Source organism: Hemitrygon akajei, chromosome 21 (genome assembly GCF_048418815.1).
Source record: "Hemitrygon akajei chromosome 21, sHemAka1.3, whole genome shotgun sequence".
NCBI lineage: Eukaryota > Metazoa > Chordata > Chondrichthyes > Myliobatiformes > Dasyatidae > Hemitrygon > Hemitrygon akajei.
In genome coordinates, this window is record NC_133144.1 from 2104772 (window position 1) to 2337416 (window position 232645).

Here is a 232645-nt window from a genome sequence, read left to right on the forward strand (position 1 = left end):
GTGTAATACGTTCACGCCACGATGGTCCTTCGGCCCACAACGTTGTGCCAAACTCATTGAAGTGCGAGTTAAACACGGAATTAAATTACCCCTTCCTGCCTACACATCGTCCATATCCTTCTGCTCCTCATATTTTTTTATCCAGTTCTGTTTAAGGGTTTTGGTCCGAAATGTCAACTGTGCTTTTTTCCATATATGTTGCTTGGCCTGCTGAGTTCCTCCAGCAGTTTGTGTGTGGATAAAGTCATTAACATAACTCTTGTGAAGTGAGCTGATCCACGTTGCGTTACAGCTCATAAAACTGAGATCTAGTTTGCACGTTTGACGTATTTGTTGTCAATCCCAGACTGAGCGAATCAAATCACATAAATAAACTGATCGAACAGCGTCTGCGGACGCAGAAGAACAGTGCACACTCCGCATCGGGACTGACATGAAGGGGGAGGAGCGAGGCAGAGGCTGGGAGGTGATAGGTGGAGCCAGATGATGGGCAGATGGAACTGATGTCGGATGCGAGTTGGATGTTGAAGCGAGGCTGTCAATCAGAAGGGGCGCGGCATGGTCGTGTCAGTCAGCCGTGGTTGCCAGGTGACGGATTTGTTCAGGGGCGTTCTGCCATTGGTTGCTGTTCGAAGGCCTAGGGCCCTGTTGTTTTGTGCCGGTGAAGTGGGTTTGGAACTGACGGGAGGAGGTCGCAGTGAGTGGGATAACGTGCGCCGGCTGTTCGACGCGTGTCGGGATGTTCTCCTTTGGTCTCTGAGGTGTTGCGGGACCGGGCCAGCGTCTGCACTTCAACTTTAGCAGAGCAAGAAAACAAGATGTCCGCCCGAGCGGCCGGAGCAGCGGGCAAGGTCCGGGGCCGGGTCGGGGTGTAGGAGCCAAAGTAGCGGGCAAGGTCCTGAGCCGCGCCGGGGAATGAGGGCTGGGGTCGGAGAAAAGTCACGGCTCCATCCTTCCTTTGGGTCTGGCGGACCGGGGGTGTAGGGTGTGAGTTGTCCGGGATGCTGGACTCGGGGTTGGGGGAGCTTGAATTATCTCCAATTCTACCAGCTACGCGGTCGCTGTAGTGAGACTCCACTGCAATTGCAAACTTTAACTCCTAAGCCTGCGTCACTTTGTTGGATTTCCCTGGTATTTGCTAGCTTTGCTTGGTGATTAAACGACTGGGCAGAGTAGAGAGGTGAGTTATAGTTTTAGTGCGATGATGCAACTTTATGGTATGCCTTCGAAACCGAAGGAAGGGCGCGATGAGTGATTCTGCTGCGTATGTGTCTCCTCACCATGAAAATAGTAATCAGATTTGATAGTTGACTTCTCAACCGGCGGCAGAAAACTAAGGTGAAGGCTCTGGGGTTGAGTATAATCGCCAGCTTGAATGTATTGAGTTGTTTGAATTTGTCGAATTAAGGTACAATATGTTATTAAACCTTCAGATTTTGCATCGAACAGGTATTTTAGAGACGGCAGTATTTCCAACCAAAAGTGTGACAACAATTTAGTTCAAGTCCGAGGTGTAGATTGAGGGCTTGGTTTTAAATTGGTGTCTCCCGGGGTGAGAGACGTGACTGGGTCAGTTGCATCCCTGCCGTGGCTTTCTGTTTCAAAGACCACGAGGGAGAACAACTTGAGCAAGGAAGTCTAATATGTTATATTTTGAACCCGAGACCTGAATGGCAACTCAGCTGGTAATTTATTAAATCTTAATATAACGAAATGACGCGAAAATTTCTGACTTAGAAACCATGAAAAAAGGTATCAATTATTTAAAATCAGGTTGCAAGTGTTCTTATGAGAAAGTTAGCTTACTTTACCTAGTTCTGAGCTGATATGCGAGTGTAAAGTGTTAAGGTAATTTGAGGCAGAACCAGTAACGAAGAAGACTGGCTTCAGTTTGTACTTCGATCAACCTTGGGGCACATTGTGTAATTAATTGTCTTAACGTGAGGTAGGGATTTCCAGGAACAAATTGAGTCAGGTCACTGGTGATTTCTTTGTGCTCCTGAATATGTTGCATGAATACTATTCTGTTGATCTGCGAGTTCCTGTCGGTGGGGATTCGGATGTAATTTTCCACAGAGCCTATACCAACCTCGGGAACGACGATGGGAAGAACAAGGATGTGTTTTGATGTTTCAGCAATTTGTAAGGCAAAAATGTCCCATCTTGCTTCATTGTGCTGTTTCTCTCCCCCCCCACTTATTTTTAGATTAGTTACTTTGTTTAAAGAAGCGAGGTCTTAAACAGCCCGAGTTTACTTAATCAAAGCATTAATGACTCATTCTCTTCAATGATAAACTGTATGACTAACTATTTCAGAATTAATGTTGACACTGCAATGCAATAATACAGCCCAGTAATTTTCTCTGTTTTGTTCCTGCTGATGGTGATCTGAGCCAGAGTCAACATAATCGTTTGCTTGTTTGACTGGTGAGGGAACATTTTGATTTTTAGGTTCTTCATTGTGGAGATGCAAACAGCAACTTCTGGCTTTCATTATAGATTGTCAGCATTTTGTTGGACCTGATGCATTTCAGTGCGGCCTGACTGAGCTGGACATAGAACTTTCAATAAGTGTAGCTGTGCCCACAATCGAAAACTGTAGGCTGAACATTCCTGTGTAAGCAGTGGGTACTGTAGTACTGTGTTGCAAGAAGCTAGTTAGAATTGTTGTAACACTTTGGGTGATTTCCTGGAATTGTTTAGAATGCAGTGCACTTAAGTAGCAAATTATGTACGGCCATTTAGGAAAATAATCCAAGGGTGGGTGTGTAAATGAGATAACAGTGCTGATTAGGGAATAGATGAGAGATGGTGTTCCACAGCACAGCGCTTGCAGGGTGGGGTTCACCATAACTCAGCCAGAGAAGTGGATTATTTGGGAGGAGATTGGAGGCAGAGAAAGAAACACAGTGATGTAAATGTAGGAACAGCTTTATTTGGTGTTAATCATGAACACTGAGAAAGATTGGTGCCTCGCCCCGTTACTGCAATGACTTGTAAATGTTAACAAGTTAAGCCGGCCATTGCTGCTGAGCATAGTTCTGTTCTGATACGCACTTTTGAGTGAAGTGCCATTTACCTTTTAAAAACAGTGAACCTTTAACTGGGAAACATGGCTGAACCAATTGTTTGATACGATTGTAATCAGCACTGAAGTTTTTGTGCTTCATTAAATTTATTTATTTGAGCCAATATTCTATATACAATAGTTGCTAAATTTTAGGAGTATCAAATCTATGTACTTGTCACTGGTACTCTGTCAGAAGTGTGCTGTGTATAAAAACATTTATGGAATTTTATTCAAAGAAAATTTATTGTCAAAGTACAAAGTACAAGATGATGAGAGACATTGATCGTGTGGATAGTCAGAGGCTTTTTCCCAGGGCTGAAATGGTTGCCACCAGAGGACACAGGTTTAAGGTGCTGGGGAAGTTGGTACAGAGGAGATGTCAGGGGTAAGTTTTTTTACTCAGAGAGTGGTGAGTGTGTGGAATGGGCTGCAGGCAGTGGTGGAGGCGGATATGATAGAGGCTTTTACATAGGTACACGGGGCTTAGTAAAATAGAGGGCTAGTAATTTCTAAGGTGGGGACATGGTCGGCACAACTTTGTGGGCTGAAGGGCCTGTATTGTGCTGTAGGTTTTCTGTGTTTCTATATACAACCCTGAGATTTGTTTTCTTGCGGGCATACACAAATACAAGAAACACAATAGGAGCAATGAAGGACTGCACCCAACAAGATGGCAAACAGCCAATGTGCAAAAAAACCCCACAAGTACTAAGAGGGGAAAAAAGAAACAGTGCTAAATGAATAAGCAATTAATATCAAACATGAGATGAAGGCTCCTTAAAAGTGAGTCCAGTTCAGTGGGAACAATGTAGTGATGGGCATGTGAAGTTTCAGAGCCTGATGGTTGAAGGGTAATAATAACTGTTCCTGAACTTTGTGGTCTGAGTCCTGGGTCTCCTGTACCTCCTTCCTGATGGCAGTAAGAAGAGAGCGTGGCGTGGGTGGTGGGGGACTTGATGAAAGATGCTGCTTTCCTGCTACAATGCTCTGCATAGATGTGCTCATTGTTGGGAAGGCTTTACTTGTGATGGACTGGGCTGTATCCACTAATATTTGTAGGCTTTTCTGTACAAAGGCATTGTTGTTTCCATAGCAGGCTGTGATGCAACCAGTCAATATGCTGTCCACAACGCACACAAAATGCTGCGTTCCACCAGCATTTTGTGTGTGTTGCTTGAATTTCCAGTATCTGCAGATTTCCTCATGTTTGCTCTCCACAACACATCTACAGTTTTGTCATAGATGTAGATGTTGTGCAGAATCTTTGCAAATTTCAAAGGAAGTGGAGGTGTTGCTGTTTGAGGCAAAACCAATGCTCTGAAATGGTAAGACCTATTCCCCCAAGAAGAACTGACTCATAGACCTCCAAATTCCTCATCCTGAAGTCAGTAATTAGCTCCTTGGTTTTGCTGTCTTTGGGTGAGAGGTTGTTGTGGCACCACTCAACCAGATTTTCAATATCCTTCCTGTATGCTGATTCATCACCACCTTTGATTTGAGCTATGACAGTGGTGTCGTCCACAAATTTGATTATGGCATTGGAGCTCTGTTTAGCGACACTGTCATAAGTAGAAAGTGAGTAGAGCAGGGGACTAAGCACACTAAGCAGGAAATCGGGGAGAAGGTGTTGTCTACCTAAACTAAGTAAGGAAACGGAGGGTCCAAATGCATAGAAGTGTTGAGGCCAAAGTCTTGAAGCTTATTGATTAGTTTTAAAGAGTTGATGATATCGAATGCTGAGCTGTAGTGAATGAAGATTGAGGGGGGAATCTTATTGAAACGTATAAAATTCTAAAGGGATTGGACAGGCTAGATGCAGGAAGATTGTTTCCGATGTTGGGGAAGTCCAGAACGAGGGGTCACAGTTTAAGGATAAAGGGGAAGTCTTTTAGGACTGAAATGAGGAAAAACTTCACACAGAGGGTGGTGAGTCTGTGGAATTCTCTGCCACAGGAAACAGTTGAGGCCGGTTCATTGGCTATATTTAAGAGGAAGTTAGATATGGCCCTTGTGGCTAAAGGGATCGGGGGTATGGAGAGAAAGCAGGTACAGGGTTCTGAGTTGGATGATCAGCCATGATCATACTGAATGGCGGTGCAGGCTCGAAGGGCCGAATGGCCTACTCCTGCACCTATTTTCTATGTTTCTGTGTTTAAGAGCATCCTGATGTTTGCATCCTTGCTGTCCAGATGTTCCATGGTTGAGTGAAGAGCCAACAAAATGGCATATGCTGTTGACCTTTTGTGACAGTAGGCAAATTGGAGCAGATCCAAGTCACTTTGCAGGCAGGAGTTGATGTGTTTCATCAACCTCTCAAAGTACTTCATCACAGTGGGTGCAATTACTACTGGACGACATTCGCTGAGGCAGGTTACCATTGTTTGGAGCAGGTCGGTACCTCAGACTGAAGCGAGAGGTGAACATGCTAGCCAGTTGATCTGCTCAGCTGTCCTCTCTGGGCCAGATGCTTTCTGTGGGTTCACCCTCCTGAAAGATTCTCACATTAGTCTCAGATGGATAGCACAGGTTTGTCGGGGGCTGTGGGAGTTTGTGAAGGTGCCACCATATTTTGATGGTGAGAGTGATCATAAAAGGCATTGAGCTCATCTTGGAGCAAAACCTTGTCACCATGTCACTTGATTTCACTTTGCAGGGGATGATGGCATTCAAGTCCTGCCACAGCTGTTGAGCATTCTTCAAGTTTGGCCCAGAATTAACTTTGCCTTCTGGAGGTCATACCTAGACCTCTTCTATCTTATTGGTTGCCACTGATCTGTCCCTCAAAAGAAAGCAAATCTGATGGTTCATCCAGGGCTTCTGGTTGGGGGGGGGGGGGGGGATGATATTTTTGGGGACACACTCGTCTGTGACTGTTTTTGTAAAGTCCATGACAACCGTGGTGTATTTGTTCAGGTCCTCTGAGTTCCTGAATATGGACCAGTCTTCTGACTTGAAGCAATCCCATAGCTGCCTCCCATGACTACTTTGTTGTCCTTATTTTTGGAGCCTTGCTCTTTAGCCTCTGCCTGTATGCAGGTAGGAGGGCAGCTAAGTGATCAAATTTCCCAAAATGCAGTCTGGGCATGGAGTGGTAGTCATACCTAATCGTAGTGTAACAGTGGTCGAGTGTGTTGGGGCCCCTGGTACTGTAGATGATATGTTGATGATAATTGTGCAGAGTTTTCAACCAAACCTGATTGAAGTCCTGACAATGATTTGAAAAGTTTTGGGTTTGACTGTTTCTTGAATGCTATGATTAGCAAACAATATATCGAGTGTTTAACATCTACTTTTGGCGGTACGTAAATGCAGGATCACGGAGAACTCTCCTGGGGGTTGAATTTTAAGTTAGGAGTTGATTTATGAAATATTGGGTAAATTTCTTTGTAGAGTAACTTTTATGGCAAATTATAAACTAAAAATAGAATTTAAAGTGCTGACATTCAGTTTTGCTTCAGTGTTTGGCTGTGAAAAGTACTAAGATTCAATTTAGATTTACTGTTGCCTTTCTTCATCTCAAGGTCAAGGGACATCTCGCAGTTTGGGGGCTGTGGGAAGTTACTAAATATCAGATATTATCTGTTGTGTATTTGCATTCTAATTTGCTTCAGATAGACTTGTTCCATTTCAGAATTTAATTGCCATCTTGGTTATTTTTGGAACGATAAACTTCAGGCTTAGAATAAATGTTGAAGGGGGTTTACAAGCATTTTGCATTGACATTTGTACTTTTCTAACCATATAAAACATGAAATATTCATTTGGAAGGTAGAACATTTTTATTTGAGGGGAAAAAATCAGGTACAAATTGCTTGGGCTTGTATATTCTGTAGGAACATTTGAATAAATTTAAAGTGCATTGCTTGGTTGAGGGTCTGGCTGAATCTTTAAAATATGAAGGTCAGTCTTGGCAATAACTTTGGCTTTCTTTATTATTTATCCTGAAGTAGGCTTTATTATGTATGAAGAATTAATATTATGTACAACTGAATCATATGAAAAAGACATGCAATATCTAAAACTACTTAAAGCACTTTAACATTCAGCATGCCTGCCATCAACCCTCAAACTGTGCTCTTCATTGTTTGAGAATGGATTTCCTGGAGGGATTGCACTCGCTGCTACTGTGAGTCAATGAATAAGTGAATACGAAGAACTCCAAATCTGCAGTTAACTTGGATATCCCTGGTGAACTTCAAAACTTCTGGAGATTATGATCAATCCTACAGAGTTCCCAGGTATGCCAGTGCCAAACTAGAGATGTATCGGTTTTCATGGAATCTTTGAGGGAATCTGAGAGAGAGGAAGAAAAAAAAATCCAAGGAGCTTTGAGGTGTGCTATCATATTTGTTCCGTTGTATCATTCACCAAATTACAGGTTTCCCCGCTATTCGAAGGTAGAGCGTTCCTTTGAAACGGTTTGTAAACTGGAATATTGTAAAGCAAAGAAGCAATTACCATTTATTTATATGGGAAAATTTTGTGAGCGTTCGCAGACCCAAAAAATAACCTACCAAATCATGCCAAATAACACAAAACCTAAAATAACAGTAACATATAGGAAAAGCAGGAATGATCTGATAAATACACAGTATGTATAATGCATGAATACTTTTCTACAATTATTGCAGCACTGTCCACCATAGCGAAAATCTCACACAAGCGCTCTCGGCAGCACTCGCGGTAAAAACACACAGCGGACGCGCTCCCGGCAGAAGCACTCTTTCCAGTAACCTTTAAGCTATGAAGCTATCGAATAACACATAAAGATACACAGCCTATATAAAGTAGAAATAATGTATGCCCAGTGTAGTTTCACTTACCGGAATTGGGAAGACAGTGAGGACACTGATGATGGTGTGTTAGGCTGAGTTGTCAGAGGTTGGGGTGGTGGGAGGTAGAGGAGACTGGGGTATCATCTTATCATCGTCTGTTTCCATCAGGGCAGGCAGGTCACCACCTTCTATGTCTGCCTGCCTCAATGTCGAAGGTTGAGTTTCGTTGTCTGCTGTGGCTGATGTGGAAAGATTGAAAAAGGACAGTATGCTTGACTGCTTAACCTCGCGCAATTTTCTATCATACAGTTCTTTGTAAGCACTCAAACCGTCCTGCAAATATGCCCTAAATCTACGTACCCTTTCAAAGTTAAAGTCATACCTTTCTGCAATCATTGCAGCGTTGTCAATCGCAGCGAAAATCTCACGCAATTGCTTCCCATTCAGTTCCTGGACGTCTTCACTTTCGGGCCATTCGCTACTGCGTTCGGTTTCAATTGTTATCCTTTCCTCTTCTTCAGCTCTTCATCTCTCAGTTCTTGGTCAAAACCTCTTCAACATCATCTTCGTCAACTTCCACAAACCCTTAGCCAAACTCACTATGTCCTTCGTTCACCACGATTGAAACGCTTAATTATGTCTAGTTTTACGCTGAGTGTAACACCCTTACATGCTCTTTTAGGCTTTTCCGATACCTTAGAACTCATCTTGCTAACGGATACACAATATAAATCGACATAAAGCATAGATGCTCACAGGCACGTGTTTAAGCAAAGCTGACTAGAATGCAGTTCCGGGGGAGGAGCTTGGTTGCTGCATGCTGACTTTTTTTCGTAACAGTGAAAACACCTTCTGTTAGCGAAAACAGGTAACCAATGTAGGTCTTTCGTAACAGTGAGTTGACGTAAAGCGAACGTTCAAAAAGCGGGGGACACCTGTACATAAAACTGAAGAACACAATGTCTCTTGTCCTGTCAAATTGATTTGTAAAGATTATGAAGAGTTTGGGTCTGTGATGATTTAACAGATCTTTGCTTAAAAAGAGTCAGCTATCTCCAAGACAAGAACTAGTATAGGCGACAGCTCTGGCTTAAAACTCCAAATCATCCTCAAGTTTCTCAACTATCATTTGCTAATAGCTAAAGATGAATAGTTATATTTATCTAATAAGTTCCGCTGAAAGTCCATGGATTTGGAATCAATCACAAGATGCTGTAAACTGGAGCCAAAAGAAATTGCTGGAGGAGTCCAAATTCTATTGCATCTGCGGAGGAAAAGATTCACTGTTGTTTTGGTCCTGATGTAGGGTCGCAACTTGCATTGTTAACAGTTCATTTAAGTGAGTACCTGTAGCAACTTATTCTCTTCTAGAGTTTGATTTGTCTGATTCAGAAATTGAATAGAAAGTTGTCCGTTGAAAGTTGTCAAGCTAAAGCCATGCCATTGAATAAACAGTAAAACATTAATATAGAGAGCAAGAAATAGTTGAGAAACTGGAGGATGATTTTGAGGTTTAAGCCAGAGCTGTTTCCTACATTAGTTCTCATCCTGGAAATTCACACATGCATTCTTCTTTTTAAAACCCAGGTTATTAACTCTCACATGCCCTATTGGTAGGGTCTGTTTTGGCATATGGACAAAATAATTGGGTCAGTTGTTCATTTGTAGCATAGCTTGGATGCATTTTTATGTATGCATGGCATAGCATGAGCTCGTATGTCATTCATCTAAATTCCATTCCTAATGTTCCTGAAATTTTCTGTGCTTGGGTTTCATATTTTATTTGCAGGTGAAGGGTGAAATAACTAGCTTTTTTTTATAATGTGAAATCTGTGGGGCTACTGAGGGCTGCAGTTGATAACTACTTGGTCATTCAATGGCTGAATTGCTGACTTGTTGATCCACAGTTGAGGATTTCATTGGAGGCAGGTGAAATGCACCCATTTGCTCTGTCATTTAATTAGATGTACAATTATGTGACAAAAGGACTGAGGCTAAGAATTTGTTGTTGTCAGTCTTTGTAATTATTAAATTGGCTTCCTTTTTTTGTTCTACTGTGGATGTCTGCAAGAAAACAAATCTCAAGTTGACATATACATACTTCATAAATAAACTCTTCTCGAGCTTCCAGCAGGGTACAGTTATCGATTATAACTGACATTTTGATGACAAACTGCTATTTTCTTCTGGGATGATGCCTGGGTATGTCTAGCCGGTAGGTAGTATTTATACCCCTCATAGTCCGCCCCTCCTGATTGGTTGGTCCTTATCCAATCAGATTTCCGTTCTCCCACCTTGTTTACAACTGAATTCTAGTTCTTACTTGGAGCGAGACCTTCGTCTTTCTGAAACTTCTTTTCCTCTAGTTTTATTTCAGTGGCTTCCTTTACCAGGCAGTCCCAAAAGCCATAGGCTTTTTGTTTTGTGCCATAGTAGTTTTGTGCCGTTGAAGTCAACGCTAAGGCCATTGCGAATGCAGTGTTCTGTTAACACCAATTTCACTGGGTAACCCAAACAGACATACCTCCTCTGCTGTTTGATGTGGGTTTTACCATGCATCTTGTCTGACCGATATATGCTGTTCCACGTTCACAGGGAATCTTGTAAATGCCAGCCAACCTGATTCCCGGGTCATCTTTGATCTGCATAAGTTGTGTCTTAGCTTCCTTACGAGTTTGTGGATGGTATCAATCCAGTATTTCTTTAGGATCCTAGTGATCCTAACAGACACCATGGAAATATAGGGAAGACAGGAGGTAGCAATGGGTTCCTCCAAGTTCAGTTTCCTGGTTTTTCCATCTGCACTTTTTTTTTAAAGGGCCTGATTTCCTTCACCCTGTAGCCATTCTGTAGGAATGTCATGCATAATCATCTTATTTCCTTTGGGAGACTCTCTGGGTCTGAAATAGTTTTTGCATGGTTAATCAAAGCAAGGTCTCACTCTGAGGAAGAACTGGGATTTGATTGTAAACAAGGTAGGAGAGCAGATGATTGGATGAGGACTAACCAATCGGGGGGACGGACTCTGGGGGTATGAATGCCACTGGACTAGGTATACCCAGACATCATCCCTGAAGAAGATGGCAGAATTTGTCAATGAAACTTCAGTTATAATTGATACCTGAACCTGGCTAGAAGCCTGATAAGAGTTTATTTGTCATGTATGCTGGGAAAGCACAAGAACTTTTTCATTTACACACATTGATAATAAGTTTACTTTGAACTTGAAGATCTCCACATGCATCACAAATACTTGCATCTTTGAACTTCTTTGTATTCAGAAGAGTTAGAGTTTTGGAGTGGTCATGAATTACAATGAAGCCTTGCCAAATGATGAACTTCCTCACTCACTTTTGCTTCTGATTGAAGGTTTTATTTGAGCAGCAGGATTATATCCCACTTTATGTAGGTGTGTATGTGATTTGAGATTAGTATCTTGCTGGCACAGTTCCTAGTTGGCACTGGCTTGAATAGAATGTTATTTCAGCCCAAAATATAGTTTGAGGATTGTGGTTTGACATAAAATTAGTTCAATCTATTAATTTGAAACATGGGAAATTAATCTTGTTTAGCTCATGGTGCCTGATCTGCCATTGAAAGTTCGAAGTAAATGTGTTATCAAAGAATGTAAATGTTACCATATACTTCCTTGAAATTGATTTTCTTGCAGGCATTTACAGGAAAAACAGGAATGCACAGTTTTTTAAAAAAAACCTTACATAAATCGACTGACAAACGACCAATGTGCAAGAGAAGGCAAAAAGTACAATCTTAAAAAAAAATTACTCAGAGCATGAGTTGTAAAGTATTGTTGAAATTGAGTTTATACATTGTAGAATCAGTTCAGTGGTGATTGAAGTTATCCATGCTGCTTCAGGAGCCTGATGGTTGTAGGGAATAACTGTTCCTGAGCCTGGTGATGTGTGAGCTCAGGCTTCTGTACCTCACGCTCAATGGTAGTACTGAGAAGAGATCATGGTGTGGATGGTGGGAGCTATGATGGTTGCTGCTTTCTTGTGGCAGAAATGTGTTCAATGGTGGGGAGACTTTTGCCTGTGGACTGGGTTGTATCCACCACTTTCTGTAGTCTTTTCTGTTCCTGGGTATTGGTATTTGCATGGCATGCTATGATGCAGCCAATTAGGATGAGCTTCACTGTGTGTCTAAGGACGTTTGCCGAAGTATGTGGTGACATACCAAATCTGTGCAAGCATCTAAGCAAGTAAAGGGTCTGTCGTGCTTCCTTTGTGATGATACTTGCATACTGGTCCCAGGACAGGTCATTGATTAAGTTCATGGTTCATTTCTACTTTGTCATTTTCCTGCACCTTCAATTCTCTTATTATCCAGTAACTTATTGACCACCTATTTGTAAAGTCTGAGCTTTCACAGCCTCTGGGGTGGAGAGTTCGGAAGGATTATTATCCTTGAAAGAAATTTATCTTTGACCTCCACCTCCTCCCCCCCCACCCCACCAGCTATAGACACCTCAGCCAGGGAAGCTTCCTTCCTGTAACCAGCATGTCAAACTTTCAAAGGTATCTAATTCTTCTGAACTTCAGAAAGCATGGGTAGAATCTACTCAGTGTACCCTTGTGCAGCAGATCCACTGTCTTTGGCATCAGTTCAGTGAATCTTGGCTGCACTCCCTCCATGGCAAATGCACACTTTCAGGTAAAGATGTAATTCGTGTGGTTGTCTCTCCAGGCCCTATATGATTGCAGTACGACATCATGAATCCTGCTATAATAAAAGCCAGCTAATTTGCAGATTCCTTGTGCGGACTGACCTCCTTAGCATTTTGAACCTGAGTAGAACAGCAAAAAGTGGGTCACTGCGTGTGTGCCAACCATGATCCCCATCCAAACTTATCCCATCTACCTGCACATGTCTACCTCCGTCTACTTGCTGCCTGCTCATGTACACCACCTAAAATGGTTACTGTTTAAAATGAAGTAGTTATCTGCATTTGAATGTGAAGCTAAGTAGTCGGTCATGAGCAAATTGTACACATCATGTATACATAGCTTTGCAGAATGTCTTAATTGATGGTGATTGGACACTGGCATTCTCGATTGTTAACTCTTTGCCTTGACTAAATTAACACTTGGTTGTTTTTGAATGAATGAACAATTTATGCTTATATAATGTGAGTAGTCATAAAATTGTACAGCTGAGAAACAGGCCCTTTAGCCCATCCTGTCTATGCTAACCATCATACTTGTACTAATCCCACTTTCCTGTATTACCGTAGATGTCGGATTATAAGCCGCTACTTTTTTCCCACATTTTGAACAGCTTTGAACTCTGCGGCCTTTAATACGGAGCGGCTAATGCATGGTTTTTTTTCATGCCGCCAAAAACATTTTGCCTCGTAACAGTAGACCAATAAAATTGATGAGTAGTTCACAGAGGTCCAATGAAATTGTACGATAAATCAAGCGCACTTTCACAATTAAATTATTGTAAATCAGTCATTTGTACTCACCCTCATCAACATGGAAAACACTCGAAGAAAAGCATTGTGCTGCCTTTATGGCAGTTATTTAGTTTATAATATTTTCGCTTAGTAATTCATTTTCTAGTTAAAGTTAGAAGAGTTTTAACTATATTTGTTTTCTGTACTACATCGCGGGATGCTATGACGTCACACCCGGTTTCGCCGCGTCTTGTGGGAAAAATGCCGTTTACGATAAACGGGATGGCGGGGGGCGAGCGGCATTAGACCCGAGCGAGAACGCTGCTTTTAAGTTAAAGGCGATCAATAACTTTTCCTGGTAGGCTGCAGTATATATATTTTTTACCAGTCGTTAGGAGATATTGGAATGTTGTTCAGTAAAAAAGTATACGCAACGTATATTTAAAAGTAGCCGCGTTACAGGCACGGTTCGAAAAAAAGCATTTGCAATATGTATTTGTTTATGTTACCATATGGATTTAATTAAAAGTTAAAAAATCCTCACGTGTAATATCTTTCTGTGTAAATATCTCATATTACAACGTGGGACACCTGTGGCCGAAAATCCGGTGCGGCCTGTACAAGTAAAAAATTGATTTTCTTTCTAAAATTAGAGCCAGCGGCTTTTAATCAGGTGCGCTCTGTAGTCCGGAATCTACGGTAATTTCATAAATAGCTTTGAAAAGTTTCTGGCTATCTACCCATCATGCCTCTCTGAATTTTATATACCTCTATCATTTTATCCCTCAACCTCCTTTGCTGCAGGGAAAACTAGTATTTGCTCCTTAAAGTTGATGGGTGATTTTCAACTGCATTTGATGATGTAATTCTTGGAGAATTACCTTTCAACTTGTGTAGTGTTTGGATATTTACTCTGACATGCAATCAGTATAAGGATCTTGTACAGATGTGTAAAGTCCACATTTTCATTTCAACAGTTTAATTTGTCATAAAACTTTCAGACCTGCTGACAAAGGTCAGCAGTTTGTATTTGCATAGGATCAATAGGAAAATAAAATAATTTTTTAAAAACTTGAATTTACTAGAGCTGCTCATCTTGTTTTATCACCATTAATTTATGAACTTTAACATAAATCATGGGTTGTACTCTTTTTCTGCTGTTTCTTGTGATGCCAGTAGAGTGCTTAAACAAACTGTGTATGAAAGATGTGTCCAGATTTCCTTTAGTAGCTGCATTAATTTTGCCTATGTATTGTTAGAAGGCAACGCGAGCATCAATCAGCCCACCAATATTTGCACAGAACAGACAATGTATTTAAAACACAAAAATGTATGCTTGTAAACCTTTCTAGTTTACGATCATTGCCTGAGGTGAGTACAGTATTATATTGCGACCATTAATACTGTTTAAAACAATAATGAAAAGTTTATTTGACTGCTGGTAAAAGAGTAGTGCTGCAAGACAATTTCTCCCTAATATAGCAGATTTGACAAGGAACTTGGTCATACAACTTTGCCAGTGCTTTGAATGCCAATAGAATACACCTGAGACTGGCAGACTGGCATTGTGCTTGAGAACTGGGGATAGAGCAAATGGGCAGCTTCTTTTGTGTGATAATAACAATGACATATTACCATATAATATAAAACTTTAAAATGTCATGATTTGCAGTAGTTCCTAAAATGCTGTTTGTGTTGAAATGAAAAGCACCTTCAGAGCCAGTAAAAGTGTTACTGGGAGATGTATTCTGTAAAATTGCCCTGTTGGGAATTCGTGGTTAGTTGATGTGGGAAGGGAGAAGGCTGTGGTGCATGAAGTAGTCCTTCAGTGCTCTGCCTCTGAAACTACATCAGTGATTATAGAAGCAAGTCAATCAAGGCAAGTTCTATTCATCAGATACATTCAGATAAATTAAAGGAAAATTCAGAGTTGTTAGCCCTGAGTTGAAACCTCGAACCTAGGGGACTGGTGGATCACTTGGTCGGATCTCTACCCTTTGACTTGTCTGATATGGGCGACCCTACCAAGAGCCGAAGCATAAAGTCCTGACTCCAGCCAACGTAGCTCTCTGGATTATTGTGGTATGCATGTCTCCGAACTGTGACAAGGTTATGGCCCTCTTGGAGGTATTATTTGTGACTTTGCTCATTATAGATGTTGGTAAATTGAATATTTGTATTCTGGACTTATATCCTCCAAGAATGGTGAAATGCACAATAAGTTCCTTCTCCTCTGCAGTGTCTCCAAGATCATCACTGCAAGTAGTTCATACCCTCTGATTGCCAAGTAAATGTAATTTGGTTGTGAATAAATTGTAGTTTAGTGGCATGACTGCTGGTGAGAGCTAGAGTTAGATTGCCCAATCTCACTAACCTCTGCAATAAACGGAGGAAACATTTTATTGTGTTAGTGCTGGGAATGCAAAGTTGGCTTGTTAGCATTCAAATGATGAAAGACTGTTTGTAATGTTTGCATGTTTAATCATTAATAAAAATGGCCAGAAGCTGTCTTATTTAACTAATTGCTGCCTTGTCTTATAACTAATGAAGCAGCGAGAATTTGTGTTATGGTCGTCTACAAATGATTATGGTTCATTGATCAGAATTGGTGCCCTCCAATGGTATATATCCAAGAAAATGCCTTTCTTTTTTGGGTGATGCAGCTGACATCTCAATGTTCCTCGGCTTTCATAATTGCATTGGAATTCAACTTTTGCACCAATATATTGATGGGAAATGAATTAGTTAAGTTCGGTGACATTTACTGATATCAAATGAAAACGGGTATAACTTGCAAAACCCTGATTTGGTCTGAACCAGCATGTGAATAAGATGCTATTAAATTATTGGATTTGAAAACTTGACCTGATTCATGATATGTTCATAATATTCATAACCCTTGTTAACTTTTTAATGGTGCTTTAAAATGGAAGTGTTCATATTTAACAGATGTATATAGTGTTTACTGAATACTTGTTTGTTTTATGGGACTTTGTCTCCTATGACTAATGTTTGAGTCTCAGTTATAGATGCTGGCTGACCCGCCGAGTTCCTCTAGCATTTTGTGTGCATCTTTAGGATATTTACAATGCTCTCCACCATGAAGCCTGATGTAAGGTGTTGATTTTTGCCTTTCTGTTTCCTGTTATTAATTCCCTCATTCTTGACCTCTAGTGGCCATGAACTTGGCTATCTTCATCCTTTTTATATAGCTGTATTTGCCCTTGCTCTTTGTTTTGATGTTACTTGTTAAGTTCCCTTTACATCAAATTTTTAATTTCTGATTACTGTTTTGTGAAGGATTCCCGATCCTGTGATCTACTATTAGGTCTTGCCGTTCTCTTTCATCTGGTTTAAGATTTATTATTTTCCTGGACAACCTTATTAGCCATGGATGGTCCATCTTTCTCATGGAATCCCCCTTTCTAATTAGGGCAAGTTTTAGTAAGTTTTGTGAACTGACTGTTGAATGTTTACCACTTTTAATTCACTGAACGAAACCCGAGTCTATTTACCTGTTCCACTTTGGACAGCACCCCCCCCCCCCCCCCCACATCTAGACTCTGACTATATCCATTGGGAATTGTAACCACAGAATCTTTTATTGCACATGACCAAATCTAGGACTGCCTGCTACCAGTTCGGCGCTCTAACATTCACCACTGGGAAGCAATCCCTGACACACTTCTTTAGTTTTGTTTAGTTCATTGTTTTAGTTCTTTTGTGTGCCTTTAATATTTATCCACTACTGCTTTGTCCTCAATGTGTTTTGACTTCTATTATAGTATTTTATTGGTAATGTTTGTTAGCTGATTTCTCATGATACAGAAACGTTAGGAACTCTTGGAAGTAACATTTCCAAGTTATAGCCTTATGTTTCCTTTTTCCTTTAAGGGCAGATGCTGGTGTTTGTCTGACCTTTTGTTTTTATAGACAATGTAATCCAAAAATAAAATTACCAGCATGAACTATGACATTAGTTTATATTTAAAAAAAGAGTTATTTCAGATTCTGAGACTAGCTGATCATTGTGTTGACTTGTACAAAACAGCTTGTGCATCTGATGACTTTATGGGTGACCGGTGTTATGTTTCTTTATTGGGGTCTGGTGATCTTTTTTTTCTCATTTGCCCTATGCTTAAACTTTGAATCTGGAAAATTGTTCATTTCTGGCTAGAAGAGTACTCTATACTCAGAAATCAATGGATATAGCTGTGAAGCACTGGGATTTCAAACAGTGAATAGCTTTACAAGCTATTCAAAGAATATGACACTCCATTTCCATAATATTTTTATCAAATAGAACCACATTGATCAGAAACCATTTGTTTGTTCCATGTTGGGAAGTGTGGGCAATAGTGTTTGAATATTACCTCATGTTAGGGTAATGTTTTACACTATCCTGAAGACCATGGTTGACAATTTCCCCTACTGTTGCCCCCTCCCCAAAATAGATGTTGCTCAGCTGCTGAGTTCCTTCTGTAGCTTGTTGGTTTGCTTCAGATTTCAGGATTGATGAAGAATCTCAGCCGGAAATAAATGTCAATTGATCATTTCCCTCCATAGATTCTGCCTGACCTGAGTAACTGAAGGGTTTTGTATGTTGCTGCATGACATAGATGGTGTTGCTGCTGGCTGAGAGAAGGTGGTGAAGGCATATTGTTCCAACTGATTTATCAAGAATAAGTGCAGTATGAAAATATGAAAAGACAGTAAAAATAACAGTGAAATTTTACTGGGCTTGACTTTTGAGGAAGTGATGCAAATGAAGAGGGTCTTACTGTCTTTACAACAATGATACCGTCAGCCAAAATGCTTCTTAGTGCCTGTGTATTGTTGTAATACAACAGTTACAACAATTGCATAAATGCCACCTATTCATGGTGTTCAAGGAGTTAACTTCTCACCAAGGTTGAAGAGCGCTAACTTCGGGCTCATGTGACGAGCTACTTTTGACAACAAAATGATTTGACACATTGATCCAGGCAAATATATTGAAACATGGCTCTTAGTGTTTCAGATGTTTTTTTGTTTATCCTGTAAAAGGATCTGTTCTTGTGAGTCAGATTTTCTGTTTTGTTGGATCCACACTGCTATTTTCTATAGTAATTAATTCACAAGAATTGCTCTTGGAACCTTGCTGATGAGCCTTTCTTCATTGCTGAGATTGCACATATCTGTTCAGTCTTCAGTCCTCTAATAAAATTGCTACGTTTTCATGTTCAACATTGTCTTAATTCATGTCAAAAACATCTTCAGTTAATTTTTAATTCATTGGCCATTTTCAGCAGGATCCAACCACCAAACTCATCTTTATCTACCCCTACTCTCCGCTTTCTGTAAGGATCACTCCCTTCATAATCCCTCCCAGCATTTATCCCTGCAAGAACAGAAATGCTACAAATGTTCATTCACCTTCCCCCTTGCCTCCATTCAGAGCCCCAAAATAAATCTCCCAGGTGAGGCAGCACTTAAGTTGCAAATCTTGTGGGGTCGTCTATTGTCTCTGGTGATCCATTGTGACCTCTTCTACGTTGGTGAGACCCGGCGTCAATTGGGGTTCCTCTTTATCTCACACCTTTGCTCCATCTGTAGAATTTCCCAGTGACCAACCATTTAAATTCCAATCCCCATTACTGTTCTGACATGGCCTCCTTTATTTACTGCCGCAGTGAGGCCACCCTCAGGATGGAGGAGCAACCTGATGGCATGAACATTGATTTCTCCTTCTGGTAATATTTTTTATTTCCCTCCCCCTTCCCTCTTGTATTCCCCTCTCTGCCCTCCTGTTTCTCTTCCTCACCTGCCTATCACCTCCCCTTGGTATGCCTCCTTCTTCCCTTTGTCCCATAACCCACTCTCCTCAGATCCCTCCTTTACCAGTCCTTTACCTTTCCCACCCACTTGGCTTCACCATCTCTCCTCCCCCCCCCCCCCCCTTCCCTTCCAGCTACAATGAAGGCTCTCAGCCCAAAACATTCATTCTATTGATGCTGCCTGACCTGCCGAGATCCTCTGGCATCTTGTGTGTGTTGCTCTGGATTTCCAGCATTTGCAAGATCTCTAAGATATAAATTTGTTTATTTTTCTGTGAAGGCTCTTGTGCTACTCATGAAGAAAATTAAATGGTGGAAACATGCTTCATGATTTAAGCAATCTTACATGTGCGAATAGCACTTGTCTATTTCTTATGCATTGCCACCGACATGAATGTCCTTGTTTAATGCTCTTCTTCCAGGGCTAACTTCGCATCTGCTATCTGATCTCATATTGTAGGCAGTGGTGTCACCTGTGTCCTGGTATAGACCTTTACCCTTATTTTGTTCCTTCATGAATCAAACTTTTTTGGAAAATTTTACCTTATGGATTAACACTTTTCTTGATTTGCTAAATTCTTCTGTTTAAAATTAGGAGATGTGCAGTAAGAGAGGGTGTGGAGAGCAGCTTTCCAGGCTATTTCCCTTCATTGTTGTAGCTTTCCACTTTTAACAGCAGCACTGTGTGACTGCTGCAAAGGACCAGAATGTACTTTGTGTAAATTACTGCAGACCCATTCAGAGGCTACTTGACATTTTGTCCTATATCTTTATTGATCATGGAAGCTTATTTTGGATTCAGTCATCAAGAGAAAGTTTGTAGGAGTTGCTGAATCTGAAAAAAAAATTGCTTTGAATTGTGGGTGACCTCACTTTGCATTCAACAAGCAAAGGTTTTGTACAGTGTTCATTTTGGCAAAAAGACTTTTCGTAAATTGCACAGTCAGCGGATCCTGGATTATTTTGTTGGCTTAATCCTCTGTCTAACTGTTTTACATTCCTGTTGCACTTGTTGGTCAGTGACCATCCTACATAATGAAATGCTTGTTTAAGTAATCAACTTCGTCACTCTCTGATTAACGTTCTGATGATTGTTTTCTCTTAAAACATAAAAGAAGCAGTGAAAAGCACATGATCCTGTCTCAGAGCAATAATTCCTGTTTTGTGGAATGTGCACACTGTTCTTGTGATGAATGAATATGATATGAACTTGAACAAGAATAACCTGTTATTGTTTGATACAACAGGTCAAGTGGACAAGGTGGATTTGGATTTGTGCAAGTCTTTTGATAAAGTCTCATGTAGGATGTTGCTGAGAAAGTTTAGTGCACATGGTGTTGGCTACAATATGCAGTGCCAGCATGGTTTGATAATTGGCTCATGTAGAAAATAAAGAGCAGAAATTAATGGAAATGTCTCAGCTTGCTTAATGTATTGTGGGCTTATCAGAGAACTTGGTACTAAGGCTCTAACTCTTACAAATGTGAGTTTTTTGAGGAGGTAACAAAGTTGATTGAGGGCAGGACAGTGGATGTTGGATACCTGGACTTCAGTAAAGCTTTTCACTAAGGCCATTGTGGTAGGCTGATCGAGAGGAGGTTGGATTCAAAATTGGCTTGGCCATGGGATGAGAAGATAGTGGTAAGGGGGTGTTATTCTTGCTGGAGATCTGTGATCAATGCTGGGACCTCTGTTTGTGATTTGGATGGAAATGTAGTTGGGCTGATGAAAAACTTTGCAGATGATACAAAACTTGGGTTGTGGAAAGTAAAGACATCTGTCAAAGGTTTCAATGTTAGAAATGTGGACAGAGAAGTAGCAAAAGGACTCTAATCTGGACAAGTGAGGTGTTGCACTTCTGGAGGTCAAATGTAAGAGGAAAATGCAGGGAATGGGAGTTTTGATCTTAAGGTGCAAGTTTATAGCTTCGTGGAAGTCATAGCACAAGTAAAGAATGTGTACCGCATACCTGCCTTTATCTCTCAGGAGTTGAGTCCCATTTGGCCGCATTTGGAATAACGGATACAGTTCCAGTCACTGTTTTTATTGGGTGGACATGGAGGCTTTGCAGAGGATGCTGCAGAGGTTAACCACAAGGTTGCTGGATTGCAGAGGATTAGCATTTGGAGAAAGTTGGGTTGTTTTATCTGGAGTGCTGGAGGTTGATAGAACTATGTAAAATTAAGAGAGTGTGGCAACCCACTTTCTGCGCAGGCGAACCGGCTCACAAATAGCCAGCGCGCTGGGGGAGACTTTGGTAATGCACCTCTGACGTCATTTCCGCCCGGAGAGGGCGGGCGCTAGGGATTAAATGCCAGCGCCGCGAAGTTTGAATAAACTAATCTCGAAACGACTTACGTGTCGTTATTTCAGCGCTGTGTGTAGCACATCGCTACATTGGTGATCCCGATGGTCCAAATGGTATTTGGACCAAAGATGACCGACTCTTCATCTGTTCACACAGTTTCGCTAAAACTGCCGACTTTCTGGACGCTGCGACCACGCGTGTGGTTTAGCCAAGCAGAAGCCCAGTTCCAGATTCGGCAGATATCCTCTGATTCCACGCGTTACTACCACGTGGTGAGCGCCCTTGACCAGGAGATGGCTGCCCAGGTTGAGGATTTCATACAGTCGCCCCCGGAAGAAGGCAAATATGAAGCATTCAAAGCGCTGCTCATTGGGACCTTTGGCCTCTCACGGCGTGAGTGAGGTGCCCGCCTGCTTCACCTGGACGGTTTGAGAGACAGACTGCCGTCAGCATTGATGAACAAGATGCTGTCCCTGGCTGATGGACACACGCCCAGCCTCATGTTCGAGCAAGCGTTCCTAGAGCGACTGCCCGAGGACATACATCTGCTGCTGGCCGACGCAGATTTCAGCGACCCCCGGAAGGTGGCGGCCCGGGCAGACGTGCTGTGGAAAACCAAGAGGGAGAGCATGGTGTCCGTCGGTCAGATTACCAGGCCACGTGCCCAACAGCAGACCAGACCAGTTCCGGCACACAACGCAGAGGCAGGAGTGAGGAGGCCAGTGAACAGTGGTGTTTCTACCACCAGTGGTGGGGCACAAAAGCCCGCCATTGTCGCCCGCCCTACAAGGGCCATGGCCATGGCCAGGGCCAGCTGCCGCTAATGACTATGGTGGCTGGCCACCAGGACAGCCTCTTGTACGTCTGGGACAACAGTCAGGACGCCACTTCTTGGTCGACACCGGAGCGGAGATTAGCGTCTTGCCCCCGACGGGGTACGACACCCGCAACAGGAAGCCAGGACCCACCCTGAGGGCCGCAAACGGCAGCACGATATGGACCTACGGCACCCGCACAGTGCAGCTGCAGTTCAGCGCCAGCCGGTTCACGTGGGACTTCACACTGGCCGAGGTGGCCCAACCACTCCTGGGAGCGGATTTCTTGCGAGCTCACAGCCTGCTGGTCGACTTGCAAGGGAAAAGACTGGTACATGCCGAGACTTTCCAGACGTTCTCCCTGGCTGAAGCCAATTTGTCGGCCCCACACCTGGACTCCATCACGCTGTTGGACAACGAATTCACCAGAATCCTGGCGGACTTTCCATCGATTCTGGCACCGCAGTTCACGGCAGCCATGCCCAGATATGGGGAACAGCACCACATTCCGACCCAGGGACCACCCCTCCACGCCCGCGCACAAAGGATTCCCCCGGAAAAGCTCCGCCTGGCAAAGGAGGAGTTCAAGAGGATGGAGGAATTGGGGATCGTACAGAGGTCTGACAGCCCATGGGCCTCCCCCCTGCACATGGTGCCCAAAGCAGTCGGGGGTCGGAGACCATGAGGCGACTACCGCAGACTGAATGAGGCTACCACTCCAGACCGCTACCCCGTGCCGCACATACAGGACTTTGCAGCAAACCTGCATGGGCCAAGAATCTTTTCCAAAGTAGACCTCGTCCGGGGATACCATCAAATCCCGGTGCACCCTGAAGACATCCCCAAAACAGCATTCATCACCCCGTTCGGCCTGTTCGAGTTCCTCCGAATGCCGTTCGGCCTGAAGAATGCCGCACAGACGTTCCAGCGGCTAATGGACGTGGTGGGATGCGACCTGGACAACGTCGTGGCGGATGCACTCTCCAGACCAGCTGTCCAGGCCCTATCCCTGGGGGTGGACTATGCAGCACTGGCAGAGGCACAGCAGGCAGACGACGAGATGCCCAGCTACAGGACCGCAGTCTCGGGTTTGCAGCTGCAGGACTTTCTCGTAGGCCCAGGTGATTGGACCCTCCTGTGTGACGTGGCTACTGGCCAACCTTGCCCCATCGTCCTGGCAGCCTGGAGGCGGCGAGTTTTCGACCATACACGGTTTGGTGCACCCATCTATCAGGACAACCGTCCGGCTGGTCTCCAGCAAGTTCGCGTGGCACAGACTTCGCAAGCAGGTCAGTGAATGGGCCAGAACGTGCGTGCAGTGCCAAACAGCCAAAGTGCAGCGGCACACTAAAGCCCTGCCGCAGCAGTTTGAACCCACCCACCAGAGGTTCGACCACATTCATGTGGATATCGTGGGCCCCCTACCAGTGTCCCGAGGAGTGCGGTACCTCCTAACTATGGTAGACCGGTTCTCGAGGTGGCCAGAGGCGGTCTCGCTCACCAACACATCTGCCGATTCCTGCGCCCGAGCACTGATCGCAACCTGGGTAGCACACTTCGGGGTACCAGCCCACATTACCTCCGACAGAGGCGCCCAGTTCACCTCCAGCCTGTGGTTGGCTGTGGCCAGCCTGTTGGGAATGCAGCTACACCACACAACTGCCTACCACCCACAGTCGAACGGACTGGTGGAACGCTTCCACCGTCACTTGAAGTCGGCTCTCATGGCCCGCCTGAGAGGACCTAATTGGGTGGATGAGCTTCCCTGGGTCCTGCTTGGAATTCGTACAGCGCCCAAAGAGGATCTGCACGCCTCATCGGCCGAGTTGGTGTACGGCGCGCCCCTGGCCGTCCCGGGAGAGTTCATACCAGTCCCAAGGGGGCAAGAGGCAGAACCTGCAGCAGTCCTGGACAGGCTACGCGAAAGGCTCGGCAACCTGGCCCCCATACCAACTTCACAGCACGGACGGACCCCAACCCATGTACCCAAAGACCTGCAGAACTGTAAGTTTGTCTTTGTATGAAGGGGCGGACACCGGGCACCGCTACAGCGGCCGTATGAGGGGCTATTCAAGGTGATCAACAACAACGGGTCCACGTACGTTCTGGACATTGGGGGGAGAGAGGAGGTTTTCACGGTGGATCGACTCAAACTAGCCCACGTGGACTTGGCGCAGCCGGTTGAGGTTCAGGCACCATGGCGCAGAGGCAGACAGCCAAACAGAGACTGATCCAGACTGTGGACATTGGGGGGTGTATCACCGGTTCTGGAGGGGGTTATGTGGCGACCCACTTTCTGCGCAGGCGAACCGGCTCACAAATAGCCAGTGCGCGGGGGGAGACTTTGGTAATGCACCTCTGACGTCATTTCCGCCCGGAGAGGGCGGGCGCTAGGGATTAAATGCCAGCGCCGCGAAGTTTGAATAAACTAGTCTCGAAACGACTTACCGACTGCGTGTCGTTATTTCAGCGCTGTGTGTAAGCACATCACTACAAGAGAATCTTTCTACCCAGTCAAGTAGAAAAGGGCATAGCTTTAAGGTGAGGAGAGAAAAGTTAAAGATTTTGAGGCTTTTTTTTTACAGAGCATTAGATGCCTGAAATGTGATGGTGGAAGCAGATATATGGCCTTTTTCTTGTTTATGCTATATTCTCTCTACCCATGAATATTGGAAATTGGTCACAACCAGAATGTGCAGTTATGTTTTCAAAGAATGTATTCTCTGCTATTCAGTATCCAAAGTATTTTACTCCACAACCTGTACATGGTGTAAAATATGAGCATCATTGGTTATCTTCTGTTTGTTCTTCATTCAAAATCAGCTTTAGTATCACTGGCAGATGTCGTGAAATTTGTGTGCAGCAGCAGTACAATGCAATACATAATTAAAACTGAATTACATTAAGATATGTACACACACATTCTCGCTCTCGCTCTCCTACCGTCTCGCCCCTGCTTATGCAAGTTAACCTACTAACCAGCTTGCCTTTATGATTTGGGAAGAAACTGGCATGATCATAGGGAGAATGTGTAAGCTTCATGAGGACAGCAATTGAGGTCAGATTTGAACTGTGCTTATCTGCATATATGGCTGTGTTCAGGTATATTTCCAGAACTCTTTGCACATGATTAATTTCTTGGTTATCTTGGTCACTTGTTATCTTTTTGCTTGAATTGTTATTTATCTTCAAGATGGTGTCAGCGACAAACATAACTAACAGTGATGTTCAGCAGACAGTTCACGAAGCTTTTAAATATACTTATACTAATCTGTGTTCTATTGAAGTCTAATTTATATTTTGATGTGTTTTTGGGTTGAATGAGCGATCTGGCATTTGTGCTGTCTCAAAGGGAATTTAACGTGGTTAAGAATGGAGCGTGCCTAAAAGTGGAGCACGAACCCATGATTGCCTTCAATTCTCAACCAGCTCACTGATTAAAGTGTTGAGCAATGTTGAAATCAATGAGGACAAAGGTGGAAGGCATGTGATTGTTTAGCACCATCTGAATCTTTGAATCTCTGTCTAGCTGTCAATCTTCCTCTCCTATTCTCTCACTGCTGCTAGAGGAAGGTGACAGAGTCTTGGGTCTTGGGCTAGGTTTGATCGGGTGTGGTTTATGGATTTTTTAAGAGGACTGCAGTTCATGTCATGTCTTTCTAGTTTTTGGTTAATCTTTTTTAAAATTGCTATTTTGTGCAATTTTGATTGAGGCAGACTGGCTCTGCAGTCAACGAATGACACAATAAATAGAACTAAACTGATCTAAACTGAACATTCCTAGACTGTTTTGAGTACTCTGCAGTTTGATGAGCAAATAACAAATGGTTTTGCAGTTTGAGTGTTGGGTGGGTGATGTTTTCTTTGACCGGGTTCCACAGGTTAAATGACAGGTTACCTGTTAAGTAACAGGTATAGAATAAAACCAAGAAAGTGCTGAATGTCTAAAATCTGTCTAACTCTTCAGTGTTTCCCTGTAGAAATTTACAGTTGCCATTTTGTCTATTTTGCGTACTTTGGCATTGTTCATAGAATTCACCATTTGAATGCACATTTATTTGAACTTTAGGGTGTCTTGCTCAATAGTCCTTGGCTTACAAGCTGGGTAATACAGAGAAAATTAAAAATTGTATAGTACATTTAGTGATCTTTTCATAATATTGGAAAAGAATATTTTGAACACCAGCATTGCCGACAAAAATCTGAAGCCGTTAAAGTCATGCTAGTGGAAACTGACAAGAAATGAAGAGTCAAATTGAGTGAAACTCTGGAGAGTAGTTTGTCTGGTTGTTCATAAATCATTCTTGATGGAGGAATGCAATTATGGCCAGAGAGAAATTCTGCTATCTGCCTGTTACTGATAGCATGCTGGAGGTACAGTGGAAACATTGTTTGATGATTTCTGTTTAAGTACAACTTTAATGAATGTCTGTACAGATCTGATTTTTCTTTCATTGCTTATGAATAATATATACTGTAATGAAATGTAACTAAGGTCAGAGAGAGAGAATCTGATGCAGATCCACAAATGAAGAACTGCTGAAGGGCAGGATTTTTTGTCATTTAGCTGACCTTTGACCGAACTCTGGTTCCAGCATTTGTTTGGCATCTCTCGGTACCTTTAGCTTACAGAAATCAACCACACTCAGACTTTAAAATTATTAATTGATGAAACATCAGTTAATATTTTCAGCAGCAAGTTCCAAGCTCTGTCAATACTTGTGTGTACATATTTACTGGTGAAAAGCCTGAGACATTTTGACATTGAATCAACCAGGGTTTGATCGCTTATACCATATCCTTGTTCCATCAACTGAGCTTGTTATTGCATCGGAGAAATTCTGTTGGTTTCACTACATTTTGTTAAAACCAAGTCTCTTTCCCCCCCTGAACTCTGATGGAAGTCTATCTAAAATGTTAACTATTCCTCTTTCCATAGATGCTGCCTGACCAGCATTTTCAAATTGCTTTTTCTTTTAACTCAATGTGGCTCAGATGTCCTTATCCTCCTCATTAAGCTTAACCAGCTGGGAAGTCCCAGCACCTTATCAGTAGCAGCTTATTACATAGACTTAGAAGCTTAATTTACAGCTGTTCAAGCATTTCACATAATCCTATCATAGGTAATCACTTTGTTCTACATATCCCCTCGCTCCACCTATCCTGCTGAAAACTCACCTGCATTTCTTCTGAAGAGAAACAATAACTGTTTCACTTTCCATAGATGCAGCATGACTCAGTTTTACTGGCATTTTTTGTTTTGTTTCTGATTTCCAGCATTGCAGTTTTAAATTTTTATAGCAACACACACAAGATGCTGGTGGAATGCAGCAGGCCAGGCAGCATCTATAGGGAGAAGCGCTGTTGACATTTCGGGCCGAGACCCTTCGTCAGGATGTTTAAATTTTTATATGGGGTTTCTACTTGCTATTCCTGCTCATGAGTCAGTAAGTTCCCGACTTGATGCCCACTTGTTCCAGTCAACATCCTGCACCCAAGTAGCTTGGCAGCGAAACAAGAACCTTGTTGGAGGAACTTGATGAGTCAGACATTATGTGCAGAGGCAGTGGGATTGCTGTTGACATTTCGGATTGAGACTCGATCAGGACAGGGCAGGAACCAGGAACCATGTTCACTCATTGGATCCTCCTTCCCCCAACCTTGGAATGTGCTGACAAAGACTTTTGGAACTGTTTTCAATGTTTTGATAGTCAGATAATAAACGCAATATTGTTTTAAATTTAAATGTAAAAAATATTTTCATTAAAATGCTTTAATAAAATAATTTAAAATAAGTTGCTATTTTTCATGCAGTCAGTGACCCCATTATATAGGTTTCTGGTTCTTGTGCCAGGCAGTGTTTGGTGTTTGATGTGTCTGTCCTGCATGTGAACACTGTCAGTGCCTGACCTTTGACTCTGAGTAGACTTGAATGTTTGACAATTTCTGGCTGGAAGCTTGGGGAAATGCAGAGTAACAAATTGCAGAGAGTTGATGGAACTGTTGGTCAGAAATAGGCTCAGTGTATGTCAGTCAATTCAATCCTGAAGTCTTAAGAACTGAACCCTGGTTCTGAAGACCTTTATCCTCTGCTCTGTCAGGAGCAAGTTCTCTGAGGAGAAAGTTCCTATTGTCAAGTGACAAATAATTAGTTTGCTTTAAAGTACCTGCCTGAAATTCACTAAAGTCAGTGTCACTTCAGTCTTTTTCTCTCTGCTGTCCCAGTGGTTTCAGTAGATCCTGCTGGAAAGCACTCACTGCAGGCAGCATCGACAAAACTGACTCTGATAATTGAATGGTTGGGTTGACATAAGTGTCAAATGACCAGCAGCTGCTGATTGCTTGAGAGGTTATCAGCTATGAACGTAGTGTCTGTTCGTCAATGATGCAGTTTTGTATGTAAGCTGATAATGGTTTCAGAAACCAAGAAACCTTCATATTTGTTCACTCAGTCATGGCAGATGTTTTATCCTGGACCACTTTTCTGCATTGACATGGACTGCTAAATTTAAACTCCTCCTTCCCCTCCTGGGGATGAAATGTATTTGTCCTGATTGCTGACCCCTGTTTTCAAACTAACAAGCAAGCTGGGGGAAATATCCCGGTATCTCCTCTGTCTAGATCTCAAAAAAATTAGTACGTTTCAAGTAATCGCGTAATGTTGAATGTTTCTTGGCTGTTGATGTCCTATGTAAAGCAGCTTCCTGTGGAAAAGGAAATGCTTAAGGGAAGTGATAAGCAAATCTGTTATTGTTACAGTAATACTTTATTACACTAAACATCTTCAAAGTTTAAAAACTAAACTTGGAGTGGCTGGTTAGTTCTTTCCATGTTCCTAATGTAAATATTTTAAATTTGCCTAGCTAGGGTGATCCGCAATCTCTCCCCTTTCCAACCACAAACACTGAGTACATTGTTATCAGGACATTCCTTCAGGCCTGCAGATAACTTTGCTAATTGGTTGTTTGGAATGAGTTACTATGTTGGCTTTAGAAAGGAATTTAAATGCCATAGACAAATAGTTTTCCCTGCCAGAAACATGCTGCAGATCGATTTCTTCATTTATCAGTTATCATTTACTGCAAATAATGGAAGTTGTCACTCTGAAGCTAGTGCTAGAAAATAATGATTGAAGCTGATTAATCAAGCTGATTTCTTCATCAAAATATACAATCCTGAGAGATCTTCACAATGGATGTGGAGATGTTTCCTCTTGTTTGGGAGAATCTAGAACTGGGGGAAAGGGTTACTGGTTTAAAAGTGGGGGTGGGTGTTTGAGAGGAGGGTAATTTCTTTCTGATCTTGCAAATTTTAAGTATGTGAATCAGAGGCATAGAGGGTTGCAACTAAATGGAGTTCTATGGCAGACATGGATGAAGTAATCTGAAGAGCCTGCTTCTGTACTATGTGATTGTGAGCTGTTGGAACTCTCACTCAAGGGCAGTGGAAGCAGAGTCTGAATGCTTTATTAAAGGTTTCTGATAAGCCAGGAGGTGAAAGGCTGGAATGCAGAGCTGAGCCTCCAGTCTGATATTTGAGTGGTGAAGCTTGCTGATGGGAGCGAGGTTCTGAATGGCCCTCCAGATGTCTTTGTTCATCTTGATGCTAATGGGAATGCAAGAATTTGCAATCAGCCTGCTTCTTGGGAATCAAATTTGGCTATAACTCTGGAAATATTGATTGAATGTTTAATAGGTAAATCAGTTTTTAGATATCTTTCATAATGTAGGATTGTACGGATCGGAGGCAGAATCTCCAACGCCATGATAATGAGCACGGGGGGGGGGGGGGCCCAGGGCTGTGTGCTCAGTCCACTGCTGTTCACTCTACTGACCCATGACTGCTGCAACACACAGCTTGAACCACATCATCAAGAACGACATTTCAGCTTACAGAGAGGAGGTGCAGCGGCTAACGGACTGGTGCAGAGCCAACAACCTGTCTCTGAATGTGAACAAAACAAAAGAGATGGTTGTTGACTTCAGGAGGGCATGGAGCAATCACTCCCCGCTGAACATCGACGGCTCCTCGGTAGAGATCGTTAAGAGCACCAAATTTCTTGGTGTTCACCTGGCAGAGAATCTCACCTGGTCCCTCAACACCAGCTCCATAGTAAAGAAAGCCCAGCAGCGTCTCTACTTACTGCGAAGGCTGAGGAAAGTCCATCACCCCCCCCCCCCCCCCCATCCTCATCACATTCTACAGGGGTTGTATTGAGAGCATCCTGAGCAGCTGCATCACTGCCTGGTTTGGAAATTGCACCATCTTGGATCGCAAGACCCTGCAGCCGATAGTGAGGTCAGCTGAGAAGATCATCAAGATCTCTCTTCCCGCCATTACAGACATTTACACTTCACACTGCATCCGCAAAGCAAACAGCATTATGAAGGACTCCACGCATCCCTCATACAAAATCTCCCTCCTGCCATCTGGGAAAAGGCACCGAAGCATTCGGGCTCTCACGACCAGACTATGTGACAGTTTCTTCCCTCAAGCTATCAGACTCCTCAATACCCAGAGCCTGGACTGACACCCATTATTTGTTGTAATGCCTTCACTTTATGCAGTCCTGGGTAGGTCTGTAGTCTAGTGTAGTATTTTTTGTGTTTTTTTTTACGTAGTTCAGTCTAGTTTTTGTACTGTGTCATGTAACACCATGGTCCTGAAAAACATCGTCTCATCTTTACCATGTACTGTACCAGCAGTTATGGTCGAAATGACAATAAAAAGTGACTTGACTTGTGCCAAACTGAATTTCACTGGATGAAATAGATAGAATATGTCAGGCACTTTGTCCATAGTGAATTGTTATAAACAGCTGTAGATTGTCAGATGATTAATATTGACTGGAAAAAGTGAGGTAACTCCCTGTTGTTATTAGAGCATCTTTCGGCTCCTGTATGAGCAGGCAGCTGAGGGATGGCACAGAGGCAGCTGAATTGTCTCGAAGGCCTGCACTGGAGTACCAGTCTTGATTTCCATTGTTAGCACTAGCTTCAGAGTGACAACTTTGATTATTTGTAGTAAATGATAATTGATAAATGAAGAAATCAATTTGCAGCAGGTTTCTGGCAGGGAGAACTATTTGTCCATGGCATTTAAATTCCTTTCTAAAGCTATCATAGTAACTCAGTTTAGTTAGTTTGTTGTCATTTAGAAACCATAAATGCAAAGCAGTTTAAAAAATGAGACAATGTTCCTCCAGAATGATATCACAAAATCACACAACAAAACAGACTACACCAGAAAATCCACATAACGTTTGGTAATCCCCAAATCCAGAGTCCAGAGAGGCTGCTGCGTATTAATATTGTGCTACCATCTTAGTGCGTTCCCGGGAAAGGAGCTCCAAACCCACCAGACAAAACAAGACTACCCAGACAAACCAAGTCAGGAGACCAACTCTATCACCCAACAAACCAAAAACTAAAGCTACAAGACCTAACCAAAACCACATAGTCACATATAGTTAACATATAGTTACAACAGTGCAGACAGTACATAATTGATTTTAAAAAAACAGACCATGGGCACAGTAAAAATAGTCCAAAGGCTATAAGTTCGAAAGAAACCACCACACAGTTTCCACAAGTCCTCAGGGTCCTGATAGACTCGTCATCCCACGTAGGCGGCAGGAGGGAATACCCCCGCTATGGATTTCCAAGGCGCCGTCGGACTCAGCCTCGCAGATGCAGCACACAATGAAAGCTCTGTCGGACCCAGCCTCGCAGACGCAGCACAGAGTGAAAGCGCCCCGACTGCAGCAGATTCTGAGTCCGTCGAACCTCCGAGCCTCTGACCATCCCCTCCGGCACAGCCTCTCTGAGCACCATCCTCTGCCAAGCGCACTACGATGCCCCCGCCAACGGCCACCGGCAATGCGACCCTGAGGACTGGGGGCCTATTCTTCTCAGCAGAGACCCGGACCTCACAACAGCAGCAGCAATGAAGAAGGCCTTCCTGGAGATTTCCAGATGTTCCTCTGTGCTCCCACGTCCGTTTTTCATCAGATTAGGATTGTGCATGGCACCACACTTAACAAATAACAGATATCAACTCCGGAGAGGTCACTGCAAACTGCACCGCATCGCCATCTTGCAGGACTCATACCAAACAACCAATTAGCAAGCACTGCATCTGGGATATACAATTCAGGGTTCTGCCTCTGTAGCTATGCTGGCTTTTCCATCTCCTCTAATTACCAAAAGGAAGTTAGCACTGCTTCCTTTTGGGAGTGACAGAATGGTTGTGTCCACATTCTCATTTAGTGCATGGAGCACAGTGATTTCAACTGTCATCACTTTATTCTGCAGCTACTGTTTTTGTATCAGATGTCACATTAAATGCATGCTATTATTTCTGCTCTTTATATTAACACTAAAAGTGTGCTGCAAAATAGTGTTGTTGGAATGTTGAAAATAATGTTGAAAACGGAAGCGGAGCTTAGGGTTAACGGTGCCTAAAGGCTACTCCTTTACTTGCATCTTCAGAAACAGCTCTGTCTCCCTTCTGCTTGTTATGTCTCCCCTCTCACTGTGAATCGGAGAGGCCTCTTTCTCCCTAATTAGGGAGAGAAAGAGCCTGTGGTTTGTCGAATGCCGGATGAACAATGTTGTCTGAGAAGTACTGCTAGTCTGTGCCTTTGCTGTTGCCTTGCTCATGCTTGAGTGCCCGGTGGCGGGAGTCAGTGCTTTTTTTTGCCAGTTCGGGGAGGGGGATTGTTGCTTGCTACTGCTTAAGTGCGGGAGGGGAGTTGGGGGGACTTTGGGGTTCTAACATTTATCTGTTTTTCATTCTTTGGGGCCATTCCTTTGGATGCTTTTCGTGGATGCTTGCGAAGAAAAAAGCATTTCAGGATGTATATTGTATGCATTTCTGATATTAAATGTACCTTTGAAACCTTTGAAGTAGTGAAGAGCTGTTGAGTTTCATGTTTGGTATAGGAAGTCCCCGGGTTACATACAAGTTTCGTTCCTGAGTCCGTCTTTAAGTTGGATTTGTACGTAAGTTGGAATAAGTACAACTGGTATTATTTAGCGTCAGTTAGTCAAACGTTTGGCTTAGTATGTAGTATATATTTTACCTTTCTATGCATATAAAACACTTGAGAAATATATGTATTCCAATAATTAAACCACTGTGTTGCTTAGTAATAATTGTAGCTTTCATCAGGGCAGGGTCTTTCACATGCTCCATTATTCTCACTTTATCCGTTATCCTTTAAAATTGTTCCGATCGTTGACCGACTGTAGCTTAACACTTTTCCAATGACCGATGGCGTTTCACCTCTTTCCAAACGCTTTATTATTTCCACTTTATTTTCAATCGTGATCACTTCCCGTCAGTGGAACAGAAACACTGCGGGCGGCAGTTCCCAAGCTCCGCCGGCTCCTGAGGTCCACTGGGTCCTAAGGACCACTGCACTGAGACAGGCTAAATGGGACAAGTGGGGGCTGTGCTGGGTTTGGGTATTTGATCCTCCACAATATTCTGCGTGGGAATTTAAACTGGAGGTGGCAGTGTTTTTTTTTAACGAGGTCCAGTTGTGAGCTTGACATCAACCCGGCATGGGAGTGGTCTGTCACTGGATCGAACTCAGGGAAACTCCATTCTTGAGCCCGGCGCTGATTTCGCTGTGCCACCAGCCAACTGGAACGGGGGGAGCGGGGTCAGGGTGAATCTTACTAAGAAAAATTTAAGCCAAATACAAAGTTAAACACTCAACACAGTGTCAACAGCAACGACTTAAAATGGCGGACGGCATTCACCTTCCTTTGTTCGTAAGTTCGAGTTGTCCGTAAGTCGGACGTTCGTAACTCGGGGACTACCTGTATTTTAACTCTATTATTCGCCTCTAGAGCTCGTTGCTTTATATATAGTGCAAATGCACCTTATTAATTTATTTGTAGTAATATTACTTTGTGTTATGTATGTGAGTTATATATACTGTATTGTGCACCTTGATCCAGAGGAACATTGTTTCATTTGGTGGTATACATGCGCAGGTTGAGTACCCCTTATCCATTATTCCAAAATCTGAAAAGCTTTGAAATCAGAATTTTTTTTCACAAATGGAAAATTACACAAGGTGCTGGGAAGGTTTCTGAGCATCACAGATAGTCCTGAGAAGTGACCTCATACAGCTAATGAATAAACAGAAAAACATCGCACAAAGCAAAAAAATGAAGATCTGATCATTATCACAGTGTTGGAGTGAATATACGCTTAGTGTACTGGTCATGAAACAAGCAAAGATCTATGACAACAAACTGAACATTGAAGGTAACTGTAAATATCTAGCAGGCAGTTTGCAGAAATTTAAAAGGCAAATCTCTAAATTTTTAAAGAGTCTGCTGATCACAAAAATCACAAGTTTACAATGTTGGTTGTTTTTATACTTTACATAATGGCATTAAATTTTTAAAGCATTTGCTGATGAAAATCTAACACCAGAACTAGTCTATAATATTGATTGTTGTTATACTTTACACATAACCCAAAACTAAGAAAAATGCGATTGCAGTATGCTGTAACCTTTGAATCAAAGCACAGATTTGGGAGGAGACTGAAAGCCTGCCATTTTTGTTGTTCAACAGCTGATTCAGATATTCTCCCGATGCTGCTATGGGCCTTTTGTTGCCCTGCACACACATTTTCTATTTCTGGTATGTAATAATTTTTACTGTTAAGTACATGTGTGTGATGAACAAAGGTAAGACAAAGACTGCTTACCAGTAGCACATAAATTCAGAGTCTGAAATGATGGTGGTCTCATTATTTATTCCAAAATCTGGAAAAATTTGAAACACTTTAGACCCCAATCATTTTGGATAAGGAATACTGAACCTGTATATACTAGTGGTGTGCCTCAGGGATCTGTACTGGGTCCAACGTTATTTGTCATATACATTAATGATCTGGATGATAGGGTGGTAAATTGGATTAGTAAGTATGCAGACGATACTAAGATAGGTGGCATTGTGGATAATGAAGTAGGTTTTCAAAGCTTGCAGAGATTTAGGCCACTTAGAGTGGGCTGAAAGATTGCAGATGGAGTTTAATGCTGATAAGTGTGAGGTGCTACATTTTGGTAGGAATAATCAAAATAGGACATACATGGTAAATGGTAGGGCATTGAGGAATGCAGTAGAACAGAGTGATCTAGGAATAATGGTGCATAGTTCCCTGAAGGTGGAATCTCATGTGGATAGGGTGGTGAAGAAAGCTTTTGGTATGCTGGCCTTTATAAATCAGAGCATTGAGTATAGGAGTTGGGATGTAATGTTAAAGTTGTACAAGGCATTGGTAAGGCCGAATTTGGAGTATTATGTACAGTTCTGGTCACCGAATTATAGGAAAGATGTCAACAAAATAGAGAGAGTACAGAGAAGATTTACTAGAATGTTACCTGGGTTTCAGCACCCAAGTTACAGAGAAAGGTTGAACAAGTTAGGTCTTTATTCTTTGGAGCGTAGAAGGTTGAGGGGGGACTTGATAGAGGTATTTAAAATTATGAGGGGGATAGATAGAGTTGACATGGATAGGCTTTTTCCATTGAGAGTAGGGGAGATTCAAACAAGAGGACATGAGTTAGGGGGCAAAAGTTAGGGTAACACGAGGGGGAATTTCTTTACTCAGAGAGTGTTAGCTGTGTGGAACGAGCTTCCAGTAGAAGTGGTAGAGGCAGGTTTGATACTGTCATTTAAAAAAAATTGGATAGGTATATGGACAGGAAAAGAATGGAGGGTTATGAGCTGAGTGCAGGTCGGTGGGACTAGGTGAGAGTAAGCGTTCGGCACGGACTAAAAGGGCTGAGATGGCCTGTTTCCATGCTGTAATTGTTATATGGCTGAATGACAGTAATCTTGGACTAATTAATCCCACTTGCCTGCATTAATTCCACATCTTTCATTCAGCTACCAGTCCAATTGCCTCTTAAATGTTGTCACTGTTCCTGCTTTCATCACTTGCTCTGGCAGCTCCTAACAGATACTATCTACTCTACAATTAGCTTAAAGATCTGTTTTAAACCTCATCCTGAGCAACTTAATAATATGCCCTAGATTCTTGTACAATGGGAAACAGACTGTGGTTATCTTTCTTGTCTGTATCTCACATTATTTTAAATAACTTGATCATGTCAAGTCTCAACCTCCTTCGCTCTAGGATAAGCAGACCCAGCCTATCCAATCCTTATAATTCAAACCCTCCAATCCAGGCAACATCCTTGTGAATCTCTTTTGCACCCCATCTCACTTTCCTGTATCTTTGTAACCAGAACTGTACACAGTCTAACCAATGTTTTCTATAATAAGCTTTTGCACTGGATGTCTCAGTTGATGAAAGCAAGCAAGGCATACACATTCCTTACCACCCTGTCCACTTTCAGCACTCTATTGGTATTTCAAGGTGTTTCAGTTCTACAACAGTCCCCAGATTACTGCAATTCACTGTGTATGTCCTCACTGAGTTTAATTTCTCAAAATGCATTACTTTGCTTTTGTTTGAGTTAAATGTCATCTGTCATTCCTTTGCCTAGTTTCCCAGTTGATCAAAATAGCTCCAGAAGACCATCTTCACTGCCCACCGTGTCACCTATGATTGGGTCGTTAACAAACTTGCCACCTGCACTCTCATTCAAATCTTCTATATATGACAGAGGACCCTGATCTAAACTGTGTAGCATATCTCCAATCTAAATAACAACCTTCTGCTGTCTACCCCCTAGCCAATGAAGTCTCCCTGCATCCTATGTGTTGTAACCTTCCAGACCATACTACCAAGTGGGACCTTGATAAAGGCCTTGCTTGTAGTCTATGTTGACAATGTTTTCTGCTCTGTAATCTTGATTGCCATTTCAAAAAAACACATCATTTGAGGTGTGATTTCTTGCATGCACAAAGATATATCAAGATGTCAAATTTCTAAATCAACTTTGGCTATGTCGACACTAGGCCGGATAATTTTGAAAATGCCGGTTTCGCGTAAAAACGATAGGCATCCACTCCAAGCATATTTTGAAAATATCTCTGTCCACATTGAAACGGAGATTTCGGCGAATCTCCTACTGCTCATGCACTTCTACTGAAAACAAGTGACATGTTTGGTGTTGAATCTCGCTGTGAAAGAGTTGGTGTGCGTTTGTTCAGTTACAGACTAGAAAAACTTAAATGACGAACAGCAGTTGGCTGTCACGCAGGAGGACTTAAAACTGAAAGAAACAAACTGGAGCGTATGGAGGCAACCGACAAGGAGTTCAAGGACAGTATGATCCGGTTGACAATGAACATTGAAAAACTGACTAACTCTGTTGCATTAATAAAGCCTCTTGTTAAGTGTATAAAACATGTCTGCATCAGTATTATCTTTTATTTCCATACAATGTTACATTAGGCTGTTACACATCTATTGTCAGAGAAGTACTTGCATAAATAGGTAAACCACCTTCATACGAGCAAGGACAGAAAACAAGGCAGAGTGAGTATACTTATTTATTCAGTAAGTTATGCATCAAAGTATTTGGTGAGTACATTTCTAACTCTTCTGGCTTCAGTCTCGTTGCCGTCTGTTCTGAAATTGTTAGGTTGCATTCAAGAAAACAATGAAATAGCACGCTACCACCAGCATCTGTTCCGGCATCTTATTTATTAATAATACTCAGTTGTATAGTCCACAAAAGTAAGTCCTTAGATTGTGGAGTCAGTTCAGTGATGGGATGAATGGTTCAGGAGCCTGATGGTTGAAGGGTAATAATGTTCTTGTGGAACCCAATGCTCCTGTACTTCCCAATGGTAGCAGCAAGAAGACATTGTGGCTTGGAAGGTGGGGGTCCTTGATGTGGATGCTGGTTTCTTGAGGCAACTCTCCTTGTAGATGTATTCACTTTGCCCAGTTTCCTTCACAGCACTGAGTATGCTTGTTCAGATGAGGAAATTTTTAGTGTGAAGAAATCCTGAGTCTTGTCCCACTTGGCTTTGCAGAAGGGGAAGGATCTATAACATATTTATGATTTGATGCTGCATTGTTATTGCATGTTATGTTGGATCTGGAGTTAAATCATGGATTTCTTTGTATTTGTTTTTGAAATTAATTACAGGTTATTTAAAATAATGAGTTTTGATGAAGCACTGGCATCCTTTAATTTATTTTCACAGTTGTATATACCCTCGTGGAACAACAGTGATTTCAGGCCTCCAGTAAAGCACTTTTTACATTGTGTAGAAGGATCATATTGTGAATTAAGTAGTTGAGGCTGCATAGACCAGGAAAATTACTGTTTTTTATTTGCCCGGGGGTGGGGGGGGGGAGGGTGCGGTGAGAGGAGGTGGCTTGTTTACATATCCTGGACAACTACAGTTTTGAGGAAAGAAGGGAGTGGGCTAATTATTGTTCTTTGCTAACCAGCAAAGCAGGCTTATTGACTTCTATTTTGTAAATTTTGCATGACTTGTCCAAAACCTTTTAAACAGATTCTTTAGTTTTCCTTCATTTTTGAGATTATGCTGTGTTCACATTGGTGTAGTGTTTCTCAACATCGCAAAAGTATTCTGAATGTTGGAAGAACTTCATTGACCGTGAAATGTTACTTAAATGCAGGTAATTCATTCTTCATGCTATCCCTTCATGGCCTTCTCCCTTGGTGTTTCTGTATATCATCCACACAGGAAGCAGGAAGAGGAAGTCTGCATTTGCTAAACAAAATAGATACAGGCAATAAAGTCAGCAGGAAAAGTGTGGAAAACAATTAAAGGTACTGTAGTAAAATTTGCAAAGCATTTGCAGGATATCAAGTAGAAGGAGATCAGATGTGATCTGATTGTTATTCCAGAAACATGGTTGGCAGATCTGGGAGCTGAGTTATTAGTGCTATTCCATATTTGGGAATTGTTAGCACGATTAAAAGGTGAAATCAATACAGTGGTGAGCGATTTTTTTTTTTCCTCTCTCTGCCTCTGAATCATTGGGTAGAACTAAGAAACAGCGGAGGACAGAAATTTTTGTTGCAAGATATTTATTGGTCATCAGAAAATTAGAGCAAGCTCTCATTGGGACACTAATATAGTTGTCAGATTAGTAGCAATTCATGTAATCCATATGCAGTGCTTTGCTCAATGAAACAGTTGACCTGAAAATTGGGAGCTAGTTTTCACCTGGGGAGAGAAACCAAGACGGGAAGAGATGTCGAATACGGGAGCTAAGAGGCGAGAAACATAAGAGGACTGAAAGGCTGAATGCCCTTTGGCTTCTGCTTTTGCCAAGTGACTTCATATGTCTTCTAGGCAAAGATCCTTCCTCTCCAATGGATGAAGTCTTTGCAGCTGCTGTTGATGTTTCTCTATCTGAGTTTTTACAGGATGGGGTTGCTAGCCCTGTGGCCAATCCTCATCCTTTTGCAGTTGCGTGGAGCTCAAGAAGGATGAGACAAAATGCTGTAGGAATTCAGCATGTCAGGCAGCAACTAGGGAAAAGAGAAGGATGAGAAGTGATCTTGAAATGTAAAATTCTTACTGGTGGATGCAGGGAGGATGCTTTCTGGATCCTAAATCTTCAGTCTCAAAAAGGGTGTGTAATTTTGGACTCATATATGGAAACACTTCAATCAGTAGATGATGTCTTTTGGGATTTTCTACCCTAGAGCTCTCTCAAGGCTCAATCAGTGAATTTATACTGTAAAAGCAGTGCACTTACTGAGCTTATTTAGCGGATTGCTAAATATTAAGAGAATTGAGGGATATTGGAAAGTACAGGAAAATGATGTAGAAGTAGATACTGAGCTGTGAAAATTAAAAAGAACTGCAGGTGATGATGATACGGGGCTCCAATGAAGGGTTGCAGAAATGAAAAGTTAGCTGTTTCTCTTCCTGCAAATGCTGTCTCACCAGAGTTTTTCAAGCATTTTCATTTTCTTACTCCTGTAAGAATTCTGTTACTAAATTGCTAAATCTACAACCTTTGAAGAATTTGTGTTTATTCTAATTCTGGCTTCGGTACTGGTGTCCGTGCCTTCTGCTGAGACCTGCTTTGATTCTCCACCGTATACCTACCTCCTCAACCAAGCTTTGGATCAGCAGTTTCCACCCTTGAGGTCATGATGATTTGTTGCAAAGATTTTCAAAGAATATAGTTAGTATTATTTTAATTTTATTTTACTTCTATTTGGCACGGTAACTGATGACTGTCAACATGTTATGATTGCAAATGTTCAAAATAAATTTATTATCTAAGTACATATAATGTCACTAGATACTACAGCAAGAATCACTTTCTTTCAGGCACCCACAGTAGAACAATAATAGAATCAATGAAAAACTATACATAAAGATTGACAAACAACCAATGTGCAAAAGACAAACCATGCAAATGCAAAAAGCACAATAATAAATACTGAGAACACGAGTTCTAGAGTCCTTGAAAATGAATTCATATATTGTGGAATCAGTTCAGTGTTGAGGTGAGTGAAGTTGTCCATTGTGGTTCAAGGTAATAACAAAAAGTTGAAAGGTAATAATTGTTTCTGAACCTGGTGCTGTGGGACCCAAGGCTCCTGTACTTTCTTCCCATCGAGGAGAAAACCTGGATGATGGGAGTCATTGATGATGGATGCTAATTTGTTGTGGCAGCGCTCCTTGTAGATGTTCTCATGGTATGGCAGGGCTTTACATGTGATGGTCTGGGCTGTGTCCACTACTTTTCCATATCTAATGGGGTTGTGCTGAGAAAAGAAAGAAATATTGTTTAGGGTCACCTGCCATAGTGTGGCTCAGTGTCACATTCTTTGATTCATGTTTCTGTGAAGTTTTGGTGCGAATGAACTAAATAAATCTTGAATTTCATTGTTTAGATTACAGTCTTCCATATTTCAAGCCTACATATTTATGATAAAGATTGATCAGTATTTGATGACCCAGTATAAGGGTATAATTTGAAGCACTGTGCTGCTAACCAGCCTTAATATTCAGATCAAAACAGCAGAACAATGTCAAAGCATTTGGTGACTTGACTGTAACTGCTACATCGCTTTTTTAAAACTTGTTTTCAGTTACAATACTGCAGCAAGTACACACATTTCCAGTGCACCTTGGCAACCATACATGGGTTTGATTCCATCCATATATTCTGCTGGATGCCTGAATCTAACTCTTCTGTATGAATAAGCTTTTAACTGAATTAGAAGTTTTCCCCTTTGTACCATATAGTTAAAAATTAAAGATGACTTTTAAAGTCAAGTGGTGTACCTCATTGCTGAGCATTAAGAAGATTAGTTAGACCACACAGTATTGTCCAGTTCCAATTGCCATATTACCGGAAGGATGTGGTTGCAATAGAAATTCACTAGTACTTTGTCTGAAATGGTGGGCTAGAGTGATCACGGTAGGTTTCATATACTGTATTTATTCCTACCAGAACGTTGGAGGCCGAAGGGTAACCTTTCAGATGTACAGCAGAAATAATCAATGTTTTTCCCTGGGCAGGGTGAGGCTTATAAAAGAAGGTATAGGTTTGAGCTGAGAGGGGAGAGATTTGGGGGAGATGTGTGGGGTAAGTTAACCACCATCTTCTGAGTAAACTTCTGGAATGAGCCGCCTGAGGAAGTGGCAGACACATTTAAAAAGCTTTTTTAAAAAAAACAAACTGCTGGACAAGCTCAGTGGTTCAAGCAGTATCTGTGGAAGCGGAGGGTAATCAGTGCTTCAGCTCAAGACTGAATGTGCAAAGAGGTGAAGGGAGAGGTTAGGCTGGAGCTGACGTGTTCGGTAGGTTGGAAGGGAAGTGGTAGAGATAAGAGAGAGAGTTTGAAAGCTCAGAATCAGGTTTATTATCACCGCCACATGACGTGAAACTTGTTAACTGAGCAGCAGCAGTTCAATGCAATACATAATCTAGCGCAGAGAAAAAAATAAATAAAATAAAACATTATTATAGATAAGTTAATCAATTACTTGTATAGATTTTTTTTAAATTTTTTAAAAATTAGTTTTTCAAAACATTTTACAAAATTAAAAGCCCCAAATCCCAGTGGGGAGCATTAATACAGTGCAAGATTAAGCATACAATAACAATATGCTACAAAGGAAGAGAATTTAACAAAAAAGCACCTAAATTAAAGACAAGTGAGCTTAGTGTCCTCCCCAATCCCCACAACACAAGAAAAAAACAACAACTCCAGCCCAACCACCACACAATATAGAGAGTATAAGTCAGGACAGTCAAACTCCCAGACTGTGAATACACTTAGTAACAGAGGATAATAATGCCTACTACCAGAAAAAAAAGAAAAAGGGAGCTGAAAGCAAGGGACCGAAAAGAAGAAAAAAAGAAAAAAAAAACCTTAGTCAAGAGGAAGGTTATGAAAGTACTCGATAAAAGGTCCCCAGACCTTATGGAACTTTAGATCCGAATTAAGAACTGAATAATGAATTTTTTCGAGGTCCAAGCAGGCCATAATGTCGTTAAGCCATTGCGCATAGGTGGGCGGGGCAACATCTCTCCATCTGAGGAGGATCAAGCGTCTCACCAGGAGAGAGGCAAAGGATAGTATTCGGCATTTGGTCGGACCCAGACATAAATCTGTCTCGCCCCAAAAACCGAACAGAGCAATTAAGTGGTTAGGTTCTAGGTGCTGATTCAGAATACCCGATAATGTAGTGAAGACATCTTTCCAGAATTTCTCCAAGCTAGGACAGAACCAGTACATGTGGATGAGAGAGGCCACGCCCCTCTTGCATTTATCACAAAGCGGACTAATGCCAGGGTAGAATCGAGATAGTTTAGATTTAGACATATGGGCTCTATGAACAATCTTAAACTGTAAGAGGCAATGGCGAGCACAAAGGGAGGTTGAGTTGACCGATTTGAGAACTGAGTCCCAGCTCTCCTCGGAGAGATATTTAAGTCCTGCTCCCAGGCCATTTTAATTTTTATCCACAGGGGCCCGTCGTAAGGCTGCTAGTTTATCTCGGATAATTGAAATTAAACCTTTACCTAGTGGATTAATGGAAAGAAATAGGTCCATAGCATTTTTCGCAGGCATTTCAGGAAAGTTAGGAATTAAAGGAGCAGTAAAGTGTCGGATTTGGAGGTATCTGAAAAAGTGAGCGTTAGGCAGGTTGAACTTAACGGAGAGCTGTTGAAAAGAAGCGAAGCGATTATTAATGAAGAGATCTTCAAAATGTCTAATGCCCTTCCTGTACCAAACATGGAATGCTGAATCATACGTAGTAGGTTAAAAAAAGGTGATTATGTGCGACAGGGCTAGAAACGGAAAACCCCTGGAAACCATAGCATTTCCTGAACTGAGCCCATATACGCAAAGTGTGTCTGACCAGAGGATTAGCTATTGATCTGGGCAGACTGCTAGGGAGTGCAGAGCCAAGAAGTGCAGATATAGATAATTCTTTAGTGGAGCTCAACTCCATTGCCACCCAGTTAGGGCACTCGGGTTGACCATGGAAGAAAGACCAGAAGGTAGCACAACGTATATTAGCTGCCCAATAATATAAGTGAAAGTTAGGTAAAGCCATGCCACCCTCTTTAGATTTTTGGAGGTGGATTTTATTAATTCTAGAGCGCTTATTCTGCCACAGATATGACAAAATAATAGAGTCTAAGGAATCAAAAAAAGATTTAGGAATAAAAATTGGGATAGATTGAAATAAGTATAAAAATTTGGGGAGAACATACATTTTAACAACATTAATACGACCTACCAAGGACATAGATAGAGGTGACCATTGTACCAGACTCTGTTTTATAGCGTATGAAAGACTGACAAAGTTTTCACGAAAGAGATCTTTAAACTTCCTTGTGACTGTAATTCCAAGATAAGTAAATTGATTATGGACTACTTTAAAAGGGAGATCACGAAATATTAGTTCTTGTTCTTCTTTATTAATTGGGAAAAGTTCACTCTTATGTAAGTTGAGTTTATAGCCAGAGATCTGGCTAAACTGGTCAAGAAATGAAAACATTAGAGGTAAGGATGTAGACGGATTTGAGAGAAAGAGTAATAAGTCATCAGCATAGAGAGAAACTTTATGCTCAACACCCCCTCTCCAAATCCCGGTCAATTCAGGACAGTTTCGAAATGCTATTGCCAGAGGTTCTATAGCCAAATCAAAGAGAAAGGGACTTAAGGGGCATCCCTGACGGGTGCCACGTTTGAGATTAAATACTTGGGATTTCTGAAAATTAGTTAGAACAGAAGCAGTAGGACACAGGTACAGCAATTGGATCCAAGAGATGAAACTTTGGCCGAGGTCAAATTTTTCTAAGACTGCAAAAAGGTAGTTCCACTCTATACGGTCAAATGCTTTCTCCGCATCAAGGGAGATAACACATTCAGGAGTCCCAGTTGGAACTGAGTATAAAATATTAAATAGGGATGTTAAAAAAAGGGAGACGGTTTTTAATAAAGCCTGTTTGATCATCAGAGATAATGGAAGGAATAACGGTTTCTAATCTATGAGCCAACACTTTAGCTAAGATCTTTACATCAACATTGAGCAGAGAGATCGGCCTGTACGAGGAACACTCTGTTGGGTCTTTGCCCTTTTTTAAAAGAAGAATAATAGATGCCTCATTGAAAGAGGGTGGCAATTTGCCGTAATTAAATGAGTCAGATAATACTGAAAGTAACTGAGGAGAAAGAAGTGAGGAGAATGATTTATAAAATTCCACAGGGAACCCATCAGGTCCAGGAGATTTCCCTGAGGACAGTGCAGAAATTGCAAAAGATATTTCTTCTGGTGATATAGGCGCATTGAGTTTGGCTTTGAAATCAGATGAAAGTGAGGGGATATTCAGATTCTGTAAAAATTGATCCACAGAGATATTGTCATTCAGGGATTCAGAGGAATAAAGCCGGGAATAAAAAATTTTAAATGCGTCATTAATTTCTAAATGATCCGATGTAAAGTCTCCGTTCTCCTTCCGGATCTTTGTAATATGTTGTTTGGCTTTGGAACGCCTCAGCTGATTGGCTAGGAATTTACCAGACTTATCCCCATGAATGTAAAAGCGGCTCTTGCTTTCGAGAAGTTGGCGTTCGACAGGTTGAGTGGACAGAAGGTTAAATTTAGTTTGGAGTTCAACGCGCTTCTTGTATAATTCAGGGTTCTTAGTTTGGGCATATATTTGATCCAAATCTTTAATCTGGTTAATGAGGTCTGCTCAATCTGCACGGGATCTTCTATTGAGATTTGCTGTGTAAGAGATTATTTGACCCCTCAGATATGCTTTCATGGCATCCCAGACAATCTGGGATGGAACTTCAGGTGATGTATTAGTGTTAAAATAAAAGGTTATCTGGTCCTTAATAAATTTTACGAAATCATCATCCGATAGTAAAGTTGAATCGAACCGCCAGTGTTTGTTCCTCTGAGGGAGACCAGGAAAGTTCAGAGAGAGGGTAATTGGGGCATGGTCAGAGATCAGTATACTCTGATAGTCACAAGAGTGGGCAAATGGGATAAGTTGGTTATCGAGTAAGAAATAGTCAATTCTAGTGAAGGTATGGTGAACATGTGAGAAAAAAGAATAATCTCTCTCCGTAGGATGGAGGAAACGCCATATATCAGAGATACCAAAATTAGAGAGAAACGATTGAATAGCTAAGGCAGATTTAGTAGGTGATCTGGTAACAGAGGACGATCGGTCCAGTTTAGGATCCAACCAACAGTTGAAGTCACCACCCAATATAAGAGAGTATGAGTTTAAGTCTGGTAGTGAGGAAAAAAACCGTTCAAAAAAGTTAACATCATCAAAGTTGGGGGCATACAGGTTTGCTAGTGCAACTTTAGTGTTATATAGTTTACCAGAAACAATAATAAAACGGCCATTTGTATCAGATATTTTATTATGGAGTTCAAAAGGAATATTTGAGTTAATAAGAATGGAAACTCCCCTGGCTTTAGCGGCAAAGGATGAATGAAAATGCTGACCCGCCCACTTTGACAGAAGCCGGGAGTTATCAAAACAACGAATATGAGTTTCTTGGAGGAAAGCAATGTCAGCTTTGAGTTGTTTAATATGTGTGAATACCTTCCTCCTTTTAACAGGGTGGTTCAGTCCCTTTACATTCCAGCTCACGAATTTAAGTGCACTAGCCATTATCAATTACTAATGCATAAAAGGCAGCAGGCATATAAAAAATCAAGCAGTACAATAGCAGTCTGGGAGCAGAGATGTAAACATAGATTCGTAAGGTCAAAATATAAACATGTCCTAAGCAATAAAGAGATGTTGGAACTGGAAAACCCACCCCACGCGCCCAACCCAAATCTAGACGGCTACCAAAACAAGTAGCTAGCTCTACCAAAAAAATTAACCCAAATACAACTTCCAGATCTGTGTCATTAACAACAGTTCCGTATAAATACTATAGCAAATAATAACTAGTTTATGCACTAGAAAACATAACTACAGATTAGAACACCTTCTGCAGAAATATACAACTTAATACAGAGAAAATCGGAAGAAAACCAAAACTAACCTACCCGCGAAAAATTATAGAAGAATAAAGTAAGAGAAAGGGAAAAAAAAAGGTAAGAAGGAAAAAGAGAAAAGAAGAGGAAGGGGAAAATTATAAATTCAAGACGAGTATTTATCAACCATTTACAGAGAAGGGAGAGAAAAATTCAGAGATTAGAAAAAAGGGGTGAAGAAAAGAAAAAGATAAAATAAATAAATATTTAAAGCAAAGAAAAAATAAATCAGCAGTTGAACTGTGAACCGACAAACAGGGAGGCCTTCACTAAAGACTTCGAACCTCCAAAACAAGTTAGAATTAGTTGTAGAACTCTGTAGGTGAAGTTATACAAGAATAAAGATAGGTTACACACACACCAAATCCCGGGAGAGATTGTCAACAGCCCTTAAAGTTTCAATGAATAATGTCTGAGTGATTCAAGTGAGTTCCGAGTCCAGAGAAAGTAATTTTACTACGAGGAGTACTTATCCACCATTTTAGGAGGTCCGATCAGATTCCGAAGATGACTGGATAGCCGGAAGACTTGCCACAAACGCTTCAGCTTCCTTCGCTGATTTGAACCACTTGAATTTCCCGGTATTAAGCTTTATTCGTAGCTCAGCAGCGTTACGAAGTGAAGGTTTGAAACCACGATCAAAAAGCACTTTCATTGCGCCTTTAAACTCAGCGCGCATCTTTAAGGTCTGGGGTGCAAAATCTTCCACAAAGCGAATGGTTGTATCCTGGAAAGAAAAAGAGCCTCTGCGACGTGCCTCCACAATCAGACTGTGTTTTACCTGGTATTGATGGAAACACAAGACTACTGGTCGCGGACAGGAGCCCAGAATTCCGGGGGGAACGTAAACTCTGTGTGCCCGTTCGAGCTCGGGCGGCTTCGGAAGCAAATCTTTCCCGAATAACTCACAGAGAAACTCGGCGAAAAACTTCACGGTTGGTCCCTTTTCAGTCGCCTCTGGTAATCCCAGAATTCTGATGTTGCAGCGTCTGCTACGGTTTTCGAGATCCACCATTTTGGAAAGAAGTTTATTAGACTTTTCCTCTAAGCTGGAACAGAGAGTCTCCAAGTATCGAACACGACTTTCTAAATCTTCAGAAGTCGAATCGATGCGAGATAAGTGTTCAGCATGTTTGTCCACTTTATCGTTGATCCGATCCAGTTTGTCTTCTAACTGTTTGAAAGCGGTTTTAAATTCCTTTAAGATTTCATCTCGGAGCTTTCCCAGCGCAACCATCGTCTCGTCCGACGGGGTCATAGCTTCTTTTCTCCTGGATTTAGAACTCTTGCTAGACATAGTAAGTTAGATATATTCACAGGCAAGTAAGAGATACCGAAATAATTCCTAACTAAGGTTTAAAAAATGGAGACATTTAGTGCAAAGGTAGCGACAGTAACGGAACAAAAGTTCGGAGCAGCTAAACAATCACCATCTTACTGGAAGTCCTATTGTATAGATTTTAAAAATGTGCAAAAATAGAAATATTGTATATTTTTTAAAAAATGAGGTAGTGCCCAAAGCTTCAATGTCCATTTAGGAATCAGATGGCAGAGGGGAAGAAGCTGTTCCTGAATCACTGAGTTTTGTGCCTTCAGGCTTCTGTATCTCCTACCTGATGGTAACAGTGAGAAAAGGGTGAGAAAATGCCCTGGGTGGTAGAGGTCCTTAATAATGGATGCTGCCTTTCTGACACACCGCTTCTTGAAGATGTCCTGGGTACTTTGTAGTCTAGCACCCAAGATGGAGCTGACTGGATTTGCAACCTTCTGCAGCTTCTTTCAGTCCTGTGCAGCGCCCCCCCCCCCCATACCAGACAGTGATGCAGCCCGTCAGAATGCTCTCCACAGCACATCTATAGAAGTTTCTGAGTGTAGTTGTTGACATGCCAAATCTCTTCAAACTCCTAATAAAATATAGGCCCTGTCTTGCCTTTTTTATGATTACATCAATATGTTCGGACCAGGTTAGATCCTCAGAGATCTTGCCACCCAGGAACTTGAAGCTGCTCAATCTCTCCACTTCTGATCCCTCTATGAGGATTGGTATTTGTTCCTTCCTGAAGTCCACAATCAGCTCTTTCGTCTTACTGACGTTGAGTGCCAGGTTGTTGCTGAGGCACCACTCCACTAGTTGGCATATCTCACTCCTGTACGCCCTCTCGTCACCACCTGAGATTCTACCAACAATGCAACCATTGTCATCAGCAAATTTATAGATAGTATTTGAGCTATGCCTAGCCACACAGTCATGTGTATACAGAGAGTAAGGCAGTGGGCCAGGTACACACCCCTGAGGTGCGCCAGCGTTGATCGTCAGTGAAGAGGATATATTATCACTAACCCGCACAGACTGTGGTCTTCTGGTTAGGAAGTGGAGGATCCAGTTGCAGAGGGAGGTACAGAGGCCCAGATTCTGCAACTTCTCATTGTGGGACTGATGGTATTAAATGCTGAGCTATAGTTGATGAACAGAATCCTGATGTAGGTGTTCATGTTGTCCAGGTGGTCAAAAGCTGTGTGAAGAGCCATTGAGATTGCGTCTGCTGTTGACCTATTGTGGCGATAGGCAAATTGCAATGTGTCGAGGTCTTTGCTGAGGCAGGAGTTCAGTCTAGTCATGAGCAACCTTTCAAAGCAATTTCATCACTGTTGATGTGAGTACTACCAGGTGATAGTCATTAAGGCAGCCCACATTATTCTTCTTAGGCACTGGTATAATTGTTGCCTTTTTGAAGCACGTGGAAACTTCTGCCCGTAGCAGTGAGAGGTTGAAAATGTCCTTGATTACTCTTGCTAGTTGGTTGGCACAGGTTTTCAGAGCCTTACCAGGTACTCCATCGGGACCTTCTGCCTTGCGAGGGTTCACTCTCTTAAAAGGCAGTCTAACATTGGCCTCTGAGACAGATCACAGGGTCATCAGGTGCAGCAGGGATCTTCACAGCTGTAGTTGTGTTCTCCCTTTCAAAGTGTGCATAGAAGGCATTGAGTTCATCTGGTAGTGAAGCATTGCTGCCATTCATACCTCTGAGTTTTGCTATGTAGGAAGCATTGACTTGCAGACCCTGTCAGAGTTGCTGTGCATCTGATAGCGCCTCCAACCTCCTTTGAAATTGTCTCTTTGCTTTTGAAATAGCCCTCTGGTTTTCTGGTACAGGCTTGGGTTGCCAGACTTGAATGCCACAGATCTAGTCTTTAGCAGACGACGTACTTCCTGGTTCATCCACAGGTTTTGGTTTGGGAATGTACAGTAAGACTTTGTAGGCACACACTCATCCACACAGGTTTTAATGAAGTCGGTAACAACTGCAGCATACTCATCCAGATACAAAGATGAATCCCTGAATACAGTCCAGTATACTGATTCAAAGCAGTCCTGTAGGTGCTCCAGTGCTTCCCGTGTAAACCTTCTTGGTCCTCACTGCTGGTGCTGCAATCTTCAGTCTCTGCCTATACTTGGAGTAGAAGTACAGCTAGGTGATCAGACTTCCCAAAGTGATGGCGTAGAATAGCATGGTTGGCATTCTTGTTGGTGGTGTAGCAATGGTCCAGTGTATTTCCTCTGGTGTTGCAAGTGATCTGTTGATGGTAATTGCTTAGTGATTTTTTTTTTCCAGTCTAGCCTTGTTAAAAATCTCCCAAAATCATGGTGAAGGCATTGAGGTGTGCTGTTTCGTGTGTGTTGATCCCATTGCTCAGATCATCTAAAGCCTGCTTGACATTGGCCTGAGGTGGAATGTAAACTGCTACCAGATTGACCCCAGAAAACTCCCATGGTAGGTGAAAAGGACAATACTTTTCTGCTAGATATTCCAGGTCTGATGAGCAGAATTGGGACAGCACTGATATATTTGCGGTATAGTGCCGAGAAAAAGTAATAGTTCTCCAAGCTTGTTGTATCACTATTAGGGAACAATGTCTGGTACGTCACTTGTTGCTGGGTAAGGTTCCCTTTTGGCTGTCCAGCAGCATAAGGTACCTATAATACAATTGATCATCAGCTAATCATTGTCTTTTAATCTATACCCCTATTTACCTATCCCTTTACTCCATCATTCCCCCCCCCCTTTTATTATAATATGATAACCAACTAAATGGGAGTCTAAAAGGGCATCATCATCAGTCTCTCTGTGACAATTCTACAGCCAGTATTTAGGCAGGTCATCATCACACAACAATTATTACAATGAAAACAATCAGCCCGTGCAGAATATAAGCCCCCCCAAGATGATCCTAGCAACCATCCTAACCAACCCTGTCCTGTCCTAAGACCTTGCCTGAAGTCATCCAGCTGTTTCTTAATAGACTGTGTGGCATGGGTTACATTGTAGGACTCATCAGTACATGGGTGATGCATTTGTCTCCGACTATGGCGCAGACCCCTCCCTGCTGGGCCAGCTGATAATCCACAGCATACCTGGTTTGCTGTGCGTAGAGTCGTAACTCCACCAGTTTCCTGTTAACAGCCTCCATGCCTTCCACCGTACTGTTTCCCAATGCCGTTAGCCCACAAATGAGGTAGTTACGGTTCTTTGCAGCTATGACTCCTGCCGAACCCCCTAGAGAGAGAGTGCTCAGGAACCCATAGCCCAGAGAAGAGCCCAGAGTAACAGGATTTCTCCAGTCAGCACAGAATTCCTTACTCACAGCTCGAGCTATCAGTCGTCGCGGAACGTGAGCCTTCTGGGGCCAGGGAACAGAGAGTGGTCCAATTGTTCCTACCGCAAAGAGGGTAGGTAGAGTGGTGGTGGCCGTAGTATAGGTGCCGTTAAACAAGAACACGTATCTGGGCTTGGTCCGATAGCAAGAATTCTTACGAAGTACTATTTTATCATACCATAAGTACTCCTCGGGATACAGGGAGGAGTATTCAAAAGTCCCTGAACCAGCTGACACATGAGTCCCATTACAATATCCACATACATACTGAACTCCCCTTAGAGAGGGGCACGCATTGTTCTTGGATACATTCGCAAGAGAATATTCCCTTGTCTATCTTACATCAGTGGTTCAAACACTGTTTCTCCAGGCAAGGTATTTCCCGGGGTATGTTGGTGAAAATGCATTCCCAACCCTTTCCCCTAAAACAGAAGGGATAATCCCTGGTGTTTTTACAGCGTGCACTAGGTACCCACTCTTTCCCTTTTCCGGTTACATGCCGCTCGAGGGCCCCCACACAGTCAGGTTTTGTGGCGTAGTAGTCACCACCTACGCCTATCTTCTCAAAACAATATCCCCTAGCCCCTCTATCACTTTGCATTCTGCCCCTGATGTATCCTCCACTATTAGGTCACATATCTTCCAGGCTAGCCCTGATGGGTTAGCTACAAACAGTGCTTCTGCAGACTGTACCAAAGAATAACATGCAATATGGTTACCATGCAGTCGTTCATGTACTTGATAAAACAAGTTGTCCTCTTAAGGAATCAACTGCAACACACAATAAAGAAATGAGTCATCAAATGGTTAATTGCCGCCAGGAAGCCATCTTTTACAGTCACTGAGGTGTATCCAGCGTTCCTGGCCTTGTACTTTAACTGCTGTCGGCGTTTGAGGTGGTATCTGGAATGCTCCTTTCCACTGGGGTCCAAGTTTGGGACACTCCCACTCCCTGATCAGTACTGAATCTCCAATTTTCAACTCTGGCCACTCCACTCCTTGCCCTCCAGAATCCTTAAGGGTATTTTTTACCTGGGAGTGGAGAAACTTTAAGAGGACGTTAATTGGCGAAAGTACTTTTGCAATTCATCCTCCATGACATTAAAGTCAATTTGGGCGGGAGGCTGCATGTCAGCATCCCATGGGATCCTTCCAGGATGCCCATAAACAATTTCAGTTGCAGATACCCCTGTAGTGAAATGTGGGGTAATTCTCAAATGGTATAAAGCTAACAGAAGGACCTTCAGCCAGCTCAGTCCGGTTTCGGACATTAATTTAGCTTATTTTTCAGGGTGCCATTAGCCCGTTCCACTATTCCTGCAGCCTTGGAGTGGTAGGCACAAAGGAACTGCTGTTCAATGTGCAGCACCTCACATAGCTCTTTATTTGTTTTACCCGCAAAATGAGGGCCATTGTCCGAACTTAACTGTCTGGGTACCCCAAATCTTGGTATAATTTCTGTAAGCAACAACCTTACCACCGTGGAAGCTTTATTATTGGTGGTCGGAAAGGTTTCAATCCATCTACTGAGCACATCTACAATTACTAAACAGTACTTATAACAGTGTACACGCGGTAATTCAATAAAATCAAGCTGAATGCATTCAAAAGGACCATTTGGCAAGGGGGTTTTTCCTCAGGCACATTTTACTCCTTTTCCCGCATTTGTCTTTTGGCAAATCAAACAGGCTTGTATCTTTGCTGTGGCAGCCTCCTCCAGCCTTGGATGCCAAAATATTACTCATTCCCTCCTTGAAAAGGTGAATGTCCGTATGCAGGCAATCAATAAGCATTGGTAACAAAGCATCAGGAATACAAACTTGGCCAACTGGGGCCTGCCAGAGGCCTGTGGACACCGAATGCGCACATCCGTGTGTCTTCCAGAGTTGTTTTTCTGAATCAGGGGCGTCCCCCTGAAGCTTTTGAATTGTAACCCTGTCTGGAGTGCCCGACACTGGTGGCGATTTAGTTGTGGTGTAAGCCAATCACTTAGTAGTGGAAACTATAATAGTTGCCTCCTTCGTAGCCTGTTTGGCTACCAAGTCAGCCCTGTTGTTGCCTTTAGTCACTGCAGAGTCGTCTTTCAGGTGAGCCGAACATTTAATAATGGCCCATTTTTTTCGGGGAGGAGTATACTCTGGAGGAGATTCTTTCCATATGTGGCATTCTGGATGGGGGTCCTGGAGGAGGTGAGAAACCCCTGCTGTGCCCAGAGTTGTCCAAAATCATGGGCCACCCCAAATGCGTAGCAAGAATCTGTATAAACGTTGGCCCTTTTGTCCTTAGCTAAAATACAGGTGTGAGTGAGAGCAAAAAGCTCTGCTTTTTGGGCAGAGACTAGGGGCTGGAGAGCGCCACTTTCAAGCATGTGATCATCATCAACAATGGCGGAAAGTGTATGGTCATGTACTTTGGTAGAAGAAATAAACGGGCAGACTATTATTTAAATGGGGAGAGAATTCAAAGTTCTGAGATGCAACGGGACTTGTGAGTCCTTGTGCAGGATACCCTTAAGGTTAACCTCCAGGTTGAGTCGGTGGTGAAGAAGGCGAATGCAATGTTGGCATTCATTTCTAGAGGAATAGAGTATAGGAGCAGGGATTTGATGTTGAGGCTCTATAAGGCACTGGTAAGACCTCACTTGGAATACTGTGTGCAGTTTTGGGCTCCTTATTTAAGAAAGGATGTGCTGACATTGGAGAGGGTTCAGAGAAGATTCCCTAGAATGATTCCAGGAATGAGAGGGTTAACATATGAGGAATGTTTGACCGCTTTTGGACTGTACTCCTTGGAGTTTAGAAGAATGAGGGGGGACCTCATAGAAACATTTCGAATGTTGAAAAGCATGGACAGAGTGGATGTGGCAAAGTTGTTTCCCATGGTGGGGGAGTCTAGTACGAGAGGACAGGACTTGAGGATTGCAGGGCACCCATACAGAACAGAGATGTGAAAAAAATTTTTTAGCCAGAGGGTGGTGAATCTATGGAATTTGTTGCCACAGGTGGCAGTGGAGGCCAAATCATTGGGCGTATTTAAGGCAGAGATTGATAGGTATGAGTAGTCAGGGCATTAAAGGTTATGGTGAGAAGGCAGGGGAATGGGACTAAAGGGGAGATTGGATCAGCTCATGATGAAATGGTGGAGCAGATTCGATGGGCCGAATGGCGGACTTCTGCTCCTTTGTCTTATGGTCTAGCTGCAGAGGCGTTCTCCAGTCTCAGAGACTGTGGAACTGCCATCCACATAAAGGGCAAGTTGTGCTCCTGGAACAGGTGCATCGGGGCGTGGTGAAGTGAGAAAATGGTTTTGGAGCAAACAGTCACGAGGAGGCTCAGTCAACTCAGTGGGGGTCGCCTCTAAATATGTAGCGAGGTTGATGGCATTACAGTATGCAAAGGTGAGGAGTGGGTTGTTAGGTAATGCAATTTCATAGCGACTTAGGCTTGAGTAAGATATTGGGTCTGGTGGGAGGTCAGCAAGGCTACAAAGGTACGGGAAGAATACACTGTAACTGGTTGTTGGAGAGTGATGGTGGAAGCAGCCGTAACTAGGGAGTAAATGGCCAGGAGCATCTGCGAGCAGGGGGCTAATCCCTGTGCTACGGGGTCTAACTTGATGGAATAATAGGCAACAGGCCTATGCCTGTCCCCATGAACCTGAGTGAGAACTGCAGTGGTGCAGCCTTCTAAAACATTAACAAAAAGGTGGAATGGACGGTCATAGAGCAGGTGACCAAGAGCAGGTGCCCTTGAGAGCGATTTCTTCAATTCCTCAAAGGCCTCTTTCTGTTGCTCAGTCAGTTCTAGGGGCCATTTAAGCATGCTAAACGCCAGGGGACTCAAATGCTGCGTATATAGGGCGACATTCGGAACCCACTGCCAACAAAAGTTTACCAGACCAAGGAAAGCACGCATGGCTTTCCGTGTAGTGGGCATGGGGGTTGCAAGAATCAGGGGTGAACTGTCTTTCGGTTGCACTCAAAAGGGTTCCCAGAAATTTCGCTTGCCATTGGGCTCTGTACCTTTTGGGGAGGGAGCACGTAACCCCATGAGTGCAGGGCATTCATAAGTGTATTGGTGTCCTGGTCATTTGCTGTTTCTGACGGGCTTGCCAGTAGGAGGTCATCTATGTACTGAATTACCATAGAGCCCCCAGGAAATTGAAAATTTCTAAGCTGCCGATGCAAAATCTGCAAGAAAATGGTGGGAGAGTGCACGAACCCTTGGGGTAACCTAGTCCAAGTGTACTGCTGATCTTGAAAGGTAAATGCAAAAAGGTACTGTGACTCAGGAGCAAGGGGAATTGCAAAAAACACATGCTGCAGATCTACTATGGTAAAAATTTGGGAGTCTGGTGGAATGCTGCTTAAAATCGTAGCGGGATTAGGGACTATCAGATGTATCGACTGCACAATTTCATTAATCTTATGGAGGTCCTGTACTAATTGCCACTCTGGCCTTCCCGGCTTTGGAACCGGCAAGATAGGAGTATTGCAAGGGGACTGACAAGGGACTAGAATGCCCTGCTTACAGAAGGATTCTGTGAGATGGGTGATGCCGCAAACTGCTTCCTACCAGAAAATTCAGCCTGCGTCGTGGTTTCCTGGTCCCTGGCCCCTGGCTGGTTATTACCCTTCGCTGCCTCGACTGTCCCCTCGTGTGGGTGGTCACTGGGTTTGGTGGGGGTGAGTTGGGATTACCCTGGGGCAACCGCTTAGATGGAGTATACGGGGGAGGCAGTGCCGTGGGCTGGGGTCGCCAGGCTTCCTCCTACTCCTCCTCAGTCTCATTATCATCAAACAGCATGGGCAGTCCAGACAGGTCAAGAGGTACCTCAGTTTTACCTTTGCCGGCTTCACCTTTACCTTGTTGTCTATCCTTAACCCGCCTGTCTTTCGTTTCCCTATTCCCTTATTCATATCATAATCCTCACACAGTCCTTTTAATGTCTCCCATGATTTCAAATTTCCTTCATTATCACATACACTAATCCCTCTTTGACGTGCATTATGCTCCCAACTACTTTGCTTAGATCTATTATTTAATTCTTTGGCCGTTTTTCTCCAATTGGACATTAAAACCTTCCATTTTTGTCCGGCACTACGTTTCCAAATTGCTTCCTCTGGCTTCAGACATTTATCTAAGTCCCAGGTCGCACCCAAAGGCTAAATTTCACTACCTAATTTCTTATTTAGGCATGCCAATAACCTTAAGTAATCATTTTCTCTTTCAGGGTAATCTCTGCATATTTTAAATAATAGCGTGTTATTCCCAGACTTATCTAATGTTTGCCCCATGCTTCCTAATCGGGTGGGTCAACTGCCTCCTTTTCTCACATCCAGTTCAGGGTCCTGACCTTCGCGTGGGGGATATCCCCTCTTAACAACCAGTCTAAGGCTGGATGCTGATACTTCAGATTGCAGCTTTACCACTATATAACCTACAACTCCTATTCCCTGTTAATCTTGTGCCGTGTCTCTCTGCATCCACTTCAAGATCCTGACCTTCGCGTGGAGGATTTCCCCTCTTAACAACCGGTCTAAAGCAGGATGCTGAGACAGGCAAATTATCATAAGCGTACCCCCAAAGTGTATTTACAACAACTGGATAGACTGCAGGAGAGAGCCATTTCCCCTGTGTTTGGGCAAACTTCAGTTCTGTCCCGTGCTAGTCAATTTACCACGCTATGCACCCCGGCCCCCCATGTCACTTAAGGTGTTCACCAGCTTCAAATGTAATAGTTTACTGCTACTAACCCACTGCCCAATTTGTGGCGATTCACCCATAGAAAAATGTAATAGATCACTATTAATGATCCGCTGCCTAATTCTTCAGCACGCACAGACTTTAATTCTCACAATACCGCACAACCTTAAATACTCACAATATCTCGTCAGGTCCTCTGTTACCCCGAATCTGCTGACCTGTGGTATTTGGGCGATCCTCAACTCAGGTTTTGGAGTCCGTCAGAGGATTACCCGCCAGACGAAGGGGTTGTCAAGGTGGACAGTTAATGAGAGAGATCAAGGTAAATCTTACCTTGTGGGCCTATCCATCTCAAGTCACGGCCACCGAGGTGACCACTAACGCCGTCTCTCGGGAATACCTCGTCTTGGACTCCTGGCTGGCTCGCCAAATTGTCAAAGACGGATCGACCCGATGCAATAGTGCAAGGTACCATGGACTCAATAAACCATAAAACAAGTGATACTTCGTCAAACTTCACTTTTTATTCATAGCATGCTATGGGGGAAGTTACAGACTGATCTCCCAAAGAGCCAGTCCGGACACTGCTCTGCCCCCAAAGCACTATTCTTAACAATTTATACTATTGATCATTATAGGAAATATAATTACACGAGTTAATACAGTTTTAGAATAGTTTCGGTCACATGCTAAGATACAATTAGATGTAAAATCATAATTATAGTTATAATTATTTCTGCCAAGACTAGCCTGGATACAACCTTAGTTGCTCATGTTGACACCTCCCCCTACTCTCTGAACGTTCTACCTTCCCCCCCCCCCCCCCCCCCCCCCCCCCATGCCTTCCTTCCCCTATTTAGTTATGTTATACCTCAAAATGCTTTGTGTGACCAGTTAATTCCTTTTTGGATCTATGTCTAACACTATTAGGGAACAATGTCTGTTACGTCACTTGTTGCTGGGTAAGGTTCTCTTTTGGCTGTCCAGCAGCATAAGGTACCTATAATACAATTGATCATCAGCTAATCATTGTCTTTTAATCTCTTTTAATCTATACCCCTATTTTACCTATCCCTTTACTCCATCAACTCTAATTCATTGAAATAGCAAGCTAGTAAAGCCATTAATACTTTGTAAATGGTTTAGTTTATGATTAATTAGCCATTGAACTTCCATAACAAAAAAATCAAATATGCTATAAAAATTCAGCAGGTCAGGCAGCATTTTCAGAAAGAAGTTAAATTTTCATTGAATATCAGGATGCTGTTGCATTGTTATAGCTGGTCCCATTAGGATAGCCAGGCGGTAGTATTATCATTGCAGTTTCTGACAGTCTGTATCCAGGTAATGAATGGGTTCCATTTTACAGACGTCCATAAATAATTTTGTCAGTCGCTTGGACTGTGGTCGCTATCCCTCCAGAATATTATAATGAATGTCATTAAAAGTGCAAGATTGATCTCTAAAAGTGGATAAAGAAGCTAGTTTTGCTATTCATAGGAATTAACAAATGTACATGCATTTAACTTTTAAATTTAAGAATGTTATGGAAGCTCATTCATAAGCATGTCCATTAGCCAATGTAGGATTGACTGAGCTGTCCAGCTTGTGGTTTGCAGTTCTTGTACAAAATCTAATTTTATACTGTCATTGTTTGTGATACCCACTGTAGGATATGCATTAATCATTTCAGATCTTTTTGGAGTTTACTCATTCTTCTATGAACATGTCCTGTCATAACCAGTGTTCTTATTTACATTTCAATGATGTGCCATTAAGGTATTTGCTACTGTATAATTCTCCATCAGTGTGGAAAGAATTGGATTTGATGGGTCTGTGTGAATGATTGAGTTACAGAGCTATGGGGGACCTGGAGATGAAAAGGGATGCAGGTTTCCTCCATTATCCAAAGGTAGAGCATTCCTATGAAACCTTTTGTAAGCCGAAATGGCGTAAAGTGAAGAAGCAATTACCATTAATTTATATGGGAAAAACTTTTGTTCGTTCCCAGACCCAAAAAATAACCTACCAAATAGCACATAAAACCTAAACTAACATATAGTAAAAGCAGGAATGATATGATAAATATACAGCCTACGTAAAGTAGAAATACTGTATGTAGTGTAGTTTCACTTATCAGAATTGGGAAGATTTAGCCAAAACCGATTTGTAGAAAAAAAATCGGTACGTACATGCATACACACGTACATGCATGTGCGCACACCTGCCCTTGCAAGGCTTCACAGTCATGGTAGTCTTTCTCGGGGTACATACAAGTTTAAAGCGGGCACCTTTTTCCATAAAAGCGAAAATCCTCTTCGGATTTCTTTCGGTTAGTGAAAACAGGTACTAATGTAGGTCTTTCATAAAAGCCAAGTGGCGTAAAGCAAACTTTCATAAAGCAGGGGACACCTGTAAGTGATTCATCACATATAATTGAAACATTCAGCGAAATGCACCATTTGTGTCAACTCAAATCAGAGGATTTTGCCGGGCAGCCCACAGATGTGGCCATAATAACATTAGCATGCCCACAATTTATGAACCATGATCATGCATATTTGGAATGTGGGAGGGAAATGGAGCATCCAGAGGAAACCTACACGGTCATGAGGAGAACATGCAAACTCCTTACTGACAAAAGCAGGAATTGAACCCTGATCTTACAGCTGGCACTGTCATAGCATTATGCTAACTGCTTCACCACCATGCGGAGCAGCAGAGCCCAACAAAAGTCTTGTTTTGTCTTCATGCTTTCATGTATTCTGTGTCCTTTAGTTGTTTGCCTTTTTCACTCCATCCTGCTTTCTTTGTGCTTTATCATGGTTTATCAAACTTTATCAGCCAGGAGTTGTTGAAGCAGTCGTTACATACCCATGCAGTTTGTAGTGGTGAGACAATTGCATTGACTACTGGAAAATTCTAATGTGATTGATACGTGTTGCAATCGTGTGTACTGTCCACGTTTAACAATACCTGCACTGCATCATGTCCCTTTGTCATCCTCCACTGTCATGCCTGAGTCGATTTAATGTGGGTTGAAGGAGGATCAGTGACTGGGATTCACCTAAAAATTAAAATTTGTGAATCACTTGGCATTTGGAGAGCAAATGTTGGGAGTGGCTATAATGACAAAGTTCCTGAAAGAGTTGGGAAACGGGATTTAGTGCAAAGCTGCACTAAAATGGCAAGAGTTAATTTGTTTTCCATGTGTACCATGAAAGAGTACATGGAGAGGAGCTGTGATCAGATCAGCCTGTGGCAAGGAAAGCAGAGAAACAAATATGAAGTTTAAGTCTGGAACTGCAGACTAACTTCTGTTCTTGGTTATTTGAAAAATTTAACCAAGGCTACCTACAAGTAGTATTTCCAGATAGCACATGTTTTTCTAATTTAAATATAATTGATAAACTTTTAATACTGAGCTGCACCTGTTTTTCATTCTTTCTTAAATTTGGGACATCTTTGGAGATCTTCGGAGATGTTAAAAGTGCACAGCAGAAGTCAAGCATCCAACCATAGCTACAGGTCTCCTCAATTATGGTTGTGGGAGGAAAAAGATGTGAAAAACTGAATTTTGAATAAAAATTCCAAAACACATTGAATTTATTGTGATTGTGGCAGCACACTGTTAATTTAACCCAGAGAATTCCACTACAGTTACAAGTTCTCACCCTACTAAAAGGAAATACCTACAAAATTTGTTGAAGGTTGGGGAATGAAACAACAGTAATGATGTTAGAGTATTTAAGGTTTATGCATTGAAGCATACAGCCTCAAAGTTTGTGCTCATTTGAACTTGCCAACAAATGAAATCTCCTTGGGAGTAAATGGAAATTGAGATGCATATATTAAATTGCGACGCATTTATTAAATTGCAACTGAAATCAACACAGCCCAAAAACTACAATCCTCCAAATTGGAAGGCAGTGTAATGTTACATTCCAGTGGGATTTCTAAAGCACCTGATGTATGTTCTTTTGCATGCCATTCTGACTGCATCAATCTCCACAAGCAAACACATTGAATACCATCGGTCACACCCAGTGCAGGCTTTGCATTCCATTCAATTCTTGTTCCATTTGTTCAATCCAAGTTAAACAAATTTGTGAATTCTGTCTGATTAATCATTATTTAACCAAGAAACATCTTAATTTGAAGTGTATGCTGCCCTTTCCTTTTCTGTCATTTTTGCCCTTTCACCTTAAATCACCTTAATCTGGAATTAAATATTAAAAGGTTTCATCAGTGGTTATTAGGTGGAGCTAATCTAGGAGCAATGGTATTGCAGCGAAACTGGTTGCTCAATTCTTGCTGCACCCATTGAGTTTCCTCTCAGTCATGTGACCCTTGTGGCAGGTATGTGTGAAGTTAGATACACTAATGTGTCTGAGTTGACCAAGATAAGAATTATCTTGATGAGCATGTTGGTGTAACTTGCATTTTGTATGAGGCCAGTAAATGGAACTTTAGGATACACAAGGTAAAGGAAGCTTGTTCCATTTCATTGTTAAATGTATTCAGGTGTTTTCCATAGTGTAGCTTCATTGGAATGTTCCAGCTGTAAGTTATTGAGCGCATGAATTTTGAGTCATGAGTTTTTTTTATAATGAAGAACAATAGAGGGAAATGTTGCTCTTTTTTAGGTAGTTACTAAATGAATTTTGGATAGATGTTTGTCCATGTCCAAGAGAAACCTCAAGTAACATTAAAAGCTTGTGTAATTTTAAAAATTCACAAAGTACAGTACGAGTGACTTGCTGTACTTTGATTTGTATTCAAATCGCACCTCTGTAAATTGTTTTTTGCTGTCAGTAATCAATAAACAATGTAATTTAGAATGAGATTCTTGAAGCCAGGTGGAATATGGATTTGATTTTCCACCAGATCAGATATGATCTTAGTAAATGGTGAAGCAAATATGAGGGACCAAGCAGCGTGCATCTGCTGCTGATTTGTTTTTTTGCCACTCCAATAGAACATTAGAACAATAGTACAACCCTTAGTTTGTTACTTTATTGTGTTCGTGTGGGGTTCCTCAATGTGCTCTGTCTTCCTACATCCTAAAAACGTGCCGTTTACATTGATTGACATTGGTAAATTGTCCCTTGTTCAGCTAATTGGCGAAACACTCAAAGGGGGTTTGATAGACATAAGGGAAGAAGTTGAAGACCTTGTGATAAACAATACGTAATGGTGCTGATGGGTTGTTCTGTTGAGTACTGGTATATACAGATCATGAGCCAAATGTCATCCCTCTTTTCCTCATAAAGAAATTAAACTTTAAGATTCTAGTTTTAAATACAGCTTCACTGTTAAGAATCATCTAGTGAAGCTGGTTCTCCAGTTTGAATGATTTGGGTTAAATTTCGCAGAGCCATGATTATTCTTCATGGCTTTGTGATGCTGTGCTCTAACTGGACTGGAGCTGATGTGAAAGCAGTCCAGCAGAGATCATTTCAAATTCAACTCCTGTTTACAAAGTTTGTGTGATATTTTATAGTTTGACTTGGCAGCTTGAGAAGATAATTTTAGCACAGATAAGTGAATTTAATTACAGGCCTGTTGCTCTGATTGCTTTGTCATTGACATAAAGCATGTGCTTTAAAGAACATGCTTAAGTTACTTAGTGTTACTTAAGTCCTTGCCAAATGTGTCAAGGTATGTTCAGTCATGTCTAACCCTTGTAGCTCGTGATTTGAACTTCAGATCTTCGATGCTGTTTTGGTGGTTAATTTATTGATGGGAAAATTGCAATTCCTTTTTTACCATTACTTTGGCAAGGTCAATCAATGGTTACAGTGGTAGAACTTTATCAGCTGAGTATTCAGATTGACTGATACTTCACAATGGATCACAGTGCCTTAGGGGACATTCTGTTAAAGGTGGTGGAATACATTGAGTGTGTATTTTCTGCCAATAATAAATTCCAATGTTCTTATTTTTAAGGTATGCAGTTACTGTCAATGGAATCTTTTATTGCATACTTTTCGGCTCTCCCAGGGTGAAACAAAATCTTGCAGCCCCACTTTGTGTAGTGAAGGGGAACTTTTATGCTTCTGCCAACTCCATTGACAAAATTTAGTCATTTATTTGCAATGGAGAAGGATTGTGGCAGCTAGAGGGTTTAGGGCAGGGAATAGTGATACCCTGGAGCATATCAATGTTACAAAGAAGGGGACACCTTCAGAAATCATAAATAAAAATAGATGTTTTTAAAAATATAGTTGGATAACTGCTTTGTCTTCCACAGTTGCTGTCTGACTCGAGTGTTTCCAAATCTTTTGTTTTTATTACTAGTTAATATTTTAACTTTTGTCTTGCTGGATAAATGTCTGTTACATCTTTAAATAATACCAGAATTTCTCTGAAATGATGATATAAATAAGGAGAGACACAAACTGGCACTTGTGCTGGAAAGAATGGACTTTAATTCTGCACTTTTAATCAGCTTTCATGCTTAAAGCAATTTAAGACTGTAGGTTAATGTTTTCATTCAGAAGTGGTCTCTCTATGTTCATTTGAGCATTCAGCCAAGATCTTGTTCTTGATAAAAGCACTGAATGACTTCCCTAGACACACATTCTAATCAGCAGCTTGCATTTGTGTGAAGCTTATAATGCAAGGGAGCGCTGGTTCTGTCTCTGCCAATACCAGCCATGCTTACAGTACTTTCCAGTGCACATCTGTCCTTGTGTCACTTCCTTTCATGTTATCCAAAGCCCCAGTTACTCCCATGTGAACCTGTAATTTTGTTGTACTATTTCCCATTGAGTGTTTTGCCTTGACTGTTCACAACATGTTCTTGTGGGTAAATGCTGTGCAGAACACTAAGGTGCCCCTGACCTTCCAACCTGTTAACTACAATTCAGTTTTCCACTCCCACTTTAACACTCTAGTTTTGACCTTCAACATGATACTATTCCCTTCTGGATTCTCCCCCTGCTATCCTTTCTCAGAGCCCAAAATGTTTCAGTAAGATTGTCTCTCATGTTTCTGAACTTCAAAGCTGTTTCTTTAAAAGCATTACATTTGTCTTTTGTAGATCTGAATTTGACTGTGTAATTCAGATTTCATACTGATTTGGGATGCAGCATAATTAAGTTTCTGTTGAATATTTCTATACTCTGTCAAATGTTCATGGCTGGGTGATATTTGACTATCAGTTGACCCAAGTGCTGTTTAATAGGGATACATGCATGGTGCAACAGTGAGTTAAAAAAATTGTAGTTCTAGACAAAAAAGAATAAAAATAGTGCAGCTTTGTATAACTGAGTTTATGAATCAGTACCTTTTGTATTTTAAAAAAGCTCAAATTGGGAGACACAAATCCTGGAGATACTTAACAAGTGAGAAGCCTGTGGAGAAGTAGTTATTGTGCTGGGGTAAAAAGTGACTTTTTTTTAAACAAACAAGTTTAAGTTTCAGAGTGAGGAAGAAATGGTAAGAACAAAGGGAATATCTGCCATAGATTGGGAATCAAGGTTTTCTGGTTGATGCAGATGATGTTGTATGACCATGTTAAAGGAAATTCTGAAACCTGTAAGTAGTATTTAATTTGCAGAAGGTTGGGGGGAGGGGTGAGTTGACAAAGGGAATGCAATAAAATTGATAATCCACTCTCCAGTTATTTAGAAATCCCAATGGCTCAGCAGTGTTCTCTCTCCATTCATTGGCCTCATTCTTGATCTTGTATGCACCAGAAAACGTGGAGGTCCTGTAAGGAGAGATGTAGACTGGGTTTATTCTCACTGAGACAGAGGGCTGAGCGTGGTGTCATAAATCGTCGTAAAATAACGGGCATAGATATGGTGAATAGCTTTTTTCTTCAAGTGTTGAACAAGTGGACACAGGTTTAAGGTGAGAAATACAAAGTTTAATCACAATTGTAAGCAAATCAAATTACATATGAATAGTTGATATCAGAAATTTGCCAATAGTTGGCACAGATTTGTTCAGTATATTTAAACTACGGGAAAAGTTCACCATTAATGTTTCAAAGTTGTGCTTAATCTTTTGAGAAGGCATGCAGAAATGTTCATGTATGGCCACATGTATATTGCAAGTTCTATCTGTATTCTTGACTATCCTGGTGCAGAACCAGTCAATAAAAAGCTTAAACCTGTCTCATTATGCATTGAGCAACTTGATGGAGGAAGAGTTAGATAAATTTAAACAAAATGTGTTTCTGAAGATAAGTGAATGTGACTGGGCTGTGTGGTTTAAAGCTTAAGTTGTTCATTATAAAACGACATTGAACCAAGTAGTTCATGACCAGAAATACCTATTAGTTGCATCACAGAACTTGTGTGGCGTTATCAGGAGATAAAGTTCTCAGCAACCTAGGTGTGTGATAAGCCAATGAATGTGGATGTCAGTGGTATTGCTGTACCTGCAGCATTTGTAGTCTAAATTCTCTAGGGTGTCCATTCATCACTGGAGACCTTCAGGGTCACTATAAACAAGTATAGAACATTGTCAATGGGTTCTGTTGTCAAACTACAGGAAAGCTGTGATAGCATTACAAAGAGTCCCAAAGAGATTGGCTTGGATGCTCTCTAGAGCAGAGGGCTTTACTTGCGAGGAGAGGTAAGGTTTATTTTTGTTGGCATAGAGTGTCTTTTATCTAGGATGGTGGGGGTGGGGAAGTCTTGAGTTAGAGGGCAGAGCTTTAAAATGAAAGCGGAGAAATTAAAAAGATGCTTTTCCACAGAGAATGGTGGAGCAATCTGCCAGATAAAATTACAGTGTAATTAGATGGCAAAGAATTGGGGATATGAGCCTAATATGGACAAATGGAATTAGCATATCATAAAGCAGCATCACAGTTGGCTTGGATGAGTTGGGTCAAGGGTCCATTTCTGTGTTGTGACACTTTAATTCTCTTCAGTCAAATCTCTTTAATGGGTGTTTGAGTAATTGAATGGCTGCAACATAAAATTCAAGAATCAACTTTTCTGCATTTAACTTGGTACATCAGAGTTTGATTTGGTCATGTAACCTTTCCACCCTACTCTGCCAGGTAGCGTGATCATAGCTAATCTGCTCCAGCTCTCATCTTTTCAGGGGTAGTTGTTCATACCACATGATTCCCTGATGTTTCTGTAAGTAGATGTTGATGGATTACTGCAAATAAAACAAGTGTAAATTGAAGGACCTGTGAAAACAATCTTCAGCAGAATTTGAGGTTATACAAACCGTTGTTTGTGGTGAGTAAATATGAAATCTCAAAAGTGAGTGGAGCCTGTTGGGACTTTTAGCAGAGCTTGAGTTCATTAGGTAATCAGGTACTTGACAAGGGCCAATAGAACAAAGTTAGGTTTAAGTGACACAGCCACCTTTGGAGTGGGACTTTGTTGGAGTGGGAAGCTTAAGGCTTTGGTTCAAGAGGCTTCAGCGTGAAGAGGTAGAGGCTAATCACAAACAAGAGAAAATCTGCAGATGTTGGAAATCCAAGCAACACACGGAAAATGCTGGAGGAACTCAGCATTTATGGAAAACTGTACAATCAATGTTTCAGGCTGAGACCCTTCATCAAGACTGCAGGAAAAAAAAACCTCTTTTTTCCCCTCCAAACCTGAAGAAGGGTCTCGGTCAGAAATGTCAACTGCACTCTTTTCCATAAATGTCTGGCTTGTTGGGTTCCTCCAGCATTTTGTGTCAGGTGGAGATGAAGTTTCTTTGTTGCCCAGTTAGAGGAGTGAGAATGGCAATCAAGACAATGGAATATTCCTCTTGTGGGATGTGAGAAGACAGAACTCCAGACATCCCTGATGACGACACCTCCCAAGAAATACATCCACCTGCAGCTTCTTACAGACTGTGCTAGGGAACTGGATGAACTCTGATCATTTTGGTGGCAGCAGAGTTGCTGATACAAAATACAGGGAAGTAGTTGTGCCTAAGGTGCAGGACACGAATGAGATGTCAGAGAACTGGAGGATATCTAATCCAGAAAGGCTCTAAGAATAGGCTGATGAACCTGGTGTCAGGAACGGGTAAATTATTGCAAGCTATTCTTGCGGACAGACTATGTAAGTAATTGGATAGACATGGCCTGCTTACCGATAGTTAACACAGGTTTTGTTAGAATCAGTTCAAGATCACTGACATACTGTATGCCATGAAATGTATTGTTTTGTGGCAGCAGTTTACTGCAATACATATTTAAAAATATGATTTACAATAAGAAATGTATAAACAAACAAGTAGAGCAATGTAGGGAGGTGGTACTCATAGACATTTTGGAAATCTAACGGCGAACGAGAAATATGTGCCTTTGAGCACCTGTCCTACCTTTCTGATGGTAGTAATGGGAAGAGAGCATGTCATAGGTGGCAGATGTCCTTAATGATGGATGCTGCCTTTTAGAGGTGTTGCCTTTTTGAGTCCTGAAGAAGGGTCTCAGCCTGAAACATTTGACTGTTTATTTCCATTGATGCTGCTTGAGCTGCTGATTCCTCCAACATTTTGTGTGTTGTCTTTTGATGATGGTGTGGTAGATCTTTCTAACCAATTTTAGCATTTTTGGAGGAGGTCACAAGGAAAATTTAAGAAGGAAAGGCAGTGGACATCTACATAGACTGTGGCAAGGCCTTTGATAAAGTGGGAGGCTAGTCAAGAAAGTTCAGCCTCTTGGCATATGCATGAGGTAGTAAATTGGATTTGACATTGGCTTTGTGGGAGAAGGCAGAATGGTAGTGGATTAGTTGCCTCTCTGGAGGCCTGTGACCAGTGCTGTGCTGCAGGGATTGGTGCTGGGTCTGTTTGCCATCTATATCAACAATCTGAATCAGCAATCTGAATCTGAATGTGGTAAACTGGATCAGCAAATTTGCAGGTTACACCAACATTGGGGGAGTAGTAGACAGTAACAAAGGCTATCAAAGCTTGCAGCGGTGTCTGGACTAACTGGAAAAATGGGCTGAAAAATGGCAGATGGAATTTTCATGCAGACAAATGTGAGCTGTTGTACTTTGGAAGGACAAACCAGGGTAGGACTTACACAGTGAATGGTGCGGCACTGAGAAGTGTGGAACAACAGAAGAGTCTTGAGAATAAAAATTCCTAATTCTTTGAAACTGGCATCATCGATCAATGGGATGTAAAGAGAGCTTTTGGCACATTGGCCTTGATAAATGAAAATATTATGTACATGAGATGGGATGTTATATTGATATTGCATAAGATGTTGGTGAGGCCATTTGGAATATTGTCTGAGGTTCTGGTCATCAACCTGCAGGAAGGATCAATAGCATTGAAAATTGCAGCAAAGGGTTGAATTGATTAGGACTTTATTCCTTGAGCAGAGGAGAATGAGAGGATATTTTAAAGTTCAAATTAAATTTATTATTAAAGAACTTGTATGTCATGACATACAGCTCTGGCATTCATTTTCTTGCATGCATTCATACCAGAAACACACTAGAATTGTTGAATGACTGTATCCGACAGGATTATCAAACAACCACAGTGGAAAAGTAACAGCAAACTGTGCCAGTAGAAAAATAAAGAGGAAAATAATAAATAAGCAATAAATATTGAGAACACGAGATGAAGAGTTGTCCTTTAAAATGAGTCCATTGGTTGTGGGAAGTTATTCTCACTGGTTTAAGAGGCTGATGGTTGAGGGGTAATAACAGTTCCTGAACCTGATGTTATGAGTCCTGAGGCTCCTGTTGCAATTTCCTAATGGCAACAGTGAGAAGAGAACATGACCTGGGTGGTGGGCTCCCTGATGATGGATGCTGCTTTCCTGCGACAGCGTTTCGTGTAGATGTGCATTACCCGTAATGGACTGAGCTGTATCTGCACAACACACAAAAATGCTGGAGGAACTCAGCAGGTGGCAGCATCAATGGGGAAAAAAGTACTGTCAGCGTTTTGGACTGAGACCCTTCAGCAGGAATGGAGAAAAAAAAGATGAAGTAGATTTAAAAAGTGGGGGAGGGGAGAGAGAAACACAAGGTGAAACGGGGGGGGGGGGGGTGATGAAATAAAGAGCTGGGAAGTTGAGATACATGGCAGGAGAGGGGTGAGTCTGATAAGAGAGGACAGAAGGCCATGGAAGAAAGAAAAAGGAGGGGAGCACCAGAGTGAGGTGATGGGCAGGCAAGGAGAAGTTGAGACAGGGAAAAGGGGATGGGGAATGGTGAAGGAGAGATGGGTGGACCATTACTGGAAGTTGAAGAAATGGATGTTCATGCCATCAATTTGGAGTCTACCCAGTTGGAATATAAGGTGTTCTTCCAACCTGAGGGTGACCTCATCGCGACAGTAGAGAAGGCTATGGATTGACAAATCGGAATGTGAAGTGGAATTAAAATGGGTGGCCACTGGGAGATCCTGCTGCTTCTGGTGGGTGGAGCGTAGATGCTTGGTGAAACGGTCTCCGAATCTACACTGGTTCTCACCGATATAGAGGAGGCCACACCAGGAGCACCACCACAGGTGAAGTGCCGCCTCACCTGCAAGGACTGTTTGGGGCCCTGAATGGTATTGAGGGAGGTGGTGTCAGGGCAGGTGTATCACTTGTTCAGCTTGAAAGGATAAATGCTGGGGGAGATCAGTGGGAAGGGAGGAATGGACAAGGGAGTTGTGTAGGGAGTGATCCCTGCTGAAAGCAGAAAATGTGGGGGGGTGGGGTGCAGGGGAAGATGTGCTTAGTGGTGCAACCCTGTTGGAGATATGGCAGAAGTCCGGAGTTTTATGTGCTGGATGCAGAGGCTGGTAGGTTGGTAGGTGAGGACAAGAGAAACCCTATCCCTGGTAGGTATCCATTACATTTTTGTAGGCTTTTCTTATAAGAGCATTGGTGTTTCAGTACCAGGCTCTGATGCACTCAGAAATTTGAAGTTTCTGACCCTCTGCACTTCTGATTCTGCCCCCCTATTGAGGACTTGTTTATGGACCTCTGTTTTCCTCTTTCTGAAGTCAATAATCAGCTCCTTGGTCTTGCTGACATTGAGTGAGTGGTTGTTGTTGTGGCACCACTCAGACAGGTTTTCAGTCTTTCGTCTACCTGCTGATTTGTCACTACCTCTGATCCAGTCAATGATAGTGGTGTCATCAGCAAACTGAAATATGACATTGGAGCTGTGCTTAGCCACACAGTCATAACTATAAAATGAGTAGAGCAGGGGACTAAGCCCACAGCCTTGTGCACCTGTGCTGATGGAGACTGTGGAAGAGATGTTGCTACTCTGAACTGACTCTGGTCAGCAAGTGAGGAAATCGAGAAACTAGTTGCACAAGGAGGTATTGTCGATTTGAAGCTTATTGATTAGTATTGAGGAGATGATAGTATTGAATGCTGAGCTGTAGTTAATGAAGAGCATCCTGATGTCTGCATCTTTGCTGTTGAGATGTTGCAGGGTTGAGTGAAGAGTCAATGAAATGTATTTGCTATTGACCTGTTGTGATGCTGGGCAAATTGGAGTGGGTCTAGGTCACTTCTCAGGCTGGAGTTAATGTTTCATCACTGGCTCTCAAAACACTTCTCACTGGATGTAAGTGCTGCTGGATGATGGTCATTGAGGCAGGTTACAATATTCTTCTTACAGGTTTGCATAAATATGAGGGCTATAAATAGGGTAAATGTAAGCAGGATTTTTCCATTGAGGTTGGGTGAGACTAGAACTAGAGATCACAAGATGAGGTGAAATGTAAAATATTTACCTTCAAGAGGTCCACAACCTTGTTGTAAGGTTTGGAGGCTTGAGTGCCTCAATGATCCAGAGAGCTATGTTGGTTGGAGTCAGTGCCTTCTGCATTTGCTTTTGATAGGGTCACCCACACCAAACAGGTCAAATGGTCAAGGCCAGATTTAGACTGGTCCACTGATCCTCAAAAAAGGTACAGAAACAGCAATGAAGAATCCTCCTTTATCTGTGTTTGTCTGTATGGACAGACAAAGATGGAGGACCTTCATTGCTGCTTTAAATGCCAGTGGCGTAAAGGGCAGTAAATAAAATATTTGAGCAGAAACTGAGGGGGATTTTCACTCAAAGGGTGGTGTGAATGTGGAATGAGATGCCAGTGTTTGGGCGTTTAATTATAACATTTAAGAGAAGCTTAGTAAGAACATGGAATGGCGGGTTATGATCCAGGTGTGGGTCAATGGGACTCGGCAGAATAAATTTTTGGCATGGACTAGATGGGCTGAGGGTTCTTTTTCTGTGCTGTAGTGCCCTATTGACTCTAATTCTGTAAGCTATTTTGACCAATCTATAAACTGTTATGTTCTGACCAACCAGCAATGAGACTCTTGTCCCATATCAGTATTGGATCATGTTGCCAGGGTGGTTAAGAATGAGTATTGTATTGTTAACCACCTTTGGTTGGGGTATTGAGTTCAAGAGCTGCAAGGTAATGTTGTGGAAGCTTTAGAGAAGGTGCAAAAGAGATTTACCAGGATGCTGCCTGGATTCGAAAACTTCTTGTGGGGATAAGTTGAGGAAGCTAGAGCTGTTTGGAGAGGAGGAAGATGAGAGGTGACTTGATTGAGGCGTTCAAGATGACAAGAGCCAGATGGGCAGTCAGAGACTTTTTCCCCAAGGTGGAAATGGCTGATGGAAAGGGGTATAACTTTAAGCTGTTTGGAGGAAAGTATCCATAACCTATTCCTTATATGGGGCCCAAAACTGTTGACAATACTTGAAGAGCAGCTTGACCAGTGACTATTAAAGCCTCAGCCTTATCTCCTTGCTTTTATATTCTATTCCCCTTGAAATAACTGCCAAACTGCCTTCTTTACAACAGGCTCAACCTGTAAATTAAGCTTTTGGGAGTCTTGCACAAGGACTCCCAAGACCCTTTTGTTACGTATCCCGTAACTGGGTCACTTACCAGCAAAGATAGAGAGGTCCGTTGAAGTCTGATGGTACTATTTTTAACGGTATTTATTGATAAAAATACACAAAAATAATATCAATGCAAGCATACATATAATATACGTCGTCAATACTAAATCTAAAAGCGCAGGTATAATAATATTCAATAAGAAATAGCTCTATTGTTGTCTAGGGGATAATGTATTGTCCGATGGAAATATAAAAGTCACTTTAGTTCATTCAAGCTGCAGCTTTTGGTTGGAGAGAAAGACGGAGGTTTAACTTGCCCATTCCTTTTATGATGTCAATCCTTCGAGAGTCGTTGGGGGCTGATTTCCCCTTTGTTGTTAGCTAAAGCCGTGCTTCCTTGGTAAAGGCCCACCAATTCTGAGGCAAATGGAAAAGGACGCACATGGGCTTTTCCACCGGCTTTCGCTATTACGCTGTTACAGGAGTTCTAGCATTTCTTCTGGTGTGTCTGAGGGGCTGTTCCCCAGTCCCTCTTTTATCCTGACTCACAGGGTCTCAGATGTCAATCAGGGTGGAATGATGCCATCCCCCCAACCAGCCCACGTTGCCTGAGGGCTTTCCATGAAGTACAGTACTCAATACACAATTCCGTCTCCAAAAGACAATGACCTGTTTCGTGGCTTTGTATCGCTGGGGCCAGGACATTTCAAACGTCTCTCTCTCATTTCCTGGGTCTCCTGCCCTGACTTAATAGCGATCTTGCGATTCTCAAAAAGGAGGGGGCCATGGGCGTAACACCCCCTTTCTTCAACGCATTTTTTACCATCGGAGAAAAACGAAGTAATACAGAGTCTTACAGGATTTTAGAATCTAACACAATACAAAAGTTTTTTTTTCTCTACAGAGTAATACAGTTATACATTCAATTCAGTATCTAGATGGTTACCAATTACATTGTCACTTCCTTTAATATCTTAACATTTTGTACCTTACTAAAGTCTGGTAGCATCAGACTCCAATTTAATAACCACTTATTTGTAGGTCTTATTTTTCTTTAGCAAACAAAAACTAAAGAGTTGTGATCTTAGCTTACGGGTATACTACAAAAGTTCATGCAAATACTAATCTTTATGTTGCTTTCAAACTTAATAGGCAGGCTTCCATGGGGGTTGTCTTTTATTATTCACATGCTTTGTCGAAATCCCTTAAAACCGGCTTCTGCTATTTAAAAATGGCGTCCCCATTAACCCTCGCCTCTTTTCCGGTTAATTCCCACGTGGGGAGCTTGTGCACCCTGACGAAATAGGCTTTCGTCTGCTCCTTCCATAGGAGTTATTTTATCAACAATGTGTCCCAAACTTCGACCATCTTCTGAATTTCCACCCAATTCTTTAAGTTTACGCAAGTTGCTAGTTTTCTCTTCAGGACCCTTCAGGCTATTAGTTTTCAGTTCAAACAGCATTTCAAATTCTGCCTTTTCACACCACACTCTGGAATAACAATAGCGTGTGGGGCCCCGTTACCTTCCAACTCAACCTGTAATTGATTCACAGGCTTTGTGGTGCCACGCCATTGTCTCTGTAGCCTGGTTGCTGCCTTTGATATCAGTCCAGCCTTTAAATTTTCTTCATTCAATTTGGGAACTACATATTTCCCTTTTCCTTCAATAATAATATTCATCTCCCCACTAACTTTTAACACACCTTCGAGCACAAACACCTGGGAACTCTCACTTCCCACTATTACCAAGGTTAACCCTTTCTTCACTGAACCAAGTCTATCTGACCCACAAGGACTGCATTCCTTTTCAACTGAATCAAATACCTCAGACTTTTTCTGAACTCCATTACTAGGTTCAGTACCACGTGCATCCACATCTTGGACACACTCAAACGGGACATTTGCCTCTTCCAGGCTTTCAATACCCGTACCCGGTCCAAATTCTAAATTCCCCTGATTCTCCCAGCTACTCTCTGGGCAACTCCCTTCCGGAGTAAACTCAACCCCGCGGGCTGAAACAACCTCATCTGCCAACCCAGCAGACTTCTTCAAGGTAATGGCATCCTTTTCATCTAGGACTGCCCTCATTTCATTATCGGGAACACCTTTAGAATTTTCAACTTCTTCAAACAGTTCTGCCAAACCAGACAGATCATCCATGTCCAACTCTGGACCTTTTAACAGCTCTATCTATTTCTCATCTTTATTTCGTGCCTCTAGAACTTTTCTCCTCACTAAGGGCAGGTCTACCCCCTCTCCCTTACTCTCTTTCACTTTCCTATTCTCCGTTTTCCCACCCTCCTGGTACAGGGTCGGTAAAAACGTCTCGGCCAAATCGATACTGGCCTGATTTAAACTGCTCTCTGTCTTAGCTGCCTTTCTTGACATGCTGCGAGTGATCGCGCATGCGGGATAGATCTTGGAATCTAGGGGCAGAGCCTCAACACTCACAGGCTGTCTCGTCAGCGTCATTGCTGCCCAAACCTTACCACCGGCTAAATCATTACCTAGAAGGACGTCCGCGTCAGTTCTCGGGAATTCTGATTGCACCCCCATTTCAACTGGTCCAGAGACTAGCTCACAATTCATAATGACCCTATGCAAGGGCACCATTTCCGTCCCTTTTCCTATTCCTTTCACAGCTACCATTCCCGTCTTGCGACCAAAATCTAGTACCTTACTGCTGATCAATGATAGTTCAGCCTCCGTGTCTCTCCAGATCCGTACTGGAACTGGTGTGTCTCCCTCCCTCCCTCACAGACACTGCTCTGTTTGACATACAAGTCTCAGACCCTTCTCGTACTCTGTCAACCCGGGGCTCTCTTGTTGATTTACTGATTACCACGGCACATCCGATAGGGACCACTGCTTTCCCTTTTCCTGTCTCCTTCCTCGGAGCAAAGCACCTAGATGCAATATGTGCCCCCTTTCCACAATTAAAACAGGTCACGCCCGGAAATCTCTGGCCGTCTTACCTTTCCCCCTCAATCTTACCACTAGCTCCTGGCGGGACCTCTGCCTCAGCCGGTGGACTTTCTCTATCATTCCCACAGTCTCTCTGGGAACTTTTATTCGAGGCAAACTTTGTCTTGTGGGTTAGGGCATATTCATCTGCGAACCTAGCAAATTCGGAGATGGACTTATTCGGCTTCTCATTCAAATACATCCGGATATCCTCCGAAACACAACCTTTAAATTCCTCAATCAGAATTAACTCCCTGAGACGCCAAAAATCCTCTTCCACTATCTCTGCTGTGCACCAACGGTCCAAGAGCACACCCTTCTCATAGGCAAACTCGGTATACATCTGATTCCACCCCTTTTTAAAGTTTCTGAACTTTTGTCTATACGCTTCAGGTACTAATTCATAACTCCGGAGAATGGCCGCTTTCACTTTGTCATAACTCTCCGCCTATTCCTCCTCCATGGACAATGCCGTATATGCTCGTTGTGCCTTCCCTTTTAACACACTTTGTAACAGCGCCACCCACTGATCTCTGGGCCACTTCTGATTCACTGCCACCTTCTCAAAAAGCAAGAAATAACTATCAACATCCGTCTCCTCAAACGGAGGTACTAACCTCAACTCCCGACTAACATTAAACTGCTCCTCTCGGTCTGACCCTGGATCTCTTCGCTCTTGCCTTAACTTCTCCATCTCCAAGGCATGTTTCCTCTGTTTCTCTGCCTCCTCATACTCTTTCTCCTTCTCAGCTCTTTCCTGTTCTTTCTCAGCTCTCTCTCTCTCTCTCCTTCTCGGCTGCTTCCAGCTGTTTTAACTGAATTTCATGCTCCCTTTGTTTCTCAGCCCTGTCCTGCTCCCTTTTCACCTCTAATGCCTTTAGCTGGAGCTCATGCTCCCGTTTCACCTCTAACTCCTTTAGCTGGAGCACATGCTCCCTTTGTTTGTCGGCCCTTTCTTTCTCTCTCTCTTACTCTCTCTCTCTCGGCTCTTTCTTTCTCTTTCTCGGCTCTTTCTTTCTCTTTCTCGGCTCTTTCTTTCTCTTTCTCGGCTCTTTCCTTCTCTTTCTCGGCTCTTTCCTTCTTCTCAGCTGCTTCCAGCTGCTTTAACTTAATTGCATGTTCCAACCTTAATTTCTCCAACTCTAACTGAGCCGTCCCACTAGCTGGTACCTTTTCAGGGATATTTTCCAATACCTCAGCTGCAAACACATTCTTCCCAATATAATACTGAGTTATTGCCCTTCGCACCTCCCGCTTTTTCATGGACAACCTCACCTCTGCGAGGTTTCACCCTTTCGCCATATTTATCAAGTCTGATTTAGTGGCTGCCTCTAGCGCCTCTAGAGTCGGGTTTTCTATAAATTCATCCACGTCCATCTTTGCTGGTTTCCCGTCTGGCTACCCGCGTAACCAGATCCAAGTTTGGACTTACAAGCCCGATTCACTGGCCTCCCAATTTGGTGTCAAATCCCGAGACGAGAACCCCAACTGTTACATACCCCATAACTGGGTCACTTACCAGCAAAGATAGAGAGGTCCGTTGAAGTCTGATGGTACTATTTTTAACGGTATTTATTGATAAAAATACACAAAAATAATATCAATGCAAACATACATATAATATACATCGTCAATACTAAATCTAAAAGCGCGGGTATAATAATAATAAGAAATAGCTCTATCGTTGTCTAGGGGATAATGTATTGTCTGATGGAAATATAAAAGTCACTTTAGTTCATTCAAGCTGCAGCTTTTGGTTGGAGAGAAAGACGGAGGTTTAACTTGCCCATTCCTTTTATGATGTCAATCCTTCGAGAGTCGTTGGGGGCTGATTTCCCCTTTGTTGTTAGCTAAAGCCGTGCTTCCTTGGTAAAGGCCCACCAATTCTGAGGCAAATGGAAAAGGACGCACATGGGCTTTTCCACCAGCTTTCGCTATTACGCTGTTACAGGAGTTCTAGCATTTCTTCTGGTGTGTCTGAGGGGCTGTTCCCCAGTCCCTCTTTTATCCTGACTCACAGGGTCTCAGATGTCAATCAGGGTGGAATGATGCCATCCCCCCAACCAGCCCATGTTGCCTGAGGGCTTTCCATGAAGTACAGTACTCAGTACACAATTCCGTCTCCAAAAGACAATGACCTGTTTCGTGGCTTTGTATCGCTGGGGCCAGGACATTTCAAACGTCTCTCTCTCATTTCCTGGGTCTCCTGCCCTGACTTAATAGCGATCTTGCGATTCTCAAAAAGGAGGGGGCCACGGGCGTAACACTTTACACTTCTGTTAGAGCAACACACCCAAAATGCTGGTGGAATGCAGCAGGCCAGGCAGCATCGTTTCGGGCCGAGACCCTTCGTCAGGACTAACTGAAAGAAAAGATAGTAAGAGATTTGAAAGTAGGAGGGGGAGATCCGAAATGATAGAAGACAGGAGGGGGAGTGATAAAGCTAAGAGCTGCAAAGTTGATTGGCAAAAGGGATACACAGCTGGAGAAGGGAAAGGATCATGGGATGGGAGGCCTAGGGAGAAAGAAAGTGGGAGGGGAGCACCAGAAAGAGATGGAGAACAGGCGAGGAGTGATTGTGACAGAGGCAGAGAGGGGAAAAAAGGAGAGGAAAAAGGTGGGGTAATAAATATATAAGGGATGGGGTAAGAAGGGGAGGCAGGGCATTAACAGAAGTTAGAGAAGTCAGTGTTCATGCCATCAGGTTGGAGGCCACCCAGATGGAATATCAGGTGGTGTTCCTCCAACCTGAGTGTGGTTTCATCCTGACAGTAGAGGAGACCATGGATAGACATATCAGAATGGGAATGGGACATGGAATTAAAATGTGTGGCCGCGGGGAGATCTTGCTTTCTCTGGCGGAGAGAGCGTAGGTGTTCAGTGAAACGGTTTCCCAGTCTGCGTCAGGTCTCACCAATGTATAGAAGGCCGCACCAGGAGCCCCAGACGCAGTTTATCACACCAGCCGACTCACAGATGAAGTGTCGCCTCACCTGGAAGGACTGTCTGGGGCCCTGTATGGTGGTGAGGGAGAAAGTGTAAGGGCAGGTATAGCACTTGGTCCACTTACAAAAATAAGTGCCAGAAGGGAGATCGGTGGGATGGGGGGGGTGGGGCGAATGGACAAGAGAGTCACATAGGGAGCGATCCCTGTGGAAAGCAGAAAGAGGGGGGAGGGAAAGATGTGCTTGGTAGTGGGATCCTGTTGGAGGTGGCGGAAGTTACGGAGAATTATATGTTGGACCCGGAGGCTGGTGGGGTGGTAGGTGAGGACAAAGGGGGACCCTATCCTGAGAGGGGTGGCGGGAGGATGGGGTGAGAGCAGATGTGCATGAAATGGGAGAGATGCGTTTTACAGCAGAGTTGATGGTGGAGGAAGGGAAGCCATGTTCTTTTTAAAAAAAAAAAAAGAAGACACCTCCTTCGTCCTGGAATGAAAAGCCTCATCCTGAGAGCAGATGCAGCAGAGACTGAAGGGGATGGCATTTTTGTAAGAAACAAGGTGGTAAGAGTAATAGTCCAGGTAGCTGTGAGAGTCTGTAGACTTATAGTAGATATCAGTAGACAAGCCATCTCCAGAGATGGCGACAGAAAGATCAAGAAAGGGGAGGGAGGTGTTGGAAATGGACCAGGTAAATTTGAGGGCAGGGTGAAAGTTGGAGGCAAAGTTAATGAAGTCAGTGAGCTCAGCATGCGTGCAGGAGGCAGCTGCAACGTAGTTGATGTAGCAAAGGAAAAGTGGGGGATGGATACCAGTATAGGCTTGGAACATGGACTGTTCCACAAAGCCAACAAAAAGGCAGGCATAGCTGGGACCCATACGGGTCCCCATGGCTACACCTTTGGTTTGGAGGAAGTGGGAGGAGCCAAAGGAGAAATTATTGAGAGTAAGGACTAATTCCGCTAGACGGAGGAGAGTGGTGAGGTTTGGACTGGTACAGGGATGAGAGGTGTATGGAGGGATATAGTCCAGGTGCAAGTCAGTGGGACTAGGCAGAAAAATTGTTTGGCACAGCCAAGAAAGGCCAAAAGGCCTGTTACTGTGCTGTAATGTTCTATGGTTCTATCCTTCTGATCCTCCACACTGCCAAGGGTCTTACCATTAATACTATATTCTGCCATCATATTTGACATACCAAAATGAACTGCCTCACACCTGATTTAAACTCCATCTGCCACTTCTCAGCTCAGTTTTGCATCCTATCAACGCCCCGCTGTAACCTCTGACAGCCCTCCACACTATCCACGACACCCCCAACCTTTGTGTCATCAACAAATTTACTAACCCATCCCTCCACTTCCTCATCCAGGTCATTTATTAAAATCACAAAGAGTGGGGTCTCAGAGCAGATCCCCGAGGCACACCACTGGTCATCGGCCACCATGCAGAATATGACTCGCCTGCAACCACTCTTTTCCTTCTGTGGACAAGTCAGTTCTGGATCCACAGAGTTATGTCCCCTTGGATCCCATGCCTCATTTTCTCAATAAGCCTTGCATGGGGTACCTTATCAAATGCTTTGCTGAAATCCATATACTGTACACTACATCTACGGCTCTACCTTCAACAATGTGTTTAGTCACATCCTCAAAAAAAATTCAATCAGGCTCGTAAGGCAGGACCTGCCTTTGACAAAGCCATGCTGACTATTCCTAATCATGTGATGCCTCTCAAAATGTTCATAAATCCTGCCTCTCAGGATCTTCTCCATCAACTTACCAACCACTGAAGTAAGACTCACTGGCCTATAATTTTCTGAGTGATCCCTAGTCCCTTTCTTGAATAAGGGAACAACATCCGCAACCCTCCAATCCTCCGAAACCTCTCCTATCCTCATTGATGATGCAAAGATCATTGCCAGAGGCTCAGCAATCTCCCTCATTTCCCAGAGTAGCCTGGGGTACATCCTGTCTGGTCCTGGTGACTTATCCAACTCGATGCTTTCCAAAAGCTCTACACATCCTTTTCCTTAATATCTGCATGCTCAAGCTTTTCAGTCCACTGCAAGTCATCCGTACAATCACCAAGATACGTTTCTGTAGTGAATACTGAAGCAAAGTATTCATCAAGTATCTCCGCTATTTCTTCCGATTCCATACCCACTTTTCCATTATCACACTTGATAGGTCCTATTCTCTCATGTCTTATCCTCTTGCTCTTCACATACTTGTAGAATGCCTTGGGGTTTTCCTTAATCCTGTCTGCCAAGGCCTTCTCATGGCCCCTTCTGGCTCTCTTATTTTCATTCTTAAGCTCCTTCCGGCTAGCCTTACAATCTTCTATATTCATATCAATACCTAGTTCTTTGAACCTTTCGTAAGCTGCTCTTTTCTTCTCGACAAGATATACAACAGCCTTTGTACACTACGGTTTCCATGTCTCATTGGAATGTACCTACTCAGAACCATACGCAAATATCCCCTGAATATTTGCCACATTTATTCTGTACGTTTTCCTGAGAACATCTGTTTGCAGTTTATGCTTCCAAGTTCCTGCCTGATAGCCTCGTATTTCCCCTTACTCCAATTGAACGTTTCCCTAACTTGTCTGTTCCTATCCCTCTCCAATAAAGGGGATTAAATTTCTATTCACTAATCTCCAAAATGCTCTCCCTCTGAAAGTTCTGACACCTTGAAAGTTCATTTCCCAATACCAGATCAAGTATAGCCTCTCTTCTTGTAGGCTTATCTACATATTGTGTCAAGAAACCTTCCTGAACACACCTCACAAACTCTACCCCATCTTAACCCCTCACTCTAGGGAGATGCCAATCAATATTTGGGAAATTAAAATCTCCCACCACAACAACCCTGTTATTATTGCATCTTTACAGAATCTGTCTCCCTATCTGCTGCTCTATGTCCCTGATACTATTGGGTGGTCTATATTAAAAAAAAAACACCCAGTAGAGTTATTGACCCCTCCTATTCCTAACTTCCACCCACAGAGACTCCATAGACAACCCTTCCATAACTTCCTCCTTTCTCTGATCAACAGTGCTACGCCCCCACCTCTTTTGCCTCCCTCCCTGTCCTTTCTGAAACATCTAAAGGCTGGCACTTGAAGTAGCCATTCCTGCTGCTGCACCATCCAAGTCTCTGTAATGGCCACAACATCATAGCTCCAAGTGCTGATCCACACTCCAAGCTCATCCACTTTGGTCATAACACTCCTTGCATTAAAATAGACACATCTGAAACTATCGGTCTGAGTGTGTCCCTTCTCTATCACCTGCCTATCCTCCCTTTCCTCTGTCACTTCAGTTCCCACCCCCCAGCAATTCTAATTTAAATTCTCCCTAATAGCCTTTGTAAACCTTCCCGCCAGGATATTAGTCCCCTTCAGATTCAAGTGCAGCCTGTACAGGTCACGCCTGCCCCAGAAGAGGTCCCAATGATCCAGAAATCTGAATCTTTGCCTCCTGCTCCAATCCCTCAGCCATGCATTTATTCTCCACCTCGTTCTATTTCTGTACTCACTGTCGTAGCACAGGCAGTAATCCTGAGATTGCTACCTTTGTGGTCCTGCTTCTCAACTTCCTTCCTAACTCCCTGCAGTCTACTTTCAGGTCCTCCTCCCGTTTCCTACCATTGGTACCACTATGGACCACGACCTCTGGCTGTTCTCCTTCCCACTTCAAGCTATCGTGAACCCGATCAGAAACATCCAGGACCCCGGCACCTGGGAGGCAAATAACATCCAGCTGACCCTGTAGGACATAATGGTCAGTTTTGAGGTGGTGTTCCTGTTCATGAGAGTTCCCGTTCTGAGAGTTCCCATTAAGGGCACCTTGGTCCTCCTACAATCAAGGTTTGATAAGGGCCTTCTTGAACACATATCCACATACTTCCTCTGTAAGGGGAACTAATATGAACAAACAGATGGAGTGGCAATGGGATTACCCTTGTTGCCTGCTATTGCTAATTCCTACATGGAGGTCTTTGTGGAGATTGTGCTGAGCTCATCACCCTAATGCTTCAGATGCTGCTTCAGATATATTGTGATATCTTTGTAGTGTGGCTTCATCGACTTCAGGCACTATAATAGTTCCATCATCATCTGAACAATATACATCCAAACATTCAATTTACGATGGAGAAGGTGCTTGCTTCCTGCTCCTGGACATTCAAATACGATGGAAACCAGATGTAACCTCTGGGATGGCATCCATTGGAAATCCAATGGCATGGACTTGTATCTCAATAATAAGTCACCATCACATCTCCTTGCTGGATCACTTCTTTCTACTTTGATTAACCATGCAAAAATTATTTCAGACCCAGATAGTCTCCCCAAGGAAATACAGAATGGCTACTAGGCGAGGGAAATCAGTCTGCCCCTTAAAAGGGCAGATAGAAAAACCAGGAAACCCAACTCCCTGGAGTGTAGAAGAATGAGGGGAGATTTAATAGAGGTATATAAAATTATGATGGGTATAGATAGAGTGAATGCAAGCAGGCTTTTTCCACTGAGGCTAGGGGAGAAAAAAAACAGAGGACATGGGTGAAGGGGGAAAAGTTTAAAGGGAACACTAGGGAGGACTTCACACAGAGTGGTGGGAGTGTGGAATGAGCTGCCAGGTGAAGTGGTAAATGCGGGCTTACCTTTAACATTTAAGAAAAACTTGGACAGGTACATGGATGACAGGTGTATGGAGGGATATGGTCTAGGTGCAGGTCAGTGGGACTAGGCAGAAAAATGGTTTGGCACAGCCAAGAAGGGCTAAAAGGCCTGTTTCTATGCTGTAATGTTCTATGGTTCTATGTTTTATGACAAGGAGGAACCCATCGCTATGACCTGTCTTCCCTATATTTCCATGGTTTCTCGAAGGATCACCAGGATCCTGAAGAAATACCGGATTAATATCATCTGGAACCTCATAAGGAAGCTCAAATTCCAGTTTCTACAGGTCATGGATGACCTGGGAGTCCGGGTCGCTGGTGGTTAAAGGATTCCCTGTGAATGCAAAGCAGCATGTATTGGCCAGACAGGGTGCATGGTGGAAGCCTGCATCAAGGAAGCTTAGGAGGCGTATCCGACGGGGTTACCTTGAGAAATCGGTACAAAACTGCTGTGCAGCACCTAAGGCTTTTGGGAATGCCTGGTGAAGGAAGCAATTGTAATAATTTTAACACAGATGAAGGTCTTGCTCTGAGTTACAACTGGAATTTGATTGTAAGCAAGGTGGGATAGCGGAAACCCGACTGGGTGAGGACTAGTCAATCAGGCAGGACAGGTTATGGGCGTATATATACCACCAGACAAAATGTGCCTTGACATCATCCCTGATAGAAGCCCAAGAAGAGTTTATTCGAGATAGACTGTTCATTGCTCAAAATATTAAATCCTGAGTCCGGTTTTTACTGGAAGTGGTTCTCCCATAGCATGGTCTGTCTGGAATCTAATGTGAGTTTTTTGGAGGACATGATTTTTTTGCTGTGTTGGCTTGCTTTCCTTAGTGATATCTTGAGATGTCAGTAATTACTTAAAAATCCTGTTTATGCAGTGTGCTGCTCCATCTGTCGCTTAATGTCCAAGGATGCAGACTGGCAGTGTTGGTCAGTGATGTTTATAGCTTTAAATCTGTGTACTAATCCGACCGACTCCACTAATTTGTGACAAAGTTTGTCTTCGATCAAGTGAGTTAGTCAGAAATGTAACAAGTGGAGCCTCTGTAAGCTTTTCAATGCTGGCTGGGCGGTGGGGGAGGTGTTACAATTAGCACAAACCCTGTAGCGTAGCAAATAAACCTTTGTGTTGAGATGTAAATTAAGTAATTATAGATTTGCCTACCAGAGCAACAAATACATAGCAGGCTTTTCATTCAACCCTGGAATATCTGGTCAGCAAAGATGCAAACATCAGTATGCTCAGCATTCAATACAATCATCTCTTTAAAATGAATCAATAAGCTTCAGTACCTTGACCTCGGTACCTTCTGGAGCAATTGGATTGAGTTCCTGACTTGCAGGTCCCAGTCAGTTCAGATTAGCAACAACTGCCACAATTTCCATTAGCACGGGTGCACCATAAGACTGTGCTTAGTCCCCTGCTCTACTTGTTTTACACTTACGACTGTGCAGTAAAGCACAGTTCCAAAGCAGTATTTAAGTTTGCTGGTGACACCACTGTCGTAGGCCAAATTAAAGATGGTGACAAATCAGCATGTAGGAGGGAGATTGAAAATCAGGCTGAATGGTGCCACAACAACCTCCTATCATTTGATGTCAACAAGGCCGAGGAGCTGATTATCGACTTCAGGAGAAGGAAACCAGAAGTTCATGAGCCAGTCATCATCAGAGGTGGAGAAGGTCAGCAACTTGAAATTCTTTGGTGTTAATATGTCAGAGGACCTGTCCTGGACATGTCAGTGCAATTATGAAGAAATCACAGCCGTACCTTTCCTTCCTTTGGAGTTGGTGAAGATTTGGCATGAAATCTACAACTTTGACAAACTTTGAGAACTGTATAGTGGAGAGTGCACTGGTTGTGTCACAGCTTGGTATAGAAACACCAATGCTCTTGAACAGCAAATCCTACAAAATGTAGTTATGGGTAGCACCCTCCCTACCATTGAGCACATTTACACAAAATACTGTTGCAGGAAAGCAGCATCCATCATCAGGGACCCCTCCTCCCAGATCATGTTCTCTTCTTTCTGCTGCTATCAGGAAGAAGGTACAGAAGCCTCAGAACCACCAGGTTTGGGAACAGTTATTACCCCTCAAGCATTAGGCTGTTCAGCCAAACTGGATAATTTTACTCAACATCACTTGTCCCATCACTGAACTGTTCTCACAACCAATAGACTCACTTTCAAGGACTCTTCATCTCATGTTCTTGATATTTATTGCTTAGTTATTATTCTTTCTTTTTGTATTTGCACAGTTGTCTTTTGCACACTGAATGCCCTAGTTGATGCAGTCCTTCATTGATTCTGTTATGGTTATTATCCTATGGATTTACTGAGTGTACTCACAAGAAAGGAATCTGTACGTCGTATATGGTGACATGTATGTACTTTGATAATAGATTTACTTTGAACTTGTTTACTTGAATTGCACTGTGATTGTCACCCTGCACCCCACATGCACAGCATGTTTCAATGAAAATGGAGGTACAATAAACCACTGCAGGGAGAATCTTTTCAGGACGGAATGCAAAGCACTACTTCCCGGATAACTTATGATTTTCTCCTGGTTGGGCTATTGAGAAGACAGGTATGGAATTGTAGCTTATATTTGCTCTGTCAGTTTTGCTAAAAATATATTAAAAAATAGTGGTCCCATTACATAACAATGGTGTTTCTAATGGATACACAATGCATGATCAACATTGGAAATTGTTTCATAAAGACTTTTAAACATCAATTAATCTGGTGTATTGGTGTGTCTGCTTAGAAAGCTGAAAGTGCTCATTGCATTCCTTGTTGTGCTGCTGACAGTGTTGTATTGCTTGGGCATGACTCCACAAGGGCTGGTTTTTTGGCAAGCTAGTCATTATTTGTGTATGATCTGATGAAACAGTCTATGTCTGAGGCCCATTCTGGTTTTATGACAGTGTTGCTACAGACAAGTTGCTGTATAATCATTACGAAGGATTGTTGGCATTTCACTTCCAAGGTGCTGTCCCAGTTAGTGCAGAGCAGTAATTCAAACTACTTGTATTAGTCAGTGGGTAGACTAGGGGTTAATGGTATATTTGGAAAAAGTACACAGATAAAATTGAGAATATTCTTATTGTTGTCTGAAGATTGACAGAAGTTGTGTATGGTTACAGGAGATGAGAATTAAGAAGCAAATCTGTTAAAAATTTTTGCTGATTGTTGCTCGCTGTTCCTGCAGCTTTCACAGGCTGTCACAAACTTGAGGAAAAACTAAAACAAAATCTGAATCTAAAGACCAAATAGTCTTTAGGTACTTTACAAAGATTGTTCGTTCCCTAGAGTGCACTATTACAGCTTTGGATTTATTTGTAGAGTGTTGCTGAAATTTTCATTGTTAAAACTAAAACAGAAGAAATTGGGAACAGGAAAATGGCAGAGAAGGCGTGAAACTATGTTTCACCTGCCTACTTGGATTCAAAAACAAAACCAGAAACAGTGGATGACTCTGGGTCGAGAGTAAATGAAGAAGCGTAAAAGAAATATTATATGGAACCATAGAACATTACAGCACAGAAACAGGCCTTTTGGCCCTTCTTAGCTGTGCCAAACCATTTTTCTGCCTAGTCCCACTGACCTGCACTTGGACCATATCCCTCCATACACCTCTCATCCATGTACCTGTCCCAAGTTTTAAATGTTAAAAGTGAGCCCGCATTTACCACTTCATCTGACAGCTCATTCTACACTCCCACCACTCCACCACTCTGTATGAAGAAGCCCCCACTAATGTTCCCTTTAGATTTTTCACCCTTAACCCATGTCCTCTTCTTTTTTTTTCTCCCCTAGCCTCAGTGGAAAAAACCTGCTTCCATTCACTCTATCTATATCCATCATAATTTTATATACTTCTATCAAATCTCCCCTCATTCTTCTACGCTCCAGGGAATAAAGTCCTAACCTATTCAATCTTTCTCTGTAACTCAGTTTCTCAAGTCCCGGCAATGTCCTTGTAAACCTTCTCTGCACTCTTTCAACCTTATTAATATCCTTCCTGTAATTTGGTGACCAAAACTGCACTCCAAATTCGACCTCACCAATGCCCGATACAACCTCACCATGACATTCCAACTCTTATACTCAACACTTTGATTTATAAAGGCCAGTGTACCAAAAACTCTCTATACAACCCTATCTACCTGTGATGCCACTTTTAGGGAATTTTATATCTGTATTCCCAGATCCCTCTGTTCTACTGCACTCCTCAGTGCCCTTCCATTTACCTTGTATGTTCTATCTTGGTTTGTCCTTCCAAAGTGCAATACCTCACACTTGTCTGTATTAAACTCCGTCTGCCATTTTTCCAGCTGGTCCAAATCCTTCTGCAAGCTTTGAAAACCTTCCTCACTGTCCACTACACCTCCAGTCTTTGTATCATCAGCAAATTTGCTGATGCAATTTACCACATTATCATCCAAATCATTGATACAGATGACAAATAACAATGGACCCAGCACTGATCGCTGTGGCACACCACTAATCACAGGCCTCCACTCAGAGAAGCAATCCTCCACTACCACTCTCTGGCTTTTCCCATTAAACCAATGTCTAATCCAATTTACTACCTCACCATGTATACTTAGCGACTGAATCTTCCCAATTAATCTCCCATGCGGGACCTGGTCAAAGGCCTTACTGAAGTCCATGTAGACAACATCCACTGCCTTCCCTTCATTCACTTTCCTTGTAACTTTCTCGAAAAACTGTAATAGATTTGTTAAACATGACCTACCATGCACAAAGCCATATTGGCTCTCCCTAATAAGTCCCTGTCTATCCAAATACTTATCCCTATCTCTTAGTACTACTTCCAATAATTTTCCTACTACCGATGTTAAACTTACTGGCCTATAATTTCCCAGATTACTTTTAGAGCCTTTTTGAAACAACGGAACAACATGAGCTATCCTCCAATCCTCCAGCACCTCACCCGTAGATACCGACATTTTAAATATATCTGCCATGGCCCCTGCAATTTCAACACTAGTCTCCTTCAATGTCCGAAGGAATACCCTGTCAGGTCCTGGGGATTTATCTACTCTGATTTGCCTCAAGATAACAAGCACCTCTTCCTCTTCAATCTGTATAGGTTCCACGACCTCACTACTTGTTTGCCTTATTTCCATTGACTCCATGCCAGTTTCCTTAGTAAATACAGACGCAAAAAAAACATTTAAGATCTCCCCCATTTCTTTTAGTTCCACACATAGCCAACCACTCTGATCTTCAAGAGGACCAATTTTATCCCTTACTATCCTTCTGCTCTTAATATACCTGTAGTAGCTCTTAGGATTATCCTTCACCTTGACTGCCAAAGCTACCTCACGTCTTTTAGCCCTCCTGATTTCTTTCTTAAGCATTTTCTTGTACTTTTTATACTCCTCAAGCACCTTATTTGCACCCTGTTTCCTATACATGTCATACATCTCTCTTCTTTATCAGAGTTCCAATATCCCTTGAGAACCAAGGTTCCTTATTCACTTTGCCTTTAATCCTGACAGGAACATATAAAACGCCACACTCTCAAAATTTCTCCTTTGAAGGTCTCTCACTTACCAATCACATCCTTGCCAGAGAACAACCTGTCCCAGTCCACGCTTTTTAGATCCTTTCACATTTCTTCAAATTTGGCCTTTTTCCAGTTTAGAACCTCAACCTGAGGGCCAGATCTATCTTTATCCATGATCAAGTTGAAACTAATGGTGTTATGATCACCGGAACCAAAGTGTTCCCCTACACACACTTCCGTCACCTGTCCTAAGTCGTTTCCTAATAGGAGATCTAATATTGCATCCTCTCTAGTTGGTACGTCTATATATTGATTTAGAAAACTTTCCTGAACACATTTTACAAACTAACCTGTCTAGACCTTTAATAGTATGGGAGTCCCAATCAATATGTGGAAAATTAAAATCCCCTACTATCACAACTTTGTTTCCTGCTGTTGTCTGCTCTCTCTCTGCAGATTTGCTCCAATTCTTGCTGACTATTCGGTGGTCTATAATACAGCCCATTAATGTGGTCATACCTTTCCTATTTCTCAGCTCCACCCATATGGCCTCAGTAGACAAGCCCTCTAATCTGTCCTGCCTGAGCACTGCTGTAACGTTTTCCCTGACTAGCAATGCCACCGCCCCACCCTTCATCCCTCTGTCTCTATCATGTCTGAAACATCGGAACGCTGGAACGTTAAGCTGCCAGTCCTGCCCCTCCTGTAGCCAGTTTCACTGTAGTGTTCTCATGCAGTGTGTTGAAACTCTGACTAAACACCAATTTAAGCCGGAGCCAATGAAAACAGAGTGGCGGTAAGATTAACCGTTTACTGTTCACTCTTCCACATTAACGTATGGTGAAAACTGTTGATAAAATAATACAAAATATATACAGTATTTGTTTCATTCTTGAGACCACGCGCGTTCTTCTTTTAGCGAGTGTCTTCAACCGCCCAGAGGAGGGAGGGGTCACGTCAAACCGCCGCTGGTTTGCCCTAATGCGAGGGCAACACATTCACTAATGGCTAAAATGTCATAATTCCATGTGTCAATCCACGCCCTTAGCTCGTCAGCCTTCCCTACAATACATTGAAATAGACACACCTCAGAGGATTATTACCACCACACACAACCCTTCTATTTGTGACTTTGCATGAACTTTTAATATTTATTTTCACCTCCACTCCACTACCTGCTCTGGCACTCTGGTTCCCATCCCCCTGCAAATCTAGTTTAAACCCCCTCCAACAGCACTAACAAACCTCCCTGCAAGGATATTGGTCCCCTTGTAGTTCAGGTGTAACCCATCTCTCGTACAGGTCCCACCTGCCCCAGAAGAGGTCCCAAAGATCTGAAACCTGCCCCCTACACCAGTTCCTCAGCCACGTGTTCATCTGCCAGAGCATCCTATTCTTACCCTCACTGGCACGTGGCACAGGTAGCAATCCTGAGATTACCACCCTCAAGGTCTTGCTTTTTAACTTCCTACTGTTCACTTTTTAACTTCACTTTTCAGCACCTCCTCACTTCCTACGTCATTGGTACCGATGTGTACCATGACATCTGGCTGATCACCCTCCCACTTCAGAATGCTGTGCATGCGATCAGAGACATCCCTGACCCTGGCACCCAGGAGGCAACAAACCATCTGGGAGTCTGTGTCACGACCACAGAACCTTCTGTCTGTACCTCTAACTATCGAGTCCCCTATCACTACCACTCTCCTCTTCTTCCACCCTCCCTTCTGCACTGCAGAACCAGACTCAGTGCCAGAGATCCGGCTGCCACAGCTTGTCCCAGGTAAGTCATCCCCCCCCAACAGTATCCAAATCAGTATACTTGTTGAGGGGAATGGCCACAGGGGAACCCTGCTCTGCCTGCCCTTTCCCCTTCCCTCGCCTGACGGTAACCCAATTACCTGTGCACTGCTCCTTTGGCGTAACTACCTCCCTGAAACTATTATCTATAAACTCCTCATTCTCCCAAATGATCCAGAGGTCATCCAGCTCCTGCTCCAGTTCCCTAACGTGGTTTGTTAGGAGCTGCAGCTGGATGCACTTCTTGCAGGTGTCATTGTCAGGGAGGTCCTGCAAGAGGAGCATTCTAACATCCTGCCTAGCATTCTCTCAGACTTACTGGAGCATACCCTCGCCTCTGCCTGTTCACACTGAAGCCTGTGGAGCTAAAGCCGTCCCATTCTGCTCCCTCTCACTCCACTGCCTGCTCTCAATGCTGCCCGCTGGATATGGTGGGTTTTTTAAAAAAAAACCTTTGGCACTCTATGTCATGTGCCTGCGCAGTCTAGCCTCTTTTCCCCGAGCAGTGGGAAAAAAAGTCTTCTCTCTGAGATTCCTTTACTCCTTCACTCTCAGCCTCTTGCTTCGATTTTAAAAAGACCTTTGAAAATTTCTCTCCTTTTTAACTTGAAGGTAATAAATCTCCCACACTACCTGGGATGAATGGCGGTGTTTAAGATGCTGTCTATAGAATTGAATTGGAGCCAGTAAGACTTACTGATTCATTCCTACTCAAAAGGCTGGTCCCCAGAAAGTTTGGGTCCCTCAGATCAAAGGCAAAGGCAAATTGACCCAAAATCAGCTTGTTCGGCATTAGCAGGATTCCCCTGTGGCCATTGCAAGGCATCACTGATGTTCATAGTTGGAGTTAAACAGCATGGAAGCAGGCCTTTTTGCCCAGCTTGTGGATGAACAAGCTAGTTCCATTTATTTTATTTTTTTACTTGATTATTAGTACAGCACGGAGTGGACCCTTCCACCATTCAAGCAACACCGTCCCAGCATTCCCGATTAACCGTAACCCATAAAGTTATAATAGTTAAAGTCTGTCCGGAGCCTCATCAGGCTGGTGCTTATGCCGGTTTCCATGGCGTGAAGCGATTGAGAGTACAAGACTCCCAAGCCAGGCAGTGAAGCAGCTGCTCAGGATGCTCGCGGTACATCCTCTGTAAAATTTGGTGAGGATGGGGGGATGGGAGATGGACTTTTCTCAGCCTTCGCAAAAGTAGAGATGCTGCTGGGCTTTCTTGGCTATGGAGCTGATGTTGAGGGACCAGGTGAGATCCTCTGCCAGATGAACACCAAAAAATTTGGTGCTCTTAATGATCTCAACAGAGGAGCTGTTAATGTTGAGCGGAGAGTGGTCACTCTGTGCTCTCCTGAAGTCACAACCATCTCTTTTGTTTTGTTCACATTGAGACAGGTTGTTTGCTCTGCACCAGTCCGTTAACCACTGCACCTCCTCTCTGTATGCTGACTCATCGTCCTTGCTGATGAGAACCACGATTGTGTCATTGGCAAACCGGCAAACTTGATGATGTGATTTGAGCTGTGTATTGCTGCACAGTTGTGGATCAGCAGAGTGAACAACAGTGGACTGAGCACACAGCCCTGGGAGGGCCCTGTGCTCAGTGTGATGGTGTTGGAGATGCTGCTCCCGATCCGGACTGACTGGGGTCTCCCAGTCAGGAAGTCTAGGATCCAGTTGCAGAGGGAGGTGTTCAGGCCCAGTCAGCTCAGCTTTCCAATCAGGTGCTGAAAAATGATTGTGTTGAATGCTGAACTGAAGTCTGTGAACAGCATTTGAACGTACGTGTCTTTTTGAAATGAAATACAATGTTGGAAAATGCATGGTCATGCACTTTGGTAGTAAAAATAAATGTACAGACTAGTTGCTAAATGGGGAGAAATTCAAAACATCTGAGATGCATAGGGTCTTGGGAGTCCTTGTACAGAAATCCCTAAAGGTTAACTTGCAGGTAGAGTTGGTGGTGAGGAAGACAAATGCAATGTTAGCATTCATTTCAAGAGGTCTGGAATATAAGAGTGGGGATGTAATGCTGAGGCTTTGTAATGCACTGGTGAGGCTTTGCCTTCATTATTGTGAACAGTTTTGGACTCTTAAGAAAAGATGTGTTGGCATTGGAGAGGATTCAGAGGAGTTTCACAAGGAGGATTCTGGGAAAGAAAGGGTTATACAAGGAAAGTTTGTTAGCTCTGGGTCTGTACTCAATGGAATTTAGAAGGATGGGGGGGGGGAATCTCATTAAAAATATTTTGAATGTTGAAAGGCCTAGACAGAGTAAATGTGGAAAGGATATTTCCCATGGTGATGGAATCTGGAACAAGAGGGCACAGCCTCAGGATAGAGAGGCACCATTTAGAATAGAGATGGGGAGAAATTTCTTTAGCCGGACGATGGTGAACTTTTGAAATTTGTACCACGGGCAGCTGTAGAGGCCAGGTCGTTGGGTGTATTTAAGGCAGAGTTTAATAGGTTCTTGATTGGACAGAACATCAAACGTTATGATGAGAAGGCTGAGGAGTGGGGCTGACGATGGGGGCAAAAAAGGATCAGCCATAATTGAATGGTGGAGCAGACTTGGTGAGCCAGATGGCCTAATTATGCTCCTATGTCTTATGGTTAATCTGTGCCTCTCAGGTTTTCGATTCTCATACCTTAGGTAAAGCAAGTTCCTGTCTTGTGTCATGAAAATTAACCCTGCCTTAATTTAGTACTTTTACTTGTGGACTAGTCTTGTCTTTTTCCAAACTATTTTAAAACTGATATAATTATGATCATGGGTCCTAAAGTGCGCTGCCACTGACTCTTCAGTCACTTTCAAGACTTCCATGGCTTAGTGTGGATCTTACTGCTGCTTAAGTTGTATATTTTCATGTTAATATCTCGCAGGTATTACTTGTTGAATTAAAAAGCAGATGTACTTGGTTAATATTTGAACCATTGTGCTGCCTCTTTTAAATTCTGCCTCCATTGTTTACATTGACTGAACCTGGCTCATGTAATACATGTTATGCTGGTTTGTGGCCATGGTTGGCCCTCGTTTGAGCATTACTTCCATATCATACCAAGGCCAATTGTTGAAATCCCCTTTGGTTTATGTTTCAATACCTCTGCAGTTCTGAGTGTAAATGAAATTGAACATTGTGCAGTAAGCATTCTAATGTCTGACTTGAAGGAAGGAAGATCATTTTTGAAGTAGCCAGTAAATGTTTGGGCCTCGGGCACAGTTTTGTAACATCACACAGGGACTGAAAAGATTAACATCTAAAATCCAGTAGCATGTGGGAAAACATTCTTCACTTTTTCTCGTACAAAGGTACAGCCTGTTCTGACTATTTTCACCATTTGGTGAACTTGGTTCCTCCTGTACCAATGTCTATGTTCCTGCTACCTAAATTGCATCAATAGCTTCACATGATCACTTGCGTTCTTGGTTCTGCAAGCACATCTGTAAATTGATCATCATAACATGTAGTTCACGCCAGTGTTTCTTTGAAGCCTTGTGTTTGGGGTTGATTAAAGATCACTTTTAGACCATAAGACGTAGGAGCAAAATTAAGCCATTCAACCCCATGCAGTCTGCTCCACCATTCAATCATGACTGATTATTTTTATTTTTGGCATTTCTCATAAAATTGTTTCCTGACCTGATTCATTGAGATTAAGCCATTTTTAACAAAGCACATAAAATTGACAGTTAACAGCAAAAAACTTAAAAGTAATGCATGGAGATGTTTTAATTAGTATGATTGGTTTGCCATGTGTTTTGAATATTTCTAAATCATACGATCACTGTTAGAAACTGCTGCACTTTAATGATTAGTGTCTAGGATTATTATTGAGTTGTGGATTATCTGCAAAATCATAAGGTTTAGGAGAAAATAACAAACTGATTTCCTTTGTCTAGTCCAATATGTAGAGCCACATGGCAAAGTCTCCCCCCTCATTTCTGCTAATGTTTCATCTGAGCTGAATATGATTTTATATTTGAAGAAGAGGAGAGATTTTGCATCTGTGCAGTATCTTTACGATCTTTAAGAAAACACTTGACATCCAGATACTCAGGTACTTCTAAAACTTTTGTGTATGGATGCGATTGTATTCCAAGGCCTGTAAAAGGTTGATAAGATCTTGCAAAACTCCCATTGAATTGTGTACACTTGAGGGAGCAAAGCTAAGAAAAACTAAGAGAAATGACCAGTGCATGAAAAGCAAGAAATTTTACTGAAGGGAAATGCATCATATTTTGAGATGGAAGCTGTTGATCCATTCTGAGGGCTGTGGATGAAATGGTGGGGAGTTGAATATTTGGGGAGATCTGTTTATCAGAATTTTGGAGTGTTTTGAGGGAAAGGAGAAAGTGTAAGTTTCATCTCCTTTATATTTTGGTATTTTGTAAAGTTTGCACAGCGAGCACGTCCATCAAACAAAGTGGGACACTTGAAATCAGTGCAAGAGTTGTATAGCTCACAACTGTTCGATTTTAAGTCATCTATCCTTGGTAATTTTATGCAGTGGACTTATCCGGCAATTCAGTCTCCATCTTTGTGGTCATTTCATAAAGAAAGTAGCATTTTATTGCAAGCCTGAATCCAATTTCAAGGATGGAATTTTGGTTACACATAGAGCTAGACTAAATATATTTTCTATATTTTCTATGAGAGTAGACTCTCACATGGTGGATTGGATAGTGGACTACTTGACAGACCTCAGTATGTGCGGTTGGGAGACTGTAGGTCTGACACGGTGGTCAGCAGCACAGGGGCGCCGCAGGGAACCGTACTCTCTCCGGTCCTGTTCACCCTGTACACATCAGACTTCCAATATAACTCGGAGTCCTGCCATGTGCAGAAGTTCGCTGATGACACGGCCATAGTGGGGTGTGTCAGGAATGGACAGGAGGAGGAGTATAGGAAACTGATACAGGACTTTGTGATATGGTACAACTCAAACTACCTGCGTCTCAATATCACCAAGACCAAGGAGATGGTGGTGGACTTTAGGAGATCTAGGCCTCATATGGAGCCAGTGATCATTAATGGAGAATGTGTGGAGCAGGTTAAGACCTACAAGTATCTGGGAGTACAGTTAGACGAGAAGCTAGACTGGACTGCCAACACAGATGCCTTGTGCAGGAAGGCACAGAGTCGACTGTACTTCCTAAGAAGGTTGGCGTCATTCAATGTCTGTAGTGAGATGCTGAAGATGTTCTATAGGTCAGTTGTGGAGAGCGCCCTCTTCTTTGTGGTGGCGTGTTGGGGAGGAAGCATTAAGAAGAGGGACGCCTCACGTCTTAATAAGCTGGTAAGGAAGGCGGGCTCTGTCGTGGGCAAAGTACTGGAGAGTTTAACATCGGTAGCTGAGCGAAGGGCGCTGAGTAGGCTACGGTCAATTATGGATAACTCTGAACATCCTCTACATAGCACCATCCAGAGACAGAGAAGCAGTTTCAGCGACAGGTTACTATCGATGCAATGCTCCTCAGACAGGATGAAGAGGTCAATACTCCCCAATGCCATTAGGCTTTACAATTCTACCGCCAGGACTTAAGAACTTTTTAAAAGCTATTATTAATGCTTTTTGAGATAGTGATTTAGATGCATATCATATTTTTTACTGAGTTAAGTATTGTATGTAATTAGTTTTGCTACAACAAGTGTATGGGACATTGGAAAAAAGTTGAATTTCCCCATGGGGATGAATAAAGTATCTATCTACTTCTGAATGTATGGGAGCTGTCGAAATTTATTGAACCTTCGCTGTTCTCTTGTATTCTAGAGCACAGTCATGGAAGAGACAGTGATATGGGAACAACAGACAGTTACACTTCACAGGGTAAGTCATTGGCTCCACCTGATTGTCTTGGTTATTAAGGAATCCTGTTCAAGAGATCCAGAGTCAGATGGTGGTAAAACACAAAAGGAATTGTTTTATTTTTAAACTTCACCCTGCAAAGAGCTTGTGCCTGTCTATTTCCATTACTGCTTCACCAACTTCAGATTCAGCTCTTGCCTTTACTTGTCTATCGTGGGAAAACCCAATCCATACAGTGGACTAGGACATCTAGTGCTTCTGTCTGACCTCCAGCATTCTCCCCTGCATAAACTTAGAGTCATTCAAAGCACCACTTCCAGTGTCCAAGCTTGCATTGGCCCAATATTCATTGAACTTACCACTATGCGATCTCAGAATCCACAAGACCACATTGGAACGAAGTCATCCTCAATCTTGGCTGCTGAGGTAGAACGATAAAGTGTGAGTGTAGATGTATGTTTAGAATTGCGCGTCAAGGTGAATTGTTATAGAGGTCAACAAATGAAGCTTTAATTGAAAGACAGACAGGGCCACCATTGTTGAGAATACACCATAGACCAACAAGCACTCCAGAGAGCAAAGAATAAAAAGTCCTTTTGCACTGGTAAGCGTAATGGGGGATTTCAGTAATTGGAATATGTGCAGAGGGCATGGAATATCTGTACTGCATTCAGAAGAATTCTTATTACCTAGTACGTAGCAAACCAAAGGAGATGAGGGCCATTTCTATTTCATGTTTTATGGTATGAAGCTAGACAGATGACAGGAGTGTTGTTTGACAAGTATTTTGTAGTAAGGATTGCAATTCATTTCGATTTAGCCTAGTTATGGTAAAGGACAAAGATAAAATTAGAGTACATGTTCTAAATTGGGATATGGCTAGTTTTACTTGGCTGTGAAATGACTTGGCAGAAGTCTATTGGATACTGTTGCTGGAAGGTTAATCAATTTTACGGCAGGGGTAGGAGCACAGAAGGGTTTTCAAGTGGTTCAGAGATACGGTTGCATAAAAGACAAGGATGTGACTGCCAAAGTTTAAGCTTCCAGACTTGGATGCTTAGAAGTAGGTTAACGAACAAAAAGAAACTATGTCCAAATTTGCAGATAATACAAAGTGTGGGCAGGTAGTGTTGAAGAAATGGGACATCTGCCGAAGCACTTGGGCAGATGAGGAGAATCAACCAAAAAGTGATAGATTGATTGCAGTTCAGGGAAGTGAAGTGTATGGTTATTAGAATGAGTAAAGATGTAGACTATTATGTAACTTGAGAACAAATTCAGAAATTGGAGTTGCAAAGTGACTTGGGAATCCTAGTGCAGGATTCCCTGTAAGTTTCATTTTTAGAATCTTTTTATTGGTACATAATCATCAACAGCTATAAAATGATACAAAACTTTAACAAATTAATATGCATAAAATTAATAAAGCTTGAAGAAAAGAAAAAACTGATCTTGAAATACTAAAATGGAAAAAAAAATTTATATATAGAAAAAAGGAAAAAAAAAGAACCCCAACTAACTAAAAAAAACCCCCACTAACTATATTAAAAAAATCCATTAGGAATCAACACCCCCAATACGTTTGACCATCATCTAAATATATATATAAATATATATATATAAAAATCATCAACTGTCATTTCATATTTATATAAAAATAAAATTGGAAGGAAACCATATAACTTAATTCAAATTAAATGATAATATTTGGCAAAAGAACCCCATCTTCTCTCAAAATCAAATCGAGGATCAAAAGTTCTACTTCTGATTTTTTCCAAACTAAGACATAATATCACTTGAGAAAACCATTCAATTAATGTAGGGGAAGAAATATCTTTCCATTTTAATAAAATAGCTTTTCTTGCCAGCAGTGAAACAAATGCAATTACATGTTGATCTGAAGATGAGATACCCTGAATATGATGTGGAACTATTCCAAATAGATCAGTCAATCTATTAGGTTGTAAATTATTCATCCTTTTACAGATTTATTTTGTGATGGTCGATTGATGACTTTTGAGGAGTTAATTAATAAATTAATAAATTTTAATAAATTTTCTCTCATACACATTTTTTGCAATATTTTTGGGTTAGACATTTCTTACAACAATATTTACCTAAGTTTCCATATTTACAAGAATCTGATTTGTTGGATACCTTTTTGAAATTGAATCCCTTAGTGAAAGGTTCCATTAGCAGAATTTATAATTTACTTTTGTTACAAAAAGAGAACCTATCACTAAAGATTAAACAAGTTTGGGAGAGAGAACTTAATATGACCTTTGTTAATGAAGATTGGCTTCGAGTTTTGAAAAACGTAAATTCTTCTGTATGTGCCAACCATTGTTTAATTCAATTTAAAATTGTACACCGTTATTACTTAACAAAGGAGAGACTATCTAAAATATTTCCTAGTATAGATAACTATTGTGATAGATGTAAAACTGTAGTGGCTACTTTGTCACATATGTTCTGGTCATGTTCTTCTTTAAAATCGTTTTGGAAATCTTTATTTTCTACAATTTCTAAAGCTTTGAAAATTAATTTACAACCCTGTAAGTTAACTTGCAGGTTGAATCGGTAGGGAAGGCAAATGTAAGGCTGGCATTCATTTCAAGAGGATTTGAATATGAAAGCAATGATGTATTGCTGATTCTTAGTAAGGAATTGTTCAGGCCACATTTGGAGCATTGTGAGAAGTTCTAAGGATGTGGTAGCTTTGGAAAGGGTCCAGAGGAGGGTTCCGGTGACGTCATCGTCGAGAATAGCAACTTAAGTCACTAGTTCCGAAAAATGCATATTAAGCCCCGTTAACCCATCAAATATAGTATTTTTCAAAAGTATTTGAACTGATAAGAGGGGCAAGAATGGGGAAAAAGAATGGAAATAAAAAAAGCGACACTGCGCAGCCTGCAGCCGAGAGGAGTGCAGCGAGTGGCTCTCTTACCCGACTGTGTGCTAGCAAGGCGGAGGCTGGGCCTCGTTCAGGTGAAGCAGCAAATACGATCGAAATTCTGAAAGAGATATGGGAGTTCCAGAAAGATATAAAACAGTAGCTACATGATATTAAGTCAAAGCTCACCAACGTCAATCAAAAAATAGCGGTGGCAGAGACTTGAATTGAGAAGGTGGAAGATTGCGTTCAAAACTTGGAGCGGATACTAAGTAAGACGATAAAAATATTAAATCAACAAGAAGGTAAACTGCTTGACCTGGAGGGAAGATCACGGTGGAAAAATATCAGAATATACAATGTTCCCGAAGGAGCGGAGGGCTTGTCTATGATGGAGTTTGTTAGAAAGTTGCTGCAGGACGCGCTGGAGCTTCCCTCGACTATGGAGCTGGAAACTGAGAGAGCGCATCATGCGCTCGTCTTGAAGCCTACCCGAGATAGAGCAGATAAGCCACGCTCAATAATAATTAAATTCCTTTGATACATTTCCAAAGCCGAGATTCTACGAAGGGCCTGGGGTAAGAAGAGGGTGTTTTTAGACGATAAATTTATATATTTCGACCAATATTACCCCACTCCCGCAGTCCTGCAGAAACGTAAAGAATACTCTGAAGTAAAGTGAATACTAAAGCAAGAAAGGATTAGATTTCAAACTCCGTACCCTGCTAAACTTCGAGTGTTTTATGAAGATGGGATCCAACTGTATCAGACAGTGGAAGAGGTGACTCCAGACATGAAGGCCAGAGGGTGGCCCGTCAGTGTGATCAAATTGAGGGAAAGCCTGGCAGAGGAATTATCCTGCTCTGCTTGGGAAATAGTACGAGAATCCAGAAGGCAGGAGATGCGAGGAGGCCGAGAGAAGTATATCAGGAAGAGACTGGGAGTTTTCCAAAGGCAGCACTCACCCCCTCCAGAAGAGCCATAAGGTTTGGCTGACTTTAAAAATGTTGAGAAGCTAAATGGAAGCAAAAGTAGATGGTGATATACCTATCTCGAGAAATACTTATTATAATGTGGATTTTATATTACTTAGTTGTTATTCTTTATTTGCTCACTTACTCCTTTTCCCCCACCAAAATGAGAATATATATGTGTGCATATATGTGTATGTATGTAATATATATGCATATATATATAATGTGTGTGTGTATGTATATGTGTGTATGTATATGTGTGTGTGTGTATATATACACACACACACACACACACACACACAGGGAAATCTTTTCTGTGTAATTTGTTCACTGACTTTTATGAATACTGCAATGGGGGCCCTCAACTCACAAGTAGGAGGGGTTATCCCCCACAGCTAGACATTTCCTCTAGCTCAACGCAGGGCCATCTACCAGAGACCTCAGCCTTAGAATCACACATTCATTGTCATTTTTGTTATTATTTACATTTCTTGGTTCTTATTTGTTCAAGGAGTAGATCGATTAAGTTTTATTCTGCTAATTTCAATGATACGTTGACAAACAAGTACACATGGCTAAGGACTAAGTAAAATTCATTTCTTTTAATGTCAATAGGCTATTAAATCCAATCAAACGTAATAGAATTTTATCCAAAATGAAAAAAGAACAAGCCCCTGTAGTATATTTACAGGAAACTCATTTAAGTGATAATGAGCATAGAAAACTAAAGAGAATGGGCTTCACTAATTTGTTTTTCTCCTCATATAAATCAGGACATAGGAGAGGAGTTGCTATTCTTATCTCAAGTAAGCTAAATTTTGAAAAAGTATTCAAAATGGGAGATAAAGAGGGCAGATATATTCTGGTAAGGGGAAATATGGAAATTCAGTTACTTTATTGAATATATATGCACCCCTGGGAAGTGATATTGGTTTCTTTCACAAAATTACTGATATTATGGTAGCGGTATCTCCTGATATGTGGGGGAGACTTAAATTTACAATTACAACCAAACTTAGATTCTTCCAATAGAAAAACCTATGAAACAAAATCTTTACATAAGAAAGTTATTACACTTTTTGAGGATGTTGGTTTAATTGATATATGGAGGGACCTGTTCCCCGACAGAAGGGATTACACTCATTCTGCTCCCCATTCTGTATATACAAGAATAGACTATTTCATAACATTTGGAAAAGACAAAGACAAAATAAACACCAGTGGAATTGGGACAATAGATGTAAGTGACCATGCACCTATATATTTATCTGTTGATTTTGACCTACAACCAAAGAATACTATTTGGAAGCTAAATTCAAGTCTACGCAACGATCCGTACTTTAAGGAACAAATTAAAAAAGAAATTGGTCTCTACTTAGAATTTAATGATAATGGAGAGGTTTCACCTCCCATTTTATGGGATACTCTGAAGGCTGTCTTAAGAGAGAAAATTATAGCGATATCTTCATGTAAGAAAAAATAAGGAATAAAACATTAGAGGAATTATAAAATAGGCTGATGGAACTAGAGAAAACCTCCACGCACAGAGACTCCATAGACAATCCCTCCATGGCGACCACCTTTTCTGTAGCCGTACACTATCTCTGATCAACAGTGCCATGCCCCCACCTCTTTTGCCTCCCTCCCTGTCCTTTCTGAAACATCTAAAACCTGGCACTTGAAGTAACCATTCCTGTCCCTGAGCCATCCAAGTCTCTGTAATGGCCACCACATCATATCTCCAAGTACTGATCTACGCTGTAAGCTCATCCACTTTGTTCACAATACTCCTTGCGCTAAAATAGACACATCTCAAATCTTTGGTCTGAGCACGTCCTTTCTCTATCATCTGCGATCCTCCCTCCCGCACTGCCTGGGAGCTTTCTCTATTTGTGAGGCAACCTCCTCTTCCCCAGTCACTTCAGTTCAGTTCCCACCCCCCAACAATTCTAGTTTAAACTCTCCCCAATCGTCTTAGCAAACCTCCCCACCAGGATATTGGTCCGCCTGAGATTCAAGTGCAACCCGTCCTTTTTGTTCAGGTCACACCTGCCCCAAAAGAGGTCCCAATGATCCAGAAATCTGAAACCCTGTCCCCTGCTCCAGTCCCTCAGCCACCCATTTAATCTCCACCTCATTCTGTTCCTATACTCACTGTCGCATGGCACAGGCAGTAATCCCGAGATTACTACCTTTGCAGTCCTGCTCCTCAACTTTCTTCCTAGCTGCCTGTAGTTTTTTTTTCAAGACCTCCTCCCTTTTCCTACCTATGTCATTGGTACCAATATGTACCACGACCTCTGGCTGTTCCCCCTCCCACTGCAGGATATCTTGGACGCGATCTGAAACATCCCGGGCCCTGGCACCTGGGAGACAAACTATCATCCGAGTTTCTTTCCTCTGTCCACAGAATCACCTGTCTGACCCCCTAACTATAGAGTCCTCTATCACTACTGCCTTCCTCTTTCTTTCTCTACCCTTCTGAGCCACAGGGCTGGACTCTGTGCCGGAGGCATGGCCACTGTCGCTTCCCCAGGTTAAGCTGCCCCCCCCCAACAGTACTCAAACAGGAGCACTTATTGTCAGGTGTACAGCCACTGGAGTACTCTCTAGTACCTAACTCTTCCCCTTCCTTCTCCTGACTGTGACCCACTTGTCTGCCTCCCATGGCCTTAGTGTGACCCACCTGCCTATAACTCCTTTCGATCACCTCCTCGCTCTCCCTGACCAGACGAAGATCATTGAGCTGCACCTCCAGTTCCCTAATGCCATCCGTTAGGAGCTGCAGCTCGACAAACCGGGTGCAGATATGGCCATCCAGGAGGCTGGGAGACTCCAGGACCTCCCACATCTGATCCCGAGCACAGAAAGCTGGACTCACACATATACTACTTCCTTTCTGCAATTAACACAGGTAAACCTACCTCGTCCTGTTACCGCCTAAACCCGTTGAGCCAAAGCCGTATCACACTCACTCCGCTGCCTTCTCTGAACCCTGCCTGTTGGATATGGCAGTCTTTTTAAACCTTTCCCGCTCTGCTGGCTGACGTCACGCCCCTGCGCAGTCTCGCCTCTCTTTTACCCCGAGCAGTAAAACTGCCTTTGCTCTGGAAATCCTTAGCCGTTTACCCGCAGCCGCCTTGCTCCAAATCTGGGTACATTAAATCCCTTGGCAATTGATAGTGAAGTTAGCATTTCAATAAGTGTTACTTTCCTAGTACATGGCTGAAGTTTTATTTTTATTCACAACTGTTATAGATTTTGAAGTGATTGTGTGTGAGGGGGAAGCAAATTGGTGGTTGGAGAATATCAAGGAAAACATGAAATTATCCATTTATAACAAAAGAATAAAAAAAAAACAAATGATTTCGCCTGAGTGATGCTGCAAGATGTGGAACATAAAGGGTTCTGGAGCCTCGTGTACTCAGCAGTTCCTTGCAGATTCAGCATTTAATTGGGAAGGATAATGACATGTTGGACCATTTGAAAAGGAATATGGGATACGAGTAGGAAAAAAACTGCAGATATTGGAAATCAGAACAAAAACAGAAAATACTCGGGGTCAGACCATGTGCATTTAGAGCAAGGGTTCCCAACCTTTTTTATGCCATGGACCCCTACCATTAACTGAGGGATCTAGGGTCCCCAGGTTGGGAACCCTTGAGGAAGAGAAACAGTTAATGTTTCAGATCAAAAACCCTTTGTCGGAACTGTGAAGGTGACATAAGAAGCTCAGCTGCTGAGAATGCTGGGGAGGGTTTGGATGTCTCCAACCAGCAGACCATAGGGCTGCAAACAAGGTTATCTTGTCAGTGAGTTAATGGGAGCAGTTAGAAATTGAGAACAATCAGAAAAAAATGCAGGAGACACAAGAGACTGCAGATGCTGGTATCTGGAGCAACAGCCAATCTGCTGGAGGAATCCTGGTTTGAGCAGCATCTGTGGGAGGAAAAGAACAGTTGATATATTTGGGCTGAATTCCTGCACTGTGCACAATTACTGCACTTTGGGTGTTTCAATATGATGAAAGGGTGGAGCTGGTTATGCCCATTCTCACTTGCATTGAAGCTTGAGGAGCAATTTTAGTGAAATATGAAAGGTTCTGATAGGGATTGACAAGGTGAATGTTTTCCTATTGTGCAGCAATTTAAATCTATGGATACAAGTGGCCACTCGTTTGAGAGGATATATTTCTTCACCCAGAAGGTTGAGTCAGAATTTTCGTTTTTCACCCTGAGAGTGGGATTACGAGGCAAGAATAGACAAATGATGACAGGGCAGGCTCTAAATCCAGCTAGCTGACTGCAATTGTATCCTATGATCTTATGTTACCTTCACAACTTTGACCTGCATCAAACATAGACTTTTCCTTTGCTCCTCCACTCTTGCAATTTAACATACCTGTTTTTATCCAGTCTGAAATGTCAAATCTGACTCAAAATGTCAAATGTTTCTTTGCACACTGCAGCTGCTTGATGCTTCCAGCATAGTGTTATACTTGTAGCAGAGAGTCAGACCACCAAGAAGAATTAAATTATACGTTGGTTAGCTGTTGTGTGAACACTGAGTTTTTATCAGTTGCAGTGAGTGATGTTTCTTTACATTTCAGGCTCCTGGGTTTGGATTTGGGATTGCAATATCAGGAGGAAAGGATAACCCCCACTTTCAGAGTGGCGAAACGTCCATTGTCATTTCGGATGTGTTGAAAGGAGGCCCTGCTGAAGGATTGCTGCAGTAAGTGCACAAATCTAAACTCTGATGACATGTAACAAATGTATTGTTGAAGTATTCAGTTTTGTGTTAAGAACAAGAGGGTTCAATGGTCCAATTTAACATCAGAGAATGTATAAAGCATACAACCTGAAATTCTTACTCTTCACAGACATCCAGAGGGTAAAATCCCCAAAGAATGTATGATAGAAAAACATTGAAATCCCCAAAGTCTCCTTCCACCCCTACTTCGATACTTAAACAGCAGCAAAGCATCAACCCTTCTTCCTTCTCCTCCCCTCATGCCCAGCAGAAAGTAACCACCCACCCTTCACCCACCATCCAAAGAGACATGATCCAGAGTCTATCAAAAGCCACTGGTCATCCGAACAATTTGACATCCCACAGGCTCTTTCACACTAACAAGGGAGAGAAAGGTATCACACAGCGAGACGGAAGTCCAACAGCCCACTGATTTGATGCTAGTCTGCAACATCGATTTATTTCGATTTCTACCAACACAAGAATCAGCAGCAATTTCTCTCACTCTGAGTGTCTCTCATGCTTGCGCTCTCTCGTGCATGCTCTGTCTCGCTGCCCCTCTTTGTCTCTCGCTGCCCCTCTCTCGCCCCTCCTCCTCCCCCCCCCCCCCCCCCCCCCCAGGAGGCAGTGAATGGGAATAAAAGGGACCTTTTCTGATTGGTCATCAATGTTTTATAAAGTCTCAACATTACATCTTTGCTTTTCTATTGTAGTCCTCTTGAAATGAATGCTAACATTGCATTTGCCTTCCTCACCACAGGCTCAACCTGCAGATTAACCTTTTGAGAATCCTGCACAAAGACTCCCAAGTCCTTTTGCACCTCAGTTTTTTGTATTTTCTGTTTAGAAAATAGTCCTTTCATTTCTTCTGCCAAAGTGCATTACCGTAACACCTCACAACACTGTATTCTATCTGCCATTTCTTTGCCCATTCTCCTAATCTAAATTCTTCTGTAGCCTTTCTGTTTTCTCAAAACTGCCTGCCCCTCCACCTACCTTCATATCATCTGCAAACCTTGCAACAAAGCCATCAATTCCATCATCCAAATCATTGATGTATAACGTAAAGAAAATCAATCTCAACACAGAACTGCGTGGATCACTAGTCATCAGCAGCCAGTCAAAAAAGGCTCCCTTTATTCCCAATCTTTGTCTCCTGCCAATCAGCCACTGCTTTATCCATGCTATAATCTTTCCTGCAATACCGTGAGCTCAGAGCTAGTTAAGCAGCCTCGTGTGGCACCTTGTCAAAATCTGAAAATCCAAGTACACAATATCATTGGATTCTCATTTGTCTATCCTGCTTGTTACAAATGGATACGAATTGACAATAAACTGGACTGGTCAAAGAACACTGAGGCTGTCTACAAGAAGGGTCAGAGCCATCTCTATTTCCTGAGGAGACTTAGGTCCTTTAACATCTGCCGGACGATGCTGAGGATGTTCTACGAGTCTGTGGTGGCCAGTGCTATCATGTTTGCTGTTGTGTGCTGGGGCAGCAGGCTGAGGGTAGCAGACACCAACAGAATCAACAAACTCATTCGCAAGGCCAGTGATGTTGTGGGGGAGGAACTGGACTCTCTGACGGTGGTGTCTGAAAAGAGGATGCTGTCCAAGTTGCATGCCATCTTGGACAATGTCTCCCATCCACTCCATAATGTACTGGTTAGGCACAGGAGTACATTCAGCCAAAGATGCAACACTGAGCGTCATAGGAAGTCATTCCTGCCTGTGGCCATCAAACTTTCCAACTCCTCCCTTGGAGTGTCAGACACTCTGAAACAATAGGCTGGCTCAGACTTATTTCCACTTGGCATAATTTACTTATTATTATTTAATTATTTCTGGTTTTATTTTGCTATATTTCTACTCTATTCTTGGTTGGTGCAACTGTAACGAAACCCAATTTCCCTCGAGATCAATAAAGTATGTCTGTCTGTCTCTGTTATTTCTTCAAATAATTCCAACAGGACTGACAGGCAAGATTTTCTCTTGAGGAAACCATGCTGACTACACCTTATTTTATCATGTGCTTCCAAGTACTCTGAGACCGCACCGCATCCTCAATAATCGACTCCCAACATCTTTCCAACTCCTGAGGTCAGGCTAATTGGCCTAGAGTTTCCTTTCTTCAGCCTCTCTCCATTATTAAAGAATGGAGTGACATTTGCAATTTTCCAGTCTTCTGGAACCATGCCAGAGTCCAGTGATTCTTGAAAGATTATTACTAATGCCTCTACAATCTCTTCAGCCACATCTTTCAGAACCCTGGGGTGTATACCACCTGATCCAGGTGACTTATCTACCTTAAGACCTTTCAAGTTTCGCAAGAACCTTCTTTCTAGTTATGGTAACTTTGCACACTGTATGGCCCCTGACACCTGGAACTTTTCCATTCTACTAGTGTCTTCCACAGTGAAGGGTGGTGCACAATACAGAATCAGTTTGTCCATCATTTCCTTGTTCCCCATTACTACCTCTCTAGCATAATTTTCCAACAGTCTGATGTCCACTCTCACCTCTCTTTTACACTTTACATCTCACCTGGTTGCTCAATACCACTTCCGGAGGAGATTGAGGGGAGTGAGGCTTGCTATGGGAAATGCAAAGCATCTGACCACAAGATCCTACAAAGGATTGGGAGGAGGATTATCGGGGTCTCTCTTCCACTCTGATGATTGATTGATGAGAAACATTGACGAGGAGTGCTGCATACACAGGGCCTGTAGCAATGTCAATGATCCCTTCCATCTGTCCAACAATCTCTTTGACCCCCCCCCCCACCATCAGGCGGGAGGTACTGTAGCATTGTGCCTCATTTTCTCATAAGCCTTGCATGGGGTACCTTATCAAATGCCTTGCTAAAATCCATATACTGTACACTACATCTACGGCTCTATCTTCGACAATGTGTTTAGTCACATACTCAAAAAAAGTTCAATCAGGCTCATAAGGCAGGACCTGCCTTTGACAAAGCCATGCTGACTATTCCTAATCATGTTATGCCTCTCGAAATGTTCATAAATCCTGCCTCTCAGGATCTTCTCCATCAACTTACCAACCACTGAAGTAAGACTCACTGGCCTATAATTTCCTGAGTGATCCCTGGTCCCTTTCTTGAATAAGGGAACAACATCCTGAACCCTCCAATCCTCCGAAACCTCTCCTATCCTCATTGATGATGAAAAGATAATTGCCAGAGACTCAGCAATCTCCTCCCTCGCTTCCCACAGTAGCCTGGGGTATATCCTGTCTGGTCCCGGTGACTTATCCAACTTGATGCTTTCCAAAAGCTCCAGCATATCCCCTTTCTTAATATCTACATTCTCAAGCTTTTCAGTCCACTGCAAGTCATCCCTACAATCGCCAAGATCCTTCTCCGTAGTGAATACTGAAGCAAAGCACTCATCAAGTATCTCCGCTATTTCTTCTGGTTCCATACCCACTTTTCCATTGTCACCCTTGATTGGTCCTATTCTCTCACATCTTATCCTCTTGCTCTTCACATACTTGTAGAATGCCTTGAGATTTTCCTTAATCCTGTCTGCCAAGACCTTCTCATGGCCCCTTCTGGCTCTCCTCATTTCATTCTTAAGCTCCTTCCTGCTAGCCTTACAATCTTCTAGTTTCATATCATTGCCTAGGTTTTTGAACCTTTAGTAAGCTCTTCTTTTCTTCTTGACAAGATTTATAGCAGCCTTTGTACGCCATGGATCTTCTATCCTACTATCCTTTCCATGTCTCATTGGAACGTACCTACTCAGAACCCCATGCAAATATTCCCTGAACATTTGCCACATTTCTTCTGTATGTTTCCCTGAGAACATCTGTTTGCAGTTTATGTTTCCAAGTTCTTGCCTGATAGCCTCGTATTTCCCCTTACTCCAATTGAACGTTTCCCTAACTTGTCTGTTCCTATCCTTCTCCAATACTATGGTAAAGGAGATAGAATTGTGATCACTATCTCCAAAATGCTCTCCCACTGAGGCCTGACACCTGACCAGGTTCATTTCCCAATACCAGATCAAGTACAGCCTCTCCTCTTGTAGGCTTATCTACATATTGTGTCAAGAAAGTTTCCTGAACACACCTAAGAAACTCTACCCCATCTAAACCCCTCACTCTAGGGAGATACCAATCAATATTTGGGAAATTAAAATTTCCCACCACAACAACCCTGTTATTATTACTGATTTCCAGAATCTGTCTCCCTGTCTGCTCCTCTCTGTCCCTGTTAGTATTGTGTGGTCTATATATAATAATAAAAAAAACAGTATAGAGTTATTGACCCCTTCCTATTCCTGACTTCCACCCACAGAGACTCTGTATACAACCCCTTCATTACTTCCTCCTTTTCTGCAGCCATGACCCTATCTCTGATCAACGGTGCCACCCCCCCACCTCTTTTGCGTCCCTATCCTTTCTGAAACATCTAAAGCCTGGTACTTGGAAGTAGCATTTCCTGCTCCTGCACCATCCAAGTCTCTGTAATGGCCAGAACATCATAGCTCCAAGTGCTGATCCACTCCCTAAGCTCATCTGCTTTATTCATGATACTCCTCGCATTAAAATAGACATATCTCAAACCATCGGACATCACCCTTCTCTATCACCTGCCTATCCTCCCTTTCGCATTATCTCCAAGCTCTATTTGTGAGCCAACCTCCCTTTCCAACGTCACTTCTGTTCTGTTCCCACCCCCCAACAATTCTAGTTTAAACTCTCCCCAATAGCCTTAGCAAACCTTCCCGCCAGGATATTGGTCCCTCTCAGATTGAAGTGCAACCTGTCCTTTTTGTACTGGTCACACCTGCTCCAGAAGAGGTCCCAATGATCCAGAAATGTGAATCCCTGGCCCCTGCTCCAATCCCTCAGCCATGCATTTATCCTCCACCTCATTCTATTCCTATACTCACTGTCATGTGGCACAAGCAGTAATCCCGAGATTACTACCTTTGAGGTCCTGCTTCTCAACTTCTTTCCTAACTCCCTGTAGTCTGTTTTCAGGACCTCCTCCCTTTTCCTACCTATATCATTGGTGCCAAGATGTAGCACGACTTCTGGCTGTTCTCCTACCCACTTAAAGGTATTGTGGTTTCCGGAAGGATCGTAGGATCCTGAAGAAATGCCGGATTAATACCATCCACAAACCTATAAGGAAACTCAACTCATAACTTACGTGGGTCAAAGATGACCTGGGACTCGGAATGGCTGATGTTTACAAGATTCCCTGTGAATGCGGAGCATGGTGGAAACCTGCATTAAGGAAGCAAAGGAGATGGATCTGTTTGGGTTACCTGGAGAAATCGGTGGCAGCTTAACATTGCACTTGTGATGGCCATTGGACTGACTTCAGCACAAAACTACTGTGAAGCGCCTGTGACTTTGTGAATGCCTGGTGAAGGAAGCAATTAAATAAAACTCAAATAATTTTTTTTTAAAGAGTTTTAATAAATATGAAGATCTCTCTATAAGAAAGAACTGGAATTTCATTGTAAGCTAGGTGGGATAGCAGAAACCTGATTTGTTGAGGACTAGCCAATCAGGTGGGACAGGTGACAGGAGTGTGTGTATGTACAAACACACCCCCCACCTTGGCATCATCCCTAAGGAGGATGGCAGAGTTTGTCATTGAGACATCAGGTATTATTGATAATTGTGCCCGGCTGCAAGCCTCAGAAGAGTTTATTCATAATCTCTTTGACCTGCACAATGTTTATATCCTTCCATTTCTCTCGTATTCATGTGCCTATGAGCGGCACCTAGATGTCCTTAATTTATCTGCATCTACCATAACCTCAGCCAGCACATTCCAGGCACCCATCACTTTGTTTAACAAAAAAAAATTGCCTCACATCTCCTCTGAAATAGTCCCCTCTCATCTTAACTGCACACCCTTTGGTATTAGACATTTCAAACCTGTCTAAAAGGATACTGTTTATCTGTTTATAAGATTATAAACCTCAACAAATCTCCCCTCAGCCTCTGCCACTCCAGAAAAAACAATCCAAGTTTGTCCATGCTCTTGTAGTTAAAGTCTGTCCCGAGCCTTATAGGCCAGTGCTTATGCTGGTTTCCGTGGAGTATGAGACACCCCACCGGATAGGACACCAGTCTTTCGCAAGGTTAACCCCCAGCATTTTGCCGGTACCCATTTTCAGCTGGTGGACTGGAGCAGTGTGTGTTTAAGTGCCTTGCTCAAGAACACAACTGGGGCTTGAACTCACAACCTTCAGATCAGTAGTCCAACACCTTAACCACTTGGCCATGCGCACACTCTTGTTACAGCACTTGCCCTTTAATCCAGACAACATCCTGGTAAAGATCTACTGCACCATCTCCACAGTCTTGACATCCTCCTTGTAATGAAGTGACCAAAACAGTATGGCAGTACTCCAAATGTGGCCTAACCAGAGTTTTATGAAACTGTAGCATGCTGACTTTTGAACTCAATGCCTTGACTAATAAAGGCAACCATGCTATATGCCTTCCCAATCACTCTATGTAGCTACTTTCAGGGAGCTACGAACTTGGACTCCAAGATCCCTCATCAACACTGTTAAGAGTCTGTCCATTTATATTTGACCTACCAAGTTGCAAGACTTCACATTTGGCCATCTGCCAGTTCTTTGCCCCTATCTGCAACTGATCTGTATCTTTGCCAGTCTATGCTATCCACAACACCACCAATCTTTGTATCATCTGCAAACATACTATCCCACCTACAATGAACAGCGATGATTTTACTTCCTGAATACTTTTGGGTGTACTTTATGGACTTCGGACTGATGATGGTGAAAATCATCATGAAATTTCCCTATCATGCACCATTTCTTAAAATCATTATATTTGTTATTGCAATTCATAATTCAAATCACAGTAACTTATAGCAAGATTGAGGAAGGCATTCTTGATGGTCCACAAATCAAACAGGTCATCAATGACAGGCAATGCAAAGAACTTCTCGTGGGGCCATAGAAAATTGCATGGAAGACATTCCAGGATGTTATTGAAAATTTTCTTGGCAATTACAGAGCACCAAGCTACATGTAGCTGGTTGACAACATACTTCAAGCACACAAAACCATGAAGTACAATATGACACTGAAGATTAATTTTCTGCATTACCATTTAGACTTCTTCCCTGCAAATCTTGGTGCCATCAGTGATGAGCATAGTGAAAGGTTTCACTAAGACATTGCGGTCATAGAGAAATGGCATCAGGGCAACTGGAATGCATCAATGCTGACTTGTTATTGCTTGGCCACTTGAGCAAGAAGCCTCAAACACTGAGTACAAATGAAAATCATCGACAAAACATTTTAGCTCAGTTGAGGTACTACAGAGCATAAAGCACCATTATGCAATTAAGAACATTATATTCAATAAAAGTTAATTTCATATTTCTCCAAATTCCTACGTGATACAAGTAGTCTGAAATTATCTTTGTATATGGCTTCAAGCGAATACAATCATAAACAAAAAAAAAAATTGAGGGAACACTATTGAAAAAATTTGTTATCCAGTGTTACCTATGTTTTCATCCAAGTCATTTATATGCCATACAAACAGCAGAGGCTCCCCCCAGGATAGACACCACTAATCACAGAACTCTAGCTCGATTAAGTCCCATTGACCACTACCAAATTTTGAATTCAAATGGCCATTTCACCATGCATCTTAATTTTTTGGATGAGCCTCCATGAGAGACATTGTCGAAACCTCACGAAAATGCATGTGGACAGCATATGCAGCTTTACCTTAGTTAATCAGCTTCATCACCTTGTCATAAAACTCAAGTTAGTAAGACATGACTTGCCCCACACAAAGCCATGCTGGCTGTCCCTAATTAGCTAATTTCCAAATGTATAAATCCATAATTCAAAATCTGTAAATAGAACAATAATGCTGAAGAGGTGGAATTAATTCTTTATCATTTATAAATTGATTGTAAGCACAGTGAGAGGCACCATTTTCATCAGCTTTTTTTCTTTCCCAGTGAGAATGATCGGGTTGCCATGGTTAATGGAGTTTCAATGGATAACGTGGAACATGCTTTTGCCGTTCAGCAGCTGAGGAAAAGTGGAAAGAATGCAAAGATTGTAAGTGGAGTCTGACATTTGTAAGTTTGTAAGTGGGCATGGTGCGTTTGTCAGGATATGGATCAAGAATTGTATACTTTATTTGTTTTAAAATATGAGAAATTATAAGAGGAACTGTATGTTCAGTGAACATTTGCCTCTCATTAGTGTGGAGATTTGCAATCTATGCACAATTCAGTATTTAGTCAACCTTGTCATTCATATTCATGTTTCCTTGTGATATATGTGGTGAATCATCAAATTGAGTCCATGCCAGCTTTGACTAATCCCACTATCCTACTGCCTGTGAAATTTATTTTGGTTTTTCCCCTGATTTCTCTGCCACTCACCAACACTGGTGTTGGCTACTGTAGGAAACCAACTCACTAACCAGCATGTCATTAGGCCATGGAAAGAAATGGGACACACTACATCATCAGAGAGAGTGTGTGAGCTCCACACAGACATCATCAAAATTCTGGTTGCCGCAGCTGAGGCAGATCCATTGATCCTGGCACAGAGTATTGAAAGTTCCTTGTCTAAATGGATAATGCGCGCTGTAAGGTTTCACTGCTAATGTAATGGCTTCTCTGTAATGTTCCTCTGTTAAGGTAATGGTTTCTCTGTACCAGCAATGTTTGGGTTATGACTAGAGGTTATGCTCTGTTAGAGCATGCTAGCCAATGAGCGGGATGTTGTACTTTCTTGTGTGTCTGGGAGCCAGGAATTTGCGGTCTTGCTGGAGAGAGATGAGGAGAGAAGACGCGAATGGAGAGATTTGGTAGACTGCCGGACGGAGTGGAATTGGAGCGAGGGTCCGAAGGTTAGCAACAATCAGAAGAGGTTGATGGTGGACGAACAGCCTTATCAGTGAACTCCAACGTTACGCATTAGACTGTTTCATGAGAATGGGCCCTTTTTCTTTTTTTTGTTTCTTTACTAACCATATAATCAAATTAAGAATTATAAAGTTCACCACTTCATCGCATATTGCATACTGTGTGTTATTTCATAGTACTGATTTGTAATGACACATCACACAGCATCCACCCAAATGAGGTTTCTTAAGTTTGGCTGGGGGTGGGGTGGGTCTGTCATCCCCTATATTAACATGTACAAACAAGCTGGATGAACTCAACAGGTCGGGCAGCATCCATTGAAAGGAGCAGTCAACATTTTGGGCCGAGACCCTTTGTCAGGACTGAAGGAGGAGGGGGCAGGGGCCCCATAAAGATGGTGGGGGGAGGATGGGAAGGAGAAGGCTGGTAGGTGCCAGGTGAAAAACCAATCAGAGGGAATATTAAAGGGTGGGAGAGGGGAAGCAGGGAGAGGATAGGCAGGAAAGGTGAAGAAGGAATGTAAGGGGAAAGCACTATGGGCAGTAGAAGAAGGCAGAATCATGAGAGAGGTGATAGGCAGCTAGAAGAGGAGGCAGAGTGGAAGTGTGATAGGGGTAGTTAAAGATCCAGCTAAGATAGAGGTGGTTACCACTTGGTCAAGACTGTGAGCACTCTGTGCTTGTTCCTCAAGTTCTGTGGTTACTATCGGAGGTTCGTGAAAGGCTATGCGAAAGTGAGTCACCCGTTGAATTAGCTTCTGTGCAGTTACCCTCCCTTAAGGAAGAAAGGGAGGGGGAGAAAAGGACAATGAGGGTGGAGAGTATCCTAGCCCGTCAGAGCCCTTTGGACCAAGGTGGGATGCAAAATGTGAGGAGACCTTTCAGTCGCTGAAGGAGCTGCTGACCCAGGTGTCGGTGCTGGCTTTTGTGGACCCCCGATTGGTGTATGTACTGCACATGGATGCTAGCTGAGAGGGTTTAGGAAGTGTCCTGTATCAGGATCAGAGCACTGGGTTGAGGCCCATTGCATTTGTCAGCCGGAGTCAGTCGCCCTCCGAGAAAAACTATCCCATGCACAAGATGGAATTTCTGCTGTTGAAATGGGCAGTGGTGGATAAGCTAAGTGACTACCTCTACGGGGCCAAGTTTGAGGTGAGGATGGACAACAACCCCCTAACTTATATCCTGAGCTCGGCAAAATTGGATGCCACAGGCCATTGGTGGTTGGCGGCGTTGTCTGCCTATGATTTCAGCCTTAAGTACCGGCCAGGAAGCAGGAGCATTGATGATGATGCTTTGTCCCGACGGGCGCATGAGGGACAGGTCAAGGACGAGGAGTGGGAGAGCGTTCCTACCCCAGGGGTGAAGGCCGTGTGTCAGTTTGCCATCACTGTGAAGGCAGAGGGAAAGAAGGGGCAGGATCGAGCGGTGGATCAATTGGGAGCTTCTGATGACGCCATTCCCCAAGTTTATTGTAACCTGACTGCTCTGAAGACAAATCAGCTGCCGGAATTGAGTTCTGGGGAAGTGGCACCTGCTCAGTGAAATGATCCGGACATTGGTATCGTTTGGGCAGTGGTCGAAAAGGGAGACATGGCTGTGGCGGAACACAAGTCAGTGCCTCCATTACTGCAAGAACTCTGGTGGAACATGAGTCAGTGCCTCCATTACTGTAAGAATGGCCTCGGTTGGAGTTGAAGAACCAGAACTTATACTGTGTCATGTTACCCCCATACCAACCTCGGTGTTGCCAGCTGGTTCTGCCTGAGAAATATTGGAGGATTGCATTGAAGTCACTTCATGATGACTCTGGACATTTGGGGGTGGAAAAGACCTATGGATTGCTCAGAGACCGGTTTTACTGGCCCCAGATGAAATCAGAGGTTGAAGAGTACTGCAAGTCATGCATTCAATGCATATGGCAGAAGACACTGCCTCCGCGGCAGCACCCTTGTCCCACTTGCAGAGTGCAGGGCCTCTGGACCTGGTGTGTATGGTTTTCCTGTCAATAGAACCCGATGCCAGCAACATGGTGAATGTCTTGGACCACTACACCAGATATGCTCAGGCTTTTCCTACCAAGGACCAGAGGGCGTCTACAGTGGCAGAAGTGTTGTGGGAGAAGTACTTCATCTATTATGGCCTTCCCAGGCAGATACATAGTGATCAGGGACAGGATTTTAAGAGCAGACTCATCCATGAGTTACTGGGCGTGCTTGGAGTTGAGAAACCGAGGACCACGCCCTATCACTCACAGGGTTATCGGGTTCATAGTTACAACTATACATAAAATGAAGCTACTGGGTACTTGCCATATTATTTGATGTTTGGATGGAAGGTGAGGTTGCCTATTGACCTTTGTTTTGGGACTGACAAGGGTGACTTACCCCCAAAGACTTATCTGAAGTATGTGTCTGATATGAGAAGAAAGCTGAAAAGGGCTTATGAATTAGCTGGGGTCACGGCTGCCAAGCAGAATCAAGGAAATATGAGGAGGTATGATCAAAAGGTGAGATTCTCCTAACTCCTGCTGGGAGAACGAGTCCTCATAAGGAATTTGGAGCTATCTGGAAAGCATAAATTGGCTATGCCCTATGTGGTGGAGAGTCAGATGCCAAACCTACCAGTTTTCCAGGTGAAACCAGAGGATGGGAATGGGCCTGTCAAGATTCTCCATCGGAACCACCTGTGCCCCTTGGGCAAGAGGGTCGGATAGACCCAGATTCCGACTTGGAGCCTACACCTAGTAAGAGGACTCTGAAGGAATGGCTGTAGGGCCCACAGCAGGTGAGGTTAAGTCGGTCCATACCCCTGAGAGAGATACTGATTTGGAGGATGAGTACCTGGATGTGTGGTATATGCTGCCTTTCACTAATTGCTAATTTTGCTAATTGATTGAGGAAGAGACTCCCGGCCCTTCTCCTGCTGAGTCAGGTGAAGTGGGGTTGGCTATCTTTGGGCAGCCTGGGTTGCAACGGGACTCTGCAGGGGAAGAAGCAGAGATTGGCCACAGGACAGAAGGGTCCGAGTTGCAGGTGGGTATGAGTGACAGGTCGGGGGAGGCCTCGCCAGGTAGACCGGAAGGATCCCCAGTCGTGTCTGAACCTGAAGAGTTAGGTGAGGGGGTGTGGAGGTCTCAGAATTAGGAGACCACCGGATAGGCTGGCCTACATAGCACCAAGGGTGTGTGTGACCCCTACCGTTTTGGGGTGCTTTGTCAATGCCTTTTGCACCTGGATTGGACTTGTGTTTTGCAGGAAGGGCTGGCAATTATCTCAACGCCATGAGGGCAAGACTAAATTTGGTGTGGGGAGAGTGTAACATGATGTAAGGTTTCACTGCTAATGTAGTTGCTTCTCTGAGGTAATGCTTTTTCTGTGGCAGCAATGTTTGGATTATGAATGGAGATAATGGGGCATGCTAGCCACTGAGTGGGATGTTGTTCTTTTTTGTGTCTCTTTTGTGGTCTTTTCCTGGGGAGAGATGAGGAGAGAAGATGCGAATGGAGAGAGTTGGTAGACTGCTGGACAGAATGGACTTGGAGCGAGGGTCCGAAGGTTAGCGACGATCGGAGTAGATCAATGGCGGACAAACAGCCTTATCATTGAGCTCCAACGTTGCACATTAGACTGTTTCATGAGAATGGGCCCTTTTTCTTTTTTTGTTTTCTTTACTAACCATATAGTCAGATTAAGAATTATAAAGTTCAATCATTTAATCGCATATTGTGGTATGTTATTTTGTGGTACTGATTTGTAATAGTGGGCACACTGCGCAGCATCCACCCAAATGAGATTTCTTAAGTTTGGCCAGGCTGGGGGGGGGGGGGGCTATCACCCCCCCAGATTAAGCTGCTAGCCAAAGCGAGAGTTACAGAAGCAAGTGTCAAGATTGCACATCACCTGTAAAATATACGCTACAGAATTGCGGTGAATTTTGAAAATGCCGGTGTCGCGAAAAAACGATAGACGTTCACACCAGGCATTTCTGAAAATACCTCCGCCCACATTAAAAGAGGTATTTGGGCGAATCTCCTCCTACTGGGCACACGCGCAGGACACAGCTACAGAAAACAAGTGAAAAAGAAACGGTATGCTATTTCCGTTTCCTCCTCTCAGTTCAAGAAAACAATGAAATGCCGTGCTGCTGCCACCATCTGTTCCGGCACATCATGACAGCATTTTTAAAAATCTCTGGTTACCCAGTATGCACTACACCGCCCAGCCGGCATTTTCAGATTTACACACTCTGGAGAGCATTTTAGAAAAGCTCCGTTTTTGGGGGAGGGAAACGCCGTTTCAGTGTGGGCAGAGGATCAAAACGAAGAGAAAAAGCTTCGGTTACGGATTTATCTGGTCTAGTGTGGACGAGGCCTCAGTTAACATCATGTTTGGCATGGTATCTAATGAGCTAATGTAGATGTTGATGCATTTTGGTCCACAGCTGTTGTGTTTAAACAATGTGATAATGTGTCATTTCTGTTGTAATGTGCCCTCATTCACGATGCTATCCACCACATTTAATTTTATTGTTATTTCATTGAATGCATTTCCTCACTGTACATCATCATAAGGTTGACCACTTATTGCGGCAATTATTTTCTTTTTGATTTAATTTTTTTTGTAATTTAGCAAATCTTCAGATTACACATTAATTTTTTCTCAAACCTATGGTGGCTGCCAGCTAAAAGAACTTCCCATAGAAACTGTTTCCAGTCCAGCTCTGGTGCATGTGAACTTTTAGCAGGAATAATTTGCTCATTTGTAGTACACTTTTTCATCTCTCTGGTTAGAGGAAGGTCTTCTAAATTTAATGGATTTGGTGATTCTGCTGTTTAGTCAAGGGGCTGAGTATAAAAATTGGGGGTTGTGTTGTGGTTGCAAACACAGTAGTGGGGCTACTCTTGGAGTTTGTGTTCAGTTTTGATTGCACTGCTATTGGAAAAATGTTACTAAACAGGAAGGAATACACCAAAGTTTTCAAGAATGAAAAATATTGACAATTATTGCGTGCTTAGTTAAGATAGAAAAAGAGGTGCATAGCAGGTATAGGCAGATAGGAACAAATGAGGTACATGTGTAAAAGAAATGCAAGGGAACATTTAAAAAGGAAAGCAGGAGGGCTAAAAGAAGTCATGAGGTTGCCCTAGCAGACAATGTGAAAGAGAATCCTCAGGGATTCTACAGATCTGTTACGAGCAGAAGGATAGCAAGGATCCCCTGGAAGATCAGAATGATAATTTCTGTGTGGAGCCAAAAGAGATGGGGGTAGTTTAAAACTGATTTTTTTTGCATCTGTAACTGGGAGACTGACACAGTTTATAGAAGAAAGGCAAGGCAGCAACAAGGTCTCTACAGATTTTAGAACGGGGGGGGAGGTGTTTGCTGTCTTAAGGTAAATTACGGTTGTGGATAAATCCCCAGGGCCTGACAAGGTTTTCCCCCCGGACCCTGTGGGAGGCAAGTGCAGAAAATGCAGAGGCCCTAGCAGAGATATTTCAATCATCCTTATTGACAGGTGAAATACTGGAGGATTAGAGGATAGGTAATGTTCCACTTTTTTAGAAATGCTCTAAAAATAAACCAGGAAATTATAGGCAGCTGAGCCTGATGTCAGTACTGGGAAAGTTATTGGAAGTTGTTCTAAGGGACTGGATATATGAGTATTTGGAGAGACAGGGACTGATTGGGAATAGTCAGCACGGATTTGTGTGTGATAGGTTATGTCTAACCAAATTTATAGAGTTTTTTGAGGAAGTTGCAAGAAAGTTGATGAAGGCAAGGTAGTGAATATTGTCTACGTGGACTTCAGCAAGGCATTTGGTAAGGTCTTACATGGGAGATTAGTCAAGACAGTTCAGTTGTTTGGCATTCAAGATGAGGTAGTAAATCGGATTAGACATTGGCCTTGAGGGAGAAGCCAGGGAGTGGTGGTAGATGGTTGCCTTTCCGACTGGAGTCCTGTGACCAGTGAGGAGCCGCATTGGTGCTGGATCTGTTGTTGTTTGTCATCTTTATCAATGATCTGGATGATAATTTGATAAACTGGATCAACAAATTTGCAGGTGACACCAAACTTGGGGTGTTGTGAACAACGAGGAGGACTATCAAAACTTGCAGCAGGATCTAGACCAGCTGGAAAAATGGGCTGAAAATGGTAGATGGAATTTAATGCAGACGAGTGTGAGGTGTTAAACTTTGGTAGGATCAACCAGTGTAGGTCTCACACAGGGAGTGGACAGGCATGGGAAAAAGAGATCTACGAATACAGGTCCATAGTTCATTGAAAATTGTGGCACAGGTGGAGAGGGTCATAAAGAAAGCTTTTGGTACATTGGCCTTCATTGGTCGAAGTATTGAGTACTGGAGTTGGTGTGTTAATCTGAATTGTATAAGTTGTTGGTGAGGCCTGATTTAGAGTATTGTGTGCAGTTTTAGTCACCTACCTACAGGAAAGATGTAAATAAGGTTGAAAGAATACGGAGAAAATTTACAAGGATGTTGCCAGGACTGGAGGACCTGAGTTATAAGGACAGATTGAAAAGGTTAGGATTTTATTCCTTGCAATGTAGAAGAGTGAGGGAAAATTTGTTAGAGGTATACAAAATTGAGGGATATAGATAAAATAAAGGCAAGCAGGCTTGTTGCACTGAGGTTGGGTGGGTCTACAACTAGAGGTCATGGGTTAAGAGTGAAAGGTGAAATGTTTAAGAGGACTATGAGAGGAAACTTATTCACTCATACAATGGTGAGAGTGTGGAACGAGCTGTCAGCACAAGTGGTGCATGTGAGCTCAATTTCAACGTTTGAGAATTTTGGATACATATATGGATGTCAAGGGTATGGAGGGCTAAGGTCTGGATGCAGTTTGATGGGGCTAGGCAGCTTAAATGGTTTGGCATGGACCAGATGAGCTGAAGAGCCTGTTTCTCTGCTGTACTTTTCTATGACTATGACTCTGTTGCCATCAGGACTTGGGGCTGAGTCCTGGTAGAGGTTGGACTAGAGGTTTATTTCTTGAAGTATTGGAAACTGAGAGGTGATCTTATATAGGTGTATAAAATCATGAGGGGTACAGATTTGATGAATGCTGTATTGAGGAAATATTTAATAGGAAAGGCATTTTTTTCCACAAAGATTTTATGTATGTGGAATGAGCTACTAAGAGAAAGTGGTTGAGGCAGGTGCAATAACAACTTTTAAAAGACAGTTGAGGGAGGTACCTGGATTGAAAAGGTTTTGAAGGTAATAGGCCAAATAAGACTCTGGGTTGGGGCATCTTGATCAACATAGACCAGTTGTGTCGAAGGATCTTTTACCATGCTGTATGTCTCTGACTCTGATAGCCTCTGGTTTGACTGTTGGAAGCATTCTCTCTGTATTTACTCTTCTGTAATTAAAAATATTCCATTTGACTCAACTGCCCAAGTCTATTTAAGGTTGCCTTGAATAGAAACCCTTGCATTTCTGATCTCATCCTTGTAGTTCAAACTTCAAAGTAATTTTGTTATCAAAGTACATTTATGTTACCATATAGAGTCCTGAGATTCATTTTTCTTGTGGGCATACTCAATAAATCCATTGGCCATATTAGAATCAACTTCAGACCACACCAACTTGGGGGGTCAACCAATGTGCAAAAGACAGCCAAACTGTGCAAATACAAAAAGAAAGAAAGAAATAAGCAATAAATATTGAGAACATGAGATGAAGAGTTCATGCAAGTGAGTCCATTGGTTCAATATGATGAGGCAAGTGAAGCTGAATTGAAGTTATCTCCTCTGATTCAGGAGTCTGATGGTTGAAGGGTGATAACTGTTCCTGAATCTGGTGGTGTGAGTCATGAGGCTCCTCCACCACCTTTCTGATTGCAACAGTGAGAAGGCAGCATGACCTGGGTGGGGGTTCCCTGATGATAGATGCTGCTTTCCTGTGACAACTCTCTGTGTAGATGTGCTCAATGGAGGGAAGGTCTTCCAGGTGATGGACTGGGCCGTATACATTACTTTTTGCAGGACTTTCCTTTCAAGAGCATTAGTGTTTCTGTAACAGGCTGTGATGCAGTCGGTCACGACATATCTGTAGTTGGTTCTTTATGTGCCGTGTCATATGATGTTGGCGATCAGGTCTTGACTATGATTGTTCTTTGCTGTGGACATTGCCTTCTTCTGGGCAGTTTTTGTACAAGATGGCGACCTCAGCTATTAACAATACTTGTCTGCCTGGCGTCTGTGGTCATCTTGATCAGCATTGTCTGCCTGGCTTCTGATGTGCATCAGCTGCTCAAATGACCATCCACCACCTGCTCTATGGTTTAAAGTGACCCTGATCAGGGGAGGGGGGGGGGGGGTTGGTGATGCTAAGCAGGTGCGACACCTTTGCCCAAGGGTGATCTGCAGACTCATGTAGGGAAGGAGTGCCTTACACCTCCTGTGGTAGAGAAGTATCTCCACCCTGCCACCTATCTATAGACGCTCGTCAAAGTTATAGATGTCATGCCAAATCTTAGATAGATAGATAGATAGATACTTTATCATCCCCATGGGGAAATTCAGCATTTTTTCCAATGTCCCATAACTAATTACATACAATACTTAACTCAGTAAAAATATGATATGCATCTAAAATCACCCTCTCAAAAAGCATTAATAACAGCTTTTAAAAAGTTCTTAAGTAGTTAACTTAAATACATTGAGTCCTAACCCCGGCACTTTAACATATCTTACTCCTGGCGGTTGAATTGTAAAGCCGAATGGCATTGGGGAGTATTGAAAAGTATTGGGGAGTAGTGGAAAATGATTTGAAAAATTCTACTGTAAAACCATCTGGGCCAGGTGCTTTACTTGAGTTCAATGAAGAAATAGCATCCTGTATTTCTTGTTCCGTAATAGGAGCATATAATACTAATCGTTCGTTAGATGATAGTTTTGGAACATTCGATTTCCTTAAAAATTCATGCATTATAGTGGGATCATCAGGAGATTCTGATTGGTATAAGTAGGTATAATATTCTTGAAAAGATTTGTTTATTTCATCATGATCAACTGTCATAGCTCCATCTCGTTTACGAATTTAAAAAATCTGACGTTTAACTGAAGCAGATTTCAATTGACCAGCTAATAGTTTACCAGATTTATCACCATGCATATAGAATTGACTCCTAGACTTAATTAACTGATTTTCAATCGATGATGTTAAAAGTAAACTATGCTCCATTTGTAGTTCGACCCTTTTTTTATAAAGCTCCTGACTAGGAGCAATATAGTATATCTTGTCAATTGCTTTAATCTTATCAACCAACATACCAATCTCTTTATTAATTCGTTTTTTCAGTCCAGCAGAATATGAGATAATCTGACCATGGATGTACGCTTTAAAGGTATCCCATAGAACCCTGCTAGAGATTTCATCTGTAGAGTTTGTTGAAAAGAAAAAATCAATCTGATCCTTAATGAAATTGACTAAGTTTTGTAGTAATACAGAATTGAGTCGCCATTGTCCAAAACATGTCCATTAATTTGATGGAAAGTTTCAGGGGCACATGGTCAGAGATGGAATCACAATTACAGTCAGTAACAGATGGAATTAAACGAGAGTCAATAAAAAAGTAGTCAATTCTAGAATAACTACGGTAAACATGGGAAAAGAATGAAAACTCTTTCCTTTCGATGTAGAAACCTCCAAATTACTGAAATTCCACAATCAAGCATAAAGGAGTTAATAAAGGTAGCCAATTTATTTGGAAGTGCCTGATTAGACTTGGATCTATCCTTTGAAGGATTTAAAACAACAATTAAAATCTCCTCCCATTATCAACATATCATTTAAATTGGGAAGGGATGAGAACAAATGTTTGAAAAATTCAGGATTGTCAATATTCAAAGCATAAACATTGACTATCACCACTTTTTTATTACAGAGTAGGCCAGTAATTAATCAAAATCTACCATTCGGATCCGAAATTGTATCATAGTGAACAAATGAAATAGAAGAATCTATAAAAATAGAAACTCCTCTCACTTTAGCTTGGGAATTCGAATGATACTTCTGATCCTTCCAAAACCTAAAAAAACGCTGATTATCCTCTTTCCTCACATGAGTTTCTTGTATAAAAATTATATGAGCATTTAGTCTGCGGAATACCTTAAAAAATTTTTTCATTTAATTGGATAATTTAAACCGTTTGTATTCCATGAGACAAAATTGATAACCTTATCCATCATCGTAAAACCAGTAATATGGTACGTAAAGGATTAACAATATACACTCATGAACTCGGAAGAGGAAAAAAGGTTCAAAGAGGAACCGAAATTTACGACAAATGGAACATTTTAGCAGTTTTGAATTAGCCCAGTTAGAAAATTCTAATCTAAAAAGAAAGTGACTCCCTCCCCCCCAAAAGACCCCAAAAAAAGCCAGAGATTGGCCAAGAGATAAACTAAAGCTAAATCTACACCCATCTCTCCTGATGGCAGCCCAAACGATAAAAGTTGATAAGAAAAGCTACCCATAATCCAAGACAAAAATTATCAAAAAATAGCAAAAAAACCAATGCGATTTTAAAAAAAGGATTAAATTGTAGACCAATATTTCAAGATACTAATATTTCAAAAAAAAACAGCGATTCGTGTTGTTGATCGTTTTCACGCATAAACAATTGAAAATGACGCAGCAAAAAAATGAAGTCTTATGGGAAGAAGAAAATAGGACGACATCTTAAAGTGTATAAAAGTAACGAAAACAAATGTAACTCTGTTCAAAAAAAAAGTCAAACACCAAAACCTTTAGTAAATAATTTCAAAAAATATTAAAAACAGGATCCCAAAAAGAAACAGAGAGGTTAAGCTAAAAATACTAAAGATATCAACATTACAAACCAAAAAAGAGAGCCCACGTGTAAACAGTTGAAAATGACACAGTAAAAAATAAGGTCTTATGAGAAGAACAGAACAACATCTTGAAATGTAAAAAAGAACAAATGTATCTCTGTTCAAAAAAAATTAAATGTCAAAACCTCTACTAAAGAGTTTCAAAAGATTTTTTAAAAAGCAAAATCCCAAAAGGGGACAGAAAGGTTAATCTCGAAGTGCTAAAAACACAGACAGTACAACCCAAGAAAGGGAACCCTCTCATCGCTTAACAATTTAAGTAAAAACCAGGAAGAAAAACAGGAACCCAAATTAGACCTTAGCAGAAGAAGTTTGCTGATCGAGAAATTTTTGAGCTTCTTTTAATGTCTTAAAAAGACATCTGGAGTTGTCACTGAGGACAAGCCACAATTTGGCGGGGAAGAGCAGCGCTGGTTTTAGACCCATTGGAAAAATTCCGACATCAGAGGTTTAAATGCCATTCATTCCTTCAAAACCTCGGGACTATAATCTTCAATGAAGTGAAATTGAAAACCTTTAAATTTAAACATGCATTTTCATCGAGCAACAAAATCAAACGTTCCTTGATGTGAACATAATGGAGACGCAGAATTACTGGCTGTGGATGATAAGTTTTCGGATGCAACGAGCGATGAGCGTGGTCAATTAATGGGGGTTCATCCAAAACTTCTTTGCCAAACACCTCGAATAAGAATTGAGAGAAGAACTTGATAGGATCACCCTCCTCAACATCTTCTGGGAGACTGATTATCCGTAGATTCTGTCTTCGCGAACGGTTTTCAAGGTCGGTAACTTTAAATTTATAACAATCCAGCTGTTGAGACATCGAAGCTAAATTTTGTTCCAAAGTTGGAATCTTTCGATCTCTTTGCCAAGCGCCTTCATCGAGTTCTGAGATTGTTGCTTGCTGCTGTTCAACTTCACGTTTAAGCGATCTAAAATGATCCTCGATCGTCTTTAAAACTCCTTTGAACACAGCAAATTTTTGATTGAGTTTTTCGTCAGTAAGTTTCCACATCACTTCAAAAGCTGGCTTAGATTTAGGGTCAGCATCTCTTTTCCCGTTAGGATCCAGGTCTTTTCTGTCCTTTGTTTCTCGTGATCTGGTATACATCTCCAACGAATTAAAGTCAAAGTCCAGAGGTGTAGGTATAAAAAAAGGGTAAATGAGCGTAGCTACATGTAATAAAAGTAAAGGGAACAGAGCGAAGCCAGATTAAGACTTCACTCCATGAGCGCCACCCGGAGATCTGAGACATTTCCTGTAGCTCAACCCAGGGTCATCTACTAGAGACCTCAGCCTTGGAATCACACTTTTGTTGCCTTTTTTTTAATATTCATGTTTCTTGGTTCTTATTTGTTCAGGGAGTAGATCGATTAAGTTTTATTCTGTTAATTTCAATGATATATTGACAGATAAGTACACATGGCTAAGGACAAAGTAAAATTCATTTCTTTTAATGTCAGTGGGCTGTTAAATCCAATCTAATGCAGGAAAATTCTATCCAAAATGAAAAAAGAACAAGCCCATATAGTATATTTTAAGGAAACTCACTGAAGTGATAATGAGCATGGAAAACTAAAGAGACTGGGCTTCACTAATTTGTTTTTCTCCTCATATAAATCAAGACGTAGGAGAGGAGTTGCTATTCTTATCTCAAGCAAGCTAAATTTTGAAAAAGTATTCAAAATGGGAGATAAGGAAGGCAGATATATTCTGATAAGGGGGAATATAGACGGAAATTCAGTTACTCTATTGAATATATACGTACCCCAGGAAGTGATATTGGTTTCTTTCAGAAAATTACTAATATTATGGTAACGGAAACAGAAGGTCTCCTGATATGTGGGGGGAGACTTAAATGTACAATTACAACCAAAGTTAGACTCTTCCAATAGAAAAACCGATGAAACAAAATTCTTACGTAAGAAAGTTAATACACTTTTTGAAGATGTTGGTCTAATTGATACACGGAGGGACCTTTTCCCGAACAGAAGGGATTACACTCATTCTGCCCCCCATTCTGTATATACAAGAATAGACTATTTCATAACATTTGGAAAAGACAAAGACAAAATAAACACCTGTGAATTGGGACAATAGATGCAAGTGACCATGCACCTATATATTTATCTGTTGATTTTGACCTACAACCAAAGAATACTATTTGGAAACTAAATTCAAGTCTACTCAATGATCCGTACTTTAAGGAACAAATTAAAAAAGAAATTGGTCTTTACTTAGGATTCAGTGATAATGTAGAGGTTTCACCTCCCATTCTATGGGATACTCTGAAAGCTGTTTTAAGATGGAAAATTACAGCAATATCTTCATATAAAAGAAAAATAAGGACTAAAACATTGGAGGAATTACAAAATAGGCTGAAGGAACTAAAAAAAAAACACAAATTGAATTTGACTCAGGATACATAAGAGGAAATTTTAAAAATTATGAATGAAATTAATATTCTGGCTACGCAAGAAATCAGGAAAAATTTAATATTTCTGAAACAGAGACATTATGAAAGTGGATGTAAGTCTATGAAAATACTGGCGTGGAAACTAAAAAAAAAAGCAGAAAATACAATTCCTAGAATTAAGGGATCCAAGAACAAAAATGATTAAAAAAAAAATAAGCTAAGTGAAATTCACGAAGCTTTTGAAGTGTTTTACAAAATGCTATATTCCAAAGTTCCAGGAGGAAGCATAACCCAAATTGACACCTTCCTGAATTCTCTAGAGTTACCCACTTTAAGTGAAGAACAAAATAGCACGATGACTGCTGACATAACTGAAGTTGAACTAAAAGCTGCAATTAGTAGGCTTAAATTAAGCAAGTCACCAGGATCAGATGGGTGTACGGCAGAGTGGTACAAAAAATTTAAAAATGAGTCAATTCCTGTCTTACTCCCCACACTGAACTGGGCTCTAAAAAAGGCACAAATGCCACCCAGCTGGAAGGAAGTGATAATCTCAGCTATACCAAAAGAAGGCAAGGATAAAATGGAATGTGGATCATTTAGACCAATATCCGTTCTTGATGTAGATCATAGATTATTTACCTCCATCATGGCCAAACGATTAGAAAAGTTTCTACCCATACTGATACGTAATGGTCAGACAGGTTTTATACGACAATGCCAGACGCAAGACAATATATGAAGGACACTTCACATTATGGATCATATACAAAAAAAAATTGAAGCAATAGTGATAAGCGTGGACACTGAAAAGGTATTTGATTCGGTTAATTGGAATTTTCTTTACAGAGTTTTACATAGATTTGGTTTCCATGACACAATTATTAAAACTATACAGACACTATATGACAACCCTACTGCTAGGATTAAAATCAATGGATATTTATCAAATAGTTTTACCCTAGAAAGGGGCACGAGACAGGGTTGTGCATAGTCACCGCTACTCTTCACATTATATCTGGAACCATTAGCTCAGTACATCAGACAAAATGAAGATATCAGGGGAGTTACTATTAAAGGGACAGAACATAAATTGGGCTGTTACGCGGATGACATTTTGATCTATCTAGGGCAACCAACATACTCTTAACCTAAATTGATGCAATCCTTTGAACATTATGGTCAATTTTTAGGATACAAGATCAACATAGATAGAATCCAGGGAGGTCTCAAGATGGCGCTTATGGAGTGAGATTGTTTTAGGCTTCGCTCCAATCCTTTTACTTTTTTCTACCTTCAATCACCCCCAATTGACCTGTTTATACCTATTCTAAAGGGGTTGATACTTTGAAATTTTTTTCAACTGTTTGAATTATTTTTCAACTTGTTAAAATGTCTAAACAATGAGAACCTAAGGAATTGAAACAGGTGAAAGAACCGTTAACTTTGGAAGCAATTGCGAAACTTATGGACGTTGATGAAATTTTAAAGACAGTCAGTGTAAAGCTTCAATCACTTACAACGGATTCTCAACAACAAGAAGCAAGAATTTTAGCTCTCGAAGATGCAGCTCGCCAGAGAGATTGCAAAATTGAAACTTTGGAACACCAGCAATCTTCGACCTCTCAACTGTGGATTGTTATAAATCTAAAATTACTGATCTTGAAAACCGGTCTCGAAGACAAACTCTTCGGCTAATTGGGATTCTGGAAAATTTTGAGAACGGTGATCTGACTGTATTTTTCTCTAAATTTTTAATGGACGTATTCGGCTCAGAAGTTCTGGATACCCCTCCAATAATCGACCGTGCACATCGTATTTCTCGTTTTCAACCAGCTCCAGGTACGAAACCACGACCAGTGATTCTCCGGATTCATTATCCTCATACTAAAGAACTTCTGATTTGGGCTGCCCGGAAAAAGGGTATGATCAGCTTTCAAAATTTCCAATTTCGTATTCTGAAAGACTACAGTCCCAAAGTTTTGAGGGCAAGAATGGCTTTTAAATCGGTTATGTCAGAAATTCATCAGAAAGGCTACAAACAAGCGCTGCTATTTCCAGCACAATTGAGAGTTACTCTCAAAGATGAGACTTGTCGGTTGTTCAGATCTCCAGCGGATGCTCAAAGTTTCCTTGAAGAATAGTACTTTTTTCATTACGAGTTGACTAATGTATTTTTACTATTTGTATTAACTTTTTTCTTTATGCTAATAATTAGTCTATAGATTCAGACCTTTTATAATTTGATGATTCTTACTTGATGGTTGATGGTGTATTAAGTAACGGTCCTTTTTTTTGGTTTATTCTGAGTTCATTCTTTTTATATTATTATTCTGTTCATTTTAAAAATAACTCATTAAATTTTTTTTAAGTTTATATACACTTTTTTTTATATCTCTAACGTTTAAATATTAAGTTTTTTTTAAAAAAACTTTCCTAAGATGTTGTTTCTTTTTCGCAAAAGACCTTGGTGCTTGGATACGTCACATCCGTTTGGATGTGTCTGAACAAAATTAAGGACTTTCTTTTAAAATACTAATACAATATTATCCATTCTTGGGTTTTAACATTATAGTTTTTTTTTTCTTTTAATCCTTTTGTTTTATATATATAACACTAATTTTATAGTTTAATCTTTTTTATACTAACCCTTTTAAAAATATGGGTGGTTTTGTCTGTTGTTTTTTACTTTATCGTTTGAGTTGCCGTCTTGAGACATGGGGGTAAAGTTTGCCTGCTTGCCTCTTTTTGGCTTTTTTTTCTGGGTTTCGAGGGTGGGGGTGGGGGATTCTTTTTTTTTTGCTTGCTTTTTGCTTAGTTCTACTTCATGGGCTGACTTGAAACTACAAAAATGGTTGGAGTGTCATAACTTACGGTTCCTCCTTGAACTTACTTCCCTCTTCCGGATTCGTGAGTTCATCTTTTTTTTAACCTTGTCTGTTAACTGCGATAAATATTGGCAATATGGATAAGATTATTAATTTTGTTTCTTGGAATACTAATGGTTTAAATCATTCGATCAAATGGAAAAAAATATTCAAAGTATTCCACAGAATGAATACTAATGTTATCTTTGTACAAGAGACTCATGTGAGGAAGGTGGATAGTCAACGTTTTTTTAGGTTTTGGAAAGGACAACAGTATCACTCGAATTCCCAAGCCAAAGTAAGAGGCTTTTATAAATTCTTCAACCTCTTTTATACACTATGAAACAATTTCGGGCCCACAAGGTAGATTTTTGCTTGTCACTGGTTCACTTTCCAATCAAAAAATTGTTATAGTTGATGTTTATGCTCCAAATACTGACTGTCCTGAATTTTTAAAATGTCTATTTACATCCTTTCCTAATTTAAATGAATACATGTTGATAATGGGTGGGGATTTTAACTGTTGCTTAAATCCTTCAATGGATAGATTTAAGCCCACCCAGGTTCTTCCAAATAAATTGACCTCTCTTATTAATTCCTTTATGGTTGATTCTGGAATTTCTGAAATTTGGCGATTTTTGCACCCAAACGATAAAGAATTTTATACTTTTCTCATGTCTATCATAATTACTCAAGAATTGACTACTTCTTTATTGATCATCGTTTACTCACAGATGTTATCGATTGTAAATATGATTCCATTACCATTTCTGACCATGCACCTTTGAAGTTATCTATTAAGACAATGGATTCATCTTCTAATGCTAAATCTTGGAGGTTCAACTACTTTACTGCAGGACTCAGACTTTCTTAACTTTATTAAACAACAAATTGATTTGTTTTTTTCAACAAATTCTACAGAAGAGATCTCTACTGGAACATTATGGGACACTTTTAAAGCATTTATTCGCGGACAGATTATTTCATACTCTGCTGGAGTTAGGAAACGAACTACTTCTGAAATATTAATATTAGTCGATAAAATTAAAGAAGTTGTTGAGATTTATTCAGTGACCCCCAGTAAAGAACTTTATTTTAAAAAAAGAGTTGAACTTCAAATGGAACATAGTTTGTTATTATCCTCTTCGATTGAAAATCAGTTAATTAAATCTAGAACCCAGTTTTATTTACATGGAGATAAATCTGGCAAATTATTGGCTAATCAATTGAAAATTGCTTCCGTTAAATGACAAATCACCAAGATTCGTAAACGAGATGGCACTTTGATGATTGATCATAAAGAGATAAATAAAGCCTTTCAAGATTTTTATAATTCTTTATATCAATAGAATTTTTTGAGGATTCTTCCATAATGGATGAATTTTTAAGAAAATTGAATATCCCGAAATTAACAACAGAAGACAGTGTATTTCTAGATGCACCTATTACGGAAACCGAAATAAAAGAGGCTGTTTTTTCAATGAATTCTCCGGATGGTTATACTGCGAAATTTTTAAAATCCTTTTCTTCTATACTCTCTCCTTGGTTTTGTAAAATTTTTAAAGATGTGTTAACTGTAGGTAAATTACCACAATCTTTTTATGATGCCTCCATTTCTCTAATTCTTAAAAAAGATAAAGACCCCACTGAATGTGCATCCTATCAGCCTATATTGTTGCTGAATACGGATTCTAAGATTTTTACCAAAATTTTGACCACTAGGTTAGAAAATATATTACCTAAAATTATTTCTGAAGATCAGACCGGATTTATTAAAAACCGTTATTCATCTTTTAACATCAGAAAATTAATTAATATAATTTATACTCCTTCATCTAAAATACCAGAATGTGTTATTTCCTTAGGTGCTGAAAAAGCGTTCGATAGAGTTGAATGGCCATATTTATTTAATACGTTGCAGAATTTTAATTTTAGTTTAAAATTTATATCATGGATTAAATTAATATATTATAAACCTTTGGCTTTGGTTCTTACCAATAATCAGAGATCTTTTTTTCAGTTATCCCGTGGTACGAGGCAAGGCTGTCCTTTAAGTCCTTTATTATTTGACATTGTTTTGGAACCTTTAGCCATTGCCATTCGTGAATCATCTAATATTTTTGGTATTACTCGTGGGGAAGGGACATAAGTTATCATTATACGCTGATGATTTGTTACTATACATATCTGACCCTGAGAGATCTATTCCTGCTATTTCGTCCTTGCCTACTCAGTTTAGTAGCTTTTCTGGTGACAAACTGAATTTTAATAAGAGTGAATTATTTCCATTAAATATGCAAGTTCCAATTTATAAACACTTACCATTTAAACTTGTTACAGATCATTTTACTTGTTTGGGTATTAAAATTACCAAGAAACATAAGGATTTATTTAAAGTTAATTTTTTACCTTTAGTTGACCAAATCAAGCAACTGGTTACCAGGTGGTCCCCATTATCTTTGTCATTGGTTGGTCGAATTAATGCTATTAAGATGATAGTATTACCCAAATTTTTATATTTATTCCAAGCATTACCAATTTTTATTCCTAAATCTTTTTTTGATATCATTGACTCCAAAATATCCTCGTATGTTTGGCAGAAGAAAAATCCTAGATTAAGTAAAAAATATTTACAGAGGCCTAAGAAGGAGGGTGGTTTGGCTTTGCCAAACCGGAGATTTTACTATTCGGCAATTAATATTCGATATTTAATATTTTGGACACAAGAATCGATTATAGTATCTTGCCCACAATTGGTAAGTTTGGAATGTAAATCTGTACAAGACTTCATTGTTTTCTATTTTAGGATCTTCGCTTCCTTTTGCTTTATCTAAATTGAATAAACAAATAACCAATCCTATAGTTAAACATACATTATGAATATGGTTTCAATTTTGTAAATTCTTTGGCTTGTATAAGTTTATCTTATCAAGCCCTATTATATCTAACTTTTTTTTCGGCCCTCTTTTATGGATCACGCCTTTGTATTACGGAAAACAAAAGGTATAATGTGGCGACCCACTTCCCAGCGCACTCGAACCAGCTCACAAAGTGGCGCACGCTGGCATTGAGGCCGGTCCCAAAGAGGGCGCCAAGCCTGCTTCACCAGCAAGGGGAAAAGCCCGCGCGCGGGATGGGACTGTGAATACACAGTATTACAGTATTCCTGCCCAGGGAGGGCGGGAACAGAAAGCGAGGCCGCGAAGTTTGAATAAACCTCTTTCGCAACTGCAGCTCACCGACTACGTGTCATTATTTCAGTGCTGCGTGTAGCACACCGCTACAATTGGTGACCCCGACGGCCCAAACAATATTTGGACCGGAGATGAATGATGCCGCATCTGTTCATGCAGTTTCGTTAAAACTGTCAAGCTTCTGGACGCTGCGACCTCACCTATGGTTCCAGCGAGCAGAGGCCCAGTTCCACATTCGGCAGATAACCTCGGATGCCACACGTTACTACTACGTGGTGAGCTCCCTCGACCAGGAGACTGCCGCCCAGGTTGAGGAGTTCATACAGTCGCACCCGAAGGACGGCAAAAACACAGAATTCAAAGCCCTGCTCATAAGGACTTTCGGACTCTCACGGCGCGAGTGAGCTGCCCACTTACTGCACCTGGATGGTTTGGGGGACAGGCCACTTTTGGCTTTGATGAACGAGATGCTGTCCCTGGCCAGAGGACACAAGCCCTGCCTCATGTTTGAGCAGGCGTTCCTGGAGCAGCTGCCCGAGGATATACGCCTGCTGCTGTCCGACGTGGATTTCAGCGACCCCCGGAAGGTGGCAGCCTGGGCAGACGTGCTGTGGAAAGCCAAGAAGGAGAGTGGGGCATCCGTCGCACAGGTCACCAGGCCACGCTCCCAGCAGCAAACTAGACCAGGCCCGGCCGCAGAGCCCGTTAACCCCAGAGGCAGGGGTGAGGAGACCAACGAACAATGGTGCTTCTACCACCAGCGGTGGGGCGCAGAAGTCCGCCGCTGTAGCCCGCCCTGCAAGTTCCCGGGAAATGCCAGGGCCAGCCGCTGCTGATGACTACGGCGACTGGCCATCGGGATAGCCTCCTGTATGTCTGGGACAAGCAGTCGGGACGCCGTTTTTTGGTCGACACCGGAGCCAAGATCAGTGTCTTACCTTCGATGAGTTATGACACCCGCAACAGAGAACCTGGTCCCACCCTGAGGGCTGCGAACGGCAGCACAGTAAGGACCTACGGCACCCGTACGGTGCGGCTACAGTTCGGCTCCAGCCGGTTCACGTGGGACTTCACACTGGCCGCCGTAGCCCAACCGCGCCTGGGAGCGGATTTTTTGCGAGCTCACAGCCTACTGATCGACCTGCCAAGGAAGAGACTGGTCCACGTCGAGACCTTTCAAACATTCTCCCTGGGTGAAGCCCAGTTGCCAGCCCCACACCTAGACTCCATCACGCTGTCCGACAATGACTTCACCAGAGTCCTGGCGGATTTCCTATCGGTTCTGGTGCCGCAGTTCAAGGCAGCCATGCCCAGACATGACATACAGCACCACATCCCGACACAAGGACCACCCCTCCACGCCCGTGCTCGAAGGCTTCCCATGGACAAACTCCGACTGGCGAAGGAGGAGTTCAAGAGGATGGAGGAATTGGGGATCATACGGCGGTCCGACAGCCCATGGGCCTCCCCCCTGCACATGGTGCCCAAAGCAGCAGGGGGCTGGAGACCATACGGCGACTACCGCAGGCTGAACGAGGCTACAACACCGGACCGCTACCCTGTGCCACACATTCAGGACTTTGCAGCAAACCTGCACGGCGCACAGATCTTCTCCAAGGTAGACCTCGTCAGGGGATACCATCAAATCCCGATGCATCCAGACGACGTCCCCAAAATGGCACTCATTGCCCCGTTTGGCCTTTTTGAGTTCCTCCGCATGCAGTTTGGCCTAAAGAATGCCGCACAGATGTTTCAGCGGTTAATGGACGCGGTGGGATGCAACCTGGACTTCACTTTCATCTACTTGGACAACATCTTCATAGCCAGCAGTAGTCATCAGGAGCATCTGTCCCACCTCCGTCAACTCTATGCCCGACTGAGTGAATACGGCCTAACAATCAACCCGGCCAAATGCCAGTTCGGGCTTGACACCATCGACTTCCTGGGCCACAGGATTACTAAAGACGGGGCAACCCCTCTGCCCGCCAAGGTAGATGCGGTCCACCATTTCCCCTGACCCAACACAATCAAAGGCCTTCAGGACTTCGTGGGTATGGTAAATTCCCACCACTTCCTCCCTTCAGCAGCCCGAATCATGCGCCCCCTGTTCGCTCTGATGTCGGGTAAGGGCAAGGACATTACCTGGGACGAGGAGTCCGCCGCCACTTTCATTAAAACCAAAGAAGCCTTGGCAAACGCCTCAATGCTAGTGCACCCCAGAACAGACGACCCTACAGCCCTCACAGTGGACGCATCTAACACGGCAGTCGGTGGAGTGCTGGAACAACTCATCGAGGGTCACTGGCAACCCCTGGCGTTTTTCAGCAAACACCTACGACCACCCGAGCTCAAATACAGTGCTTTCGACCGGGAACTGTTGGTGCTATACCTGGCAATCCGGCATTTCAGGTACATCTTAGAAGGTAGGCCCTTCACCGCCTTCACGGACCACAAACCGCTTACCTTTGCGTTCACGAAAGCATCCGACCCCTGGTCCTGCCAGCAGCGACTTCTGTCCTACATCTCCGAATACACAACGGATGTCCGGCATGTCTTGGGAAAGGACAATGTTGTGGCGGACGCCCTCTCCCGCCCTAACATCCAAGCCCTGTCCCGGGGGTAGACTATGAAACACTGGCGGAGGCGCAGCAGGCAGACGAGGAGATCCCTAGTTACAGAACCGCAGTCTCCGGTTTGCAGCTCCAGGACCTCCCCGTAGGCTCAGGTGAGAGGACCCTACTCTGTGACGTCACCACCGGCCAACCCCGTCCCGTCGTCCCGGCAGCCTGGCGACGGCGCATTTTCAACTCCATTCACAACTTAGTGCACCCCTCCATCAGGTCAACCGTCCGGATGGTAGCCAACAGGTTCGTTTGGCACGGACTCTGCAAGCAGGTCAGTGAATGGGCCAAAAGGTGCATGCACTGCCAAACAGCCAAGGTGCAGCGGCACACCAAAGCCCTGCTGCAGCAGTTCCACCCCACCTGCCGGCGTTTCGACCACATTAATGTGGATATCGTGGGCCCCCTGCCAGTGTCGCGAGGAGTGCGGCACCTCCTGACTATCGTGGACCAGTTCACAAGATGGCCAGAGGCGGTCCCGCTCACTGACACCACCTCCGAATCTTGCACCCGAGCACTAAGTGCAACCTGGGTATCTCGCTTTGGTGTACCGGCCCACATTATCTCCGACAGAGGCGCCCAGTTCACCTCCAGCCTGTGGTCTGCTATGGTCAGCCTTTTGGGGACACAGCTGCACCACACAACTGCCTACCACCCACAGTCGAACGGACTAGTGGAGCGTTTCCACCATCACCTGAAGTTGGCTCTCATGGCCCACCTGAAAGGGCGTAACTGGGTGGATGAGCTTCCCTGGGTCCTGCTCAGAATCTGCACGGCGCCCAAAGAGGATCTGCACACCTCGTCGGCCGAGTTGGTGTACAGCGCACCCCTGGTCGTCCCAGGAGAGTTCATACCAGCCCCAAGGGGGCAAGAGGAAGAACCCGCAGCAGTCCTGGGCAGACTACGTGAGAGGCTCGGTAACCTGGCCCCCATACCCACTTCACAGCATGGACAGAACCCGACCTGCGTACCCAAAGACCTGCAAAACTGTAAGTTCGTTTTTGTACGACAGGGCAGATATCGGGCACCGCTACAGCGGCCCTACGAGGAGCCATTTACAATGATTAGAAACAATGGGTCCACATTCGTGCTGGACATTGGGGGGAAAGAGGAGGTTTTCACAGTGGACCGACTCAAACCGGCCCATGTAGACTTGTCGCAGCTGGTCGAGATTCAGGCACCGCGGTGCAGAGGCAGACCTCCCAAACAGAGTCCGACCCAGACTGAGGACATTGGGGGGTGTATCGCCGGTTCTTGGGGGAGGGGAGGGGGGTTATGTGGCGACCCACTTCCCAGCGCACTCGAACCGGCTCACAAAGTGGCGTGCGCCGACATTGAGGCCGGTCCCAAAGAGGGCGCCAAGCCTGCTTCACCAGCAAGGGGAAAAGCCCGCGTGCGGGACGGGACTGTGAATAAGCGCCCTCTACAGTATTCCCACCCGAGAGGGCAGGAACAGGAAGGCTCTAAAGCGAGGCCATGAAGTTTGAATAAACCTTTTTCGCAACTGCAGCTCACCGACTACGTGTCGTTATTTCAGCGCTGCGTGTAGCACACCACTACAATAACATGTTTTCGTGATCTTTTTTTAAACAATAGTTTTATGTCCTTTGAACAGCTATCTAATAAATATAATTTGCCTAAAACTCATTTTTTTAGATACTTGCAAGTTAGAAATTTCTTGAATAACATGTTACAGTTTTTTCCGAAATTATGTCCAATGGACATTACGGAAAAATTTTTAGCTCTGAATCCTTGCCAGAAGGGTTTAGTAGCCAACATATGATCATGAAAATACAGCCAGAAGTATCAGGAAAAATTAAGAAGGAATGGGAAAAAGAACTTCATTGTCTTATACCCACTGAGCAGTGGGAGAAAATTTTTACAATTAGTCAATTCTTCTTCTATTTGTGCTAAACATGCCTTAATACAATTTAAGGTTGTACATAGGGCTCGTATGTCTAAGGATAAACTTACTCGATTTTATTCTCATGTTAATCCAACCTGTGACAGATGGCATTCTGAAGTTGCTTCATTGACCCACGTGTTTTGGTCTTGCCCCTGCTTGCAAAATTATTGTAAAGATATTTTCAGTATTATTTCAAAAGTTCTGAGTATTAAATTGCAACCGCATCCTATTACTGCAATTTTCGGTTTACCAATGGTGGATAATAGTTGTTTATCCCCCTCAGCCCGGCGGATGATTGCATTTGTTACGTTAATGGCTAGAAGATCTATCCTATCGAATTGGAAAGAAATTAATCCTCCAACCATATTTCAGTGGTTTTCTCAAACTATTCCTTATTTGAGTTTAGAAAAAATTAGAAGTGTTGTTTTTGACCCTTCAATTAAATTTGAAGAAACTTGGAGACCATTTATTCAACATTTTCATATGAGCTAAATTGACTTTTCCTAAACCTTACTTTTATTATCCTTAATTATTTGGATGGAGGTACGGAGTTATTGACGCTGCTGTGTATATTTGACATAATGCAGTGGTCCATGTTGGTTAGGTTTTTTTTTGGAGGGTTTTTTTTCTTATTTACTCCTTTTTTCGTAATCACTGAGTTTGGGAGGTTATTATATATGGATTATCATCTATTTATATTTATACTTTAACCTATTAATTATGTTTTCTCAAAATCTGTATCTATGTTTCTTTTATGTTTGTTTAAAATTAATAAAAAGTCTTTCAAACATTTGGGCATCATTATGCCAAATGATTTGGCAAAATTATCTGAATACAATTATTAGCCTATATAAAAAAAATTAAGGAAGATTTAACAAGATGGAACCTAATTCGTTTTTTTAGTCACAGTTCAAATCTTGAGTCTATTAAAATTAATATACTGCCGAGACTATTATATCTCTTTCGGACCCTACAAATAGAGATTAATCAAAATGAATGGACCAAAATGTTATCAAGATATGTTTGGCAAGGTAAAAGGCCTAGAGTTCGTCTCAAGACTTTGCAATTAGCGAAGAAAAAGAGGGGATGGGGCCTACCTGCTCTTAGAGATTATTATTTTGCAGCACAGTTGAGAGCTGTGTTATGTTGGTGCAATATATGACGTTCAATGGAAAAACATTGAGGAGGGGATTCTTCCCATCCCCATACAGGCAATTTTGGCTGATAACCTACAAAGGTATATAAATGCTATTGATGACCCATGGGTGAAACGGACTCTTAAAATATGGAAAACTATTATAAAATAATATAAACTAGAAGGAGATAATGCAATTCTTAAATACTGTGCATATGACTGGGATTTTACGCCGAGTAAGCTGGATGCTAGATTTAAGGACTGGACAGCTAAAGAAATAACATTCTTTGTAACATCATGAAAGAAGGAATACTGTTCAGTTTTGAAATGCTTAAAGAGAAACGCTTATTAGAAAAACAAGACTTTTATTGGTATTTACAGATGTGACAGTATGTTAATAGGAGGGTTAAAAATGTAACCAAGGCAAGAACCTGTTCATGTTATGCATGAGTTCTGTTCCTGAGTCCGTCTTTAAGTCAGATTTGTATGTAAGTCGGAACAAGTACATCCGGTATTATTTAGCGTCAGTTAGTCAAACGTTTGTCTTAGTATATAGTATATATTTTACCTTTCTATGCATATAAAACGCTTAAGAAACGTATGTATTCCAATAATTAAACCACTGCGTTGCTTAGTAATAATTGTAGCTTTCATCGGGCCAGGGCCTTTTACATGCTCCATTATTCTCACTTTATCTGTTGTTCTTTAAAATTGTTCCGATCGTTGACCAACTGTAGCCTAACGCTTTTCCAATGACCAATGGCATTTCACCTCTTTCCAAACGCTTTATTATTTCCACTTTATTTTCAATCGCGATCGCTTCCCGTCAATGGAACAGTAACACTGCGGGCGGCAGGTCCCGAGCTCAGCCGGGTCCTAAGAACCACCGCACTGAGACAGACTAAATAGGACAAGTGGGGGCTGTGCTGGGTTTAGATATTTGATCCTCCACAATATTCCACATGGGAATTTAAACTGGAGGTGGCAGTGTGGCAGTGTTTTTATTTACGAGGTCGAGTTGCGAGCTCAATATCAACCCGGCACGGATGGTATGGGAGTCTGGATCGACATCAACCCGGCATGGGAGCAGTCTGTCACTGGATCAAACTCTGGAACTTATGTTCTCAAGCCCGGCGCTGATCTCACTGCGCCACCAGCAGACCGGAACGGGGGGGGGGTGTATCTTACTAAGAAAAATTTAAGCCAAATACAAAGTTACACACTCTACATAGTGTCAACAGCAAAGACTTAAAATGGCAGACGGCGTTCTCCTTCCTCGGTTCGTAAGTATGAGTTGTCTGTAAGTCAGACGGGTATTGATAGCAGATGATCAGCCATGATCTCAAAATGGCGGTGCAGGCTCGAAGGGCCGAATGGTCTACTTCTGCACCTATTGTCTATTGTCTGTTGTTCGTAACTCGGGGACTACCTGTAATTCAGATAACGGTAGTAGAATCATTTCAAGCATGTATAAGGGTTTATCAAATCTTAAAACACATTCAACTTCTTACAAAATGGGAGAAGGAATGAGGGATAATTATATTTGAGGAAGAATAGATGATAATATGGAGGTATCAATGGAAGTGTACCAGTTCACAGAAATGGAGGGAGTTCGGATGGAAAAACTTGATAAGATATTTTATTACACCCTCTCAGAAATCATTATGATAGTTATCTCCCTGTTTGCTGGAGAAATTGTGGAAATCAAAATGCAAACCATTATCATATTTTCTGGGGATGCTCCGTTATCAAAGACTATTGGAGTGGGATGCACAATCCCCTACAAGACATCTTTAAATGTGAAATACCCTAGAAAGTAAGACCATATATTTTGGGTATATACCTCAAGAATGGTTGAAAAGAGATAAATATTTAATGAATATACTGCTGGTGGCTAGTAAAAAGACTCTTACTAGGAAATGGTTATCACAGGAGAGCCCAATCTTAAATGCAGGGATGGAAATTACAATGGACATTTACAAAATGGAGAAGATAACAGCATCTGTTAATCATTAGTTGGAACAATTTGATTCCTACTGGGAAAAATAGTTTAACTACATAATACCTCATAGGCTGGATTTTATCCTCACAAATCAATGAAAATGTTGTAAAACAAAAAAGATCACTGCCTACTTGTGCATAGTTTCTCCTTTTGCTTGTTCTTTCTTTCTACTCTTTTCTATAAGTATATACCTCAGATAAATATTATGTGGAGATTTGTTGCATATATGACTATATGATATATATGTATAATATCTGAAATACATCTTATGGAAATGTTTGATGATGAAATTCAATAAAAAATAAATTACAAAACAAAGAAAAATGAATTGCCTTCTCCTGACCTACAAGAGAAGGCAGATAGGCTTTGATTTAATGCTATGAATGAAATATGTATTTTTGACAATGCTGCACTATCAAGCTTACACCAGAGTGAAAGCTTGGGTTGTGTGCTGTGTCTCTGGAGTAGGGTTTGACACAATTTACTGACTTGGAGCAAAGGCTATAGGAATTTCAAAAGAAGTCAATTTTAAAAAAGTAAATTAATGATGAAGCTCTGACAACTTGTTTTTGTTTAATTCTTCCAGACAATCAGGAGAAAAAGAAAAATTCAAATGCCAGTGACAAGAGCAGAGCCAGATCGACAACCCATCTCGGAACCCGAAGACGACAGTTATGAAGAAGAGGTTTATGATCGTAAAAGTGCACGAAGTGGACTGAGTCCTTATAGCGGGAGGAGAAGTGAGAGGAATGTTGGGAGACATGATGATAGAGAGAGAAGCTTGTCACCAAGATCGGAGCGAAGATCAGTTTCATCAAACCTCCCTCCAAAACCTATAAAAGTGACATTGGTAAAATCAAGGAAGAGTGAAGGTGTGTTCATTGGCAAAATTATAACTGCACCGCTCTCCTCATATTGACATCAAGCGGCTTGAAGGGTTTTATGTAGAATTCAGTCTGCACCCAGGCTTGTGTAGATAATTCTGATGTTGGTAACTGTTTCAGTTCTTAACAGACTGGAACGTGAGCTTGAATCTATTTGTAAAACATTTCAAGTGTTGGGCCATTATATAGATAAAATTACATCTGATATTTGGTTGGCATTCCACACTGTTTCCGCTTGTATATTTTGTTCCTAATTGCTGTCTCCAGGATCTGTTAGTTCATTTAGTAAACTGACATGGTAAATTGTTCTTCATTTACTGATACAGCGTGGAGCAGACCTTGATGGCCCTATGAGCCATGCTGCCCTCGCAACCCTCAACAAACTCGATTAACCTTAATCTAATCACGGAATAATTTACAATGAACATTTAATATACCCGGTCCACCTTTGGACTGTGGGAGGAAACCAAAGGATACGGAGAAAGCCCACACATTCCATGGGGAGGACATAGAGACTCCTTACAGAGCATACCGGAATTAAATTCCGAACTCCGGAACACCTGAGCTGTAATAACATCACGTTAACCATCATGCCCAATTTTACAGATTGTATTCAATATTAGCAATTTATTTGTCTACCAAAATCTATTGCATTTAAATTGAAACAGTTTAAAACTGTAATCAAAAGAGTTGCTATCTGAATGCTCTGGTCTTTCCAGTGGAGTGTGAGTTGTGGTTGATGACCTACATTTCCAAAATTACCATTGCTGGAGACACATATGATGTCATTGTTCCTCAGATGAATTGTTGATGTTTTTATTTTCCAAATTCCAGGTTTTAATACCACAGTTTCTGTGGTGAAAATTCAACTTGGTCCTCTGAGCTGTTAGTCCAACACCCTGGGATGCCAGTTGGATAATTTAGTTGGGAGTCAGGGTGCCCGATGGGTCTAATGTTTGTGCTTAACTTCTCATCTAGAACAAATTCATTGTTGAAGTTTAAGGTCTGTTTGTAATTTGCCTTGTTCCCATCTGGCAGAGGACGCCTATAACCCCACAGCAGCCAGCAAATTCATCCTCATTCCTTCCACCTATTTTAATGCACTTTCGTATATACAGTGTATATATATACTGGGGTGGACCTATACCCTACAGTTATTTCCTCAATAAGTTTACACCACTCTACCAGCACCTAATCACCCACTTACAAAACAAACAGCAGGAATCAATGTGGAAGCAGTCTTCTGAAAAGTTAATCAATTGGAACAGATGCTGAAAAATTTGTGGTATAAATTCTTGCTTAAATTGGATTTTGGTGCTATTTGTTTTTTTTCCTCTGAAAGAGTTAAAAATTTCCCCCTTTTAAACTGTGCATGTTCTTTGGAATGACATGAATAACACCATTGTTTTTAGAGTTAATATCAATGATTTTCTTTCCCCTCTTAGAATATGGTCTCCGATTGGCAAGTCACATTTTTGTGAAAGAGATCTCTTCAGAAGGGTTGGCAGCCAAGGATGGTAACATCCATGAGGGAGATGTAGTGTTGAAGGTTGGTCATTCAGTTTCCATCTTAAAAGCTTGAACTTGTCTCTCAAGGTTTTCTCTCTCATCACTTTCTCTGTTCCATTTTAAACAAACTTACTATGAGTTGCCATGTTGGAGTCGTTCTATAAAGAATGATTAATACTGTTTATCCACACACAGTCAATCTATCCCTTTGAGCACAATTGTATCTTATAAAATTCATTGTGGAATGCAGACATTGTAGGCTGAGCTAACATTTAATTGCCCATCCCTAATTGCTCTGGACAAAATGGTGTTGAGGTACAGCCTTGCACTACTGCAGTCCTTGAGGTCTGGGTACACCCACAGTGCTACACAACATGATGCCCAGGGTGCCTTTGGTGTTAAAGCAGCACTTGCTCTCCACAAGGGTATCTTCGAACAATGGTTATGTGAACAGTTTGATCTGCCGTTGGCAGATTAGTGAAGACCAGATGAGGTATTGTTTCAGTCTTCAACTTCTACACACCCTGTGCAGCAGCTTTGTCCTTTACAACCTGGCTGGTTTTGTAGATGATGTAGTGTCAAACCACTCTTGGTGATAGATGTTAATCATTGGAGATGGAGTTCCAATATCCTTATAGTTGGCCCAGAAATGAGGTTGGATCACTCTGGGTACTGAAAGGAGAAGTTGGGGCCTGAGCAGAGAGTTCCGATGCTCGTTCAATGGGCCTGGGTGCAAGGTTGGATCACTCTGTGAGCTTAGCTGATCTGAAGAGCTTGAGGGTAGCTTCGGGCTGGGCAACAAAATCTGGGCCCAGAGAGATTCGCTGGGTGGCAAAATATGGGCCTGGAGTGAGTCACTGGGTGGCGTGGTCTCAGCCTAGAACCTTCACAGCAGCAGTGCCTGGGTCCTACTGGGTTGTACAATACGTGTTGAGAAAATTTAAACACTGGCCCAGATTGGAGGCGGGAGCCGATTTCGCTCACTCTCCACAATGTTCACTTCTCTCTTAAGAACACCGGAGCCTTTCGCTGTTCCATTGTTTGATCAAGTAAACAAATAGACTGTAAAGACAGGATGTCAGGATCTGGGACATAATATGATGAACTGATAAACGAGGGTTTGGAACTGTTCCGGAGTTGGGATCTGAGGTCTCAATTTTGGTTTGGAAGGCTGTTCATTAATTGTTTGTGTGATTTTTAATTTTTTCTCTTGTGCATTGAGTGTTGACTCGGGCATGTCCAGAACATATGAATTAATGAAGCCTCTCCATTGTTACGTTTGTCACAGTAGGGAGATATATTCGAATAAAAATGAGACAGCGTATCTTTAGTCATGTGGGCCCTATGGACCACTTTAAATTGTAGGAGGGAGTGACGGGCACACAACAATGAGGTATTAACCAATTTAAAAATTTCATTCCAAGTTTCCTCAGAAATCGAAGTCTGTAAATCTTGTTCCCAGAGATTTTTAATTTTGTCTAAAGGAACGTTTCTTATTCCCAACAACATACCATAAATATTAGATATTGATCCATTATGAAAAAGTTTCAAATTAACTCTCAGCAGAGCTTTTAGGAAATGTATGTACTTGAGACCGCAAAAAGTCTCTAATTTGTAAATACCGAGAAAAATGGGTTTTTGGTAAGCTATATTTAGTTGACAACTACTCAAACAAAAAGAGATCTCCTCCAACAAATAAATCCTGGAAGCTTTTAATACCCAGTCTATCCCAATCTTTAAAAGTTACGTCAGTCATAGATGGTTTAAAAAAATAGATACAATGGGACTTGAAAGCAAAAATCTCAGTAAACCAAAATATTTTCTAAATTGTACCCAAATCCTCAAAGTATATTTAACTACAAAACTATCAGTTAGTTTTCTTTAAATAAACGAATTGAGGGTCCAAGAAGAGAGATGATAGAAAATATATTAACAGAGTTAGCTTCTAAAGAAACCCAAACCGGGTAGTCCTCTGGGTTAATACACTGCTATCTTACATCATCAACCCTTTAGTTTGTAACTATGTTCCTTTGTTTTTACTCTCCAGCTAGTGAAAACATTGCGACATCTACATTGCTAAGCCCATTCAGGACTTTGTATTTTTGCATCAATTCACCTCTCATTCTTCTAACCTCTAACAAATACAGGCCCAAAATGTTAAGCCTCTTGTTAGGGCAATGCTCTTATGCCATATAAATCTCCTTTGGACTACATCCAAGTTACAGTAACAACTGCATTGCCACCTCTGGTGACTCTAACCTGCTGATGGGCAGGAGGCATCCAGTGATTCTGATGGATGAGATCTGTGACTAATTTCTGCATTGTACTTTGTTCACTGATCTAACCCAGGTTTGAATTCCAGAGAACACACATGACTATTCTATACTGAGGAATGAAGAAATGCTGCTGATGTCTATCATCAATTCAATAGATACAGCTGTGCATGTTTACTACAGAGCCAGGTTATTATATGCAAAAATGTCTGCTACCACAATCTCAAAGTTGAAAGTAAATTTATTATCAAATTATATATATGTCACCATATACAACCCTGAGATTCATTTTCTTGTGGGCATTCAGAGTAAATATAAGAAATGTAATACAATCATTGAAAGACCACTCCCAACAGGATGGACAAACAATGTGCGAAAGACAACAAACTGTGCAAGCAAAAAGAAAATAAATAATAAATGAATAAGCAATAAATATCAAGAACATGCAATGAGGAATCTTTGAAAGTGAATTCATGGGTTGTGGGAACAATTCAGTGATGGGGCAAGTGAAGTTGAGTGAAGTTATTTCCTTTGGTTCAGGAACCTCGTGGTTGAGGAGTTCCTCAGCCTGGTGTTGACACTTCTGTACCACCTCCCTATGGCAGCAGCAGGAGGAGAGCATGGCCTTGGATGGTGGGGGTCCTTGATGCTTTTCTGCGGCAGTGCTCCGTGTATATGTTCTCAATGGTGGGGAGGTCTTTACCTGTGATGGTTTGGGTCGTATCTGCTTCTTTTTTCAGGTTTTTCTGTACAAGAGCATTGGTGTTTCTATTCTAGGCTGTGATGCAACCAGTCAATATACTCTGCACCACACATCTATAGAAGTTTAGATGACATGCTGAATCTTTGCTAACTTATAAGGAAGTAGAGGTGCTGCCATGCTTTTTTCATAATGGCATTAACATGCTGGGCCCAAGACCATCCCTCTGAAATGGTACCACTGAGAAGTTTAAAGTTGCTGACCGCCTCCACCTCTGATCCTCTGATAAGAACTGGCTCATGGATCTCCAGTTTCCTCGTCCTGAAGTCAATAGTCAGCTGCTTGGTTTACTGACATCGAGTAAGAAGTTTGTTGTGACACCAACAAGCCAGATTTTCAGTCTCTCTCCTGTATGTGATTTGTCACCACCTTTGATTCAATTAATAACAGTGGTGCTGTCAACAAATTTAAATATGGTGTTAGATTTGTGCTTAGCTTCACAGTCATAAATATAAAGTGAGTAGAGCAGGGGGCTGAGCACACAGCCTCGTGGTGCACGTGTACTGATGGAAATTGTGGAGGAGGTGTTGCCAGTTCAAACTGACTGGCATCTGCAAGTGAGGAAATCGAGGTTCCAGTTGCATAAGGAGGTATTGAGACCAAGGTCTTGAAGCTTATTGATTAGTTTTGAGGAGATGATAGAGTTGAATGCTGAGCTGTAGTCAATGAAGAGCATCTTGATGTATGCATCTTCACTATTGAAATGTTCCAGGGTTGAGTGAGGAGCCAATGAAGTGGTATCTGCTATTGATCTGTTGTGACAGTCAGCAGTCGGCACAGAAATAATTGAGTTCATTTGGGAGCGAAACCTTGTTGTCACCTATATTGCTTGGTTTCAGTTAGCATTCAAGCCTTGCCACAACTCTTGAGAATCATCACTGATTCAAGTTTGGTCCAGAATTGCCACTTCACACATGAGATGGCTTTCTGGAGATCATACATGAACCTCTTGTATTTTACTTGATTGTCAGACCTGAATGCCACTGATGTGGCCCTCAGTAAATTGCTGATCTCATAGTTCAACTATTGCTTCTGGTTGGGGCAGATTCTGAATGATTTTGTGGGGACATATTCATCTATAAATGTTTTTAGAAAATCTTTGACAACTGTGGTGTATTCATTCAGATCCTTTGAGTCCTTGAACACTGCCCAGTCCACCGACCTAAGCAATCCTATAGTCACGCCTCTGCCTGTATGCAGGTAGGAGGATAGCCAAGTGCTCAGATTGCAAGCGTGGAGCAGTAGACATTCTTAATCATAGTGCAGCAGTGGTCAAGTGTGTCCCTGGTGTAGCAGGTGATATGTTGAGAGTAACTGGGCAGAGATTTCTACAAACAAGCCTGATTGAAATTCCCAACAATGATTTGAAAGTGTCTGCTTTTGGTGGTATGTAAACCACAGGAGGGATCATGGAAGAGAACTCTCTTGGTAAGTAGAATGGTCGGTACTTAATCATTAGATGTTCCAGATCTGGAGAACAAGAGTGTGACAAGACTGCTGATCTGAGCAGCACAGAGTTTATCATGCAACACAAGCCCCACCTTTTGCCTTCTCTGAATCAGCAGTCTGGTCCATCCTGTGTATTCAGAAGCCCTAAGGTCTTATTGACATATCCAGCATGTCCAGAGTAAGCCATGTCTCCATGAAACGGAGAACCCAGCAAACTCTCATTTCCCTGTGATATGGCAATCTTGCCCTTAGGTCCTCAATCTTGTTCTCCAGCAACTGTGCATTTGCTTCCAAGATGCTGGGTAGAGGAAGTTTCTTTCCCCTTTATTTCAGCCTGGCTTGGAGTCCTCCTCTCCATCCTTTTCCAGCTGAGGTGATATACTTTCATCCACTTAAGGCATGCCTGAGAGTTAAGTCTGATGAGTCCTGAAGAAGATTGTGAAATCGCTAGTTCACTAAGATGGTTAAAATGTACTTAAAGGGAAATTACAGGCTTCAGATTTCACTGAGAGTTTAGAGGTTTTGTAAGCTGCCCACATATATGTTGTCATGGTTCACCAGCACCATCTTGTGAATCTTGTGTGAAAGATGCCCAATCGAATAAGGTCTTGATGTCTCACTGTCTATCACTGTTTCAGAGTATCTGTACAATCCTGCCTGGTGACTCTGCATTGGATGGGAGTTTTGTCTTTTGTTTTTGGTTTAACATAAAAATATCTTGGTTTGTTCTTAAAATTAATTCAACAAAATTTTATTATTCTTACTCCTTTCAAAAAGCTGCTGTGGGCCGAGTTTGTTGCACTATTGTGATTACAGTTCTGTGCTGTTGTCGATAAAGGAAAATGCTCTACTCGTTCAGTAGAATGCTTTCTGTACAAATTCAGGAACTAAGTTGTAAAGACATTTTAACAGTGTGTCATAGAGCATGCTATTGTCTTCCTGTAACTGCTGCTATTAGATAAGGTCCGTGCTATTTATGGTTAGGCTCCAAACTCTGAATTGCTATGATTCCTTTGTTCCATTACAGATCAATGGCACTGTTACAGAAAACATGTCACTGGGAGATGCAAAGAAGCTAATCGAAAGATCAAAGGGCAAGCTTAAAATGGTGGTACAGAGAGATGAGAGAGCCACGCTCTTAAATGTGCCTGATCTGGACGACAGTATTCCTTCAGCAAATGCTTCTGAAAGAGATGGTCAGTATATGAACGGATGATCCTTTAAGGACTAGACTGGTGTTCCTTTTGCTCCTGGCTTTGGAATGCAAGTGACACAGTGAGCAGTAAAACAATGTGTTTCTCAGATTGATACAGAGCAGGCAACGCATAATCTGCTGTAGACCTTGGTCAATTTAAGTGATAAACCACACATGTGATACTGACCCATCCAATGCTGGCTGCAGACTAGTTGTATGTCAGTGGAGGTTCATTTGTTTGCATGTGGAGTTTTTGCTTAAAGGAACTGCACAAGAACCTGTGAATCTTGTTTTTAGATATTTCAGAAATCCATTCGCTGGTGTCCGAACATTCTAACCGTTCAAATGAGAGGCCACAACTGCGCAGCCATTCTCGTTCACCTGATAAACGGTCAGACTGGTCTGACCAATCGCACCATTCTCAACAGCCAATCAGCAATGGAAGGTAAATCATGAACCTTACAGGGGTGGTGGGGAGGTATGGAGAGCTTGTGTTGTCAAAATTTGTACTGTACTCAGACTCTTTAGTAGCCTTGGTAGGTTGCATTATTTTTGTATAATCAAGTCGTGTAACCTCTTGTACAATGGGGATGTCAATCATTTGGGTTAATCTTTAATTAACTAACAGGACACATTTTCTTACTTTCAGTCATACAAAATTCAGTGCAGAAGATGCTGAAGCCCCTTGTGCTTATGCAATCTGGTCTGGAAACAGCCACTATAATCCTTTGCATCACAGCACTGAACTGGCATTAACCATATAACAATTACAGCACGGAAACAAGCTATCTCAGCCCTTCTAGTCCGTGCCGAAAGCTTACTGTCACCTAGTCCCACTGACCCGTACTCAGCCCATAACCCTCCATTCCTTTCCTGTCCATATACCTATCCAATTTTACTTTAAATGACAATACCGAACCTGCCTCTACCGTGTCTACTGGAAGCTCGTTCCACAATTGCCCCCGTCGTTGTCTGACTGGTGCAAATAGGCAACAGAACATCTTAGCTTTTTCTCTCAGATTTGGGATCATCTGGCTGGCACTTAAGACATTTGAACTGAGAAACTTTGACAATGGCTTAAGGTCAAGATTGCTTAATGTCATTTCCAGCACACAGGTGTAAAGGGGAATGAAATGACTGTTACTCTGGAACTGATGTAGCACAAAAAATACAATGAAATAAAGAACACAACATTAATAAAAAACACAATAAATATAAATACACAAAATAGGTTTTATACATTTATGATCATAAAGTGACTCGAGTCTCAAAAGTGTCTGTACATAAGGTTACAGGAAATGATAAAGTAGTGGTGGTTGGGGGTGTGGAGGGGTAGTTAGTGATGGAAGGTGTTGATCAGCCTTACTTCTAGGGGAAAGTAATTGTTTTTGAGTCTGGTAGTCCTGGTGTGGATGTGGGACAGACATACCATGAGCAGAGTTGTTGAGATCCTTCATTACGTTACTGGCCTTTCTCTGGCATCTTGCTGTATTGTAGAGCCTTCCTATCCACTGCATTGCAGCTTCTGTACCATGCAGTGATGCAGAGGTCCATGTGTGCCTAAAGTCCGCAGTGCACAAAAGGTAACCACTTTAAGATTGTTATACCTTGGAGCAAAATGCAGAAGGGCAATATGATTTTTTTCTGTGTATTTTGAATGTACAAGTATTTTTCTTTGTAGTAAGTTTGGATTAGTAGAGTGCCAGTAGATAAGGATCAGCTGGATGTAATTTCTCAGCCTCCTGCAGAGACAGTGGGAAGTTTAGTTTCCATTTTTCCTATGGTATGCCTTCATCTCACACTTCAGTTCCTTAAATTGAATTCTACTGGAAAATGTGTTGATTTTCAGTTTCTAAAATTCAGCAGCTAACATGGTGGTTTTCCTGTTTGACTCTCTGTTTGTATGTTGTACTCCACAGGACTGACATGTTGCCTAGAGAGCACTTGTTGCATTACGAGTCATGTAGATTTTTCACTTCTTGATGCATGAATGCATGCTTCTAACTGTATAGAAAAGGTTAAGTTTTAAATCTTGTGCCTCAGCTTCCTGCCTTTGTTCAGGACAGGGTCTGTACTTTGAGCTTGGGAAATGCTCTATTTTTGGCTCAGTTACAGTGTGACACCAGTGAACAAAGATTAGCTGACTATGGTTTGAGAGGAGGTTGAAGAATGTAGTTCTGCTTGTTTCAGGACTGTAAGTTGGTGAATGCCATTTTCTATTCGTTCTGCATCAAGGAAAGATACAAAGTGTGAAAAATAAACAGCTGGAGAAACTGAGTCGAGCAGCAGGGTAAAGAAATCACTAACAATTCTGTCTGAGACCCTGTATCAGGGCGTGGTCTTAATTTGAAATCTCAGATGCTGTTTCTCCAGCTGTTTTTAGCTCCAGATTCCAGCAGCAGCATTCTCTTGCGTCCAAGATAGAAATGTCTTGTGGAAGTGTGCACCTACTGGTGCCTAATTACTGGGCCTAATATTTAAGAGTTCAGAAGTAGGACATGGATATGCTCAGCATCTAACAATAACCAGGCTAATGTGAGTGTATAACCCAATGTATATCATGGTGTCAAACCATGTAAGCCTGCAGAGAAATGTGATTGAGCTGCTGCTTGTAAGGGGAATATTGAGTTTTTCCTGAGTATTTGTTATTTGTGTAAATTTTCAACAAGTATGTCTCTCTCCTGTTGCAACTGACATTTTGCTCCTATTGCTATTCCATTTGACCAACCTTTGTTTATGATTGATACAGCCTGTCCAAAGTTTTATTATAGTTTTAAGGCTGCAGAGATGTCTGAATTAACTTGTTTGAGTGTGGATGACTTTAAGTATTACTTTTTGCAATTTCCTATCAAAATTAATTGGACCTAGCAGCTGAAAATGCACCATTATAAGCTCCGTTTTCATATGGTGGAGTATCTGCTAATAACGCCTGCTTCCTCTCCTCTGATTACACACAGTTTGCTGCACCCACCTTCCTGCCTGGTGATCAGAATCTAAAACTCTTTGATTCTCTAGGCCATTGTTACAAAACTCCCGATGCCTATTCCATTTACGGAAACAATTTCTTTAAAATGAAAATTAAAGTAGCAGTTTGATTTTAGAAATTAAAATCCAATTTACTTTTTCTAAATTGGATATCTGTGTAAAGTTCCTCTTAATTCGACCTGTGGACATTGTTTTCTGAGTAAGCAGCCCCACCTTATGGTAGGACAGGTCACTGCGACTGCTCGAGAAAAGGGCTTTCTCAATGAAAGTTTGTTAGTTTGGTGAGTAGTTCTTGTTGGATTTGCTACACTACAAAATCACTTTTCAAAAGCAACTGATTCAAAGCACTAAGTATTTTTGGCAACTAATTTCCTGGCACACTGCATTGACAAAGCAAAATTGATCTTGCATCTTGGGAAATGACAGTGCAGGAAATTTTTTTAAACCTTGGAAGAGACTTCAACAGAGTGGACAGCCAGAGTCTTTTTGTCCAGGATGGAAGTGGCTAACATATTTTAATGTTCTTTGGATGTCCACACAAAGAACAGGGGTATATGGAATGTGTTGCCAGGGGTGGTGGTAGATGCAGAAACATTAGTTGGAAGTCAAAGACCTGCAGATACTACAAAGTATTGGTTGGGGAATTCTTCTGGCCATTGCTTCTTGGTGACTTTTTGGTCCATTAGCCACATTCTGTCTGTATCTTTTTCTGCTTTGCCTATTGCAGTATCTGTCTAAATGCCACAATTGGACGCCTTTAATGTATCTTATTCACACACCTCTGGCAGCAAGTTCAACATATCAATCACTCCCTTAGATTTCCTTTGGAACTTCGTATTTGATACCCTACCGTGGTGAAGTGATTGACTATTCGTGCCTCTCATAGTCTCTCATATAATTCCGAGCACCCCTCAGCCTCCTTCACCCCAGGGTAAATGAGCCTAGCCTATCAATTCCCCCCCCCCCCCCACCAGAACTGAAGTAATCTAAGCAGCATTTGGTGAATTTCCTCAGCACTACTTTGTCTGATCCTGCTGAACATAGGTCACCTGTCACATTGCTATTAATTAGAGCAGTGGTTATACTTGAAGTGTTGCACTGTGAGATACTTCTATGTGTGCCTGATTTAATCATTATGCCTTTACTGAGAGTAGGTCAACTGTTAATGTTATGAGCCTTGGAAGTTCAGTTTGTATTAATTCACAGAGTGCACACCATGACTGTAGTCCACTAACCTGCTGAAAGCATGTGGTTTGTGATTAAACAGTGCAGGTTTTTGCTGTTGAATGAAGCAAAGTGGCAAATTTTGTATTTATTTTCTTAGTCAAAAGCCCCATGAAGATGATATGAGCAGAGGACCCAAACCAGGAGCAGTTTCAACACCAGTGAAAAGCACAGAGGAGACTTTTGCAGTTCAAGCTGTTGAAGAGCCGGTCACTCCAGTTGAAGAGAGAATGGAGAAACAAGCTCCTCCATTGCCAGGTCTGCTCATATTGATGATTGCTTTGGAAGGAGGTGATAATTTTTTAAGTGTTCGGTTGGGATAGATTCCATTAGAGTTCAGTAGGTATAACTGATTGCAAATGAGTGAACCAAAGGGCCTGGACTGTTTATCTCTGATCTAACCTGTTAATTCTGGTATCTGTCACTAAGTCAAATGCTGTTATAAAGTGGCATTAGGGTTATATTGAGAGATATACTGCATGTTTCTAAATTTGCACAACTTTTTTAGTCGCTCACCTTTAATGTTGAATAGCCTATTAAAGCACAGAGTGAGAGACTTATTTATACTGAAAAATAGTTTTCCATATGGCATTAACTTGACCTGTGTCTGCAGAGCCAAAGCCAGTGTATGCTCAACCTGGCCAGCCTGATGTGGATTTACCCGTCAGTCCATCTGCACCAATTCCAAACTCGACGCATGATGATGGAATGTTGAGGTAATTCAGCTAAGGCACATTGCCCTTTGTCAGTTTGTGCAGGCTTGGTGTAAGTTTTCTGTCCTGTGCATTGATTTGCAGCATGCTACTCCATTGGCTGCGATATGAATCCTGTTTGTGTGTATAGGATGGAGCTTTAGATCATGTTCTGTGGGGCTTTCAAATTTCAAAAACAAGTATTTAGTACAGTGTTGTTAACTGGGTAAACATTTGAAGTGAAAATTTGGGGTTTGTGCTTATCTCAATGAAAACCAATTTTGCAAGGAGGGACTGAGACCAATTTCCATACAGGAGTTAATTGTGTCCATTGTCTGCTGGATGCATTGTTATAGTAAGCTGAATTAGTTTTTTTTAAATGGAAGGCTTCTCTGATATGAGAGAGATGGAAATAGCGGTCTACAGCCGTTTGTGTGAGGCATTAACACTAATACAGAGCAAAAAGGTGTATCGTCTTTATCTGTGCCTTAGAAAATTCACAGAAAATGGAATGTGAATGTAGAAAGAACTTTTGGAAGAGAAGCTCTGAGCTTGTAACTGAAATTCAAGCATATATTTGATTTCTTTGCCTGTTATTTGGGCAGGTCTTGTCACTAGCACAGTGAGCTGTTTACTGTTTACCTCTGCTGCAACTTTACTACATGCATTTTGAATTATATTAATTTTGTATAAGATTTTGGTTTATTTGCAGTGTGATAAATGTTGTGTAGTGCACTGTGGTCTTGAGGAACAATGTTTTGATTGACATACACAAAATGCTGGAGGAACTCAGCAGGGTAGGCAGTATCTATGGAAAAGAGTACAGTCGACGTTTTGGACCGAAACCCTTTGGCAGGACTGAAGGTTGTTTCCATTTTTGTATATATGTATAGTCAGATGACAATAAGCTCAAAAACATTGGACCATTGTTTGAGATTGACCTGAATTCATTGGGTGAGGATACCTTGCATATACAATGACAGGATTTTGAATATTGCCTTCTCCAGGTGAACTTGGAGAAGAACATCTAGTTATGTGAGGAAATTGATAGTTAACTAATTCACTGGTGAAAGACCACACAGGTCATTGCTTTTTCTGTAAACAAATGTGCATGTTTTATGGGCGGAGAGTGAGTATGGTCTGTCTCACTTTGTCATCTTTTTCAGGCCGAGTATGAAGCTTGTTAAATTTAAGAAGGGTGAAAGTGTTGGACTCCGGCTGGCTGGTGGGAATGATGTGGGAATATTTGTTGCTGGAGTGCTGGAAGATAGTCCTGCAGCCAAAGAAGGTCTCGAGGAAGGAGATCAGATCCTCAGGGTGAGGCAAAATATTGTCAACAAATTTGTTTGATTGACTGTTTAATTAAGAACCAACTTAAACTAATTCCACCACTTGAAGAACACAGTAATTCCTGAGCATAAATTTTGAATACCTTGAGTATTTTGTGACATATCTTGTCAAAAGCCAACAGCAAAATTGTTCAGTGAAGTAAGGGAGAATGGTAAAAATTGTAGTTTAAACTTGCAATTCTTAATCAGAAATGCATTATTTTCAATTCAAGTAAGATGGCGGCACGTTCGATCGCAGCGGCTTCTATGGGGTCAACAAAGGGTGCTACTTTTTAAACATTTTTTTAAGTTCATAAAGATCCTGCTAGATATTAACAACTTAAAAGTACTGCAAGTCTACGGCATCTGCAAGTTGCTCGTTGGCAGAGAAACTGAAGGAGCTGGACTTGGTACAGATCATGCTGTTGATTACATCAGAGAGGATTCAGAGGAGTCAGTGTGCGAAGGAGGCGTGCAGTCTAATAATGAGTGATGGCCTTAGTTTCATATCTTGTGTTCACAAGACCCTTTTGGACATTGTTAATGTGGAATGCTGCAAATCCAGTTCACTGATTTATTGGCAGGCTGCAAGGCCTCAGTCGTAGCAAGGACTGGGCCCCAAGCTGTGGTGACACCTGTTTACAGCTGTCTAGAGAGAGGCATCAAAGCCGGTGCACTCCACCAAGGGGTGGTGTGGTACAATGTCCAAGCTGGAGTCCGTGCTGTCCCTTCAGTGTTTGTCAGCAGAAGCCAGGCTTTATTGTGGTTGACTGCAAATTTCTGTGGCATTCATGGTCTCAGGGCCTCGTGCCGCAGTGTTGCCTGTTTACAGCTGCCAGGAGAGAGGCATTGGAGCCGGTGTACTCCAGGGTGGTGGGGGGTAGTGAAGTGTCATGGCTGGAGTCAGTACTACCCCCAGTGTTTGCTTGGCAGATGATGTGCTGTGTTGCGGTCGACTGCAGATTTCTGCGGCATTCATGACTTGGGGTCTGGACTTTGTTGCTTGGCTGTATTTTACTGATATCTTGCATGTGCTTGTTATCTTGTATGTGCTATATGTGCCTTGTGCTGTGTATGACTGTTGGTATTATGTTTTGAACTTTGGCCCTGGAGTAACACTTTTCCGTTTGCTGTATTCATAGGAATTCATGTATGATTGTATGACAATCAAACTTAAATAAATTGAATCTGTTACTCGGAATAGCAACAGAAAATCTAATTCTAGATGGAATTCTGAAATTCTGTTGAAGGGAGCTGATACATCCAAGCTTTGCAAAATGGAATGCCAAAATCTGTTGGGAGTTGCGGCTAATCTTATTGTGTAACTAACATCTTTCCCCACAGGTAAATAACGTGGACTTTGCAAATATCATTCGCGAGGAAGCAGTCCTATTTCTACTTGACCTTCCAAAAGGTGAGGAGGTCACTATCCTGGCACAGCAGAAGAAAGATGGTGAGTTACTTGACTCTAGCTACAATCTGAAATACTAAAATGGTTCATTATGTAGAGATGTAGCCAGTTGTTGAAAGGGTCATGCAGATATTTAGGAATAAAAGAATAATGGATGGTGAAAATATGAAATAAAAATGGAAAATGCTGGAAGTACTCAGAAAATTTATCAATCTGTGGAGAGAGAAAAACAGTCATTACGCATTTTTGATAGAATGCTATTAATCAGACTTTTTCTGTTCCTGTCTCCATAGATTATCTTCAGCATTTTCTATTTTTATTCCTGCTGATGATAATTAGAAACTATAATTTTGATCAACATGTTGGAGGCATGAAGTACCTGAATGAACTATAGTTCCTATTACTACCGATAGTGGTCTACTCCCTGCCTTGTAATATGGCACTTTCCATCATATTCATTTGAAAATAATTCCCGTTCTAGTCTATCGACGTATTGTGGAATCTGATGTGGGCGATTCTTTCTATATCCGGACTCATTTTGACTATGAAAAGGAGTCTCCTTATGGCTTGAGCTTTAACCGAGGTGAAGTGTTCCGGGTGGTGGATACACTCTATAATGGAAAGCTGGGCTCCTGGCTTGCCATTCGAATCGGCAAAAATCATAAGGAGGTGGAGAGAGGCATCATTCCAAACAAAAACAGGTACATGATGAGAACTGTCACTCCTTTAAAATTGTGTAATGTGTTCTGTAGGATTTGGGAAATTGTTGCTGAAACCTCAATGGTTTGAACACTTCTGGTAAAATATTTAAATGGGAACCTCTGCTCAAACTAAGCTTTTGAGGGAAGACATTCCAGCACCACACTTTGCATTTGATTCTCATGAAACCTTTGCAGAATAATAGAAAATTGCTTCTACTATCTGTGAGGAGTTTGCACATGACCACGTGGATTTCTCTCAGGTGCTCTGGTTTCCTTCCACATTCTAAAGACATACGGGTTAGTAGGTTAATTGGTCACACAGTTATAATTGGTAGTGCAGCTCATTTGGCCAGAAGAGCCTGTTACTGTGCTGTATCACCAAATAAAATAAATAAAGGATACCTGAAGGAAAAAAAAAGTGCAGCACAGCTTAGTCTCTTGTTTGCTGGTTGTGATTGAATTCTCTTTGTTGTTTCAATCAGAGCTGAACAGTTGTCCAGTGTGCAGTACACACTTCCTAAAACTGCTGGTGGTGATCGGGCTGATTTCTGGCGTTTCCGTGGCCTCCGCAGCTCAAAGAGAAATCTGAGAAAAAGCAGGGAGGACCTTTCTGCTCAGCCAGTCCACACCAAGTTTCCAGCTTATGAAAGGGTCGTGCTTCGTGAAGGTAAGAATAAAAATGGGTACTCCCCCTTCCCTGTCCCTCACTTGCTCTCAGTGGTAACATTTTGACATCAAGATATCTGTGTAACTGGATCAGGTCAATCTGTAATAAGTAGAAATAATATCTAAGTTTTGCTCTTGGGAGTGGAGTAAGAATTCCTCTAAAACATGGTGGAGTACAAATTTTTTGGAGGTATTTGCACTGTGGCATAGCTGTAAGTGTCCAGCAAGGGTGTGAATGGTGTAATCTGTGCAGACACATCTTTGTTAACTTCATTTTGGAAAATTGGTTGCCTTTCATCTTTACTTGCAGTAAGCTTCTTGACTACATCAAGAGTTGAAGTTTTGGTTTTAATTATCATTGTGCTTAGTTTTCTGGGCGGGAATTAAAAGCAAAAAAATCAATACATTATGCTCAGCTTTGGGAGGAGGAGCTAATTTAAATTTCGATAGTGACAGGGCCAGGATGCTGCCACTAGGACCCACCATCACCCAGCCTGTGTGCATTGAATCAGAGATAGATCAAAGGTTCAGAGCTGTAATCACACATGTTATATAAACACTACTGACTGAATTATTGAAATGAATATACCCAAAGGCATCCCTAGACTGGAATTGTTGAAATGAATATGCTTAAAGGCATCCTGAGCCTGGAATTGATTAAATGAATATACCTGAATTCCTTCCTAGTCTGGAATTGATTAAATGAATATAACTGTACAGGCAGTCCCCGGGTTACGTACGAGTTCTGTACCTGAGTCCGTCTTTAAGTCAGATTTGTACGTAAGTACAAATGTACAAGTACATCCGGTATTATTTAGCGTCAGTTAGTCAAACGTTTGTCTTAGTATATAGTATATATTTTACCTTTCTATGCATATAAAACACTTATGTATTCCAATAATTAAATCACTACGTTGCTTAGTAATAATTGTAGCTTTCATCGGGGCAGTGCCTTTCACATGCTCTGTTATTCTCACTTTATCCGTTATCCTTTAAAATTGTTCCGATCGTTGACCGACTGTAGCCTAACGCTTTTCCAATGACAGATGGCGTTTCACCTCTTTCCAAACGCTTTATTATTTCCACTTTATTTTCAATCGAGATCACTTCCCGTCGATGGAACAGAAACACTGCGGGTGGTGGGTCCCGAGCTGCGCCAGCTCCCGAGGTCTGCTGGGTCCTAAGGATCACAGCACTGAATTCCCCGAGTCCTAAACTCCACTGCACTGAGACAGGTTAACTGGGATAATTGGGGGCTGTGCTGGGTTTGGGTATTTGATCCTCCGCAATATTCCGCTTGGGAATTTAAACTGGAGGTGGCAGTGTTTTTTTTATGAGCTCGAGTTGCGAGCTCGACATCAACCCAGCACGGATAGTACGGGAGTCACTGGATCGACATCAACCCGACATGGGAGTGGTCTGTCACTAAATCGAACTCGGGAACCTCCATTCTCCAGCCCGGCACTGATCTCACTGCGCCACCAGCCGACCGGAATGGGGGGGGGCGGGGTCAGGGTGAATCTTACTAAGAAAATTTTAAGCCAAATACAAAGTTAAACACTCAACACAGTGTCAACGGCAATGACTTAAAATGGTGGACGGCGTCACGGTCCGACTTAAAATGGCGGATGGCATTCTCTTTCCTCGGTTCGTAAGTACGAGTTGTCCGTAAGTCAGACGTTTGTAACTCGGGAACTACCTGTATTCCTCCCTGTTTGGAATTGATTAACTGAATATTCCCAAATTCCTCCCTAGTTTGGAATTGATTAAATGAATAGACCCAAAGGCCTCCTGAGCCTCGAATTGATTAAGTGAATATTCCCAAATTCCTCCCTAGTCTGGAATTGATTAAATGAATATTCCCAAATTCCTCCCTATTCTGGAATTGATTAAAGCCAAAGGCCTCCCCACTCTGCAGTTGATTAAATCAATAGATCCAAAGGCCTCCCTAGTCTGGAATTGGGCCAAAATAAGTACTGAATGATCTTTTATCTACATACCTTTGGTTTAATTTTGATCAATTGGCCTGATCTTTCTGAAGATGTCTTATCTGTTAAGTTACATATCGATTAGTCCTATATCTCCTCATACTTAGTGCACAGGATTTGGTCTTTGGTCCTAACTTGCCAAAACTGATCCGAAAAGTTTTTTGAAGTAAAGTGTAGATTTTTTAAACATTTGTCTTGATAGTATACTGTTATTAACTGCTTGCATTGTCTTTTTTAAAGCTGGGTTCCTGAGGCCAGTGGTAATTTTCGGACCCCTTGCTGATATTGCTCGAGAGAAGCTTGCTAGAGAGGAGCCAGATTTGTATGAAATTGCAAGTAAGAGTTTATTTTCTTCGGCAGTGTTTCTGGGTCATGATGCATGTGGGAAGATGTCACAGAAGGTACAATTGCTGTCGTCATCACAGCAGAGCATAACTGATGTCATGGCATGATTTGCATTCAGTTCTCTGCCTGTGTCAGCAGCAGAGTCACTTGTACAGCACAGGCCATGTCTGTGGCAACCTTTCTGTCCATCAATAGTAATCCCCTTTATCTGAACGATTCCGTCTCTTTCTGTGCCTATTGAAGTGTCTTTCTGGTATGTATCTCCTAAACCTAGTGATTATATCTGATTCCACAGCAAATTCCACTTTGTTTTTTAAAAATAACTTGACTTTCACATTTCTTTTATACCTCTGTCTTGTCATCTTAAACTTGCATCCGCTTGCTTTTGATAACACTTTAATGAGGAAAAAGCATTCCATCAACAAAATCTCTGCCTCACTCCTCCTCCTCTTGTTCTGAAGGAAACAGCCCAGCCTATCCAATTTCTCTCCGTAACTACAGTCCTCTAATCCAGGCAATCTCATAATGAATCTTCTCAGTACTCTCTCCGTTGCAGCCACATCTTTCCTTTAGTATGGCGACCAGAACTGCACACAAACTCCAAGTGGGACTTAACCATTGTTTTGTAAAGTTGCAGTGTATTATTCTAGCTTGTATCATGTGAAGACAAGCTTACCATATACTGCTGTCTCCATCCTGTCCACTTGTGTTGCCATTTTGACCCCTAGATCTCTCTGTTCATCAACTTTCCTTAGTGCCCTACAATTTACTTTTTTTACTTCTCAAAATACATCTTGCACTTGTCAAGCTTAAATTCTACCTGCCATTACTCCATCCAATTTTCCATTTGATCTATATCCTGCTCTACCCGTAAGACATAGAAGTACAATTTGGCCATTTGCCCATTGAATCTGTTCTGCTATTTGATCATGACTGATAGCCTTGGAAAAACTTCCTGTCTGTTCATACTACCAGCATTCATGCATTACATACATTTAAGAACATAAGAAATAGGAACAGGAGCAGGCCATGCGGCCCATCGAGCCTGCCCCGCCATTCAATAAGATCATGGCTGATCTGTCTGTAAACTCAGCTCCATCTACCTGCCTTTCACCCATAACCCTTAATTCCCCTACTATGTAAACATCTATCTAACTGTATCTTAAATATATTTAGTGAAGAAGCCTCAGCTGCTTCCCTGGGCAGAGAATTATACAGATTCACCACTCTGTGAGCAGAATCATCTGCAGCTTAATGTTAAAAAGACTAAGGAGCTGGTTGTGGGCCTGAGGAGGGCTAAGGCACCGGTGACCCCTGTTTCCATCCAAGGAGTCAGTGTGGACGACATGGTGGTGGATTACAAATACCTGGGGATACGAATTGACAATAAACTGGACTGGTCAAAGAACACTGAGGCTGTCTACAAGAAGAGTCAGAGCCGTCTCTATTTCCTGAGGAGACTGAGGTCCTTTAACATCTGCCGGACTATGCTGAGGATGTTCTACGAGTCTGTGGTGGCCAGTGCTATCATGTTTGCTGTTGTGTGTTGGGGCAGCAGGCTGAGGGTAGCAGGCACCAACAGAATCAACAGACTCATTCGTAAGGCCAGTGATGTTGTGGGGGTGGAACTGGACTCTCTGACAGTGGTGTCTAAAAAGAGGATGCTGTCCAAGTTGCATGCCATCTTGGACAATGTCTCCCATCCACTCCATAATGTACTGGTTAGGCACAGGAGTACGTTCAGCCAGAGACTCATTCCACCAAGATGCAACACTCATTCCTGCCTGTGGTCATCAAACTTTACAACTCCTCCCTCGGAGTGTCAGACACCCTGAGCCAATAGGCTGGTCCTGGACTTATTTCCACTTGGAATAAATTACTTATTATTTAATTATTTATGGTTATATTGCTATATTTCTACACTATTCTTGGTTGGTGCGACTGTAACGAAACCCAATTTCCCTCGGGATCAATAAAGTATGTCTGTCTGTCTCTGGGAAAATCAGTTTCTCCTCTTCTTTGTTTTAGATCTTCTCTCCTGAATCTTGAGGCAATGTCCCTTAGTTCTAGTCTCACCTACCAATAGAAACAACTTTCCTACTTCTATCTTATCTATTCCTTTCAAAATTTTTTATGTTTCTGTAAGATCCCTCTCATTCTTTTGAATTCCAGAGAGTATAGTCCCAGGCGACTCAATCTCTCCTCATAGGTTAACCCCTTCATCTCCAATTTATTAGTTGTTCCTTCCACATTCAACAAACAATAAAGGTCCTTGTACGGATCCCTGTGATACACAACTTATCACAGATGTCTTGCCAGAAAAATCTCCTCTACCACTATTGTACCTTCTGCCTCCCATCACCAAGCTACTGGGAAATCCTTCTGGAAAAAAATCCTTCATGATCTGAAAGATTTTTACTCCTGATGTATGTGAAGGATGTAAGAAATAAAGTCAATTCAATTCAATTAAATTTACATTTAAAATCAGGACAGTTACTGCCCTCCGTTTAGGTGAAACTGGACAACACAATATTCTGCACATTCATGTTCAAGTGGACTGAGCTCCTAAATCATAAATGAGAAAATCTGCAGATGCTGGAAATCTGAGCAACACACACAAAATGCTGCCTGGCCTGCTGAGTTCCTCCAGCATTTTGTGTGCGTTGCTCTGAGCTCAGACATGCTTATAAAACGAGAACATGCTGGAAGCACTCAACAGGTCAGGTAGTATCTATGGAAAGAGAGAGAGTTAATGTTTCAAGCCAAAGACCCTTGGAACACTTTGAATCTTAGCCAGGAAATTCTTGGTGTTTTATCTTCGTGTTCCTTATGTGCATTTTTTATACCAAAATCAGCTTTCAATTTGTACCGAGAGTTTGAAATAGGGTTGTTTTGGGAATCATTTGTGTAGAGTAGCGCCTAGGAAGAGGATGGATGGATGGGAAAGCTACATTGAGGTTAGGATTAGATGTATTTGTTGGAAAAAGTATGTGAACCTGTGCTTTTGGTAACTGGTGTGATACCCTTGTACAGCAATAACTTCAACCAAACATTTCCGGTAACGTTTGATCAGTCCAGCACATTAGACCATTTCTCCTTACAACATTGCTTCAACTCTGGGATGTGGGTGATCTTCCTTGCATGAACTTCTGGCTTCAGGTCCTTACACAGCATTTCTATAGGATTAAGGTCAGGACTTTGACTTGGCCATTCCAAAACACGAATTTTCTTCTTTTTTAAACCATTCTATTTTGAATTGTTCTTGTCTTTCAGATCATAGTCTTGTTGCATTATCCAACTTCTATTAAGCTTCAGGTGACAGACTGCTAGCCTGACATTCTCCTGTAAAATGTCTTGATACAATTTCAGAATTCATTTCCCTCAACGAATGTAAGCTGTCCAGGCCACAAGGCAGCAAAGCAGCTCCAAACCATGCTTCACAGTTAGGATAAGGTTTTGGTGTTGGTGTGTGTCCCCTTTTTCCTTCCTCCGAATGTGCATTTGGTGTTGGTGTGTGTCCCCTTTTTCCTTCCTCCGAATGTGCATTTCTGCCAAAAAGTTCAACTTTTGTCTCATCTGTCCTCAGTGCATTGTTCCAGAAGTGTTGTACAACATCCAAGTAGTCCTTCGCAAACTTGAGATGTGCAGCAATGGTTTTTTTTGAGAGCAGTGTACTTCCATGAACACCATTCTTGTCCGGTATTTTTCTTACAGTGGACACATGAACGGAGACGTTAGCAAATTCTAGAGATTTCTGCAGATCTTTTGCTGCTTGTTACCTTTGGGTTCTTTTTCATCTCCTTCAGCATTGCGCGTTGTGAATGTTCAACTGTCAACTTTACAGGATGCCCACTCCTAGGGAGAGTAGCAAAAGTACTAAATTTTCTCCCCTTGTAGACAGTTTCTCTTACTGTGGACTGATGAACACTCAGGTCTTTCAGAAATACTTTTGTAGCCTTTTCCAGCTTCATGCATCTTTGCAACTCTTCTTCTAAGATCCTCTGAAAGTTGTTTTGATCAAGGCATAGTGCACATAAACAGATTTCTTGAAGAACAGGCTTTGTTAGTAACCTGACTTTGTGTCTTTTTTATTGGGCAGGGCACCTCTGCAACTCGCACCTCCAATCTCATCTCATTGATTGGAACACTTAACTCCAAACAACTTTTCTAGAAGGCATTACCCCAGATGTTCAAATACTTTTTCCAACAAATACATATAATATTGGATCACTTTTCTAAATAAATAAATGAATAAGTATAATGTTTTGTGTTATTTTTTAAATTGGGTTTCCTTTATCTAATTTTAGAATTTCCATGAAGATCTGATCACATTGTAGGTCATATTTATGCAGAAACAGAGAAAGCTTTATAGGTTTCCCAAACTTTCTAGCACCACTGTATAGAGGATTTAATGAGCTCTGGCTGGTAAGTACAGGGGTAGGCATGATGGAGACAGCTGTGAACAACCAGAAGTGGGTTGTGATTGGTTCGTGTGAGGTGGCTCAGGTAGGGTTGCAATCTGGGGGAGCTGTGACCTGGCTGGGGTGGGTGGATGTGGGTAATGGAGGAGCCATGGCCAACCAGTCCCCCTGCAGAACTTGTCCTTGCACTGATAAATTTTGAACTTATTCAATAACTAAACACAAAGTGCACTGCAGATGCTGTGGTCAAAGTAAGACGTACAAAAAAGCTGGATGAACTCAGCAGGTTGGGCAGCATCCGTTGAAAGGAGCAGTCAACGTTTTGGGTCGAGACCCTTCGTCAGGACTAAAGGAGGAGGGGGCAGGGGCCCTATAAAGAAGGTGAGGGGAGGGTGGAAAACCAATCAGAGGAAAGATTAAGGGGTGGGGGAGGGGAAGCAGGGAGGGGATAGGCAGGAGAGGTGAAGAAGGAATCTAAGGGGAAAGCACTATGGGTAGTAGAAGAAGGTAGAGTCATGAGAGGTGATAGGCAGCTAGAAGAGGAGACAGAGTGAAGGTGGGATGGGGGAAGGGAGAGGGAGGGAATTACTGGAAGTTGGAGAATTCGATGTCAAGCACCTACAACAGACAGGATCTCCCGGTTGCCACTCACTTCAACTCTCCTTCACATTCCCATTCGGATATGTCCATAGATGGCCTCCTCTACTGCCATGATGAGGCCAAATTTCGGTTGGAGGAACAACATCTCATCTACCGTCTGGGTAGTCTCCAGCCCCTTGGTATGAACATCGAATTCTCCAACTTCCGGTAATTCCCTCCCTCTCCCTTCCCCCATCCCACCTTCACTCTGTCTCCTCTTCTAGCTGCCTATCACCTCTCATGACTCTGCCTTCTTCTACTACCCATAGTGCTTTCCCCTTAGATTCCTTCTTCACCTCTCCTGCCTATCCCCTCCCTGCTTCCCCTCTCCCACCCCTTGATCTTTCCTCTGATTGGTTTTCCACCCTCCCCCCACCTTCTTTATAGGGCCCCTGCCCCCTCCTTCTTTAGTCCTGACAAAAGGTCTCGACCCAAAACATTGACTGCTCCTTTCAACGGATGCTGCCCGACCTGCTGAGTTCGTCCAGCTTTTTTGTACGTCTTGATTGACTCAATAACTTAGTTATTTTTTGATGATGCTCATTTCATTGACCAAACAATACTCAGAGAGCAAAGAAATAGTGAATTAATTATTGGACAGTCTATTTTTTCTCCGAATTTATTCTGAATTGGGAGTGTGCATCACTGGAACTCCTTGGCAATTGAGACAAAATTCAATCTTTGTTTTAAATGGCTACCTACTTAAATGTTTTCTTCTATCTTAGAGAGTGAGCCGAGAGATGCTGGCACTGATCAACGCAGTTCTGGGATTATTCGACTGCACACAATCAAGCAAGTTATTGATAGAGTAAGATTCTTTCTGTCAGTACTGTTAAAGCATTGTGTAAAGTTGATTGCATATTTACAACTGCCTTTCTGCCATTTTAGGATAAGCATGCCGTGCTAGACATTACTCCAAATGCAGTGGATCGGTTGAATTATGCACAGTGGTACCCAATTGTAATTTTTCTAAATCCTGATTCCAAGCAAGGAGTTAAAACAATGCGACAAAGACTCTACCCTGAATCTCGAAAAAGTGCTCGGAAGTTGTTTGAACGTGCCATGAAACTGCGTAAGAACAATCATCATCTGTTCACGTGTGAGTATCACCGATGCTGACTGGAATGACTCGTCTATAAAGCTGAACACGTGTTTTGTGCAAATTACAGTAAGGATACCTTTAGCTGGTTAATACCTGACAAAGACCTGACATGAATGGTTTACAAGTTGAGAGGTTCTTGCACGCCAAGTATAAAGATAAGTTAGAATATCAACAGCAGAATTTTGTGTCAGCTCTGATTCACAGAGAATGCAGAATGGGAGGTTACCTGGAGGTATTGGAGATGTGGATAAGGGTTTCTCTGCAACATTTGTTAATGCAGTGAGAGATGTATAGGGATTTTAGCAAGGCATTTGATAGGGTACCCCATGCAAGGCTTATTGAGAAAGTAAGGAGGCATGGGATCCAAGGGGACATTGCTTTGTGAATCCTGAACTGGCTTGCCCACAGAAGGCAAAGAGTTGTTGTAGATGGGTCATATTCTGCATGGAGGTCGGTCACCAGTGGAGTGCCTCAGGGATCTGTTCTGGGACCTTTACTCTTCATGATTTTTATAAATGACCTGGATGAGGAAATGGAGGGATGGGTTAGTAAGTCTGCTGATGACACAAAGGTTGGAGGTGCTGTGGATAGTGTGGAGGGCTGTCAGAGGTTACAGCGGGACATTGATAGGATGCAAAACCGGGCTGAGAAGTGGCAGATGAAGTTCAACCCAGGTAAGTGTCAAGTGGTTCATTTTGGTAGGTCAAATATGATGGCAGAATATAGTATTAATGGTAAGACTCTTGGCAGTGTGGAGGATCAGCGGGATCTTAGGGTCTGAGTCCATAGGATGCTCAAAGCAGATGCGCAGGTTGACTCTGGTTAAGAAGGCGTATGGTGTATTGGCTTTCATCAATCGTGGGATTGAGTTTAGGAGCCGAGAGGTAATGTTGAAGCCAGGTAGGACCCTGGTGTTATGGTCCGGTCTGGAGCCTGCATTCCGGGTCTTGATCCAGTCCACGGACTCCGGGTCTTGTAGCCGTCCCTCCTTTTGCACTTGAGCCCAATTAGTCACACCTGTGGATCATCGTGGCTTGTTGGGGCTCAAGGAGACGCACCTGATGCCCATCGGCTGGCAGTGTGTATAGGAGGCTCTGGGGATTGGGGGTTGTCCTGCCTATCCTGTTCCTCCGGTTGCCCTGACTTGGAGTTCCCCTCGTTAAAGACGAGTTCTTCAAGTAAGTCTGGCAGTCACCCTGGACCTAGTTCCCTTCCTATCCCTTGCCTCTGTCGAGCAAGCTTGGCCGGACTACAGTTGCCCGTTGGGGGACTCTGCCCCTTTCCATCCCTCGCTGCCGACGGGTTGTGCCTCGCTACCTACCCAGGTGTCCCGTGAACTGCCCAGGCCCCCGTGTTCCTGCCTGGGAGGTCAGGGCCCTGCCCAGGAGTTATGCAGCCCGCCCAGTGAACTGCTAGACCCTGCCTGAACTCCGAGATCCTGCCTTGCCTGAACTCTGGGATCCTGCCTTGCCTGAACTCCGGGATCCTGCCTTGCCTGAAATCCGGGATCCTGCCTTGCTTGAACTCCGGGATCCTGCCTTGCCTGAACTCCGGGATCCTGCCTTGCCTGAACTCCGGGATCCTGCCTTGCCTGAACTCCGGGATCCTGCCTTGCCTGAACTCCGGGATCCTGCCTTGCCTGAACTCCGGGATCCTGCCTTGCCTGAACTCCGGGATCCTGCCTTGCCTGAACTCCGGGATCCTGCCTTGCCTGAATTCTGAGACTCTCCCGGAACCCCAGAATCACCTTGAACGTCATGTCCCTCACGCACACCACGGTCACCACATCTATCATTGAATTGTTCCCGTCCTGCCCCTAGTACTTCAGTGCCTGCGTCCTGCAATTGGGTCCAGCCTCCTGTCCCCTCCTGGTCAGACCCCACTTGGAGTACTGTGCTCAGTTCTGGTAGCCTCACTACAGGAAGGATGTGGAAGTCATAGAAAGGGTGCAGAGGAGATTTACAAGGATGTTGCCTGGATTGGAGAGCATGCCTTGTGAGAATAGGTTGAGTGAACTTGGCCTTTTCTCCTTGGAGCGACGGAGGATGAGAGGTGACCGGATATAAGTGTATAAGATGATTTGAGGCATTGATCGTGTGGATAGTCTGAGGCTTTTTCCCAGGGCTGAAATGGTTGCTACCAGAGGACACAGGTTTAAGGTGCTGGGGAGTAGGTACAGAGGAGATGTCAGGGTTAAGTTTTTTACTCAGAGTGGTGAGTGCGTGGAATGGGCTGCCGGCAACCGTGGTGGATGCGGATACAGTGGGGTCTTTTAAGAGGCTTTTGGATAGGTGCAGAGTTTAATAAAATAGAGGGCTATAGGTAAGCCTAGTAATTTCTAAGGTAGGGGCATGTTCGGCACAACTTTGAGGGCTGAAGAGCCTGTATTGTGCTGTAGGTTTTCTGTGTTTCTGTGAGTGGAGATAATAAAATAGTTTATGAAACTTGTGGTTAAATGGAATGCAAACATAATATGTGCATCAGAAAATGGCCAGGAATAAGTTAGTGTGTGTGGGCAAAGCTTAACAGCCTTTTTTTGATAACTGAACATAATTTCTACCCATCTAAAATGGAATGTGGTTGATTGTTGTGACATTGGAAAGTCATCAAGAGAAGAGGTGATGAGGTAGAGTTGGATTTGCTCAATGGGCAGGTAGAGAGGAACATGTGTTTTTAAAGTTCAAAGTAAATCTGTTTTCAAAGTACATACATGTCACCATATACAACCCTGAGATTCATTTTCTTGTAGGCATACTCAATAAGCCTCAATAGCTGTAATAGAATCTATGAAATACCTTACCAACCGAGCAGACAACAGTGTGCAAAAGACAACAAACTGGTGCAAATTCAAAACGAAGAAAAAAGAGATAATATAATAATACTAAAGAATAAGCAATAAATATCAGAACATGAAATGAAGAGTCCTTGAAAGTGAGTCCATAGTTTGTAGGAACAGTTCAGTGATGGAGTGAGTGAAGTTATCCTCTCTGGTTCAAGAGCCTGATGGTTGAGGAGTAATAATTGTTCCTGAACCTCGTGGTGTGAGTCTTGAGGCTGCTGTACCTCCTTCCTGAAGGCAGCAGAGAGACGAGAGCATGTCCTGATTGATGGGGTCCCTGATGATGAGAAATGGGGTGAGGAAACAAACAGACAGGGTCCAGAATCTTGAAATAAATGTAACTAATCACAACGCACACAAAATTCTCGGCCAGCTCAGTAGATTGCGTAGCATTTATGGAGAAGATAAAATAGTCTCTAGTGCCTTTAACACCATCCAGCCCAAGATCTTAAGGCACAAGCTAACAGAGATGGGAGTAGACTCTCACATGGTGGATTGGATAGTGGACTACTTGACAGATAGACCTCAGTATGTGCGGTTGGGAGACTGTAGGTCTGACACGGTGGTCAGCAGCACAGGAGCGCCGCAGGGGACCGTGCTCTCTCCGGTCCTGTTCACCCTGTACACATCAGACTTCCAATATAACTCGGAGTCCTGCCATGTGCAGAAGTTCGCTGACGACACGGCCATAGTGGGGTGTGTCAGGAATGGACAGGAGGAAGAGTATAGGAAACTGATACAGGACTTTGTGATATGGTGCAACTCAAACTACCTGCGTCTCAATATCACCAAGACCAAGGAGATGGTGGTGGACTTTAGGAGATCTAGGCCTCATATGGAGCCAGTGATCATTAATGGAGAATGTGTGGAGCAGGTTAAGACCTACAAGTATCTGGGAGTACAGTTAGACGAGAAGCTAGACTGGACTACCAACACAGATGCCTTGTGCAGGAAGGCACAGAGTCGACTGTACTTCCTTAGAAGGTTGGCGTCATTCAATGTCTGTAGTGAGATGCTGAAGATGTTCTATAGGTCAGTTGTGGAGAGCGCCCTCTTCTTTGTGGTGGCGTGTTGGGGAGGCAGCATTAAGAAGAGGGACGCCTCACGTCTTAATAAGCTGGTAAGGAAGGCGGGCTCTGTCGTGGGCAAAGTACTGGAGAGTATAACATCGGTAGCAGAGCGAAGGGCGCTGAGTAGGCTACGGTCAATTATGGAAAACCCTGAACATCCTCTACATAGCACCATCCAGAGACAGAGAAGCAGTTTCAGCGACAGGTTGCTATCGATGCAATGCTCCTCAGACAGGATGAAGAGATCAATACTCCCCAGTGCCATTCGGCTTTACAATTCAACCGCCAGGAGTAAGATATGTTAAAGTGCCGGGTTTGGGACTCAATGTATTTAAGTAAACTACTTAAGAACTTTTTAAAAGCTATTATTAATGCTTTTTGAGAGGGTGATTTTAGATGCATATCATATTTTTACTGAGTTAAGTATTGTATGTAATTAGTTTTGCTACAATAAGTGTATGGGACATTGGAAAAAATGTTGAATTTCCCCATGGGGATGAATAAAGTATCTATCTATCTATCTAGTCAACATTTTGGGGCAAGAACCTTCATTAGGGCCTCTGATGAAGGGTCTTGGCCCAAAACGTTGACTGTTTTTTCATTTCCATAGCTGTTGCGTGACTTACAGGCTCCAGCAATTTGTGTATTTCCAGCATAAGCAGGATTTTGTATAGAATAGAAAACCTACAGCACAATACAGGCCTTTCGGCCCACAAAGTTGTGCCGAATGTGTCCCTACCTTAGAAATTACTAGGCTTACCTATAGCCCTTTATCTTACTAAGCTCCATGTACCTATCTAAAAGTCTCTTGAAAGACCCTATCGTATCCGCCTGTACCACAGTTGCTGGCAGCCTATTCCATGCACTCACCAATCTCTTGAGTAAAAAACTTACCCCTGACTTCTCCTCTGTACCTACTCCCCAGCACCTTAAACCTGTGTCCTCTTGTGGCAACCATTTCAGCCCTGGGAAAAAGCCTCTGACTATCCACACGATCAATGCCTCAAATCATCGTATACACCTCCATCAGGTCACCTGTCATCCTCTGTTGCTCCAAGGAGAAAAGGCTGAATTCACTCAACCTATTCTCATAAGGCATGCTCCCAATTCCTGGCAACATCCTTGTAAATCTCCTCTGCACCCTTTCTATGGCTTCCACATCCTTCCGGTAGTGAGGTGACCAGAACTGAGCACAGTACTCCAAGTGGGGTCTGACCAGGGTCCTACATAGCTGCAACATTACCTCTCGGCTCCTAAATTCAGTTCCATAATTGATGAAGGCCAATTTACCATACGCCTTCTTAACCACAGAGTCAACCTGCGCAGCAGCTTTGAGTGTTCTATGGACTCAGACCCTAAGAACCCTCTGATCCTCCATGCTGCCAAGAGTCTTACCATTAATACTATATTCTGCTATCATATTTGACCTACCAAAATGAACCACTTCACACTTATCTGGGTTGAACTCCATCTGCCACTTCTCAGCCCGGTTTTGCATAATATCAACGTCCCGCTGTAACCTCTGACAGCCCTCCACACTATCCACAGCACCTCTAACCTTTGTGTCATCAGCAGACTTACTTACCCATCCCTCCATTTCCTCATCCAGGTCATTTATAAAAATCGTGAAGAGTAAGGGTCCCAGATCAGATCCCTGAGGCACTCCACTGGTGACTGACCTCCATGCAGAATATGACTCGTCTATAACCACTCTTTACCTTCTGTGGGCAAGCCAGTTCAGGATCCACAAAGCAATGTTCCCTTGGATCCCATGCCTCCTTACTTTCACAATAAGCCTTTCATGGGGTACCTAATCAAATGCCTTGCTAAAATCCATATACACTACATCTACTGCTCTCCTTCATCAATGTGTTTAGTCACATCCTCAAAAAAATTCAATCAGGTTCATAAAGCACGACCTTCCCTTGACAAAGCCATGCTGTGACTACTCCTCATCATATTATATCTCTCCAAATGTACAAACCCCATTTCCAGAAAAGTTGGGATATTTTCCAAAATGCAATAAAAACAAAAATCTGTGATATGTTAATTCACGTGAACCGTTATTTAACTGACAAAAGTACAAAGAAAAGATTTTCAATAGTTTTACTGACCAACTTAATTGTATTTTGTAAATATACACAAATTTAGAATTTGATGGCTGCAACACACTCAACAAAAGTTGGGACAGAGGCATGTATATCATTGTGTTACATCACCTTTCCTTTTAATAACACTTTTTAATCGTTTTGGAACTGAGAATACTAATTGTAGTAGATTTTCAATTGGAAATTTTGTCCATTCTTGCTTGATATAAGACTTCAGCTGCTCAACAGTCTGTGGTCTCTGTTGTCTGATTCTCCTCTTCATGATGCGCCATACATTTTCAATAGGAGATAGATCTGGACTGGCAGCAGGCCAGTCAAGCACATTGCACTCTGTGTCTACAAAGCCACGCTGTTGTAGCCCGTGCAGATTGTGGTCTGGCATTGTCCTGCTGAAATAAGCATGGACGTCCCGGGAAGAGATGTCACCTTGATGGCAACATATGTCTCTCTAAAATCCTAATATACGCCTCAGAATCAATGGTACCTTCACAACTCACCCATGCCGTGGGCACTGATGCACCCCCATACCATCACAGATGATGGCTTTTGCACCTTTCGCTGATAACAATCAGGATGGTCGTTTTCATCTTTGGCACGGAGAACTCAATGCCCGTTTTTTCCGAAAACTAGCTGAAATGTGGACTCATCTGATCACAGCACACGGTTCCACAGTCTTTCGGTCCATCTGAGATGAGCTCGGGCCCAGAGAACTCGCCGGCGTTTCTGCATAGAGTTGATGTATGGCTTCCTCCTTGCGTATAACAGTTTGAAGTTGTATTTCTGGATGCAGCGACGGACTGTGTTAAGTGACAATGGTTTTCCGAAGTACTCCCGAGCCCAGGTGGCTATAATTGTCACAGTAGCATGACGGTTTCTTAGGCAGTGCTGCCTGAGGGCTTGAAGATCACGCGCATTCCACAGTGATTTCCGACCTTGCCCTTTAGGTACTGAGATGTCTCTGAATTCGCTGAATCTTTTCACAATATTATGTACTGTAGATGTTGAAAGACCTAAATTCTCTGCAATCTTGCGTTGGGAAATGTTCCTTTTGAACTGACTAACAATTCTCTCACGAATTTTTGCACAAAGGGGTGAGCCACGACCCATCCTTGCTTGCAGAGACTGAGCCTTTGATGGACACTACTTTTATACCCAGTCATGATACCTCACCTGCTACCAATTAGCCTGCTTAATGTGGAGTCTTCCAAACTGGTGTTACTTGAATATTCTGTGCACTTTTCAATCTTATTTTAACTCTGTCCCAACTTTTGTTGAGTTAGTACCTGTCACACTCAGCCATCAAATTCTAAATTTGTGTATATTTACATTAGAACCCAATTACATTAGAACCCAAAAAGCACTCAAACAGAAGTACTTATTTTCAAGGGGTACAGCCACAGGGGTACTCTCTAGTACCTGACTCTTCCCCTTCCCCCACCTGACTGTGACCCACTTGTCTGTCTCCCGTGGCCCCGGTGTGACCACCTGCCTGTAACTCTTCACTATCACCTTCTCGCTCTCCCTGACGAGGCGAAGGTCATTGAGCTGCATCTCCAGTTCACTAACTCGGTCCCTCAGGAGGTGCAGCTCGACACACTGGGTGTAGATATGGCCTTCTGGGAGGCTGAAAGACTCCAGGCCCCCCCCACATCTGACACCAAGCACAGAAAACTGGCCTCACGCACATACTACCTCCTTTCCTGTATAAGGGATACAGTATACTGTAACAGGGATGGATGGTTTGGAGTTTGTAAAATGTATGCAGGATAGTTTTTTGCAGCAATACATAGAAGTACCGACTAGAGAAGGGGCAGTGTTGGATCTCCTGTTAGGGAATGAAATAGGTCAGGTGACAGAGGTATGTGTTGGGGAGCACTTCGGGTCCAGTGATCACAATGCCATTAGTTTCAATATAATTATGGAGAAGGACTGAACCCAGGGTTGAGATTTTTGATTGGAGAAAGGCTAACTTTGAGGAGATGCGAAAGGATTTAGAAGGAGTGGATTGGGACAATTTGTTTTATGGGAAGGATGTAATAGAGAAATGGAGGTAATTTAAAGGTGAAATTTATGTTCCTGTTAGGTTGAAAGGAAAGATTAAAAGTTTGAGAGAGCCATGGTTTTCAAGGGATATTGGAAACTTGCTAGGAAAAAGAGAGAGATCTACAATAAATATAGGCAGCATGGAGTAAATGAGGTGCTCGAGGAATATAAAGAATGTAGGAAGAATCTTAAGAAAAATTAGAAAAGCTAAAAGAAGATACAAGGTTGCTTTGGCAAGTAAGGTGAAAATAAATCGGAAAGGTTTCTACAGTTATATTAATAGCAAAAGAATAGTGAGGGATAAAACTGATCCCTTAGAGAATCAGAGTGGACAGCTATATGTGGAGCCGAAAGAGATGGGGGAGATTTTGAATGATTTCTTTTCTTCGGTATTCACTAAGGAGGAGGATATTGAATTGTGTAAGGTAAGGGAAACAAGTAGGAAACTATGACGATTAAAGAGGAGGAAGTACTGACACTTTTAAGGAATATAAAAATAGATAAATCTCTAGATCCTGACAGGATATTCCCTAGGACCTTGAGGGAAGTTAGTGTAGAAATAGCAGGGGCTCTGACAGAAATATTTCAAATGTCATTAGAAATGGGGATGGTGCTGGAGGATTGGCGTATTGCTCATGTGGTTCCATTGTTTAAAAAGGGTTCTAAGAGTAAACCTAGCAATTATAGGCCTGTCAGTTTGACGTCAGTGGTGGGTAAATTAATGAAAGGTATTCTTAGAGATGGTGTATATAATTACCTGGAAAGACAAGGTCTGATTAGGAACAGTCAACATGGATTTGTGTGTGGAAGGTCATGTTTGACAAATCTATTGAATTTTTTGAAGAGGTTACAAGGAAAGTTGATGAGGTTAAAGCAATGGATGTTGTCTATATGGACTTCAGTAAGGCCTTTGACAAGGTTCCGCACAGAAGGTTAGTTAGGAAGGTTCAATGGTTAGGTATTAATATTGAAGTAGTAAAATGGATTCAACAGTGGCTGGATGGGAGATACCAGAGAGTAGTGGTGGATAACTGTTTGTCAGGTTGGAGGCCGGTGACTAGTGATGTGCCTCAGGGATCTGTACTGGGTCCAATGTTGTTTGTCATTTACATTAATGATCTGGATGATGGGGTGGTAAATTGGATTACTAAGTATGCAGATGATACTAAGGTAGGTAGCGTTGTGGATAATGAAGTAGGTTTTCAAAGCTTGCAGAGAGATTTAGGCCAGTTAGAAGAATGGGCTGAACGATGGCAGATGGAGTTTAATGCTGATAAGTGTGAGGTGCTACATTTTGGTAGGAATAATCCAAATAGGATATACATGGTAAATGGTAGGGCATTGAAGAATGCAGTAAAACAGAGTGATCTAGGAATAATGGTGCATAGTTCCCTGAAGGTGGAATCTCATGTGGATAGGGTGGTGAAGAAAGCTTTTGGTATGCTGGCCTTTATAAATCAGAGCATTGAATATAGGAGTTGGGATGTAATGTTAAAATTGTACAAGGCATTGGTAAGGCCGAATTTGGAGTATTGTGTACAGTTCTGGTCACCGAATTATAGGAAAGATGTCAACAAAATAGAGAGAGTACAGAGAAGATTTACTAGAATGTTATCTGGGTTTCAGCACCTAAGTTACAGGGAAAGGTTGAACAAGTTAGGTCTTTATTCTTTGGAGCGTAGAAGGTTGAGGGGGACTTTTGATAGAGGTATTTAAAATTATGAGGGGGATAGAGTTGACGTGGATAGGCTTTTTCCATTGAGAGTAGGGGAGATTCAAACAAGAGGACATGAGTTGAGAGGGGGCAAAAGTTTAAGGGTAACACGAGGGGGGATTTCTTTACTCAGAGAGTGGTAGCTGTGTGGAATGAGCTTCCAGTAGAAGTGGTAGAGGCAGGTTCGGTATTGTCATTTAAAGTAAAATTGGATAGGTATATGGACAAGAAAGGAATGGAGGGTTATGGGCTGAGTGCGGGCCAGTGGGACTAGGTGAGAGTAAGCGTTCGGCATGGACTAAAAGGGCCGAGATGGCCTGTTTCTGTGCTGTAATTGTTATATGGTTATATGGTTTCCGCAACTAACATAGGTAAACCTACCTCACCTCGTCCCATTACTGCCTAAGCCCATTGAGCCAAAGCCCTACCACTCTGCTGCCTCTCACTCCGCTGCCTGCTGGATAGGGTGGTCTTTTTAAACCTTTCCCGGTCTACTGGCTGACGTCATATGCCTACGCAGTCTCGCCTCTCTTTTACCCCAAATAGTAAAAAACTGCCTTCGCTCCAAAAAATCAGCTGTTCACTCGCAGCCTTCTTGCTCCAAATTAAAAACCACTGAAGATTCCTTGTCTTTTTAAACCTTGTGTTGATTATCTTGTTGATAATCAGAGAACAGACTCTTAGGTTTTGGTGCATTGTCACTCCTTGCATGTCAGATGAAGAGGTCGCTGTCTGTCTTAACATTGTGCCTTTTCTTTCATTTTAGCCAAGGTCATTTGATCCCCTTCATAATTGGGCTTGTATTTGTGTTTCACTGTGATTTTGTAGGATTCTGTGTGAGGGAGGTTCCCAGAGTGTATAGTTTGAACTTCTTTATAAATAAATTATTAGTGGTCTGTTTTTCAAAGTGCTGGGGGTCAAATTGGGCATTGTGTTGCTGTGTCTTTTTGTTTTTCAGAATTTAGTCACTTGGGAAGATCTGAAGGGCATAGTGAGTGCACGTTACAGCAGGAGAAAGTTCATTGTACATTCTAATGCCACAGCATCCAAGCTCTGGCTTCATTGTGTAGGAAGTGTCTGTGCAATGTAACTTTGAGCACAAAAAGGGCTGTTAGAGAAAAAAGAAGCCAATAATGTTTTCTGACTTCTTTTCCAGCTATCATCAATTTAAATTCAATGAATGATGGCTGGTATGGAGCATTGAAAGAATCTGTCCAGCAGCAACAAAACCAGTTGGTTTGGGTATCAGAAGGAAAGGTATGAAAATTTAATTTCAGTCAAAATAGTGCACTGTGTTGTGCTTTCAATGGTATCCTGTGGAGTTTCTTTGTTAACAATTGACAAGGCAGTTTGGGTAATGTGAACTGACTTAATGTAGGGAAATTCACTTTGAATGTTCCTTTGCAAAGCATAATCGTCATCCATTGTTCTTTGAGAAACGTATATGGAAGTGAGAGGAATCTTTGCTGTTTCACTGAATGAAATGTGTGAATCTGGGATTCCAAAATATTCAAAGTAGAAGTAGCTGCAAAAATCCCTTTAATGTGTTTTGCCAGTTGGGCAATAAAAATGAAGCCATTCCAGTCAAAACGCTGGTTTGAACATAAATCAGCCATTTATGGAATTTGGTTAGCCACTTGAACATTGTATTTCTCTTTTTCCTTATCCTAATAAAGTTTATGATCTAGAAGTGAGGTAATGAAAGGGTTAAATGTTAGCAACTAATTTGCTTGACTAATTAACTAATTTGCTTAGTTTATTTATGTACCAGATTCATAAATCCTGAAATGTTTTATTTAACCGATGAATGAAGTTTGAGTAATTGCATGATCTGTGCTCAGATTTGGCTGATTTCTTATAGGCTGATGGTACAGCAGAAGATGACCTCGACTTGCACGATGATCGTTTGTCATACCTTTCGGCCCCAGGCAGTGAGTACTCCATGTATAGCACAGACAGTAGGCACACTTCAGATTATGATGACACAGACACAGAAGGTGGTGCCTACACAGACCAAGAACTGGATGAGACTCTCAATGATGATATTGGACCCACAGAATCTGCCATAACTAGGTCCTCGGAGCCAGTCAGGGAAGATTCATCTATGATGCATCCGGAATCCATGCCACAAGCATTCTCATCTTTTCCAGGACAAGTGCAGAATGTAGATCCTTCTGTCTATAAACCTCCACCCAATCATCCGGTGAGTTCAGCCTGAGACCAGAGCAGCAGGATTTGCATTTTATGGTATTAAACTGAAGTATCTAATTACCCCAGTTAGGGAACAGAGTATGAAACCAATCTTGAGAAGTCTGAAACTGGACTTAGGAATTCTAAAACCCCAGGTGGCCAAATTGGACGCCAAGTCAAGTGAGGGTGTCAATACCTCGGTCAGAGAAAAAGGAAGGGATATTTGGACTGAAAAAGTATATGGTTGCTCATTGAGCTTGCATTTAACTGGGTGTTTGGCATGTATGTTCAAGCTGGTTGATGATTGTTGGATTAGAGAAGAGGTACAGAGATTTGCTGCTTTTGATAAATATTAAAAACTGATTGTGAAGAGATTTTTGAGGAAGTTTCCCCGAAAAGTTTATGAGGCAAGGCAGCGGGTATTGGCTATATGGACCTTTTAAGCTTTTAGTGTGATTCAGCTGGAAAATGGGTTGAAGAATGGCAGATGGTAGATGAAATTTAATGCAGACAAATGTCTGGGTGGACATACCAGGACTTACACGATGAGCAGTGGAGCACCAAGGATTGCTGTAGAACAGTGAGATCTGGGATTAAACATACGTAATTCCTTAAACATGGTGTCACAGGTAGGTAAGGTTGTAAAGAAAGCTTTTGGCATGTTAGCCTTCATAAATCAAAGTATTGCATACAGGAGGTGGGATGTTATGTTGAAGTTATACAATATGTTGGTGAGGCCTAATTTGGAATATTGTGTGCATCCTGGTCACCTACCTACAGGAACGATGTCAATAAGATTGAAAGAGTGCAGAAAAAAGTTAAAAGGATTTTGCCAGCACTTGAGGACCTGAGGAAAAGGTTGAATAGGTTAGAGCTTTATTCCCTGGACTGTAGGAAAATGTGGGGTGAGTGTGGAATGAGCTGCCAGCAGAAGTAGTGGATTGACGTTGATTTCAAAGTTTAAGAGAAATTTGAATAGGTAAATGGATGGGACAGGTATGGCGGACTGTGGTCTGGGTGCAGGTCAATGGGGCTAGATGGATTAATAGTTTGGCACAGACTTGATGGGCTGAAGGGCTAGTTTCTAAGCTGAGTTGTTCCATGACTCTGGGTGAATAAAAACTAGTGGCCTTGTCAATAGTGAGGAAGAACGTAGATGAGATGGAAAATGATAGGCCATTGGCAAATGCCATTTAATCCCTACATGATGATACATTGAGGGAAGTTGTAATAGATAGGACACCTCGAATAAATGTTAGAGCAGATGAATAGAGACCCAGGAGTCTGAAAATTTCAGCATGTGTGAAGAGGGTGTTGTAAGGCAGGGCACAGAGTGTAAGATTTTGGAGTACAGCTTGGTAAAGGTAATCAAGCTCTATCAGTAAACTGAGCACTGATTGGTCTCACTGTTTCATAACAGACCTACTTATTGAGATTTTAAATGGGTAAATGCAAACTGATTTTAAAAAGTCTGATGACAAAAAACCTATTAGTGCTTACGGAGCAACACAATGCTCCGTGTGATTCCTGACCTGCCACATGTTGATCACATCAGTGGATCTGAAATCAAAGGCAGTGCAGACTAATGGCAGATTCCCTTCTCTAAAGGACATTAGTGAACTGGAGTATATCTACAATTTGAGCATTTTATAGTTACTATAACTGATACTAAATTTTAATTCCATTTTTTGCCACATAAATTACCTGAATTTGAGTTCTCAGGCTGCCACAGTGGGATTTGGACTTGTTTGGTAACAATGACTGTACCCACTCAGTAATGCACAGCTCTGTCAATACAAATGAACATTCTGACAGGCCTCAGATTGATCTTTTGTACTACCATCAGTATAAAATATAAAACTTCCCATCAGCCTTTAATATACTGTCTTTGAATTGAGACTGTCTTTCCAGTTTGTGCATGGTAGGTGCAGAAATGTGTGTAACTGCTTCATGAGCTTCCCTCCAGTAGTTGCAATTGTGTCAACAATCTGATTTTCAGGGAATTGATTATATTATGCATGCACATCCATACATGCTGCTGCATTGTCTGTTTTCCACTTAAACGTAGGGTCCAAACCTGACATTTGTGGCCCTAATAGTGAAGACACAAGTCAATGCAGCAATTGATACAACTTGTACAATTCACTCGAAGAACTTCAATATCTGTTTGTATATGCGTGCATGCTGATATGCTGTCAGTGCGCATGTGCACCTGCGTGCTAAACCTTAAGCTTACTAGACTTGCCCAAAGCTTCAATTTCCTACAAAGTGTCTACTTTTAGAACCATAGAACATTACAGCACAGAAACAGGCCTTTTTGCCCAAGAAGGCTGTGCCTCAATTTGACCTCAGTTACACCAGAGGAGGCATTTCATTTCATGTTTCTCCTATTCCTCATCTTTGATTGGAATGTAATTAGTAACTTTCCAGTGTTGGTTAACAACGAGAAGCTGCAGTTACAAAGATGTTATCAGATGATATGAATACGTTTTTTTAAAAATTTCAGTTGCTGATTAATTTCTATTTTAGTTTTAAGGTTGTTTGATAAATCTGATTGTATTGTGTGAATTATTTAAGAACAATGCTGCAGTTATTTTCCCCTCTAAGGATGCACTCTGCAGTTACCGTGAATTAACAATCTCATTTTATCTTGGACGTTTCACAGAAAGCAGATATTCTTCCTGCAGTACTCAATTCATCCCAGCAACTTGAATCTGTTCCTGTGGTGACCATGCCCTCTGCAGTCAATACCACAGTAGATCTTAACAATGTGAGACTTGAGGAGGTCGCCTCTCCTCCCCACAGCAGCCCTGAACCCCAGATTGATCCCTACAGCAAACCTAGTCCAGAACCTTCTCGTGTAATTCGTTCTGTCAGTCCTCAGAGGCTAACAGTTCCAGAACCGACAGCAGCTCGAACTGCAGAGCCAACGAAGGTACCACTGCTGCAAACACCTTGCATGCCTACCACATAGATCTGCTGCTTATTAATCTTCAACCATCCACTCTTGCTTTGCAGCTAATCATTCTGCTAAAGTTAGAGGCCAGACCAAGTGGTAAGCAAAGTAACAACCTGTTCTGATGGAGAAGAAGAGCTTGTGTTGCCTCTGCTCCTCAACATATGATACTGACCTACTTAATTACTATACACTGGAGATTCTAATGAATGCTATGCAGCATAAACTGGATTGGCAGTTTAAATTTATTATAATTTCCTCTTCCTAATAACAAAATACTACCTAAAATATTAAATTCTAAAACCCAATTGAAATTGATTTAACTAAGCGTAACATCAGCCTGTCAATATTTGAGTGCATTAAGAAAGTTAATAGGGTTTTAACACTTATATAGTTGGTTTGGCCTATATCTTAAATGTTCTGCTTCTGCATCTTTCCTGCAATTTCTTATTTGCTTCACTTCCAAGTCCTATCTCTGCTGGGCTGGCACCTGTACCAATTGTGGACTGCAAATGACATTGTGGTGGCATGGTTGTTGGGGATCGTGTTCTCATTAATAGACATCTGCATTGGTTTTGGACAGTTCATTTCACTTAATCCTCACAGATCTAATTCTGAATAATTGTTAGGTCTGTTAACTGACTGTCTTAAGCGGTAGTGTTGAATTTGAATTGTGCAGCTTCAACATCTGATATGAATTGGATTCAAGTATAATCTTTCTAATTCTTTGCTTCTGTTTAAATCAAAGCTTTAAGAATTGTGCTGTGGGGAAAAAGTTGTATTGTCCTGAAACAATTGCACTTATAATCCAATTTTATTCACAGACTTTACTTTGGTTGGAAAAGAAATTTAAGATCATTGCATGAATACAACTCATTATAATTGTACAACTGAGTCATTATTTGAATTTATATGTATGAAGTTTAAAGTTGTAAGATTGGGTAGTTGAAAGATTCTGAAATGAGGTCAGCCTGCTGCACACACGCACCATAGTGGAAGATGAAATGCTAGTCCAAGACCTGTGCTGCACCTGCATCTAAGTTGAGGCCAAGCATTTCCATTACTTTGAGATTTCAATAGTTCATGTTCCCCTGAGTAAACCGCCACTGTTTAGGTAGGAAAGTTCGTTGTGAAGATGTCAGCTTTCCTTTTATTTGTTAGTATATGTGTATTAAAGGAAGAAATTGTACTAAGTTGAAGCTAACTTTGAAACTAAAAAGGCAGAGTTGCTAATCTTATAAGTTCCTACATGTAAGATATTAGATGATATATTTAGACTAAAACTTTTGGTTGGGAAATACATACAATGTGCTGGAGGAACTTAACAGCTCAGGCAGCATCTATGGATGTGAATAAAGAGTCAATGTTTCAGGCCGAGACCCTGTATATTCCCATCCACAGATGCTACCTGACCTGCTGAGCTCCTCCTTGTGTGTATTCTTTAGATTTGCTGCATCTGCAGTACCTCTTGTGTCTTTTGGTTAGAAAAACATTTTTCTCTTGGGTTTTTGTAAGACTATGATAATAATTAGCTGTGGGCAGTCATAAACATTAAAATGTGAAGAGCAAAGCAGATGGTCTTGCAAGGTAAGTGACTATTTATTCTCCCCACAAGCAGGTTAGGCTTGACTCAATAATTAGTTATTAGACCAAAACTTCGAGAGGGCCAAATATAAAACATAGAACAGTGCAGGCTCTTCAGCACATGCTGTTGTGCTGACCTTTCACCTACTCTAGAGTAGCTTTGCCAAGAGCTTTTTAATCCTCAATTTCCCAGTACTTTACAGTCCAGATTTTCGATGCCATTCAGTGCTGTGATTAGTATACTAACCAGTTGAAATTCATCAATAATTTGCTGCCTTGATAACTGAAACTTCGTCATTTTGTTCTACAATCATAGTCATAGAGCACTACCACAGAAACGGGCCCTTTGGCCCATCTAGTCCATGCTAAATTGATCTTCTGTCTCGTGCCATCTACCTGCATCCAGACCATATGCTTCCAACCCCTCACATCCACATACCTGTTCAAACTTTTCTTCAATGTTGGAATTGAATCCATATGTACCACTTTAGCTAACAACTCATTCCACACTCATCCCGCCTTCTGAGAGAAGAAGTTTCCTCTTGGATTCTTCTTAAATATTTCAACTTTCATTCTAAACCTGTGACCTGTGACCTGTTGTGACCAACTAGAGGGGAAAAGAGCCTGCATGCATTTATCCTATCTACACCACTAATAGTCTCTCTTCATGTTCCTGTGCTGCAAGGAATAAAGTGCCAGTCTATTCAATATAGCTCAGGTCCTCAAATTCTGGCAGCATTTTTCTCTTCTCTTTCAAGTTTATATTTTTCCTGTAGATAGGTGACCAGACTCCAAATTCGGACTGATGGATGTCTTTCTTGTACAACTTCAACATTAATATCCCAACCCCTGTACTCAATTCTTTGATTAATGAAGGCCATTGTGCCATAAACTCTCTTTACGACCCTAACTACCTGTGATGCCACTTCCAAATTATAAGTCTGTCTTACCAGGGTCTCTTTGTTCTACTGCACATTTCTGTACCCTTCTGTTCACTGTGCAAGTCCAACTCTGGTTTGTCCTCCCAAAGTACAACACCTCATACTTGTCTACATTAAATTCTGTCTGCCATTTTTCACTCTGCAAGCTTTGCCTTCCTCACGGCTCACTGCGCCAGCAATGTTGCTGTTAACAAATTTTCTGATCCAATGTACCCACATCAGATCATGTCAGCACTTTCCTTCCACTCTGAAATCCACATTCATCTCTCTTTCAATCCAGGAATTGCAAGAGGACATCTCAAAGCATGTCCATGTTACCTGATAAATTTACCAACCATATTTAAAATGAGCATTTGAAGCCAATGTGGTTTCATTTGCAAAATAACCTGTAGGACAAAGTTTAAAATGTTCAACAAGGAAAACACAAATATTGAAATTGAGAATAGAAAAGGATGGAATCACACAGAAGGCCTCGGTGCAAAGAAAATATTATTGATTCTGGATCTAGTGTTTAGACAGAGGATCTTGAGTCCAAGTTCAGTTTTGTGCTCTGCAACTGTTGAAGGGCTGCAGTGACTTCTGTTTGGTTTCTGTACTTACATGCCTGAATACTGTTTGATCCTCTTTGTCATGTAGGTATACCAGAAGGAGTTGTACAATGATGAACTTCCAGGGCACAATTATGAAATCAAGCAGCCGGGAGGTAACCATTCTACCCTGAGAGCTGATAAAGAAGTTCCACAGCAGTACAGAGGGTTTGAGCAGCAGCAACATTTTGAGGAGCAACCTTACAGGCATGAAACACAGCTTCCTTCAGGTTATGGTTCTGTTTTGCATTATGATGAAGACCCGCCTTGTTACAATGAGAAGTGGCTACATTATATTGAAAAACACGCTCCATATCAGCCTCCTTACTTTGAGGACCAAGTTCCACGTGAGTATGAGCCAAAACATCAAGAGCATTACCCAGATCGTGCCTACCAGCCTCGTCATGAGGAACCTCCGCCGCCACCACCACCCTCCAGTCACGAGAACAGACTGCCACGTTATGATAAGCCACTTAAAAACTACAAGCCACCTCAACCACAGCTTAGTGATCCTCGTCCTCGATATGAACATGTTCCACAGGTTTTTCATGCACCAGGGCCCAGATCTTTGGATCCTCAGCAACAGTATTTTGACCCCCAAGTCCAGTCCTATGAGCAGGGCCCATCTCAAAGCTACAACTCCCTCCCCCGTCAATTTGAACTGGTCCATAACACAGACTCTTCTTTTTCTCCTCCACCACCTCCTCACACAAAAGCTGCAGAATCCTTACATTCTGTCAGTAAACCACAGCCTCCACCTGGGGGGGGGGCAAAGCCACAAGTGGAGGATGATGTGGACCCAGCAATGAAGCCACAATCAGTTCTTACCCGGGTAAAACTCTTTGAAAGCAAGAAATCTACTTCAATGAAGAGCAAGGACCCAGCTGAAATAGCACCACTAAAGGTAAGTTTTAATATTTGACTTTACACTGCTTTTGGTGGGTACCATGTTATCTTCTTCAGGTGCCTTGCGCATTACACACTCGGGCGATCATGGCTCTCCACATCTAACGATCCCTTGCAGTGTCAATGACACCTCGCACATTCTTTCACAGTGTCCATATATTTTCTTCTTTGCCTTCCTCTTCTGCGTTTCCCAGGCATACAGCCTTGTAATGTAAGGCATTCTATTTCTCCCTTTCTGATGACATGGCCCAGGAATTTAAGTTTCCTCTCATTTAATGTTCTCATTAAAGATCTTTTTGTATGGGCATGCTGGAGTACTGTCTCATTAGTTACCCTATCTCTATATGATATTTTCAGCATTCTTCCATGAAACCACATTTCTGTTGCTTCTAAGTTTCTTTGGAGTTCTGGTGTTATAGTCCATGTTTCAGAAGCATACAGGAAGATTGGCCAGATGCAACATTTTAGTAGCTTAAGCCTTGTTGTCGTAGAAATGTGTCTGTTGGTAAAAATGGGTTTCATTTTTTGGAAGTTGGTTTTAGCAATGGCAATTCTTCTTTTTATTTCTACTTTACTTTTAGCATCTTGTATAGCAGATGAAATTTAGACTCGTAGGGTAAACTGGAATGTTTACACCAATTTCTATCTTTTGATTTTACTGCCAATATTTCTGTAAGGATTCAGTATGAAGGGACTCATCCCTGGCCACTTTTTTGATATTCAGGCAGACTAAATCTAAAGACTTCAGATGGTTACGTTTTGATTTACTGACCACTTTTTCTGGGAAAGTTGTTGTAATTTATCTGTATTAGTTGTGAAAAATGCCCTATATGTTACTTTTACTGACTTTTCCACATTACGTGTATTTGTACAAAATGGTTTCACTAATTGGTGAAATAATTTTTTTTGTCAAACCTGCTGCTTAATGGGTCCAGTATTCCATAAATACTAGAATGTAAAATAAAGTCAGAAGAACTTAACATGAATAGAGCGGGTCTGAATGCACCTGGCTGAGCTGGCGAAAGAGGCCTGATGGAATAGTTATCTTTCTATTTTCTCTGAACTGATTCATGTTTATTCTGAATATTTTCTCACTACAATTTAATACAATATCTATTTGGGAAAACATTTCCGTTCAACTATCTTTTAAACATTGTTCTTCTACCTGCATCAGCTATCTCTCTGGCAGTTCATTCCACATACATATCACTTCGTGTAAACAAAAAAGTGCCCTTCAAATTTCTATTAAATGTTTCCCCTCTCACCTTAAACCTATGCTTTTTCGATCTTGATTACCCAACCCAAATATATATGCCCCTTAAGATTCTATACACCTCTGTAAAATCACTTCTCAATCTCCTACACTCGGAGGAATAATGTCCTAGCCTGTCAAATGTCTGCCTATAACTCAGTCTCTCAATATCCAGCTTCCTTGTAAATCTTTTCTGCACTCTTCATGATTAATAACATCTTTTTTCTAGCAGTGTGACCAAAACCGAACACAATATTCCAAATGAAGCCTCAGCAACGTTATTTACAACTGTTTCATGACCTCCAACTTTTAAACTCAATGCCCTGATATGTGCCAAAAGCGGTTTTCAACATCCTGTCTATATGTTCTCCGAAAGTATGGCTTTACTTTCAGAGAACGTGTATTTGTAGTCCAAATCCCTCTTCTGTAGCTTTCACTAGGACCATGCTATTCACTGTGAAAGCCCCATCTTGATTTGACTTTCCAAAATGCAACACCTATGCGTGGTTGACTGTGTAATATATAATGCTGCTGTTCTTTGCATTAGTTAATAACCAGTACCTCTGGAAGAGTTGTAGAGCTAAACTCATTCTCTTGATAAATATCTATAACCTGAAATACATATTAAGGCTGCGTGTTTCTTGACTTTTGAAGGTAGTAAATTAAATGCTATGTTAATGTCATTATTGAAAATGTCATTTCAGAGTTGCTCAATGTCATATAATTGTTTAATTTCAGTCTCCTGAAGTAGCTCGTAAGCCTGCATTAGTTCCCATCTCCACTTCCAAGCCGACCTTTCAGCCTACACCAGAGCAGGAAAAGCCTCCACATTTATACAGGTACAGCCATCATATTCAACTTTTGGTTGAAGTTGTTTACAAGGACAGAAATGATCTGACTCTCTCAATGCTCCTCGTCTTTTTAAAATGCCTCTTCTGGGATTCTCTGAAATGCTGGGTCTTTTCTGTCCATGGCTTTTCAGTGACCATGTAACTAGTGCCCAGAACTTGAGGACTTGAAGATTCTGTACTTTCTTTGGTATTCAACAGAACGTCACAATTTCAGAGGTTAAAGCAAAGTAGGAGGTCTCGGCTAAAATTGCAGCTTATTGCCACAATCCTTTTGCCTTGATATTTCAAGATGCCAGTGCAAAGAGCTGCAATGGGGTCTGCTGCTTACTGTGGCTCCTTGAATCAATAAAATGCTAAGTCTGTGTGCTTCTTGTATTAGTGCATAGTCTTGTGGTCAAGTCCTCTTCCAATAAAGGCCTGTGTAACATTTGCTGCTCGCTGCTGCCATCAGGAAGGAGGTGCAGGAGCCTCAGAACTCACACCATCAGGTTCAGAAACATTTATTACCCTCAACCATCAGGCTTTTGAACCAGAAGTGATAACTTCACTCCACTCACCCCATCACTGAAATGTTCCCACAATCTATGGACTCACTTTTAAGGACTCTTCATCTCATGTTCTTGATATTTATTGCTTATTTATTTATTATAAACTTATATAGACCTGTGGTGGAGAGTATATCAACTGACTACATCACAACCTGGTATGGAAACACCAATGCTCTTGAAAGGAAAATCCTACAAAAAGTAGTGGAAACAGCCATTTCATCAAAGGTAAAGCCCTCCCCACCATTGAGCACAGCTACACGGAACACTGTCGTAGGAAAGCAGCATCCATCACCAAGGACCCTCCCTACCCAAGTCATGCTTTTCTCCCCCCTCACTGCTGCCATCAGGAAGGTGGTACAGGAGCCTCAAGACTCACACCACCATGCACAGGACCAGTCATTATCACTCAACCATAAGACTCTTGAACCAAAAGTGATAAATTTACTCATCCCATCACTTAAATAGTCCCACAACCTATGGATACACTTTCAAGAACTCTTTATCTCATGTTTTCAATACTTTTTATTATTTCTTTCTTTCAGTATTTGCAGAGTTTGTTGTCTTTTACACGTTAGTTGTTTGTCTGTCCTGTTGGGTGCACTCTTTTATTGCTTCGATTATGGGTCTAGCACTGACTGAGTATGCCCACAAGAAAACAAATCTTAGTGTTGTACTGTATATGCTGATGTACAGTGGCATGCACAACTTTAGAGTGAAAAAAAGGAAAGGAGCACCATACAAAAGTTTGGGCACCCCAAGAGATTTGAGTTCTCAGATAACTTTTACCAAGGTCTCAGACCTTAATTAGCTTGTTAGGGCTATGCCTTGTTCACAATCATTGTTAGAAAAGGCCTGGTGATGCAAATTTCAAAGCTTTGTAAGTACCCTGACTCCTCAAACCTTGTGCCAACAATCAGCTGCCTAGCACTCTGAAAGTTAAAATAAATGATGCCTACAGAGCAGGAGAAGGCTATAAGAAGATAGCAAAGCGTTTTCAGGTAGCTGTTCGTAATGTAATTAAGAAATGACAGTTAACAGGAATGGTGGAGGTCAAGTTGAGGTCTGGAAGACCAAGAAAACTTTCCGAGAGAACTGCTTGTAGGATTGCTAGAAAGGCAAATCAAAACCCCCGTTTGACTACAAAAGAATTTCAGGAAGATTTAGCAGACTCTGGAGTGGTGATGCACTGTTCTACTGTGCAACAACACCTGCCCAAATATGACCTTCAAGGAAGAGTCATCAGGAAAAAACCTTTCCTGCGTCCTCACCACAAACTTCAGCGTCAGAAGTTTGCAAAGGAACATCTAAACAAGCCTGATGCATTTTGGAAACAAGTCCTGTTGACTGATGAAGTTAAAATAGAACTTTTTGGCCCTAATGAGCAAAGGTATGTTTGGAGAAAAAAGGGTGCAGAATTTCATGAAAAGAACACCTCTCCAACTGTTAAGTACAGGGGTGGATTGATCATCTTTTAAGCTTGTGTTGCAGCCAGTGGCACGGGGAACATTTCACTGGTAGAGGGAAGAATGAATCCAATTAAATACCAGCAAATTTTGGAAGCAAACATCACACCGTCTGTAAAAAAAAAAAGCTGAAGATGAGAAGAGGATGGCTTCTACAACAGGATAATGATCCTAAACACACCTCAAAATCCACAATGGACTACCTCAAGAGGTGCAAGCTGAAGATTTTGCCATGGCCCTCACAGTCCCCTGACCTAAACATCATAGAAAATCTGTGGATAGACCTCAAAAGAGCAGTGCATGCAAGACGGCCCGAGAATCTCACAGAACTAGAAGCCTTTTGCAAGGAAGAATGGGCAAAAATCCCCCAAACAAGAATTGAAAGACCTTAGCTGACTACAGAAAGCGTTTACCAGCTGTGATACTTGCCAAAGGGGGTGTTACTAAGTACTGACCATGTAGGGTCCTCAAGCTTTTGCTGCAAGCCCTTTTCCTTTTTTGTTATTTTGGAACTGTAAAAGATGGAAATAAAAAAGTAATCTTGCTTAAAATATTAAAGAAATGTGTCATCTTTAACTTTATGCCTTTTGGAAATCAGGTCATCTTTTACTCGCTTAGCTATTCATAGTAACAGAAATTTTGACCGGGGTGCCCAAACTTTTGCATGCCACTGTATATGTACTTGAGTAGTACATATTCAAACTCTTTTCAAACTTTACCTTGTGAACCTTTACTGATTTGTGTACAAGGACATCAGGTCTCCTTGACTACAACACATTTTAGCTTCTTATTATATTCTATAAGAAATGAATAAATCAGTGCTAGGCCAGGAATTAGCTAACTGTGATTCAGATCAAATTCACTCTAGATACTGTACAGCAGAGTTTGTGGTAAGACAGCTTAGGCTGAACACAATGTAAATACAACTGTTTTAATTTGGATAGGCCTTTCTTGAATGTATTTGCTATTCACTAATTGACTTCACCTGCAGGAACCCTGAACCTCAAATGAAAATTCCAGAAGAAGCTCCACGAACAAACAATTACAGCGCAGATGAGGATGAGGAAGATTATCGAAAACAATTGTCTTATTTTGGCCGCAGAAACTTGGATCTGAAACCTGTAACTCAACATCCTCCCAGCAGCTACCCAGAACCATCAGAGTTTACACTTCAGCCAAACTATCCTGGATACCTGTCCAGGTAAGCAGAAGCGAGACTTAGAGGCTGAAATTATCAAAGGGGGCTATCAGATTTCCTCATTCTGGTCTTGACATCTACAGTTGCACTGACTACAGATACAGTCTAATTCAGTGCTTCAGTGCTGTTTCAGTGCCTTGATGTAGAGCAAGGTTTCTGAACTTTTTTATGCCATGGACCAATACTTAAACAAGGGGTTTGTGGAGCCCAGGTTGGGAACTCCATGATGTAGAGACATACAGTCGGCCCTCCTTATCCGTGGGGGATTGGTTCCGGGTCCCCCCGCGGATACCAAAAAACGTGGATACTCAAGTTCGTGGACTTTAGGACCCGGCGGAGTTTGGGACCCGCCGCAGTGTTTCTGTTCCAGAAAACGATCACAATTAAAAATAAAGTGGAAATAATAGTGTTTGGAAAGAGGTGAAACGACATCGGTCATTGGAAAAGCATTAGGCTACAGTTGGATAAAGTGAGAATAATGGAGCATGTGAAAAGCCCTGCCCTGATGAAAGCTACAATTATTACTAAGCAACGCAGTGGTTTAATTTTTGAAATACGTATGTCTCTTAAGTGTTTTATATGCATAGAGAGGTAAAATATATACTAGATACTAAGACAAACGTTTGACTAACTGATGCTAAATAATACCGGATGTACCTGTTCCGACTTAGAGAACTTCTGTTTTTTTTCTGATTCCTGATCCTCAGTAACCTATGCTCATCCTCCCGTATACTTTAAATCATCTCTAGATTACTTATAATAACTAATACTATGTAAATAGTTGTTATACTGTATTGTTCAGGGAATAATGACAAGAAGAAAAAGTCTGTACATGCTCAAGCAACAAGTGCTGGAGAGAGAACTTCCGGGTTTTCCCGATCTGTGGTTGGTTGAATCTGCGCACGCGGAACCCGCGGATAAGGAGGGCGGACTGTACATCAGGCATACTGCTTTCACTGAGATGGTTGGTGGATTTCTGCATACACAATGAATGGCAGGTGGATGGAAATGAGAGCAGCCCAGGTGGTCCAAGGCCAATCAGAGATCTTAGTAATTTTGGTTCTGTTCTAGATCTGTTATAGCAGTAAGGAAATTGCAGTGAGTCCAGGTTTTTGCTCAGGAGGAGGTAATTCAAGCCATGACCAACCTGTCGAAGTACTTAATTACAGTTGATGTGAGTGCTACCAGGTGACAGTTGTTCAGGGAGCTCCCCTTCTCCCTGCTCTTCTTGGGCACCTGTATGATTGATGTCCTTTGGAAGCAGTGAAAGGTTGACTATCTTCTTAAATGCTCCTCCAGCCAAGTGCTTGGTGCAGGTTTTCAGTATCCTGTCATCTTGATTATAAGGAAAGCCTTATTCTCTGCTTGCCTTTATTTGTTGATAGATTGACTTTGAGTCATAACAGTATGATACAGCTTTATAATACTCTGGTTAGGGATTGCATTTGATCCTGATCACCCATTTATAGGCAGAATGTGCAGGCTTTGAACTGAATGGAGAAGAGGTTTACCAGGATGTTGCCTGGATTAGAGAGCATGTGCTATCAGCAGAGGCTGCACGAATACAGTGAGAATCAGAATCAGGTTTATTATCACTGGAATGTGTTGTGAAATTTGTTAACTTAGCAGCAGCAGTTCAATGCAATACATAATATAGAAAAAGAAATATATAATAACAAATAAATTACGGTATATGTATGTTGAATAGATTAAAAAATGTGCAAAAACAGAAATACTGTATATTAAGAGGTAGTGTTCATGGGTTCAATGTCCATTTAGGAATCAGATGGCAGAGGGGAAGAAGCTGTTTCTGAATCGCTGAGTGTGTGCCTTCAGGCTTCTGTACCTCCTACCTGATGGTAACAGTGAGAAAAGGGCATGCCCTGTGTCCTCAATAACGGACGCTGCCTTTCTGAGACACCGCTCCTTGAAGATGTCCTAGGTTCTTTGTAGGCTAGTACCCAAGATGGAACCGACTAAATTTCCAACCCTTTGTGCAGCTTCTTTCAGTCCTGTGCAGTAACACCCCCCACCCACCCCCCCCCCCCCACAGACAGTGATGCAGCCTGTCAGAATGCTCTCCACGGTACATCTATAGAAGTTTTTGAGTGTACTTGTTGACATACCAAATCTCTTCAAATTCCAAATGAAGTATAGCCTTCTTTATAACTACATCGATATGTCGGGACGAGGTTAGATCCACAGAGATCTTGACACCCAGGAACTTGCTCTCTCCACTTCTGATCCCTATATGAGGATTGGTATGTGTTCCTTCATCTTACCCTTCCTGAAGTTCCCAATCTGCTCTTTCGTCTTACTGATGTTGAGTGCAAGGTTGTTGCTGCGACACCACTCCACTAGTTGGCATATCTCAGTCCTGTACGCCCTCTCGTCTCCATCTGAGATTCTACTATCAGTGGTTGTATCATCAGCAAATTTATAGATGGGATTTGAGCTAGCCTAGCCACACAGTCATGGGTTTAGAGAGAGTAGAGCAGTGGGTTAAGTGCACACCGCTGAGGTGCACCACTGTTGATTGTCAGCAAGGAGGATATGTTATCACCAATCTGCACAGATTATGGTCTTCTGGTTAGGAAGTTGAGGATCCAATTGCAGAGGGAGGTACAGAGGCCCAGGTTCTGCAACTTTTCAATCAGGATTGTGGGAATGATGGTATTAAATGCTGAGCTATAGTCAATGAACAGCATCCTGACTTTGGTGTTTGTGTTGTCCAGGTGGCCTAAGGCCATCTGGAGCCATTGAGATTGCATCTGCATTTGACCTATTGTGGCCATAGGCAAATTGCAATGGTTCCAGTCCTTGCTGAGGCAGGAGTTCAGTCTAGTCATGACCAGCCTCTCAAAGCATTTCATCGCTGTAGATGTGAGTGCTGCCGGGTGATAGTCATTAAGGAAGCTCACATTATTCTTTTTAGGCACTGGTATGATTGTTGCCTTTTTGAAGCAAGTGGGAAGTTGAAAATGTCCTTGAATACTCCAGCCAGTTGGTTGGCACAGGTTTTCAGGGGCATGGAAGGCATTGAATTCCTCTGGTAGGGAAGCATCGCATGCCTATAAAAGTTAACAACCCCACCACCCCGGAGGTTTTAATGTTTTATTGTTTTACAACATTGAATCACAGTGGATTTTAATTTGGCTTTTTGACACTGACTCTTGTATCAAAGTGAAAATAAATTTATACAAATTGGTCTAAATTTATTAGTTATTAAACACAAAATAATTGATTGCATAATTACTCACCCTGGTCAAGTCAGTATTTAGTAGATGCACCTTTGGCAGCAATTACAGCCTTGAGTCTGGATAGGGCTCTATCAGCTTTTCACATCTGGACACTGAAATTTTTCCCCATTCTTCTTACAAAACTGCTCAAGCTGTATCAGATTGTATGTGGGTTGTGAATGAACAGCCCTTTTAAAGTCCAGCCACAAATTCTCAAATGGATTGAGATCTGGACTGTGACTTGACCACTCGAGGACATTAACTTTGTGGTCTTTAAGCCATTCCTGTGTAGCTTTGGCTTTATGCTTGGTTTCATTGTCTTGCTGGTAAACAAATCTTCTCTTAAGTCACAGTTCTCTTGCAGACTGCATCAGGTTTTCCTCCAGGATTTCCCTGTCTCTTGCTGCATTCATTTTACCCTCTACCTTCACAAGCCTTCCAGGGCCTCCTGCAGTGAAACATCCCCACAGCATGATGCAGTCACACCATGCTTCATGTAGGAATGGTGTGTTTTTGATGATGTGCAGTATCTGGCTTAATGTTGGTTTTATCAGACCATAGAACCTTCTTCCAGCCGACTTCAGAGGCTCCCACATGCCTTCTGACAAACTCTAGCCAAGATTTCATATGAGTTTTTTTCAACAGTGACTTTCTCTTTGCTACTCTCCCATAAAGCTGCGACTGGTGAAGCACCCCAGGGAATGTTTGTATGCACAGTCTCTCCCAATCAGCCATTGAAGCTTGTAACTCCTCCAGAGTTGTCATAGGTCTCTTGGTGTCCCCCTTGCACGGTCATTCAGTTTTTGAGGACAGCCTGCTCTTAGACAGATTTACAGCTGTGCCATATTCTAAATTGATAGCCACCTACATAAGCACTCCTTCCATCCTCAGTGCCCCATGGATAATGTCTCTCAAGCCAATGACTCCACATGAAGAAGGGCAAACAGGAGCTCATGGGAGCACCACCATCGACAGGTTTCCCCATCAAGTACCACCATCTGATTTGGAAACCCATTGCTCACTTTTTGTCACCCAGGGCCTAAATCCTGGAACTTCCTGAACCCTGAAAAGCCTAAATGGAGTGGACGTGAAAAGGATGTTTCTAATAGTGGGGAAGTCTAGAATCAGAGTGTATAGCCTAAGAACAAAAGGACATGTCTTACAAAAGAGATGAAGAATCTGTTTTTCTAGCCACAGGATGGTACATTTGTGGAGTTCATTGCCACAGAGGGCAGTGGAGGACAAGTCATTTGAATCATGTGATATAGAAGAATTGGGCTATTTGACCCATTGAGTCTGCTCCGCCATTTCATCATACTGAACTGATTTTCCTGTTGGCCAGAATCTCCTGCCTTCTCCCCATATCCCTTTATATAATTTATCAATTTTTGCCTTAAACATACATAATGATTTTGCCTCCACGGCTGCCTGTGGCAATGAATTCCACAGATTCATACTCTGGCTAAAGAAATTCCTTCTCATTGCCATTCTAAAAGAATGCTCATCTATTCTGAGACTGTCCTCTGGTCCACAACTTTCCCACCATCAGAAACATCCTCTCTACATCCACTCTATCAAGGCCTTCCATCACTTGATAGGTTTCAATGAGGTCATCCTTCATTCTTCTGAATTCTAGTGAACACAGACCCAAAGCGACTCCCTTGTCCATTCATCTCCCCCCCCCCCCCCCCCCCAATCCCTTCCCACCGATCTCCCTCCTGGTACTTATCCTTGCAAGCGGAACAAGTGCTACACCTGCCTTTACACTTCCTCCTTCACCACCATTCAGGGCCCCAGACAGTCCTTCCAGGTGAGGCGGCACTTCACCTGTGAGTCGGCTGGTGTGGTATACGGCGTCCGGTGCTCCCGGTGTGGCCTGTTATATATTGGTGAGACCCAACGCAGACTGGGAGACCATTTCGCTGAACACCTACGCTCTGTCCGCCAGAGAAAGCAGGATCTTCCAGTGGCCACACATTTTAATTCCACGTCCCATTCCGTTAATGCCCCTCCTCCCCTTCTTACCCCATCCCTGATATATTTAGTTTTTTCTTCCCCCCTCCCTTTTTTTCTTTATCCCTCTGCCTGTTCTCCATCTCCCTCTGGTGCTCCTGTTTCCCCTTTCTTTCTCCCTAGGCCTCCCGTCCCATGATCCTTTCCCTTCTCTAGCACTGTATCCCTTTTGCCAATCACCTTTTTGGCTCTCAGCTTCACTCCACCTCCTCCGGTCTTCTCCTATCATTTTGCATTTTCCCCTCCCCCTCCCACTTTCAAATCTCTTTCTATCTTTCCTTTCAGTTAGTCCTGACGAAGGGTCTCGGCCCAAAACGTCGACAGTGCTTCTCCCTATTGTTGCTGCCTGGCCTGCTGTGTTCCACCAGCATTTTGTGTGTGTTGCTTGAATTTCCAGCATCTGCAGATTTCCTCGTGTCTGCCCAAAGCCATCTGACGCTCTTAATACAACAAGCCATTCAATTCTGGAATAATTTTCATGAACCTCTTTTGAGCCCTCTCCGGTTTCAGCACATACATTCTAAGATAAGGGGCCCAAAACTTCTGTCAATACTCCAAGCAAGGCCTCACCAGTGCTTTATGAAGTCTCAACATTACATCCTTGCTTTTATATTCTAGTCATCTTGAAATGAATGCTAATATTGCCTTTGCCTTCCTCACCACAGACTCAACCTGCAAATGATCCTTTAGGGAATCCTGCACAAGGACTGCAATTCCCTTTGCACCTCAATTTTTTTTTTAAACTTTTTCTCCATTTAGAACATTGTCTACCCTTTCATTTTTTCAACCAAAATGCATGACCATGCACTTACCAACACTGTATTCCATCTGTCATTTTTTTGCCATTCTCCTGTCCGTCCTTCTATAGACTGTCTTCTTCCTCAAAATTACCTGCCCCTCCACCTATTTTCATATTGTCTGCACACTTTGCAACAAAGCCATCAATTCCATCATCCAAATCATTAACATATAATGTAAGAAGTATCGTTCCCAACATAGACCCCTGTGGAACACCACTAGTCACCAGCAGCCAACCAGAAAAGGCTCCTTTTATTCCCATTTCTTGCCTTCTGCCAATCAGCTAATGATCTATCCATGCTAGCAGCTTTATGTGTGGCACCTTGTCAAAGACCTTCTGAAAATCCAAATATACAACATCAGCCAATTCTCCTTTGTCTATCCTGCTTGTTATGTCTTCAAAGAATTCCAGTAAATTTGTCAGACAAGATTTTTCCTTGAAACCATGCAGGCTACAGCCTGTTTTATCATGTGCCTTGATGTACCCTGAGACCCCATCCTTAATAATTGACTCCAACATCTTCCCAACCACTGAGGTCAGACTAACTAGCCTAAAGTTTTCTTTCTTCTGCCTCTTTCCCTTCTTGAAGGGTGGAATGACATCTGCAATTTTCCAATCTTCTTGAATCATTCCAGAATCCAGTGATTCTTGAAAGATCCTCACTAATACCTCCACAATCTCTTCAGTCACCTCTTTCAGAACCTTGGGGTATACATCATCTGGTCCAGGTGACTTATCTATCTTCAAACCTTTCAGTTTCCAAAGAACCTTTTCTAGTAGTGGTAAATTCACATACTTCATAATTCCTGACACCTGGAACGTCCACCATATTGTTAGTGTCTTCAACAGTGAAGATTAATACAAAACATTTCTTCAGTTTGTCCGCCCTTTCTTTGTCCCCCATTACTACCTCTCCAGCATCATTTTCCAGCAATCTGATACCCACTCTCACTTCTCTTTTAACACTTTATGTATCTGAAGAAACTTTTGGTATCCTCATTAATATTATTGGCTGATTTACTTTTGGATTCCATCTTTACCTTAATGACTTTTTTAGTTGCCCTCTGTTGGTTTTTAAGAGCTTCCCAATCCTATAACTTCCCACTAATTTTTTGCTCTTTTTGACTTTTATGTTGGCTTTGACTTCTCATGTTAGCCATCTTTTCTTTACTGTGCCTTCCAAATTGCTTCCAGAAATTCCAGCCATTGCTGCTCTGCCATCATCCCTGCCAGTGTTCTTTTCCAATCAATTCTGGCCAACTCCTCCCTTGTGTTTCTGTAATTCCCTTTACTCCATTGTAATACTGATACATCTGACTTTAGCTTCTCCTCAAATTTTTTATGATCACTTGCCCCTAAGGGTTATTTTCCCTTAAGCTCTGTAATCAATTCCGGTTCATTGCACAGCACCTAATCCAGCATAGCTGATCACTGAGTGGGCTCAAGCACAAGCTGTTCTAAAAAGCCATCTCGTGGGCATTCTAGAAATTCCCTCTCCTGGAATCAACATCAAGCTGATTTTCCCCAATGGACAGTTGGCCCTCCTTATCCGCATGAATTCAACCAACCGCGGATCAGGAAAACCCAAAAGTTCTCTCTCCAGCACTCGTTTGAGCATGTACAGGCTATTTTTTCTTGTCATTTTTCTCTAAACAATACAGTATAACAACTATTTACATAGCATTTACATTGTATTAGGTATTATGAGTAATCTAGAGATGATTTAAAAGTATAGGCAGTCCCCGGGTTATGAACGAGTTCCGTTCCTGAGTCCGTCTTTAAGTCAGATTTGAAGTCGGAACAAGTATATCCGGTATTATGTAGCCTCAGTTAGTAAAACGTTTGTCTTGGTATATAGTATATATTTTACCTTTCTATGCATATAAAACACTTAAGAAACATATGTATTTCAATAATTAAACCTCTGCATTGCTTAGTAATAATTGTAGCTTTCATCGGGGCTGGGCTTTTCACATGCTCCATTAAAATTGTTCCGATCGTTGACTGCTTTTCCTTTTTTTTGTAATTTATTTTTTTATTGAAGTTCATCAAACAAACATTTCCATAAGATGTATTTCAGACATTGTACATATACATCATATAATCATATATATCACAAAATCTCCACAAAGTATTTATCTGGGGTATACACTTATAGAAAAGAGTGGAAAGAAAAAACAAGCAAAAGGAAAGAACTATGTACAAGTAGGGAGTGATCTTTTTTTTTACAACAGATTCATTGATTTGTGAGAGTAAAGTCAGGCCTATGAGGCATTATGTAGTTAAACCATTTTTCCCAGTATGAATCAAATTGTTCCAGCTTATGATTAACAGATGCTGTTATCTTCTCCATTTTGTAAATGTCCATTGTAATTTCCATCCATGTATTTAAAGTTGGGCTCTCCTGTGATAACCATTTCCTAGTAAGAGTCTTTTTACCAGCCACCAACAGTATATTCATTAAATATTTATCTCTTTTCAACCATTCTTGAGGTATATATCCAAAAAATACAGTCTTACTCTCCAAGGGTATTTCACATTTAAAGATGTCTTGTAGGGCATTGTGTATCCCCCTCCAATAGTTTTTGATAACAGGGCAGTCCCAAAAAATATGATAATGATTTGCATTTTGATTTCCACAATTTCTCCAGCAAATAGGGAGGTTACTATCATAATGGGATTTCTGAGAGGGTGTAATAAAATATCTTATCAAGTTTTTCCATCCAAACTCCCTCCATTTCTGTGAATTGGTACACTTCCATTGATATCTCCATATTGTTGTCCATTCTTCCTCAGATATAATTCTCCCTCCTTCCTTCTCCCATTTTGTTTTAATGTTGTCTATTGCATCCGGTGCGGCCTCCTCTACATCGGCGAGACCCGACGCAGATTGGGGGACCGCTTCGTCAAGCACCTTCGCTCCGTCCGTCACAATAGACAGGACCTCCCGGTTGCCACCCACTTCAACTCTGCCTCTCATTCCCATCTAGATATGTCCATACATGGCCTCCTCTACTGCCATGATGAGGCCAAACTCAGGTTGGAGGAGCAACACCTCATCTACCATCTGGGTAGCCTCCAGCCTGGTGGTATGAACATTGAATTCTCCAATTTCCGGTAATTCCCTCCCCCTCCCCCTCCCCCCATCCTAGGTCCCTCTCTGCCTCTCTCCCCTTTCAACTTTCTGCTCCTTTATCTCTACAGTTCTTTCATGCTTATCCCCTCCCCCCTTTATCCTTCCTCTGATTGGTTCTCCAGCTGGCGCCTCTAGCCCTTCCCCCTCCCCTATCTCTATTACTGGGCTTCGGCCCTCTCTTTCCCCCCCCATTCCTGATGAAGGATCTCGGCCTGAAACGTTGGCTACTCTTTTCTCACACATGCTGCCTGACCTGCTGAGTTCTTCCAGCGTCGTGTACGTATTGTTTTAATGTATGAAATCAAATGTGTTTTAAGATTTGACAACCCATTATACATGCTTGAAATTATTCTACTACCATTATCTGAATTATATGCTTTTTTAAAGAGTTCTATCAAGCATGTATTTGCCTTGGTTACATTTTTATGCATCTTATTAACATACCTTATTAACATCTGTAAATACCGATAAAAGTCTTGTTTTTCTAATAAGTGTTTCTCTTTAAGCATTTAAAAACTGAACAGTGTTCCTTCTTTCATTATGTTGCAAAGACCTGTTATTCCTTTAGCTGTCCAGTCCTTAAATCTAGCGTCCAATTTATTTGGTGTAAAATCCGAGTCATATGCACACCATTTAAGAATTGCAATATCTCCCTCTAGATTATATTCTTTTATAGTAGTTTTCCATATTTTAAGAGTCAATTTCACCCATGGGTTATCAATAGTATTTATGTACCTTTGCAGGTTGTTATCAGCCAAAATTGTATGGGGATGGGAAGTACCCGCTCCTCAATGTTTTTCCATTGAGTGTCATATGATGGGTTGCACCAACATATCACAGCTCTCAACTGTGCTGCAAAATAATAATCTCTAAGAGAAGGCAAGCCCCATCCCCCCTTTTCCTTTGCTAATTGCAAAGTTTTGAGAAGAACTCTAGGCCTTTTACCCTGCCAAATATACCTTGATAGCATCTTGTTCCATTCATTGAATTGATTTTGATTAATCTCTATTGGTAGGGTCTGAAAGAGGTATAACAGTCTGGGCAGTATATTCATTTTAATAGACTCAATCCTTGAACTGAGACTGAAAAAAGGAATCAGGCTCCATCTTGCCACATCTTCCTTAATTTTTTTATATAGAGGCTGATAATTACATTCTGATAATTTTGCCAAATCCTTTGGCACAATGATGCCCAAATATTTGAAAGATTGTGTGTGCCATGCCCAGGGGTATCGACTTTCAATTTCTCTTGGTGGGCTATAGTAATATGAAAGTAATTGGGTTTTATCTATTTTGATCTTGTAACCTGATAATTGACCATATTGTTCAAAGGATTACATCAAATTAGGTAAAGAGTATGTTGGTTGCCCTAGATAGATCAAAATGTCATCCGCATAACAAGCCAATTTATGCTCTGTCCCTTTAATAGTAATTCCCCTGATATCTTCATTTTGTCTGATGTATTATTGAGCTAATGGTTCCAGATATAGCATGAAGAGTAGTGGTGACCATGTACAACCCTGTCTCGTGCCCTTTTCTAGGGTAAGACTATTTGATAAATATCCATGCTTTTCCAATGACTGATGACGTTTCACCTCTTTCCGATCGCTTTATTACTTCCACTTTATTTTCAATCGTGATTGTGATTATTTTTGTGAACAGAAACACTGCGGATTCAGAGCTGCGCTAGGTCCTAACGTCCACCGCACTGATACAGGTTAAATAAGTCCGGGGTTCCGCTGCGTCATAAAGACCACTGCATTGAGACAGGTTAAATAAGGGTCTTGAGCATCTGTGTTTTTTTGTATCCGCGGGGGGTCCTGGAACCAATCCCCTGCAGATAAGGAGGGCTGACTGTACCTGTATATTGAAATCCCCCATGACTATTGTAGCATTGCTCTGTTGGCATGCATTTTCTGTCTCCCTTTGTAATTTGTAGACCACATCCTTACTACTGTGCGCATTCATATATAACATCTTCAGTCCTGTTTTCACCCTTTTTGATTTTTTTTTCAGCCTTTTACATTGCAACTCATCCTGTTAACTGCAATTTTGCCCCATCAACAGCCTTTCCTCACTACACATTGCCTCTCTTTGTAAACCAGCTACCTCATCTTCAGCACCATCCGCCTTTCCTACGATACTTCTTACTTTGAAATATACGCAGGTCAGGACACTAACTGCACCATGCTCTGCCCTTTGATTCCTAATTTTGAGGTTTGACCAAGATCTACCTCCACAACCTGTCCACTCACTGTTCTGGCACTCCCACTGCAACTCTAGTTTAAATCCCAGTATGCAGTATGAACAAACCTTCCTGCTATTAGTTGCCTTCCAGTTCAGATGCAAACCGTCCCTTCTGAACAGGTCTCACCTTCCCTGGAAGAGAGCCCACTGATCCAAAAATCTTATGCCCTCCCTCCTATGCCAACTCCTTAGCCACATATTAAAGTATATAATCCTTTCTAGTTCTGGCCTCACTAGCACATGCATATCAATCCTGAGATCACAACCCTGGACATACTGGCTTAATACCCATCTCCCTGAACTCCCTGTGCAGAACCTTGTCACTTGTCCTGCCCATGTCATTGGTACCTACATGGATCACAACTTCTGGCTGTTCACTTAAAAGACCAATAAATGTAAAGGCAGGAAAATGGGATTAGCCATGATCAAATGTCAAAGCAGACTCATTTGGATGAATGGCCAAATTCTGCTTCTACGTCTGATGGTCTGATCGTCTTACTTGCTTCCCAGCAGCACCATAGGATTAAGTTCATTCCAAGAACCAACAGTGGTCAGAGATTGGTGCACCATCACCTCAATGGCATTTAGGGTTAGAAAATAAGGGGTGAACTTCCCAACAATCACCAGATCTCAAAAGGAGTAGATTTAAAATCAAAAACTTCTAAAATACCTGTCAAATGTCTAGATTTTCTGTGGGTGACAGTTTAGACTTGACTAACTACTCAACAGTAGGAATTACACATCGAAGCATCCACATCTTCACATAGGACCATAAGACAGGAGCAGAATTAGGCCATTTAGCACTGAGTCTGCAACACCATTTCATCATGGCAAATCCACTTTCCTCTATACCATTCTCTCGCCTTCTCCCCGTAACCTTTCATACCCTGACTAATCAGGAATTTATCAATCTTCATCTTAAATATGCCCAGTGACCTGGCCTCCACAGACATTTGTGGCAATTAATTCCAGAGGTATACCACCCTCTGGCTAAAGAATTTCCTCTTAATCTCTGTTCTGAATGGACATCTCTCTATTTTGAGACTGTGCCCTTTGGTTCCAGACGCCGTCACCAAAGGAAACATTCTCTTCACATCCACTCTATCTAGGCCTTTCAACATTCAATACATTTCAATGAAATCCCCCACCCCCAACCACCATTCTTCTAAATTCGAACAAGTACAGGCCCAGAGACTTCAATTGCTGTTTATATGATAAACCCTTTCATTCTTAGAATCATTCTCATGAACCACCTCTGAACCTTCTCCAATGTCAGCACATCTTTTCATTGGGGAGAGAGAACCACCAGGTTTGAGAAATCAATTGATTTCTCAAACTTCCAGTCATGCCCCCCAACTTCACCCCTCCTTTCTTCATTTCCCATCCTCAATCAACTACCGAGCTCTTTACTTCATCTCCCCTCCCCCCAGGTTTCACCTATCACCTGGTGGTTCTCTCTCCCTTCCTCCCACCTTTTAAATCTACTCCTTAGCTCTTTTTCTCCAGCCCTGCCAAAGGGTTTCAGCCCAAAACGTCGATTGTACTTTTTTCCTTAGATGCTGCTTGACCTGTTGAGTTCCTCTAGCATTTTGTGTGTGTTGCTCAGATTTCTAGCATCTGCAGATTTTCTATTGTTTGTGATTGGAATTCGTAGACCAGTACTCAAAGAAATCACACAACAGTTCTACACAGAAGCTTCATCTTCAAAGTACATATATGTCACCATATACAACCCTGAGACTCGTTTTCCTGTTGGCATTCACAGTAAATACAAGATATATAATGAATGAATGGAAGCCTGCACTCAACAGGATGTACAACAGTCAATGTGCAATAAAACAAACTGCAAATACAAAAAGAAAAAGAAGGAAAAAAATAAGCAATAAATATCAAAAACATGATATAAAGAGTTCTTGAAGATGAGTCCATAGGTTGTGGTGACAATTTGATGATGGAGTCAGTGAAGTTATTCCCACTGGTTCAAGAGCATGATGGGTGAGGGGTAATAATTGTTCCTGAACCTGGTGGTGTGAGTCCTGAGGCTCCTGTACCTCCTCCCTGATGGATGGCAGCAGTAAGAAGAGAGCATGGCTCTGGTATGGGTTTTATTCCAACAGAATGTATTTATCTCTGCGGCAATGAATAGCGCACCAACATTTAGTAGCTTAATGGCTTGTGTGGGCTCGGTAAGTGGTGATCCTTGTATGAGATACAGGTATGAGATATTAAGTGCACTGAGGAGAAGGAGCTCTAAAATACCAGTGATAGAACAAGAGTCATGGTCATACAGGAGGCAGACAGGTTCTCCCAGCCCACTGAATCCTTACCAACCATCAACACCCACTAGATTCTACTGCTCAGCTACATGACTGGGGTAATTTACAGTGGCAAATAACATCCAAATTCCATGTCATTGGGAAAAAACTGGAGGAAACTCATGGAGAAGGTTGGATGAACTTGTCAAGACGTACAAAAAGGCTGGATGAACTCAGCAGTTCGGGCAGCATCCGTTGAAAGGAGCAGTCAGCGTTTCAGGCTGAGACCCTTCGTCAGGACTAGTGTTGACTAGTCGTCAGGACTAGTGGATGAACTTGTGTTGTTTTCTCTAGTAGCAGATACTGAAGGGAGAGCTGAGAGAGGTTTATAAGATTATGAGAGGCACAAAGTAGACAGACAGTATATTTTCCCTCAGGTTGAAATGTCTAATACCAGAGGGCATGCATTTAGGGTGATAGATATGTGAGAGGCAAGTTTCCTTTACACAGAGTGGTGGGTGTCTCCAATGCAGTGCCTCGGGTGGGGATAGAGACAAATACATTCGGGACTTTTAAGAGACATTTAGTTAGCCACATGAATGTCGGGGAAATGGACAGATATGGACACTGTGTAGACATAATGGATTAATTTAGTTGGTCATTTCATCACTAATTGGTTCGGCACAGCATTGTGGGTAAAGGGCCTGTTGCTATGCTCTTCCTTTGTATGTTAGGTATTCTAATGTGCAAACACCACTGGAGATCAGGACTGAATGTGGGTCTTGCAGCACTGAGGCAGAGCTCCCCTGGCTGTGCCAGCATGTCACCCCGAATTCAGCACATCTAGTGTATGATGTCACTAAGCACCCCCATCAGTCGCATTTCCCCCAATTATTGTGCTGTAGTGTATTCTCCCTCAGCAGCCATGTTGTGTTGGTGACAACGGAGTGACTGTAAACTTGAGTCCTACATTAAACTGTTCATTAAATGAATGTCTCTTTAAAAATAGCCTGTTCACAAGTGAAATCTACAGCAGGTTGATCAGGAGACATTTACAATTGCAACGATCCGGAGGAGGTAAAAGAGCTTAAGGTTAAGGAACACTTGGGGAACAGCAATCACAATATGATTGAGTTCACTTTGAAATTTGAGAGGGAGAAACTGAATTCCAATGTGTTGCTACTTCAGTGGAATAAGGGAAATTACAATGAGGGGAACTGGACAAAATTGACTGGATAGAGACACTCTCAGGAAGGACAGCAGAGCAGCAATGGCTGGAGTTTCTGTGAAAAATGAGGGAAGCGCAAAACAGATATATTCTAAATAAGAAGAAATTTTTGAATGGAAGAAGGACATTACGGTGGCTGACAAGTGAAGTCAGAGACAATGTAAAAGCAAAAGAGGAAGCCAAAGCGAGTGGGAAGATGGATTGGGGAGCTTTTAAAACCTTGCAGAAGGAAGGAGTCCTGATGAAGGGTCTCGGCCCGAAATGTCGACAGTGCTTCTCCTTATAGATGCTGCCTGGCCTGCTGTGTTCCACCAGCATTTTGTGTGTGTTGTTAGAAGGAAACTAAGAAGGTCATTAGGAAGGAGAAGATGAACTATGAAAGGAAGCTGGTTACTAATATCAAAGAAGATACTAAAAGCTTTTTTAAGTATATAAAGGGTAAAAGAGAGTTGAGGGTAGATATAGGACCAATAGAAAATGACATTGGAGATATTGTAATGAGAGGCACAGAGATGGCAGAGAAACTGAATGAGTATTTTGCATTAGTCTTCACAGTGGAAGACTGATGCAAAATTCAAGAACTGAAGGATGAACAGTGAAAATTATGACTGAGAATGTGCTCAGGTAATGGTCTGAGAGTGAATAAATCTCCTGGACCTGATGGAATGCACCCTCGAGTTCTGAAGGAAGTAGCTGGAGAAACTGCGGAGGCATTAACAATATTTCAGGAATCGATAGATTCTGGCATTGTACTGGATGACTGGAAAATTGCAAATGTTACTTCACTATTTAAGAAGGGTGGGTAGCAGCAGAAAGGAAACTATAGACCTGCTAGCCTGACATAAGTGTTTGGGAAGTTGATGGTATTGATTGTTAGGGATGAGATTATGGAGTACAGGTGTCTCCCGCTTTACAAATGTTCGCTTTACACTACTTCACTTTTACAAACGACCTACATTAACCTGTTTTCACATTACAAACAGGATTTTTGCTTTTGTGAGAATTTTTCCTATATAAATTAATAGGTCTTTGCTTTACACCATTTCGGCTTAAGAAAGGTTTCACAGGAACCCTCTACCTTTGTAAAGGTGGAGCGGGCAGAGACACCTGTACCTGGAGGCACATGCCAAGATAGTCCAAAGCCAGCATGGTTTCCTGAAAGAAACATCCTGCCTGACTAACTAACCTACTGCAGTTTTTTGAGGAAATTACCAGCAGGGTAGACAAAAGAGATGCAGTAGGTATGGTGTACTTGGATTTTCAGAAGGCCTTTGACAAGGTGCTGCACATGAGGCTACCAAGTAAGATAAGAACCCATGGAGTTACAGGGGAGTTACTAGCGTGGGTGGAGCATTGGCTGATCGGCAGTAAACAGGAAGTGGGAATAAAGGGATCCTATTCAGACTGGCTGCCTGTTACCAATGGAGTTCCACAGAGGTCAGTGTTGGGACCGCTGCTTTTTACGATGTATGTCAATGATTTGGACTATGGGATTAATGGATTTGTGGCTAAATTTGCTGATGATACAAAGATAGGTGGAGAAACAGGGAGTGTTGAGGAAACATTGAGTCTTAGATTGTTTAGGGGAGTGGGCAAAGAAGTGGCAAATGAAATACAATGTTGAAAAGTGTATGGTCATGCACTTAGGTGGAAGAAATAAATGGGCGGACTATTATTTAGTTGGGCAGAGAATTCAAAATGCAGAGATGCAAAGGGACATGGGAGTCCTTGTGCAAGATACCCTAAAGGTTCACCTCCAGTTTGAGTTGGTGGTGAAGAAGGCAAATGCAATATTGGCATTCATTTCTAGTAGTATAGAATATAAGAGTAGGGATCTGATGTTGAGGCTCTATAAGGCACTCATGAGACCTCGTGTGTATTGTGTGCAGTTTTGAGCTTCTTATTTTAGAAAGGATATACTGATACTGGGGAGGGTTCAGAGAAGATTCACAAGAATGATTCCAGGAATGAAAGGGTTACCGTATGAGGAACGTCTGGCAGCTCTTGGGCTGTATTCCCTGGTGTTCAGGAGAATGAGGGGGGATCTCATAGAAACATTCCAAATGTTAAAAGACCTGAACAGTTTAGAGATGGCAAAGTTATTTCCTATGGTAGGGGAGTCCAGAACAAGAGGGCACAACTTCAGGATTGAAGGACGTCCATTTAGAACAGAGATGCGGAGAAATTACTTTAGTCATAGGGTGGGAAATACGTGGACTTTGTTGTCATGAGCAGCTGTGGAGGCTAAGTCATTGGGTCCATTTAAGGCAAAGATAGATAGGTTCTTGATTAGCCAGGGCATCAAAGGGTATGGGGTGAAAGCAGCGGAGTGGGAATGACTGGAAGAATTGGATCAGCCCGTGATTGAATAGCGGAGCAGACTCGATGGGCTGAATGACCTACTCCTGCTTCTATATCTTATGGTCTTTCACTCATGGCTGTATTCTGACCCAGATACACTAGTAAAAGATGGGTAATTTCATAATTTGAACTGTAATGTTGACTTTGAATTATCAAAATATTGCAGTAAATGTTGGTTTTAATGTTGTTGCCAAAACAAGAATGTCCTGTTTATTCTTCTTCCCTCTTTATTCGAACTTTTGTACGCTGTTTTTGGCTTGTATACAAGTGAAAGCTTGAAGGGAGTCTGAGGTTGTGAGATTCACCAGTAATATTGGTTGCTTGGTTTGTGTGAATTAAACTTTTGCTTGGTCCTGTTTGAAGGGTAAAGGACAAAGGAATTGTGAAGTTTCTTTATCCTGTGTGTTCATATAACCAATTCAGTCTGATTCAGCTCATTTTTGTTTTTGCCAAAAGACACTTCATTGACAATAGCCATTTGAAAAACATTTTTTCTAAATGGCCCAAGCAACGATGCTTTAAATGTGCTGAGATATCTCAAGTCAGGTTGTGTAATGTAATGGGCACGATCGTGCATTATGCTGGGAAATTTAAAATTATTGCATTACCTTTAATCAGTGCTAATGCTGTTTCACCTGCCTCATTGAGTGCATTTTATGTTGAACCATGATTGTTTTTGTTGGGTTCATGGTGATGTTCAGTTGCACATTGGATGAACTATACCACTTTGCTGACATGTATGCACTATTTTATTTCTGAAGTAGATTTAGACGTGTGTATATTTCTAAGAGAAGTATTTTTATTTATAGGAGTACACCAGCAGACTTTGATCATGTGGTCAAACCTAGCAGCACTGGCCTTCAGTCACGTTATGGACCTCCTCAGCAGAGTTTGAACTCTTCAGTGCATCCCAAGGTTTCTCCATCTGAAGGTAAGAGTTGTAGCTGTAGTTCTCCACATTTTTGAATGTGTTGGGTTGGTGCTTGATACCAACACAAGAAATAGCTGTTTATATAATATTGAATGCCTTTTGTCACGAATCCCATGACAAATTGAAAAGGACCAGCAGAAATGGAACACACCTGGAGCCTGGTTTACTACAAATTAAGACTATATTTATTACTACTACAAATTAATATTATTAAAACCAGATAATACAATACAGGTTATAAACTATTTTTTATATATATGTGTATCTGTAAATTTGTGTGTGTGGATACAAAGATAATAGTCCTGGAGGTAGATATCAGGCTTATGGTGTCAGGTAAGTTTAAGCAGTTCAGTTCACTTTGTGTTGCGTCAAGTTGAATTGATGGAGAGGAAGAGAGTTAATTGAGTTGATGTTTACGTTGGCAGCTTTAGTTGTTCTTGCTTCCGAAGTCTTTAGAGTCACTTCATGTGAACCCCACACAGACACAGATGGACAGAGCCCCTTCTAGGGAACGGTCTACTAACCCACGGCATGGGTTCACCACCAGCACACTGGTAATCACAGGTCAAAATTAATCGGTCCGTGCCCTCCACCCTCGTGGTGGTCTTAAACTCCACCAGTGGTTTCTCAGGTTGCTTCCACCATTCTCCTGTGTTGCGTCTCCTCTGCCGTTATCAGACCAAAAGCCTCCACTTTTTATAATCCACTCGAAATTCCAGCCGTCCATTAGCTCAACTGCTCTGAGCTGTTACCATGGTGACTTCCCAGCTCGTGTCTCAGCTGGCGCCATACTCTCTCTCTCAAGGTCACAATTAAAAGTGTTATCAAAACCAAGTCCATGTTCCAAGGCTATACCGGTATCCATCTCCCTCTGTTCCTTCGCTACATTGACAACTACATTGGCACTGCCTCCTGCACGCATGCTGAGCTCGTTGACTTCATTAACTTTGCTTCCAACTTTCAAATTTACCTGGTCCATTTCCGACACCTCCCTCCCCTTTCTTGATCCTTCTGTCTCCATCTCTGGAGATGGCCTATCTACTGATATCTACTATAAGCCTACAGACTCTCACAGCTACCTGAACTATTCCTCTTCCCACCTTGTCTCTTGCAAAAAGGCTATCCCCTTCTCACAATTCCTCCGTCTCCGCCGCATCTGCTCTCAGGATGAGGCTTTTCATTCCAGGACGAAGGAGATGTCTTCCTTTTTTAAACAAGGTCTCTCTCAAGGTGCTCTCAAACGCATCTCTCCCATTTCCCGCACATCTGCCCTCACACCATCCACCCGCCACCCCACTCGGGATAGGGTTCCCCTTGTCCTTACCTACCACCCCACCAGCCTCCAGGTCCAACATATAATTCTCCGTATCTTCCGCCACCTCCAATGGGATCCCACTACCAAACACATTTTTCCCTCCTCCCCTCTTTCTGCTTTTCACAGGGATCGCTCCCTACGCGACTCCCTTGTCCACTCGTCCCCCCCATCCCTTCCCACCGATCTCCCTCCTGGCACTTATCCTTGTAAACGGAACAAGTGCTACACCTGCCCTTACACTGCCTCCCTCACCACCATTCAGGGCCCCAGACAGTCCTTCCAGGTGAGGCGACACTTCACCTGTGAGTCGGCTGGTGTGGTATACTGAGTCCGGTGCTCCCGGTGTGACCTTTTATGTATTGGTGAGACCCGACGCAGACTGGGAGACCGTTTCGCTGAACACCTACGCTCAGTCTGCCAGAAAAAGCAGGATCTCCCAGTGGCCACACATTTTAATTCCACGTCCCATTCCCATTCTGATATGTCTACCCATGGCCTTCTCTATAGTCAAAATGAATCGAAACTCAGGCTGGAGGAACAACACCTTGTATACCGGCTGGGTAGCCTCCAACCTGATGGCATGAACATTGACTTCTCTAACTTCCGTTAATGCCCCTCCTCCCCTTCTTACCCCATCCCTGACATATTTAGTTGTTTGCCTGTTCTCCATCTCCCTCTGGTGCTCCCCCCCCACCCCTTTCTTTCTCCTGAGGCCTCCCGTCCCATGATCCTTTCCCTTCTCCAGCTCTGTATCACTTTCGCCAATCACCTTTCCAGCTCTTAGCTTCATCCCACCCCCTCCAGTCTTCTCGTATCATTTTGCATTTCCCCCTCCCCCCACTACTTTCAAATCTCTTACTATCTTTCCTTTCGGTTAGTCCTGACGGAGGGTCTCAGCCTGAAACGTTGACAGTGCTTCTCCCTATAGATGCTGCCTAGCCTGCTGTGTTCTATCAGCATTTTGTGTGTGTTGTTGTTTGAATTTCCAGCATCTGCAGATTTCCTCGTGTTTGCTCAGAGTCCTCTCTCTCTTTTAATTGCCTCCTTGTTCATTAGACTGCTGAATTTTCTAGCAGTTTCTCACCTGCGTGACACTTTTTATTTGCTGCCTGTGAAACAACACAAATCTGCAGAATTAATTTGACAAATGAAGTTACAAACCCACCATGAATACCTCAGTTCTTGTGTTAATTCAACAAAGTTTATGTTAAAATACATAGACAAGAACAAACATGTAAGCTAATTTACTGGGACCCTTGGGTGTCCCAAATCACCCAGTGAAATGGCTTTCAGCCAGTGAAAGTCATTCCACTGAAGCAAGGGCCCACAAGCATGAATGAGATTCTTCGCTTGTTCCTCAAAAACAACATGAGTGAGCTTGGATTTCTCCATATGTTCATGCAAACTATACTTGATCATCCCCTGCCTTTTGAAATGTATACAAATGCTATTGAGACTACTGGATAGGTATATGAAGGAATTTAAGGTGGGGGGGATATATGGGAGACAGGGTTTAATAGTTGGCACAACATTATGGACCGAAGGGCCTGTACTGTGCTGTACTATTCTATGTTCTAAATTCTGTGTTCTATCCCTTAAGAGTTTTTGTCAGTAATTTACCTCCATTGATGTTGGGTTCAGTGACTTGCAGTTACTTGGCTTATTCCTGTTGCCCTTCTTAAAGGAATAAATTGAGCTGTTCTGCAGTTGTGTGGAACTTCACCTGTGGTTAACAAAGATGCAGAAATGTCTTCTGGAGGAAGCTGGCGTACAGCATCTGTGTGTCATTGGGGTTGGGGATGTATACGCAGAGGGCGGGCATTGGGGATAAAGAATTGTCAACTGCAGATGCTGCCTGATCCATCAAGTTCCTCCAGCAGTTTATTTGTTGCTCCAGATTCCAGTATCTGCCTCTCCTGTCTGAATAAATCTCATCAGGGTCCCCTTCCTTGCTTCCCATAGCAACTTGGGATAGACCCCATCTGGTCGTGGAGGGATTTATCAACCCTTATGTGTCCCATGACATCTAATTCCTTCACTTCTCCATACTGGCCTGCTGCTTTTTATCTAAATAAACTTCCCTAAAGTCACAATCTTCCATATCTTCAGAAATGAAGAAACAGTCAATGTTTCAGGCTGAGACCTGAGGACACTAGACACTAGAATACTACAGCACAGTACAGGCCCTTCGGCCCTTGATGTTGTGCCGACCCATATATTCCAAGTACCCACAACCGTCTGTGTAAAAAAAAAAAATCTTACCCCTGATGTCTCCTATTTATTGTTTATTGACACATCAACTGTTTATTCACTTCTATAGATGCTGCCTGACCTGCTAAGTTCCTCCAGCATTTTGTGTGCATTGCTTTGGATTTCCAGCATCTGCAGAATCTCTTGTGTTTATCTTCCATATCTTTCTCCTTTGTGAGTACAGATGAGATGTATTCATTTGGAATCTTACCCACATTGGCTGGCTTCACATATAAATTACCCCTCTGGGGCAATCCCCTTAGGAGAACCACTCTTTCCCTTGCTACCCTCTTGCTTCTGATAGGCAAACCTTGGTATTGGGATTCCCCTTAATCTTCCTTGCCAAGGGTATTTCATGGCAATATGAAATGGCAACACACACAAAATGTTGGAGGAACTCAGAAGGACGGGCAGCATCTATGGAAATGAACAAAGAGTTGACATTTCAGCTCAAAACCCTTCATCAGGGCTGGGTATTCCATGTCCCTTTTTCACTTTCTAATTTATTTAAACTCTCTCCTACAAAATATAGTCCTCCAGAGACTCTCTCAGTCCCAGTTGTTGATACCTGACTTTTATTTGTGATTGCCTGAGCAAATTCTTTGCAATTAAAAGTACGATTAAAACTAATTATACCTTTCACTGCTTGTCAGTCGTGTGACCAATAGAAATGAGAAATTGGGTCAAGGCTGCTCATAGTTGTGGTCGGTTTCTCTCACCACAGCGCCAAGGTGGTGTGATGGTTTGATAATTGAAATACAGGGAGGCTTCAGCTGTGAGTGTACTGCACCCAGTATCATTGAAATGCTGACTGAAATGGTCTTCCTGTGTATTATCATTTTCATTTTTCTTCACAAGCTTACTAGGTAACTAAGCCCTTTTCTTTGCTCTTTGCAGTGAGCTCAATGTCACAGGATTTACCCAGTGCCCTACAAATGAAGCCAGAAATACCTCAAAGCAAACCCCAGGCTTTGAGGCCTACTGCTCGAGAGGAAACTGTTCATTCGAATTATTATCTTCAGAAAAACTTCCCTGTGTCAGAAAGAGTGCCTATAAATGGAATGGAGCAACCCCAAAAACAAGCTGCCACACCATACAACCGCTTTGCCCCTAAACCGTACACAAGTACCGCACGACCTTTTGAGCGCAAATTTGAGAGTCCAAAGTTTGATCACAACCTTCTGCCAAGTGAACCTCAGCTTCAGCCCAAGCCTGAGACGTTGGTGAAGACACACAGCTCTCCACAGCCTCCAGACATCGACAGTGGCACTGACACATTCCCCAGACCGTCAGATCACCGAGCCAAGTATCAGGCTGTCCCTAAAGCTGTTCCTGTGAGGTAAGTGGCTTTGTTCATGTGAAGGATTGAGTGCCCTTGAGTGTTTGAAATCGGGCACATCAGGAGTTTTGCTGTAATTATCATATCAAAGTCTCAGGCCGTTAGGTGGACTCCACTGTGGAAGAACTTGACTTAAGCCACGTTACTAGAAAAGGACTAGAGTAGTTCAAGAAATAATTAGCAGTGTTCTGCTGGTTATATGCATGGAAATCCAGATCAGGCTGAAATTTCAGTCTTGCATATCAAATGAAGAATGTGTGGAGTGAGTTGGGAGTTGTTCTTCCATGTGAGCTGGAGGACATCATGGGCATGTAACGTCTAAACTGGAACAAATAATAAGGGTGTGGCCAATTTTTACAAGATTGAGAGATGACTTGGTAAAATTGCAGTTCAAACAATCTAGTTGAAAATATAACCATATAACAATTACAGCACAGAAACAGGCCATCTCGTCCCTTCTAGTCCGTGCTGAATGCTTACTCTCATCTAGTCCCACCGACCTGCACGCAGCCCATAACCCTCCATTCCTTTCCTGTCCATATACCTATCCAATTTTTTCTTAAATGACAGTAAGGCCTTTGACAAGGTCCCACATGGGAGGTTAGTTAGGAAGATTCAGTTGCTAGGTATACATGGAGAGATAGTAAATTGGATTAGACATTGGCTCAATGGAAGAAGCCAGAGAGTGGTAGTGGAAGATTGCTACTCTGAGTGGAGGCCTGTGACTAGTGGTGTGCCACAGGGATCAGTGCTGGGTCCATTGTTATTTGTCATCTATATCAATGATCTGGATGATAATGTGGCAAATTGGATCAGCAAATTTGCTGATGATACAAAGATTGGAGGTGTAGTGGACAGTGAGGAAGGTTTTCAAAGCTTGCAGAGTGATTTGGACCAGTTGGAGGAATGGGCTGAAAAATGGCAGTTGGAGTTTAATGCGGATAAGTGTGAGGTATTGCACTTTGGAAGGTCAAACCAAGGTAGAACATACAAGGTAAATGGTAAGACACTGAGGAGTGCAGTAGAACAGAGGGATCTGGGAGTACAGGTACATAATTCCCTAAAAGTGGCGTCACAAGTAGATAGGGTTGTAAAGAGAGCTTTCGGTACATTGGCCTTTTTATAGATCAAAGTATTGAGTATAAGAGTTGGAATGTAATGGTGAGGTTGTATAAGACATTGGTGAGACCAAATTTGGAGTATTGTGTGCAGTTTTGGTCACCTAATTACAGGAAGAATATTAATAAGGTTGAAAGAGTGCAGAGAAGGTTTACAAGGATGTTGCTGGGACTTCAGAAACTGAGTTACAGAGAAAGGTTGAATAGGTTAGGACTTTATTCCCTGGAGCACAGGAGAATGAGGGGTGATTTGATAGAGGTGTATAAAATTATGATGGGTATAGATAGAGTGAATGCAGGCAGGCTTTTTCCACTGAGGCCAGGGGAGAAAAAAAAAGAGGTCATGGGTTAAGGGGAGAAGTTTAAAAGGAACATGGGGGGGGGGGTTTCTTCACGCAGAGAGCGGTGGAATGCGCTGCCAGATGAAGTGGTGAATGTGGGCTCACTTTTGCCATTTAAGAAAAACTTGGACAGGTATATGGATGGAGAGGGGTTTGGAGGGATATGGCCCAGGTGCTGGTCAGTGGGACTAGGCAGAAAAATGGTTCGGCACAGCCAAGAAGGGCCAAAAGGCCTGTTTCTGTGCTGTAATGTTCTATGGTTCTAATATCGAACCTGCCTCTATCACTTCTACCGGAAGCTCGTTCCACACAGCTACCACTCTCTGAGTAAAGAAGTTCCCCCTCATGTTACCCCTAAACTTCTGCCCCCAAACTCTCAACTCATGTCTTCTTGTTTGAATCTACCCTACTCTCAATGGAAAAAGCCTATCCACGTAAACTCTATCTATCCCCCTCATAATTTTAAATACCTCTATCAAGTCCCCCCTCAATCTTCTACGCTCCAAAGAATAAAGACCTAACTTGTTCAACCTTTTTCTGTAACTTAGGTGCTAAAACCCAGGTAAATCTCCTCTGTACTCTGTCTATTTTGTTGACATCTTTCCTACAATTCAGTGACCAGAACTGTACACAATACTCCAAGTTTGGCCTCACCCATGCCTTGTACAATTTTAACATTACATCCCAACTCCTATACTCAATGCTCTGATTTATAAAGGCCAGCATACCAAAAGCTTTCTTCACCACCCTATCCACATGAGATTCCACCTTCAGGGAACTATGCACCATTATTCCTAGATCACTCTGTTCTACTGCATTCCTCAATGCCCTACTATTTACCATGTATGTCCTATTTTGATTAGTCCATAATGTAGCACCTCACACTATCAGCATTAAACTCCATTTGCCATCTTTCAGCACACTCTCCTAACTGGCCTAAATCTCTCTGCAAGCTTTGAAAACCTGTTACATTATCCACAATGCCACCTATCTTAGTATCATCTGCATACTTACTAATCCAATTTACCACCCCATCATCCAGATCGTTAATGTATATGATAAACAACATTGGACCCAGTACAGATTCCTGACACACACCACTAGTCACCTGCCTCCAACCTAACAAACAGTTATCCACCACTACTCTCTGGTATCTCCCATCCAGCCACTGTTGAATCCATTTTACTACTTCAATATTAATACCTAACGATTGAACCTTCCTAACTAACCTTCCATGCGGAACCTTGTCAGAGGCTTTACTGAAGTCCATATAGACAACATCCACTGCTTTACCCTCGTCAACTTTCCTAGTAACCTCTTCAAAAACTTCAATAAGATTTGTTAAACGTGACCTTCCACGCACAAATCCATGTTGACTGTTCCTAATCAGACCCTGTCTATCCAGATAATTATATATACTATCTCTAAGAATACTTTCTATTAAGTTACCCACCACTGTCGTCAAACTGACAGGCCTATAATTGCTAGGTTTACTCTTAGAACCCTTTTTAAACAATGGAACCACATCAGCAATGCGCCAGTCCTCCGGCACTTCGAAATATTTCTGTCAGAGCCTCTGCTGTTTCTACACTAACTTCCCTCAAGGTCCTAGGGAATATCCTGTTAGGACTCGGAGACTTATCCACTTTTATATTCTTTAAAAGTGCCATTATTTCCTCTTCTTTAATCAGCATAGTTTCCATAACTACCCTACTTGTTTCCCTTACCTTATACAATTCAATATCCTCCTTAGTGAATACCAAAGAAAAGAAATAGTTCAAAATCTCCCCCATCTCTTTTGGCTCCTCACGTAGCTGTCCACTCTGATTCTCTAAGGGACCAATTTTATCCCTCACTATCCTTTTGCTATTAATATAACTGTAGAAACCCTTTGGATTTATTTTCACCTTACTTGCCAAAGCAACCTCATATCTTCTTTTAGCTTTTCTAATTTCTTTCTTAATTCTTTTTACATTCTTTATATTCCTCGAGCATCTAATTTACTCCCTGCTGTGTATATTTATTGTAGTTCTCTCTCTTTTTCCGAACTAAGTTTCCAATATCCCTTGAAAACTATGGCTCTCTCAAACTTTTAACCTTTTCTTTCAACCTAACAGGAACATAAAGATTCTGTACCCTCAAAATTTCACTTTTAAATGAGCTGCATTTCTCTATTACATCCTTCCCATAAAACAAATTGTCCCAATCCACTCCGTCTAAATCCTTTCGCATCTCCTCAAAGTTAGCCTTTCTCCAATCAAAAATCTCAACCCTGGGTCCAGACCTATCCTTCTCCATAATTATATTGAAACTAATGGCGTTGTGATCACTGGACCCAAAGTGCTCCCCAATACATACCTCTGTCACCTGACCTATCTGATTCCCTAACAGGAGATCCAACACTGCCCCTTATCTAGTTGGTACCTCTATGTATTTCTGCAAAAAACTATCCTGCACACATTTTACAAACTCCAAACCATCCAGCCCTTTTACAGAATGGGCCTCCTAGTGTATGTGTGGAAAATTAAAATCTCCCACAATCACAACCTTGTGCTTACTACAAATATCTGCTATCTCCTTACAAATTTGTTCCTCCAATTCTCGCCCCCCATTAAGTGGTCTTTAATACACCCCTATAAGTGTTACTACACCTTTCCCATTCCTCAATTCCACCCAAATAGCCTCCCTAGACAAGCCCTCTAATCTATCCTGCCAAAGCACCGCTGTAATATTTTCGCTGACAAGCAATGCAACACCTCCCCATCTTGCCCCTCCGATTCTATCTCACCTGAAGCAACGAAATCCAGGAATAATTAGTTGCCAATCACACCCCTCCTGCAACCATGTTTCACAAATTGCTACAACATCATATTTCCAGGTATCAATCCATGCTCTAAGCTCATCTCCCTTTCTTACAATGCTGCTAGCATTAAAATAGATGCATTTAAGAAATTCTCCACCTCTTACTGTCTGTTTATCCCTAATGGTGCAAATAACATTACTATCTTCTTTTTCTTCCTTCTCCCCTACATTTTCAGTCTGAGCCCTCCCCTTTTTTATCACCTGCCTATCCTCCCTCACACACTGTCTACAAGCTTTCTCTATTTGTGAACTAACCTCCACTCTCCTAGACTCTTCAATTTGATTCCCACCCCCAACCATTCTATTTTAAAGTCTCCCCAAAAGCCTTAGCAAATCTCCCCGCCAGGATATTGGTCCCCCTAGGATTCAAGTGCAACCCATCTTTTTTGTACAGGTCACACCTGCCCCAAAAGAGGTCCCAATGATCCAGAAAATTGAATCCCTGCCCCTTGCTCCAATCCCTCAGCCATGTATTTATCCTCCACTTCATTCCGTTCCTATTCTCATTGTCACATGGCACAGCCAATAATCCCGAGATTACTACCTTTGCGATCCTTCTTCTCAACTGCCTTCCTAACACCTTATACTCTCCTTTCAGGACCTCTTCCCTTTTCCTACCTGTGTCATTGGTACCTGTATGTACCATGACCTCTGGCTCCTCACCCTCCCACTTCAGGATATCTTGGACGTGATCAGAAACATCCCAGACCCTAGCACCAGGGAGGCAAACTACCATCCGGGTCTCCTGACTGCGTCCACAGAATCGCCTATCTGATCCCCTAACTATCGAGTCCCCTCTACTCAGTCTCCTACTGCCTTCCTCTTCCTTTCCCTACCTTTCTGAGCCACAGGGCCGGACTCTGTGCCGGAGGCTTGGCCACTGTTGCTTCCCCCAAGTAGGCTGCCCCTCCCCAACAGTACTCAAACAGGAGTATTTATTGTCAAGGGGTACAGCCACTGGGGTACTCTCTAGTACCTGACTCTTCACCTTCCCTCTCCTAACCGTGACCCACTTGTCTGCCTCCCGTGGCCCTGGTGTGACCACCTGCCTGTAACTCCTCTCTATCAACTCCTCACTCTCCCTGACTGGACGAAGGTCATCGAGCTGCAGCTCCAGTTCCCTAACACCATCCCTTAGGAGCTGCAGCTTGGCGCACCCTGGCACAGATATGGACATCTGGGAGGCTGGGAGACTCCAGGACCTCCCACATCCGACACCGAAAACAACAAGCTGCCCTCACACTCATAATTCCCCCTTTCCTCAAATAACAGGAAAAATTGAAAACTATACCTATCTTGCCTCGCCCGTTTCCGCCTAAGCCCGTTGAGCCAAAGCCCTTAAGCCTTCATTCTGCTCCCGGCTCACTCCACTACCCGCTGTATAAGGCTGTGTTGCTTTTAAATCTTCTGCGCTTCACTGCCCGACGCCACATGCCTGCACAGTCCTGCCTCTCTTAACCCCGATGAGAAGAAAAAATCTAAGTGGCTCCCGCTGTACTCCCGTTCCGATTCTCAGACTTCCTTCTCCAACTTAAATTGGTTACAAAGCACTGAATCAGAATCAGGTTTAATATGTCATGAAATTTCATTGGTTTGCAATACATTGTACATTGCAATGTATAATAATGAAGAACTATAAATTACAGTAAGGAATATAGTATATTTAAAACAAAGTTAAGTAATGTAAAAAGAGCAAAACAATAGAAAAAATATATTGAGATAGTGTACTTGGGTTCATAGTCCATTCAGAAATCTGTTAGTGGAGGGGAAGAAGCTCTTCCTAAAAAGTTGTGTGAGTGTCTTCAGACTCGTGTAGCTAAGAGAGGGCAGTGTCCAGGGAGATGGGTGTCTTTAATGATGGATGCCGCCCTTTAGCGGTATCATCTTTTGAAGATGTCTTTGATGCCGGGGAAACAAGTTCCATGATGAAGATGACTGAGTTCGCAACTTTCTGAAGATTTTTCCAGACCTATGCAGTTGCTCTCCAATACCAGATGCTGATGCAACTAGTTAGAATGCTGTCCATGGTACACATGAAGAAATTTGAGTGTCTTTAGTGTCATACCATGTCTCTTCAAGTTCCTGATGAAATATAGTTGCTGTCTTACCTTTTTTGTAATTACATCAATATGTTGGGCCCAGGATAAATCTTTCAAGATGTTAACACCCAGAAATTTGTAACTGCTCACCCTTTCCACTTCTGTTCCCCCTGAGGCCTGGTGTGTGTTCTTTTTACTTACCCTCCCTGAAGTCCACAATCAGTCTTACTGATGTTAGTCTTACAAGTGATCTTTCTTGTGTTGAGTAAAAGGTTGTTGTTGCAACACCACTCACCCAGCTGATCTGTTTTTCTCCTGTACACCACCTTGTCAATATTTGTTAACAATATTTGTGTCATGACAAACTTCAATAGGTACATTTAATGTCAGATAAATGTATGCAATATAATCCTGAAATTCTTTTTCTTATTTCAATAATATTTCCAATTTGTACTGACTGGTCTCCCGATGAGGAAATCAAAGATCCTGTTGCAGAGGGAGGTACAGAGGCTCAGGTATTGGAGCTTATTGATTAGAACTGAGGGTATGATGGTGTTGAACACTAAGCAGTAATAAACAACAGCCTGATGTAGGTATAACTGTTGTCCAGGTGATCAAAGGCCAAGTGGAGAACTAGTGAAATTGCATCCACTGAAGACCTATTGTGGCAATAGGCAATTTGCAATGGGTCCAAGTTCTTGTTTTCGCAGGAGTTGATTTTAGTCATAACCAACCTCTTAAAGTACTTTATCACAGTAGATGTGTGTGCAGCTTGGCATTAATGATTGAGGCAGCTCACCCTGTTCTTCTTGGACACTGGTATGATCGTCCCCCTTTTGAAACAGGTGGGAACCTTTGATTGCAGCAGTGAAAGATTGAATAGTATTGGTTGAAATATTTGAAGTGAAACAGTATTGGCACATAAAATCAAAGAATGTTCATTAGCACTTGAAGACAAAGAACATAATGGGCAAAAGGATGGGACCAATTAATAACCAGCCAGGTAACCTACATGTGGAGCCAGAGGACGTGGGTCAAGTTCTTAAAATTTTGCAGTTCTTTTGAAGAAACGGTTGATATAAGCGTTGTAATCCAAATGCAATATCGTATGGAATAAACATAGCAAAATCAGGAAGTAGAAGGTGTTTCATTATCCTTGGTAGTGATTAACTCAGCAGGTCTTAGCAATAAAAGTTTGGGCACCCCTGGTCAAAATTTCTGTTACTGTGAATAGTTAAGTTAATAGAAGATGAACTGATCTCCAAAAGTCATAAAGTTAAAGATGAAACATTCTTTTCAACATTTTAAGCAAGATTAGTGTATTATTTTTGTTTTGTACAATTTTAGAGTGAAAAGAGGAAAGGAGCTCCATGCAAAAGTTTGGACACCCCAAGAGATTTGAGCTCTCAGATAACTTTTACCAAGGTCTCAGACCTTAATTAGCTTGTTAAGGCTAAGGCTTGTTCACAATCATCATTAGAAAAGGCCAGGTAATGCAAATTTCAAAGCTTATAAATACCCTGAAACCTTGTCCCAACAAGCAGCTGTCTAGCACTCTGAAAACTAAAATAAATGATGCCCACAAAGCAGGAGAAGGCTATAAGAAGATAGAAAAGCCCTTTTCAGGTAGCCGTTTCCTCAGTTCGTAATGTAATTAAGAAATGGCGGTTAACAGGAACGGTGGAAGACCAGCAAAACTTCCTGAGAGAACTGCTCATAGGATTGCTAGAAAGGCAAATCAAAACCCCCATTTGATTGCAAAAGACCTTCAGGAAGATTTAGCAGACTCTGGAGTGGTGGTGCATTGTTCTACTGTGCAGTGACACCTGCTCAAATATAACCTTCATGGAAGAGTTATCAGAAGAAAATTTTTCCTGCATCCTCACCACAAAATTCAGTGTCAGAAGTTTGCAAAGGAACATCTGAACAAGTCTGATGCATTTTGGAAACAAGTCCTGTGGACTGGTGAAGTTAAAATAAAACGTCTTGGTAGCAATGAGCAAAGGTATGTTTGGAGATAAAAAGGTGCAGAATTTCATGAAAAGAACACCTCTCCAACTGTTAAGCATGGGGGTGGATCGAACATGCTTTGGGCTTGTGTTGCAGCCAGTGGCACGGGGAACATTTCACTGGTAGAGGGAAGAATAAATTCAATTAAATACCAGCAAATTCTGGAAGCAAAAATCTGTAAGAAGTCTGTAAAAAAAAAAAAAAAGCTGAAGATGAAAAGAGGATGGCTTCTACAACAGGATAATGATCCTAAGCACATCTCAAACTCCACAATGGACTACATCAAGAGGCGCAAGCGGAAGATTTTGCCATGGCCCTCACAGTCCCCTGACCTAAACATCTTCAAAAATCTGTGGATAGACATCAGAAGAGCAGTACATGCAAGATGGCCCAAGAATCTCACAGAACTAAATGACTTTTGCAAGGAAGAATGGGCGAAAATCCCCCAAGCAAGAATGGAAAGACTCTTAGCTGGCTGCAGAAAGCATTTACAAGCTGTGATACTTGCCAAAGGGGGTGTTACTAAGTACTGACCATACAGGGTGCCCAAATTTTCCTTTGAGCATTTTTAACTTTATGCCTTTTGGAAATCAGGTCATCTTTTACTCACTTACCGGTAGCTATTCACAGTAACAGAAATTTTGACCAGGAGTACCTAAACTTTTGCATGCCACTATATATGCAAGCAGTTAAACAAATCAGAAGGAAATTGCAGTACCAGTCTTCCCTGGCTTTGGGAGTGACTGTGGGAGGCCACTGATTTTGTTCAGTTGGTTGAAGTGGTTGGAAGGAATAAACAAAATAGCTATGGGCCTACTAGTTTAGGTTTGTGCAAATTACTTGAATCTGTACAAACAAATTGTATTCTGTTATGAAGTCAGATTAATCAAGGATGTTTAATGTGGTTTAAGACAAGATTGTGTCACATCAACAATTAAAATTGTCTAAGATAGCAAGTAGAATTGTTGAGTGCCATGTGATTGTGGTCCGGTCATGGGACAGATCGTGTATCCCATGTCTAAATGCCTCTTGGACATTGCTTAGCTTTTCCTTCAATCATCTACCCTGGCAGCGTGCTTGAGGGTCTACCACTTTGTTTATATTTCATAAAACATAATCTTCTATCCATTCTAATGTATTATCCCCAACTCTATGCGTCCTTATCTCTTACCTTTCCCCTTGTAGGTTCACTAACATGCTGTTCAAGAAAGCTATCACAGATGCATTCTATGAAGTTTTCCTCAAGACTGCCTTGACCAACATGAAATTCCCCATGACAACTGTATTTCCACTTTTAACATTTAAGTTAGTTCATTCTTAAGTGATCATTAATGGAGAATGTGTGGAGCAGGTTAAGACCTACAAGTATCTGGGAGTACAGTTAGACGAGAAGCTAGACTGGACTGCCAACACAGATGCCTTGTGCAGGAAGGCACAGAGTCGACTGTACTTCCTTAGAAGGTTGGCGTCATTCGATGTCTGTAGTGAGATGCTGAAGATGTTCTATAGGTCAGTTGTGGAGAGCGCCCTCTTCTTTGTGGTGGCGTGTTGGGGAGGCAGCATTAAGAAGAGGGACGCCTCACGTCTTAATAAGCTGGTAAGGAAGGCGGGCTCTGTCGTGGGCAAAGTACTGGAGAGTATAACATCGGTAGCTGAGCGAAGGGCGCTGAGTAGGCTACGGTCAATTATGGAAAACCCTGAACATCCTCTACATAGCACCAACCAGAGACAGAGAAGCAGTTTCAGCGACAGGTTGCTATCGATGCAATGCTCCTCAGACAGGATGAAGAGGTCAATACTCCCCAATGCCATTAGGCTTTACAATTCAACCGCCAGGAGTAAGATATGTTAAAGTGCCGGGGTTGATTGTATTTAATGTATTTAAGTAAACTACTTAAGAACTTTTTAAAAGCTATTATTAATGCTTTTTGAGAGAGTGATTTAGAGGCATATCATATTTTTACTGAGTTAAGTATTGTATGAAATTAGTTTTGCTACAACAAGTGTATGGGACATTGGAAAAAATGTTGAATTTCCCCATGGGGATGAATAAAGTATCTATCTATCTATCTATCTATCTTCTTTATTGCCTGCGCCACTGCAATGGTATTATTTGGTGGCCTACAGTCAACTCCCAGTGATTTTTTTTCCCTTTTGAATATTTCTAATCTTTACTCAGATGGACTCAGCATTTTGCTCCTTAGATCTTCCATCACCTTTCTCTATCACCTGGATCTCATCTTTAATTAAGAGCGCTACCCCACATCTTATTCTCCTGCCATTCCTTCCATATTACCTGAAACCCTTGGTTACCATCTCCACCTTTCTGTAATGGCCACTAAATCGTGTCCCTTTGTACTGATTTGTGTCAGAAGTTCACTGACCTTATTTCATGTACTATGGGCATTCACATAAAGTGCCCTTCCTTTTAGAATCTTGTGATCCTTGGTCTTTGTGTTTGACTTTCCTGTACTCCATTCTGACTTTCCTCTTTTCTAACTTTTGCTGTGGTCTCAGTTTTGCTCCCCTGTGTTTCTGCCTGGATTCCCATCCTCTGCCATTTTAGTTTAAACCCTTCCCAGCAGCACTAGCAAACAAACCCCCGAGAAAGTTGATCCCAGTCCTGTCCAGGTGTTTGTCAACTATCTGGTTTGCATAAGTCCCAACTCCCCTTGAACCAGTTCCAAAACCCAGAAATGTGAAACCTTTGTTCCTGCATCACTGCTCAAGCCAGGCAGTCTTCTTAACTCTGCTGCTATTCCTACTCTGACTAGCACATGACACAGGTAGCAATCCTGAAATTATTACCTTTGAGGTCCTTCTTTTCAATTTATCTCCTCACTCCCTGAATTCACCTTGCGGACCTCCTCCCGCTTTTTTCCTATTTCATTTGTACCATGACAATGTTCACCTTCCCCTTCCAAAATGTCTTGCAGCTGCTCTAAGAGGTCCCTGACACAGCGCTAGGGTATCCCCAACCTGGCACTGCTTTGCCACTCTTTTTCCTGCCTTCCGTTGCAGCAGAGCCACTTGTACAATGTGCCTGTACTGCTGCCTTTTCCTGAGCATCTGTTCAGCGGTTTGATCAGGGCATGATTGTGCAAGCACATGGACGTCAGCCAATGAGAACAGCTTAAAGGCGAGAAGAGTTTAAAAGGAGAAGGTTATTTCTTCACCAGTTTGATCGGGGCACAACTGCGCGAGTGCATGGACCTCAGCCAGTTAGAACAGCGAGAAGAGCTTAAAAGGAGACAGTTTCATAGAGCGGGTGGCAGAGTAGAGGGAGGCAAAGAAGGAAGGCTTTCAACGGGGCTTCAGTAATAGCGGGTCGAGGCCAGGTAGGTTGCCTGTGTAGAATACAGAGAGGAAGAATTTGTGTGAGGCCAGTGTTCTGTACTCAGTGTCAGATGTGGGAAGTGTGGGAGACTCCCGAACGGCCACATCTGCGCCAGGTATGTTGAGCTGCAGCTCCTTAGGGACCACGTTAGGGAACTGGAAATGCAGCTCAATAACCTTCGTCTGGTCAGGGAGAGTGAGGAGGTGATAGATAGGAGCTATAGGTAGGTTGTCACACCGGGGCCTTGCATAACAGAAGAGGGAAGGGCAGGAGTCAGATGCTAGAGAGCACCCCTGTGGCTGTACCTTATTAGTACTCCTGCTTGAGTACTGTTGGGGGGGACTGCCTACCTGGGGGAAGCAACATTGGCTGTACCTCTGGCACAGAGTCTGGCCCTGTGGCTCAGAAGGGTAGGGAAAGGAAGAGGATGGCAGCAGTGATCGAGGACTCTATAGTTAGGCGGGTCAGACAGTTAATTCTGTGGACGCAGGAAAGAAGCACAAATGGTAGTTTGCCTCCCGGGTGCCAGGGTCCAGGATGTTTCTGATCACATCCATGGTAGCCTGAAGTGGGAAGGAGAACAGCTAGAGGTCATGGTACATATTGATACCAACGACATAGTACATATTGGTACCAACGAAAAGGGAGGAGGTCCTGAAAACAGACTACAGGGAGTTAGGAAGGAAGTCGAGAAGCAGCACCACAAAGGTAGTAATCTCAGGATTACTGCCTGTGCCACGTGACAGTGAGTATTGGAATAGAGTGAGGTGGAGGATAAATGTGTGGCTAAGGGATTGGATCAGAGGGCAGGGATTCAGTTTTCTGGATCATTGGGACCTCTTTTGGGGCAGGAGTGGTCTGTATAAAAAGGATGGGTTGCACTTGAATCCCAGGGGACAATATCCTGGTGGGGAGGTTTAAGGCTATTTGGGAGTTTTAAACTAGGGTTGCTGGGGAGTGGGAACCAAACCGAAGAGACAGAGGAAGAGGCGGTTGGCTCACAAATAGAGAAAGCTTGGAGACAATGCGAGAGGGAGGATAGGCAGGAGGTAGAGAAGGGACGTGCTCAGACCGATGGTTTGAAATGCGTCTATTTTAATGCAAGGAGTAGTATGAACAAAGCAGATAAGCTTACAGCATGGATCAGTACTTGGAGCTATGATGTTTTGGCCATTACAGAGACTTGGATGGCTCAGGGGCAGGAATGGTTACCTCGAGTGCCAGGCTTTAGATGTTTCAGAAAGGATAAGGAGGGAGGCACTGTTGATCTGAGATAGTGTCACAGCTGCAGAAAAGGAGGAAGACATGGAGGGATTGTCTACGGAGTCTCTGCGGGTGGAAGTTAGGAACAAAGAGGGGTCAATAACTCTACTGGGTGACTTTTATAGACCACCCAATAGTAACAGGGACATCGAGGAGCAGATAGGGAGACAGATTCTGGGAAGGTGTAATAAAAACAGAAAAATACAACTGCAGATGCTGTGGATCAAAGAATACGTACACAACGCTGGAAGAACTCAGCAGGCCAGGCAGCATCCGTGAGAAAAGAGTAGCCAACGTATCGGGCCAAGACCCTTCATCAGGAATGGGGGGGAAGAGAGGGCCGAAGCCCAGTGATAGAGATAGGGGAGGGGGTAGGGCCTAGAGGTGCCAGGTGGAAAACCAATCAGAGAAAAGATAAAGGGGGTAGGGGGAGGGGATAAGCATGAAAGAACTGTAGAGATAAAGAAGCAGAAAGCTGAAAGGGGAGAGAGGCAGAGAGAGACCTGGGATAGGGGGAGGGGGAGGGAATTAGCGGAAATTGGAGAATTCAATGTTCATACCACCAGGCTGGAGGCTACCCAGACGGTAGATGAGGTGTTGCTCCTCCAACCTGAGTTTGGCCGCCTCATGGCAGTAAAGGAGGCCATGTATGGACATATCTAGATGGGAATGAGGGGCAGAGTTGAAGTGGGTGGCAATCGGGAGGTCCTGTCTATTGTGCTCGACGAAGCGGTTCGGGACTTGTCATCAGGGACTTGAGCAGCCTTCCTGAGTTTACACTTTGCGCAGGAGGGGCTTGACTAAAAATCAGAACCTACCCTCACCTTACCTTGTGTTTCAGCTCAATTATTTTACAGAGAACTGATTATGTCTCAGTAAAATAAAATAATGTGTCTTCTCTATACTTGACTGTTGTTGAGAATCTGAGGGCTGTGAATATTGAGCTGATTGATCTGAACTCTCTCAGTCCCAGTGCACTGGAAGATGATGACGATGATGATGGGCACACGGTGGTGGCAACGGCTCGTGGAATCTTTGACAGCAATGGTGGTGTGCTGAGTTCTGTTGAGACTGGTGTGAGCATCATCATTCCAAAGGGAGCCATCGCTGAGGGAGTGGAGCAGGAAATCTACTTTAAGGTCTGCAGAGATAACAGCATCCTCCCTCCGCTGGACAAAGAGAAAGGTTTGGATGCACTCCCCTCTCTGAGATGCTTAATTAATCTTTCACACCTTGTGTTGAACAATTTGAAGTGACTCAGCAGTTTCTGAAAGCTTGCTTTCTTATCGCTATCCTCAGGGGATTTGACAAAGAGTTTAATTAAATATAAAGTCATTTGTTAAACTTCTTTAGGAAATTAGAGGCTGTTGTTCCAATGCCAAAAGATGTTTCTGTACGTATGTGACAGCACAGTTTCCACTGCAGCTTTCCATGTCGTTGGATGGATGCTGCTCTCGTTCTCGAAAAAGGGGATATTTTGGAGCACGTCTACACCTGTATTACATCTGAACCATAGTTTTTACTGTAGCCAGTGCTTTCAGCAGATCTGTTGACTTATATTGCTGGAGACTTGCTTACGAAGTGTTAGGCAACTCAGGAGCTGAAATAGAACATTACTGGACTCTTCAGCTGAATATGTCTGTCATATTATCTCCCTCTCTGGTGTCTCTGTGTGTAACCTCACTGTATTGGGCCATTAGCTCTGCTCCAGTTCAGCTGGTGATCTGCTTCAAAAATGTATGGCGGGTGGGTACACTCATGGAGGTGGACACAGAATGGATAATCTGGAGCTGTTGGATTGATGGGCAAGGATGGCAGATGAGGGGAGAGTGGACCATGGGGAAAAGGGAAGGAGGGGCACTGGGGGGGGGGGGTGATAGACAGGTGAGAAGAGGTAAGAGGCCGAAGTGGGGAATTGAAGAAGAGGGAAGGGGAGAGGGAAAAAATTACCAGAAGTTGGAGAAATTGATATTCATGCCATCAGATTAGAGTCTATCTGGACAGAATATGAGGCGTTGCTCCTCCAACCCAAGAACCTGATGGATGAACCTTGTTTTTTTTGCAAACTTCCAGTAATCTATTTTCCTCTCCAATCACTTCCTAGCTTCTTAGTTCATCCCCCCACCCCCACCATCTTATATTCGCGGCATCTTTCCCAATGAAGGATCTCAGCCTGAAATGTTGCCCATTTATTCATTTTCATACAAGCTTGACCTGCTGAGTTTGTCTTTTGTACTCTGTTTAGGTGAAACACTCCTGAGCCCGCTGGTAATGTGTGGACCCCATGGTTTGAAGTTCCTGAAGCCTGTGGAGCTACGGCTGCCTCATTGTGCATCTATGACTCCAGATGGTTGGTCTTTTGCTCTAAAATCCTCTGACTCCTCGTCGGGTACGCTGCCCTTGCTTTTTCTCCTCCCAGTGCTTGTTTTTTTCTCTCTCCACTCCTCTCTCTCCCCCCACTCTCTCCCCCCCTCTCTCTCCCCCCCCTCTCTCTCCCCCCCTCTCTCCCCCCCCTCTCTCCCCCCCCTCTCTCCCCCCCCTCTCTCCCCCCCCTCTCTCCCCCCCCTCTCTCCCCCCCTCTCTCTCCCCCCCCTCTCTCCCCCTCTCTCTCCCCCCCCTCTCTCCCCCTCTCTCTCCCCCCTCTCCCCCTCTCTCCCCTCCCTCTCCCCCTCTCTCCCCTCCCTCTGTCTCCCCCCTCCCCCGTCTGCCTCCCTCTCTCTCCTCTCTCTTCCCCCCTCTCTCTCCCCCCTCCCCCTGTCTGCCTCCCTCTCTCTCTCCCCCACTCTCTCTCCCCTCTCTCCCCCTCTCTCTCCTCTCTCTTCCCCCTCTCTCTCCCTCTCCCCCCTCTCTCTCCCCGCTCCATTTCCTCTTGCTCCCTCTGTCTCTCCCTTTTTTTAAAATCCATTGACTCTTGTCTCATCTCATTTGAAGTTAATTTATGTCATTTTACTTAATTCCATCCACTGCAGACGAAGCACATTCCATAGATAAGTGTTGATCGCCTGGTATTATTTATTATAGAAGCTGTAGTGGTCATTAAGCAGAATGAGCTAAGCCCTCATCGAGAAAGATGCCAGATGGTCACATTGAAGTGTGCAATGTCTTTGAAGGGGTTAAAAGACATGGGATGCATTCATTTTTCTTAGACATGGGATATAGGAGCAGGGTGATGATGCTGAAACTGTGATCATCTCTCATTGAGTAGTAACTCAAGTGTTGTGCACATGTGTAGTTAGCACATGACAGGAAAAATGTGCTTCTACTGGAGGCTGCAATGATTTACCAGGGCTGTAAATTTGTACTATGGACAAAAGCTAAGCTTGGTGGTTTCCTTTGAAATTGAGCAGTCTAAGGGAAGATTTGATTGAGTGTATAAAACTGAGTGATCAAAATAGAGTAAATAAGAAGGATATATTTTTCTTAGGTGAGTTGAAAAAAAACATAAGTTTTAAAGTTAATATGTCTGCTTGAGAGGGAAGGTGGGAAACCTACTTCACCCAGTGGTAATAGTTTGGAAGTCACTATGAAACACTTGTATAGTAACGTACCTGAACACTGAGTTTACAGTTTCACTCTGTGGATGGTTAATCTTTACTTCCACTGTTGTCAAGTCACAAGGAAAGGTCTTTAATCTGATATATGGACAAGCTGAGAAGCCCTTGGAATTGAGAAATGAGCTCAGTACTGACTGAACTTTTATTCAGATGTAGTCGAGGTATTGGAGGGGGAAACAGTGTTTGGAGCCTCTAATGAGGAAGTATTTTATTGCGCATTGCGGCTCATAAAGCTGTACGTTTCTTTTTTCCAGGTGACCCTAAGAGCTGGCAGAACAAATCAATCCCAGGAGACCCTAATTATCATGTGGGAACAAACTGTGTTTCAGTACTGATTGATCACTTTTAAGTATGCAAGAGGGTGACCAACAGTAACATCGGCATACCTTAGCAGTGGGTGCAGCACAGGTTTAAGCAATAGTTTCTTTACACGCAGTCATGTATGGTTGTGTGATAGCCTAAAACTTACATTCTAAATGCAGTGATTGGGACTGCAGGTAAGCTTGCAATGAAACAGCAAGTGTGAACTGTAACGTTTCCCCAATTCCTGTGTTAACCAGCAGATATGCCTTGGCATTTATAGCTATCATTTACAATACTAAAAAGATTTTTCTATAACTTTACAGCCTTTACATGTTTATATGGATAACCATATTTCAGTTTAAATGTAGAAGTTAAATTTCTATGACCTTTAGTTATGAAGAGCTACTTGACTTTGAATGACCTGGCTGGCAGGTGCATTCTAGTGAGTTGGCCGCCTGCTGTGCTGTGGGATTGGTAGATGTCAGAGGTCTGTGGCTGTACATAAACCCCAATATCACCTTGCAGCTTTGTTTGTAAATTAACATTTTTTATGTCTTATTTTGTATAAAACAAACTGAAAACACTTTCTAAAGAAGATCTTTATATTCTGCCGTTGAGGGGCCTTTTGAGCAGTTGTAAAATTTTGCAGCAATAAAATCAATACTAAAGTTTAAAACAAAATCACTCAAGTTTTTGCAAATTTGCATTAATGCTGCTGTGTTCTTTAGAATGACTTGTCTGTGTAAAGGCATGGGTCCTTTATAATTTAAGGCAATGTTTGAGAATGTAGGCGTGCAGTGAGTGAGATCTATCAAGTGTATCTTTGGATGAAGTGACAGGTTACTGTACTGTGTGTCCCAAAGTGTATTTTTGTACTAATAGACAATATATTCTGGCACAGCAGTACGTGGCTAGCTGGCGATTCTAACACAGCATCTGTTAATCACTTCACATTGACATGTGACTGACTTATTTCCTGAAGTTACTCAAGCTACACCTTTCTAAATATACCACTATTATTGAATAAAAACATTTTTAAGATACTAAGTCGTTGTCCTTTGTTTGTCTGCTCCATTAGCGTGTTTCTTCCTGAAGACACAGACTATCCCTCAAGTGCATTCCCACATGAAGAGGCAGTGTATTGCACTGTCCAGTTGAAGAGAGCTGGACCCAGTAAGTCGTCCATGAGTGAACCTAGGGAAAGTGTAACGACTGTTACTTCAACAGGAAAGGCGTAGTCACTCAGTGCAGCTTCAGTTTTGCAGCATTTGGGAGCTCTATCTTTATTTCCTTACACCAAAATCTGATTTAGTTCCTAGTTTGTCCTGGATTAGGTGTATCACATATTAGTCTCTTTGAGTTCTTCCTGTGACACAGATTGGGTCACGTTCCTGTGGAGTTTATTCCTTATAATGCTCACTTAGCAGCAACATCCAGTAACACCAGCAAGGAGGCAGCAATTTAAACACACAGTACAGGAGTAATGAACTCGTGGAGCATTACACCACTGCCCTGGAGGCATTCTGTTCTGTCTCTGTGATTCCCAGACCCTGCTCTCCTGGCAGTCCCTGCACTCACATAAGTAACATCAGATAATGTCTTCTTCCACAGGGGATGTTGAAGCTGAAATTCAGCCCCAACACAAAATGGGATTTTCCTCCCATTGTCCCTGGTCGCACTTCTGAACAAAACTAGCTATGGCATGATGAATGCTGCAATATGGAACACATTGCCTGGTGGTTCCCTCTTTTTGTCAGCAAACCCTATCTTCACTTTGTTTTCAGTAACGGGAAAAATGTCCAGCTTAGAAGTAGCTCCCAACCTGGGGAGTTTATCAAAGATCACAGGCTTGGTAACATTTTAATAGATAATGGATTGCAGAAAATTCATGAGTGTGGTTTGAGAGTTGTCTGGCTTTGGGTTACTGGCAGTTCTTTGAACATCCTTAACTCTCTGGTAGAAGTTGTCTCTGCCATCATGATGTTAAGGCACATTTTTCTGAGCCAGGGTCAGCAACAAAGTAAGAAACCACTTCTGTCAATTGGTTGAAATAATTCAAATGTATGTTAATAAGCAAATAGCTCATTGTCACTGTGTTAGAGCCACTTTTCTCATGCACAAAGCGGAAATAAACTGACTTAAAGATGTAGCACATCCATGCCAGTGTGGCAGGGATTTGTGCTGAAGTAGGCTCAGTTTGGGGACTGATACTTTGCCCTGGATATACACAGGAGGCACTGATGGGGTTGTGATATGCCCCTAACCTTCCTGGTTCTGAGATGCCTGATGAGGCCATTATGGGACTTGAGGTAGCAGGTGGGGTGCACTGAATGCACCAACTCTGCTCTTAATGCATTTTGAACAAGAACACCACAACAATGTTAACCTCCTCTTTAAGGTATCATGGCCCAGGGATTTCCAAGTCAGTGGGAATATTGTATTTTTTTCCCCAGAGACATAGAACACATGGTCTGATTATCTCTTCCCTTGACGGGGTCCGGAATGGTCTCTGTTTTGGGAATGCCAAAGACCTACCAAATGTTGAAAGGACTATATAGGTTGGATGTGGAGAGGATGTTTTCTCTGATAGGTGTATCCAGAACTCGAGGGCACAACCTCAAAATTGAGGGGTGACCTTTTAGAACAGAGGTAAGGAGGATTTTCTTTTTAGCCAAGGCATATTGAATCTGTGGAATGCTCTGCCACAGACT

General features: G+C 42.2%; 1 protein-coding gene across 8 annotated transcripts; it reads left to right on the top strand.

Moving 5' to 3' along the window:
• The first annotated feature begins 551 nt into the window (after nucleotides 1–551).
• tjp1a (tight junction protein 1a) lies at nucleotides 552–230981 on the top strand. Of its 8 annotated transcripts, none has more exons than XM_073024725.1 (28): nucleotides 552–588; nucleotides 95567–95623; nucleotides 104079–104203; nucleotides 112221–112323; nucleotides 140760–141045; nucleotides 142503–142606; nucleotides 148076–148244; nucleotides 148541–148688; nucleotides 152553–152710; nucleotides 153066–153168; nucleotides 154311–154461; nucleotides 155817–155925; nucleotides 156365–156584; nucleotides 157067–157251; nucleotides 159479–159574; nucleotides 165369–165451; nucleotides 165532–165742; nucleotides 176676–176776; nucleotides 177381–177722; nucleotides 180375–180644; nucleotides 183827–184681; nucleotides 186674–186774; nucleotides 189789–189998; nucleotides 208082–208203; nucleotides 212666–213107; nucleotides 227045–227262; nucleotides 228323–228466; nucleotides 229886–230981. In XM_073024725.1, the coding sequence occupies exons 1-28, from the start codon at nucleotides 559–561 to the stop codon at nucleotides 229978–229980; spliced, it is 5238 nt and encodes a 1745-aa protein (XP_072880826.1). In that variant the 5' UTR covers nucleotides 552–558; the 3' UTR covers nucleotides 229981–230981. The 8 variants fall into 8 exon arrangements, with proteins under 8 accessions (XP_072880826.1, XP_072880825.1, XP_072880827.1 ...); XM_073024724.1 differs by lacking the exon at nucleotides 552–588 and adding an exon at nucleotides 597–851; XM_073024726.1 differs by lacking the exon at nucleotides 552–588 and adding an exon at nucleotides 597–851 and having other exon boundaries at nucleotides 228323–228427.
• The last annotated feature ends 1664 nt before the right edge of the window (nucleotides 230982–232645 follow it).

Excerpts from the sequence above, each read along its gene's own strand:
- tjp1a (XM_073024724.1), top strand. The coding sequence starts at position 819 with ATGTCCGCCCGAGCGGCCGGAGCAGCGGGCAAG. Across the intron at positions 852-95,566 it reads CGGCCGGAGCAGCGGGCAAG|AGCACAGTCATGGAAGAGAC; the intron begins GTCCGGGGCCGG and ends CTTGTATTCTAG. Across the intron at positions 104,204-112,220 it reads CCTGCTGAAGGATTGCTGCA|TGAGAATGATCGGGTTGCCA; the intron begins GTAAGTGCACAA and ends TTTCTTTCCCAG.